This window comes from Lagopus leucura, unplaced genomic scaffold, assembly GCF_019238085.1.
Source record: "Lagopus leucura isolate 7727_CA_CO unplaced genomic scaffold, USGS_WTPT01 Super-Scaffold_1, whole genome shotgun sequence".
Classification (NCBI taxonomy): domain Eukaryota; kingdom Metazoa; phylum Chordata; class Aves; order Galliformes; family Phasianidae; genus Lagopus; species Lagopus leucura.
This window is the reverse complement of record NW_024962250.1, coordinates 35,744,150-36,001,291: the sequence shown is the minus strand read 5'-3', so window position 1 is coordinate 36,001,291 and position 257,142 is coordinate 35,744,150. Positions and strand designations below refer to the sequence as shown.

General features: G+C 42.8%; 5 protein-coding genes and 2 long non-coding RNA genes across 13 annotated transcripts; 6 read left to right on the top strand and 1 right to left on the bottom strand.

The window, feature by feature from the left end:
* The first annotated feature begins 1,910 nt into the window (after positions 1–1,910).
* On the top strand, positions 1,911–24,728 carry ZBTB1 (zinc finger and BTB domain containing 1). Of its 4 annotated transcripts, none has more exons than XM_042875224.1 (3): positions 1,911–1,988; positions 11,171–12,910; positions 22,867–24,728. In XM_042875224.1, the coding sequence occupies exons 2-3, from the start codon at positions 11,191–11,193 to the stop codon at positions 22,875–22,877; spliced, it is 1,731 nt and encodes a 576-aa protein (XP_042731158.1). In that variant the 5' UTR covers positions 1,911–1,988; positions 11,171–11,190; the 3' UTR covers positions 22,878–24,728. The 4 variants fall into 4 exon arrangements, with proteins under 4 accessions (XP_042731158.1, XP_042731073.1, XP_042730933.1 ...); XM_042875139.1 differs by having other exon boundaries at positions 11,171–13,082; XM_042875075.1 differs by lacking the exon at positions 22,867–24,728 and adding an exon at positions 6,075–6,225 and having other exon boundaries at positions 1,967–1,988; positions 11,171–13,672.
* Positions 24,729–30,327: 5,599 nt separating this feature from the next.
* HSPA2 (heat shock protein family A (Hsp70) member 2) lies at positions 30,328–32,731 on the top strand. Its single transcript, XM_042863683.1, has one exon. It carries the CDS (start codon positions 30,429–30,431, stop codon positions 32,331–32,333), a length of 1,905 nt encoding a protein of 634 aa, XP_042719617.1. The 5' UTR covers positions 30,328–30,428; the 3' UTR covers positions 32,334–32,731.
* A 12,344-nt stretch (positions 32,732–45,075) lies between these two features.
* LOC122178619 lies at positions 45,076–46,221 on the top strand. The gene is made up of 3 exons (XR_006178412.1): positions 45,076–45,117; positions 45,227–45,293; positions 46,127–46,221. It is a non-coding gene; the product is annotated as an uncharacterized LOC122178619 (long non-coding RNA).
* A 6,835-nt stretch (positions 46,222–53,056) lies between these two features.
* Positions 53,057–59,866, top strand: PPP1R36 (protein phosphatase 1 regulatory subunit 36). Its single transcript, XM_042869601.1, has 5 exons — positions 53,057–53,130; positions 54,139–54,178; positions 55,417–55,598; positions 55,682–55,870; positions 56,679–59,866. Exons 1-5 carry the CDS (start codon positions 53,057–53,059, stop codon positions 56,848–56,850), a joined length of 657 nt encoding a protein of 218 aa, XP_042725535.1. The 3' UTR covers positions 56,851–59,866.
* Positions 59,867–62,179: 2,313 nt separating this feature from the next.
* Positions 62,180–62,663, top strand: LOC122176967. The gene is made up of 2 exons (XR_006177894.1): positions 62,180–62,295; positions 62,383–62,663. It is a non-coding gene; the product is annotated as an uncharacterized LOC122176967 (long non-coding RNA).
* Positions 62,664–77,005: 14,342 nt separating this feature from the next.
* Positions 77,006–237,778, top strand: BRF1 (BRF1 RNA polymerase III transcription initiation factor subunit). Of its 2 annotated transcripts, XM_042862651.1 has the most exons (18): positions 77,006–77,180; positions 90,312–90,392; positions 117,068–117,241; positions 141,073–141,104; positions 149,726–149,798; positions 157,058–157,207; positions 158,826–158,919; positions 168,182–168,308; positions 169,544–169,583; positions 169,673–169,765; positions 170,558–170,836; positions 191,724–191,785; positions 194,004–194,085; positions 194,183–194,238; positions 196,043–196,299; positions 231,973–232,024; positions 234,947–235,115; positions 237,153–237,778. In XM_042862651.1, exons 3-18 carry the CDS (start codon positions 117,148–117,150, stop codon positions 237,188–237,190), a joined length of 1,698 nt encoding a protein of 565 aa, XP_042718585.1. In that variant the 5' UTR covers positions 77,006–77,180; positions 90,312–90,392; positions 117,068–117,147; the 3' UTR covers positions 237,191–237,778. The 2 variants fall into 2 exon arrangements, with proteins under 2 accessions (XP_042718585.1, XP_042718668.1); XM_042862734.1 differs by lacking the exons at positions 77,006–77,180; positions 90,312–90,392; positions 117,068–117,241; positions 141,073–141,104 and adding an exon at positions 148,812–148,837.
* BTBD6 (BTB domain containing 6) lies at positions 151,717–154,345 on the bottom strand. Of its 3 annotated transcripts, none has more exons than XM_042863038.1 (5): positions 154,205–154,345; positions 153,630–153,912; positions 153,452–153,542; positions 153,204–153,322; positions 151,717–152,983 (listed from the first exon to the last, which is right to left on the bottom strand). In XM_042863038.1, exons 2-5 carry the CDS (start codon positions 153,821–153,823, stop codon positions 151,951–151,953), a joined length of 1,437 nt encoding a protein of 478 aa, XP_042718972.1. In that variant the 5' UTR covers positions 153,824–153,912; positions 154,205–154,345; the 3' UTR covers positions 151,717–151,950. The 3 variants fall into 3 exon arrangements, with proteins under 3 accessions (XP_042718972.1, XP_042718890.1, XP_042718798.1); XM_042862956.1 differs by lacking the exon at positions 154,205–154,345 and adding an exon at positions 154,071–154,187; XM_042862864.1 differs by lacking the exon at positions 154,205–154,345 and having other exon boundaries at positions 153,630–154,060.
* Positions 237,779–257,142: the final 19,364 nt, after the last annotated feature.

The window sequence follows — 257,142 nt, the reverse complement described above, 5'->3', positions numbered from 1 at the left end:
TGCAGCTTCACACATTTGTTGCACTTCCCTCCGTGGTGTCACGTTTTTCAGATCATATCTGGTTTCCCGTTGATATTTTGCTGCTCGTTGGAATGGTGATTTTTAATTGGGCCAAATCTGAAGCCTTTAGGGCAAATACTGCCCCAGTAGCAGCAGATACAGGACTGCTTCCAGAGGTGCCTGTGGGACGGCGAGTGCTCCATGCAGTGCTCTCTGCTCGTCCCGCTGTGCCCACAAATATTCCTTTTTCCAGCATTCCATGCCTTATTTCTCTTATTTACACACAAAGCTCACTGGGCTCGGGGCCATCTTCCCACATCTGTAGCCAGACTGCAGTTTAGTGGTGCTCCAATCCCACTGCCCCTGTCAGTACCACTCGCTGCTTTTCTTCCCTCAGGTTAGCAGTGGGAGCTCAAGGTTCTGTGCTCCGCTCCTGTGTTATGTGACATATTTATTAACCTGTGTACCGAGTGAGGGGCTGTTTGCAGACAGCAGGTTATTTATTTAAATGATTAATTATTTACATGTTATCTAGGTTGACCCTGGCCCAAAGATGGCATTGAGGAGCTCCAGAGAAACCAGAGCCAAAACCATGGGAGCAATGATGAGGAATGAGATTTTACTATAAAAACAGTCAATGGGGCTCCAGGGGTACAAAGTGCCATGGCCCACACCAGGATGTCATCATAGCTATTGTATGTCATCATGGCTATTGTGATGTCATTGCAGCTATTGTGATGTCATTGCAGCTATTGTGATGTCACCATGGCTATTGTGATGTCATTGCAGCTATTGTGATGTCACCATGGCTATTGTGATGTCATAACTGTTACGATGGCGTCATCATGGCTATCAGAACAGGGGTGAATGTCAATAAAGTGGATGTTAGGGAGGGTTATTTATATGCATACGTACATTTGATTGCTACATTTGTAGCTTGTGGCATTTTCAAATCTGTAATCAAGTCTTTTGCTGCCGTTGCCCATCCGGAGCTGAGCTCCTTGGACAAGATGATCTTCATGGTTTGTTCCAACTGTAATGATTTGATGATTCCTTGGGTGAACACAGAAGTGATGGCACCTTTGGAAATGGCCTCCAATTGATGGCACTCTGTGGGTTGAGGCTCCCGCAAGAGCGGCAGATGGCCCTTTGGGTGGAAAAGCCAAATGCCTGCCACAGAGCCCCGTGAACGTGTCCAGTAGCCCTGCAGGTAGCAGAAGCTCCAGGAAATGCCATTGCTCCGCTCAAGAGGACTTGGAGAGGCTCGGGGAGGGTGGGGAAAGGGCCTGGGAAAACTCTGAGAGGGAAAAAAACCCCACGAAAACAAAACCAAACCCTAAGCGTTAGTGTTCTACAGTTAGTGTTCGTAAGTGTTCTATGCTTCGTGATTAAAAGTGGTGGTGGACGCGCGATGTTCCCTGCATCAGCGTGAAGCTGCAAGGAGGAAAGGCGTCAGCGAGTGGAATTTCGACTAAAAAGAAATAGCGTATCACGCGACGCGGCAGGGGGTTCGTTATTTACGGTCCCTCGCGGCGCGCAAGGCAGCCGTCACACCGGGGGGCCGCGAAGCCGCGCACGGGCAGCCCCGGCTGCAGCCCCCACCCCCGCAGGAGGCTCCGCTCCGCGCCGGGGGTTTCCCGAGGGAGCGAGGGGGGGGGACGGAGGGCCGGGCCCGAGGCGCGTAGGGAGGGGGCGCGGGCCGCCCCTGCCCCGGCGCCGCCGCCTCCGCGGCGCGATGGGAGGAGAGGGGAGCGCGGCAGGGAGCCGCCCGCCGGGCCCGGCATTGGCGCGGCGCAGCAGCGCTGGCAGCGGCGGGGCCGGGAGCCGCCGGCCGCCGAGGGGAGGGGTCCGGCTCCGTGCGGTCGCGGCGGAGCCGGCGCTGCGGCAGCAGCAGGCGCGGCGGGGCGGAAGTCCTTTGTTGCAGCGGCAGCGGCGCAGCGGCGGGAGCGGCGCGGGCAGCTCTCCCCCTCGCCTCGCCTCGCTCCGCGGTAAGTGGGGCCGTGCGGCCCTCCGCCGGAGGGGTCCGGCGCGGCGCGAGCGGGAGGCAGCTCCGCCGCCGGCGGGAGGTGGGAAGTGCCGAGCGGCTCCGGCCGCGGCGTGGCCCGACCCGGCCCGGCCCGGCCCGCCATAGTGGCGCTGCCAGGTAGGGGCTCCCGGCCGGCCCTCGGCCGCCGCCGTGACCTTGCGCCCGGCAGGAGGGGACGGGCCGAGGCGAGCCGAGCCAAGCCGAATCGGGCCGAGCCGAGCCGCGAGGCGCCGTGCTCCACCTGTGGGGCAGCGCGGCGCAGCGCGGAGGGGCCCTGCGGAAGCGGCGCAGGGCGGCGGATGCTGCGCGGGGCGGGGGGTGCGGGGGCGAGAAGGGCACGGCGGCCGTACTTCTGCGCTTGGCATTACGTTAAAGCGCCGTGCTCGCAGCTCTCTCCGGCGCTCCGTGTTCTGCTGGGATTTTTTTGTTCCTTTTTTTTTCTTTTTTTTTCTTTTTTTTTTTTTTTTAAGTGAAAAGTTGAGTTGCGGCAGTTTCACGCAGAGCGGAGCCGCAGTCCGCTGGGAACGCGCCGCCCCATCCCACCTCGCCGGTAGCGGCCCGCGATGCGCTCGGGGGTCGGCAGAGCGCGAAAGGCAGCGGTGCCGAAGGGCTCCTTCCTTAGCGTGCCCCGCACGGAGAGGAGGCGAACAGAGGAGAGGAAGCGGTGCTGCGGGGTTGGGGCCGCGTTCCTGTGCCGCTGTGCTGTGGGAGTTGGTGTAACTCCGATCCTCGACACGTCGGCGGTGGCGGCACGGCCCTGGGCTGAATGCCGGCTTCTGCTGCTGCGTGATTTCCCCGCGCTACGGCATCGCGCGGCACGGCGCAGACTGCAGAGCCACCCGGGGCTGGAGCAGCGCCGTGTTCCGTAGGCATTTAATTACATTAAACAAACATTCCTTTAATTAAAGGTGTTTGTTTAACATTCCTCGCTGCAGCTCTTGGAAAAACCCGCACGGCCCTCGCGAGCTGGGCTGATTTCACCAAATTAGAAACCGAAGCTCTCCCAGAGCAAAGCCAAGGCCGTATGGGTGCAGAGCAGTGAGCTGTGGCCGTGGCACACGTGGGGCCTGAGCAGCACATCGCCTTGGTTGCACGCTGCTGGTGACTTGCTTGGTGTTTGTATGGATGGGGCTGCAGCAGGGGTTGGGGAGTGGAGCTGTGGTTTGGTGCTGCATGGGAAGCTTGGCAGGGTGCTGGAAAGCCCCTTTTCCCAGGATTGGACTGTGTGGGGCAGGACTGTGAGCTGAGCAGATGTTTTAGCTCTGCTGGCACACGTGCTCAGTTTTGTCATGGGCACAGGAGTTGGCAGTAATTAGATGAGAGTATGCATAGCGTACTCATAGTGCATGCATAGCATGGCATACTCTCCACAGCTTCCTCTGGGCTTTTAGGCGCTTTCTTACTAGAGTGCGTGAGGTTAAGTGCTTTATTCGCATATGTCCATTGCTAGCAGAAGCACTGAAAGTCCAGGATCCTTTGAAGGTACTTATCTGCTGCGTGGGGAAAAAAGCTGCTCGAATCTGAGATGATGAAAGTTTCCTGGTAGAAACCATAGTGCCCCATTCCTGCAGAGGCTGCAGGTGGCCCTCTCTGCACCTCTCCCAGACCTTCACTGCAGAACCCGCTGCGTGTTTCTCAAGAAACTTTGCCCTGTGGTTGCCCCACAGTTGCTTTCTCTGCCCTGCTGCTGTCTGGGCACAGTGAGCACCATGCACCGAGTTCTGCTGCAGACACGGCTGACACGATTTGCATGAAGACCATTTATAGCTTCAAACTGGTCTGGTAATTCTGTTTTTGTTTGCCTTGGGTCATAGCAAAGCTCTGTAGAGTTAACCAGCAGTTGCATTTTCTGTATGAAACCCACTTCATTTGAAGAAGACCTTAGCAGTTTGGGCTTTTTTATGTGCCACAAGTGAATTTCAAAGCCTTTGGGACCAGAAAGTGTCAACATGTAGTCTGACCTGTGTGTCACAAGGCATTTCATTCGTGGGCCTCCAATGCCTGGTTGTGCCGGCACGCAGCCTGAATCAGCCAGGGGTGCTTGTCTGGAAGGCACTTATGGTTATCTGAGGGTCTTGGGAGAGGGCGAACACCAAGATGCCTCCTGAAGCTAACTGGGCAAGTCAGAGTCCAGGTGAAGGCTCATCAGCCAGCAGTGAGGCTTAAATCTAGTGTCAGAATGTTCTTCTACCAGTCTTTCAGACGTATCATTACCGTGTTGCTTCACCACCTTTTACAGCTGTAAAGTGTCAGATAAACAGTGTCTGTGACTTTATAGAGCAGTCCCTGGTGGATAGCAAGTTATTTAAAACACTGCATACAGCTCTCTGCAGTACTTCGTACTCCATAGGCATTACCTATGGAGTAGGTGAAGTTGGTTGAGATGATAACTTCTAGGGCTCCAGTTCAAACTGTTTTCCTAACTTAGCTGCTCATGCTTTCCTGTCTTCTTATTCATCTTTTGAGGTGAGTGCTTACTAAGACTGTGTGATGCCTTTTAACTAGTTATCAGTGTCTGACAGTGGAAACCTGTTAAAGTGTGAAGGCTGTTTCTTATTTGTGAACTCAGGTGCTGTGTCAGTGGGGAGCTCTGTGAACTGATGTGGGAGTGAATTGCTCCTTGCCTTTCCTTGGTTCAGACCTAGCCCAGGTAGCAGCTGAAGCTTGTTTTCGTACATTGGCAAGAAGGCATTTAACATCAGTTGATTCAGCTATCAGAATGTGTATGCTGATGAATATCTGCATCATGGCAGGCAGATTCACAGCTCGTGTGCCTGAAGGCAGCTAATGGAAGGACTCTGGGAGGAGGATAAATTATAGCCGGTCCTTCCTCATCCAAGTAATGGAGCCTAATTAGACTTTCCCTGGCAGTGCAGGAATTCTCCTCACTTTTAATTCACGATTGTGGATCTTGCACTTGCAATGCAAGCTGCATCTTACCCACACCTGCTGTTGCAATGAACGGTGGTCACCTGTCCTCATTTCTTTGCCTTTTTTTTGCAAAGTTTGTGTAAATTGAGTGCCTTCTTGGACTGTGCAGTACTATGGCAATCTCAGTGGCTTCTTCCTGTTAATGTCTAGATAAAACTTGTTGCCTGTCAGCAACTCTGTAGTCAGCATACCAGCTGAACGCCCAGATTTCTCAGGCAGCATGCAGAGCTTGGATGTGTGATGTGGGATTTTTTTTCGTGAGCATCTTTATGCTGTCATTTAGGAATCCAGATTATCTGGTGTAGAATCTGGCCCTATGAAGGCGAAGTAATTCTTTAGGGAGGAGAGCTCTTGGGAGCCTGCATCAGCCTGAGATGTGGTGTGAGAATAGGATGGGGAATTTGCTTTCTGCTGCCCAAGCAGCCCATTTCTTTGGATAACTGGGCGTTGGTTCCTTGAGGTTTTTCCGTCTCATTTTCTATTAACACCAAATTCTCCACTCATTTATAATACTTTTGTCCAGCTTGCTCTTGGTTTCTGAAGAAAAGCAGCCAGCAACTAAGCATGTAAGCAGTGTGTTTTTGCCTGCTCAGCAGTGGAAATGCTGGGTTTTGAAAACCACCTACTAATTTTAGGAGCCGAGAGGCTCCTGAATCTTGAACCTTGTGGTACTTCTTTTTTAAAGACAGAGAAGTTAGTAAAAGAATTTCAGCAGTCTCTTAAAGGTTTAACAGGGGAAAGCTTGAAGACTTCTAAATTTTCTGAAATGTTTGAAAACTAGAAATCTGAAGGGGAAAAAAGAAAAGTATTGAGTTACAGTAAGAGCCTTTTCTTTCTGGTCCTTGGCTTCTAAACAACACGCTTGGTTTGTGTAGTAGCGTAGCTTAGCTTGGTGATAATATCTGAGTAGTAATTGTACCTGAGTGCTGATTCAAAAGAAAAACACAGTGGCGTGTAGGCAGCTTGAATCCAAGCTTTGCCACGTAAAAATAAACACGTAGCCTCCACGTACATTCTGTGCTGCTTAGAGTTTGAGGAACAGACTGAAATTACCTGACTAAAGCATCTGCCCTCCTCAGTTTCATATCAGATGCTTTTCTAGTGCTTTCTTTTTCAGACCACCTCTGCATCATTCAGTGCTGTTCACAGCATGGCCCATTGCTGTGCTCACTGCACTAATTGGTTGCTGCTGAGGACGGGGTGATGTAGGTGCCTGGTGGACCTCCTTGTGATGACTGCGTGCTTCATAAATGCAGTGTGCTAGTCAGGCAAGTGGTCACATTTCTTCTCTTTCTGAAATAGGAAGCTGAGTTAGAGAGAATCAAATACACATTTGGGTGGACAAATTCATGTGTAGAGCTTGAATTTTCCAAGAAGACCAATGCTTAATACACACAGTGAGTAGCACCCGTTTGTATGAGGTACTGCTGATGGCTTCCCTGCATGAAGATGCTGGACATGTGAAAAAGTACAAGCCAAAAAACCCAAAGGTTAACATGACTTGTCCTAGTACTGACAGCGGTGGGGTGCTGTTTTCCAAGCAGTGCTCTTTCTTGTGAGATTTTCCCCCTCTTCTCCTTGCCTTATCCACCTCACCTCCTCCAAACCCTGTGCCAAATGAGCAGAGATCTCACGTTGTGCATGAAGAGCACTGCTGCGTGGATCCATCCCCTGGACAGATCCACAAGGTGAGCCCAGTAAAGAAAGGAGCCTTTGGTAAGAGGAGGGCTGGAAGGTTACAGTGTGTACATGAAAAGCTGTTGAATGACTGCTGCACTGGAATTTAGCTTAATTAATGTCTTGTGTATGCGCTTAGCTTTGAAACCTTTGGTTTCTTTTAAAAAGGGCATTTTTGTTCTAATGACTGTTTTCTTTCCAAAGAAGATCTCAAAAATAGTTTGCAATGTTGAACCACCCACATGGGTGACAAATGTAAATCTCTGACATTTTAGCAATTAAAAATAACAAAATAATGGTAAAGGAACATTTTCTGAGAGCTCGCTCCTGATGGGAGGACATTTTTCAACAAATCTGTGATATTTGCTAATAGCAAAGAACGGCAGAATTCAAAGTTCAGTTCCAGCTCTGAGTGGGTGCGTGCTGTGGTAGTTTTCTACCTGTTGCTCAGCAAAAGCATGTGTGTGTATCTGTGCTTATTCGTGTGTGTGTATTAAATATTCTTCCCTTCTGCCCTAGCACTTTGGTTCTTCCCAGTCCCTTGCTCAGGTGGTTTCCCTCCCCCATGTAGATCCTAACTGCACCATCTTGTCTGCCCACGGCTGTTCCTCATCCCAGACCCTTCCTCTCAGCTCACCCTGTCCCTCCTTGCACTCCCTGAACTCTTCTCTCACCTCCCTCTTACGCTTTCTAATCTGCACTCAGTTTCACAAAGCCCACTCCTTGCTGGGAGTCAGTCAGAGCCAAGTGTTGCTCCTTTCTGGCCGCCAGGGATGCTGGAACGCAGCAGCACATCCTGTTGCAGTGGGCCCTGTCTGTGAGTGGAGATGGCACGCAGCAGCCAAAAGGGTTTTCATGCTGGATGGGATGGCTTGGACGGGCCCCTGTACACAAAGGAGCTGCATGAGGGTGAATTTATTCTCAGCAAGGCTATGATCTGAGACTTTAGTAACACACAGCAGTCTGAAGTGTAAACACATCTATAATTTCTACCTTCTTCCCCTCCTTCTGTTTAAGCTTGGCCAAATTCAGGCAGCTTTTTGTGTGGTGACCAAGAACATCTCTAACACATGCCTCTTTCTCCCATATGAAGTCTGATTAACATTTATATCTGATTAATGTTTATACATCAAGAGAGGTGGGAGGCAAGTGGGTGAGGCCAGGCTCTTCTTGGTGGTGCAAGGGCAGGGCAAGGAGTAATTTCCCAAAACTTGAATGTGGAAAGTTCTGTTCTAATGTGTGGGAGAGCTTTACAGTAAGGGTGACAGAGCACTGGAATAGGTTGCCCAGAGAGGTTGTGGAGTCTCCTATGGAGATATTCAAGACGTGGCTGGACACCTACCTGTGTGACTTATTGTAGGGTACCTGCTTTAGCAGCAGGGTTGGACTCTTATCTCTTGAGCTTTCTTCCAACCCCTGTGATTCTGTGATGTGTCTCTCCAAAGATTTTTGCAAGAGAAAGTTCTTTGAATTTTAAAGAAAGAACAGTAATTTAGATGTACAAAAGCTTTTTCTTCACCTCATTTTTGAAACTGCTTTAACTGATCTTTTTTTCTGGAAAAAAAAAAGCAAGTCTGAAGCACGTAATTCACAAGGAAACTTTTGCCTTTGCTGGTTGAAGTTTGTCAGTGTTTTAAATAGACCAACGCAGGCGCTTGTAGTGGGAAGTGTTGGCAGCTGTAAATATATGGTTACACATGGCAGGTTAATACAGCATACAGAGGAAGGCTGCCAGAACTTTCATTAACATAGATAACTTCAAACGCTCTCTATTTTAATACCTGCTTGTAGTACTACTGTGATGGAGGCTGTGTACACATCTGAACACCTTGCTGGCCTGACCAAGCTCACTCATGCTCGGGCTGGTTCTTTACAAAGAGCAGTAGGAGAAAGGTGGGTTATTTTTGCATATCAGGGCTCAAGTGCTGAAAGAGTTTTTCTGTCATAAGAGGAAATAAGTTTCACTTCTTTCAAAGAAGAAGGAAACTTGGAGAAAGTGTGTTTGTGCACCTCACTGCAGTGACTGCCAGATCTTTCCCACAATTTTGGAATGCCCCTTTGCAGGTGTGTGCAGATATTTGTGACCTTGCATTGCTGTTTTGCGTTGGAAGGCATGATAGAATACTTTGAGTATGCAGAAAATAAAAATGAAAGTGTAAGCTTGTTGCTTTGTGAGGACAAGAAGGTTAACATAAGCTGTCCTGATTTTTTCCTCTAGCAGTCCTAAGCCTTTTCTTGTCCTGATGGAAGTTCACACTGAGAAGCCAATGGTATCTTAGACTGCGTCTTCTCCCGTTTCTTGTTGATTTTCAGTCTTTGAGTGTGGAGGTTGAAATCAGTTCTTTGTAATTATGCAGTTGCTGGTCTTAATTCTTGATGAACTATACTGAATTGCATTCAAGTATCTGATTAATTACCTGAAATACAAAGCACCTTAGCACTTGGAAGAATATGAAGTGCCCTTTAGGTATTACTTGATGTTGAAAAGTTTGTTATTTTTCTAAGAAACATCTGAAGTTACCCAGAAATTAGGATAGTTGTCAAATTTCTGTAGAAAACACATGAAGCTGTTTCAGAGATTCTTCTGTTTTTATAGTCACCCTTTTGTAAGTTAGTAAGAAAGCCATTGAGTAGATTTTATGTAACAAGCTGCATTTCTGCAATGGACATCCCTGAGCGAAACTGGACAGAGAACTGTGATGTGCTTACCTGGAGTTCTGGGGCTGTAGAAAAAAGTTGGGTGGAGAGGAACAGCTGTACAGCTGTCACCCAGGTGTTAATCATCAATATAAATCCAAATCTCAAGATCCACACTGCCACATAAGGTCTTCTGTTGATAGTGGTCCTTATGAATGGCTGTAGTGTTGGCAGTAGGGAATACTGCTGGGCGATGATGAGCATTTCCTCATCTAAAGGGCTTGAATGCATGTTTTTCCATGACAGTCATTTGTGGAATGAAGGAGAACAGTGACTAATGTTAGGTCTGCTACTTAACAGCCCAGGCAACACCTCTGATTTGTGAATTCAGTGCTTATTGTGGAATACGATTTCTCATTTTCCAGTCTCTAGGAGCTAGGTGTGAGCTGGCAGGGAGGTGAAGCATTTTTGTCTATATTTTGTTTAAATTTTGTCCGGTTGAAAGAAAGTGACAAATCAACCCGTGCATTTCATGGAGACATAAAATGCAGTTTATACGTGCTGTTTGCTAGCCTGTATCTTATGTGTACAAATCTCTTACTGTTGTTCCTATTGCTTGCAGTAACCTTTCAAAGTGTGAAGAATGCTCCTTACTGCTTTAGGTCTTTCTTTTCAGTTTGGGCATTCTTTACCCTTTTTTTTTGTTGTTTGTTTTCTCAAACCACTGTGTCCTGCTTCCTGTTTATTTAGCACACATTGTGTGTCAATAAAGGTTTTCCAAAGCGAGCAGAATAGCTTTACTTGGTTGCAATTTATCTTCTGTAAATTGAATGGACGCCTCCTGTATACAGTGTATTTTTTCTGGATGTTTTTCTTAACATAAAGTAGCACATTTTCTTCCTCCTTCCCGTTTAGCACAAGTTAGTCCTTTCATGTGTAACACCTTCCAGCACTTTGCTTCAGGTGTTTGCAGTTCCTCACTGAGGCTTCTTCTGTCAATGCTGCCATCTTTGACGTGCTGGCCTTTAGTTCTTCATTAGCTTTTCTTTTTTGGTCCAGTCTCCAATCTAAGTGTTTTGCTTTTATTAAATGAAAGTGGCTTTAAGAGGAGCTGGAGGCATGGTGTGCAACACTTCCTGCTTCTGTGCTGCTCGTGTTGCACAGCGAGCTTGGTGACCATCTGCAGCAGGCTTGTGTGGGACACGCTGTGCCCCGTGCTTCTGAGAATGCACCTGAGTTCCACAGCTCCTGGTTTGCCAGGTGTCTTGCAGATAAGCTTGAGAAGATTCCCCAGGTGCCATAAAGAGCAAACAGCGTGTAGATGTAGCCTGTGTGGATACTTCACCGATGTCTCTTCTGAATTTCCTTTAGTGGGGAGGGAAAGACCAGTTTGAGCCCGGCCTTGTTGCCAGTAATTTGTTGCATCATAGGTCCTTTGGTCTGGCAGGTGAAAAAGGCAAGCTGAAACTCAGCGGTGGTTTCTTACAGTCAACTCACCTTGTAGAGCTGCTGTCCCGGGGCTGTCTTGCAGAAGTTTGCCCTGTGAAGCTTTTGAAGTTCTGCATCCAGAATTCCTATCTGAAAAATCTTGGCTGTAGGACTTTGAGATATATTTGCTAATTTATATTCGAGCAGTGTTGCTGTAACTGATGTTGTGGTTGCTATGTTTATTAGTTTACTGGTCTTGTAAGTCTAGTGGTGAGGACATGGGATTATGGATGTTTTCACTGGCATCAACAGTAGTTGCCAGCAAAGATGTCCAGACGGGAAATCGTACCACAAACAGTGTGAGAATAGGAAGAGATCTAGAGAGGAAAAAGACGGCGGTTCCTCTCTACACTTAAATGTATTCCACTTTCTGTGCTTACAGTTCTAACAGATGTCATCTGCTTTTTGCAGGGCTGTAATTGAAGTACAAGATGGCAAGAACCAGCCACAGCAACTACGTCCTTCAGCAGCTAAACAACCAAAGAGAGTGGGGCTTTTTGTGTGACTGCTGCATTGCTATCGATGATATTTATTTCCAAGCACATAAAGCAGTCCTTGCTGCATGCAGCTCCTATTTTAGAATGTTTTTTATGAACCATCAACACACTACAGCCCAGCTGAATCTAAGCAACATGAAGATTAGCGCTGAATGCTTTGATCTTATTTTACAGTTCATGTATTTAGGAAAAATTATGACCGCCCCTGCCAATTTTGAGCAATTTAAAGTGGCCATGAACTATTTACAGCTCTATAACGTACCTGAGTGTCTGGAAGATATACAGGATACAGACTCATCTAGTTTAAAATGCTCTTCTTCTGCTTCCAGCACCCAGAACAGTAAAATGATATTTGGTGTGCGAATGTACGAAGACACGCTTGCTCGAAATGGCAGCGAAACAAACAGGTGGGGCATGGAGCCGCCAAGTTCGACAGTAAATACATCCCATAACAAAGAGCCCGATGAAGAAGCTTTGCAGCTCAGCAGTTTCCCCGAACAACTGTTTGATGTCTGCAAAAAAAGCACCACGTCCAAATACTCTCACACAAAAGAGCGTGTGTCTCACTCACGCCGCTTCGGAAGAAGCTTCACCTGCGACAGCTGCGGGTTCAGTTTTAGCTGTGAAAAGTTACTGGATGAGCACGTGTTATCGTGCACCAACAGGCATTCATACCAAAGTGCCAGATACTACGGTGCCGAAAAAATAGACTTTAATGAAAAGGACTCTGCTTCTAAAATAATCTCTACGCAAACAGAAAAATACAAAGGGGATTCCAGCCAAGTTGTCGATGAGTCGTCCTCTCCCGTGTCCAACATTACAAGCAGGAAAAGCAGCACGGTGGCATCTGAAACATCAGGTGAAGAAGGAAGTCGAGCCTCTGAGAGGAAGAGGATTGTCATCAAGATGGAACCGGAGGACAGTCCTGCAGACGAACTGAAAGATTATAATATTATCAAGGTGACAGATAAGGACTGCAACGAGTCTTCTGATAACGATGATCTAGATGACGAGCAGGAAGAGCCACTTTACAGGTACTATGTTGAGGAAGAGATGAGAGAGAAGAGAAATGCTCGGAAGACTTTAAAACCCCGTTTATCCATGGATGAGGATGAAAGGAGGTGTTTAAAGAGTCCGCGGCACCTTAACAGGAAAGCTCCCTCTGTCCAGGAAGATGTGGAGAACGCTCCCTGTGAACTTTGTGGGCTAACAATCACCGAGGAGGATTTGTCCTCTCATTATTTATCCAAACACATAGAAAATATATGTGCCTGTGGCAAGTGTGGTCAAATACTGGTCAAGGGCAAGCAGTTACAGGATCATGCACAGACCTGTGGAGAACCCCAGGACCTGACCATGAATGGTATCAGAAATTCCGAGGAAAAAATGGACTTGGAAGAAAACCCCGAGGAGCAGTCGGAAATAAGGGACATGATGTTTGCAGACATGCTGGAAGACTTCAGGGACAGTCATTTCCAAATGAACAGCCTTCAAAAAAAGCAGTTATATAAGCATTCTGCCTGTCCTTTCCGATGTCCTAATTGCGGGCAGCGTTTTGAAACTGAAAACCTAGTGGTTGAACATATGTCCAACTGCCTGGAGCAAGATCTGTTCAAGAATTCCATGATGGAAGAGAATGAAAGAGATCACAGACGTAAGCATTTCTGCAATCTTTGTGGGAAAGGATTTTATCAGCGTTGTCACTTGAGGGAACACTATACTGTTCATACCAAGGAAAAACAGTTTGTTTGTCAGACATGTGGGAAGCAGTTCTTAAGAGAGCGCCAGTTGCGGCTCCACAATGATATGCACAAAGGAATGGCCAGGTATGTCTGTTCCATTTGTGATCAAGGAAACTTCAGAAAACATGACCATGTACGGCATATGATATCTCACTTATCAGCTGGAGAGACTATATGCCAGGTCTGCTTTCAGATATTCCCAAATAATGAGCAACTGGAGCAGCACATGGATGTTCATCTGTATACATGTGGAGTATGTGGAGCAAAATTTAATTTGAGAAAAGATATGAGATCTCACTATAATGCCAAGCATTTGAAAAGAACATAAGCATAATCATACTGTTAAAGCATTAAGTTGGCAGCAGAGAGAACACCAAAGCAAGGCATACAGTATAGTAGACAAAAATTAAAAAAAAAAAAAAAATTGAAAACAAGTCTTTTTTATTATTTTTTTTTAAGACCCTCTTAATCATAGGTGTCTAGGCTCATTAAGTATATAGCTTTGAAAAGCTTCATGTGTTTAATTATTACATTTTCACTGTTTCCTAATATCAGTTTCTGTTCTTAATTTTATTGTTTTACTAAGTAGATATACAAATCATTATTTTTAAACTGTAGATTAAAAGCACAATGTTACCCCTTCACTGACTGCTATTAAACAGTTCTCGGATCCACGTCCGTAAGATGAGTGCTTTAATATTTCCACGTGTTGTTTCTTCATGTGAAAATTTTAGATCACAGCAATTAATATGCAAGAGCATAATTGTTCATAATCCCAAAATTAATTTTCAAAAGGAAAAAAAACAGTGACAAGAAATAATCCTTTGCTGTCTGACTGCTGTAAGGGCAGAACCGGCTGTCCCGATGCTCAGCTTCTTGGCTGTGTTGAAATTCGCATCCCAGTGGTCAGAGCACATAGGCTCAGTGAAACCTTGCAGAATTGGACTGGTGTGCACAAAGGGAGAGGGAGTTACTGACTGTCGTGGTGACTGGGGAGTTTCCAGCAGAGCGGTCGTTGTCCAGACTTGAAATTTTAGCAGAACTGTAATGGGTGCTTCTGCCCTGTGACTGACATTGGCCTTTTGCTGGCAGTCCTTATCCACGTGGGTCTGTATAACCTGCTTATCGTAATACACAAGGAAGGACTTGCTGTGGTGGACTGCTAGGGGCGCAGAATGACAGTGTGCGTTGAAGACTTCATTTCTCAGCTTAGCTGTAAATGGGTGCCTTGTTGCTTTTGTTGGGAAGTCAAAAGTGGGATGGGTGTGTAGATAGTCCTGTTGCTTGGGTGGGAGGGGAAGGGGAGCGTGGCTCATGTCAACCTTAGATTTTTTGTTTCTTGTTTTCATGATACTTTCTGAATGTTCTGTTTTTCAACAAGAATATAACAAGAAAAGACTGCAGAGTTTGTTTAATAAATGTAAAGACATTTAATGCCTTTAACGATTTCTTTCTGATTCTAGTATAGCCCTAATCTGTGTAGCTTGTCTCTTAATTTAACTCTATTTAAAAATACTGCTAAGTACCACCTGACATCAATTCAGTGGGGCAGTTTGGCCTTGGAGACAACAACTGGCTTTGACTCATAGGCACCAGCTGTCTAAATGTTAAGTGTGTGGTTTTTAATGGGGGGCAGTAGGATCCTAATATGAGATGGTAGGAGGAACTATTACAAAATAAAGGCTAGTTGTACTTTCTCCCAGCAGATCTCACTTTACCAACCACGGTAGTGATGCGGCCTTCTACCGAGCCATGGAAAAGGAAGTGATTTCAACCAGCTTGTGTGTCAGTGGTGGGGCTGAGAGCAGGAGCCAGGAGCTGATCCCTTGTTTCTCAGGAATTAACAGTGTTGATCTTCAAAAGACTGTTTAGATAAATTAAAACAGTCCAGAATCTCCTTTATATCTATCTATATCAAACTGAGTACCAGTAGTCTTGTTTTGATTCAGTTTTAAATGTGAATCAGAATTTCTCTTGTCAGTTCAGCATGCATTTCCTCTAAGACAAGGGAGTGGGGAAGGCCCCAGCCACAGGGCTGCAGGCCTGAGCTCGCTGCTGGCTCTCAGATGCTGCTTCAGTTGCAGCGTGGGCCTGCAGCATTTTGCTGCAACTGCTCAGTCTTAAGTTTTCTTGAAGGTGCTGAAGTCAGCTGGGTCCCTAACAGCACTGGAATTAAAAGTACTGCTGATGTTAATGCACTCCAGCTCTTGAGTTAATTCCAAGCTTCTCTATTACTAGAATTTTGTTACATACTTCCTATCCCAAGCTGGACTGAAGCTCACTGTGTAAGAGTTCAAAGAATAACCAGGATGGCTTTTGTAGCACTCTCAGTGCTGGATTCAGTGGTAGAAGGGGATTAGAAGGATCCATAAAGTATTTGACCACCTGCAGCAGTGAAGTAGTTAAGCACTTGCTGTGGTAGAAGGACTGGGGGCTAATACATTGCACATAATTTCTCTGACATTCCGGTTCTCACTTAAGGTATCAGCTATGACTGAACTGGGAAAAGCAGCCAAGAGAAGTGAGGGAGTGCTAGAGGGTGCTGGGGAGTTGACTGAAGAGCCTGATGGTACAGGGTGAGCTGGAGGAGTGGAAAGGCTTGGTGGCAGAGGGGGGAGGGCAAAGGCTGGAAGGGTCTGGCGGAGAGACAGAATCAGAGCTGTGCAAAGGGAAGCAGAGGGGAAAACATCCTAAAGGTAGCACAGAGGGGGAGCCTGGAGTATATAAAGTCCTGTAGATGCCTGTGAGACCAGAGTGACTTAGCTTGGCTGGGAGAGCTCTCAACCCATGTGATTAGCTCACTGTGCCACAAATTAATGGTGCAGATGGTGTTCTTGCATTAGGAGAGCATGGCACAGCAATGAATAGTTAAAGATCTTGTTGAAAAGGAGGAGGTGACTTGTGCAAAGTAAAAGAGCATTCTGGAATACAGGGAAAGTCTAACAGTAATTTAGAAATGCTTCTGGTCAAGAGCCATTCTCTAAGGTGTCTTGGTGTGAACTTGACCCAAAAAGTGATTCACCAAAAGAACAACCAAAATAACTTCCTAGCATGAGTAGACCTGTCAACTACAAAAGTTAAATTTAGGAATTGTGAATGGTGGTACTTATGTGAACTATCTAACTTTACAAACACTCTGTAATCCCTTTGTTTTTCAATTATAGGCTGTATTGTAGTATCCGTTCAAGGAAAGCTTGTTGTTCCTACTGAACTTGAATGAATTCTTTTTCCCATTCTTACAGAACAAAAGCAGTGCCTTGTTGTTCACAGGTTTGCATATCTAGAATAAGGCTCAGAAAGTGCATGGACTGCACTGCAGGAAAGCTTAGAGTGGATCTACTTGTATTTAATCAGAGAAAAACAGAATGACTTAAATAGCCCAACAGGTGATTGGGGAGTGCAGGAGAACAAATCGAAGTTACGAAAGCAAAAACAAGATGCCTTGCTTGCAAATAGATGCAGTAGAGAATGTTTATGGTAATGTGAAAGTATGCAGAGAAGAAGGGGTGGGTGCCAAGCTCTTGAGGACAGAACAGGACAATGTCAGTGGGGATGTGAAGTGGTGGTGGTTCAGCCCTCCTACTGTGAGAAAAAGTGTTCTCTGTGGAAACAGAACAAAAGCACATCTGACAAAAAAACAATTGCAGTTATGATATCCTAGAAGTCTTACTGTTACTTGAAAGATAATGAAGGGGAAGCAAAAACACTTAAGTCAGAATTCTGTTTCCTTTAAGAAATTTGGACTTCTTGGTCATGTTAACAAAGTTCCTTTCTATTCCTTTCCTGCACTGTTTGGAGATTTAGCATATAAGACCCTTGAAAAACTTAAGGATCTTTATGGTTGGCCATGCATATGCATTGCATTGGACAAAGCATAGCCAGAAAGAAACAGTGACACTATTTTAAAAGTGTTTTGCTATTTTTATTTTTAGAGGATCTCTCTCTGTTCTGCTTTTTTCCTCATTGTGGCAGTGGTGTCAGTGGCAGCCCTGAGAATTGTTAGTAGCTAACCTAGATATTAGCTTTCAGGATTATTGCAATTTGAAAAGAGAGACTTCACAAAGACCTGAAATGAGCTTTAAAATATAACAAAAGCTGTCAAGCTTCTTCAGTATCAAAGATACTCAAAGAGATATCCAAGTGTTTAAGTGTGTGTGTGTATACTTGTAAATACTTATTGGCAACTTGCTAATTCAAAGAATATTTACATTTGTGTATTTGTTGCTACCAGGTCCATGAAGGAATCTTGATTTGAATAGAATATCATAGAATTCTATGAATTTGTACTTTTACTGGGGGACTATGCTATTTAATATATTCAGTTCATGGAGAAAATAGAATTCAGCATATATTTTTTAATTGAAAGCCTGAAGATTGAAAGTCTACTGTCCTGGAGAATATATTAAAAAGATATGATTATAAAAGTGACTACTTTGCCTATACTACTGTATTTGAACACACTAGTACCAAAACATCAGGTGTATCTCAGCTATTGCTGGGGATGTAAGTTTGTTCCTGATGGTGTCACCTTGAGCTCTGTGGGTTCCTTTCTCCCTGCCACGTTGTTGCAGCTCTTTGTGTGTGCCTTCTCCCTTGTCAAAAGGCACGAGTGGGTTAACAGTGTACAGGGTCAAACGACAAACTTTTTGTTTCCCTGGGGGGTTGTTTTTTGTCTGGATCGGTTCCCCATTGCAGTTCCCTCTCTATCTCAATAGAAGTGGTGGCACGAGGGGGGAAATGAGTGTCTGGGGGGGGGAGAGGGGGGGAGCTCATTTGCCTGCATGAGCTATGTCCGAACTCAAAGCATGGCCTGCAGCTTGATGGTCCTTGAGGTCCCTTCCAAGCCATTCTCTGATTCTGAGCTGCTTAACTAAGTCTCTGTCTCCCTCCAGCATCTTTGTGGAAGCTGTATTCCCAATTCCTTCCCTATTTCCCGATAAGGAAAAAAGGCAACCCGGCCTCTCGCATACAGATGAGACACATCTATGCTATCTGCCCTCTTTATGAGAATTGGAAACCTTCCTGCGTTCAACTCACCCCGCAAATATGCTCTGGAGCTTTCTTGGTCTCTCTTGAAATAGACGCCGCAGCGCTCTGTGCTGGGTTCGTGCGGTTGGCCCAAGGCCAGCAATGAGCTGGGCCCCTTGGCTGGCCGAGCGCTGGGACCTGCTCCCACCTCCCTGTGTCCCTGTGCCCTGCAGCTCCAGATGTGCAGCTGGGCACAGCTCACACTGCCCTCTTGCTCTCCCTTCTCCCACTGTGCACTCTTGTATTTTGTGGTAACGCTGAAAGCTCAGGAGCAAAGTAAAGTTGAGGGGATAGTGGCAGTCTGAGTTACAGATGCTTCCTAATCTGAAAGAGTTAAAAATCGAGTATTCTGACCTCCCTAATTCTTAATTGGTTTGAAGCTTGTCACAGACCTACAAGCTGAAGCATGACTGATGTGACTTTATGAAAGTCTCCTGAAAGCTAGAAGTTGGGGACATGTTTTTAAAAGTGGACATTTTTGTAGTTCTCAGTAGCTATAAACCAGTTTTCTGCATTTTTGTCCAATTTGGAAAAAAACTCCTGAACTATTCTTGCTTTGCGTTCTTAAGAAATGTTTGTAGGTTGAGGTTTTGAAGGGCAAGATGCCAAAAAAACAGGACATCTTAATTGTGCTTTCTACCACTATTTTACAGAGTTGCTTCTAGGATTCTGGAATTCATTGTGATTTTATTTTTTCATGAAGACAAATTCTAATTTGTAACAACAGGGCAGCAGAGCACATGACTCAGGAGTCAGCTTGCCGTGACTATAAATGTTCAGCCTCGAGACAAACAGAGCCCATGTTCCTTTTTGTACACTAAAATGACCACTGCTAGCTTTACAGGAGAGATGCTGTCAGATCGTTCTTGGGCCATTTTTGCCCTCAAATATCTTTTTTTTTTTTAAATTCATGTCATTGGAAAACAATATTGTGCTTCACAGTTTTATAGACACTGTTTCTAGTTGCTTTCCCTATACATAGTTGAGTATGTATACTTGAAGTTTCTTAATGTAGGCAGAGGAACATACTGAAATTCTATGATGAGCAAACAGTCAGAGGCCAGGTTTTGACTGCTCTTTTTTCTTCCTGTTTTGTGTAGCTGGCATGCTGCCCCTCATTTCCAGAACCTCGAATTTCAGAAGGGCTCAGTGTCTTTGATTCTCTTGCAAGTCAGAAGATAGCTCTGTTGTGCAGTGCCCCATGTAATGATCTTGTTCTAAAATATGTATCTGTCTCACGATGGATACAAGTTTAACTTCCACCATTCAGAGAAAACAAACAGATTTAATCTTTTCCTGCGCCTTCTGGCCTGCTAAAACTGTTGTAAATTTTCCTCAGCTATAACCACAGAAACAATGCTGCTTCTAGCATTTCCTGTGGGAGAAAATATTTAGCCCTTCTAGAGCTGTTCAAGAATTTTCCTCTCAACAACTAACTGCTGATGCTGGTATCGTGTTCACTCATTCCGTGATTCGTATCGGTGAGATTTTGGGGAGGTGTATATTTTGGAAATGAGACACCCAAGGATAAATATGCCTTGTGGATCTCCTGACATCCCAAGAATCCTGACAGGGAATGAGAAGGCCTCAAAGGCCTCGAAGTCCTGCAAGTTGTCTGGACAGTAGGAACTCTACTGGGGAATCCAGGGCTGTGCAAATCTGTGTTTTCCTAGCCTGTCTGTAAGTCAGCAGAACTATTGCCAACATGAAAAATGCTAGAATCAGTCTTTCTTCATTGCTGTCCCTTTTCCCCCCGTCACAGGGTTGCTATTTTAAAAAGTCATCCTTTTGGATTTTCTGTTTATACAAAGTAGAAGCATTTAGAGATGAAATCTAGAATATCTCTCCTTTGGGAGAAGGAAAGATACAGTGGCACTGTAGGAGGGAATACAGGATAGGATCCCTGGGAACTGATGAAGAAGTTGTCTTAGTATCCTCCCACAGCCCAGGAGGGAGCTCAGATCTCTGAGATGCACTGCTATCAGGCAGATTAAACCTCATTTTTGTACATGTATCTATGCTGTTGTGAAGCACAAGCTGCAGCCGCAGTCTGAGTGCCTGGCAGTATGAGGATAAGCCCCGCCTAACCTGCTTTCAGGCAGGGTTGTGTTTCACTTAAACATGGTCAATTTTGCTACAGAGACAGAGCTCCTGGTGAACTGTAACTTAAAAACTGAAAAAGATGTCAATTAAGACATAATAAATATCTCAGTAATCAGTACTGTTCTTTCTGCTTTCTTTTGCCGTGCAAACGAATAGTTAAATAGTTCAAAGGCAGTTTTCTTTGGAGAATGTTTATTTGATTGAGTTCAGTGTGGCTTAGACTCCAAATAAAAATACTAATTTCAAACAGAGCACTACTATAAAAGTAGAAATAGTCTGTGGCCTTCTAGACCTCACAAACTATGTTGGTTTGTTACACAGAGTCAAAACAAAGATGTCCCTTAAAACACATACACATTAACTCAGTGTCTTTCATACACCACAAGCTTTTATCTCAGATCTGCTTTTCTCCCTAGCTGTTAGAGCTGTGCCAAAATCCCTGAGATCCTGGATGAATTACAGACTACTCAGCAAAAAGCAAATATGGTACAAATGGACCATCCAGCTTAGACTATTAGAGAACGGACTTTGAGAGCTACTGCTCCTATTTACTAAACTTACAGTGCTGCATGCTTTGGATTTTACAGTAAAGCCTGACTTTCCTTCTAGATTCGAGAAAGTAGGGTGAGGAAGAATGCTGTGAATGCTTCTCTTTTCTTGTTTTTTTTTCTTCCATGTCCTTAGCTGGCTGAATCTTCAGATTTCTAATATGTATGCTAAGCATCAAAGAAGCACTGCTAGTTCATGATGAGATAGGCCAAGTCCAACCACTTAATCTGACAGTCAAACCCATGCAGATGCGAGCAGTACAGGAACTTGGTATGGTGCCAAATCTGGAGAGTTACCTTTGATCTGTCTCCAGATTCCCCTTTATTTGTAAACATCTAGCTAATCACAGACTTCCTCTGACTTTTATGAAGTGGAAGAAACGGCCTCCTTTGTAACATCTACGAAGTGTTTTAGCTTTGCAGATGTTCGTGGATGGGAGGGATGAGCTCCATCTTGTGGCTAACTTAAAACATGCACATTTCTATTGAAGATGGATCATTTCTGCAGTTCAGCTGAGTTTATTGTGTGAAGAGCATAGAAGCAGATCACAGAATCACAGAATCACAGAATCCTGTGCATTCCTAAAACTGCTTCTAATTTTAGGGTAGCCAGAATTTTTTAGAGTCTGGAAGGAGGGCACAACATTTTACCTCTAATCTAGCTCACTGTGGGCTGCAAGCTATTACCAGTGCCAACAGCACTTTGGTATTCACAGCTCTGTATGTAAACCACACGACCACAGTTGGCACTAATTTACTGTATTTTTGCAGTTTCCATCAGAAAAAAATGTGACTTAATATTCATGGGCACCTTACCTTTCCATGCTTAGAGCTGGTACCACACAGCATAGTTGCTGCATTTGAGGGAAGCAGTGTGAAGAATCTCAGTCGTGCCACGTGAGCTGTGTATGATCTACAAGTAGCAGAAATATTTGACTGTAAAATGCAGGGTAGCATCTAAATAAATACTGATATTAAACATTGATATTAATTAAAGATTGATATTGCCTGGGGGAAAATCCTTTATTAATTTATAACCAAAAAGATGCGTTTTGTGACCTTAGAGCTAGTCAGGTAGGAGCTACTTTGAGGTAACAGCATCAGTCCAATATATTCCCCTCCAGGATTCAGAGAGTGTATTAGGTGACTGCACTGACAGTTCTTTGAAGCTAGCAGTTTGCCCAAAGGTGTGCTAGGAAGTTCAGCCCTGCGCTGGCCTTCAGGATGCTCCAGCACGTGTATGGGGCTGATAAACGTGGCTTCACTTGCAGCCTGAAAGCCCTTCCTGCTCTGCAGTGCAGATGCAACCATTTGGTCCAATGCTGCTACAGTGCATGTAGAAATATCAAGTGTAAATTAGCCAGCAGTTATGTGAAAGTGGGACAGTCGTATATTTGTGCAATGTGATTTCCACAGCCAGAGAAAGAAGGCAGTGTACCACGAAAAAAAGTCTCAGAGGATTGTCTTTAGAAGTTGCATCCATGTGTTTCCAATGTCTTAACTGTTCCTAATGGATACAAAGCTGCTCATATTTGTCATGTCAGTGTGGTCCAAAGAGACGTGAATCGCAAACGTTTATATCATTTAGCTGCATTATACCCAAAACAATAATTCCGGGGGAGGTAGAGTAAATATATAATAATCACCTCTGAATTTGGCAAGTAAAATCAACAGAAACGAGTGAAGGGGCAAATACAGAGCAGTGAGAAGTATTCCAGAGTGGTGGGTGTTCCAAGCTAGGAGAGGTTTGGGCTGAAGGGAAATAATACTTATGTAATTCTTGAACATCCACTAAGCCAAGCCGTAAACCACTGCTGGAAAGTTACACATACAGTAGCAAAAATAACCTCGGAGGCTACAGAACTGAAGGTTTTCTTCAACGAGACTTTAGCTGCTTTGAAAATGAAAGGTAAAGGAGGAAGAAACAAATGAAAAGTTTCTGAAACAAGACCAGAACATTGTTTAAGGTTGTGTTTTGCTGGGGTAGAGGTTGAAGGACAGGAACCATAGAGCTTTTAAAGAGTTCTCTTCTGTGGTGGGTGTTCTCAATATAACTGGAGGGGATAGCATTTAGAGCGAAACCACACCACGGTGAGGTGGGAGGGACCACATCATGCTAGCAAATATAGTACTAGAGTGTGGGCTTCTGACTTTTAATATTTTTCTTGCATTTCTTTTCTGCATGGCAGTAGTGAAATAGGGACTTCTAAGCTTCTGAACAACTGAGAGAACCAGGTTTGAAGAAGACATGAGGAAGAACTGTCGGCAAAAGATTTCATAAAAACTCAGAACCACGTGTGCCAGATCTGAATTGGCACCACCTTTGCTTTTTTGACATACTGCAGCAGTCGCAAAAGACACCAAAGCAGTCATATTAGAACACTCAGTAATTGTTTTGGACTCTTCTCTGTGTTACAAAACTCACTTCCTTGTGACTATTATTTACACCTGTCAAAAACAAATTTGAAGTCTCTTTCATGGAGCAGACAGCCAAAAGAGGCAGATGCCAGGCGTTAAGGGCTGCGCTGAAATGAGCTTGCAGGATCTGCTGTTCATATGCTGCCGTGCTGCTTTTATGAAACGAGGCTTATTAGAGTTTCTGTCAAAAACTGTTTAGACTTTTTAGCTTTAAAGTTAAAAGTATGTACTTATGAACTAAAATTCACGCTTCTTTCAGACAGTTACAATGCTAAGCTAATGAGCGTTAGAAGAGGGGAAAAATGTTTTAGTCTGGAGTACAAAGTGAAAAAAAAACCTTTAAAACTGAGCACAAAGGGTCTCTGAGGAAGGAAAGGATGGTGAGAAAGATCCAGCTGACCTGACTCCCTTTGCTGCCATGATCATCATATGCAAGCTGAAGAGGACCTTCCCTGGAGCTCAGTGCTTATGTGTGGAGAGTAAAGAAATGGTGCTGTGGATGTGAAAAATTGTGACCAACAAGGAGATGAGTAAACATGCAATAATCTTCACAGGGCACAGTGTGCACCATGTTCTGGATCGGTACCTTGAAAAGGTGGTTTGAAGAAGAGAATCAGGCGTTCATGTTCAGATTTGAGTAATTTAGCAACCCAAAATTTTCCACCTAAATTCATGGGAAGCAAACAAGCAAACAAAACAAAACGATGCAGTAAGTGTTCAAAAATAGGGCCAACATGGCTTAAAAAATAGTGATTTCTTTTGCTTCTCCAGACAACTGGAGCAGATTGATTCATGTAAGCAGACTAAACATGCTGATCTATATTCTGCTGTAGTTATGCATCTTACTAATTCTACTTATGACTATAAGAGGATGTTTTATTGTTTAGTATAACTGTTATCTCAGTAAGAATCTGTCTGCATTTTTATTTATAATTGGCATTATTATCATTACTGTTGTTACAAAGTATGTAAAACATTGTCTGTATCGCAGCTTGAACAGGACATGTGTCTGTGCTTGCTTTACTCTTTTTGAGTCTATAAAGTTGCTATACAAATGGAAGAAAAGATGTTCAGGTATCTTTGAATGTTGTTCCTTAATCTGATTGCAGAGCCCCAGACCTTTCAGCCTTCAGGTATTTAAGGAGTCAGCGGTATTAACACAAAACATCTCAAAAATAAATACAGGATTTGAAAAGTCTGCAGTACAGGAGTGGAATGCTGACTCTGCTGCCCCAGTGGCGGTGCTAGAGCAATGGGGAGCACAGAGAATGTCCAGAAAATGCAAGATACCACTGGGGACTCCTGAGGGAGAAGGCTCGTTATAGGTGGGAAATGTAATAGAAAATGTGATGTCCTTTCCACAGAGACCAGGAAGCAGCCTCACAGTAGGACTACTGCAAAGCAGAGAAGGGAAATACGTTTCTAGTATCACCTAAAGATAGGCCTTGAACTATTTAACTTCTTTTTACTTTTTAAGCAGAGGACGTCTAGAACAGGCCCTGACCGTTCTGTAACTAAGCAATTATTTGTAGTCTGTGTAGAGTATTAGTGAAGACATGCCAGGTTAATTTTCATCATCTTTAAAGCTTAACCTATGCCTCGATACAGTATCTTTAATAAAATGTTATTATGAGTCTGCTTATTATTTTTATTTAATTCCATCTTACAGCTGAATTAATAACAGTTCCAGCAACAGTGTGAAGTTCCAGTTACCATCAGCTTACGTGCTCCTGCATTTTTCCCATTCAGCTAATAAGAATGACAGTGTTGAAAACTGAGATGAGTAAAAATCACATAACACAAGAGAAATTCACAGCACTGCTGTATCAGTTATCTTCAAAAATCTTCACACTAAGCATCTAACTGAATCAGAAAGATGTATCAAATTATGTCGACCTGTGAGTGTGAACTACTGTGCTTTTGTTATGCCGGTTTCCTTGCGTAAGACTTCACATCATTTCCTAGCTTTACAGCTACTGCCAATAGTTACAGTCTGATAAATGCCTTTCACAGCTCTTCCAGCCAAAATTCTTTGTTTTCATTCACCAAGCACCATACCATACCCATGTCCTTTTTATATATTCAAACAAGACAAAGTGGAGTTGGTCTTTAAGTATGCTAGAAGATATTAGAAATTGGAATAAGCTTAGCAAGGTGCAGATACGTGTGAAAACATATGATGCTATTTAGTAGGAGCAAGTGGAATTTGGAACTACCAGTAAGTAAAGGAACAGCTGCTTGATTTCCACTGGAAAGAATATATGTCTTATTTTGGATCAAGTTCTGAAAACAACTGCAAGATCGTACTGTTACAAATAAAGATGCAAATTATGATGTCAAAACAGGAGAACAATGTGCTCCTGCAGAACTGCTAAGGCATGAGTGAGTGATGTCTCCTCTTTTGATTACGGCCCTTGAAAATGAAGATACAAGTTGCATGCAGGGAACCCAGGAGAAAGCAATGGGAATGTCAAGAAAACAGTGCCTTTGAGGGTAGGTTGAACGATTTTAGGCCATCTTTCAGAAGAGATGTTGAAGGGGAAGCAAAATAATTTTCATATCTGTAAAAGCAGTGGGCAAAGAAAAAATAGAATAGTGTTCTCTCTCATATCCACAATCAATAGGAATAGAAATGATTTGTTTAAATTGCGAGAAAAGAGACTTCAGACACAGAAAGGCTGACTAAGTAACCTGTTGAGTCCTTTTCTGATCTGATCCTACGATTACTCGCATGCTAGCTGCTTTACAGTCCTTTATTATTGCCAGTTAGGGAGCGCTGTCTGTTAGAAAAGGTGGCTGCATATAAAAAGTAGTGTGGAACGGAACGCCTAAATTGCACAACGCACCAGTTGATGTAGTTAGCATTAGTGATACCACCCTCAGCTTGTCATCGTTCCTCAGCAAACTTTCAGGAGGAAATGTGAGAGTGCCTTGAAACCACTTAATTATAAAATAATTATTCCTTGAAACACCAAGGGCTGGTTTAATCAGTGTTACAAATTGTCTTGGTTTTGTTGAGTCTCATCAATCTGATCAGCCCTGTTCCAGCTGTGACATGGTGCGATCAGCTTCTTTAGTTCTTAAATCGGGGGAAAAAAGAAAAAAAGCAAACCTCTAAAATTACACGGACAATCCTAGAAGTGGCACCTGAAAACGTGCCAAAGATTAAAAAGCCCAAAGGTGAATAAAGTCACGTGTTTTTTAAGCTCATAATTTTAAACCTGATTTCTAATTTTGGACTTGGGATTTTGGAACTTCTGGTTTGGCAGTACTGCATTACTGTGCCCTATATGCTGCTGTTCTAAATATTTCCAAATGACTGCTCCCACATTTGTATAATTTGCAGAAAACATGTTACACCGACTTGCAGATTTTATTTTTCATGGGGAAAAAAATGTTTTTAAGAGAAAAATGAAATGTGGTTGTCTTTCAAAGAAAAGAGCATCTACATGCAAAAAGTGAAAGTATTCAAATACAAAATAACTCACAAAGTTACATGGCTCCCCCCACATAGAGTACTGTTTTTAACACAACAGCACCTCGTCAGAAAAATCTGTTGTCATTTCAAACACTGGTGGTTCTTGTCTGCATTCCAATTACCTCCGTAGATTCAAAAATAGAAACAAGATGAAAAAGTTGCAGTGATGAAAGGGCAGTGTGATCAAGTATTACTTGTTCTTGGAAAAAAAACAGTTGTTGCTTAGATTTTTCTGTGCTGGGTGATATATTGTAAAATACTTCACTTCTGCTCGCCAGTACAATCTGATTTATGCTATTTTCTGAACAGTTTTGCAAATGGCTAATAACCTCCAGAATTTAAGATCTAAGATGTTCTGATCATCAGACCTTAGCTCCTGTATATGGCAGGCCATCAAATTTTAACTTTATTATCTTTATGGACCAAGAAGCTGATGTCTGATTAAACAGTAACTTGTGTTCAATCCTATTTTTATACTATATTGCCTTATGAAATATATGGGAAAAAAATCTTCCTGTTATCAAGATAAGGATATGGGCTGAGCGCTCAGTTCCGTTCCAGATACTGAGCTCTTGCTTCACAGAAGTCTAAATATCATCTCCAGCTCCGTCTGGGTGATGCAATGGAGAATAGCCTACAGCATATTGCATAACTGCCAAGCAGGAGACATGGGCGTATGGTCAATCCTGAACACAAATAAGTGCATCAGAAAGGGGCCCGCATACTTCCAGAGTACTGTCTGGATGTTCTGGGAAATGCAGCTTACAGATTCAGGACGGGGAATCCAGCAGAAGTTTCTTTAAAAGGAAAATCAGACTTGTGTCCTCAGCATAAAACTCAGTCTCTAATTTCTGAACCAGTCTGTTTGGCTCACCTGTAACATGACTGCATATGAAGCAACATAAAAGAAAATCCTCTGGCTCTTCCCATATGAGAAGATGACTGTAGAGATGAGTTGGTGCACAAATTGTGCTGCAAGTCTTAAGAGAAGTGCTGACAAAAAGCAGGCTTGTAATAGCTCTGCTGAGAAGAGAGAATAAGTCTAATGAGGTTCTGGAGGCTGTTCTCTCTAGTTAAGACTGGACTTTCTCTAAGGACATCTGTAAGAGATGAGCAATGATGACAAAATCACATCAATTTTTGGTTGGAAACAAAAGTTTAAAAAGCAGCTTAGACCTGTAGGTGTTGTTACACAAGAAGAAAACAGCAGCCGTGTGCTCAGCTGAAAAAGAAATGCTTCTGCAGGGGGCTAAATTAAGTATTTGGTAGCCTGAGTCCACAGATCTTTTGATTTTTCCTGATATTGTCCATGATTGCCCATGATTTGCACTATTAACATTAAAATGCACTCCTCCAAGACATTTCCCTGACATTTACTACAGTGAAACTCCAATTACAATCTTAAAATACATAGGTGATAATAAGGTAAGCAGCAATTCAATGACTATGAGCAGCTTTTTAGTGGGTTATCAGCGCATCTGGGTATCTGCACAACTACACCTGGGACATATTAGTAATTGGACAAAGGGAACCATTACCCCAAACAGGTTTTGTCTGGAGCTGTTGTGCCTGGGCTGATAAAATATGATTAAAAGCTTTTGGTCAAATTCAAGAAATCTCATTTCTGAATCTGTTTGATTACAAATATATTTAAATGAGATATCAAATTAATTTTAATACAAAGCCTGCTAATTATGCGAATCAATATTTTTGCGTTATTTCCTGGTTCATTTGTTCTCTCCATTTCTTTTTATACATACGTTTTTGAGGCAAGAATCCTCTTTTTGCTCTGAAATAAGAGTGTCTGAGTTGTACTGCATTTACCAAAACAGGATTCTCATGCATCACCAGTGCTCCTGAGGATAACCCTCAGAAGGATACCAATAAAAAATGATATCTATTTTTCACCCGAAGCTGAGTTTATCAGCCAACTCTCTTTGTATTGCTCCAGCACTTTTCTCTGCTCCCTAAGATACAATCAACTGAATGAAGTAGTAGGGAATTACAGGAAGAGATATTTTAGTGATGAATCAGTCACTGGTTTGACTACAAGAGAAATCGACACCCTTCCCATCCAAGAAATATGCATATGGGATGTACAGAGAAGCTCCTGCTGGAGGTATGGAGACTGACAGCTTCCATTTTCCATCGATTTCTTCTGGATTTCTCCAAGGTCAAAACCTCTGTACTAAAAAGGACTGGGACCCATGGAAGAATAATAGTTATCTAAGTACGTTCGTTATTTAGCTTCAGAAATTGAAGCCTTTCTGTCCCCAAACTACACACACACATGCTACGTAAAAGAAGTGGAAACTTCACGTCAGATAAAAAAGCTTTGGAAAACACACTAATTGAAGCAAGGCTCTTTTTGAAAGTATGTAATAACTACAAGGGCATAAATCATCCTGGTAAGAACTGTGACATTTTCTATGAGGGCTGCTGCAACAAAATGCTAAAGGCCGGGGACAAAATTAACCAAAGATGACTTGAACGGTGCATTTAATCCTTTCACATAACACAAAAAGTCTGTGGCTAGCAGACTTGTAACTGCACTTTTAACGTGGCTACCCACAAGGGGAAGAGGGATCTCAGCATGCTGTCTTGCTGTTTGCTGTAACTGGAACGTTTTGAAGTGTTAGTCTCCAAGTTAGGAGGAATAACATGGAGGAACCACGGTAGATTTTCACGTTTTTCTTCAAAGCCCTTGCCTAGCTCCAAGTTAATATCCTCATCGCTTTTGCTAAATGTAGGCGTGACGACATCTTACATTAGCACAACAGACAAAAATTTGGAGACATTTCAAGAATGGTCACCACGCAGCCACAGGCAGCAATAGGGCTCCCAACGGCTCCGCTTCTTCCAGAGGGGAAAGCGAGGTGCCTTCCTCTCTCCCAGCCGGGAGCCCACGAACGGAAACTCGGGGGGTGCCGAGGGCGACGGGTTGAGGGGCCGGTGGGGGCTGCAGTTGTCAGCCTGCCAAGTCAAGCCGACATAAGGTTAAACGTCGCTTCAGCCCCACCCGCTGCGGCAGTGTCACCCCACTGCCCTCTGCCAGAGGGAGCAGAAGCTTCTTGCTTCCTCACAAGGGTCGCCGCGGGGGAAGGCGGGGGGGTGAGGTGACTCGCGACCCCGCACCCTGAAGGAAAGGGGCAGGCGGGCAGCAGAGCGCGGTCCGCGGATGGGAGGGGGGAGAAGTTGTGTGAGTCGCGACCAAATATGGGTAAATTCCCCACCAGCTGGCGGCTGGCTGGGACGTGACACGTTTGAGTGAACTTTCAGGAATTACAAACACTACGAGCAGCGAGCGCGGGCCGGGCCGAGCCGAGCCCCCGAAAGGCAGAGCCCACCCGCCACAGCCCTCACAGCGTCGCCCGGCCTCCATTGGATAACGCTCATGTCAATCATTCGCATTACGTCTAACGTCCACTAGAACTTTCTAGCAGAATTACGGGGCGGGGGCGGGGCGAATGAAGAGCGCGCGTTGTGATTGGCCGAGGGGAGTGGCGCACGCTAGAAAGCGAGACGGATCGAGAAAAAACAGGAAGAAGTCCGATCTGGCTGCAATATGCGGGAGAGGGTTGGGCTGGCGAGTGGGCGCCACGCTTCTGATTGGACAAGAGGCAGGGGGTGGGCGCTCTTCGGCTAGTCCCGGAGGTGATTGGTCAACTGCGGCAGTCGGGAGTCTGGATTGGTCCTCAGCATTCTGGCAGGTTCCAGAAGAAGGCTGAGCGGGCTATAAAGAGGGCGCGAGCGGCGCCACAACGGCACATCGCGCCGCAGACAGCAGCGGGAGCAGGGGGTGGAGACGTGACTGCGAGTGAGCGAGCAAGTGGCATCCCAGAGGAATCCGTCATCATGTCTGGCAAAGGGCCGGCCATCGGCATCGATCTGGGCACCACGTATTCCTGCGTGGGTGTCTTCCAGCATGGCAAAGTGGAGATCATCGCCAACGACCAGGGGAACCGCACCACACCCAGCTATGTGGCCTTCACCGATACAGAGCGCCTCATCGGGGATGCTGCCAAGAACCAAGTGGCAATGAACCCCACCAACACCATCTTCGATGCCAAGCGTCTCATCGGCCGCAAGTACGATGACCCCACGGTGCAGTCAGACATGAAGCACTGGCCCTTCCGTGTGGTGAACGAGAGCGGCAAGCCCAAGGTGCAAGTGGAGTACAAGGGCGAGATGAAGACCTTCTTCCCAGAGGAGATCAGCTCCATGGTGCTCACCAAGATGAAGGAGATTGCTGAGGCTTATCTGGGGAAAAAGGTACAGAATGCTGTTATCACAGTGCCCGCTTACTTCAATGACTCCCAGCGCCAGGCCACCAAAGATGCTGGTACCATCACTGGCCTCAACGTGATGCGTATTATCAACGAGCCCACAGCAGCTGCTATTGCCTACGGCTTGGATAAGAAAGGTACTCGGGCTGGAGAAAAGAATGTGCTCATCTTTGACTTGGGAGGGGGCACTTTCGATGTGTCCATCCTTACCATTGAGGATGGCATCTTTGAGGTGAAGTCCACAGCTGGGGACACCCATCTGGGTGGGGAGGACTTTGACAACCGTATGGTGAACCATTTTGTAGAAGAGTTCAAGCGTAAGCACAAGCGTGACATCGCTGGCAATAAGCGAGCAGTGAGGCGGCTGCGTACAGCTTGTGAGAGGGCAAAGCGTACTCTGAGCTCTTCCACGCAAGCCAGCATTGAGATTGACTCCCTCTTCGAGGGCATTGACTTCTACACCTCCATCACTCGTGCCCGCTTCGAGGAGCTCAATGCTGATCTTTTCCGTGGTACCCTGGAGCCCGTGGAGAAGGCCCTGCGTGATGCCAAGCTTGATAAAGGCCAGATCCAGGAGATTGTGCTCGTGGGGGGCTCCACTCGTATTCCTAAGATCCAGAAGTTGCTGCAGGACTTCTTCAATGGCAAAGAGCTCAACAAGAGCATCAATCCAGATGAAGCTGTTGCTTATGGTGCGGCTGTGCAAGCAGCTATCCTCATGGGAGACAAGTCTGAAAATGTGCAAGATCTGCTCCTGTTGGATGTCACCCCCCTGTCCCTGGGCATCGAGACAGCTGGCGGAGTGATGACTGCTCTCATCAAGCGTAACACCACCATTCCCACCAAACAAACGCAGACCTTCACCACCTACTCAGACAACCAGAGCAGTGTCTTAGTCCAGGTGTATGAAGGTGAGAGGGCTATGACAAAGGACAACAACTTGCTGGGCAAGTTTGACCTAACGGGCATCCCCCCAGCACCCCGTGGAGTCCCTCAGATCGAGGTAACTTTCGACATAGATGCTAATGGTATCCTGAATGTCAGTGCTGTGGACAAGAGTACAGGGAAAGAGAACAAGATAACCATCACCAATGACAAGGGTCGCCTTAGCAAAGATGATATTGACCGTATGGTGCAAGAGGCAGAGAAATACAAAGCAGAGGATGAAGCCAACAGAGATAGGGTGGGAGCCAAGAACTCCCTCGAGTCGTATACTTACAACATGAAGCAGACGGTGGAGGATGATAAACTGAAGGGAAAGATCAGCGACCAGGACAAGCAGAAAGTGCTCGACAAGTGCCGGGAGGTGATCAGTTGGCTTGACCGAAACCAGATGGCAGAGAAGGAAGAGTATGAGCACAAGCAGAAAGAGCTGGAGAAACTCTGCAACCCGATTGTCACAAAACTGTACCAGGGAGCTGGAGGAGCTGGGGCAGGTGGCTCTGGTGGCCCAACCATTGAAGAAGTAGATTAAAAGGACTCAACTAGAGACTGGTTTATGGACAGTCACTCCATTCTTTGCTTTATATATTTTTTTTTTTCTAACGTTTAAGAAAAACGTCATTGCCAATAACAGAGTTTATTCTGTTGGGTGTGTATAAAGGCAGATCTATCAGCTTGGTTTTGATAAAAGGGAAGGCACGTCCTGCTTTATAAGGTTAGTAATAGAGAAGTTTTGTTAATTCAGATACAGCTGATTTGTATTCTGGATGTTTGTCTCTGTTTTAAATGTCTCTTCTAAAGTAACCACTCGACTGTTGCAGTTGACAAGTTTCAAGTTATGCATGGAACAAAAACTTTATGAAAGATGAGAAATGCCAAGTGCAGCTTCTGGAGATTTTGGTAATAAATAAAACTTATTTAAAGCAGAAACCTATCTTTCTCCTTACTCTAACGGGGCTGGGGTTGGGGTGGTGGTGAGGGAGACCCCGAGCGGGGTTGAGGCAGTGGGGTTTTGTTATGGGGGGGATAGGAGGCTCCGGGAAGGGCTGGCGGGGAGGTTTCCCTGTGCTGCCTCAGAGCCGGGCTGGCAGGGAGGCCAACGTGGGGCCCAGGGCGGCTCGCGATGTGTGTGCCTCCAAAAGCAAGGGCAGCGAAAGGATCCCTGCTCGCTGGCAGCGGGGCTCGGTGCAGCCGTGTCCAGTGTGTTACCGAGTTATTTTCGGGTTGCTCGCGCGCAAGCGGAGCTGTTGTTACTTTTCTGAGTGTTTTTCCCTTGCTGAAGATGATCGAAAGTAAAGCTGCCAAGGATTTCTTGCCCTGTTAACGCTGAATAGGGAGCGAGCTCGGATGGCGATGTCGGTAGCATAGGCAAATTTAGTGGTAGTTCAGCCTGTCTAGTTTTCCTACAAAATGTCTCCAGAGCTCTTGATGCGTTATGGAAAGAAAAACCGCAGTGTTTGAAGGCAGAGGAGCCTGGAACTAACGAGCTGTGCTGGAAGAGCCCGATGATACGCACTTTTTGAGCTGCTTTGTCCTTTAAGGGAAAAAAAAACAGCTCGGAGGAGCGAGCGGAGCAGCTGCAGGAAACGAGTGTGTTTTGGTCCGGTGACTCTTGGTTAGGGGAGAGCTTGCCAGGGTGCTTCGATCCCTGAGGTACGCTGGTGATACAGGAAGCAGCCCTATAGATCGTTTTGTTATAAGAGCCAGGCTAAAATAAGCTTGTGCAGCGTTTATTGGATGTAAAAGTCCGGTTGATGGGGTGGGTTTGCCAAGCGCTGGCTGCGGCTTTCTGTTTCGCGTGGCTACGGTGAGGGGTTGCAGTCGCTACTGGAACGCGAAGCTTGTTAAAAGCTTGTTTGATCAGCTGTTGTCTCAAATTACTCGAAACCACTTAAAGTTTATTGAACGGTTCATATGTAAATGGCAGGACAATCACAGTACCACTCCAGCAGTCAATTACCGCAACTTAAGCACCTGCTGAGTACTTAAGTGAAGTCTCAAAAGGCTATAATCAGCCCGTGTGTTTTTGACGTTTATATACGCGGCGTTTTGCTGGCAATCCACCTCTTGGTTTCCAGACAGTAGCATATATGGGACCCCGAGAATGTAGGAGACACCGTGGCTGTTCGATTATTTTTTCCTAGGGGCTACTGGATAAACAATGATAGCAATACATCATCTGTAACTGACCAGTTGTTGCTGCAAACGGTGATACTGTAGCAGATGTGTTCTTCCTAGGCTAAAGCCCCACTGCTTTGGGGCGTCGGTAAGGACTGGGCAGTCCCCGTAGTCGTTGTAAATTAGACTTAACGACTTTTTCTATTGACTGACTTGTAATTGCCCTTGCCACATAGTTTCCTTTACTCTCCAGGTCTTGATGTGCATTCTTCAGTGTCGCTTCCCAGTTATTAAATACAATTTCTTGCTGTTTTTCCCAAGCGTCTATTTAAATGCATTGCAGGACTAATTTAGCTAAATGCAGGCAGCAGGCTGCTTGTCCTACGCGGGCTCTGTCACCTGTCCTTTCCCTCACCTCGGTCTGTGCCTGCACTTCAGCAGTGGGGCAGAGCCCCCAGGAATGAAGCTCTGTACAGATGCTGAGGTTAAAGAACCACAGGGGTTGAGGTTGTGAACAGACTAATGCTGGAGTCACTGCAGGTTGTTGTTTTATTATGATTATTTTTATATTTTGCCTTGAAAAAGTGATAGTTTTTAGTCTGGACACACCTAGACTATGTGCAACGTGTAAAGGATGAGAAACGTCTGCCTTCTTGCACGACTGGAAAAAGACTTGAAGCCTCAAGGCACAAAGGAGCCTTTCAAATACGTGAACACCCTCCCCCAAAATGCAAGAGGCAGAAAGCACGAAGAGCTCAGAGCTGGGTTCCTCGCGTTGGTCTCCTTAGTTTATAAAACAAAGAATAACTCTGAGTTGTTTTCAGTGCACTGAGCTTACTGCCATGTGAAAGGGATCCTGCTGGAGTTAGTGGCGACTTCCCCACTCCAGTGTCTGTAAGTTTTTCCCCTTTGTTTCTTAAATAACTAAAGTAGATGTCAGAGGGGAAAATGCTGCTCCTCATTTGCAAGTAAGAGCATTTGGTGTGTGCTTACAGCTCTGTGCAGTAGTTGCACGTCTGAAACGAGTTTGGCAATGCCGGGAAAACAATCTAGTCTAAAATCTGCAGTTTCATTGCTTCCACACTCAGCATGCCTCATCCTTTGTGCTGCCCTGACTCGCAGGGAAAGTCACCTCCTTTCGCCAGAGCCACAGGCTTGCGTTTCCAGAAGTTGCTTATCCTCAGATGGGGCTGTGCGAACGGCCGAGCCCATAAGAAGGTTATAAAGTGGCTTTAACTTACAGCACTCGTGTCACTTTGGAGTTAACTTTTGATGGCTTCTTGTATTTGCCGGTGAGGTTTATATAAGTAGCATTATTTTATATAGAGGAACACCCCTAGCATTAATCCCAGAGAATTTAATCACCCAAATAAATGATTAAACCCTGTCAGCACCTTAGCGCCTTGCTCCCTGTGCAGCAGGCATGTAGCAGTGCAGTGCCAGCGAGTCCTGCGCTCCCCATGCTCACCACCACCTTTGTGGTGGAGAAAAAAGAGCCCCAAAAGCCAAAGCAAAAAAAAAAAATTAATGAACAAATTACTAAAACGCTTCTGAGATAGGGGAGCAGGGAAGCTGGGACGTGCTGGAGCTGGCTGCGGCCGGCCGGCCTGGTGAGTCAGCTGCCTCCACAGCGTCTGTTTGAAGTCCTGCAGCAAGGCCTAGCAGACAGGCCACGGCCCTGCTCGTCCTTGTGATACCATCTCAAAGGCAGGAACCAGTATAACCCCAGCAGCCTGCTTTTATCTCTGGGGAGACACTGCAGAGAGCCCTGCGGGCCGGGCAGCTTGTCTCCTGGAAATGCCTGTTCTTTATTTGAGAGGCTCTCCTGGAAGCTCTGGGGCACTTCAGGAGGCTCTCCTCCAAGCTCTGTAGCGCTGTGGGTTGCACCCAAGGGATGACAGCTCTGAGATGTGGCAGCACAGGGTTGCACTGTGAATCTCGTTCTCCTCATTGCCAGCCACTGCCATGGATGCATAGGAGGGAGGGGTGAAGGCAGATGTGCTCAGGGAATTCACATTTCCAGTCCCAGCTTTTTTTTTTCAGAGTATGTGCGAGGTGTTACATAAAAGGCCCGCACTCAACCCCTGTCTGCATACTCATTTTTAAAGTGTCTTTTTATGTCTTGCATTGCAATGTAATAGCATTTCAGGCTCTAATTATTTACAAGGTATTTCAAATTTCTTCTTCTTTCTTTACCCAGCCCTGTGCCTGGCTTGAGCTTCCCCTAAAACACATGGTGGTGTGTTCTCTGCCCCCATTTGGGACACTGTACTTTGGTGCGAGGGAAACCTCTGATATTAAACCAGTAAACCACGTGGATGATCTTGCAGCAGCAAAATTATGTTCTGTAGTTACTCATCACAGGAAAGTTACCACCCCTCCCTACTCCACAGTAAAACAAGTTATGCTCGTAAAGCTTCTCCAGCACACGTATGTGGGTCAGGTATCACATCTCTCCACCACTCTCATCCACATACTTATGCAGCCCGCCTCTGGTGTAAATTTTACTTGCAGCAGAGTAATGATTATATAGTTGGGCAGGCCAGCATTTCCAGATGCAACAACATACTTCACTTCCACATATGAAACAGCAGTATTTAAAACTCCTGATCCGCCCTTGCATGACCCATTTGTCTTTACTCTCTCCTGCATCAGTAGGGTGGAGACATGGACAGGCTGGTTCCTCCTGTCATCCCAATAAAAGCACCAGTCTGGCATTTTAGAGATGGCAGCCAGTCCACTTTTGAAGTCTTCTTGTTGCTGTTTCTTTGCTTGTCTTTTTTTTTTTTCTTGAGTAAATTCAGAAGCAGTATAGAATTTTTTTGTTCCTCTTATATTGCTCCCATCATTCAGGAATTACTTTCTGTGTGCCGGCCTGTACAAAAGCTGACAAATCTCTGTGGCATCTTGGGCAAAAAGGCATGAAGTCATTCTTGCTCGTGCTAAGGCAGCAGTCAGCAGTACTGTCTCTGTACCCTATTTGTTGGAACAGGTCTAAATGCCACTGCTCCAAATGATTGCAGGCCAGTAGTTAAACATCTGTTTTAATTAGAATTAAGGGAACAAAGCCACTTCCAGAAGTGCTAATGCTATGTATCACAGGCTAGAATCTATTTAAAAAAAAAAATACACATGGATTTAGTGGTCTTGATTGCCTTCCATCATGAAATATCAATTCTTGTAAGCAGTGTTGCACAGTAGAACTGGCAGTCTAGCAATCATAGCTGAAAGTCACTTTTTTTTTTTGCTATCTTTGTATCTAAAGGCATAAATACATTTCTTACAAAACCATGTTTATTCCTCATTTGGCAAACTTCTTGTTTTCCTTCAGACCCCATTCACAACATGTTTGCAAATGTTCTAAGACAGCATGTTTCAAGATAACTGATGCTAGTGAGTCCTTAGTCCTGTCTCTGGCACTACAGATAGTAGATAAGCTAAAAAATCCTAAATGAGATAAAAATTCTCAGCAATAAACTAAAACTGAAAATCAAGTTCTCCATGATAATTATTTTCAAAGCTCGCAATATTGAATAGAATATTGAATATTTTCACTATTCTGTTTTCCTCATTCTGTAACAGGAAGATGGTTATTAATCCCTGAATAAGAAGTAGAACCTGGGCTGCTGACATCTTTGTTAAACTCTTATAGATTTCTGAGCACCTCAGAATACTGAGTCAAAATGAAATTTTTGGAAATGCCTTTTGAATATGAGGCACATTTATATACTTCTTCCTTTCTGTAAGAGGCGTGTTAATAACAAAAGGTAGATTGTTAGGAGCACGAGGCCAACGTCTAGTTGCGTGAAAACAGCTGACAAGTGCTAATGTTCAGTAATCTCATCTGATAAACTGTGTGGAGGGAGTAATTGCATGAGGATTTCATTAGAGGAATGTGCAGCTGGTTTTTCTGGCATTCCAAGTGCAGACTGCATTCCCATAGGCTGTGCTGGGCAGTCATCGTGCGCTGATTTCCCTTCGAACTTCATTCTGGCTTTGGCAGCTGGTTCTGCCTTTGACTGTCAAGCTCCTTTGGCAGGGTTGTGTCCATGGATGTCGCTGGACATGGCAGGCAGCTGGGCCACAGGGCTCTGAGCCTGGGATAAGACTGGTGTTGGTGTTGTAGGACATGTGGCAGACACAAGCACTCTCACCATGTTTTGCTTTGGATATCTGACGAATGAGAGTGAAGGCTGCAGGGTTGATAGAGGAAAGCAATGCAAATTGCTGAAAACAAAAAAACCAGGAGCTTCAATTTTGCACAAATCTGATGTGAAAAATCACACCAGTGCTAATGCTGTTACGCCTAAGGACATCGTTCCATTCATACACAGAATCATGCTTTTAATGAGCAGGTAAAAGTAGTTGGCAGGTAAATGGCATAGTCATGGAATAAGTATTACCTACTGTGGAATTGAATTCTGTATTTTTGTGTCTAAAGCACACACGGCAGAGTCTGACATTACCAGGAAACCAGGGCTGACATTAACCTGCCCTGGGAATAGAGGGGGAAATCAGTACAGGGGCTATGGAAGACAGGCTTGGCACAGCAAGAAGAAAAAGGAGGCAGAAAAGTGAATGACTGACTAGTGAGTCAGTGATCTTTTGCTGAGTTTATGCATGTGTTTTTTTTCTAGGTGTGATATCTGAATTAAACATTAGACAGACCCAAGGGTTGGATATATATGTGAATGTTCTCAGCTACTGAGACACAAGGACACAAACATCACAAGAAACAATATTAAAAAAGCCCATTAAGGCTGCAAAGTCAGACTGGAAAGTAGCAAGTGCTGAAATTATGACCGAGTGAGCAATCCTATTTCTTGCTTTCTTTGTGCTTATGCATTGTAACCCAGTTTTTAATTACATGGTAACAGATTTATTTATTTTTTCCTATAGGGCACCAGGCTTGGTCAGTGCGTAGGATGTGCTCTCTAAGAGAGTAATATGTGCCAATCCAATGCTTGCCTTGCCTTTTTTACTATGTGCAGTCCTGCTCCAGCTCTGAAGGAGCATCCTGTGCAGCTCATCACCACCACATGTGAATGTTTCCCAACATCATCCATTTAGCTTTCACCTCTGAGATGCGACACAGGTGATAAAACAGCAAAAGCCAAACACCATCTGCCTGTTATGAGGTCTTCCACTGTTAATGCCAAGCAACTGTTTTATCAGACTGCTTGGTATTATGCATTCAGGTATAGTTCCCATTGACTTTGACCACAGCTGTATGTACTTAGTCCTGCATTTCATACTTCCATGAAGCCAAGGCCCTTCGTTCTGAAAGGAAAGATCATGCAAATAATGGTCATTAGGCTTAAATGCGGGCTGAAGTGATTTGCCTGGAATTTTGTGACTGAAGCCCATATGGAAATGAGTTTCCTATATCAACTTCAATGGCTTCAACCATCACACCATAATTCCTCTTCCTGTAATCTTCTGGCTCGCTCATTTTGTAGCTCCCAAGTTCTACAGCAGTAGAAGCAGGAATCCAGCAGGCACTCCGTTGTAACTCAAAGCCAGGCTTCTTCTTTTTCTCTCAGACTGATATCCAGTTGGATGGTCAGCCTGGGTGGGATGTTTGGTGCTCAGCTCTGCATCCTTAGCTCATTATATAGCCATGGCAAACTGATCTCCAGCAAGTGCTCATTAAGGAGAGTACAGCCTGGTGCCTGAATCAGGCCCACTTGTTCTCCCTGTAGGTAGTTTTTCCCATCTTTCCTCTGAGGTTTTTGTGTCGATTTGCTTCCGCCCTCAGCACAGCTGAAGGTTTGTCCCCCCTGCACTTTGAATGCTAACACGGGAGACCCCAGGAATCTCCAGCATGTCCTTTACTTGTGGCATCTCTTTTGGCATGACTCCTACTGGCTCCAGGATGGGCTGATGGTCTCCTGAGGCTGATGACAGCCCTGCTCTACCAAGCAGGCAACTGGTGAGCCATTAGTTCTATACCTTCCACTGTCCCCTCTTCCTGTAGTGCTGCCTGGCTGCCAGGGGTGAGATCTGAGGTCACTCTCAGACCTGCTTCTCTCATCCTCTTAGATGTATAACTTGGCTGCCAAGTCGTAGGTATGTACTTGGCAGCCTGCAATAGCAACTGGAAACAAAACATACACAATTGTGTGTTAAAAAAAAAACAACCAATAGCAGGAAGCTGCAGAGAGCAAAGTCAAAGCTGAATTTTCAGGGTGATATGAGGTTCTTGTTTATCTTGGATTAAGTTCATTAGCATGGATAAACCTTTAAAGAATACCTACTGGAGAACAGATGCATTATCTGGACAGCTATGGAAATAGGGGGGAAGTTAGGGACAGCAAGCAGATTGTTTCATGGACATTTTATTTCCCTACATTGGATTGTCCCTGTACTCTTCCGTGTGCTCATAAACATTGCAGTGCTGCTTTCAGGAGTATTTTCCATCATTAGGATATACTGCAAAAATGAATGAGGACATCTATAAGAGCTGAAAGCAGGCAATATTCTTTCTGCCTTTCTGAGCTGACTTGTCTAAAAGTCTTAGATGAGGTATTTTCAGAGCTTCAAAGTGCATTTTTCTAAACTGTGGCTGTTTTTCACCTTTTAGCTGAAGGGATCTGCTGAAAGGTGTGATCCTCTCCCCATTGCTTCATCTTTATCTGTATTGCTTTTGGCCCCTCTCTGACCCACCACTGAACTGATATGGAGTGCTAACTCAGCAGAAGGCATCGCATTTATTTTTGCTGGGTTACTGTTTTGACAGTTTAAGGAACTGCCTTGCTATGGGGACGGAGAAGATAAAGAATCAACAGAGATAAATGGTGGTAAAAGCTGGATGAGAGGAAGAATGCCTCTTCCATCAACAATTAGCTATTAGGCTGGCTTAGATGTAACACCAAATCTCATCCTTCTCTTGACTTGACTTCTACTGGCAGGGAGTGCTTTTGTTCAACAAAACCTGTATTGGTTTGGGGTGCAATCCAAGCAGTACCAGGTGTACACAATGATGCTGTTCCACTGTGAATTACCTATATGAGAGATTTTCTGCTTGCACAGCAATGCTTCAAAGCATCCCAAACATCATAAATCCTCCCTCAAACCCACCTGCCTGAGCCTATGGGAATTATCTCCAGGGGAACTCACAAACCATGAGCTGACTGTTTGCACAGAGATTTGGGACATGTCACAGGAGACTTGTGACTTTGTAGATATACTCTGATATCTCAAAAATCTCAAGCTAAAATGTGTTTAACACAGAGAGTGTTGTACAGACAACAGTGTCCGTATGGGGGGTGAACTGCTTCTCATCTTGTGTCAGTGACTAGGAGCACCTCTGCAGCTTCCTACCCTCAGAGGGAAATGAGAGCAAGGCCCAAATGAGTGACACTGAGTTATTTACTGCACAGAAAACACTTATTTTCCTTGTTTCAGCAAAGAAGATTCCCAGGGAGGCTGTTGGGCAGAGGTGGGAAGGAGCAGAGTGCATGGGCCACAAGTCCCCAAGCTGGAGGAGACTTTGCGTGCTGGGTTCCGCAGCTCCTAGGGGACAGCTGGCTGTTTCCAGGACACTGCTGTAAACAGGGCCACCTGAGCGCCCAGCCATGCTGCAGACAGGCTCCATGACCTCGGTGAGTCCCTTTGCTGGCTCGATGTTGCTGCTGCCTGTGTCTGGCTCCGTAGCAGGTCTGGGAGCTGCAGTGAACTCCATGGGTTGTGGGGCAGCCATGGCACCATCCTTCAGCCAAATCAGTGAGCACTGAGCTGTGTTTTAAAGATACAGGCCTGGTGTTCCCTCCTGCCTGTGTGGCTGTGGTAGGTGTTGCTCTGCCAAGCCACCCTGCTTTCCATTTTTCCTCCACGAGTTCATATTCCCTTGTGTGTAACACAAAGGTATTGCATTTGCATGGTCATTTTCATCTGAAAATTGTAAGCCAGTATTAGAAAGCTGGAGCTGAAGACTGGGACCAACAAGTTTAAGTAACTGCTCTTTGTCAAAGGATTAGAGCCACTGTTTCCTAATATTCATCTCCACAGTCTAACCACTGCACTGTTGGCTGCTGACATGAACTTACTTTGGTGTTCTACTACCAAATTAAATTGAGCAAGAATCGGGGAGTCTTGTCGCTGTCGGAATGGCACCAGGCAAAAAGTCACTGAAAGCCTTCGTGTTTCACCTGATTCACCCTTCTGTAGGCAGAAGGACTTCAGCAACAGGATGCATTTTACTTGAAAGGCGACCTGCGAGTACCAGCTAAGGATTTGCAAGCCTTTCTTGTTAGTTAAGAAGGGGACTAATCCATGGGGGGGTTTGGTTTTGTATGGATACTGTAAAATCCTGTCTCTGGCAGTTTGCTTCAGCGTTCCCTGAAGATTCTCTCTGGTGTTTATTTAAAGTTCTCAGAAGATCAGCAAAGTGCACAGCCCATCCCATTTTTAAACAAAGGCTTCCTTTCTGCTGCTGCTTAGTCATTGCAATTACATAAATAATATCAAAAACAAATAAAACTGATGCTTTGTTTAATCCATAACTACATTTGATCTCTCAGCCTTTATTAATTCACTAGCAACCAAAGAACTGATGTTCTTTAGCCAACTTTCGGTGATTTATTCACAATCTGAAAGACATAAAAGAAGACAGATGCCTGTTTTTTTCTGTCTTATGCTGGCAACCTTTAATCTGAGAGATCTTCTGTTTAGCTAATTCACAGTCAACATCTGAGTAAAAAGCAGACTTAAGAAAGATATACAACGGACAGTATGCACAGTGCTTGTCTTATAAATATTTTGCTGAGCTGGGGCTGAGAAAAAGGGCACAATGCTTATGACACGTAACCTGCATGCTGTTTTCTTGCAGACGATAAAACTAACTTCAGGCGTGTGGTACTGGAAAGATGACACTAACACACTTGAATTTGCAAGGTAAAAAAATGATGTTCAGTTTCAAATTACACAGGCTTAAGGTTCAGCAGCTCCATGTAAGGTAAAATCAGAATGTAATGTTTTGCCTGAACTGCAGGACAAATCTATATGTTTAAACATGTATATATTATGGTTTGACTGAATGATCTTAGAGGTCTTTTCCAATCCTGGTGATCCTATGATTCTGTAGATGTTTTTCTTTGAGTCTGGAGCTTGTAATTGTTACTCTGTGACACTGAGTCACCATCCCTGGAGGTTTCCAAGAAGAGGGGAGATGCAGCAGAAGGACATGGTGTAGTGGGCATGGTGGTGATGGGTTGATGGTTGGATGAGACGATTTTAGTGGTCTTTTCCAACCTCCACGATTCTATGATTCTATTACATTTATCCCATTAATGGAGAAAAACAGAAATAGGCATTTACTCTGTACTGCTCTCAAGATGAATCTACTTCAATTGCTGAAAGTGTGTGCAAGTCCTGCCGTGTGCCTGAAACCATGTGCTGGAGCAGCAGTGCTGACAGCAAGGGCCAAGTTGCTTCCCTGGCATCAAGGGATGGAGGTCCACAGGCTGATGCATGGCAGTGAGCACTGCAGGACTGCAAACCTTTTGGGAAACCAGAGTTCTGCAGGAGAGAAATTGCACGTACCTGCGCTTTGCATTTCTGTGGCAGCTGAGGAGCAAGACTTTACCTGGCTGAAATACTTCCATACATTTAACGACTGGGGAAAAGCTACATCCTCCCCTCTTCCCTTCCCAAGCTCAGGGCAGGCAGGGTGGTTCCTGCTGCCATACTGGCAGCTCCCACGCCTTGGTCATAGTAGAGCTGGGCTACTCACTTGTTCCTTGACCACAGGCTGATGCAGGTGCCTTTCATGGTCTGAGTCTCAGCAGCTCCAGCAAACTTGTCTCATGGTTTTCAGAATGCAGCTGGCTCTGCGTGGTGCTCTCTGGGGCAGGAATAAATTCCCCAGCCATGTTTGCTGCCTCTGCCATTTGTAGTCCCCCAAAAAATTTTTACATTTTGCATTTAAAATACATCATTCCAGAGACAAAACCCTCTTCTATTTTCCTACACAAAGTATTAGTGGACCTGAAGGTCAGGTGCATATATGTACATTAACATAATATGGTTAAGATGGAAATTAAAAGAAGGTTCCTATTCATTGATGTTGTTAGGATCAAGATGGCAAAGCCACTTGAGATACAGATGATTTGAAGGGTTTCTGTGATGCAGGAGACAGCAGAAGAACCTTTGCTTATTCTGTGCTTCTGCATTCTTGAAATCAGTGTCTCATGTGGCCCTCACTACAACCCAGTTATTTTCTTTGTGTCAATTAGAAGATGAAATACATGTGTTTTTGTATCGTGGCGAGTTGACCTCTTTGCACTGCTGTTAGAAGTGTAAATTCATACTACTGCATTCTCACACTCCAGCTCCAGTCCAGCAGCTGAGGAAGGCCTTAACGAAGGAGAAAACGCTCACTTTCAGGAAATATGTGTCAAGACATTAAAGAGGTAGTTCAACTCCACTGAGCTAGCTCAAGAAGGAACGCGATTATTAGGGTGGAATATTTCATCACTTGTAGGAGGATCGTGTCTGAACACAACAGGTGAAGCAGGAGCCACCTGTCATTTCAGCAGGGTGGATAAGTGGTCTGAGCAGAGAAGCAGGGCCAGACATGCCCCGTGCTGAATGCCAGCTCAGGCAGTAGCCTGCTGTGAGTTTGGTAAAGGCGTTCAGGTCTCTCAGAATGAGGTAAGAATTCTCATCTACTCTAAAGAGTATTGTGAGGTAATTAATTCACCTTTGTGAGGCACTTCAAAGATTAAAGTATTATTATTAATTTTATAAATTCACAATGTGGTGTGGCTGACTTTCATCCATTACTTAAAACATCTTTGATCTAAATAATATAGTCGCAATTTATTATATTAGCAACTAAAAGGGCAAACTCAGAACAACCTTGGAGGTGACATGTCCTATTTCTCCCAACATTCCCGGCCTGCTTTGTGGTTATAATAGTTGAAAGTTATTTTGGGGTATCTGCCAAACACACTTAACTGCCCAGCTTTGTGAAACTGCATGCAATAAAGGCTGTACATACCAGGTAGATAACGTGACTGTTCTGTGACTGGAATTAACAATGTCTTTAAATACTACATATTGGTCAACTGCTAGCATTTTCCAAGATGAATGCAGTGCTACAGTCCCTGAAAAAAGGCTTGCTGACAACAAGGAAAAAATTCATAAGCTGTCAAAGTGGATAAAACATGAATATGTCACACTGGATGATGTCAAATGTGAGTAATTGTTGGTCTACTGCATCAGCAAGGCATTGCCCATAGAAGTATTTCTACTGCTGTTGAGCAATTCTTGGAGAAGCTATTATTTTTTTTGCTCTGTTTTCAGATCTTGCTTTCCTTTTGAGAGAAGAAAATGAGTCACATCGCATGCTACCATTTGCAGCAGTTATGGGGTATGTCATTTAGAATCTGTTTTGAGAATCGTGTGTGTATCAGGAAACAGAGGCACTATCCTGTGAGAAGTTTCAAATCTCTTCTCTGGTGGTTAATGGGAAGCAAATACATTTTCTCCTTGATGTGCAGAAAAATAATCCTACCATTTGCTTGAAAGCATTCTACTCTGTTAGCTAAAGGAAGCCAAGGCCTTGGGCCTAAAAATCCAAACACCGTTATTCATCTTAGCCTAAGTTAAATTCAGTGTTTGGCAAAGCATCTGTCACGCTGCCTGCACCAGGAGGGCCTCACACAACAGGGCATCCAGGCTGCCTGCTTGTGCTGCTGCTGTTCCAGCCAGAATGCAGAGCTCATTGGTTGCTGCTGTATTTATCAGCATTACTTCCCTGTATGCTAAAAGCAAGGAGGCAGTTGGCAGAGCACTGTCTTAAGGGTGTACCCCTGAGATCACCAGGGCTAGGCAGTGCCTGCACTGCCTTTGTTTGAAGAATGTACCTGTATATTTTGAGTCTCAGCCATACTGTCCTTTGGGAAGGGGAGGGGAATCTTAGTTACCCCTGTTTTCTTTGAAGGAGAATGCTGCTCTTTCAGCATGCTTCGTGCACAAAACATGCTTGGAGGATGTAAATGTGGTAATATCTAATTCAGTCCGTGGCTCAGTGTGCTTCTTGGCCTCCGAAGTCTTACTGTGGGATGGAGTGCTCGCTCTGAATGGCTCTCAACCTCATGAGGGTTGCTCAATATAGTGCAGGCCCTTGAGCAAAGACTTTGCTGTTTTTTGTAATAATCTGGTGCTGCAGACTTACCAGTGACATTTCTACCTTTTATTTAGGAATAAGAAACTGGATGAGTTCCTCATGGCCCTGCTTTTCTACATGTCTTTTTACCTGGAAAAAATTGCCTTGGAAAAGAAAACCCAATCCTTGATTTTGTGAGTATAGGACGTCAGGGGTGTAAGTACCCAGAATTTGCCCTAATAAATCCAAACTCATAGGAAAGTTTTTACAGTGGGCTCAGTGGGATTCTGCATGTGAGCAAGGACTATTGCTTGAGCACAAACTGCATGTTGGCCTGGTTGCTATATGGAAATATAAGGAGAAAAACCTCTCAGTTACACCTCTTACGCCTTTGGCTTCTGTGCTTTCCCAGGACATCTGAACTAGTCATTACTATGACCCAAACCTTTGTGTGCCCTGGATCAAATCACCATCCCTCAAATCACATTTCCCAGTAGCAGCATTAGCATCCAGTCCTTTTTGCTTGCAGAAGCACCCACAAAGCACAGCTGAGTTTGCTGGGTGTTAATTTGTGCCGTGGGTCACATTGAACTCATTTCTAACTATGCAAAGCAGGTTCAGATGCCTCTTCAGTGCTACAAACGTGTTACAACATGAGAAATATCTGCTAGGCAAGCAGTTCCCAAGTAAGGGTGTGTGACCACATTTGCTGCCTTGCAAAGTTGGAAGTGGGGATGCCAGAGGAACAGTTGAGGAGCTGCTATGTTATAGGGTTATGTGCCTTGGGTGGGAGTGTTACAGAGCTACAAACCATAATTATAATAAACTTTAATGATTTGCTGGACTCTTTGATAATCTTGGAGAATTGATTGATTAATTCATTAAAACACTCAAAATTGTTTACTTCACAAGTAATGAAGGCTTATATAAAGAGGGGCTGATTTATCTGAAGAAGAGATGGTTGGAGGATTGCTGGTCTTGAGCAATTCATTCCATTTCCATAGATTGCCAGGTGTTTCTCTCATTGTGCAAAGAATAATTCATACATAAAGAAAATCATCAACATAATTTCATACACAAAAGTCTTAGGTCCATGAGGATGAAGAAGACCCTGCCTTGGCCATGACATCTCAGCATGGCTCATGTCATCAGCTGGTATGGAAAATACAGAAGCAGACTCAAACAAAGAGGAGTTTGGACCTATTGTAACATGGGTTTCTATTTCTTGGGTCAGGGGGACTGTGACTAGTAGCTACCAGCTATAAGCACTGGATAATCTCTGCCAGAAGACACTTGTTGCTGTGTTGTGGCGTGCAGTGCTCCCAGAGTGACTGCTGTCTTTCTGTGGGAAGCATGTAGGAGCTCTGAGCTTCCCAAAGGGATATTTGCAATACTGCTATGTTGAGATTCATTTCCTCCCCTGAAGGGAAGTGGCTTCCTTGCCAGGATTGCTTGCATGTAGTGTAACATCAGAGAAGGTCAAAGAAGAGACATTTACCATGCAAAAGTCAGGATATTGATCTATCAAAGCATAAATACAAAGAAGAAAAATAAAATTACAAAAGGCATATTTAGATCTTACTTAATGTTGAAGTTTATCCTTAATTGTTCTTGCACCTAAGCTGACATGGAGGAGCAGGCATGAAGAACTTTCTGACACTGCAGCTTCGCTGTGTCCAAGACTTCCTATTTCCTCCCTTATCTACCTGGTCTAATTCTGAACTTAGTCTATGTTGTATTTCAAATCAAAAGTAAGAAGCACTGCCTTCTTCCTTCTGTGCAGTAAAGTTCTGGAGTAGTCTTCTAGTAGGAAGTAGTGGGGACAAGGGAGAAAAGTACTTTTTTTTCTGAAGATGGATCTCTGTGAGCTCATGGAAGGGGTTTTATAACCATATAATAGAATCATAATAACAGAAAATTACACTTCTGATAAGAATCCTTTGGTATGTGATATGCTTATGTATTTGAGAGGATGTGAAGGAAAACTGCACAGCCATTTGCTTTCCTGTACCCATCCCACATAAATCCCATGCTCAGGGCTGTTCCAAGTTGTCTGTTCATGAAGAAAAACCCCTCCCCTTCCTTCTTGATGTAATTTAATTTCAGAGGCTTTTTGCTTTCCTGTGTAGTACTGGCTATATGCCACAGGCAGAGACAGACTGGAGGCAGGACATGCTGGTACCCCTCCATGCGTCTGGTTTGTGACACCTATAATTTGCTCAGAGTTAAACTGACAGACAGGTTACTTGAAGACTGGGCTTGATGACCTGCCTACTCCTTTAGCAGCCTGATGTTCCCACACAGCAGACACATCCAATGTCTGTGTAGTTCTTGAGCTGCTCTTACAGACCTTGTGTGTGCTAACCTCCCGAAGCAGAAGACCATCCTTGTCTAAGACCATCCTTAAGAAGGCATTGCTTTTGCACACTGTATTTTCTTATGTCAGAAGGAGTTCCTGTAGGAGTAAACCAGTATGAATCTAGATGTCTGAAACTCCTTGTGACCTTATCTTCTCTTGATGCTACGCCGATTCTTTGTAAATCTAAGCTTGAGGTTTGCCTGGCTTATTTTAGGTTCAGGAAGATCTTGTAACCAACTTCAAAAGCAACCAACCAGTTTTCCAAAGCAGCAGGCGTGAAGCATTGCCCTGCTGGAGACAGCCTGAGAGTATTCACCTCTGAAATATGCAACTAAGAACAAAAGCTAAACAGTGGTGAATGAAACATGAATGGAACACAGACTATTATATCTGTCCTGCATTTTTTTCCCCCCTTACTTTCTTTCATGTCTTTTAAGGAGAATCTGCTGAATTTTATCAGCAATTATCCTTGAGAAGCCTGGAGTAATTGTCCTAATTATTAAAGGTGGGTTGTGTGGGAAGCTTTACAGCTGGAGGCCATCAGGGACAGATAAAACAGCTTTCCCCAGAGTGGAAGGAGGCTGGCAACTTTTAGGCCTGCAGCGCTCCCAGTTCTAGGAGACAGCTGGGTGGATTACAGGGGAAATAGAAAGCTCTTTGGCTTGGCATTTCCTTAGCGTTTGATCTGAAGTGGTTTAAAATACAGGCTTGTGGGGTCAGCCATTCCTATTTAGAGGCCATCCCAAAAGTGCTTTGTGTGCCTTTCTGAAGAGGAGTAAGTGGTGTCTCTGAATGAGCCAACCCCTCTGCTCCAGGCTGCTCAATTGCAGAGTCTGTGCCTGGAGACATCCCTGTGCACCTCTAGGGCTTTCATGTAGGCTGTGAAAAGGGTTCATAAGCTATGTGAGATCAAAGACAGCAACCTAAAAAGCTGCAGGCGTGGAGCCTGCAAGTTCTGTAGGGCAAAAGAGGCTGTCTGAGTCCAAGCACCAGGCCTGGCAGTCCCTGCAGTGCTGCGGAGCTGTGCTGGGAGCTCCTGAGCTTGGCCTTGATGCAACGTGAAGGTGTTGTCATGTGGTGTGTTGGCTTGTGTTCCCGAAAGACATGATTACTTCTCAGGAACTGTCATTCTTTCTAGCATCCCTACCTAATTTTATTTTTTTTTTTCTTTTTTGTTTTTCTTTTAAACAGGTCTGTGATTTTTCTGGAAAATAAAGCAATGGATGATGTGTTGGCAAAGTTAGCAGTGGCCAAGATTTACCTTGCCAAAGTTTACAGTAACTTTGTTCTTGAGAGAGGCATAGCCGAGAAGAGTCACACATCTCGTCGAAAGTAAGCCAAGAAATGATTTTCCTTGACAAGTCAAGGGCCGCAGCAGCCCAAGGCCTCTTTTGAGTGATACCAGTGAAGGCTCAAGGCCGTGCTTCTTGTCAGTCTAAGGGTTACGAGAGGACGATGAGGTCTGGTGAGGTATTGGAACAGGCTGCCTGGGAAGGAAGGGAGTTGCTGTTCCTCAAAGTTTTCAAGAAAAGGATAAATGTTGCACTGAGTGACTTGGCCTAGAGTGGTCACAGGCATGGGCAGATGGTTGGACTGGATGATCTCAGTAGTCTTTCCAACCTTTATGATTCTATGAGATACAGATGTGCACTGATCTCCCTGCGGTTCTAGCTAGTAACTAGCTCCAGAAGTGTTTCTGATGAGCTGTTGCCAACTGATTTGACACAACAAGTTGTAGCAGCGTTCTGGATACCAGATGGTGAAATTCTAGCCCTGGTATGCGGAAGCCTTGCTAGATATACAGAGCAGGAAACTTTGTTGGGTTCAGTGTGAAAGTCAGCAGGGCAAAAAGCAAGGCCAACCACACATCTCACCCCTGCCATTTTGACTACACCTTGAAAGAAAATAGTTGTGTGCTTGCTGGTTGCCATTGATACCTGCGTAAGTTTCTGTTTATACCAACTCAGAGAGCCTAAGACTGTTAGTGAGTGCAGGAGAACATGCTCCTGAAGAGCAGCAAATGAAGGGACTAGAGACAAGAAAAGGTTGTGCTTGGGAACTATGGGTGTTAGAAGAGTAAGGAAGCAGGGAAGATAGATTAGACTGGTAGAGATCTTCTTGAGATTAGACTGGTTGAGATCTTCTCAGAGCAGTTTCAGGCACATTTCTCCAATATCAGTTGCTGTGAAACTGCTGCCAGTCCTCCCTAGGAGTCACAATCCTTCTCCTGCCTTTCTGCAACATGGCTTCTGGCAGCCTTACTGTTGTCTGCAATTGGAGGAACCTGGATTTCCTCCTAGTCAAGAGGGGAAGGTACAGGGTGGAAGTAAAGGGGAACTGGAGACTGCTGTTCCAGTAGGGCTTTCATTTTAGTGTGCTCCCATGTCACAAATCAGTGGATCCCGAAATTGAACAGCACATTCTTTCTGTATCCTGGCACATTGGTATTTCACAGGGTATTCCTGGCAGTGGTGTTGTGTACCAAATTCCTGCTTCTAGATTTCTGCTGAGTAGAGCATCCCATTAACCTTCCTGTTGGCTGGACAGGGAACATCACGACAGCATTCACTGTTTCTATTGGGTGGCCCTAATGCCTGCACTTATGAGACCCAGTATGAGTGCAGAAAAGCAGCTTGAATCCGAGGACTGGATGCAGCTGGATAGAACAGCCTGTGCTGCATACCCAGCTGGTTAGCTCTGCTGCCTGTTTACTCATTGTATTGTCTGGTGGACAGCAATATGCAGGATTGAGAAAAGAGGTCTAGTGGCAAACACACACAAAGAGAGAGAACCAAACCCAACGGCATGGGAATGAGAGCAGAGAGCTGAAATAGGAAACTGTCTTCTTTAGTATTTCCATCACAGTCGGGGTTAGAAACTGGCAGTGGCTTGGGACGCTGATGTCTGGGCTGTAAAAACACAGAGAGCCAGAAAAGGGCTGTGTCTTAACACATTTGCAGTGTAAGGTGTTGCATGAAGAGAGACCAGAGTTACTCATAGCAGGGTGGTGGTAGCTGACTCCAGCGGACTTCAGAGTTAGGCTAATGCTGAGCATGTCACAACACACAGCACTTCTCATACCATGCAGCAATTACATAAATATAAACCCTTCCAAGCTGACTCAGTTTAGCCTTAAATGTTATCTGGAGCCTCCCAGATCATCATTACATGAACTGCCAAAAACAGGAGCTAAGGGACAGAACTGATTAAGACTCTCAATTGTAAAAGCAGATTAGGAATTTTCTCAGTGCACATACTTTGGGATAGAAAATGTCCTTTGTCAAAATGGAAACTGTGGCAAGGGTTACTTTTGATATATATTTTTTTTTTAACTTGAAAAATGTTTGATTTAAAAGCTGAGAAACTATTGGTAATTTATAACTCCTAGTTTTATGATATTTGGTTATAACCCATCCATGGTGTTGAAGCTTTTGCTTCTTCTGGTAATTCACCATAGCAACATATTACAGAAATGTTATGCTATGTTGGGAAACTGTTTTTCCTTCCAGATACGCCAAATGTCCGTGTATTCATATGCAATTATTGATCTTCCATGTGAAGTCTTTCTCTGAATATTTTAAAGAAAGAAGATTAGATGGAGGACATCCTCATTGTAACCATCTGTATGAATTGTAAACTGCAGCATTAGAACCTTAGTTTGATATCCTCCCAGACTGGAATTTGAGGGAGTCCCTCCAGACCTGTTATTTGTGTGTTAGCATTAGTTCTTTTGTGCCTCCAACGCTGAGGAAGGAATAGGTGTGTCTGGCTTTCTCCTTTTAAGTTGATGGGGGTTGCGCAACCTTTTTGTGGTGCCAGCTTCCTTATGGGCATTTGTCATAATGGGAAAAATACAAAGCGTTCCCAAAGCAGCAGGCATCAATGGCACAAACAGAGTCAGCCCTTACAAACCCTGAAGCTGACTTGATCCGTGAACCTAGAGTCACAGCTGTAGTTGAGGGAGCTGCTAAAGCACACGAAGCGTTACCCCATGTGCACAGAACAGTAGTTCCTGTAGATATCTGAAGCCATTATCTTCTTAGATCCAAACCCCATGCTTACCTCAGCTGTGCTGATGTCGTCTTCCATGCATGAGCTCCTTCTGTCACCCTGGTAGCTCCAAGAAAGCACTGTTCCTGTATTTCTAGAAGTCATGATGTTCTTTGCTCACTCCTTCACGTGTTTCTTGCAAATCCTGTCCTGAATCTCAATGCAAGTTTGATGTTTTCCTAACCCTTTCTGTATTTCCCTAGGTAATTAGCAACTGTGCCCTAGACATGGGAGATACCTTCTAGTTCAATGCTTATCTTAGGAAGCTTTATTTCAAGCAGGTCTCTTAGCCTAATACCTTATCTGAGGGAATAAAGCATTGGGGGAAAGAAGGGTGGAGACCCCCTATTTGATTTTAATTATTGGTGTTAGTTTCTGTTGCTGGCCTCTGTATAGGTTCCTCTGCTAAACTGGGAAGTGATTCTAAGACACCGCATGAGCTATCTAATGCTGAAAGGCAAAGCAGAGTTTTACATTAAGGTTTAAGAAGCTGGGGTTGCATGATGTTCCTCTGCTCGGGTATTCTGAAGACAAAATATTGTGCTTTTCCAGAATTCATAAGGAATCGAAAGCACTGAAGTTATCTGGGAGATCTGCTTGAACCAATGGCCATGCCATGCTTGAAGATTCAGGTTTCTTTTCCCTTGCGCAACAAGGGAGTTTGGGTTCTCACCTGAAGCATCAGGAGAGGTATGACTGGTGAGGGCTAGGCAGGGAGATGCATGGTCCTCCTGCTCAATATACCTATCAGTGAAAGTTAGGAAATTGTAAATAGAGATACGGGACTGAAAGGTGTTACCTTCGTGGTCTGCAGTGTTTCTGGGGTGATGGCAGCTGGGTGTGCTCCAGGGGTGTGGAACAGTTGATGCCATCAGGAAGGTAAGGGACATTTCAGGAGTTGGTGAGTTGGCACAGAGGCAGGATTTCACTTGTATCTGGCGGAGTGGAGCCAGATCTGTGGAGATCTGAAAGCTGGCAAACTTGCTTTCCCTTACACAGGGATGAGCTGTGCTAGCTTCAGGAGAATGGAGTGGCTTTTGGGATGTGTGCATCACCCCCCGCTTTGATGGCTGTTTCCGTGATGGACAGTCATTTGTCTTTCCATGAGAATCCCCAGGCACAAGTGGGTGGTGTGAATATCTCTTAAGCTTCCACTGGGCAAACTGCACTTTAACAAAGTGCACTTTGTCATTTTTGTACATGTTTTACATTTCCTCTTGGAAATGCATCAGGGTTTTCCCTTCTGTTTTTCGAAGTATATTGTCTCAACGTTGGCCTGGCTTTGTACTCTTGGTAGCTCTGCTACCAGCGATGTCAGGAAGAGTTTTCTGTTTGCTTCAATGGGAACTGGGTTAGATCAGTCCTGGCCATTTTTGAGAGGCCCAAGCAGAGGGTTCAGTTTACATAGCATAGTGGGGAGCCTCGCCTGCTGTTCACATCCAGCTTTGTTTGTTGGATTTAATTAAATGAGCCATACAGTATTTTGCATTTTCTACTTCTGACGCAATGCAGAAGTCCTGTTGTTCTCTTAGACAGTGGGTCTCTGCACGCTCGTAATGAGGATTCACCAGCAGCAACTTACTGCTGTGGTGAAATGCCAGCTTGGCAGTAGCCTCGTGAATCGTGTTCAGTGCTGTGTTAGGAGGACTGAAAGGATGATGGCTGCTATTAATTTTGTGCTCTTTTTCACTGCTTTAGGAGAAAAACATCTTTGCAGAAAGATCGGAACTTCTTTGAGGTAAGAAAGATAGAGAGAAAAATGGAGATTTTGACTGAGTGTCAGCCCAGACCGTGTCTCTCCCTTGCACGTTCAAATGGTGCAGACAACCTGCTGCTTTCGTTTTGGTCTTCCCAGTGGTTTGCTTGCACGGCAGAGTACCTTCAGTAAAATTTAACTTCTTGGGCTTAGATTGCAGTGCCTAAATATCACCCCTGTGCCCTGCAGTGCAGGTTTTCAGTCCTGCTGTGACTGTCAGAGCCAAGGCAGTTCCTATCACAGACTGAGATCCCCCTGGGAGGCCTGGTCTGTTGGTTTCTTGCCAATGACCTCATGATTTTTTCTTTCACAGCCTTCTTTCATTTCCATTGTACTTGGCAACATTTTTAGATGGCAGTAAGCTCTTCTGGCCTGCTATATCCAGCCCAATGAGGAATTTGAGCCTCTCTGCGTAGCAGGGCTTTGATAAATTAATATAAAACACTAGGGCCAAAATCATATTTTATACTTCTCAAAATGTACAGACTTTCCTTCAAACAGGAGGACTGTGGATTGAATTTCAAGGGTACACCGTAGTTCCAGTGATACCATCTTTTCAGGAACCTCAGTAGAGGTTTGATTTTCTGGGTGTTGGTTCAGCTGGTGCCAGGAATCACGAGTGTTAACATGGTGTGATAACCTAGACAATCCTATTTAATCAGCAAGCAGATACATGAAGGTAAGATGCAATGAGTTCGTATTTGTTAGTAATATTTTCTGTGATCAAAATGCTGTCATTTAGGGTGGGAATCATCTTGTCTAACTCCAGTTGCCCAAACAATAGCTGTCCCATCATCCTAAGCCCTCAGGCTACTCTGACAGTCATGCAGACAAGGAGAAGCTCAGCCAGGGATGAACTGTTGCCTCTTGGGACAAATGAGTGTGATAAGAACCTCTGCAGAATGACTCATCACACCAGTCTCTTTCCATTGATTATGGAAGGAAACTGGGTGGTGATCCTCAGTTCATTTCATAGTTCCTAGCAATGAAGCTAAACTCAATTGACCAGATTCCGCAAGGTGAGATCCCTCTGAGCTGTGTTTCTAGCCTCATCTCTCTCTGCACCTTTAAAGAAAATGGTACTTTCAGATCTTCACTGGTGAGGTTTGATGTCAGACTTGTTGCTGGCTTTTAGTGCAGTCATGCCAACCTGCTCTGTAGGACACGGTGGGGTTCTGAACCTTTTCCCAGTGAAAATGGGATCCATGTTTTCAATTTAGGGCTTCTACAACTTCTGCAGCTACGTGACTTGGCTTGTGTTCAGACGGAAGCACTTCCAAGTGATTCGGGAAGAAATCGGCAGGCTCCTTTGCTCTGACATGTTCAATCTTGCCTTAAGAGACAGGAACCATGTTTCTTTGCAGACTGCTGATGCAAATGCAGTGAGATTACCACGTCAGAGGTACTCATTTGACATACTGATGAGCCCTTAGGTGACCTGTCCAGTCCGAATACACTAAGATAACATCTCTGTTTTCTTTCAAGACAAGTCAGTGCCAAGCATCCATCCATAAACAGCATGGTTTACCAGCACTCACCTGTGCTCAGCACACTGCTGCCCATACCAAAGGAGAGCGCTCAGTACTGCTCCCAGAGCCACTACTGTCGGGGCAGAGACCCACAGCCCTGCTCGTGTGACATCCTACCAGACTTCTCACAGTTGCTCACTACCAAGTAAGCGATATTTCTTGGCATAAATAGATTTGGCAGTGCTATTAGAGAGTCTGCCAGACAGCTAAGTCTTCCTCGTTGAGAGAAGGACCGTTGGACAACTCTGTGATTCTATGACTGGGAATTTGCCTATGGGAACAGGCAACTACTGTCCATCCTACTGCTTTGTTAACTGGGAAGTATTACTGGGAAAGCCAATAGAAATAGAACCTTTTCCAATGATTAGGATAAAAACAAAAAATTTCAAGCCTGATTGTGCCATATAGGAGGAATGCTACTTTTCCCTCCATCCATTTGTTGCCTTCGTTTTCTGGATCTTTCAGACTTCTGGCAACCTAAAAAATGCACCATACACACAAAATCTTCAGACCTATCTACAACATAAGACTGGTGAATCCAATATTTCCCAAAAAATGAAGCTTGCTACAGATGCACGTGTAATTGCTTCGTGAGCACTTTCAAAACTGGGTGCCTGCTGAGTTTTTATAACTTCTGCACAGTAATTGATGTGCAATAGGGCCAACCTTCTGAGGCAGTGCTCAGTTTCGCTTGGACATACACATTTTGTATTGTGTGCACGCACACTCCAGGCAGAAACGTGACATAATGTGTGAGGTGCTGTGTGTGTATGTGGTTCTTTGTCCCTGGAGCAGAGAAGATAATCTCTGCAGACTGTGTTATTCACAGGCCAGCTAAAGGAGGCAACTTTCTTTGCTGGTTTTTATTGGGAAACTCTGCAAGTTGTTCTCCCTTTCTCCTGTTTTCCTCTGCTTTGTCATGTCAAACTTATTAACACCATGTTTTCTAACAGGGTGGGCATCATTGGAGCTCACTGTAGTGAGTTAAATTCCTTTTTGCTCCAGTCTGATGGGACAATGGAAGAGGAAGAACAAGAACAAGACCAAGAACAAAGAGAAGAACAAGAAAAACTGAGGACTCATTCCTTTGTCCTGACAAAAGATCTGAATTTATCAGCTCTGTGAAGCCCTCAGAAAGGCTTAGTAGAGAGAGTGCTGTATTCTCAAGAGCAAACAGCAGAAGGTGATCGTAACCAGAACAACTAGCTGAAGTTGAGTGGCATGGTTTCACGTTGCTAAGTAAATAATTTTGAAATTGCATCTTAAAAAGCCAAAATCATTTATCAGAGGTGGGGTAGTTTAATGCACAAGCATCTGCATGGGAGACTGAAGACCTGGACTGTAATTCCTGGTCTGTCACTATTCCTCTTTCATCTGAATGCCGCCTTCTCTCCGTTTCTGAGAAATTATTTTACTGACTTATTTTGGGAAGGGCTTTGACACCTGCAGATGAATATGGTCATTGATTTTAATGACAGACTTCTTTTTTTAAAGGATTAGCAAAGTAACCAGGAGACATGACTTACTATGGCCTAAAGTTCCTTAAACTGTCCTTTTAAAGGAACTTACTCTTGAATCTTTGATATATTGTTTACTCCTTTTTTAATTTCCATCACCTCTCATTTAGTTCTAGTATTTTGTAGCCTAATTTGGTAGCCTAATTTATGACTCACTGTGAGAAGAGTTAGCAAAGAGGAATCTTCATGTGAAGTTTACTCAGAATTAACTTTCCAAGTTTTACATTTGCGTTCACATTGGGCAGACAGGTTAGTGCTCTTATGATCATAAAATTGGTGGCAAGACCTTCAAGTGGTGCTTTGCTTGCAGGTTTCCTGGGAGTCTGGTTGGGCAACAGCATGTGCAACTCTCTCTCCCAGCGGCACAAACTACTCCTGGACGGTGCATAGCTGGCTGGACATGCAAGAGGCAATTGTGCTATCACTGCCCTGCAGCAACATGGTTTCTCTACTGAATGATGCAGCAAGATGTTGGCCAATACCTGGAGCTAAGGGAGTCTACTTCATAGCTTCCTTCTCATGGTGTTGGGAGAAGTCTTTCAGTTTCTGCTTTAGGACGCCTTGGCTTGGTCTCAGTTATCTTTGTCTGCATCTGTATCATGCTGTATGGCACACTCTGAGTAAAACCCAATGGTCCTAGTGAGTTCTGTTTTTAAGACACTGTGATAGTAAGCCAAGTCCTCAGTGATGGCTTTGGGCCATCTAACAACAGCCTTGAACTTTCTAGAAAGGATTGAGAAATACTTTGAAGTTCAGGTCCTTTAGTCAGCAGAGTCCTTTCCAGGGTTACCTTCTCAGGGCTGAGCTCTGCTTTTTCTGAGGCAATGGATGTCTAACACAGACACCCCATACCTGTTTAAGCATGTAAGCAAGACCTGGCAGCCTTGCACACATGACAGTGAGTCATCCTTCCAGCAGGAGAGAGTGAGTCAGAAAGGGCAGTTGACAAGCTTTATTTATCGGTCTCCTGTTATTTGGCCCGGGAGAATTTCACTCTGAAAAACCCACCCTTGTTAATGACAGGCAGAGCTCAGAAGTGTATCATGAGACTACTGGCTTTTATTCCCATAGGCTTTGCATGCAGTGTCATTATCAGGAAGTCACGGCAGATTGGCCATTTCCATGCATTTCTTTTTTCACAGGGACTCTGAGCATGCCAGCTGCATCAGAACAACCTGCCCAACCTAGGGTTGCCATAAGCAATACAAATTCAAATGCCTCCGAGTGATGAAAAGAGCCAGGGGTTCTGTGCAGCAGCATTTACTGAGTTCCCATTTACTTTCTTCTCTTAGGGCTGACTTGCTCAGAACTTTAATCAAATGCTGCTAGCATACCCTTGTGTCTTGATAATGTCTTGGATTATGGTTGTGCCACTCACAGGCTCCATATAGGGTGTGTCAGGCTTTCGAGTGTACGTGTCTATTTTCAGAAGTTATTTTGCTCTGTTGTAGAAATTCACACCAAGAAGAAAGTTGGCAGGAAACTTTGCAGCTCAGAGATGGAAAAAGAAACAGAGGAAAAAAAAAAAGAAACGTCTGCCTGATGATTAATGAAGGAAAACCTGCCCGGAGAGGTTTCAGGCTTTGCGCTTGGGAGAGAGGTGGCATTGCAGCAGGGAGATCCACCGAGACGTGGAATGACCACTGTGTGTAGTTGTGGTATGGAAAGAAGCAGTATAGACTTCATCCATTCTATCTGTATTCTGGAGGGGTTCAGGGCAGTAACCCATGAAGGCAGCACTCACAGCAGCAGTGCTGCAGGGCTTAGCAATCTGAGCCCACATGGCAGGGCCTGGGGCTCTTGCAAGTTCTTTGTGGTCCTGTTGGTTCATCTTGTTCTGTTAGAGGCTGGTGTCTGATATACAGGGAAAAGCAGTCTGAGCCTTCTCGTTTTCCTCTGCAAGAAAGATAGGTCAAAAGCAGCACTTTATCAGCTAATAACAGGTTTTGTCCATTTTTATGTGGATTCAGACATGTATTCGTGCACTTACATTTGCTGCATAGGAGAATAACACTTCCGTATGCCTTTGGTAATATGGCTTTTTGTTGCTTCCAGCCAAGTAGGGACCTAACAGATGCTGCAGTGGTGAAAGGCACCATCTTGTTTCATAATCCTGCCAGTGTCCCTCCTCTGCCTGGGGTCCACCATTTTACTCCATCTCCTTTGCCCTCTCAGTTAAACAAAAGATTCAGGAATCCTTGACAGAGCTCTGAAGATGCTTCTCATCGCTCCTGTTTGTTCTGCTGCTCATCTCCCTCTCAAAGCCAAGCTGCATCTACCAACCAGACACCCCAGGAGAAATAGCAGCTCCTTTGTACAGATTGCTGACACCATCACCTTGGCTGCTCCTCACCAGGGGATGGGCGTGATGCTTGTGATGCCTTTTTACCTCCAGTTATGCTGGGGGAAAGAGCGCGGCGGTGAGACTGGAGACCAGGCAATGATTTGCACTACGAGAGGAAGCTGTCAGTCTGGATTTTCTTAAGCAAAGCTTCCAAATGGTGGTGGCATGTGTTCCTGCACTGGATGGGACTAAAACCTTCACCTTGCAAGCAAACCACACTGGAATTATCATGCACCGGTTATGGTTCTTGTGGCTCAGGCTATATCAGAATGTTTGTGGTGAGATTTTTACAGTTTGCAACAAAAATAAAACAAACTGCAATTCACAGAATGTGGAGATATTCTTACTCTGGCTCATCTTCATGTGAGAAAGCTTGAAAGAACAGGCTGTAATTATCCTGTCATCTGTTACAGCCCTTCCATTTGGAAGAGATATAATAATATTAATGCAGTGTATTTCTTGGTGTCATTATTTACAAAACAATAAATAGTCTTTTTTCCTTTTCTTTGAATACAGTAGAAACAATCACAAATTGTTTCTGTACACACATTCCTGAGACTGCTGGTCCCAACAAGGTCTGACTTCCAAAGAGTTCCCTCTGTGATGCTCCTTACTTTTCCCCCTCTGTACCAAGCCAACACAAGCACTGCAGCTATGATGGTGTCTCGGCAAGTACAGCAGTTCCTGAATTTGCAGTCCTGCTGTGGAAACTAGATCTCTGGAGAGGGCTTCCATTGTTCATCTGTCTTTACTATGTTATAAAGGATAGTTATTCCTTCTACTGAACCTGGCATAGTATGCATGACATGTTTTTACTGTGCTGTATAGGTATTGTGGATTAAGACTTGCCCGAAGGCTGCCATTAGCATTTTTTCAATGTAATCATCAAGAGAAGGAGGTGCAACATCTAATTTAGGTGTTTATAGCAGGTCGTCTTAAGACAGTGCCCAGATCTCTATATTGATTGGACTTGGAGACGTGGTGTTGCAGACCTGGATAGGCAAGGGATTGACCTACCCTTTGTCCTTTGTACTCAGAAGCTGTAAGAGCTCTCACCCCTGAAGTGCTGTGATTTATACATTTTAGGAAAGAGGAGGGCGAGATGTAAGAGGTGGTTGTGCTCTGTACAAGGAGGAGCAGCTCAGGTGCATGGAGTTCTGTGCACTGTGTGATGGGCTGGTCAGAAGCTTATGGGACAGGATCAGAGGAAAGGCAAACACAGGTAACATTGTGGTAGGCATTTGCTACAGATCACCTAGTCAAAAAGACAAAACAGATGAAGCCTCCAGAAACATGAAATAAGTGTCAGTGTTTCAAGTCTTGACTTTTACAGGAGATATTAACCAACATGACATCTGCTGGGCAGGAAACAGTAGGGCATAAGCAATTCACATTTCCTGAGTGGGTCAGGACAATGTCTTGACATGGTGCTGCTGGTAACGATATGAAGAACAACAGGAAGAGTTTCTACGGGTGTGTTAGCAGTGATAGGGAAACCAAGATGTGGATCCACTGCTGAACAAGGCAGGTGAGCTGGATGAACAACATGGAAAATTCAGAGGTTCTCAGCATTTTGTTTGCCTCAGTATTTACTGTTATAGTCTGTTCCTGGCTATCTGTGTCAGGAGGCAGAGCTTGGAAGATAAAGATACTACCTGCAGGTGGTCATGCTGGGGTGTCTTACATAAAATGGACATATACAGATCCATGGGACCGAATGGGAGGCAGTTCAGATTGACATAAGGAAGAGAATTCTTTGTAGTGAGGGTTCTCAAGCAGTGGAGCAAGTTGCCTAGAAAATGTGTTCAATTTCTACCCTTAGATGAACTCAAAACTCAGCTAAATCGGGCCTTGAGAAACCTGCTTATTCGTTGAGCAGGAGATTGCATGAGAGCCTAGCAGAAGTCATTTCCAACCTATTTTTTTTTCTGTGATTCTTAGTAGATGTCTGAATATAATCTGAAAAGTCCCCTGGAAATAAGATGCATATGCCTTAAAATGTGCAACACTGAATGTAGCATGGCCTAAATGCCAGCCAGCCTTTGAATGGGCCCATAGGCCATGGAAGTATAGAGTAGAAGGTAATAGTGGTGGCACAGGGAATGCAGCTAATGGGAAGGTCTCTGACCATGGGCCAGGAGGATTAGTAGCACTTAAACAGTGCTCTCTGCTGCTCCATTCTAATCTGTCACCCTGTAGGTGTGCTATATGTATTGCAATAGGTGGTCCAGATCCTCCCAGTGCTCAAGATACTGGTGTCACACTCTTCGAAGTCCTCACGAGCCCCTAACAGCTCTCTGTCCAAGAGCCCTGGGTAGCCTGAGCTCTGACTTAGTGCTGACGTCCGTTTGAGCAACTGTGGCAGCTGGGAGCCGATGTGTTCTTGTGTTACCCAGCTGGCAGCACTTACAATAGCAGCACAGAGTGCAGGGAAGGTCTTGCCAGGGGGTTAGTCACCAGCAGACATGCCGTCTATAAGCTCCCTGGGCAAACACTCTGTTGCTGGGGTGGGCTGGCACACACACTGCTGCATCTTCACAGCTCTTGCTACCAGACCTGGGAGCTCTGGGCACACCTCCAGTGCACTCTGAAACCCTACGAAGGCCTCAGTTTCTTGCAATGCTTTTGCTTTGTCCCCGAGCAGCTCCTGCTTCAGGTGGTGTTACACAGCTGCTGGTTCAGCAAGTTCACTCCCGCAGGAAAGCTACTGTAAGTAGTTCAGGTTTAATTTAGAGTAATTTAGGTTTAATCAGTGTTTTGGACCTTTTGTCATTCTTTATTTTGACGCTATTTCAGAAGGGCTGCCTTTTGGGCCACTGAATCCTCTGCAGACTACTGGTTGGAAGCAGTTTTTCCTGGCCTGCATCTCTACAAGTGAGACACGCCAACCATTGGTGCCTGGCCAGGAGGAGCCACAATGTCCTGGAGCCTCTCTCTGTGGATGGTGAAATCTTGGGGAGTAAAGTCCTAAAAGAACAAAGCTTAACTCTGCAGTAAGAACTATGCTTTAAACAGGGTGAGTTGTTTGTGCTTATTAGTAATTAAATTGACATTTTCTGTCATTTCTTTCAACAGTCCTTGATGTTGCATCTGAATTATTGGCTGAAGGAAGTCCCAACTTCAATCTTTCAGCAGCAGTTGTGTGACCATGGAAATCTGAGAAAACTTGCTGAGAGCATATCTGTGTTAAAGTAATAGGCTTTGGTGCAATTCTGAGAGTTGATTTCCCAACAGGGTTTGATTCCTGTGTTAATTTGTGCTTGCTGTGACTGGGACTGTATTTGGTTGGACTGGATGATCTTAGTGGTCTTCTTCAACCTTAATGATTCTGTGACTCTTTTTTCAATTGTAGTCCTTCTCTCCATGGTCAGAACTGCTGCGACTGAAGTACCACTCCAGAGGAGATGGTTTTTTTTAGGGATAGGACAACTGATACACAGCACCATGCAGAAGTTTGCTAGCAAAGCAGGGAAGCTGGGTAAAACATCCAGGAACTCAGTGTAAATATCAAGAATCTCATATTGCTTAAATTATCTTAAATATTACCTCTTATCACAGGATAAGAATTGTCTCGTGATATAGATATATATATATTTAGCAAAGATCACTGACATATTCCTTTCGAAGTAAACAACATTGTACTCAGGAGAGTAAGAGGTACTGCATGAGAACAAACAGCCAGATTTGCTCTGAATTTTAGATTTCTACATGATATTCTAATTTAAAACAGAACAAGCAAAGAAAACAACAAAGCAGGGAAATAGTAACTTTGTAGTGTATAAGAACATCCAAGTATTAAGGGCATTCACAAACTCCATTATTAATACAAAAACATTGCTTTATCTTTGAAATGAATTCTAGATGGGAGCCTGCATCAGTTTCACTGAAGACCAGAAACATGTGAGTATTACGTTTTGATAGAATATTCTTCTGTGATCACACATTCTGGTCCAAGGTATCATCCAAGCCAACCCTGTCCCTGATGAATTAATATCAATGGAGTCACATGGTGGGATTGTGACTCTTTAGTACCCATTAGTCCAGGATTAAATTGGCATTTAACTGGCCTAGTCTGCAGAACAAACTCCTGGCTCTTGGTGCACTTGCTGCAACAAAACGTGGGTGTTTTGGACCTGTCTCATCCTTCTGTCCCCTCACTTCCCAGGCACCATGGACTTCACTGAGGTACATTCAGGCAAAATACCTGACTTGCTTCAGCCTGTATCTTTCTGCTATGCTCCTGCTACTCAGTCAGATCACCCTTTTGTAGGTTTTAGTTCATTTGCACCAACCATAACATCATAGAGTCATTAAGATTGGAAAAGACTTCTAAAATCATCTTCTCCGACTATCAACCCATCCCATCATGTCCACTTACCACATTCCTCAGTGCCACATCTCCATGGTTTTTCAACACCTCCAGGGACGGGGTCTCCCCCTCCTCCCTAGTTCTGATGCTTTGCCACTCTTTCTGAGAAGAAGTTTTTCCAAATATCCAACCTGAACTTCCTCTGAATCTCCTCTGGAGCACAGCACCCAGCTGAAACTCCCAAGGGTGAGATCTGCTGAGCCTCTGTGGCTGCAGGGAATGGAGAAGAGGAACCGATACAGGTGCTGGTATCCTGTTACCCACAGTGTACTTACTGTCAGGTCCCACCTGGTCAGCCTCACAGGGACAGAAAGGAGCTCCATGGCTTTGAAGTTGTTCGTGTTTTTTGCCATTCAGGGGAAGGCAAGGCTGTGACAACAGGTACACAGCAGCAGAAGGTAGTCTCAGTGCACAGCGTGGAGTTATTTTGGTCTTTCAAAATCCAGCAAATTTATCCTTGAGCGTCTTTTACCAGCGCTGTGCCTATTTATACTCACACAACCATAGTACCCTCTGTAATGGCCATAATTCTTAATGCAATGGCATTTGTAGCAGTGAGCAGAAAGCAGAAGCTGCTCCCCCTCAGTGGCCGGCTGTCCAGCGATGCTGGCAGCGTGTCAGAGCAGCCAAGAACTCTTGGAAAAGAAAAGGAAAGAGGGAAGCAGAACTGATAGGCCAAGAGGCAAAGGCATTCCAATAAAGGCTTAGTGGTTTTGCCAAGACAATTAAAATTGTTTACAAGGAATCAAGTTGGTTTAGAGGAAACCTGGAGATTTGTGAATGTCAGGAGCTCCTCATCCTTACAAGGTAAAGGTTAGTGCTGTGCTTTATATTGTTACTTCCTGAGGTAGCCCAATGCTTAGCAATTCCTCAGCTTACCCAATTTGTGCTCCAGTGGTGGTGTTCTAGTTTGGCAAAAGGGAAAGTAACTGCACCCAGCTGCCATTTTATTTTCTTCAAGAAAGAGGTGATACGGGGGGATAGCAGATTGAACATTAGTTCATTTGTTAATATTTACATCAAAGGAATGAGCTGTCCTAAGAAAAATATAAGCTTTTTTTTCTTTTTTTTTTTTTTTTTCTCCAGGGCATGTAAAAAAATGCAAAATGCAAAATCCTATTTGATAACATTATGCAATAACCAAGGCACACATAGCATCTGAACCTGCATGCTCTGTTGGTAAGTGTCTGTCTGTTCAGAGGGACACAAGTTTCCTGGCACTGACACGAGCAATAGCTCAGAGCTTTTTGAGGATTAAGCCTTGGTTCCCTGTGCTGGCATTCTCTGTAAAGGTCAGTTAGCCTTTCCTGTGTCCCCTGTCAAACTCACTGACACTGAGCCCCTTTCCTTTACTAAAAATGATTCAAGCCTTGGGATATGCTCTTGACTAATGAGCTATTTTGGTTTCTGAGCCAGCTGTTTCATGGGCGCAAATCGATGTAGTGCTGATTTGAGGTGAGAAAAAACAACTTCGGCTTTGGTGATGTCCTTAGTGGTTTTGCCAGTGTATCTTTTTGCAAACCCTTACAGCACAAACAGAGCTTATATCCCTGTCCCCCCCTGCTCACCACCACCCCATCTGCCTGGCTGAAGCCCTTCCTTCAGTTCCCAAGCTTACTGGGGGGATTGAGTGCACTGTAAGGAAGATTGCCAATGACACCAAGCTGCATGATGCTGCAGGGAAGGGAAAGGGCTGCCATCCAGAGGGGCTTTGACAGGCTTGTGAGTGTGACCATGTGAACCTCATCAAGTTCAGCAAGGCCAAGTGCAAGGTCCTGCACCTCGGCACAGCAATCCCAAGGGTAAATACAGGATGGGTGGAGAATGGATTGAGAGCAGTCCTGACGAGAAGGTCTTGGAGGTATTGGTGATGAGAAGCTCAACATGAGCTGGCAGTGTGTGCTTGCAGCCCAGAAAGCCAGCAGTGTTCTGGGCTGCATGAAAAGTAATGTGACCAGCAGAGTGAGGGCAGTGACAGGGTTCTGCCCTTGACAGACTTCACCTGCAGTACTGTGCTCAGCTCTGGGGCCTCTGTGGACCTATTGGAGCAAGTCAGAGGACTGGAGCACCTCTACTGGGAAGACAGGCTGAGAGAACTGGGGCTGTTCAGACTGGAGAAGAGATGGCTCCGGGGGGACTTCATTGTGACCTTCCAGTACCTAACGGGGGTCTGCAGGAAAAGCTGGAGAGGGATTCTGTTAGCAAGTGTAGTGATAAGATAAAATGTTAAGGCTTTAAACTAAAGGGGAGTAGACTTAGATTAGATATAGGGAATATCTTCAGTGTGAGGGTGGTGGAGCACTGAAACAGGATGTCCAGAGAAGCTGTGGATGCCCCATCCCTGGAGATGGCCAAGAACAAGCTGGGAGGGGTTTGGGCAGCCTGATCTGGTGGGAGGTGTCCCTGTCCATGGCAGACAGGTTGAAACTGGGTGACCTGTAAAGTCCCTTCCAACCCTATCTATGATTCTGTGATATGATTCTATGAAACCCATGTTTTGCTTGCTTCTTGTACCAGGTCACATTCATCTTTGAATGGGTTCTCCTACCATATCCTTTCCTTCCTTCATGGTCAAAGAAATCTGTCTCTTGGTCTATGTCTCTGTGTAACAATCCACGAGGGCCAACCAAAGTATGAGGGACATTGAATATTCCTATCTCCCTTTCATAGCCAGAGAACTTGGGCAATATATGTCAGGTAGCCCGAGGCCATAAGGAAAGTCTGTGTCCAAACCTGCAATTACAAGCCGTTTTCTGACTTCCATACCCTTGTCTTAGGCATTAGAGCACCCAATACGGCTCTCTCCTTGTATATACTAATGACTTTTCTTTTATATATAATGATTTCTGACATGAACTTGTTATCATTGTATTCAGATGTTGTCTGACAAAACCATCCATTCTCTTTACTAAAGTGATGGAAGCAAGATGGAGGTTTGGCTTCTTCAGCTAATTAACCAGCAAAGTTCTTTTCATTGCTGAGTCGTCCTTAATTATTGCAATCAACACTGAGACAAGCACATTCACATAACGTTTATCTACCGAATCTGAACTGTGGATATAGAATCCAGACTTCTTACATCAGTTCAAACATACCAGACATTCTCCAGTTTTGGGAAAAAAAGCTATCATGGACAGCTTATGGGGCAACAATTTTATAGGTATGACTTATACTTGAGTTTTAGTGTAGGAATATCTGAAGCACATATCAGTGAGTCATTATTTGTTGAAGTATTGAATCTTAAAGCAAGGAAATCATTTCGCTGATTGAGTTTGTGTGCTTTCTAGCGTGTGTCATGGAAAACGTTGGTTATCATGCCAGACTTTGCCTCTGAGGAAGGTCATATTCTTTTACCACCTCTTGATTAGCAAAATACTTGAAACTCCCTTCCCTATTTTTAATTAGTAAGCATGATTGAAACCTCTGTGGCTATTTCTAATAGTTGCTGGAATGCTGAGGTAGTAGATATTTACTTGTTCTGGCCTGCTGGGCTGGAAGAACCCAGAAGAAGCAATTTGTTTACATTAAGTTTCCTATTCTGATGAAATTTGCCCAAGACTCCACAGTTAGAGGATGCTACATCTGCTAACATGGTGAGAAGTGCTGTAATGGTCTCCCAGGCCTTCAGAACTGGCTAGTTTTTGTCATTTGGATCTCTCAGGAACCTTTTCTAGAACAGAGATAACACAAAACCTAAAAGAAGTATCAGCTAGGTGGAATTAGGGGCTAGTGAAGAACCAGAACAGCAGGATTGTGGATGGTGGAAGCTTTGATGGACCGTGGTCCTGTGGCAAACGTCAGGCTGAAACTTATAAACCAGCTACTCCGTGGAATTGTATGGAGTTCTGTGGTACCTCCCGAGCCTGGCTTTCTTTCTGAGACCTCACAGGGCAGAGGCAGTCATCCCATGGGTCATGGTCATGGTCATGGCTCAGGAGAGCAGTCAGGAAGAAGGGCCTCTCATCTGTGTTGTGATTCCCATCTCAAACTCTTTGGGAGGATATTGCTCATTCATTTATTTATTTTTGCTGTTCTCCTAAGTTAATTGTGGGATTTACTCTTTGGAAAAGAAACAAACAGACAAACAAAAACAAGACACCACAACAACCTTTCAGTTTTATTACTCAGAAAAAAAATTTGTAGCAGGATGCATGTACTTATTCAATTAGAATGTTTATTACTTGCTCATTTATTCCTTAAACTATGAGAGGAATTCTTTTTCTTTCTGATCTTTTCCAACCCGGCTCTGTCTGGGAAAGCTGATAATATCTCACTCTAAAACTGCTATTTCTCATTCTCTTTTGGGCAGGCATGGTGTTGCAAATGAAAGGTGACCATAGGAGGACTGACTAAAATGTCGTTGCTCTGTGGGCTGATGATTATTAGTCACAGTATATATTGGGAAAGGCTCTTCATAATTTTATATGCCACAAAAATAGTTTGTTTTTGTCCTGTGCCTGATGAATTGCTGTTTCAGCTGGATGTTTGTTGCAGCTTGTTTGATTACAAAATCTTTGGTCATCCGGATAGTATTTCTGTAGCACGGGTGAAAAGTCATGGAAGTAGATCTAAAGCTTTATTAGGAAGAAAGTTCTGCTGTTGCTGTTGAGCATGGCATAGACTATGAAGGGGAAGACAGGATATGGTAGAAATGCCAGAGCTGTAATTTAATTCTATTTTGGACATCCTTTCTATTCACACTATGTATGAAACTCCTTTCAGTAGGGGTTCTACACATCATGGGTGAAAAACGTATGGAATTTTCCTTTCCAAAGGAAATCATATACTAATTAAAGTGAACATTTTCTGAAATGCTTTGTGCACATGGGTGTGGGATTGAACATGCAAAAGGCACACTGAAATGCTTCTCATGCTGTTATTAATAAGCAAGCTTTACTAACAACATGCATTATTGGTAACATTGTTGTCTGCTTGTTTAAAAAATAATGGTTTTGTGTAATTCTCAGCAATATGGGACAAATATAATTCATGTAAAGAACAGTGGCTCAAAAAGGGACTGAAGACCTCATTGTTCAGTGGGATACATCATCTGCTGACTGGTCTGTTCAATTTGGGCTCCAGACTGTAAACTCCAAGGTCAGGTTTTTTATAATCTCGGTGTGAGCTGACTGATAGAAGCACACATGATGGAAGGGCAAGCCAAAGGCTCCAGATCTTGCTGGCATTGTTCTACCAGATTCTCAATTTTAATTTACCGAAAAGAAACTCCAGACTTTTTCTGGATGAGATCGGAAAGAAGAGCTCAAAACTGTCAACAGCTGGTAGTCTGAATGGGTAGCACCTGGAAACAGAGACACGAACCAGTGATTCCTTCCACAGTGGTGCTGGTTCCCAGGCTTGTCCCCTACTCAGACTGACAGCTGCCAGTGCTCATCAAACAGAATGTGCTATAAGATCCAGAAGAGGTAAATGACCCCAGTCCTTTGAGTAGAGCAGAGATTGGCACAGCCACTGTTATGGTGTTCCCCATTGGCACTATTGCCATGGGCAATTTTCTGAAGAAGTGGCAAGATTTCCTGCTTAGGGAAGGATCTGCTTTTGATTCTGGAGGTGCAAGAGAGATTTCCTACCTTTGGGGGAGAGTGAGGATGAAAAGATCTGGCTTGTAAATGCAACAGAATTTTTCTGTCAGCCTATTTTTTTTAAATCAAATGACAATTGATGCACTGAGACAAAAAATGATGATAAATGCTTCACTTTGAAAACTGTGGCAGGTTTTTTTTGTGTTTCTTTGTGTGTTTTTTTTTTGTTTTTTGGTAAATATCCCCTTTTGATAACTTCACATAAATAAATAAATAAATAAATCATTTAATTAATTAATTTATTTATTTTGGGGCTGACTCAAACGATCGGTATGAAATAATCTGATTTAGTTCCAAACATTTTTTGTGCTGCCCTTTGAAAAAAAGAAAAAAAAAGTGAGGTCATCTCATTTATTCAGCTAATTCAAACCAGGAAATCTGCCAAATTCTTGAAAATTCTCCAGAGACAGGAAAGGATTATGCAGTGGCTTCTTTAAAGACGAGTGTTGTTTTTCTTTAGCCCGCTCATGGCTTCAGACAGTGGGCAGCGACCCCGCAGTACTGACGGAGGGTTTCTTTGGTACTGGGTTATTCTGGCATATCTGAGGTAATGGGAATTGCTTAGAAAAGCAGGCAGTGACATGCAGCTCACTGAAAGGAGGATTCTTGGTTGTTTTTTGTGACAAACAGGAGAGAAATGCCCACGGGCCACCGAGCATTTATTCCAGCTGCTTGCTACCTCATGCCTTTTCCTGGTGCCACCAGGCTGTTGGGAAGTGGAGGCTGTGTTCTGTGCCCTGAGTTCAGCCTGCCAACAGCAGAGGCTGTGTGTGACTGTAGCAATGCTCTCACAGAATTACAGAATGGCCTGGGTTGGAAGGGACCTCGAAGACCATGAGTCACCAACCCCCTGCCACAAGCTCCCCATATAATACTGGACCAGGCTGCCCAGGGCCCCATCCAACCTGGCCTCTCTCTCTGCAAGTTTCCTGTGTAGGGGGTCCCTGATGGCCAAAGGAGTTGTGACGTTACCACACATAAACATGCACTGGACTCTCTGTTGAAACACAGATGTTTTGTGGTCTTAAATATCAACTGACTGGCATATTCTTTTTCGTTGCCAGCACTGCCATTTAGATTGCAGCAGACCTCTACCTATGAAATACCAATAGAGTTTGGACTACTAATATCATCCGGTGTCAGCAGGAATTTTAACATCAGCTCTACCGTAGCTAGCTGACCCCTGTTTAACAGGCTGCTTTTTCTTATAATCCTATTTATGACTTCTAGCTATCATTTATTAAGGATCATCACTGTCTCAGGCACTTAACAGGCATAGTTTTTAAACTGCATTTTTAACAGCATTGAATTTATCTTAGTGCTAAGCAGACAGCCGCTTCTGTGTCACTACTTTTCTTCTATTCTTCATAACTAAAGGAAATTCATCTTTATTTTTTGATGTGCTTCTACAGTTTCTCACTCTCTAGTTCTGGTCTTGTGATCCATTTAGTGTAATGTCCCAGTTTCTTTCCCTTTCATAGGGATAACATTGAGTGAAAGCCTTGCTTTCAGTCTCTGTAGAAAATGTATTTGCACCAGAATATGCACCCATGGTGCACATACACAAAAAAATGGCAATTATAGGCAGGCATTTCAGTTCAATTTCTAGATACAGAGGAAGCTCCTTACACAGGCAACGTTCTCTGATGGTGAGTGATGACTTCATGAACATTTGAACACAAGTTGCAGAATGCAAGAGCTGCCATCAAGTGGAGTTGTACTTTTTGCAGGAACAATATCCTATCCAATATCTTGCAACCCAAGATGATGGCAGCCTCCAGTTATGCAGTGCAGAGTATGATCAATTCTTTCCTTAAAAGGGTTTCCTCTTAAATGACTGCCCCAAACTGATTTTTATTTTATCACTGTATGTCTGAAAAATTCTAATTGAGCAGTATCCCCACAGAGGTATTTTTCAGGCTGTTGCTGGTTGGCACTGTCCTTGTCTGGAGAAAGACTCGCTCTTGTGAAATTCTCCTGATTCAGAGAAGCTATGAAAGAGAAGTATAGAATCCTGACCAGCATGAGGAAGGTGAGAAGGGGGCAATTAATTATTCACCACTCATTAGAGCATAACAACTAAGCATGATCAGATGAAATGTTTGGGCTGTTTTAAACTTTTTTTTCTCTTGCTACCCAACTGAGATGTGATAACCCCTAAACCACCGGATGCTGTGGATGTTGAAAGCACGCACGTTTAAAAAAAATTGATTCAACAAACAGATAAAATGTCTCCTAGTGCTTATTAACCTTCAGCTGATGAAGTTCTGAAGTTGCAGATCACTACAAACTATGAGGACATAACTTTTTACCTTGCTTTGTTTGCATCCTTCCCAAAAGCACTCGCTTATCAGCTGTCCCTCTTCAAGTACTATGTGTGTATGTGTGTGTTTGTGCAGAGAACAGCTAGACAGAGCTGTTGCACACAGCTTCCATCAATTTGCTGAGGAGACACTTCTCAAGCAGGCGGTTGCTTCTGGACCTCAGTACCTTTGGACTTTCCCTCTGCTAATTTTTCAGTGCATTTTCTAAGCTGTAATATTTGAGGTTCTCCTCGCCTACTAAGATCTGTATAAGGCAGAGACCCTGGGAAGGGAACTGTGGCAGCCATGTGGTTTCTCTGCCATTTACCTAGGAATCAAGGCTCAGCTGCAAAGTGCTACCTCTGACAGCAGAGATGTGATTGCACAGAGATAAGTGCAATTGCTCACTAAACCGCTCTGCCACGTGATTTAACAGATGCCCCAAACTTCCCTTCTTGAAATGATTTTCCCAAAGTTTCTTTTTGTGTTGTTTTTGTTTTTTTTTTTTTAACATTTTTTAATGTACCGTTAATTGATGAATATCAAGAAAACAATGTCGGGAAATAATTAGAGGAGGCGTGGACAAAAACAACAACAAAAAAGGAAACCAGATGGAAAGTCAGTCTTGCATGTGCGAAGCTTACAGCTCCTCTGCCATTTCATTTTCCTCGGGTGCCCTCTCGTGTCCATCGCTAGTACAGCCAAAAACATCCGGACTGGCACGAGCAGAAGAAGCCTCCAACTGCTATCACTATCACCGTATAAGGCTAATCCATTTCGAAATCGTTTGTTCCCCCCTTCACCAAATTCCCATAGCTCCTAGGAATCTGTGTACAAATACAAACTTAAATGCATAAATTATGTCTTTTTTTTTTTTTTAGGATGGTCCAGAACCAAAGAAGGTTTCCTCTGCTTGCGCTTTGCCTCCCCTGCTACAGGCACAGCAACTCCTTGCGAGATTTCAGCCAGGCTCTTAGCCCTTCCTTTAAGATAAATGAACACAGCTGAAATCCCAGAGAGCTGAGGATGCTTACGTTCTCACAGCAGCTGATTGCATCCATGGCTCGTACTTGGACTGAAAATATTTCCCACAAGTGGGTGTGTTGGGCAGCTCAGCACACAGAAGGTTCAGTTATGATGAAAAGGCACAGCCGATGGGTTTTCTGCCATCTGATCCTAGGCATCTGCTTCAAATCAGTATATTTATAGGACACCCATTCCTTGCAGAAGCACAGTGATGTGTCATCACCTTGCTCTAGCGTATTCCCTGCTGTGTTGTTCAACATTAGTGAGCAGAGTGGGATTCCCTCGCACTCCAGCCTGCTTTTGTACAGCCCATTTGCATTCATCCCACTGTTGTATAGTAGAAAAAGTAAATGAGAGAGTTCCTCCCTTTGAAACCTCAGCAAATGAATGCCAAACACGCATACCCACGAGCAGGTTATATTTGGGGTTCCTGAAGACACAGCAGGAAGGAAATGGGTCAGTCTGGGCTAACAGACATCTTGATCACTACTTGGTTGTGTTTTTTTGCTCTTATGAGTGAAAATAAGAGCATAAAACACAAAAGCAGGTGAAATGGAAGACAGATTCTTTTCTAAATTTAAAGGGTAAAAAAAAAAAAAAAAGGAATGGGGTTCTGTCAACATAATTTTTTAATCTATGTCAGCTCTAATGCAAGCTTCACACAATTTACTGGAAGATTATTATTTATTAGCTTAAATGAACTGAGTAAGATGTATTGAACAAAAAGAGCATAGTTAACACTCTTGCAAGAGATACCCTCATCTCTCACTGCCAACCCTTAAATGAGGTGTGGGAAGGGGTGCATCCTGGCTCCAGCCCTTCTGGTCACTCAGGTACACTGCATGCACCTGAGCTCCCCTGGGTTGGCCCTGCCTTCCACCAGGTACTCAATCACTGGTTCAGGACAGAAATGTTTGAAATGTTGTGTGCTTTTGCATAAGAAAGCTTTCATGAGCAGGAGGCAGGGGATTTTAGTTTTCAGGACTGGGAGCACATCATCTTTCATCAGCACTAACCTCACCTTGTGAGAAGACAAAGATTAAAACTCATGTCCTTATTCAGTATTACGTGGGATGAGATTTTCTTTTTTTTTTGCTCCGCAGCTATGCAATGCTCTCACTAGAGCCCTCTGCTGCTCATATTCAGAATGGAAAACTCCAAACTTATCTGGGTCTCCCAGAAAAGACTGATAACATCAGCAATCAAATCACCAATAATTTTGGGATGAGGATGAAAATTTAAATAATGAATGAAGGCCACATTAACTTCCATCTGAGATAAGAAGAAACCTTTTGATGGAAAGGTATTTCATAACTGTTGCAGGATTTCTTCTGTTTATGCCTGTCAGAGACACTATATGACAAATGACCTAATGTAAATCAGCAGTTTTTACTTAAAATATTCTGACATTCTGGAGGCTTTTCTGAGAGAGAAAAATATTTATTTCTTTTTTCCTTCTCCTATAAACAATAAAAAAATATTTGGTATTGGGGATATCATTTTCCTCTGACATTACTGAAATGAGCTATAATTTTGTGAGCTCACACTTGGAGTCATGGCATCACGAACAGCAGGAGCAGCTTCAGTAAGGAAACTCCAAAAGAAGAATCTTCAGAAACCTAAAGTTCCTATTTTCACAAATCCATCTCAGAACGGAAGAATAAGTCCAGGAAGAGGGAAGCCAAACTGTTTCTATAGCAGTACAGTCTCTGTGATGATATTGCTGTTTTCCTTTTGCAAAAGCCCAGAATCCGCAAAGCTCCAGGCATATGACAAAAGCTCACACCTAAGAGATGCTTAGCTTCCTGGGTGGCACAAACAGCTTTAGTATGTGCCATACTGTGTGTCTAAATGTGCTGCTGTAAGTAATTTTGTACCATGTATATGAGCAGTTCATAGAGATCTGTATATGGCCTGTAGATGTATGGCTACATCTGAGCCATTTGGGGAAGACATACTGACAATAGTGAGTTTGTAAGAAGATCAAGTGCTTCTGCACTAGTGGGCTTCTGTATTCATTTGAATACAATAGTGAAAGTCTGTACCCTACTGCAATATCTATAGTGGAAATGGTAAGTCACAGCTTGAAACAGTGATTGAGCACCTGGTGGAAGGCAGGGCCAACCCAGGGGAGCTCAGGTGCAAGCAGTGAAGCAGTGTACCTGAGTGACTGGAAAGGGTGGAGCCAGGATCCACCTTTTCCCAGACCTCATTTAATGTTGGCAGTGGAGGCAAAGGCATCTCTTGCTGGAGATCTCTGTCTATCTGAGGCTTTCTGAAGGTAAGCAGTGTTGTTTGTTTGTTTTTGTTCATTTCTATATTCATGGCTGCTGCATTTGGGCTTGTTCTCATTTACTGTAGCCAGAGACTTTGTCACCTAGCTTTCATTGTTCTGTTGTAGTGTTATGTATATCTATTTGGCTCAGTTTCAGTCTGCAGAGTGCCACGCCGGTTGAGTACTAAAGTGAGCAGTCAGTTTCTTGGATCAAAATACAGTTCAGCTGTTTCTAGAATTAACAGCCACAATTTACAATGCACTAGGCTTTAATACCTTGGTGTCTCAGTAAGACGAAACTCAAAGGGCTTTACTGAAACAGATTAATTATGTTCTGTAACGTTTCTGTTTATTGTTACTATAAAATGATTGAATTGGATGTGAATGATGAATTAGTAATAGTTAGGGCATTGCAGAAACATACATTGCAGAAATACGAGTGGGCTACAGAGGTGATAAGTGCCTGGAGCATCTCCCTTCTGAGGAAAGGCTGAGAGATATGGGACTGTTCAGCCTACAGGAGAGACTGAGAGGGGATCTCATGATTGTTTATAAATATCTGCAAGATGGGAGTCAAGTTGGATGGGGCCAGGCTCCTTTTAGTGGTGACCAGTGACAGGACAAGGAGCAGTAGGCACAAACTGGGACACAAGAAGTTCCATGTGAACGTGAGAAAGAACTGCTTTACTATGAAGATTACAGAGCGCTGGTGGTGCAGTCCCCTTCTCTGCAGATATTCAAAACCCACCCAGATATTTCCTGTGCAACCTGCTGTCAGGAACTTTGGACCATAAATATGGTGAAAGGCCTGGAGCATCTCCCCTATGAAGAAAGGCTCTGCACAAATGTGTGCAAGAACTTCTTTACAGTGAGGGTGACGGGGCACTGGAACAGGCTGCCCAGGGAGGTGGTGGAGTCTCCTTCTCTGGAGATGTTCAAGACTCGCCTGGGAACCTACTTGTGCGACCTGGTGTAAGGAACCTGCTTTGGCAGGGGGTTGGACTTGATGATCTCTGGAGGTCCTTTCCAACCCCTACAATTCTGTGACTCTGTGAACTGCTTCAGCAGGGGGCTGGGCTGGGAGATCTCCAGAGGTTCCTTCCAACTTGTGCATTTCTGTGATTCTGTCATCGCTACAGACTTTATTACGCGTCAAAAAAAGTCACAAACTGCTCACTGGGTGCAAGTTCCTTTCTTAGCCATGAACTCCTTTCCCCCCAAATCAAACTACCTCAGCTGGGAGGGCGAACAGAGATTGGCACAAAGGTGTCCTCGCTCTTGTTTTATTGTACAGAAACCACAGTGTGAATTTATTAACAGCTTACATAAGGTCAGGTAAGAAGCCTATGGTAGAACGAGGGAAGCCTCGTCAAGTCCTGAGGGCCTGTCTTAAGCATGAGACTGACTGCTTCCCCATCCTTCACGCGGACTGCCTTGGGGCTGACTGCAGAGCACTGACAGCTACGTGCACTGCCTTGCGCTTCTCAATGTTTGCCCACAGCGGCAGAACATTACAAGGGTCTTTTTGGTAAGCGAGACCACAGCTGTTTCCTTAAAAGCACCTACACAGCGCTCTCCGCTTTCCCTGCGCTGCGAGCAGCGAAGCGTCCACCCGTCACGCCCAGCGCCCGCCCCGCTATCAGGGAGGACCGGCGCGCGGAAAGGGAGGGCGCGGCCAAGTCTCGCGAGAGCTGTTAGGGCCGGCCGCCGCCGCGCTCCTCCCCGTGCCGGTCCCGGCGAGCGAGGCCTGCGCCGAGGCCGGGCCGTGCCGTGCTGTGCCGGGCGGCGGCATTGGGAGGCGGGCGGGCCGCGGCCGGGACTGCGGGGCGCGATGCCGGGCGGGCGGGTGTGCGCCGCGTGCGGCTGCTCGGAGATCGAGGTAGACGCGGCGCGTGGGGATGCGGTGTGCACGGGCTGCGGCTCGGTGCTGGAAGACAACATCATCGTGTCCGAGGTGCAGTTCGTGGAGAACAGCGGCGGCGGTTCCTCCGCGGTGGGGCAGTTCGTGTCGTTGGACGGTGAGCGGCGGGGCGAGGGGCTGCGCGTGGAGTGGGGCGGGGTCGGTGTGGGAGGTAAGGACGGGATAGCGGCGGTGCGTCGGGAGACGGCGGAGATGGGAGATGGGCGCAGCGTGATGTGGGCAGGGTCGGCACGGGGGAAGGTGTGGTTTGCGGTGGGATGAATGGAGGAAAGGTATATGTGAGGTGGGAGAGATGCTCCGCGTGTGGCAGGTGTAAGTGCACGAGGATCGGAGCTGTGTGAGAGTCGTAGAATCGTTAAGGTTGGCCCAGCTGTCCACCTATTGCCCGCCACCCCCTGTCCCTCAGTATCGCAACCGTGTGTTTCTTGGATGCCTCCCGGGACAGCCTGCACCAGTGCCTCACCACTCTCATGCAGAAGTTTTTCTTAATGTTCAGCCTTTTTCTAATGTCCAAGAAGGTGCAGTGTGGAAGGGCTGGGTACATAGGGATGTTGCTATGTGAAGGACACCAGATTGGTTAGATGTGACCTTCCCCTGGGTGCCCCGACCCTGGAGGTGTTCAAGGCCAGGTTGGATGGGGCCCTGGGCAGCCTGGTCTGGTATTTAATGGGGAGGCTGGTGGCCCTGCATGTGGTAGGGGGTTGGAGACTCATGAGCCTTGAGGTGCCTTCCAACCCTGGCCATCCTGTGATTCTGTGAAATGGGTTTGAGGAAGGAGAGAATGGTGGTGGGAAGGGCAGCACAACACGGAACCAGAGGGATTGCAGGTGAGGGTTTCTCTAAATGTTGCCTGGTGCTGTTGCCATCTTCCATCTCAGGGCACTGACGCTGTATTTCGCTTTTAAGCTTATCAGTCAGTCTTGCATCCTTCACTTTTTCCTGTAGAGATGTGGAGACTACGTTTTAAGGGCTGGTACAGCTTTTTGCCTCCCACCCAAAATTATGCAGGACAGATGGCATGCAAGCTTGAGCTCATTTTGGGAGCTATAAAAAATATCAAGAAGAAAATAGAGATCTGCACCATACTGAGTCTCTTTCTTTCCCCTGGCTGAATTGTACAATGGCTTCCTAATAGTTTCTTCAAGAGACTTTTTCCCTTCTGTGCAAATTGTGGGATGCTGTAGCTGGCTGCTCCTTTTGAATAGATAGTGTGTGATTCCTTGGTATTGTACAGGTAGTTATCTATTATATGACAATGAAGGAATTTCGGTACCCATGAAGACAGATGAGCACTGTGAGGATAGGTGGGCGTGTAAAAGTGGAAACCTGACTGAAGCACATTCTAGCATGTTTATGGTGCTTTATCTGGCTGGCACAAGAGGTGATGGCAGGAGCTTCACTGTGTGTTGATAACAGGTCCCTGTGTGCATTAATGATTGCATTTTGGTGAAGAACACAACTCTGAGAACAATACTGCTTGTGGATTGGCAAAGTTAATGCAAGTGAAGGGCCCTATTTTATGCAGTAAATATTGTAAGGGAGTTTGGCTGAGGGTCGTACATACTAATAAAATTCTTATGTTCCAAGACAGATACTTCTGCTGTGAATAATCTTTTTTTCAGCTGATTTTAAATTGAGGAATACACACTAATCTGAAAAGATGTATTTGAACTGTACTAACAGTGTCTTTGTGATGTATGCTTGTATGTTGTGTCAGTATGATGCTGATTTAACTCCTTGAGAATGGGTAGAAAATTCCTTTCCTGTATAAGCAAAACAGAATTCATCCCTCTCTGTGTTGCCTCATCGGAGTAATATCCAGTGGAGTGTGTATTTCTTTGCCTCAAATACACATTTTCTGTCATAAAGCAACAATTTCTGGTAAGCTGTAGCTTTCAGTGATTATTCTGATTACATAAACAGGTTTCTATCAAAGTTACTGGTTTTTAAACACCTCCTGTCATCCTTGTAGGTTTTTTAGCTCTGTGGCTCTGAAGAATCCCCTGTGTATGAAATGCGTTGGGCTACATCTACTTGGGAGCATCAAGCTGCAGTCCAGGGAGACAGCTCTACTGTGCAGTGTTGTGGTGTCAGAGATGCCAGGCTGCTGGTTTTGAGCCCCTGGCACCTGGTCAGGAGGCATGGGTGACTTGAAGACCATTGCCCATGTTTAACAAGGTGTGAGGAATGTCAGGTTCTCTGGTGAGGTGCTGGGAGTTGAGTGGGGCTCTTAATGGCTGAGGAGTTTGGATTTCCTGGTTGTTCAGCAAATTTTGTGAGATTCCCAAACCTTTCTATGCTCTGTGAGAGATTCTATAGCTATTCTACATACACTAGCACACAAATAGATGTCTTTGTTCATTATTTATTTTTAATTCCTAAAAACAAACAAACAAACAAAAAAACCAGCTGGCTATGGAAAGCACTGTTCCTTCTCTTTTGTACATCTCACAAAACCTTTTATTTTGTGAAGCTGCAGGTTGAGTATTCAGAATCTTGCATTTGATTGCTGGGGGAGGGAAGAGTCTTGTGCTTCTCTATATTAATGCAAAATCACCTGCCTGCATCACACCTTGATTGTAAGGCCAGCTGCTTCAGCGCAGTGTATGGGAAATCCCTTCTTTTGGCCTGGAAGGTTTAGAAGAAGGTGTGGGATCACCATTACATTTGCACAGGCAGTGTTAAGTTTAGATATCAGCGTGCCTAGCACAGGAAGCTACAACCTCAATGCTGATGCCTTTCACAGAGGATTGGTACGGCCAGTGCTTTCTAGTATGGGTCTGTGAGTCTGTGCCTTCCGTTGTTTGGAGAATTTTAACAGCAGAGCAGTGGTGTGCTGGGATTTGAGAGATCTTGCGTAGCTACTGCAGAGAAGTTTGGGAAAATGCCGTCAGTTGGACAAAAGGACAGAAGCAGTGAAGGATGAAATAGGTGGATGTACAGGTAATTACATGGAAAGAATGCTTTTTGGCAAAGTAAATTCATGCTTTTCAGATCTTTTTGGAGCTTTCTAAAGAAACCAGTATTTGGAGAAGCGAGATGATGAGGACTTCCTTTTGCAAATCCATCAGAGCAGAGTAATTACTTAAACAATAAGCATGGATTAGGAATAAATAATAATTCATCTCAGTGAAGTGGCAGTGAAGTTCTACAGACATCAGGGCCGTCTGATCTGGAGAACAACTGAATGGTGTGTTGATGAGATGGGCTGGCAATGCTAAATTATTTGGGCTAGTAAAGGCAGTATGGTATAAGGTTGCCATTAGTAGTCTGGGTAGTAGGGTAGCTACTCTGGGAAGCACGTGTGATTGAGAGTTGTAGTTTCCTCCGTAAACAGAAAAAAAGAAGTGTAATAGAGCTAGAAATGATTGAGAGGGAGATGAGGTGATCAAGAGGAGGGTTTCTTGAAGAGCTCTTTGGTGAGAAATGACTGAACAGATTCTGCCTCTTCAGACTGGAAAAGAGGTGATTGAATGGAATATGGTAGAGATCTGTGAATACCATACAATGTTGTGGCCACAATGAGCAGTTGTTTGGTGTTGCGTAAGCTAGGCAGCACTAAGGAAGCTACCGGATGGTTTGTTTTAAAGGTAGCAAGTAGGAGATTCAGAAGCATCAAGAATGGTTTCAGGTGGTTTTTTCCTTTCATTAAATTGTGAAGCTTAAGTTGTAGACGTTAAAAGTTTTACATGGATTCAAAGTGTTGAACAAACAGAATAGAAATGTGCCATGGCCATTATTAGAGATGCTGTTTATGACTTTTGCAGTCCCTCAGCATTGGATCTGTAGGATCTGGATGATTACACAAGATATATCACAACAGTTTGCGCTTAGGTTTTGTGCTGTCTTGCAGACACGTACATCAGTGGTCATTACCATTCAGAGGCAAGCTACTGAACTAGATAGGCCTTTGGCCTGAGCTGGCACAGCTGTTCTGAGGGAGGTGGTGTTCCTTCTGAGCTTTGCAAAGATACTTTTGAGTGTTTTGACCATTCTTTTAAAGCTTGTCTGAGGGTGTGGTGTCCAGAGGTTTTGCAGTACAAAGATAGGTGTTCCAAAGTATCATGGTTTCTTTCAGCTTGACGTCTGCTAAATGATGAACGCTACTTCTGTGATGTTGATGTTAGATAAGCACGTTCTCTTTTGAAAATGATTAACTAAGCCTTCTGATTTTCTTCTGGGAAGTCACTAATAGAAATACTTACAAGTAGGAGAAAGTCTGTGATCAGGTGTCCAGAAATCATACTGCAAAACAAAGGTTTATTTAGTGTAGTGGTTACCAAATTGCACGTGCAGTACTTTGTAAAATGACCATGAAATCTTCCCTAACAGCAGCTTGGCTGTATAAAATATGATGTGGTTTATATCATTACATAGAGGGAGATAGACTGTGCCAGTGCTGATGAGACATCCTTTGTAGATGGGCATGATCTGTCTGTTGCAATGTAATAACACTCTCTTCAAGATCATGCCCCTTCATTGCTATGGTCTTGGCAACGTCTTGTGAAGAACTTGCTGGGAGATGGGCAGGTGAATTCTTTCAGTAGGGAAGGGACACCCTCTTCGTGCTCTAGAAGGAGGGACAGTGTGTGTCTGTCATCTTCTGGTAGGAAAATCTTCAGAGAACACATGCTTGTGAAGCATTTGATGAGCCCTGTGTGTTCCAGCTATCTGCACTTTTGAATTCTGTTGCAGTGAGGTAAGCATCTAGTTTCAGCCCTCAATCCTGGATATGTTATTCTCTTGAAACTTTTGAAGGCCGTTCATGAGTGTGTTGTTCTTGAACTTGATTACACTTTTCAAGAGTCAGCAGATACTCATGGGAGAGAGTTGTCATGCACTTTTCAGCTCCAAGAAGCTGTTATTTGCACACAAAATGTTTGAGGCATATACTTTTCCTATTACACAAATCGAATTTTGTTAAACATCTACTTTAGACTTGAGAGCTGGTTCAGACTCTCACAAAATATTCCAAAATACTGTTGTGTGTCTTTGTACCAGATTTGTAGAGTGTTTGAATTGAAATTCCCCACTTTTCTTAACAGAAATTAATGTGATGGTTTTTCTTTGTACCCAAGCTCCTAACAGATTTCTTCTTGTCACGGTTTTTGAATTCCAGCAGTAAAATCCAGCACTATAGTATCTGAGAATAAGCTGTATTTCTATCTCTTAGTTATCCTGTAACTGTGTACAGGAAAAAGGAACTCTACTGAGCCCTTCTGTGGTCTGCAAAGATATTTGGCCATTGTTTTTGTAGAAGGCCAGGTTGTTGTACACTGTTTGAAGGCAGCACATCGTCTAATCATTCTTTTACCACATCTGGGTAGTAATGCACCGGCCTTGTGGTACTTGTTGGGAGAAACAGTTTTCACAAATAACTTTGCCAGAGCTTGCAGCAAAATAAGTACAAAAGTGAAGAGAATAACGGGAGGAAGGCTCAACTTGATGCGGATTTTAATCATCCAGATCTCTCCAGGAAGTTTTTCCTCTAAAGATGAGAAAGTGGAATTCTAGGGCTTCAATCTGATGCTAATTAAAGGAGATGGAAACAGCCCTATTTGAGGGAGCTGTGCGAGCAATGCAGTGGCAAGCTGGAAGACATAACCAAGAAAATATAGCCCAGAAAAATGGTTCTCTGAGGCATGCTGACCTTGTGACCCCAGAAGATCTCATGTCTGGGGAAGCTCAGGTTCTTTTCTTCCAGGAAAAGTCTTTAAATGCTCACTAATTATCTGAAAGAAATAGCATCTGATAAGCTTCTTGGAAGCAAACCATAGGGCCGTCTGAAAATCTGCCTTTTGGAAATGACACGGATCTGTGTGTGCAGTGAGAGCTGTCTCCTTCCAGGGCTCTGACTAGTGTCTGCCTGAGCTGTCCAACCCTGCCTGGACAGGCCCAGGAGCCCAGTTCAGGTCCTGGGGGCAGTCAGCCCCTGTCACAGTGGGGCCCCAGCTCCCTGCAGCTGGACCCAGCCATGGCCCCACCAAGCCCCTGCAGGCTGCTGTCCTGGCCTGGTCTCAGCTGGTCCCTCAGGCTCGGTTTGGCCTTCCTTGGGCTGTGTTTGACCTTAGTTCACCTCACTGAGTCTGATGCTGACCCTCAGCCACAGCCCAGTGTCCTGTCTGGCTTCAGTTCATCCCTGGTCATACAGAGCAGCTCAATGCCTTGTACTGGGGCTCTCTGTATCCTCTTATAAAATCCGTGTAAAAATTTAAATTGTTGTTATTTCCCATAAGCTTTTAACTAGTTCTTAGCATTGGCTTCTCTAACCACCTGCCTAATTTTACAAAGCTTAAGAAACCTCATAGTTTTCAAACCTCTACAGTTGTTTGTGCCAAGGTGAAGGTCTTGCCTTTACTTTATGTTGTTCATTTCACATTAGGCTTAGTCAAGAAGGTTACTGTGGAGTTACGCGAAGAGGGGGCTGTTGCTCAGATATTAATCACAGAATGGTTTGGTTGGAAGGGACCTTTAAGATCATCTAGTTTCACCCCCCTGCTATAGGCAGAGATGCCTTCCATTAGACCAGGTTGCTCAAAGCCCCTTCCAGCCTGGCCTTGAATGCTTCCAAGGAGGGGGCATCCACAGCCTCTCTGGGCAACCTGTTCCAGTGTCTCACCACCCTCATTAATTGCTGCTATAAAAAGATCCCTGGTTTGTAATGGAGGTGGTGGGTTTTTGAATGTTTTTGTCTTGACCTTCTATTTCCAAGTTGGCTAGCTCATAGCAGCAGAAAATGAAATCGTACGTCCATTTAGTCATGGTCATTTTGGTGACAACCGTGGGGTGGAAAGGACAAACTGGTTGAACTAGGGGCACTTTCTAACTCCAGATAAGACCTACAGGATATTTTATCCTTGAATTAATTCTGTGGGGAGCCTCACTAGGATGATTATGAGATGATTGTAGGCTGGCTGCTGAAATGGGGCTTGTGCCCCACAGGATTTGACCTGCATTTGGCGTTGGAGATGTGTGACTGTCTTGAACCAGGCTTACAGTTTTAGTGTTGATTACTTGAAATTTCTGTTTGTGTTGGCTTTTGATTAAGAATACATGATAAAATAAAGAATGTATTTGTTATTTGAGGTGTACAGTAACTGGTGTGAATTCAAGTCTTTTAACCATTACGTAATAATGACTAAGCTGGAAAGTTTTAGGAGAGTGACAATTTGTAAAGGCACTGGTAGAAATGGAAGTCTGCAAGGAGTATTGACAGCATTAGTCCAACTTCAGAGTTCAGTCAGGATCAAATGAAGCTCATGGCTCTTGCGCAGCATCCATACGTAAGATTCTCTATCTCCAACTGTACACGAAACTGTAAGATAGCAAGTGGAGGCTGATGGGAAGAAATATCACTTGTGGGAAGTTACTTGTGTACTTTTGCTCGTAAGGTGAAATGACAATTCTGAACTGCTAATGCTGAACACAGTAGTTCACAATTCTTTGTCAGTTCATAGAATCATAGAATTGTTTGAGTTGGAAGGGACCTTTAAAAGCTATCTGTCCAACCCCCTGCAATGATGAGGTACGCATACAGCTCCATCAGGTGCTCAGAGCCCTGTCCAGACTAAACTTGAGCGTCTCCAGGGGTGGGGCAATGGGGCATCCCCACAACTTTGTTAGAACTTCTAGCACAGGAGGTTCCACAGTGCTTGTAAGTAGGCTTTTACCAATATTAGAATGTCAAGGAAAAGTTTCCTCCTGATGACTTTTTTTTTCACGTGAATGGTAATCATCTTACTGCAGAGACCCGTGTGTACTGCTCTGAACTCTGGACATGTACTCATACTCTCCAGTCCCTTGACAAATTTAGCATAGTTTACACATTTGTATAGCTGTGGTATGTTCCATTTTACAGTTGTGCATATAGAAGCTTACTGTAAGATTCTGCATATACTGCTTCTTTGTCTTTACATCTAGGACTGTTACATGGACCTCAAGTGCAGAACTTGCCTGCAGTTTGACTTGATCAAAGTATTTGGTTCTCTGGGGGTTTGTGGATGTGAAGTGTGTTGAACAATGGAAAGCTGTGGTCAGCCAGCTGGAAAGAAGAGGGGCTACATACAGGGAGGAGAATGCTTTCCTAAAACCGAAGCTAAGCTTATTAAGTATTCACTTTCTATATGTTCTTTCCTCTAGAATTTGATAGGAAGGACTAATACAGTGAGGCAGTTGATAAAGAGGATGGTCTCTGTATTTGTATCGGATCGTGTTTTTTGTCTGTTGAGTTATGCACGATAGAGGACTGTTATGCATTTTTCAGTATTTCAGAGGTGGTGGGAATAGGTGTTTTGTTTTAAATTATTAGTTGTTAATGAGTTCTTATGCGGGGTATATGGACAGCCTGACATAAAATGTTAGTTACGGTGCAGCCTTGAATCCTAAAGTGGATTCCAACAGTGATACATATGCTTAAAATAAAATCACTGGATCTGAAAATAAAAGTATCAGCAGAATTCCACTTAGTTGCAGTCCAGATTCCTAGAGATGATGTAAACCATGAGTAGTCACGATATAATTAGCAAAACAGAAGAAAATATGAGTTTACTGGACTTTTCAGACCTTTTTGGGAAGTTCAGAAGAGTGGAACAAACTGAAGCAGGTACACAGGTTTTCACTTTCCTTATTACAAAACTAATTAATAATCATCTTGAGTTGGGAAGGAAGAGGGGAAATGCATCTTCTTCATGCAGAAAATAATTACATTTCAGAGAGATGAGCTGATGACTTCTTGCTTCTCTTCTGAAATCCTCAAGGTGGCAATCTTGCATCAGAGCTAAGTGTATAGGGTTGTGGTTTTCTTTTTTTTTTTTCTCCCCAGCGCTGAGTCTTTTACATGCTGTCCTTGTGGTGGCAACAAGCAGTTGCTTGGAGTGCTGCAGATTATACTGCTGTCGGTCGTGTAAATGCTCCATCTTGCACGTAACTTGGATACGGACCATCTTTCATAGACTTGTACAGCCTTAAATTTGGGTGTGGTGGATGCAACACTGCATTTATCCCTTGGGATGGTAGTTATGAAATAAGCACAGAGATAACTAGCTATGATGCACTAGATTAAAAGTTTGTCTTTATGTTTGTATTCAGCAGTAGCGTTTCAGCAGATGTGGAGCATATATGCAGGCCTGTGAGCTTCCCTGTAACAATGGCTGAGAAAACACATCTTTCAGTCACAGCAGCTATGTGTGTTCAGAAGACTTTAATTACATCATTTTGCTGTTGTGGGCATGAGATGTGATGGAACATTGACCTACTCTCCTTTTGATTTTTACTGTTAACTTTAATGGGAAGCTGATTAATTTTTTATGTTGGACTACTGAGCCGACCCAGGCTGTCAAACCATTGGTGTGATGCATTCTGCGTTGTGTACAGATTTTATGTTGGGTCTGTAAGTACGTGGCTTTCAGACAGAAGCTTTTTCTCCTGTCATGTGCAGAAGAAAGGGCTGAAGTTCTTCAGTTTTAATTTTTGCAGGGAAGGATTTTCATAACCCTGATCTTAGCAAATAGCAGGCATACTTCAGACCCGCCTGCAAGCAGCTTCATTCCCAGTCTTCACTAGCTCTTTCATTTAGGGGAAACAAAATCTATAACTCGGGGATTAGTGCTGTTTCTTCTCCAGGTGTTGAATGTGGAACTCAGCATTTCGGTGGCTCGCAGGAAATTGCCCTTTTGCTGCAGGTGCCCAAGTAGCAGCTCTTTGCACCCTCTATATCGGAGGATGTGATCAGTGCTGTTTCTGCTGTCATCTGTTTGTCTTTCAGGGTTGTCACAGAATTCAACCTTTGCTTGCTCTTTTTACATCTTGAGGAATATTTCTTTCGTAGAAAAGCTGAGTGGCGTGTATTTCTTTGCTGGCAAGTCAATAGAGCAAAACAGAATTGGCCAAGGTGCCAAGGCCTGACCTGCACGTGGCAAGAGTAGCAGATGTGAGAATGGCAGCTGTTGGCTGCAAAGTAGGTAGGCATGGTGCTTCAGCACTGCGGTAATGACGGGGGTAGCATGCTTTGTGTTGAAAGGGACATTTTGAGATCATCTAGTCCAAACCCCTGCTGTGGGTGTGGGGTTTTGGGATGGATCTGTCTGAGTTTTGTCCAAGCGTCATCAATTTTCCAGGAATATCATAGAATGGTTTGGATTGGAAGGGACTGTTAAAATCCTCTAGTTCCAACTTCCCTGCTTTAGGCAGGGGCGCCTCCCTCTGGAGCAGGTTGCTCACAGCCTTATCCAGCCTGGCTTAGAACACCTCTAGAGTGGTCCATTGGTCCATCATCTTTGGTTCTCCTTGTCTTATGCCTCACTGTATCCTGCTGAGAGGACCACAAAAACTGAGCAGCTGTACTGCTGAGCTGGCTGGGATACCTCTCCATGCCTTCTGTTGTCCAAGCAAAAATGATAGGTGGTTGGATTTGATGGTCTTTGTAGATCCCTTTCAACTCCACTGTTCTAATTCAAAACTTCCACAGTGTCCAAAGCTAACTGGAAGAGGAAGCAAGCCTTCAGTGAAGCACAGCTTGAGAGTTGTTTAGTTTCCAAAAATAACGGGTAGATGATGGTTTGCCTTGGGAGGCACCACCTCCCTGAGGAGGGTATTTGTGTTGGCTTAGGGAAATGTTAGTGTTAACGTTGAAGACTTGGCAGGCAGTACTTGCAGACACCAAATACTTCTCGGATGTGGGGTGGTGTTTTTTTTTTTTTTTCTGTCTTGAAAGCTGAATGTGAAAAACCAAGAGCCTGTTTAATTCACTTCTGAAGTTGTAGAGGAAAAATAGAAAAGGTCAAGAAATGTAAAAACTTCAGTTAAGCTGGAATGTTAATATGGTTGTGCCTAGCGATTGCTGTTCCTTTTCTTTGTACGACTTTAATGACTGGCTCTGTAGGGTTTTTATTTGGTCTCTAAATTAATTTGATGATTTCACAGATTTCTTTTTTAGTCTTTTTTTAATAGTTTCTCTTATTACCCAGCTGTACAGTTGTGTTAATGGGTTTGGTTTGCATTCTCCTTGCAAAGATTAAAGCTGGTGGTGAGACTTCACAGCATTAGTTGGCAGTTGTGAGAGGGTAAGTCCCCAACAGACTTGTTTGCTGTCGATTTTTCAAAGCCAAGTGCTAACTCAAGCTGTACAGTGTTTCCAGTTAACTAGCTGAGAAATGGACACGTCAGTTCTGATAGCAGAGCTTGTCTTTCAGAGTGCTCTGTCAGTATCTGCTGTGGACTCTATAGCTTTGAAAGAAAAGGCTTTTAGACCAGGCCTAAAATGGTATGTAATGAAAGGGATCTGAACAGCTGAAATCTTATCTTAATCTTCTTTTGTGATCTTTCTGGATTTCTGCTTCTGAGTAAGTTTTTTTTAATAGCATTCACTGCCATATGACTGTTAGCTTCTCATCAGTAACAGAGACGTGTAAAAGTGCAGTACAGCCATTTTGACAACGATAGTCCATGGAGTTTGGTATTTTTACGTATTCAAAGAGGAGGAGGACTGTCTGAGTGTTCTGAGGTGATGTGGCCAGGAGGAGGCAGCTGCCAGGGGTGCCTTTGGCCAGCTGCTGTTTCCCCAGCTGAAGGACCTGTGAGAGCCCATCCTATAGCAAACATTGATGTGAGGGAGGAAAAAAAAAAATTGAGACTAGGAAAGAAAATTTCTGAAGATTTAGATTTGTTGCTGAGGAAAACGTGCATAAAACTGTTATCGCCATCTCTGTATTTTTGCCAGATAAACCAATAGTATTAATTGTGTGCCAAAACCTGTGTCAGTGCTGGAGTGATGTGGTAATAATCCCTGTTTTGCCGGATCCTTTGCTTTGGAGTGTTCCTGGAAAGGAGAGATGCTGTCTGAGAGCAGCAAGGTGTGCAGCCTGCAGCAGTCCCAGGGCTGGGAGGCCCCTGTCTGCATCCAGCAGGGAGGTCACCACCCAACATTTTCCTCTCTAATTAGGATGTTGAAGTACTTAAGCTGTGGGGCATTTATGTGAGAGCTTCTGATTATTGTGTGTTGAAAGGCTCTGTTAATGAAGCAAAGGTGAAGTCAGTTTCTGTTGTGAACAGCATTGAAAACCTAATTTAAAGGCTGTATGGAGAAATCAGCTTGGAAGGCTTGCAGAAGATTGTACCAGAATATAAGCTTTTCTATTTTTTCTCATCAAGATGTTTATTACATGCTGCTCAGAGACTAGTCAGGAGAATCTAATCAGAGGCTGCAGTTTCTCCTTTGCTGGGCCCACTCTGGAGGTGCCTTATGCAGGTGTGTGGCTGCAGTGCCCTGAGATGCTCACAGGTGTGACATTGGGAGCCATAGCTACAAGAACTTGAGGAGAACTGTAGGCATGGCAGGAAACAAGGTGATGTTTCCTATTCTGAAGGGCAGACTGAAGTGCAGTTACCAACAAATTACTGGTTTTCAATCTTTGCAGTTTGGCTTTTTGGTCTCGCTGTTAAGCTGATCGATTCTAGCATCCTGCATGGGGAAGCCTGATTATTTAAAAAAAAAAAACAAAAACAAAAACAAAAAAACTTTCTGTTTTAATAAGAGACTGTTTCTGTCTTCAGTAGTTTAATTCCCTGCTCTGCACGATTCGTTTGCATGAGTAGCTCCATTGACTCCCAGAGGACTCTGCATTCAGAGTCTCAGCGTTGGCACAGATGCATAAACCAGCCTCTAGTTTGTGCTAATTCACAAGGCAGACTTATTTTAGACTCCAGCCTTTCAGGGTGTAAACGTAGCAGTTCCAGACTTGCACATTTTGTAGCCTAAGCTTCTCTCTGTGTGTCTGATGCTAAACTGAAGTTATTTTAAGTGCGTGTTATGTCTATAGTAGCCTACACTCTTAGTATTGAATGTTAACCATGTTTTTATGTGCTGTAGTGCTAGTAATCAGCTATTAAAATTCTGTATTGAATATTTTTCAGACAAAAAATACAATTAAGAAATTTTCTTGTTTTACTTGGAGCAATATTTTACAACACTGATTTTTGTTTTCTGCCCCAAATAAGGAATGCAATGTTTTTAATTGGAGCTGAGACTGGGGAGGTCCTGAGGGGGAACTGAGTGGCACAGGGCTCGCGCTCCATCTTAAGTCCTTTAAGAACCTGACAGAGTTCTCCTTACTGTAATCTATCATCTTGTAAATTATACAGATACAGAGCACAGTGGCTCATTAAGTTTGGTGTAGTGTTTTAATTCAGGTATTGCATTTGACGTGCTTTTGTTTTTTTTCTTCCTCAATAGGTGCAGGCAAAACACCGACTTTGGGAGGAGGATTCCATGCGAATCTGGGAAAGGAGTCACGAGCACAAACTCTACAGAATGGTACTTGCAAGCTTTAATTCTGTTGAAGTGACTTTTTTTTTTTTTTTAATTAACATGATTGATTGCAGTAAATTTGTAGTTTTGAATGTGACCTCAAAACCTTGGGAAGCCACTTGCTAGTCAGTAGTAGACAAGTCAGCATAGTGCTGATTTTACATTGTGTTCTCATTTGGTTGCCATAGCTGATTTATGAGGCCAGGTAGCTGGCTGACAAAGGGTAATGACACCTCACAGTACTATCAGTTTAAAAGAGCTTTTTCAAGGTTGATGTGCCCATTGCACTTTTTTATTCTTTCTCAACTTACTGTGGCTTTATATCAAATTTCAGGGTTCCTGTGGTGCTTTATGCATGTTTATTTTTAACTATGAGTGCTCAAATGCTTTTGTTTTTATGTAAGAGCAAAGCAATGCACGTATAGTAATCAATACCTGTAGTAACACACTTAAAAAATACTTGCATTCTTAATAGGTGACTCTTGAACTGAGAAAGGAAATATGGAGAAAGGTTTTGGTGTCCAGAGAATGTTTGTTCTCATTACAAGCTATACATTTCAATTGAAATCTTCTTCATGTACAGTCTTTGAAGAGGATGAATAAAAACAGCTTGTATTCCAGAAATGGTCTTCCAGTTCCTTCCAATTTGCTGGTGTTTAACAGTGGACAGGAGTTGTCTTTTTATAATTAATACTCTTGTTTCATAACTCCTGGAGATGACGGCTGATGGACTGTTATATGAAAGATGTAGGAGCTGATGTGTAATTAAGCAGGGGATGTAATAGCACCATAGCAGTGAAGCTTTGTTTTGGGGGGGGTATTTTATATAAAGGCATTTTCTTCAATTCGAATCTTAAACATTACAACTAAAAAAATAAGGTCTTGGGTGATGCTGTGTCTGCATAGATATCAGATCAGTGTTATGCTTTCAATATTTTGTCTGCATCATTACAGAAATGGTAAGATTGATCTGCGGTATTGAAATATACTCAGATTGCTTTGATCAGCCCTATGCAGCTGTTTGCTATCCAGACTGTTTTATTCTGCTGTTTGTACCAAGTATCAAGCCCTGTTTATTTGACAAAGTAAGTCTCATGCTTTGTGAGCAGGTTTCGGTGTCATGTCTGAAATGGCTGTGAATTCTGAGAGTGTCTGTATCAACTACGCTGGAATAGTGGAATAAAACCACTAGAACAACTTTTATGGTATTAGAGTTGTCATCTCATGAAGGCATTTTAATCGTAGCTGTAATTTTGTGCAGGCATTTTAATAATAAATTGGTTGTGTGTAGGAACTGCTCAGTTACTTGACTTTAATTGTGGAAAAATGAAACGCTGAGGTGAGAAAATGCTGTCATCTTCTTGGGAGTGTAGGCATCATTTAAAAACCCATTTCAGTAATTGGAGTTAAACCAAATGTGGGCATTATTCTGGAAGCTAAACCTGCCTTCTTTCCTGGCTGGACTTCTGGGGATGTAATATGTCTGAGCATCTTCCATCACAACAGGTTTTGTGTGTGCTGCACTTCTCCAGATCCCCTCATTGTACGTAGTGTATCAGAGAAAGATATCATAGATATTGTTTGAAATGAAATTGTCTACCAAACCATTCACAAAGGGGAAAATAATTCTTTTTAGCTTTACCACTTTGAGGCTCTTTATGGTTTTCCTTCTTTTGTGGCTATCCGTTATATTAAAAACAACAACAATAAAACAATGAAGGCATTTGATCTTTGATTTCTGAGGCCAACCTGAATTTGTCACGCTGCCAATCTGAGAAAGTTTCTTTCCATGAGCTTGTTTTGTCCAGGGCACGACAACAGCAGCTGCAATTGCAGGTAGAGCAATTGGGGCTGGAGAGGCCCTTCCTTCTGCTGCTCTATCATGAGCTGGTTGTCTGCTGCATTTAAACACATTTTTAGCTTTATGTAGTTCTTAATTACAAATGGAGCTACGACAATGAGATTATAGAATCTCACCCTGTCACTCTGTGCCCATGATCATGATTTTTTAAACTTGTGTTAATATCCATTGTATTTGCACTTGAAAGTGTAGCAAGGTAAACGAACTTACTGTGCATGTCTAAAAGAAAATGTGTGAGGTTGTTCATTGTGTAAAGCTGAGGTGCACTGATAGATGGCTGTATTAAAAACAATCAGCTCTCCCTGGAGTACTGTGCTGATCAGAAGAATTACTGTGCTAATTATTTATTTGCTGGTATTCTCAGTGTGGTTGCACTGCCAGAGTTCCCCAAGTTGCAGGTGCAACGAGCTGCTCTCAGGATGAGCGTGCAGCACAGCTTGTAAGCGCCCTTCCCATGGCTTCCAGGAGGTCTGTTCCTCAGGATCCACTGCTGATGCTCAGGTCAGGGCTGTAGGTCAGTGTATACATACACGATTTTCTTCCATGTGGAGCTCTGCATAGGTTGCTGCTGAAAGGAAGAGCCAGACAGGGTGGGAAGCAGCAGCGGGCGGCAGAGCTCCGGAGCTTGTCCCCAGTGTCTGAGAGCAGCTGGGAGAGGCGCGTGTGTGGTCTGGGAGTGCTGGCAGGTCTCTGAGCGTGCCTGCTCTGCTTGCCAGCAACCTGCAAGCTTGACATGATCCGGGGAAAAGTCCAGCAGCGAAGCAGGAACTTGTTATTTCTTATGAAGAAAAAAAAACCGCAGTCCCCCTGCTACTTTCCCTTCCTCCTGCATGTAGCTCGGGCCAAGTTCTTCCCATCTGTAATGTCTGTCTTTTCAGGGGAGGTGAAAGGGAGGTGGTTTGGCCTCACTGTCTCCTATTTAATCACTAGTAAAGCAGCTGGGGTTGGCTAAATGTATGATGCTGCTGGTTTTTGAGGCTTGTAATTAAAAGACGTTCAGAATTAGATGAAAAACAGTTTTTCATTAGAATACCTAAAGTAATCATTTATGTGGATTTTTTCTTTTCCTTTCATTTGAAAGGGAAGAAATGCCACAGTAAAATCTCCATACAACTGCTGGACACTTCCAGACTCTCCTGCAAAACCATTATTTTGTGTGTTGATATTTACATGTATGTTCTCAGTGCAGCCATGAGCAAACCCTCAAAGTTTTACAGTTTCCAGGTGTGTAAGGATGTCTCGTACACAAAGCCAGTCTCTGTAACACACACGCCTTTGCTTTCTTTTTCTTTGCTATTTATAAGGTGGTGGTGCCTGGCAGTTTGTATTCTCTGCCTTTTTCTACTGAACCAGCTGATGTTTGTGGGAGTTTGGTTGGGAATTGGCTGCAGTTATGAAAGTGGGAGTCTTGTTTATACTTGTTAAAATATGCATGCAAGGAAGGCTTAATACTGTTGTGTTTGTTCATCATCAGTTTGATTTCCAGTGTGCTGTTCTGTGCTGACTGAACGTGTGAAGCTCCACCAGGTCCTTAATTTCAGGCCTGCAAAAATGGTTCATCTCTGCTGCTATAGAGCTCACTTTTGCTGTAAGAGTCTGCACATCCATGGGATGGTACAAAGAGGTGTTTCAGCTTGCTTTATAAGGTTTGAAAAAATAGCCACAAGATGCTGTTTCTGTGAGAAAGTAGAGTTGCAAATAAAATACCAGCTCAGAGAGGGAACCTTTGACAAGGCTTCTTTCTTTGTTGTCTGGGCTTCTTCAAATTGCTGCAGTAGTGCCCAACTTTTATGGGTACTTACAGGGCTGAAATGGAGAGTTCTGTCTCTTTAAATCTTATTTTACAGCTCTGTGCTGCATTACATAACCTCTCTAAATAGCTGGTTTATTCTTGCTTCCTTGCAGGCAATCTGCTCTTGCTATATCCACGTCAGATCCATAGTTACAAGGGAGTTGTTCTTGACTTGGAGCTCTGATACTTTCAATGGTCTTCAGTGGCCAAAAAGAAAAGGGAGAGGGGGAGGAAGGTCAATGGCATGATTATAAATTGAAAGCTTCAGTTGCAATTTTGGTTAAAACTAAGTTTGAAGATCTCAGCTGCATCTAGCTTAATCCAATTTCTGAACTGTTGCACTGTGTTTTTAATCATTTCTTTAAATGAATGCGTTTTCCCTCAGTCCTTCTACATGCCAAAATGTAGCTAACAGTATTTTAATCCTAAATAGGGAGGCATTTCTGAAGATGTTTTTTAATGCATTTTTGCCTGTTTATATGTGCACTATTTGCTTAATTCTTTCACATTTGTTGTCATCAGCAATTTCAAAGCTAGTTTATCACAAGTGATTATGGAAGATAAACTTCCAACCTAAACTATACGGTGTGAATTAAGCCAGAACAATATATTACATGCATGAAGAACAGATGTAGCCAAAGGAGAGAAATGGAGAACACGTCTTAATTTAACAAATGTAAAGGAAGGGAGTAGAGGACAGCAGAATCATAGAATGATTTAGACGGAATGGATCTCTGGAGACTCACAGTCAAAGTGGTGGCTGTGAAGTTGTGTTAAGCTGCTCAGAGCCCAGTGCAGCTGAGCTTTGAGTATCCATAAGGATAGATATGATGCAGTCTCCCTGGACGACCTGTTCTTAAGCTTCTCAGTGAGAAGAATGTTTCCCTTGTATTTAATGTGATTCTTACCTCTTGTGCTTTTGCTTTGCACCTCCAACAATTCTATCTCCATCTTTGTAACCTCCCACTGAGTAGTTGAAGGTGCCACTAATACTTTCCCCCGAGCATCTCTTTTGAGGACTGAACAAATTCAGCTCCTGGCCTCACATCATGTGCTCCAGTCTCCTAATCATCTTAACAGCTTTCTGCTGGACTTGTTCCAGTATGTCAGTGCCTTTCTTGTGCAGAGAAGTCCTGAACTGGACAAAGTACTCTAAATATATACTCACAAGCATTGACTAGGAGATAATAATCCCTTCTCTTGACCTGCTCCCGATACTTTTAATAATGCATCTCTAGTATGGGCTAGTATGTAGCTCTAGCCTTTGTCACTGCAGTTAGGTGCTGCAGTCATGTTCATCGTTTTGTCCAGGAGAACTCCAGATCCTTTTCTGCCAACCTGCTTCTTACCCTGTTCTGTTGCCTGTGATTCTTTTATCACAAGTGCAAAAGAAAAAGAAAAAAATTGTTTGCCTAGTTGAGCAACAGTAATATGGCTTGGATTGTAATTATGGAACACCTAGTCTGTGCCATTTCTTGTCCTTCTTGCATTCATTTCTGTTGTGGTACAAGCTCGTCCTTGCATCTTCACCATCAGTTAATACTCTCATTTTCTTTTGTTGCCTCTTCAACTAACTACTGCTTGAAGTTCTCCTTTTCTGCTTTTGTCTTGTATCCTCCTTCCTTTATTCACTGAGGCTTTGAGAGATTATTCTTTTAGCCAGGCCATTGCTTTGATCTTACCCTCTGATCAAGCTAACGCCTTGTCTCTTTATGAGTCCCTCGTTATCATTAACAACTCCTGTCTGATTAATTTTCATCTTTTCTTTTGATGTGTCATCTTTCTTCGTGTCTCCTTGGAGAGGATGTAGGGCCTCTTTCTCTTATTTTTGGGTTGATTTTTTTCTCCCCTGGTAAAAACTTCTTAATTCCTGACATACCTCTTCCATCCAGTCCCGTGTTGTGGTTTGTGCTGGGATTTAGCTGGCAAACTTTAGATGTCTTTGTGAGCTTGTCATCTTGAATTCCATTCAGGGTCTCTAAGTAGAGGTGGACAGATCGAGAGTGTGATTAATTTTGCCCAAAAGGAAGTCATATGACTCATTCTTCTAAGTGCCTGTTTCTCTTCTCCCACTGAAAGGAAGTCTAGGTAGACTAAGCTCAGATGTTCATCTCTGTTGATAAGAGTGATGAATCCTGTGCTTTGCCATCTGTGTTTGTGGATCATTTTCTCGACACAGACTTAACATGGCCAGAACTGAACTTCTGAATCACATCCTGCTGTCCTGCTTTTTGCATGTTAACGAGGTCAAGCTTCCTCCCTTTCAGGTTATGCACATCTTTCCATCTTTCTGTCTTTAGGCCCATCCTCTCTGCTGTGGTTGGGTCTCAGACATAACACTTGCATGTTGTTTCTCACACAAATGGTCTGTTGACCTTTGCTCTTCCTCTTTGATCAGAAGACACTGCAGAGTCAGGAAGGCCAGCAGCTTGTGACTTGGGATCTTCAACCTTTGCTACCTCAAACTTTTCGTGGAAGAACTTTAAAAGGAATGCTTTTTTCCATCCCGTTTGCCCTTTTTTTCATTTGTGATCACAGAATCACAGAATTGTAGGGGTTGGAAGGGACCTCCAGAGATCATCGAGTCCAGCCCCCCTGCCAAAGCAGGTTCCCTACAGTAGGTCGCACAGGTAGGCATCCAGGCAGGTCTTGAACATCTCCAGAGAAGGAGACTCCACCACCTCCCTGGGCAGCCTGTTCCAGTGCTCCGTCACCCTGTTGTGTGATCACTGTTACTTGTCACATAACCTTTCAGCAGGGAACGTTTCTGGTGTTACTGGGCTGCTCTGTGTCTCTGTAGATATTCCTGGTCCTGTGTACTGATGCAGGCTCCAGTAGGTCACAGAAGTATGGCCTGATGGTGGCCTCCTGATGGCTGAACTTCAGGCTATCTCAGTAGCTTACACACCTCTCAGAACTTCAGATTAATGTATTTCCCTCTACTTTCTCTGTTACTCTTAGGGAGACATAGGGTTTGATTCAGAGGCATCTGAGGGTACCAGACTCATACTGGCACTGCTGTTCTGTATGCAGCCTCTCCAGCACACGGTGTATCTATCTCAGATGGCTCTGCTCCAAGGTCTCCAGTTACTTACTGAGAGACCTGTCAGGTTCATCAGCTGATGTGGGACAACCTTTTGGCTAGAGAGTGATTGCTTCCTACCTGACTTCAGATTTGAAAAATTTTGAGTGTTGGCTATTCTTGAATGTGTTTTGATAGAGAGTGATGAGTGATGAATGAAGTAGCTATCTCGAAGGTGTCTTCAGCTTTTGCTATGCTGCTTTGTCCTCTCAGGATTTCTAGTGAAGAGGGGCTGGGATCCTTTAGAGCAGAGGATCTGCTGGAGGTACTGTAATGGTAGGATTTTGCCATGAGGATGACAACAGCATGTTGAGCACAGCATGCCAGCTGACTGAAATACACAAACCAGCCTTTACTTTTCTTACTTACTGTTCCTGTGTTCTCTTGTCCTCAAAAAGGAAAAGTTGGAAAAGAGGTTTCCAAAATCTGTTGGAGGTACTGATTTCATCTATACGTGGTCTGAGGACAATCTCTGCTGTTATTTTCTATTAATTGTGAAGATTGTTCTTAAAATCGAGAAGAAAAATCAGTCTTAAGAGTTAACAGATGCCCTCTATTGTCTTAATTAAAAACAAAAACCTCTTAGTGTTCAGTGCTTTGAGCTGGCCTGGCTGTGGCTGGTGTTAAAGGCATCTTTCATGGTTCTTTTGCTCTTTCTCCTCTCCTGTCTCTGTTCTGTCTCTGTTCTGTCTCCTGCTGTAATAATTGGCTGAGGGCAAGCAAACTGTTGCGCCAGGGAAGCACAAAGCTCTACTTCTTTTTGTCAGTACTTTCTAAAATTACGTACGCTCGTGAAATTTTGTACTTGGGTATTAAGATTTTTGGTGTCTTGTGGCTTCAGAATTTTCCCTGTTAACTCTGACAGTTTCTACGTGACACAGAGTGGGACAATACGTATCACATTTGCAGGATTCACTGACAGAGATTTATCTCCCTCCAGCCTGTGGAGGTAATTGGAACCTGTCATTTCTCTTGAGAGCAGTCCCTTAAGTAAAGATGGTTTATCTAGTGGGCTAATGTTTTTTAAAGCATTCGCTTTCTATAGCACTGTTCAAGAGGAGATGGGCTCAGATATGAGTATGCCTTGCTTGCTACTTGCACGCTGTCACAGAAAACAAGTAGCTGCCTTTCTCTCCGCCCCTCTTGTAACATCTCCCCATTTCTGTGCTGCCTCTTCTGACCAGCTTCTGAATTAAACCATTCTAGCTTTGGAAAGTTTTTAGACAGCTTTAAAATACACCTCAAATAATGGAGCTTTGATTTCAATTCTATGTAAATGCCACTCTTTTATTTATTATGAAAATATGTCACTCACGGCATAAGACTTTTTAAATAAATGCTTGAAGATGATTTTTGGAGTGTTTGTGGCGTTTGTAGGCACTGTGACACCAAACCTGATTGGGAGAGTGTTTTTTTTTCTTTTCAATGCTGTGCTCTGACAGCACTCAGTTCCTCACTTGGTGTGCTGAAAGCGCTTTTGTGTTTTTTCCCTATGAAATAAGGTGGAGATCTTGCGACACAGCACTGCAGCATTGTCTCAGCCTGAGGATTTGAAAGTGTGCTTTGCTGCTGGTGGTGCTGCAGTTCTCTGGATGTTAGCTTCTCTTAAGTAGTGCCCACAGCCTTGAGCTTCTGGACCCCTCTGCCATGGGTTTAACAAGTAGCAGAGTGATGCAGTGCCTCTGTACACTGTTTTTTTTGTTGTTGTTGTTTTTTGTTGTGTTTTTTTTTTTTTTTTTTTTTTTAGAAGGACAACTGACTTGCTTATGTTCTTGCAGATGTGTTTTGCTCACTTCCACCTGTGGTTATGCCATGATCCTGAGCTGCTTTTTCCTTGTCATGGTTCATGGTGTGAACATCGGGTGCCCTTTGCATTGGAATCACTATATGTCTGTTGGCGGGGACCCAGCTGGCATGACCTCCTGTGCTGGGTCTGACCATGCTGGCATACTGTGTGCGACTCTGTTGCTGTGACATCAGCCCAGTCTCATCTGGCATGAGAAACAAGGCACTATTAGGTTCTATACCAAGTATGCAGTATGCATTCAGTCTGAGGGTCCCCCAGTGTCCCCGTAAGTTGCACAGTGCAGCAGCACAGACCTGTGTCCATCTCCCACTTAAAAAAAAAAAAAAAAAAAAAAAAAAAAAAAAAAAGGCAACCAAAAACACCCCAGGAAAACAAATCCTTGCCAACCAGGAGAACTGTGTATGCATATTTGTAAGCTGGATGGTCTCTGTAACTTGCTGCTTTTGTGTGGGTGGTTGTGTCAGCCTGGGAGCTGACGTGCCGTGGTGCGTGGGTGACAGTGAGGTGTTGTGTTGAAGGGCTGGGAGCTCCTTGGAGTGATGTTGCCATCAGAAGCCTTCATTTCAAAGAGCTACCACTCTGCCGTCTGGTTCTGTGATAAATGTATGTAGCAGCAAAGCTACTTTGCTCTCTGCCTTCTATCCCTTCAGCCCTTTCTACTTCGCTCTTCTAAGCTGAAGCTAGGGCTCAACCGCCCTTGGCTGGGGTGATGCATCTGTTTCACTATGACAGTGAAAATATTTGGCTTTCATGACCAAAAAACAAAAATAAAATAAAATAAAAAAAAAATCTCTTTTTTTTTTTTTTTTTCCCCCCCATTTTGCCTTTTTTTGTTGCACTCCTCTGTTTGCTACTGCAGTGGATGAGAAAACGGATACTGAAGATCACAGAATTGTAGGGTCTGTTGAATTGGAAGGGACCCTTAAAGGCCATCTGGTCCAACTCCCCTGCAGTGAACAGGGACACCTATAGCTCCATCAGGTGCTCAGAGCCACATCCAGCCTGACCTTGGGTGTCTGTAGGGATGGGGCACCACCACCTCTCTGAGCAACCCATGCCAGTGCCTCACCACCCTTCACTATATCTCTAAATCTCCTCTCTTTTAGTTTGAAACCATTTTCCCTTGTCCTGTCACAACAGACTCTGCTTAAGGGTCTGTACCCCTTTTTCTTACAGCCCCCCTTTAGATGCTCAAAAGCTGCTCTCAGCTCTCCATGAAGCCTTCTCTGGACTGACCATCCCCAGCTCCCAGCTTGTCCTCACAGGAAGGCCTTCCTTCCCTTGGATCATTTCTATGGCTTCTTAAACCAGCCTTGCTGCAGGGGTGGCTGAATGCAGGGCCATGTTGTTAGGTAGGTTTTTTTTATAACATGTATTTATAATCCACTGTCCTGTTAGGCTCGGTCTTGCACAGTCGGTGAAGGAAGGTGTTTTCTGTTCTTCTGGCTTGGCTTAATGTCAGTGGGAAGCTTTTTAGAAGCGTTCTGTTCATTGACTGCTGCTAGCAGATGGATGCTCTCTGCTTGAAGTGCCTCAGGCCTTTATATCTTCTGATCCCCCCGCCCTCCTCCCAGCACACACCCTGGAGCGTGCAGGCTGTGCTAATTTTGTCGCAACTTAAAAAGGAACGATGAAGAAGAAATGGTCTCCTCTAATAGAATTCGTGTCTCTCGCTATGTCTTCAGGGAGTACTTTTTCATTTGAGGATCCCTAAGGATTTTTGCAGCAGCATGTGTTAGCTGTTCTGCCGTACTTCACCAGAACAGCAGTAAAATTCTTAATGCATTTGGACCCAAATGCTAATTCTGTTTATATATTAATCAATTCAGAACATACAGCATACGTGACACTCAGTTTGATTTTCAAGTGATTTTAATAAACTAGGCTTGACTGTTTCTAATTCTGGGGTGGCCTTTTGTCTGGATGTGCTATAAACGAAGCCATTAAATAAACAGTTCATTAACCTGATATGCTAAAACATTTGAATGAATTCCAGAATTTTGCTAATTTGGCTGTTGCTGTCTCAAGAGCTTTTCCCTCACTTACCAATAGGAAAATAAAAATCAGCAGATGCCAGAGTTGAATTTAGCTCTCTTTTCTCTTTTTTGCAGAATCATAAAATGTTACTATATACTAAAAAAAAAAATGCATGTATTTCTAGTTAAAAATAATCAAAATTATACAGACCCAGAATTAAAATGTTCTGTACTGATCACTGTGCCTTAACTTCGCTGTGCAGCCTTTTCAAGGCACTCGCTGAGATCAGCAGGTGGTGCTGTGACACCCTGCTTCAAAACACTTCTCTGAAAAGTTCAAATTCTGAAAGAAAATGCTGTTGTCAGAGTTACTGAACAGTAATTTTGTGGGAGGAGTGGCAAGAAAGATCGTTTCTTTAATCAGGTCTTTAAAGTAAAGTTTTTCCTAAGTCATTTTTTACTTCTAAAGTTATACATTAATTGCAGCCTTAAAGTTGTTTTTTTTTTTCCAAAAGTCTTGTGGAAGTGGCTCTATGTAGATAAATTGTGGACTAGGAAATCATGAGTTTAATGTTGCAAACTGCTCTTTCAGGTGAAGATTTGTATTATCCTTTTGTACTCTAGCAAGTGAATAATTTAGGGCAATACAGGTGATGTAGTGCTGGTCCATGTCGATGGAAGCTATGCAGGTAAAAAGGAATTAAGGCTGAGTAACTGTGGGAGGGAAAGGGTTATCCATGGGTACTGAAGGCATTGGTATTGCTGTCAATTTAGTTATGTTTTTTACATTGAGAATGTAACGCTTCAAAAATGAGTTGTTTCATACATGTTTTTTTCTTATTTTTTGCTTTGATTGGTTTTGAATGGAAATTATAAAGAAATGAGATCTATAAAATAGAGATAAAGCATGGTGGAGTGACTGTCCGTGAGGCGTTCAAGAACCATGGAGATGTGGCACTGAAGGACGTGGTCAGTGGGCATGGTATGATGGGGTGGGGTTGGACTGGATCATCTTCATGTCTTCCCCAGCCATAATGGTTCTGTGATTGCGTAAGTACAGCATGGTCCCCTTCAGTCTGAGCTCCAGTGAGGGTAAGAAGTTGGATTCAGCCTTAAGGCTGTTTTTGAGCTGCGCTTTTTAAATGAGACTGTAGGTGTTATAGCAGAAGCTGTGTTTGCTTGACAGTGTTGTTTGGGGTCCCAGATGTGTGTCTAGTAGTCTGTCTTTAATCACCTCCATTTAAAGCCTTTATAGTGTTAAAACAAAACTGCCCCAAACAAACACAATGTGAATTAAGTGAGAAGGTAATTGATTGCTGTGCTGTTTCAAAGTCAGTTCAGGTTACTCCTGCATTTTCAACAGAAAGGCTTCTCTTAAGTTTGGGCAGTAGAAAAATCAAACAGAAGTGGATCCTTCTGCAAAAGAGAGGTCATTAGTGCTAAACACAGCTAAACAAGTGCCTAATTATGTTCAACTGTGTGATTCCACATGGAATATGCTAATGAACTTTTTTTTTTAAAACAAAATCAATTAGAGATTGGATTTTTCAAAGAAAGCAGTACATTCTTTCCCTTACATGCTCCAAACCCACACGTTTATTAACAGTACTTTTGGATAGTATATTATGAAATGTGTAGTATTAAGCAAGCAGCTTAGGATCATAGCTGTGGTTTCCAGGGGTATGGACAGAGCTGGGGTTCTGGTACAGGAATTAGATGCACGTGTTCTCATGTGTAGTTGTCATTCATTAGAGAGAACGTATGCAAATATTTACATTTATACCTTAGATGTACTGTTTGATTGCTTTCATAAGGCATTATTTGGGGGAAACATTCCATGTGTTTTTATGGTAGGAAGCATGAACTTAGTGTTGCTCAAAAGAAAGCTGTGTAGGGGTTAGTTAGTCCTTTGTAGCCCATTCAGGATGAATTTCTGAGAATGAGGTCCTTTCCAGAAACCAGACTTGAGGTCTGATTTGAGGTTTTTGATGGTAGTACAGAGCATACTGAACCCGAAGGTCACCTCTTTCCTGTCCTTGCAAAATTGATGTATAAAATACAGCCATCTTGTGGTGCTTTCAGAAAGGCTGGCACATCAATTGTGCTGTCTGAAAGGGAGATACAAGCACTGCAGTCCTCATCCTCGCTTGTATGGGGCATAGCAAGGTGGGTGCTGATTGTTAGCAGTTGTCTCCTTATGTCTGTGGTGTTGCAGAGACGCTTGGAGCAGAAAGGCATTTCTGGTTCCTTTGGGCACGTGTGCAGGGGCATGCAAGCATAATACGCAGAAATCATTTTGCATGGGAAAAGACACATTCTAAATCAGGTTAGGAGATTAATTTGTCTGCTCACAGAGTATATATGCTGCTCATTTTGAGGCAGTAGGCAGCTGTAAATTCTTCTTACCAGAGTCTTGTTAACTTCGTAGACAAATCAGAGGGGCTGCATGTTGCTGAACAGCTCTCCAGGCAGGCTGCTGAACTTCTTGCACTTGTCTCACTTCTCCCTGCCCTGACAGCCTGTAGAAAACTCTTTTTCTTTTTTCCTGGCCTAGTGGTGAGCACAAAATCTGACTGGGATTCACTGCACTGGGAGCTCTAAGAGGTATGTTGGGGGGGGGGAAGATGGAAGGCAGCGCTGAGGTTTCTCCTTTCAATGTATTAGGTAAATTCATCCTCTAATTCACCTCATCTCCTATGTTCAAAAAATAACATCAACCGCAAAACAACCCCCCCCCCCCGGGGATTCCTTCTAATCACTGGAAGATTAGGCAAAAGCCCTTACAAAATACAAAGGATTAAGAGCAGAGCCCCAGCTGCTCCAGTTGCACCAAGTCTTCAGGCTGAGTTTTTTGTATCACCTCTCTTGTTTCTTACCCTAGGCCTGCCATGGAGTGAAAAGGAGAAAGCTGGCTTTGTGTCAGGAAGTTAGTAATGGCTCTGGGTTTATCAGTCACTCCTCTCTAACTACTAACCTCCATCTTAAGGGCGAGATGAATTGTCAGCATTTGCTGATCCAAATTCATCCTCATTTCTAAAGGTGAGCACAGCTATAGTCCTATCATCAGCAAATTGGCATCTGTAAATGAAGGAGATGTTAGAGGGATGCCTTATTATTCTGAGCCCCATGTAGCTTGCCAAATCCAAGCAGGTGTTATGTTTGCTTGCTTCCGTGGCCATGCAAGCTCTGTGAGCTCAGGGAAATAGCTGGAAATAAAATTATTCAGCGTCAGCTGAAATCTTCTAAGTGATTTTATGAGCAGTACTAATGTGAATAGCTTTGCGAGTACAATTTCCTTCTACCTCAAAATAATGTTTTACCTAAGGCCTTCTTTCTTCTGGGGAGTCGGAGGTGATGAACTAGTCTGACATTTTTCAGTTGTGTGAAATCTTTGTTTTTAAGCTTAAATACAAGGAAAATAATTTTCCAGCTTGCCTAATGATGGGCAAATACGGATCCTGAAACTATTCAAAATGATCTCAAAATAGATTTAGAATCTATAGTTCCTAGCATGCGCTAGAAACAAATCCCGATTCTGATGCACACTGAATCAGTCCTTGAGCGTGTCAGGGAAGAATACCACTTTTCAAGTGAGTTTTGGAACAAATCCAGGGTGCTTGTGAGGTGACGTTTGTAGTCTGAGTGGTCTGTGTTATTCCAGCTGGCCCTATACTGGAAGTTAACTCTTGATTGCTGCCAGCTTCTTTCTTGAGAGCAAGCGGGTATCTGTAGCTTTGGTCAAAATAAAGTTGTTAGACATCCTGTGGATTGTAGATGCACTTCTGTCTCTTTCTGTTCTCAGTCCACAGCAAATCTAGCACGCTCTGATTGCAGATAGTCTCCTCAAGGGTTGTTTGCACCCCATTTCTGACCCTGTGGAGCAGGGAATAGAAGTAATGTTCTTTCTGAAGGGTTGCAAGGCCGCTTACTTGTTCCTTTTGCCACTGAATAGATACTTTTCCTGCTGTGTGTGTGGGTAGTTTTTCTTTTCTAAGAGAGTTGTTGGATATTATTTATTTATTTTTTTAAGTAGGAGAGGAAACTTGAAGTTGATTGTGGTCTTTGACATAGAGAAGTAAAGCTTTGAAGTCATTTTGTCTTTCTGGGCAACACTTTGTCATGCCAGGAAAGTCAAGTACTGAGCTTACAGTGGCACTGAATATTAAATATAGTCCTAAGGAAACTTCAGCAGAAGATAAAGGTGAGTACAAGGGAGTGTAAGTGGTGATGTGGAAGCTAAAATCGAACGCTTTGGAGTGTCATCCCTACATCATGCAGCAGAAGTGAAGGAATGTCACCTGCCTCAGTGCTCAATGCAGAGAACAGTATGTATATATATTTTTCTTTTCCTGCAGATGTACTCACTCAGTATCGAGCTAAGAAGGATCCTTATGTCAGATATCCTTTCCTGATTTAGTCTGGAAAGTGCAAAAGAGAGACAACACAATAGCTGCCACTTGGAACAAAATGCTTTGTTGAAGTTTCGGAGTGTCACGATTTCAAAAGCTAATAGGCAGAGTTGCATGAAACTAAAACCATGATGGATTTGGAGCCCTCAAAAAATGTTTGGCTGTTTCAAGTTCAGCTGCCCATCTACGTGAGCATGACTTTCAATAGGAAGGTGAATGCTGAACCTTATGGTAATTAAAGCCAGATTGAACAAAGCAGAGCCTATGCTTCTTGTTATGTGATAGTGTAAGAGGATGGAGTTTGATCATGCAGAAATGCTTATTTCAGTGTGTTCCGTAGTTGATTTAGTGGCCAGGCCTATGGATAGGTGGATATACAGTCAACTTGCACAGAGCTAGGGAAAATTTTATCTGCCTGTCTGCTTTTTCTTCTGTTTCATAGTAAAATTCAAAAGGTAGGAAGAAGAAAGGAACAATAGACAATTAAAATAACTGTTCTGTGGAGGGAAAACATGGTCCTTGAGGTTAATTAATGTAGCAGTAGAACTTGCAAGGCCTTCACTGAGGAGGCTGCTGGTAGCATAAACAGATCAGAGACAGGCTGCTGATTGAAGTGTTTGTTTATTCTTGTGGATGTTAAGAGGTCAGTAAGTAGAATTTACTCTGTGAACTCTACCAAAGCAGTGCATTTTTTTAGGTTCAGCATGATGCTGATGTTAAGTGATTCCTTGATTGCAGTTCCACAAAGTCCAAGAGGACAAAAGTAGAAATTCATTTTGGTATTTAGAGCAGCTGCCTGATTGAAACTCTGAGGCAGGTAATGCCTTACAGATAATAGCTTAAAGAAAAGATTCCAAATGCTTTAACTAAGCAGAAGAATGAAGTGGAGACCTGTCTGTAGTCAGACTTGGGCATTATTAAGTTGAGATGGATCATCCTCACAACTGGTACAAAAACTGTTTCGGAGGAGGGTTACAATCAATGTTCTTCCTTGTGTTAAGCATCAGTGTCAACTCTGTAGGAGCAGTGACAGTATCAGGGGAGAAGAATCCGTGTCTCCTTTAATGAGGTTCATTAGGTGGCTGCATGGCAATCATTGTATAAATCCACTGATTTCTGTTTAAGTCTTTAGTCAGTGTGTTCTCTGGAAGCTCTGTTTCACCATGTCAGATTACCTGAGGAGAAATGAATTAATAATGCATCTAGTCTTGGACATATATGTTTAATGGATGATCTCACATCCTACCTTGGAGTCATACTGCAGGGAAAGCTGTGCTGTAATTGATCTTTGAGGTTTAACACTTGAAGAGGAAAATGTAATTGTGCTTACCTGAAATTTTCTTTAACTGCTAAGGTCTGGCAAGCTGAAGCTGAGTGAGTCATCTAGAATAGCAAAGGAAGTTGCTATCCAGAGCTTTGGTTATGGATCTGTGTGGTGTTGCAAGTTTATTGTTTCTGTTGTTTTTCCCAATATTTCATTTGAGAAAATTAAAATAGATTTCCATGGACTATGGAAAAGGTTTTTAAGGAGGTGAGATCTTAAGTACGTGTAGATGGATTGTTCTCTACAGGCCAGGTAGTTCTTTTGGGTCAACGCTGCGTCTGCATTGTTTAGCTATGGAAATGCCAGCAGGCTGAAACACTGTTGTACTGAATCAGCAGGGGTGGCAATTTGGGGAGGATGGAGGAGGAACCTTTCCTGTCATACCTATTCAGAGTGTGCAATGATCCTGTTGTAGAAAGTTGCCCCCCCTCTCGTAATGCTTTATGATTTTGCAAAAGCGTGAGAACTTCAACCTTGTAAATCAGCGTAGTCTGTTTGTATTTGGACAAGATCATTCCATATCATCCGTTTTTCTTGTCTCTTGTTCTTCCTGCATTCATATGTTCCAAGCAGTGGGAGTTTACAAGAGTTCCCTTGGGAAACTATTATGAGGTCCAATGAGTTGTGTTGTAAATTCTTGTTAATACGATACTTACGTTTTCCTTTAATTTCATGTTGTTCTTAGTCATGAGCTCATGCTCATATCTATTTATGGCCTAAACCTCCATTATCTTCCAGAAATCTAGTGATCTTGTGCTCTTCTCTTTATAAATCATGTTCAGTAATTTAAAGATGACTGGAAGTTCAGTCTCTGGGTCTTCAGCAGTCATCATGTTTGTCCCTCCCCCCAAGCATCCAAGTTCTCCCTGTTTCATTTGAAGGTGACTGCTATTCCTGAGGAGAACAAATTCTGGAAAGAATTCTCCCTTCCCATACGTCTTGTTCACGTGAATGGAAAAGATTACATATGTAGAGATGGATACTGCTCAAATATGCCAAATATTTCTGAAGAGAGCCACGTTGGCTCTGTAGAAATACATAGATGGCATTGTGGTTCTAATTCTTTACTGGAACAGCCTGTACATCTGACTAACACAAATGTTATTGTTTAAAGAAATGTAGGATTGTTTCTGAAATATGTGCATTCACTCTTTGACCATAAATCTCCTTTCAGTTCCATGCTGAAGTAGATAACATGAGAGACAGGTTTGATAAATAGCATCACTGATCCACTTCATTGTTTAGCTGAGATTTGTGGCAACCTTCACTTTATTCTTAGTTTTGAAAGGAAGGAAATGCGAAAGATGAGGATGAAGCTCTGTCTGTAACTTCTTCCTTAGCCTGTGGCTGTGCACAGATAAAATTACCAAGGGCAGTTGTAGTTCTGTCTGAACAGAGCTGTAGTGGTAAATAAGAGCAGCTCCCTCAAATGCGTATCCCTTACTTGTTATCTGCAGCTGATGGACTTGGCTACCGGGACAAACAGAGGGCAGAACTTTCTTCTTTAGCTGCAGCCTGAGTTAAGATTGATGCTCTGTAACCTAACTGCTGGGTTTCTTATCCCTCCCAGATAAAGGAATGAAATATTTGACTGCTCTTGTCAGTCTCATATAGAAATACTTTGAATAAATATTAACTGAACACAGTCTTTCTTGCTTTTGTTATGGTTCTGTGCCTTTCCCAGCTTGATTTTTACTTCTCTCTCTGCTTCCATTTTTAGATCATGTTTTATCTGTTATCCCTTTGATGTCTTTAATAACTGCCTCTTTTTCTTCACCCCCCTCATTTATTTCACTGTCTGCATCCTTTTTCACTTGATGCCTTCTTACCACACTTCCATTTTTGAGAAGATGTAAGGAATTTGCCAATTAGTCGATATTTACGAAGTTTTTACTTCTGGGCTTGCTGTGCCAGACGTGTATCAGTTGGGTATGGTCTGAATGGGAAGAGAGTGGCTGCTGTTATGTTTGCATTAAATGGAAAGATTAAATTTTTTTTTTTTAAGCAATCCTTGTGTGACTTAAGCAAGCAGTCATCGCAGTGCAGTGTCGGTGACTCCATTGCTTCTGTTGTCTCTGTCTCCTTGTCCTAGCTCAGCTGCACTTGTGGCTGGGGACACTTCCAGCTCGGCCTCCTCCTGCCATGTGAAGTCCTGCGGTCACTGGGGCTGCTGCCTGCTCCCCTGCTGCCTGCAGGGCTCTGAAAAATGGCTCCTGCCAGGTTGTACTTCTTTGCCTTGCAAAAGCTCTGATCCGTAGGGAAGGAGCTAGAACTCACTGTCAGCAAGCAGATAATGTTGCTCTGATTTATACGCTGTTTGCGTCTGTAAAAGTTTTCAGTTGCAGCAGTGAATCTTTTGTGTTCAGTCTTCATTTTTGGTTTGTTTTGAAGATTTTTTGACAACTTTTACCAACAGGCAACAGATCTTTTTTTTTTTTTTTTTTGGTCATGTGGTTCTGTGTTCTTGAATTATTCTAGCTTTGTAGGTTGACCAGAGTTGCGTCTTAGTTAACTGCTTTTTGCTTTGGAGGTGTGAAACAACTTCTAATCTCCATAATAATGCTAGAATTATTATCTTTTAAAATTTAATACATACATATACATATTTCCCAAACTGTCAGATTATGTCATATGCTTTTTTTTTTTTTTTCTTACTGTGATGTAAGAAATGATCTTGGATGGCTGAAGGTACAGCTTGGATCAGCAGTAATGCTGTGTGACAGCAGGAATATTTCATTTCTTGTTGTGACAGGAGTAACAATTGGTAATTGGTAAGTGTGGGGGGAAAAAAGCTCTACCTGCATATAGGTATAGAAAAACTGTCATGTAGAATGTAATTAAAAAAAAAAAAAAAATGCTGTCCAAACAAAACAGAGGAAATTTAAAGCGCAGCCAAACTGGTGTTGCCGTCAGAAGGAAAGCTTGCATATGCAGTACCAACCATTACCTAAAGGCTCCGGGTGTCTTAAATTTTTCTTTCCAGTTCCTTTAATGTCAGACAGGCGGAGGCCATCCTGCACTAATCATGCCTGTGCTCTCAGTTCTTGCTGGTGGTACCGCCTTCCTTCCAGCTGTTTCAACTCTGAAACAGATGCACGTCGTATGTGAGTAAAAAAAAATGAAGTTGACAAAACTTCTGGAATTAAAAGAAAAAAAAATCCTTTCTTGCCAAAATGAATCTACCTGAAGCATTTCTGTGCACAAACAACTAAACGAGCACGTGAGCACATATGTATGCTGCTCTAAGTCAGCCTTTATGTAAGCACGTTGCATCAGAGGAGCAGCAAGGGCCGGGAGCAGTAGCAGAGGAATGGGAGGAAGCGTAGGTATCGTGTGTACTTTTCTCTTTGACCCATTTAGGCTGCAGACTCGCATTTGCTTTAAGTCGATCCACGTGTAGGCTGCTGCTGACAGCTGTTCTCCTCGCCTCAGCCACGTTTTGCCGGTGCTGGGAGGTGCTTGCTGAGTTATGGAGAGCTGCTCCAAATGAGCACTGAGCTTTCGGTCAGGCCGATTGGCAGCAGGGTGGGTTCCCTGATCTCTATCGGCACGTGGCTGTAAAAATGTAGTGCTGGAGGGGGGAAGTGCTGCCTGCAGCAATAGCTTGGGCTTTGGCTTGACTTAAAACAGTTGTGATGCCTTCAGATGTCAAAAGAATCTACCGACTGTTGCTTTGGGGTGTTCTAAGGTCTGCACTGAGTGTGGTTTTCCAGCTTTTAATAACAGAAGCGAAGGATTTTATTAGTAAGAAGTTCTTTCACCTCATTTAAAAAACAAAACAACAAACAAAGATAAGGAGCAGGCAAGCTGCTCTCTGAAGATGATAGGGTGAGTTACCAGGTTAGGTACAGTCCAGGGATAGAGTATATGGCTTCAACTTCTAGTTGATGAACCCAGAATAGTGGATACTTGCATAATGGGGATGAAGGTAGAGCATTACCTCCTGCTCTCACGGGATTCCAGGAACTGAATGTAAGAAATTGGAGGAACTACTCACTGTGCCAAGTTTTTCAGAATTGTAAGGCAAATTAATTCAAATAGCCAGTTGCAGCATATAAAAAGAGTCTGTCCATGTGGGAGTGATATCATATCATCAGGGAATGGAAACAAGGTTGAAGAGGAGGGTGGGGAAGTTCCATGGGCACTTTGGAGGCTGGTTTTAGCACTGATGGAATACAAGGGCCAGTTTGGAGAGAATGAATGAATACACAAAATACAGATAAGTGCTGGGACAACAAGTTAACAGCAGATCTTCTGGGTGAAAGAAGAGTAGCTGAGTATCAAATATTAAGAAAGGATTGAGGCAGCAACCAGAGTCTGAATTTTTAAGCCATTAACTCTAATGGTACCTGCTGCTTCTCTGTGGCTGAATGCATGAACGTTTGAGGCACGGTGAAAGGACTGTGCCAGGATGAATGGGAAGCTCTGCCTGGTGGTCGGGGTGCTCTCAGGGAGGCCAAAGGGATGCATGTTGTCAGCAAGCAAGAACACCGAGCACAGGTCTCTGCATGGAGGTGGTCTGGTTCTGGCCGCAAGAGGAAAAAGTGGTGGCATTGATCTAGCCATCAGGTTAAATCGCATTTCTTATGGGCAGTTAGGTGTTAAGGGGTGTAACTCGTGGCTGTCCTTAGTAGAATCAGAGTTGATAGTGTCCTTGGTCAGTGCTGCTGCAGTGCCCTGCTGAGCTGCTGCTGCTTCTGCTGCTCATTGGCTGTTTTCAGTACTGGCGATGCTCTGTGCGAGTGCTGCAGTCATCGCTGTGGTTTCCTCTTTTCTTCTCTGCATTGTTTGTTTTTTTAAATGTTTTTCTTGTCTTTGATCATGGGACCCTCCTCTTGATTAGGCTTCTGGGAGCAGCCTTCATAAATGTTACTGATGGTGCTGCGCTTTCCCCATTGTGGCTTTGTTTGTTTGACTTATTTATAATACAAATAGCATAGAAGCCTGGCATGGAGCAAAGAGCAGGAAATTCATTCAGGCTTTGAGCTGGGACTTAGAGAAACTGAAAGATATGACAAAGCATGCGGGGATGCCCACACATAAGAGCTGCTTTTTTTCCCCTTTCTAGGGAGCTCTTCTGGTGAGCTTTATCAAAGCAAGAAAATAAAAGGAGTTAAACCCAAATGCAGAATAAAATCTGCACATAAAATTCAGTGAGTGCAGTAATTCAGCTTCTGGAAATGAATACTTGAGCAAAAATCACCCAAAACATTTCTTTTAATAGAATCTAGTGTTTGTTACCATAACAATTCCTTCTGCAGAAAAGGATTAGTGCAGTTAATGTGACTCCATTGCCTGATTCAGGTACTGTTAGCTGCCAGAGCCCCTGGAGCAAATTGCAGAAGGGGAGGAAATCTGTATGCCTTGATTTTGTTGATGCAGTTTAGTATTGTAATAACAATTCATTTAAGCTCTGGCTGTGCACTGCCTGTTATTTCCCTGGAAACTTCTTGCTGAAAAAAGTACTACTTGGAAATAGCAGCATTAGTCTTTGTCAGTCTGAGGGAAGGGCTGCAGATGAGCAGGCAGAAGCCAGATGAGAGTAATATGTAGCTGCAGCTACTTGACATTACTGACTTTTAAGAGATCCAAAAAAAGGTATGATCCCTGTAGAACAGTGGAAAAGAACAAGATGTTTCTGTAGTAACGGGATCATAAAAGAAAGAAAATTGCTTGTAAAGCATGGATCTGATTTTTGCCCCTTTTCTGAAGAACATAAGCTGCGGTTTTGCTCCCAACCTCTTCTTGTGTAAGTGTTTAATATTGCCAGGTTTTTCTTCACATCTATTTTTGCGGCAGCTTCTATATTTTGTTCTGGAATTACAGCAGTTTTCTCAGCCCAAAGAATGGAAAATTTCTGAAACAAATGGTTAACAGGGTTCAGTTGTCCTACCTGAACTTCAGTCTTCTGTGTCAGCCCAAAGTGTTGAGGTTGGCATCAGCTGAGAAGACTACTGTGTTCCTTCCTGCATGCTGGGAGTTAAGTGGATATAAGCACGTTTTTAGTGGGCTTGGTCCTAAAAACAGAAAAGGGCCTTTTATTTTTTAGATGATGATTCAGGAGTGTGATAAAGTTTACTACTTGGTAGCCTGGGGATTTGATTTTGTGTGATCCTCACAGAAATGCAAGCTGCTTTTTGTCTCTTGTCCTTTCCTTTTTGTGTTCCCCACCCTGCCCAATGGTGTGATTTGCCTTAGAGAAATAAATGGCAGCTGCTTGGTATTTCTGTTGTTTCTAGACCTCTTCTTCCTTTTCTCTTTAAAGGAAAATATTTCTTTCCTGTAAGACCCTAGAAAGGCGACCAATATTGCATGCTGCTGACAGCACAAGAGAGGGTACCTAACTGTTATATTTTTAATCATTCTACTGGATAAAATGGATGAGAAAGTCAGGAAGTTGTATTTTGCTTTATGACCTGGAGCATGATGTGGTTTAAAGGCATGTCAATTCTTTTCCATCCACTAGAACAGTTCAGTTCATTTGATGAGTTTGTAACGCTGCGATGTAATCTGGTGTACACTGGGTTGGACAGATTGCTAATAAATTGTGTTGCAGTGTTGGGTATTCCTACTGTTTTGGCTGAGACCATGAGGCTTAATGTGTTCTTGTGGGTAGCTGGAGCAACTAGCTGCACGCTGGGACCATATGGTCAGACCGGCAGAATGGGCATCAGCCAGCATTTAGGGCTGATGGAAGCCATGCTGGTAGTGTAGAGCCAGCTGTAGGGGCAGTCAGGAGAGGAACAAGAAATAAAAGGTAAGAAAATGCCACCCAACTAGCGAGGAGCAGTGGGAGCAGAAGTACGTTCCAGGTCTGGGGGGCATGATGCATATTGTAGGTTTGCTGGAGGGGTTTACTTGTTGAGGATTGGTGATGTGAGCGCGTATTTGGTCTCAGTTTGTATTTTTCTTTGTAACTGGAGTATTGGATAGAGAATGTATATTGATCAGTTATTTCCTTAGCTCTAGTTTCTCTTACATGTGAACATCTGCTCTTCAGATGTCAATTGCTGGATTGATAGTTAAACAAAATTTCTCAGTTGTGGAAGTGTCAGATCACTGAGATTGGCAGAAAGGACTGGAAATCATGACCAATATACTTTTGATCCTAGTTACTGAGGCAATAAGCATCCAACTGATACTTGCCTTTTCCTGGCAGTTACCTTTTAGGTGGAAGCACTTCTTGTATCTGTGGAGGAATCAGGGTATGAAGTACGAGGGATGCTCCGAAAGTAATGCCTCCTATTTTATTATGTTGACCCATGACACTGGAGGCAGATGGCAGTGGCATGGCAGTAGAGGATGAACCTTCCCACCAGTATCCCTCTACGTTTTGTTGCTGTGTGACAGATGGCAGCAGAGAGGCAGTCTGACAAAATGGCGCTTGGCATGGAAGCGTGTATGAAGCAAAGGTGTGTCACTGAATTCCACCATGCAGAAAACGTTTCATCCATTGGCAATCATCAACACTTGGAGACCCAACAGTGGATGTGAGCACAGTGAGGTGATGGGTGATGGAGTTCATCAGTGGTGGCAGTGGGTCACCTCTGCTGGTGCAGATTGTTACGAGTGCAGCATGAAGGCTCATGTTCGTTGCTGGCAAAAGTGCATAGCTGAAAAATTATGTATTGCAGCTGATATTTAGCTCTATTTAATAGTGTTATTGTGCTCTTTGTACCTGTTGTAGTTTCCATGGAAATAGTTAGGAATTACTTTCAGAGTGACCGATGTATCTTGTGTTCCTTGTGTGGAAATCCTGAACAATTAATAATATTAACTTTTCCAGGTGTGAGTGGCTTTTTGTATTTTTTTTCTGTTGCATAAGATAACAACAAAATAGAAGTTTGTTGTGTAAAATTAAGAGAGATGGGGAAAAAATACAGTGCATCTTTTGATCTTTCCTTGGTAAATAGGAGACTGGTTACAACATGTAAATATTTATCTTTGATGCTATACATAGTACCTTCTCCTGTAACAGATAAGGACAAAACCAAGTTAGTCATAGAGATGCACATCACTTCTAAGACACCTTTTGTTCTAAGTTCTTCATTTGGAGATCAGTGGCATTATCACGGTTGGTTTATTTTTGCTTTAACTGTATGAATGCCTTAATACTGCAGAGCAGCTTCAGAAACAACCAGCACACAGAGTTAAAGCATTCGGTGGTCTGCTGAAGGTCAAATGAAACACTTAATGAAATAACATTTCCTAAGTGGATGAGTAGCATTCTGGGCTCTCTGATCTCCTTGGTATTTGTCACTAGACAATAGCTGGCCACCCCTAAAGTAATTGCATTTAAAATATTGATGCTGGATGAAAAGCTCAGTTGAAAAACCTGTGTTACTCAAACAAGCGTACTATTTACTTAGGATGAATTATGATGAATTATGCTTCAACATTTGAAATTATGAGAAGGTTAACTACTTAGAGAATATCAATGATAGCTTGGAGATGGGACCAGTTAGTGGGAAAGATTGCTTAAGCAAAAACATCAATTTCAAACATTTTTCTCAATGTTGTTCTTTTCTCCTCTGGTATGTTCTTTGTTTCTGGAGTGCCTTACAAGGTGTGCAGCTCTCTCTGTGTGAGAATGGAGTTTCTGGGAGAAGGAATGCTGTATGAATGGCTGGGGTGAGAGCCTTGTGTGTTTGCAGCTCAACTGGATTCTTCTCTGGTGTGTGCCCAGGACTGCATCAACAGCTGCTGTTCTAGTGGTGACATGGCAAGCTTGCTCATCAGTTCTTGCTCAATGGTTGCATTATGTTGGACCCACTCCCTTGTGGGGCACACCATTGTGGAGCTGGCTCTGCTTACCAGTTCTGCTGTTAGCCCAAGAAACATTCAGGAGTGCAAGTGGCTCAGCATTCGCATAGGAGCTTCTGCTTTTATGCTTCTGTGAAAGCTCTTCTCAAGTGTTTTCCACATCTTACTTTATTTACTCTTTTTTTTTTTTTTTTAAACTATGACATCAGAGCCCCAGTTCAGTGTGTGCTGATGTTAGTGGAAAAACTGCTCACTTGATGGGCTTTGGATTACTCTTGAGTAGCTTACTGTGCCAGTGCCTCCTGTGGAAGGTGACATACCCTTCCTGTCATTACTTCTTCATCCGAATGGGTTCTACTTGGTTGCTCAAAGTGACTTAGAGGAGATCTCTCTGACGATTGCATTAATTGCTGTGTGTGCTGAGAGCAGAAGCTGCAGCTTTCTTGTAGATTCTGTTTGTCTGGAATTTTACTGACCCTGGTTGGGTTTCTGGAGTCGCTCTTTATTAAAGCCAAATTGAAACGGCGCTTTAGTAGAAGGTTGTTCAGAGGTTAAATGTTTCACTATGTTATTAGTGATGATTATAGGGGAATATGCATAAAATTAAGAAGTGCAGTGTTTGTGGGTGTTACTTGGGTGAGCATCGTGCAGTCGTTCTCCATAGGAAAGGTGGTGGAGGCACAGGGCCGGCTTTGTGCCAGCTTCAGCAAAGCTGCTCGTAACACCTCTGAAAGGAACAGATGAGTGTTTCCTGTGCATACACGTGCTGGAAACATCTGTCCAACACATTGAATTAAAGGATTTCTCTTGATGTGCTGTCTGACCCCTAATGCTGCCTAACTTCAGTACTGTTTTCCTCATGACTTCCCCCATCTTCTTTTTAAGCTGTCTGTTCGACGTACTTTTCTGTAGCTGGAGTGGTGAGAATGGACGAGGCTTTGCCTTCCACATCTGTCTTAGCAGCTGTACCACTTCCTGCTATGAATCATCTGAAGCACTTTTTTTTCCTCATTATTTTGTTTAAGGGTGAAGGCACATTTGTTTTCCTGAAGCCACAAACGAATCTCTGCACTCCGGCAGCCGAACCTTAAATGAAGGCTCTGCTGTGAAAGTGTTCGGAGGAAGGAAGTGCCTCCCTATCTCTGTAATCACAGACAAGCTCTCAGAGCAGCTCCTTTCCTTACAGGCTCAGGCTGTGGTCAGAGGAACTGCAAACTTCATCAGTTCTTGGAGGGATGCAGCAGAATGTCTCATTTGTTTGTACATTAATGTCAAAAGTGCAGTGATCTGAAGTTTTCAGAAGCTCATCTCCATAGTGCTTTCAAACTATGTTTGGGGAGGGGTGTGTAATCTTTTATCTGAGTAGCCTCAGCAATGTTTTGGATTCTCTCTTGGAGGATCTTTATGAATGCAGCTTTCATTTTCCTGGGCTCACTGATGGAACCCATTTTAGTTATAGGAGTCCAAAATAAGGCTTTTTTTTTTTTTTTTTTTTTTCCTAAGAAATGATGCTGCTCCCAGGAACATGAGTGATTGCTGTGTTCTAACTTCTCTATTTAACACAGAGAAATCCCAAATCTGCTCTTTTGGTTTTGTCTTCAACTCCCTCAGTCCCCAAAAAGTGATTGTGAAGTTGTTCAGAATTTTTTCCTTGTTAATTTTTCTAGGAAAACGTCAGATTCACCACTTAGGAAACCAGCTTCAACTCAATCAACATTGTCTGGATACTGCCTTCAATTTTTTCAAGATGGCTGTAAGCAAGCATCTAACCCGGGGGAGGAAGATGACCCACGTAATTGCTGCGTGTCTCTACCTGGTGTGCAGGACAGAAGGAACTCCTCGTATCCTTTCACAATTGTGCAATTTGAAAGTTATCACTTGGTACCCTACATAAAATGCCTATGTGGTAGGAGAAAACATTCACTGTTGAACAGAAAAAGCCATACTTTAGCAAGCTGACTGTTCCAGCTAGATCTTTTTTCTAAGTTGGAAAAGGTAAGTGTTTAGAACTGAAGTCTGTTAGTGTTGGTTTTGTGTAATGAAAGGAGTGGGATGTTTTTCCTGTGGTACACATAGAAGTTTTCCTGTTCTAAATATTTACTGGTGTTTTCTTGGATCCATCGAATTCTCTCTGCATTCCCTCAGTAACTTCTTGTTTCTCAGAATTTTCTTCTAGTGAAACTGTACTTTTCCTGTGCTTTGCTAGGGATTGTTTGTTTGCCTCTTGCACTTTTAGCATTAAAAAACAGATCTCGATTCCTCTGAATTTTCCATCGCAGTACTTGAATTTCTTTCTTCTAATGCTTGTATCTGTAATGTGGGAAGGACAATATCACCACTGTTTGAGTTTTGAGGAAAAATGCATTTGATAAACTAGGAAACTTACTTAAAGATCACGCAGGGAATCCATGTCTGAAGGTAGCATGGCACACAGGTTGCAGTTGCAAGTGAGTACTCTTACTCTACGCATTCCTATTTTTCTTTTGTACATCTTTAAAACGTTTGTAACTTATAAATATTGATGGCTATCCAAACTTACTTGTTTTAAACATGCTTTTTTTAACGTTCTGTTGCAGTTAACTGGAATTTGGAGATAGGTAGCACGAACTCAAGAGAATACAAGCAATACTTCTGTACTATTTTAACTGTCCTTTTCTGCTTTAAAGTGGTTTGTGTATGCCATCAGCGTTGTTTGATATTTTTGTGACCTCATATTGTTTGTTCACGTGCATTTTTTTATCAGCAATTAATAAATTATAAGCAATTTATTTATAGTCATTATCTGATACTTCTAAGCATAGTCTAGCCTTAATATGCAAGTCCATTTTTCCTCACTGATAATGATGGAAAGAATAATAAAAAAAGCATTTGAAATAGTATGAGCTGTTTTGAGTGATGTAAGCATGGCTTATTCTTCTAACAAAAATTCTTTGCTTGTTTGACATATCCTTCTTTAAAGTACTTCAGTATGTATCTCAGTTACGTGCAAGACATTCTGGTCTGGTTGACACTTCATAAATATCCAGATTCATTTTTCCACCTTTTTCATTAAATGGAGATCATTTCCTGTGTCTTATCTTACATATGAAATAGTAGAAGCATGGTATGAACGAGACTGCATGGATGGCCTCTGTTTTCTGTATTAATATCACAGAACTCCTCTACATACGTGGTTACTGTGCCACCTGGGATTCAGAATGTGGTAGTGCATGACTGTATGGCTCAATTCTGTTGAAGCTGATTTTCTTAAAAATCAGAAACTTCATTTTGTAACTGATGTAAAAATTGTGAGTGCGTTTGAGAGAGTGAGTTCTGGCTCTGCCTGTGTTCTGCTGGTTTGTTTTTCTTGTTTTTGTTTTTAAGCACTTAATACCAGTGTAGATTAAAAATCAGACCTTAAAATAGAGCTTCTTAACATTGAACTATAAGTTGCTTTTTCTGGTATCTTACTCTTTCATTAGAAACTTGAAAACCTGAGAGACAGGTGCATATTACTTACCTTTGAAATTAAAATATATTCAAGTCCCTGCGGATTAATTACAGTGATCATTGTTGGCGTATTGTATTTATTTTCAGCCTTGATTTGGCAGTGTGCAAATGTCCTATGGGGCAGAATTGATCCTAAAGCCTTTGAATCCAGAGAAATCAAAAGCATATGTAGAATGGCAAAGTGATGAGATGGTTTAGCAGGAATGAAGATGCACATTCCAGATAGTAAGCCTGCAATTGGACTTGGTTTTCTGGAGAATTGAGTAGAGGATGGTATGGGAAGAGAAGAAATACAATGTATGAAGCACTTACAGTATTTTAAACACTTTGAGATCTATGTAGCACTGCTAAAGAGATTTACAGTGCTTTATACATTTGTTGTCATTGTGTTGGATGTAGAACTCTTATGAAGAACTTACTTGGAAGAAGGAAAAATTATTTGAGAGGGAAAAGAAAATTCAATACTTTCATTGTCTGTTTTAGAGGGAAGAGACGAAATGAAAGAAGATGCAAAAAGCAGCATTTTCAAAACATAGAGATAATGCCTTGGTTTCAGGTGGCCCAGGTGAATCAGTGGCATGACTCAGGAATCATAGGGACAAGAGAGATTAGATGGGAACAGAATCACAGAAACACCAAGGTTGGAAAAGACCTACAAGATCATCCAGTCCAACCGTCACCCACCCATCACCAATAGTTCTCACTAAACTAGGTTCTTAGTTCTCTCTCCCTTAGTTCTCACTGAGACTAACAGGTTAGTCTTTGAGATGGAAGACAGTGCATTTCTTCAAAAAATAGTGCGGTAGAAGGAGCAAAATGTGTATGTGGCCTGGGCACGGATGGCTAGGTGTGGTTGGGCTGAAGAGGCAAAAAATGGTGGCGTGTGCTTGGCAGTGTCAGAATGAAAGGAGTGGGAAGCATTTGGAGAGGGAAAACAGGATTTAATTGTCTGCATTGAGTGCAGTTTGAGGGAATGGAATGTATTTATCTTACGTGGATATCTGCTTATTCTTCTTTTTTTGTAACGTACGTGTCGCCAGCCAGCCTCTGTGAAAATGTGAGGAGAATTCTAGCCAAGTCTGCTGCTGCATTCTGAATTATGCCTGAACACCCTCAGCCTGAAATGGCAAACAATAAGTTTGTGGTTCCTGTGTGCCATTTAATTAATACAAAAATGCAAATTATATAATACAACTAAATGTTAAGTTCCCTTTAAGTTATAGACTTCAGATTTAAAAAAAAAAAAAATTCTCAGTGACATCTTTTATTTATAATTCTTTGGAAGGCTTAATCCTTTATCTGCAACCTGAATTCATGTTACATCAGTTTATGGCTTTCATTATCTTGTTTGACACAGAAACCCACAATGCAGTAACTTTGACATAGCTTTTCATTTACGTTGTTTATGTTACTTGCCAGTGCTAATGTTCTAAAGGAAGATGGCTTATTAGCTGCCGGCAGTATTTGGGAGGAGCTTCACCCTTCTGACGAGCTACCTACAGAAACTTTATTATTCTCTTCATAAAACCTTTCCGTATTTTCAGTGTCAGAAGCAGAGCTATAATGCAAAAAGCCATCAGTACGAAGGAGATGGTGGGTTTTGAAGCACCAGGTCTGTGTGAGCTGGGTGCCTCCCATGGTCTGAGCAGCTCTGAGCACTCCCAGGCCATCTGACTGCAGCTGGCACTGCGAGCGTTCAGGGCACTGCGGCCTCCAGCTTGTAATTCATTTCTTGGAATAGCAACAGTCCTTGGTTGTTTCTCTTTAATGTTTTGAACAGCTTTTCCACCCTTACATATGTTTGAATGGAAACAAAGGGCTCTTTAGCTGGCCCTGCCGTTTCCGGGAGGGAGAAGCTGGGAAGCGCCAGGCCGGGCTGGGGGTGACTTATGGGCTGGGCTGCAGGGCTCCGGGGTCACTGGGAACAATGTGGGCTGGAGGGGGCCGTCCAGGTGCACTATCGGTTTGTTTCCATCAGGGAATGTTTCGTTCTGTTTGTGGTCCTTTTTTGCTATACGCAGCTGCGATAGAAACTGTGTGACTGTCCACGATTTTGTTTGTAATGCTTTCCAATGCTACCACCTGGGCCTTTTATCAGTAATATTTTACACGGTAAAAGTCTTTTATCTCTCTCAGCACCACCACCTTAGCCCCCCCCCTCCCCCTTTGAAGCTCTTTGGAAAATGATCCCTTAGTTGTAAACCAAATCCTATTGTATGAAACCTTAGTAAATAAAAGCTTTTCCACATGAGAAGAGTCCTTACAGAGTTCCCTTGCCAGCTATCTTGTGTAAATATCCCAGAGTTTGCCCACGGAGGTAAGTTCAGGGCAGGTTTTTCTCCCCTGGGCAGCTTTCTCAGCTCCGTGTCCACATTTTTCAGGCGGCTTCAGCAGCATTTTGTACTCAGAGAAATGGGATGAGTTCCTCCAGGTCAGTGCAGGGCAGCCAAGTGAGGCCTCTTCTCCGAGTTGTTTGTAAAAGAGCCTTCCTGCTAAATGTTGAAGCAAAACAACCTGTTAAACGTGAGCGTTGGGAGCAGAAGGAGAGGGGAGAAAGTTTGGTGCCTTGCTTTCTTGTGTGTAAAACTTGCACTGAGTCATAAAGTGCCAGGTGCTTTTCCTCCCCTGCTTCCTCTGTTCTTTTTTTTGTTTCAGGAAGGATTGTGGAGCATCTCCTCTCTGTGTGGGGCTCTACTTGGCTATTTCCTATTTGTCTGCAATACTTAGACTCTCTCGCCAAGCTGTTTGAATGTCTCCCCATTTCATGTGTTTATTTTCGTGTGACTATAAGGGAAGCCGACAGTATTTATCTTCATTTTCCACTTGCGGAACCAAAGCTAAGTGACACATTCTAAGTCACCCACAAAATCTGAGATGGAACTGATCTCCTCAGTCTTGGATTAGGCACCAGTCAGGGAACCTTTCTCACTTCTTGGACTCTGTGAGATGTTCAGCTAATTTTCTTTGGAGTGGTATCGTGTTCTGTTGGCTTCCGTACCATCTTGTGAGGCTGTGTAACCTCATGATGAAGGCCTTTGATGGATACATTCTTTGTTTCCCCACTAACACTTCAAGGTCTGCCTTTGCAAGGAAAAGGGCAAGACTTCCTTCTTCAATAGAAATGAAAAATTAGATCTCCAGCAATCTTTCGACCTCTACTAAACTTCCTGGAGCCAGCAGGCCGTAGTACACCCAATTAAAAAGTTAACTTTTGAAATTAGACTTCAATCAACAAAATCTTAGAGCTCCAGTTAGGGAAGTTAATAAAAATGGTCTATATTTCTCTTTTGGCTGTCTTTTTAGTCACTGACCTTTTAATTAAGTATGGTTGCATTCAAAACTTTTTTTTTTTTTTTTTTTTTTTTTTCAAATATTGAGTTTGACAAGGGCATAAGATATTAAAATCTGATTTAAAATGATGTAGTTAAAAATGCATGTAATATTTACCAAAGCAAATTGCTTCATTTCACCAGATTATTATTATTATTTTGTTATAAAAGGCACCACTGTGTTACTCCTCAAGAAGATGCTTGGACTGGAACCCTTTCTCACTTCAGAATGAAACTTAAAACTTGGCAGGCTTTTGTATGGCTGGATTTCAATTTGGGAAGTTTCACCCTATTAATGACAACCTGCCTCCTTAGTATGTTGCAGATACGTTGCCTCATTTTACTTGCATCTTCTTTCAAGGAGGTCGTATATTTTGTAGTGTGTGGCTTGTATGTTCACTCTTATTGGATAGCACAGGAAGAAGTGCTAAAGATGTAAGGAGGAAGACAGTCAAGGACATTCACAGAAATGTAGTTTGTATCTCCCTGTGTTCCAGCCTTTCCAACGCTTTCTTCTAGAGTTGGGACTGCTGGGTTTCCAGAGCTGGGCTTGTGACATGAAGCTAACGCATCCAGTTTCCTTTTCCACGTAGTGAAGAAGAATCATAAGATTTTTCACTTGACAGTTCTGCTTTTTGCCATGAAGAGAGATGGAAGCACACTGCTGAGGGAATATTTCATGTTTTCTGTTGGTGGGAAAGATGGGCAAACTTTCCACGTGCTCAGTGACATGGTATGCAGGGTTGTTCTCTCTGGTTTTGCTTGCCATGAATCTGAGTTTATAAAATGATGTCAAGAGCTTAACAGAAAATCTCATGATTCCCTTATGTCTTGTGCCATACCTGTCAGTCCCCATGGATGTCTTTGTGGTATCTAGAATGAAAATGGGTACTTGCATGTAATACTTAAGTTGTTCCAGTTGTATCTGATTTCTTGCAGTGTCTTTTAATGGGAATTCCCTCTGAAGAAGAAAATGACCTGAAGCCTTTTGGACTGGCAAAATGGCTCAGCCCCAGGGGCATAGTGCCCTCAGGTTCTGCTCTTGTCCCTTGGGGGAAAAAAAGCCAAAACCCTCACTTGTGCATGACTCAGGTGTGGCAGGAAAATACTGAGTGCAGCTTCTGAATGGAATTATCATGCAGAGTGCCCTGTCTGAAAGTCATGGTAGTTTTCCAGGGGTTGACCACAATTTTAATGCGGAGATTCTGTACTTGGATGATTTTCTTTGTTACTGTAGGATTTTGAAAATAATGTAGAAGGGAAACTTTACATTGTGAAGTGTGTCAAGCCAACATCTTGCCATTTAAATTCTTGTGCTAAATGCCCGTTATGGATGCTGCAGGGAGGGAGGGGAAAAGCTGCTGTAAGTGCAGTAGTGATAATTGAGCCACTTAAGAGAGCTGCTCTAATTTTGCATGTTACAGCATCCTGGAAATTCAGATAAGAATGTTGATCTCTCCAGCTAATAGGATTTCTAAATATATCATCCAAAAGAAGCAGGAGGACTGTAATTTTGCCTGTCTGTGTGTGTTGAGGCTAATCTTTTGTTTAAGAACTGCACACTCTGAAAATCTGCTTTTTTATTAACTTGTTACTAATTTGGGATGGAGAAGTATTTGACCTCTGGTGCTGGCATGGAGGAGACCTGCTTCTGCCCCATCAAATTCAATGTCGAAATTCTCACTGCTTCTATGCGTTAGTGACCAACTTTTTTCCCTCTGGGTTCTGGCACCCAGCAGGTGGCTCAGATTGTCAACTGTTCTGTAATGCAGCTTTAAACAAAGCCTCTGCAAAGACTGGGGAGGGGGCAGGGTCACAAGATGGCCCATAAAGATTACAGATTAGGTGGTTTTTCGTAGCTTTGCTGTTCCTGTTTTCCCCATTCAAGTGAAATTGTGAACAGTAAAGGTCAAAATAATCCTTTTCTGAAATCTGACTGCAGAATTACTACTTCTTTTGCTTTAGAACAAAGTGTTTCATGTCTCTCTCTGAGCAGTTCTTTCTCAAAATAACGTTGATGGATGTGACTGCTGGGAAGCATGGCTTTTAATTACAGTAGAGCTTTTGCACCTTGGAGTGTTTTAATTTTGGAGGCCCTTGCCTGTCGCACCTGCCTGTGCTGGGACAAAATCTACCATTGAGGTCCCTCTTTGGAAGGAACAACCATTATTCTGTACATTTCTGGATTAGATCCACCGAAGCCTTTGCTGCTGTGGGCTTGAATCGCATTATGAGCAGGTAGAACAAATGCTCTCATTGTTTGGCAGCCCCATGCTCTCACCGTGTCGGGCCCTGTGTAACAGAAATACTTGCAGCAGAAGAATCTGTACCAGGTTTTTTTTTATGTATGCAGTAATGGACTGTTGAAATCCATTGTATGTTCTGCAGCCTTAGTAATTGAGTTCCAGTTTGGAGTTTTTGAGTTGGTGAGACGTTCCTGTGATAGAGAGAAGGTAGAGAACAAGGAAGCTGTGAAGGCAGTGACAGCAACGAGGTGAAAATATGAAGGGCAGCCCTAAATTACCAGCAGTGTGGATTGAGGGTGAGGCATTGAAAAAACTGCTGCAGACACGGGATCTGAGGAGGTAAATGGAGCCCTGAGCGATAGATGGGGTGATGAATGAGGGGAGGGAAATGTGATGGCAGAAAGGCCTCCTGCAAGTGAAACAAATACAAAGAAAGGATGATAAGGAATGGAATTGCACCTCTGATGTCTTTGACCTTCAGTTATCCTTGTGTGGTTGTGAAATAAATATTTAACAATCATCTTAAAGGCTGTTTGAAAGAGAAAATGATTAGGTTGGCTCTGCTTAATTCAGAAGTTTCTCTCTGCATCTGAATTTTGGTGCTTATGTCAGCAAAACCAGCATTATAACTGAGTAATGTTTTGAACCTGGTGGGAGCTTGTAAGTTGCAAACACCAGCGAAATAAAAAGCAGCGTGGTGTGGCTGGTCATTGTGTAGCACATTCTTGCTTTTGTCAGAGGATACACTGCTTGTGGGGTGGGCTGTGGGGGAGATGCTTTGGTTCGTTCTGTGTGCCCCCACTCTCCCTTTCTTTGAAAGAAAAGTAAAAGTTACCTGACTCTTTGCTTAAATTAACCCTGGCAGGAAAGCCAGTCAATCACTGTTGATGCTTTTGTTGCGCTCACTGAAAAATATATTCCTGGTTGTAGCCATTGCTAATGATTTCTGCATTTTAATACTTCAGAAGTCATTTAGAAAATTAAACTCTCTCTTCCATTCAAATCATTTTGAAGATTCTATATTTGCATTTTAATGCAGTAAGAATGATGCCTTAGAAGACAATTTCATATTCTTAAATAGTTTAATTAAGATCGGTAATGCCAAATAGAGTAAATAAAATCCACTGAATTGAGACCAATAAGCACTTCTGTGTTTGCTATCTGCAAATACTACTTCAGCTGAGGTCTTCTAAAACCGTGCCCACTTCCATCACGCTCTTAAGTCTTACGTGGTTTTCTTTGTCTTTATGTTTTTTGATGTTTAAGAATAAAGTGAAGGTGTATCAGAGAAGCAATATTGCCTTGCACGTTTGTTTTGGAAAAACAAGTCATTTTCATACCGGCCTTTCTTTGTATCTTGGTAGTAGTCTTGAGAATGATTTCTTACATCTAAATAAAGTATAAGCCTTTAAGAGCCATCTTATTTTTTCAGATGTTTGCCACCAGGATTTTCTTTGCATGATGTAGTTTTACTATACAGAAATAGCACAATCTTTGATCGTGTTTTAGCCTATGTGTATGTTAGCATTGTGTAACATGCTGAGTGAAACTGTGAGCTGAGCCTTTTCTTACCTCCGCACTGCCATCCTGCCTTTATGGCCAGTCCATGTTGTCCACATCCTTCCACAAAGGCAAAAGAAAATGTCTTTTTAAGTTGAACTGGCAGATTGGCTCAGCGCTGTTGTAAGCACGACTGATGTAATGCTCAATCACATGGTGGTGTGGCTGCTATTTTCCCCCCTTTGAGAGAGGGAATCACTTTTCCATATTACCCAGTTTCAGCAGTTTGAGGAAAACAGGAGTTTTAAATGAGACCTGAAACAGCCAAAATCATGGTTTCTTCCAGAGCTCTGCTTTTGAAGCCAAATGTTCCCCACGCCTTCTTTATTTTGACTTGCTAATTGGAAATAAGATGTTGAAGATAATGTGTGCTTTGAAGTTTGTGTATTGTGTATTTTATTTAGATTTGATCCTTTAAACATTTGACAATAAAACATAAATTGCAGAGCTCTTTTCTTTAGATCAGCTGTAAGTGAATCATTTATGTTTTCAACATCCTTCCACTTAGGAGAAATGCAGTAGTCTCGGTAATGTTTTGACTGCGTGTGTTGGTAAAGTGCTATGAGATTTGCTAATCGGTATTTTTAAATGGAGATGTATAACTATTTCTTCAGTGGTGGAACAGCCTGTGTGCCAAGAATAAAGTCCTGTGCTTAGGCAGGGAGTAGAAATCAGTTCTCTTAAGATTCCTGTTGTATTGGTAAGCAGGGAGGAACTGTAAATGTGTATGTGCTACTGCATGTGAACTGCTAATGATGGAAAGCAAGTTTTGAAAGAAGGCAAAGATCTCTTAGCTACGTAGGTTGGGAAAAAAACAACAACAAAACCTGGCAAAGAGTCACATCTAACTTATTTCACAAGTTCTATAGTCTTTTTAATGTGATGAGAAAATAATGCAGTAAAAATGCTCATTCGGCAACATGATGTGTCCTACCTGAAGTGCTAAGTCTATGTCATGAAAATGCTGAACTCCTAACATTGCCTCTGTCTTTGTGCTGGGGGGATTTTCCTCTCCTTATCGGTTCTGTAGCTTTTTGGTGGTTTGTGTGTTTCTGTGACTTATTCTTTTTCCCAGTCTAATTGGTCCTTTTAACTTTTTATTGTACTCAGAGAGCCTTTTAGCCTTACAGTTTCCACAGGGAAACAAAGTTCTTATTGTCATTTCAGGTAATGTAATATGTGGCACAATTGTAGGATAAACAAAGAGCTGGTGATTCAGGTTAGGCTGCTGAAAATGTGAGAGGTTACCTGAACTTGCTGCTCTGTGAGAAAGGAGCACTGTGTCCTTGCAAGGATTTTGTCCCCTTCTAGCTAGCATGTATTAGCAGCACACTTCTTTTTGTTTCTCTTCCTAATGAAGCTGTAGCCTCAGAGTAATGAAGTTCTGCCTATTCAGCTCCAAAGGTTGTTAGGCTGTAGGAACTTTTCTATCTGTGACTTTTCCTCTGGGGCAAAAGAACTGAATGGGCTGCGCTGAGAATATTTCTTCTTTCAGTTTTCCATAGGAATTACTGATGGACCATCCTTCTTCAGGGAACCGGGGGAAAAAAAATGTGAAAATAATTGTAAGTTATTACTGAAGAAGTCTTATTCTAAAGAAACATCTGGAGTTTTCAGCTGAAGTGTCTCGGTCGGTACCCAGAATCAGAGAACATTCTTTTCTGTGTGTATCTGGAGTTGAAGGTTTCGGTTTCCCATGTGAGTGCCAATAACTTCTGCAGAATCTAAGTTGAATTTTCTGTATGAAAATTTCTGGTCCTAAAAGGATCAGCCTTCTAGGGAATGCAACAGATGGGCTGCATCTGTGCTGTTGTTTCTTAGGGACTCCCAAATCACTGCATTCTTATCACATCTGGAGTACCCCGTTCATTGCCAATAATTATGTTCAGCACTTATTCAGATAACTCTTTTTCAGCTGAAAAATATTTTTGTAAACTTTCAGTATAATATTTATTAGTTTTTGCCTTCTTTTCACTCAGACACTAGGCTCTCAATGTGGCAGAGAAACTCAAGCATTGGTTGCTACTATGTTCATTCCTCAGTCCTTGAACCAATGACTTCATTGTCTCAGCTGTTTCTCATAGTCATTCAGTGATGAAACAAGAGAGTGCTCCAGTCCTTGTTTTTTGCTGATACTGTTGGCAGCCCTCCCTGTGGAGCAGTAAAGGAATCACTTTTCTTGCTGCTGCAACTGGAGAAGATGGGAGCGTGAGCAGGAGCTGTGAGTGCTGCTTGGGGAGCAATATCAAGAACCAAAGGGCAGTGTCAAAAAAAGAAAAAACTGCACAAAAAGTAACTTAAAAAAAAAAAAAATCATTGCAAGAATCCTTTTTACCAAAACATTCAGAGGGTTGTAGTATGTGAGAGAAGATAAAGAACTTTCCACCAGCTTCCCAGCATGCAGACACAGGGAAGGTGGGATATGCATGCAGGGGAATGTTTATACAGGCAGTGTATTTGAAGCTGGCAAAATGCAGAGACGATCTAGAAAGCCAGTGTCCCACGTAGAATCAGAGAATAATTTAGATTGGAGGGAGCCTTTTCAATTCAGTTCTCCACTCATGTCATCAGTAGGTTGCTGAAGCCCTACTCAAGTAGAGCTTTTGTTACCTCTAATCAGTCCTACTCTTCTTGAACTTCATGGTAAACCTTTTCTTCTTCCTTGCATTCCTTGCATCAGTTGCCTTTTGTTCTGTTACTGTGCATGTCCAAGAAGAATCTGGCTCCTGCTCTGTACACCATCATTAGGTGGTTAAGACAGTGTTAGATCTTGCCAAAAGCATTCTCTAGGCTGCACAAGCCAAGCTCTCATCCTCTGTCACACATACAGAGCTGCAGCCCTGTGACCTGGTCACTGTAGGTACTCCAGGGTATCAATATCTGTCTCTCTTGAGGACCTAGACCTGAACACAGCCCTCCAGATGCTGCATCATAACTGTTGAATAAAGGGAAATAATCACTCTCCCTAACTACTGGCAGAGTTTCTGCTGATACAGCTCAATATGTGCTTAGTCTTTCTTGATGCGGGAGCATGCTGCTGACTCCTGCTCAGCTTGTCCATGGGGACCTCTGGTTCCTTTTCTGCAAGCTGTTCTGTAGCCAATGAGTCCCAGCCTGTACTGCAGCAAGGGGTTATTTTGTCTTAAGCAGAGGACTTTTTAAATGTAAAGACAGATGCAGTTCCTGCCCACCCTGTTCTCCAGCTTGCTGAGGCTCCTCTGAGCACAACCTTGCCTTTTGGTGGATGGACTGCTCCTCCAGCTTGGTGTCAGCTACAGACCTGCCTGTGGTGCCTTCTGCTTTGGTAGCTCAGTGTGAATGAAGACAGAGCCCTGAGGGATGCCTGTTGTGACTGTCTGCGAGTTGGACTTTACGCTATAATCCAGCCCTTAGAGCCTGGCAGTGCATCTAGTCCTATGCTTACCTTGTAATCCAGCTGTCTGTCCTCGTGTCGCAAAAGTTTGGGTAGACTGGCGGACTTTTAGCTGAGAGGGTGTATACCTGGTTCAGCTTTTTCTCAGATCATTCCTACCTGTGATTTTCTTCTTTGTTTTGTTTTTACCTACTGTATTTATTAAATATGGTTATAGTGACCTAATATGTAGGCAGCTCTGACAGCAGGGCTGTAATTCCAGTTTGCTCCCTCCTGGCTGAAGGGTAGAATTTACAGTGCCCTGTGGAGGAGGTCACTATTACAGTCTTCATCTTCTGGTTGGAGAGGTGAAGGCACAGAAGTGTGGTGCATTGCTCCGTAAGAGCAGTGCTGCAGTGTAGACATGTCTGTCCCCTGTGCATCCAAAGCACACGTAGCCATGCTCTGCCTCCCGGAGTGTAGGAGCCCTGACCTGTGTATTAGCCTCCTGTGTGATATCATGAAGACCCCAAAATATACTTTTCCAATGGTATTTGTGCAGTTAAAATTGTGAGGGAGAGCAAGTTCTGCTGTTGTCCTGAGCTTGTTATCAAAAGCCTGGACTGAATTGGTAAGTCTGGGTAGCAGGGGGAAGAAATGCTGTCTTTTTTTTCTTGAAAGCTCTGCAAATATGACATAATAAGCAAGCAGCTGTAGACACGGGACCCACAATAGCATTCTCAGTTGTTGTTCAAAGTAGAGACGTATTTTAGGAGCTTGCTGTAGAATGTTATTTGAAATTACACTGCGTGGTTACAATAAAAATGCTGCAAGTCTGTGTGAAAGGAGTCTAAGGAGATCTTTCCCAGCATATCACTGGCAGTTTTTATTTTCGCAGAGGCAGATGATATGTACATCATTACTGGTTTCGTTTTTTTATTCCTGGTGAAGAATTCCAGCAGCTGAGATAAGTTTACTGCTTCTTAAAAACTGATAATGAAAGAGCAGTCTCTGTGCTGTAAGGGAGATGTGAGATAAGTACTTTCCATTGCTACAGCATTCAGAAGATAATACAGGGATAAAAGTTTAAAATGACACTTAAAGAAAATATTCCTCTTTTTCCATCTTGATTAAAACCATTTAATGAAGGTTAACTTCTAAGAATGTGTGAAATGCCATTCGCAAGCAAATTAACTCCTGTGTGTTCACTACGCAAGGTTGTTTTGAAATGCTTTGGGAGTTCCTGTTAAAGTGAAGCAAATTTTGATGATAATGTAAGCAGAATTGCAGTGCCTGTGATGTGAGAACTGCAGCAGGTTGCTTATTGAAGGTTTGAGTTTTCAGTAGGGTATCTGTATGTGTATTCTGGCCACTTCCTCCCTGCTCTCCCCATTCCATGCCCCACCCCAGTAAAGTGCTTTTGTTTTGCTCCTCGAGGATCTCCTCATAAAGATGAGTAATCTATTAACAAGCAATTGACACTTGCTGTATCTACACACTGAAAAGTGGTCTGTGTATATATAAAATGAGTTTAGGCAAATTGGGGCAAAGCTGAATTAAATCTTAACTTTACATTTCTTCCTTCGGTTTATTATGGGAGCTGCTTAGCTATGCATTTAGGATAACGGGTCTGTGGAAATTAGGACTGGCATACTTGAAGGGGGATGGAGTATCTGATATGCATTGCATCTATTTTCATCATCAGGAACTCGGAATGTAACTTAGCTCTTAAGCCCTTTTTACATGTTTGGGACAGGTGGGCAAATTACTGTGTTGATTTGTAAGTCACAAACCTGTTAGTTAGATCAACCCACAGCTTAGTCTCGTCAGGGGCAGTGAGATGCTCTGAAAAAGTTACCATAAAGCTAACTCATGGGAGTTTATACCAAAGGTACAGTTGTCAGATAGTTTATCTGCCCTTTGTAGAGAGCTGGGAACCGCGGAGTCAAAATGATCGTTGCGTTAGTAAGAGAATCAGGACAGTTCAGAGCATTTTACCACAGAAGGGAGAACTATTTGTTTGTTTATTATAACGTGATACAGACAGATAAAATGTTTTTGCAGTGCAGTGACAAAACTAGGAACAGAAATGCAGTATTCCTGATCTGCTGCCCAGTGTTCCTCTGGGCTGCCTTTCCTTTTCCTGGGGAAAACTGCTTCCAAATGAGAAACTTTTACTTCCCACCCCTTCAGGTGGGTAAAACAGAAAGCATATCAGGAGCCCATGACTGTGTTTTCCTTGCTGAACTGATCATGGTGAGGATTTATTCTAGTAATTGAACTCTCTGAGAAGTTAGCTACCTTAAAATCTCAGATGCGTTGCCTTTCTTCCCTGCAATGTGAGCTCCTCCTTCCATCTGCAGTGTTATGCTTGCAGAAGGACCAAATTTAATCTTCTTCTAGAGGCAACTTTTCAAGACATAAATTTGTTTTAAATTTAAAATCTGGTGTTTTATGTCCTTGAGGGGGAATGTGTCGTGTTGAGAATTGTATCCATTTCATAGCATGATGCATCACTTGTCTCTAGCCCTGAAAGGTACTTTGAAAATATCAAATAACAATTTTAAGTTAGGAAAGCTATTAGGGTTCTTTTTTTTTCTTGAGCCATATGCAATTGGGCTCAAGAACTGATGATACCTTCTGAACAATATGGCAAGTATGTGGAACTTCTTAGTAGAACAGTAAACTGCGTACTCCTCTGTGCTGGTATGACTTACAAAGGTTTCTGCTGAATGAAACACTCTCATGTAGAATTTTTCTGAATGTTTAATGCAGACGTTTCTTTAAGTGAAGGCATGGGTTGAGGCTTTCTCAACCCATTGATGCAGTGCTTCAGTTCAGCTCCATGTTTTCTGTTCCTTTCATTGAACCGGGCTGATTAGAGGAGTTCAGCCAGTGGAAAAGGGACACGTGCTGACTGTTAAGCCTGCTGATGAACTGGTGCTGAACACCTCGTTTTCAGCTCCGTGCTGTGTTTAAGATGTGCAGCAAAGATGGATAAGTAATTGAGGAAGTTGCTGTGAGTTATAGTAATGCCTGTAATCAGACTTGCTTTGAGAAGTAATTAACAGTTAGGTAGTATTTGTGGAAGACAGCCACAGCTTTGGCTCTGCTGCTCTTCTCTCCTTTCCAAAGAGCAAGGAGCAGCAAGGTGTATGTAGCAACCCAGCCAAATATGTCTTAAGTAGTGTGTGAAGAAAAAACTTCACACGTGTTTTTAATTAATAGTGAAGAATAATACTGAGGAGCAGGAAACTGAAGAATGAAGAAGACCAAAACTTCCACTGAGCCTCAGCTGATGCAGATCTTGATGATCTTACAGGTCTTTTCCAACCTGAATGGCTCTGAGTGTTGCTCAGCCCTTGCCCTGGCGGAGGGCTGCTCACAGTTGTGATGGTGGTTTTCCAGCAGAGTTCAGAACATAGATGTCTGAAGGAATGCAGAGTGAGCTCACTGCCTCAGGTGGGCTTTGTTGTCAGCTGGAATGAGCTGCTGGCAGAAATGGACAACACTTCTCTTGTTGTGTGTTGTGAATCCAGGAGCTCCCTTCAGTGCACTGTGGCGAGTATCCAGATCAAGTAATGAAAGGGCTTCTCCAGGCATGTTCCTACCTGCGCGTGGTGCAGAAGGGCTTGCAACAGAACTTTATTTTCTCGTTGTGTTACATGACCTACACTGATACGATTCTGTGAAGGATCTTTTAAAATGGGAAGCTGAAGCATAATGCAGCCAACTGTTGGATTTTCCATTGAAAGGTGTTAGGAAGTCAGCAGTCTCAGGGTGGCAAGGATACCATTCATTTCTTTTTGCTGCTGTGTTTTTGTTGTTGTTGTTTAAATAAAGACTCCAGTGTCAGGAATTTCCTGCTGTATGGCTCTGTTTTACATGTAAGAGATTGGATAACGTGTGTGCATGGAGAAATCATGTTCGTTGATGCTGGCAGGAGAGCAGCGTTAGGGATTTTGTGTGAGCTCTCACGTGCCCCTGCACAGTTGCACAGGAGCTGCCACTCTGCCATCCCACCAAAATTCAGAGGTAATGCCAGTGCATTGGGCTCCGTATGGGCATGAAAGCAAAGGCGTAATGCTTGACTTCTAGCACAGAAAATGTAAACCATTCTGTATCTACAAAATTTGGGTTGGTTCTGGTTTAACAGAGCAGAGCAGTTCTACTCTAAAGGTACATCTGGGTGTTGACCAGGTGTAAATCAGAGCAATGCTGTGTTAACTTCTGAGCAGGAATCACATGTGTGCTTAAAACAGAGGAGGTGTTATCAGTTTTCTAAGACTGGTTTACTGTTAATCAGCCATTCTCTTGCTCCTTATTTATTTTAAAGTTTCTCTTTCAGATAAGGCGGGTCCTTGTGTTTTGGAGCTAGCCCGGGAGGACTCTGCAAACAGTGTTACTTTAAAGAGAAATTTGAGAAGGTGGGATGGATGATAGAGTTTGTCTCAGGCTGTGTTTGAGATGAATGCTTTAAGCCAGTGTGAGCTGGCACAGCTTCAGAAAGAAATCATCTTGCTTTGCCCTTGCCTGCTTGTTCCTCCCCCAGTCTGTCCCCTGCCTTCTATCAGCCCAGGTGTTTGTGCAGTTACGTGTGAGCTGGGGAGTTAATCCAGTTGAAAACAGGCCAAAAAAGAAAAAGGAAAAATATTTATTTTAGGTGGTTCCTTAGGCAGTTTTGCCACATCACTGCACAGGTAGGAAAGTGGTGGCTATAGGTTGCAACGGAGCCAGGCTGAGATTATGCTTTGTTCACGTTGGTGCAAATTGCCAAGAAGCAAACCATAGCCTTAACATCTGTCATTTCCTAAATCTTTTTTAACGCTTGCGTTTGGAGCTTCCTGAGAAGCAGAGTGTGAAGCTCATAGCTGGTTTTCCTTTGCCTGTGCTTGGCTGGATGTGATTTTTCTCTGCTCCTGGTTTCATTCAGTGTTCTCTCCAGCTGCAAACCTGGCTGACTTGTGCTGTGTAGAATTCCCCATTGTTAGCTGAGAGTAATTCTTCCAAATCTGCACCTCTTCTGTTTTGTGAAATGTCCTGGTACAAGTCATAAACACTGTAGGTTTTTTATGCGGGGAAAAGAACAAACTAAAAAACTGAGCTCCTATTTAAGTTGTTACTATTGTCCTCCTTCCCAGCTGCTTTTTTATGCCCTCTCTGTTACTAACTGGCCATGCTGTGCAGGTTTTGGACTATATAGCTTCACCCTCACTTATGTGTTTGAACTCCTTTCAGGCACACAGTGTTTTCTGCAGTCATTTCTACTATTTACAGTTTCTTTTTTTCTTGCAGCGTGAGCTTTGCTCCTTTCCTGGTGCCTCTCTCCTATTCTTGTCTGCCAGCTCCACTCTTCTTTTAAGTTCTTCCTTAAAACTTGCTTCTCCTAGCAACCTCTCTTGTTTTGCCTCACCAGTGCTGTTCAATTTACTCTTCAAGGGGAGAGGGTCTTCCTTTCTTGCTTGGAGACGTTTTGTTTTCTGAATGTAGCCAGCTGTTGTTTATACATGGTCACATCATCCAGGTTGGAGATAAACTCAAGTCTCTAAAAACTTAATATTTACATTTTCATTCTATGCTTTAATTTTCCCCAAGCACACTAACCAGGTTATCTTTTGGTGGTGTTGTTCATGTAATCCTTGCATAGCATCCTGAATAAATGAGGCAGCAAGCTTTTTTGGACAAGAAGTATTTATTTTGTTCTGTTTTTCTTTTTTGGTTGTGTTGCACTGAGCTGTAAATTTACATGTGACTTTGTAAATACTCCATAGTATCACACAAAGCAGGTTGTTTACTTGGAGTCAGTAACTCTTTGGCTGCAGCCTGGCCTGAACTCTTTGAAGACTGTATTCTCTAAGAGCAGCATTTTCAAAAGAGCTGAACACTGACTGAATATTCAGCTAGCCTAGATTGCTTTTGGAAATGTTACTGTAAATGGCAATGACTCTGAAGAAAATTATTAATAAAATCAACAGCATTAATTTTGTGACAGCTGAGTTATACATGTGTTGGGGAATTAGACGCTTAATGTAGCTTGCAGGCAGTGGGTTCATCCTGTGGATCTTGTGCAGAATTCAGCAGCCCTCTTGCACGAGATTTTGTCCTTAGTTGCCAGGTATGTACAGTAGGAGAGGGAGACAGCTGGTGTCAGAGGCTAGCTCAGCCCCTAGGTGAGCCAGAAGGCTGCTCTTGTCACCCTTGTAGTTGAAGTGACAAGATCAGGCAGGCTGGATGCAGACTGAAATGTCTGCCTGTCTCCTTTTTTAATAGATCTGCCCATGTAGGTGGCTGTTCAGTGCTGGGCTACCACCATGGCTTTTTATAACTGTGGATATAGAGGTGTTCTACATTCAGAAAGGGAGCTATGGTGGTAACATGCTGGTTGATCTGGGGAAGTGATCCAGCACTGCTTTTTGTCCTCAGCAATTATGGAGTTTAAAGTACTGGTTTTATGCAATACAGACATGCAGTTATGTGCAAAGAAGAACAAAACAAACAAAACCCACATAAACCCAAACCACAGACAATATGCAATTTTTTTTCTGATGTATTTGTCTTCACATAAGATAGCTTTTTTTTTTTTTTTTAATGAAAATGGCTTTTGTACTTTCCAGTTTAAGTGCTGTCTTTACATGTATATGCAAGTGCTATGCAAACTTGTTCTTTGCAAAGTTAAGAAACTTTAGAAACTGCCTCCATAGGATTTCAGCCTCGAGGCAAATCTTTGTGAGAGTTATAAGAAATGAGTTTTCTACAAAAGAATTGGTTTGGGTTATTATTTTCTAATCCTGTTAGTTCAGTGTAGTTGGGAAGAGAAATGTTTTTAGAAAACAATTAGTGCTGTCAGTCACTTTTAATTAATTGCTAATTAAAACAGTGGAAGTTTGTAAAGCAGCAGAGATTCTGTTGCGATAAGTCACAATTAGCAATCACTTGCAGTATGACAATACAGAAGGGCAAGGATATAGGACTGGAAGATGGAGAATTGGGTTCAGGGCCAGGCAAAGGCAGTCACTAATTTTCACCCTGGTATCACTCCTCTTTGTTGTCCTCCAGCTCTTCTATCTTATCTCCACGTGTTTGTTATCGCAGGTGCTTCTGGGAAGTTCTCATCTCTTATGGAGCTCGTACAAAACATAATGTTGAAATTGCAAATGTTAAGTTTCATTTAAAGTTTGAGAAAAAAATATTTTTATATTCAGAATGCTTGTTGTTTGCTTGTCACTTATCTGTCTTATTAAGCTTTGCTTGCTTGTTTGTTTGTTTGCAGCCAGCTGAATCACTGTTGCTGAGTACAGAGAAGGAATTCAGGTTTAACTATCCTACATACCTTTGGAATCTGTTAGGAGTTTTTGTTAGAAGCAGAAAGTGTTTTAGCCTCAGCTGAAAGGAGTGAAGCTTCACTATTGGACAGCACCGCTCTTGCAGACATCACAGTTCTGCTGAGTGGCTTGCAGTCACAATTCCTTGGCATTAATCTTTCTGCGGTATCACTGATTGTGTAGTAAGCTTGTAAGCAGTAGGTACAAACTTGAAGGGTAACTTAAGAATACTTCAAAAATAGAATGAATACACTCTTCTCCCTCTTCTCCTCCCCCAGAAAAACCTAAAAAACAAACAAAAGGACTTCACCAACCCATAGCAGTGCCTCCATCCTCTCTGTGCTGCTTGTGTATACCTATCTCTTCCAAATATGGCCCTACATATTGCACTCTGACACACTCAGGTGGGCACAGTAAAAAGCCATGAGATTGTTTGCGGGCTTCCTGATTGTTGTAGGTTCTGTCACACATTAAAACCAAGACGTTTTTAGGAGGGGTGACAACTCAATCTCCTACGTATTCCTGCATCTCTGTATAAACTTGGTCAGGTGGCATTTTTACTTCCTGATTAACGATCCCCAAAACCCAAGGGGGGTTTTTATCCATATAAGTACTTTAGAATTGCTGGCATATAAAAAATGTAGGCCTGTCTAAAAGACAAATGCATGCTTGTTTTGGTATTTTGGGTTTTAGGTTTCTGGTAGTATTCATTTCATCGTGAACTTTTGTTTCCTTTGGTACTGAGAATAAGATCATTGTTACAGTGATTCATTGTGTGCTCACATTATCCACAGATTAGCAGATTATAAAGGCAGAAGGGGAGCGCTCTGACCGCTCCGCCTGACCTCTTGCATCACGTTGGTCAGAGGATTCCCTTGAATTAAATCTTTTGAAGTTAAGCCTTTCGACTCATCTCGTTTGGTTTGAAAGTTGCCAGAGGTGGCCGATCAGCTTGCATACCTTGGTGAAGTCAGCTAAAAAATAAGCACCAAAAAAAAAAAAAGCAGCTGAAACTGGTTGAAGCTTTCTTCTTTTCTTTCTTTTTAAGTTGGGCACATTTATAACCCCAGAGCCCTTGTGTTTATATTCTGTTACTTTGCACGTATCTATCTACAATATCAGTAGCTTTCTGTCTCTTGGAGAACTTTTCTATGTGCTAGCAGTCTCTCTATGTAAAATTATCGCTGTTTTCTTTCTGCTTCAAAGAAAACATTTATCTTAGGATTGTATAAATTTTGAGCACATATTGAGTATTATCTGCAGTTTTCAGCTGTTGTTGTATGTTCTCCTGAACTGTTCCAGCTCTGAAAAGGAGTTTCAAAACAACTGCCTGTTTTTACAACTACTTCCTGCTGATAATTGTGCTCACAATATTCACAGTAAAGGCCAACCCATTGCTACTGCGTGACTCAAATTTCCCCTTTGCTTTTGTTTTGCTGTAGTAGCTACACGTCTAATCATTGAGAGAGTTTGCTGGAGGCTACATTAAATGAAATCCAGAAATGCCACATTTTTACTGTGACCTTTGTTTACCATTTTAGTGGACACTGGAAGTAACTTCTCTATGAAGCAAAGCAACTGTATGCTAAAGCATCTATAGTGTGGCTCTGAATTGTTGCCTGAACCCTGCAAGTGAATTTCCCAACTTCTTAGCTTTCATCTTGTGTCCCTACAGTTGTGTGCACCTTCTCTGTTTCTCCTAACTTAGATTAGAGAGTAGGCTTATTTTTCTTACAGTCATAAAAACTGAGCACTTGCAGTATCAAGTTTGGCTCTTCCAACAGTTGCAGTTTGATGAGAGTGAAGAATAAATTATTGTACAGATTTCACAACTCTTAACTGAAATACCTTGGCTAGAAAAGTAGCTTTCTGGCTCCCCTACGATGTGCATTAACCTTTGGCAGTGATTCAGTCTCAATGGCAGCTTCTGCGACCACTTGCTTTGGCGTTGCAAGAACCCCCATCAGCTGCTTTTTGTTTGATTATTTTTTTTTTTTTTTTAACTCCTCCTTCTATTTAATTTTTTTCTTATCCCTAAATTGTGACCAAATCTGTCAAGTACAAGTGATAATTTTAGTTCTCCCAGTGGTGGAAGTATCTCAGTATCTTACGGTATCTCAGTGATGGGCAAATGGTAACTGGACACTTCAAGTCAGTAATGCGGTAGGAACGCTTTTAGATCTAGAATATTTCTCAAGCGTAAAATTGCTGTTGTGATTTCTTTTTTAGATCTGTTTGAGGAGCTGTCAAGAGCTGTGGTTTCTTGGCAGTTTCATTACTAAACTCCTTCCATTTTCCACTTTCTCACTATTTTGGCCAGAAAGTCACATTTAATTCAGTATTACTTTGTGTAAATTTCAAAGCTGTATTTTTTCTTTACAGACTGTTTGTGTTAGCAATTTTCTTACTGTGTTAAAGATTACTTTAATGCCTTACATATTTTTTTTCTATAATAGGTCTGGGATTTTTTCAGAGACTGAGATTTCACCTAATTAAATACCCAACTATTGTGATTTTTCTTTTAATGCTAAAATTCACTTTCACCAAATATTAACATAATGTATTGGATTTTGTAGTAAATTCGGAGCACAAAATTCATGTAATTTAAAATGCAAACTAAGGATGGAATAAAACTCCTTAGTGAACAAATGTTTATGTATAGAGCGATTACATTATCTGAATGATTCCACTGCTGATAATATTTAGGAGAAACTTATACAGTGTCATATCCTAAAAACATAACACGCTTGCATTACTGATACTTGCATTGCTGTGATGTACCAAACTGTACTGATGTCCCAGTGTTTCTTAATACTGAATTTCTCCATGCATTGCCCCATAGAAAACTTCTGCCTACGTGTTTTCTTCACCTGCCTCCCTCCTTAGGCTTACTTTGATGCTGCTTTTAATGGTAAATCCGGACTCCTTTATGACAGGTGAGGCAGCCCTGGCTGGCTGATAGCTGGAGCACGTGAGCAGTACTTTGGTCTCAGCGAGAGGGCCACCTTTGCCCTTTAAGCTTAATGTTTGTTTGGCCTCCTTTTTAGGATTGAAGACAACATGTTTAAAAACGGGCTTACTTTCAGTAAAATCTGATGGAAACTTAAGGTAGTTTTGGCTCCTTTGAACTATTGTAAGTGCCAGGTGTGCCCACAAGGAGTAGTGGTTGGTGACTTGATCCCACAGTTGAGTACTGGGTGATGATGAATTTGAAAGTAAAATCATAGAATCGTTTGAGTTGGAAAGGTCCTTTAAAAGTCATGTGATCCAACCCCCCCTGCAATAAACAGGGACACCCACAGCTCCATCAGGTGCTCAGAGCCCATCCAGCCTGACCTTGAATGCCTCCAAAGGGCAGGGCACCCAGCACCTCTCTGGGTAACCTGTGCCAATGCTTCAGCAACCTTACTGTAAAAAAACAAACAGCCAAAAAAAAAAACCCCACCAAGAAACTTCTTCCTTATATCCATCCAGTCTAGATCTCCCTCTTTTGTTTGAAATGATTTCCTCTTGTCCTATTACAACAGATTCTGCTAAGGAGTCTGTCCCCTCCTTTCCTGCAGCCCTCTTTTGGATACTGACAGGCTGCTCTCAGGTCACCTCAGAGCCTTCTCTTCTCCATTCTGAACAGCCCCAGCTCTCTCAGCCTGTCCTTTGGAGGAGCTGTTCCATCCCTTGGAGCATTTGTGTGGCCCTCCTCTGGATGCACTCCAACAGGTCCACATCTCTCCTGTACTGAGAACTCCTCATTTGGATGCAGTTCTCCAGATGAGGTCTCACCAGCTCAGAGCAGGGGTGCAGGATCGCCCCTCTCCCTGACCTGCTGACCACGCTTCTTTTGATGCAGCCCAGGATACGTTTGGCTTTCTGGCCTGTGAGGACACATTGCTGGCTCCTGTCCAGCTTGCCGTCCCCCATCTTGTATTGCTAGTAGGGGTTGCTGGGACCCAAGTGCAAGGCCTTGCACTGGGTTGTGTTGAACCTCATGAGAAAGTCCTGAGCTTGTAAGCTAGCCTAGGAAATGAGTTGATGTTTTACATTCTTAAAATACTTTCACACTTTACTTATCTCTTTACAATGTTGTTATTTGTTGTTACTGTTCTCTCCCTTGGCTGCAAGATAGGGTGAGTAGTTGTACATTGCACAAGGTGTCTTTTTCTTTCAGACCACTACTTTACATCAGCAGCTTGAGCAGTGACTGCAGCAGCAAGTGCTGGCAGGAGTTTCTGGGGTGCAGAAGTGTTGCAGCACCTCACCTGTATTTGTGTTCTGCTGCAGTTTAACTTGGGCTTGTTCTTCCATTTTTTGCCTTGCTAATGAAATTTAGAAGCAGTTGCATTCAGTAAGCATTTATATTCCTTGACTTCTTCACAGACATGTTACTGGACCTCAGTGATCTTCTTCAGGTATTGTATCTATTTTCTGTGGGAAAATTCTCATGATAAAGGTTACTTTCAAGCAAAGTGCTGTCAGCTATTGTGGGCTATTTGTGATGCTTTAATTTCTCCGTAAGATTTCTGAATTGGAAAATCACTGGGTTTGTAACTTAGTAATTGCTTGGTGAAATTAAATATCGAGGTATCTTTTGCTTTTAACGTTGCAAGTAATGTATCAACAGTCAGTCTGATGCTTTCTTCAGGATTCAGCGTCACTGCAGTGGCACAAGGTCAGTTGTTACACATTTTTAGCATAACAATAGAAGAAGACAAAACTCTTTGTAGGTAATATGGTGTACACGGATCAGTGTATGCCAGGGACTTGTTTTATGAACCATATTTTGAACAAAATGTATTTGCTCTTTGTGTGGAAATAGAAAGCTCTGCTGACATACGCTGCCTTACTCGCATTCTCCACGTTCGAGCTGTTTTACATACAATGTGAGTAGGTTAGTTACATCTATTTTTGTCCTCCCAGCTGTCTTGGTAAATGGCATCCCTCTGAAGACTATTTATTGCTTAAAGCAATCTACTGGAATTACAATAATCAAATGAATCTTTAATTCTTAAAATTACTAAGGTTTGTTTTGTTTTTGGGGGTTTTTTTTGCAAGCTCTTATTGAATTATTTTGATTGCTTGAAAGTAAATACTGCATATGTAGATTGGGGGGGTTTATTTCCTATTAAACAAGTGATTTTACATAGTAGTTGCTATGAAATAGGATGATTGCAGTAATATGGAGTATATCTGTCAAATGTGAAGAAGAGGCATTGAATCTGGAAAAAGAAAAGGATGTCCTGTTGGCAGGGACAAAGATTGAATGATCTGATTTTGTCCCTTCTGTACATTCCAGCCTGAAAAGGTGTCGAGATGGGGTACATATGATCCAAAAGGTTAAAGGGGGGTAGCTGAAGAGATGGGAGAGCCAGGAATAGATCAGTGGTATGGAAATAGCCCTGGAAAGGAGAAGAAGATGCAGTGTTTCTCTGTTGTGAACTTTATTTATGTATTTAACTGTGTGAGGATTTGACAGCCTCAATTTCTAGTTTCTTAAAGATGAATCTGAGCTGAAGAAATCTTAAATGTCCTTGTTAACTGTAGTCAGCCAGAAAGCTGTGCTGAAGAAACCGGAAATAAGCTTTTCAGACTTCCTCCAGATTTCTCCTGTCAATCCCAGTTTGTTTTATTAAACAACACAAAAAAGTAAAAAGAAACCAACCACCCTCCATTTTCTATTTTAAGTCAACAGCATATACATGCTTAAAATGAAATTACCTACAATAAAAGCTCCGTAGGTGATTCTTAGTTTCTGATGCTTTGTTTTCCTCTAAAATTAGTGACAAAACATTTACTAACCAGACAGAAAAACTTCCCTGTGTTGTGCTTTAGATCAGTCTTTGCTTGCAGAAGGTATGAAAAGTGAAAGCAATTGGTTTATTGGATGATACTATTACCTTGAATTGAATTTTTCATCCAAGGACAGCTCTGCTATTGTGAAGTTGGGATGTGAATATCATTAAAGAAAAAGGAAGGCTGTTAGCAGAAGTGATATTGCTTTCCAAAATATTTAACATGTTTGGCGTTACCTGCACAACATTTGTACTGCATGTAACCATTTTTTTTTTTCTGGTGAAATAAGAAAGGTGGCAAATTTGTATCAGGAAAAATAAGTCTGAAAAATGGGTACCAGACCTTCATGAACTGTTGTGCAGATGCTAACAGCCAAGTTTGACCTTTTTCTGTTAAGTGTTCTACTCAGTACAGCTCTGTTGCTGCAGGAGGTAAACTGATCTACAGGATTGTTAATTGTGTGACCGTAGGAATTTTTTAGAATGGAATAGTTTGGTTGGAGGGCACCTTCAGAAATCATTTAGTCCTACTGCCAGTGTTTCTTTTGAAGAAGATTAACAAAGCATCCTTCTGGAGGCTACCGAGTAAGCGCAGAACACCTTGAGATAGATTTTGATGTGTTGAGTGGTGATGGGAGGAAGCACGACTACCTTTCGTGCACTGCTTCATCTAGTAGCAAAACAAAGCGAATCTATCAGCAAAAAGCTTAAAGGAAAACCTGTGGGGAAAAAAAAAGCACCCGCTTCTTTCTCTTACCACCTTGCAGCTGGGCACAATATTTGCTGTGCAGAGCTGAGACCTCACAACTGGTAGCCGGTAGCTCCCAACATAAGCAAGTTGGGGAGCTGAAAGTGAGAGTCTGATTAAAAAGCCCTTTCAGTTTTTCTCCTGTACTGATGACTGAGATGGAGGAGTTTGGCTTATTCCACTGGAGAACTATTCCGTTTCATAACAACTTCAGCAACTTCAAAATTGCTGTCAGAATGAAATAAAATGCCCCTTTTTTTTCATTGGAAAGGCCAGCTTTTTGTATTTTGCTTTCCATTTTATCTCTAGATGAAATACGTCCTATGTGTTGGAAACCTCCCATGGAAAGTGTCAGATTCAGCGTGCCTCTGGTACACTCAGACTTAAAAGCACTAGCTAAAACGAACTGAAAATGTGCAGAGCAGCTCTACGTGCTCCCTGTGCAGAGCAGAAAGGCATGCTGCATGTTGATTGCGTTGGACGGATGATCAGTCACCAGTCCCTGACAGGAAAGTACTTGTTTATATTTTCAGATATTGCATTTTACTTGCAAATACAGTCTTCAGAGCGGTCTATAATCAGGCCCTTTGTTTGCTTTTTTGTTATTCCAATCGAAGTGACAGGACTTGCTTGTTGAGGAGAGCTGAGAAGCTTGTCTAGCCTTGGCCCAACTTTTGAACAGTTTGAGTTTGCTCATCTGTTTCAGAGCGTTCATTCCATTCACCTGGAGAACTATTTGGCTCATGTTTGAATGCTGTCTTTCCAATTCTAGGAGACTCCACTTTCTTTTTTAGCCTCTTGTAATCTCCAGTGTCATGGTCTTTGCAGTGCAGTCATAAAAGACTTCAGGAAGAGATGTTGGCACTGCTTTGATCTCCAGTTTCAGCCTTGTCAAGTATCATTTTAGTGCGGCGTATGGTGTGTCCTGCTGTTAAATAAGACTAATGCTGCCTGAAGAGATGTTAGAATCAGGCCCTATAGAGCAGCGCACGGCAGGAAGATTAGCAGCAACCAGCATAATAAATGAAAATGAGACATTTCTGCCTTGATATCAAGAAAAGGTTTTTCACAGTGAGGATAGTCAAGCTTTGGAACAGGTTGCTCAGAGGAGTTTTGAAGTCCCCTCCTTGGAGGTTCTCCAGACCCTGTGCCACCTGCTCTGTTCTGGCAGTGACCCTGCTCTGAGCAGAGGTTGGATTGGAGACGTCCTGAGATCCCTTCCTACCAGAGCTATGCCACGATTCACGGTGAGGGAAGAAGGTGTACAAGAAGAAAAAACCAGTACGTGCTACTTGTCTGTCTGGTCCTTTGGTCTGTCTTCCACTTCAAAACATAACTCTTATCCTCTTTGATTTCTTTCTGTTCAATTTGTGCAGTCAAGTAACAATGCTTCATTGTCCAGAAGGATCATTATTCTAAATTATTTTGGGAAGCTTGTACATGTATTTATTATCTTTACTATTTATTTTATTTTTAAGGCAGCACTGGGCCTTGCTGATTTTTCTGTGCTTGTCACCAATTCCTTCCTTACTTTGTTGCACAGATGGTATAACTCTGATTTATTGTATAGCTGTGGTGTTGGAGGAAGAATGGTAGGACTAGGATGTGATTAGTGAAAAGTGGGTTCTCTCTGTGGGGTCCCTAGAATGAAGGCAGAGCTTTAAAATGTAGCAGAAAAGAAGCTGCTTAATTTTGATTTGTGTCTTTTCTTCAGCTGCACTCTGACAAGCTGGGTTTTGGGCACATTTGTGTTTTCTTGTATTGTTTCTCTTTTGAGGTTAAATGTGATGTTCTGGTTCTGATATGGACCCCCAAAATAAGACTTTTCAGGAGAATACTGAAAGAATATATATATCTAGTTCTTAGGCAGTACTTATTTGCTTCAGTTTTTAATACCCTTTGTTCCTTTAAAAATATTAGCATGTTGACTGCATTGCCTTTATTGCCCCCTTGCAAATTGCTATGTTGATTGAGTTAATTTAAACAACCTGGTTGGGACCTTCAGTCATTACTATACTAGAAATGTTAATAATGAATCAAATAACCACAGGTGCCTCTTCCCCCAGCAACAGACACTCTCCTTAAAAACTCATTTGCTTTTCATGCTTGCTTAATTATTTAGGCAAGCAGCCATGGTTGTTTCACAGTGTGAATTCTCATCGCGTTCCAACTGCCCAGTCTTCATCTTTCTGAACGATGGAAGAACTTACCATCATCACCACTTGTAATGTTTTTCCATGATGCTGTGCCATGGTCATGAAAAGCCTTTTTAGAAATTGCTTGTAGTGAAAGGGTATTGATTTATTAATTTAGAAACATGAATGAGGACTTTTGCTTGACTGCGATTACAACTTTATTGATTGCTACTGTCCAGAATTTAATGCATCTGGACCTGTATGAGTGGGGGATTCCCTTGTTTCTGAAAAGAGTTTAAAATTCTGGAATGTGTTAGGCTGATGGACAGCTGAATTCCCATGGTGCTGGTATGGAGGTGTTTGTTATTTGTAGAAGTGGAAGTATATTGGTATTTGTGAACATGTCGGGCGTGATCTGAAATCAAGAGGAAATTATGAAAGGATAAGAGTCCCTATGGAAGTGTCCCTTTGAAATCAGCATCTGATGACTGATAGATGTGAAATGAAAAGACTCTGTCTCCGAAAAATACTGTGAAGGGCAAAGAGTATAATAAGTAGGAGGATTTTTCTATAAAGATCTAAGTGAATAATTGGAAGCCATTCCTTCTCCAAGTGCCACTTTTAGCTGATACAGAGTGTTCTGTAACAAGACAGAAGTGTTGGTAAAGGACAACATCTTGTAGAATCTTGATTTCTCCTGTAAAGACTTAAGGTTAGAAATGGGTTGCTTTGCAGTTCCTGGGTGAGCGTGTACTTCTTGTCTGAAAAAATGTCTTACTGTTCAAGAAAAGAAGGACAAAAAACAGGACGTGGTGGCAGATCCATATGCTTACAAGTGCATTCCATTGAATGTGAACGGAATGTAAAATAATGTAGTAAAATATGAGGATGTGCAGATATTTTAGAATACCCACTATAGAAGAGGTTGATGCTCCTTTCTTTTTGTATTAAGTGTTGCTGCTCAGGCCTAATGCTTGCATCTAATTTAGGGAATTTTAATATCTGATCAAAATATGAGAACAGTACAGGGATCACAAGTCTTTGGAAAGTCAATGAAATAATTGCTACACTTGGACTGAAGAGAGTTTGGGAAAATTCTGGCTTTCATTTTGATTCTCATAAATTTAAGAAGTGGGGAAAAGAGACCAAAGTTAATGTGTAAGCTTCAAAGCTGCTGCTGTTCAAGTCTAAGCCAGAGACATTGTTGTAGAAGGGCATTTTTGTTTATTCAACATTCTAAGAACTCATAAAATTAGGTTTTATGAATGCAAATGTCATATGGTTCTAAATTTGGAACATGAAGCTTCTGATGGATTGGAGTAGATGAATTTTTATTACAAGTTCTTAACGACGAAAGCTAGACATTCATGTAGCCCACTAAATTAATCCCTTTAATTTTCAAAGCTTAGTGGTGTGCAAAAAATGTACCAAAGATGAATAAAGATAGGCTCTTTCTGTGTGCTACTACATATCTGTAATTTTTCCATCTATCACAGGAGGGGTGTGAGTGTATACTGGTTCAAATCAGTGACGGCGCTATTAAATGTTAGCGTGAGGGTCTTCTGCTAGCAGTGGAAATGATGTGCCTTGTTGAGCAAGTCATTACTGATTTTGGGGTGAGCTTTAAGCTGTACTGAATACCCTGCTTAGAATATTTGGTAAGTTCCAGGGATGATCAGTGTTTTGTTTTATGGGGCCTGAAGTATTTCTTGAACTGATTTGCCAGGAAAACTGGAACCAGTTGAGTGTTTCTGATTCTTTCTGTGCCTTTACACTGACATTCAAGAAGTGTGAGCTCCAATACAGAGCACATAATGCACTGAGTATCATACCTTCTTTCTGAATTGGTAGCATCCAGATACTGCCAAGTGCTCTTGTGATCAAAGGAAATACCCTGATGTACCATTTCAATTTGAATTTATTATTTTGTGTAAATACGCTGCCTACATCTTGCAGTCGGGTCATAAAACACTGCCAACGCAGGTGAGGTGGAAAAGCAGGTTGGGTTTGAGTGTATTGTTTCCCAGAGCATGGATCTGGAGACCTTTAGGCAGGGCGAGGATGGGAATTTTGAAGTAAAAAAGTCACGGCAGTTTTATAATGCATTTTTCTTTGCTTCAGCTTTAATTCAGCACTTGTTTTGTTAGTTAGAACATAGCTTTAAAAACAAAAAACAAAAAACCCTGTCTTCTTATGTCTCTTTGTATTTATTTGTTCTTCGATGATTGCATTTCTGGAAAGTTTCCTTGGGAGGAGTTTCGTATAATGACGTGGTTAGATGGGGATACGCATGAAGAATTTTGGATATCCTGGCAGAAAATCCAGAGGGAAAAATACTTGACTGAATCTGAGGCTTTCTCTAGACTAAATTGAAGGAACTAGATGAGTTTGTGACGCTCTGATGGAAACATTGCATGTACTTGGCTCCACTGAAGTAACTTTATTGATTTGTGCAGTGAAATCATCCTTGCAGAGCAAGATCTAAGCGATGAGGTTCAAGATTTATAGTAACTCAGTCAGCCAACTTAGAAGGCTGAAACTACAGCCAAACCCCCACTCTTTATGTTAATATTTTTTGGACAGAAGGTCAAAACAGTCCATTCCAAAGTTGCAGTGAACGTAGAGCATTGAAAGCCAGCTGAAACACTGCAGCTATTTTGCTTTAGTAATGTCTCTGTGGCTCATGGAAAGTCACGTGCTCCCAAGCCTCCTGTATGAATTGCCAGATTCAGTAGATGCTTATTTTTCTCTGCTGAATTCGATGACTTATTTCCTGAGTACGCTTCTTGTTCAGAGGTTATATTTTGTTTGCTTCCTTGCCATAGAATAGTATTGCTATGTCATCTGGCAAAAGGATGGTCGTATTTCAGACTGCACTTCTTTATGGGATGGGCCAGTCTAACCATCAGTCGCACAAAGCATGGAATGTATCCAGTGATCTCCACTAAATATGGACTAAATTAATGCCATATCACGTACACTTACTTGATTGAGCATTTACTTTCAGGATGTGTGATAATTCTGAGGATTTATTTGAAATCTTCCCTTTTTCACATTTGAATTCACCCACCAAAAACAATCATGCTAAGAAAGTTTTCTCATGAAGAAGAGCAAGGCTAGGTGAAAGCGTGCCAGTATTTTGTTTGCTTTGTCACTAACTTGGTGAAACATCTATGTGCTCGAAGGGAAAGCTGCTTTTAAACTGATAAAGCTCTTTTCTTAAACTGAAGGGCAGTGCTTAGTAACAGGTTATGTATTTCCATGGACGACAACATTGTGTCATTGGCTGCTTAGTGAACACGTTCATCTCCATGGCACAGGAAGGAGAGAGGCAGTTCTGTTGCATGAAAGCAATAGAGAACACACTACCAGGAAAAATAAATAAATAAAAACCTCCACCTTTTTGTTTGTCCAGGAGAATAGAGTTTTTAATACTGACTTCAACCTTTATGAGTGCCTTGCGAAGCAAGGTGAGCATGGAGCTTCGTGGGAATGTTTGGAGCTAATTGGGAATTGAAGAATATCCTGCCTTTCTTGTTGACCACAAAACACATCTTAAGATAGCGAAATAAAACTTCCTCAGACTTTACAAACACAGCTGTAATTGCCTATGCCATAAATTGCAAATCAGAGTATGAAGAGCAGCTCCTCCCATCACTTTACATCCTCCGAGTTTGAGCAGTTGGGGTGGAGAGCAGAGAGTGGTGGGGTGGAAAGTGGGGCTGTGCTGGGCTCCTTAGATTTGCTGTGCTTTAGAGTTGCTTTTTTTTTTTTCAGGTTGGTTTGTTGATTTTATTTTTTTTTTTAACTGATGAGTGATGTGGGTCAATGTCCAAACCCATCAGAACCAACAAATAACCTAGGACGTGTAGCACTGCTCCTTTCCTTGGTAGAAAAGTTTGGTTTGCACCTGTGCAGCGCTTAATTATCTCACTTAACATGATTGTACAGAGCTGAAATTGGCACTAACTTGTGATTATTTCCTGAGGGTTTGTTATATCACAAGATAAACGACCCTGTAAAATCTACTTACTGCTTTAAGATGTTAGGTGACAACTGAGAAGTTGTCCAAGTACCACAGAACACCACCGAGTCCTCTGAGGAGCATAATGAACAGCTCTTCTTAGGTTTCTTTCACTATCAACTCATGCTTTGATTTCCAACACTTGTGCAGCTTTTGATGGGCACCAGGTTCTGCTCTGTACCTCTGAATTTCTTGTATTACTTTAATTGAAATTCTTAAAGCAAGTTGTTTAAGATTTTGGAAGGTTGGTGTTTTTTTTTTCCTTTACAATTAAAAGGTGTGTTGAAAACATTTGTGGTTTAAGATTTAAATAATGATTTTTGTCTTTTACCAGGTGAATGTCTATGTGCTGGGAAAAACTTTCCTTCTGTTGGCAAGAGAACTCTGCATAAATGCTCCAGCCATAGGTACTTCTTTACACTTTGACTTTCGGGTATATTTTTTGTATGATTTCTTTAGAAGAATCTGTTATGAATGCGTAGTACTGATTTACTAAAGTGGTAACTTAAAATGAAGCTGGAATCTATCCATCAATACTGATCTCCTTTATGTAGGACCTTAGAGGTGGTAGATGCTGTCCTCTTCTACAATTTTGATGCTTTTTCTGCAGGTAGCTTAGGCAATATCAAGAAAATTGATGATACATGACAAATGCGTGCTTATCTGCAAGTTTGCATTGGCCTGTAAAACTTCAGTTCCACAAGAACATCTTGTAAGCATTTGCTAAACAGACTATCAGTCCATCACTGTAGTTGCAGTGTTCAGTGTTTGAAATATAAGTGACCTGAAGGAAAACAGGGTGCAGCATTTTCAAAGTATGCAGCTTTTTCCCAGGTATTTGAATAGCTTTTCAATTAATAAGTCAGTGTTCAAATCAAGCACACAGTGTTATGTGTCAAAAGGGTGAAAAGCTCTTGTCTAGGTTGTAGCTTTTGAGCCAAGAGAATTCATGCCAATTCCTGCTATAAAAAAGAGAGGTCTTGTGACTGTTGCCCACCTCTGTGCAGAATTCTTTTCCCTGTATCTTAACCCACCATCACTCCCACTCTCCTTAATCTGTACTGAGAGAATCAGATGCCTTTGTGCTCAAGAACACATGCACCCTCCTTCAGATGTACTCAGCTGGTCACATAACTGTGTTCCTGCTCTTTCAGTTTGCAGCAGAAGCAGCAGCTCCCATACTGAGCATCATGATAATGGTATCCAGAAAGCAGTATACAGGCAGGACACAGCTATCTCCCATTGTTGCATTGAGCAGGATTAGTTGGTAAATCAGTTAGCACAGCCTGATGTCCTGTACACACATCTTGTTTCCAATAATTCAGTTCCCTTATTTCTTTTCCTGTTGTGTTTTTTTGTTGTTTTTTTTTTCTGAGGCAAAATTTTATTACAGTTTAGTTTAAAGGTAAGAAAAGAATAATGCAGCTCAGGTGAAAAACAGAGAACTTGAAGTTGAAGGTAGAGGTACCTGTTATATGTGCTAAAAAATGGTAAATTGGATCATTGTATGATTACAATATTTTTATAAAGAACAGTAAGAACTTCCCATTGGTTCAACTGTAGTGGTGGTCAGGTGCTTGAGGAATATACCAATCTTAGTCTCTGAGAAAACTGAAGGATGCTAGCTATAAAAATGACTGATAGCCCCAAAACTACACAGGGAGAAAAAAGGCCTGACAGCTTTTCCTTATGGTGGCTTCCCTCAGTAATTTTGAGTGACCGTACTGTAAATCTGTCTGCTCCTAAAGGTGAGATGTGATGTATATTTAAGTAGTGGCTGTCAGTGTTACAGCTTGTGACTGCACGAGGTTTTATCTGTCTGCCCTGACACTGGCTGCTCAAGTCTGGTGCATTCTGACAGTGCAGGTGTTACTGCTGCTGTTTGCTGGGCAGGGTGGAGGTTAACACACACAATGCCAAAAGCAGAATGCAAACAGACACGAGGTTTCATCAGTGCTCAGGTTTTATGTTCAGCTTAGGTGACCCACAGCCAACCTCTGAGCCTCCTTCCTCCTGTCCTTCTTGGTGAAGGACAATGAAGGCTGCCTGATGGATGGACTTTGCAGGTGGGGGAGCCTTTCTATGTGCAGCATTGCTCACACCTTGCAGAGGACAGCCAGCCAGTAGTGTTACCACCCATTAACTACACTGTAGCTGAATTAACAGACAAGCCATAACATCAGTAAGGGGCAGCACGCAGGATTTAGGGCAAGTAGAAATGTTTTATATTTCACCGATTCATAAACTGCTCTAGTTTAGAACATTCTGTTTGAGTCAGCTGCAGTCTGCAAGTTAGTTATCTATATACAAAATAAATGCACTGTATGTGCAAAATTTAACATTTTTCTGCTCACTGCAGTCTTAATTAAGTCAAATAGCTTATGAATAAATAAAATAAGATTAAATTCAAGAGCATTCCTTCACTTATTGGGTATAGCATGATGTAGCAGATAGGTAAGTAGCGTAACATTCCATACTGCTGTACAGTTCTGTAGTAAAACCAAAGAATCCCTTAATGTGCAGCGTTGCAGTACTGGAATACAATCAAGGTGAAATGCATCATGCATAGAAAATGAGCTCAGGGATTTGTCCTCCTTGTACCCCAGTCCCGTTGGTGCTGTCCGAGGAGCACTGGAACTGGAAGGTCACTTTCCCGCACTGCACTTCAGTCATTCCCTCCTGCCCGAAGTAACTGAGCTCATTGCCGTCCAGAATGGCACTTACATTGTAAAACGTGTCCTGCTCGACCTGCACCGGGTGCTCAAACCACACCGAGAAGGTATTACTGGAGCCGTCGGAGGTAAACTTTGTCAGATTCTGAGCAAGGACAACTCCTAAGCGCTTCAGTTCAATTTTGACGCTGTATTCAGCTTTGCCACAACTCGACCCATACAATCCCAGTCCCGCTATAAATATCCGTTTGTCTACAGCAAACTGAATACTGTCGCACCGCCCCCGGTACCTCCACTGGTTACTGCGGTACGCGGACGACTGAAAGCGATGGCAGCGCTGCGGCACCAGTCCTTTCCTTTTTGTCAGCGGAAACTCGAGTTTGGGTTTGTTGGCAGCCGTGTACCACAGGAATATGTTGTGCGTCTCCTCCAGCGTGAGGATGTCGGACTGGGCCGCCCCGTTGGCGAACTCTTCCAAAGTCATCGTGGGGATCCGCACCAAGTACAGCGCTTTCCCCAACACGTTCCTCTTGTTGCGCGGCGTCACCGGCAGCCCCTGCCTCTTGCACTCTGCCTCCGCCCAGTTGAGAACAGCCTCAAACACCACCACCTCCTTGGTGTTGAGGGCCTCCCGCGTCACGATGATCTCCAGCGTCTGCAGGTCGATCTCGCAGAACCCTTCCGACTTGAGCGCCATCTCGGCCTGAGCATCGATCACCTCCCAGCAGCGCTGCGTCAGCTCTGGCTCCTCGAAGAGCTGGCTCTGGGACAGCAGGACACAAGCGTTCTTCGCCTCCAAGCTCGTCTCCAGAAAGTTGACGCACGCCTTCGCCAGGGCCGGCACGATGTACTTCTTGGCAGCGTAGAGCGTCGCCAGCACCGTGTCGGCTTCCAGGTCTATCTCATCGCTGTACATGTATCTAGGTGAGAAAAGAAGTTTCTTAAGGGAAAGTGCATAGGCACAGCCCGTGGAAAACTCATCTCTAGTCATCGTTGCTGGCTGTTAGTCAGACGTTCAGCATCTGACAGCTCATGAAGCATTAAATATGTGCGCTTGCACGACGCTGAGCGGGAGCTGCATATTCTATAAGCCACTTTGATTCCATCCACATAATTAGTAGACTCGGAGCGGCCACTTACTTTAATAGGATTAGAAAGGCTGCGGGTTCCACATCTGGGATATGGATTTCGGATTTGACCTCGGCGAGATCGCCGTAAAACATAGCGTAGAAGACGGAGCTGCCCACTGCCAGCACGTACTGCAAAACAGAGAGAGCACCTCAGCACCGCGCCTCCCTGCGACCGCCCCACGCGCGCAGCGCTGCTGGGACGAGGAGAACCGAGACGCGGAACCCGTGTGCGCGCAGCGAGCCGCGCTCCGCACCAACCTTATGGGCAGGAACTTTCTTGGATGCCCCCGGCGGGCCCACGATGAAGTGGACGTCAGCCATGAGCTCGTTATTGAACATCAGCGCGTTCCTGCGGACGAGGGCAGGGAGAGGCCGGTTAGCGGCGGGCGGCCCGGACCCACGCACCCACCCGACCCGGGGGGGGGCCCGGCCTCACCTCTCGCGCAGCGTGGGGTGGCACGACTGCCAGCTGGCGCTCTCCAAGTTGTTGTTGTTGAGGTTCTGGAGCTGGGGCGGCGGGGGCGGCTGCGCGCTCTGCTGCAGCTGCAGCGCGGGCTTCTTGCTGCCGGCGGCGGCGGCGGCGTTGCTGTTGGCGATATTGGTGTTGGCAGGGTAAAGTTCTGCGGCCATCTTCTTCTTCAGGGCCAGGGGCACTGCTTCAGAGCATCCTGGCGCCTTGCCGTTTGACCTGACGCTCTTTTTGGACTTCTTTAAGGTCTCTGGAAGCAGAAGAAAAAAAGTCAAACACTTCATGATCCTGCCATTGAGGCACCCATGGGGCAGTGGCATCGGCGAGAGGGACCGCCGGCTCCCGAACCAGGTCCCGCGTTGTGGATGGGCGCTCCCAGGCCGCCGTCCTGAGCGCTCCGGTGCTCACCTCGCAGCGGGCAGTGCGGGCGGGCGGCTCCGGCCCCCGAGGAGGAGGAGAAGAAAAACCAGCCAAAAAAAAAAAAAAAAAAAGCCCAAAAAAAAACCAAAAAAAAAAAAACCAAAAAAAAAAAACCAGCACACCACCACAATCCCCACGGATCCAGCAGGGCACGGCGTCAATCCGCAGATTCTCCAGGTGTTACCGCCCGCCGCCGGCTCCCCGCTGCCAGCGGCGCTCCGCTCCGTCCTTCCCCTCCCGGTGCTGGAGGCGGCGGCGGCGGGGGCACATCCGGGCCGGGGCGGCGGCGGCTCTCCGCAGTCCGCTGCCGGGCGCACCAACTTTCCTCCTCCTCTCCCCGCGGCGGCCGCCGCCTCCTCCTCCTCCGCCGCCGCACGGCGCTGCTCCTCCGCGCTGCTCCCGCCCGCCCCGGGGGCGTTGCTGGCGGCGGGGCGCCCCGGCTGCTCGGCGGCGGAGGCAGCGCTGCCCCGGGCGCTCCCCTCACGGCTGTGCTCGGCGCGGCTCTGCCGGGCCCTGCCTCCTCCTCCCGCCCTAAGAGGAGCGCCGCGCCGCGCGTCACGGCCCCCGCGCCAATGGGGAGCGCCGGGGCGCGGCGGGGAGAGCCGCCCCCCTCCTCGGCGACGTGCGCCGGGCAGCGCCGCCCGCTCCTCCCCGCTGCGCCCGCTCGGGGGCGCCGTGCCGAGCGCTGCCGGAACGGCGCCGCGGAGCGGCCCGGGGCGGGCGGCCCTCGGAGCTGCCTGGGCGGCCCGGGCGGGGGCGCCGCCGCGCCGTGCACTGCGGTGGGGGGAGGCCGGGCCGGCGGCGGGGGCATGGCCGGGGCTGAACTGCGGGAAGAAGGGGAAGCGCGGACTGCTGCGCTGCGATCTGCTGCAGGGCTTGCTCTCCTGATTCGTTTTTCTCTCTCTCGTTTTTTTCTTTTTTAGTTTGTCTCCCATTTATCTTTCTCCACCGTTTTATTTTTCTCTATTTACTTTTTTACCACCCCTTTTATTTTGCTTTTCACTTTTTCCCTTCTCCTTCCCCTTTCATTTCTCCTTGTATTTTCCTCCCCTTTTACTTCTCCCTTTCCATTCCCCCAATTCTACTTTCTCCCTTGTTTTTTTGTTCCCTTCTGCTTTCCTGTTTCTTTTTTTCTCCTTTTACTTTTCTTCCCCTACTTTTTGTCTGCTCCCCTTTTATCTCACCCCACTTTTCGTCCTTCCCTTTTATTTTTTCCTCTTCTTATTGTCCCTTTTTTATTTCCCACCCCTTTTAGCCTTTCTCCCTCTTTAATCTCTCCTCCTTTTATTTTCCTCCTCTGTCGCCTTGCAGCCCCTCGCAGACCCCCACCCTTCACTCCACAGCTCCATGCCATGCCCTCAGCCCGGGGTCTCTCTGTAGGCAGGGGCTGTGCTGCATGGAAGGACTGCCGTTGGTTTCAGCAGCATTTTACGAGTGTTTGTTCATTATTATTTTTTTAATCCATGTGGCAGACAGTCATGTTAACTTTGGCCCCGGTTTAATTTATGTATTGGTGGCGTTACTTTTTGACCTTTTATGGCCTCCTTTGCTATTGGCTTTTCATTCAAAACCATCCACACGTTCATACTCTGGCTGTTTAGTAGCTTTCAGAATTTATAACTGCGTGTTACGTTTTGTGAAATGACCTGTGGGCACAAGTGCTGGCAGAAAACTCAGAGCAGTTTCTGTGCAGAATGCGTGCAAACACCCCCCAACTCCTCTGCCTCACCCTGGAGCTGGGTCCCTGCCCTTTATGGCAGCCCTGACCCCATACTGGGAGGCACAGACCCCATGTAAGGCAGTCGGATCCCATACAGGGCAGCCCAACCCATGCAGGGCAACTAGGAATGGGCCGGGTGCTGCCTGCTGGCACTGCTCACAGTGCTGCAACGTCAGTAGCAAAGTTGCATGTCCACTAAGTTTGAGTAGTGCTTCTGGAAGTGTTTTGCATCTTGGAATTGGTCGGTTTTGTATACTAGCATGAAAAATTCACGCTTTTCCTAAAGCTGTGTTTGTGCCAATACTCATTTTTACATGAAAGCACTTGGAAGCGGGTTTCCTTAAGCTGTTCTCCCAGGCAACTCACTTGCAATGGGCACTTTGGTTTTTATGGCCATGGTCAGGAGGTTACTGCTTTTAAAGTTAAAATCTTAAGGTTTGGCTTAATATCTTAAGGTTTGAGGGAAACGTGTTTGGAAGTCGTTGCTCAATCCTCAGGATGCTTCATGTAAATGCCTTTGTGTAGCCGTGTACTGCTGGTGTGGGTAATTAGGGATAGCAACAGGGCATCATTGTCAGAGCTCGGTGCTACGTGGAAGCGCTCTGATTAGTTGTAAATCTGTGTGGCTGCTGCAGCGCTTTGAGCTGAATTTTCATCTTTATCAGTGTAAGTGCCCACATAGGAGATCAGCTAAGGAAATTGAGTCGGGGCTAATAGTTAACAATTTACCTTACATCATGGATTTTCGGTCAAGTGATAAAAGGCAGGCAGGAAATGAGTGGCTGATACCTCAAATCAGAGTAAACATGTGTTACGTGCGGCTTTTACAAGATTGTTTGATAAATTATAAATTGGGTTAGGCAAAGCACAATCCGCGCTGACAGATTTCGGTGGGTCTGAACCTGATAACACCAACACTTGAAATGAGTTTATACATCAGGAGACACATCCTGGGCTGATGTAAATCGTCGTAGGCTGTTGACATTAATTGGGTTCCAGCAATTTGTGCCTGGATACAGCTTTGAACCCTGGAAAGCTCTGAGGACAACGTGCTTTAAAAGCCTCTTGTCTGTAAGCGAGGAAGGATTTTGTTTTAGCTATGCCTGTAGTGAAAAGGTGATCCTAAAGTTTCATCTGTGCTGCTCTCTGCTTGTTCCCTGAGATGTGAAGCAAGCCGACCATGACGGCCTCACAGTTCTGCGTGTCATAAATCAAGGTTTGGGATTAGGAGTAATTGCGTTACTTTCTTTTGCAGATCCGTGTTTATATATTCCTCGTTTTGCCCATATGCTGGAATTTGGGGATAAGAACCATGAAGTGTCCATGACGGCTCTCAGGCTACTGCAGAGAATGAAGCGAGACTGGATGCACACTGGCCGCCGGCCGTCTGGGCTCTGCGGGGCAGGTGTGTGAGATGTGGGGTGTCAGATGTGGGAGATGTGGGGTGTCAGATATGTCAGATGTGGGAGATGTGGGGTGCCAGATGTGTGAGATACAGGGTGCCGGGTATGTGAGATGTGAGGTGTGTTGCTACACCTGAAGCAGAGTGTGAAAGAAGTTCTGGGAACTGGGAATATCTGTGGACTTTCCGATTTCCTAGGAGCTCAAATTTCAGTTCTGCTCCTACCTTCCTTGCTCAAATCCTTTACTTCTTGCATCTAGGATTTTAACCTTTCTGGGGCTCCTCTCACTCCTATTCTGCAAGCTGTAACTTTTTGTCAGCTAAAACTGCACCCCTCGTGCAAGCACTTGGATATGTATCTTTACACTGATTCTTATGCAAGAATGCCCTCTCTGTCCTAATATGTGAAATTATTTTTTTTTCAGTCTTTTTCCAAGATTCATTGCAGGCGTGATGCTTAGAAAAACCTACAGGTTGATATCAGCTAGTGAGGTCAGACTAATGAGAAGTGCATATAGCCATAAAGTTAGTGTATGCACTTGATTGTATTTGAAAGGTCTTGTATGTGCGTGTTTGAATGGTGCATAATCATAGGGAACCCAAAACTATGCAATCTTCTTACAGGCTGAGAGAGCTGGGGCCATTCAGCCTGGAGAAGAGAAGGCTCTGGGGACTCATGACAGTGGCCTTTCAGAGGGGGCCTGTGAGAAAGAAGGGACAGACTCTTTAGTAGGGTCTGTTTTGACAGGACAAGGGGAAATGGTTTCAAACCATTCTATAAGTTGAAGCAGGAGGTGCTGAGTTCCTACATCCTTCCACACATTAAACAGCGCATGGAGTTCATGGCTTCTTTTGGTTCCTTGGCCTACATGTCTGTGCCACACATTGTCTGGAGCTGTGTGAAGGAGCAGTCATTTGATGTTCCTACTAGGAATTGGAGCCATTCTGCATGTGCCTGAAGTGGAGCTCTGGTTTTGTTTCCTGGAGAAAGGCACTTCTGCATGCTTAAACCTGTTTTGCCCACTGAACCACCATGTGATGAATGAATGAGACTGATGCCTTAAAACAGCTACTCGGTCTACTGTCGTGCTACTCTGAATCAAAACACTAATGCAAATGCAACCAATTGCACTTACCTGGCTGTGTAGAGGGTCTTGCATACCAGCACTTGTGCACCAGCAGGCTGGTGGTAATGGTCACAGCACTGAGGAGAGCAGCTTAAGCAGGTTCTGTGTTTTGCTTCCAGGGGTTTAACTGGAAAGCTTTTTATTCAACTAGTAAGTTCTGCTAAAAAGATGATCACTTTGACAATGTGTGATCAGTCTGAAGCTCTTGTGCCGTATTGAAATAGCTGTGGTTTCCACGGTGAGCTAAAGCATAAAATTGTTAGGGTGCAGTTTGCAATCAGCTTCGTTTTATTGGGTAGGAACAAGGTCTGTAAAGTTGAGTCAATCACATGTATTCAAGGATGCAGCTGAACTTATGTTATGTTATAAAGAGCATTTAGTGCTCTTTATCTGAAGGCAGAGGCAAAGAGAGGCTGTCCTTATCTGCCTGTTTTCTGCTTTTCTTCAGCAAATTTTCCTCTTTCTGACATTGACTGTCCCTGCTTATTCTCCAGCTCTGTTAGTGGCAGCGAGAATGCACGATTTCCGCCGCACTGTTAAAGAGGTCATCAGGGTGGTCAAGGTTTGTGAGTCTACGCTAAGGAAAAGGTCGGTGCCATTTTATTACTTTTATCTTTCGTTTACAGAACTGAAAAGTGGTGTTGTCTAAAATGGATACGTATCAGAGAAAGCCAGGTTATTTTCCTTTTCACGAGTGCCAGGAATAAAATAAGTACAATGTGTTTAGCTGGTCATATTGAAGTACTAACCCTGCCTCTTATGTAAGGCCTCAAATGCTTAGCAGAGGTGGTAGGAAGCACTGTGCCTGTTTAACAGACGAGGAGTTTAAGTCAAATAGTATTCGGTCATCAATGTTAACAGAGGAAATGATTGATTCTCAAAGCTGAGGATGTCCTGCAGGATTTTCTTACCTTGATCTAGAATACTGCGCTGGAAAGTCTTGTCCTTTTGTTGTACAAACTATTTTGATAAAACGTTCATATTAATATTGTTGCACTGTTAATAAATGGAAGACAGCACAACAACTTTAATGATAACTTCACCAGAGGGATTCAATGTGGTGTTATCAGCAGAAAGTAAGAATTTTGTCTGCACCTTTGAATTGGATTTTGTTGAACAGATCTAGTAACACTTCCAGATATTGATGAAGTCAGCATTAGTAGCAGTTACCCAACTTCTCCCAGGTTTGAAAATCTGTAGCCTTTTCTTTTAGGTATGTGAAAATTGACCTAACTGTGAAGCCATACTTTTTGTTGCCCCCAGTACAAAATTTTTCTACCAGCGAAATATTTTGAAGTTGGCTGAACCAAAGTTTGTCTTCAGAAAGTTCCCCTGGTGTTTTACTTTCTCACCACGTCGAAACTGGCCCAGACACATCTAGCTGGATCTAATTTTTGTTAATACTATTCACTTCTTAATCATGAAAAATATATTTGCTCTAGATCTTCATTTGTGGAGCAGGAGTGATAATATTTCCCTGCCTTGCCTGGGTGCTGCAGGGATACATTTAAACTGTTTAAACGGCTGTAGGCACTATAACAGTTAGGATGAATGAATACAAATGCCACTTTTTTTCCTCCGGTCAGCAGGTCGTGTGTTCTAATGTGCATTCTTGGAATTGATGATTTATGCACCCATAGTTGATTCCAAGGCACCTTGGTTACGTGGTTGAATAGTTCATTGGTACTGAGAAAATAAGCATAATAAACCGGAGTTGGAAGGAAAATTAATTTGAGCAATTGTTTCAAGTGGAGAGATCTTGCTTCAAAATTCATGCTTTGAAATGTTTACTCAAGTCACACACATCAACTGAAATGACAGCGTTATTTACTTTGACAGGGTAAACGTGACAGCTGAATTATTTTCAAGCAGCTATAATTACAACTATATTTATCACGAATCTATAAATTTGATTGATGTTTTTCAAATAAGAGCACGTTATATAGTACTTAATGAAGGCAAATAAAAAATACCATTGAATAACTGTTTCTGCTCCCCATTTTTTTCCTCATCTTTCAAGAATTCCTCTCAGGATGCCATCAAGGAGAAGTTGTCTGAATTAATAAGCAGTTGTTTCATGTTCTTAAGAAATTCTTTGCTTCTCAGTGTGTTGTAGATTTATTTCCTTTTAATTGTCACTGTAGCAATTCTCATCTGCAATGAGCTGCTGCAGCTCTGTGCATTGTGAAGCAGCTGAGTGTGGTTGGGTGAAGAGCAGTCATGGGCTGCCTGGGGTGCAGTGCTTGCTGCTGGCTTTCCTTGGAAAGCCCTTGAAGGAAACCAAGATAGAGTCCAGGTTTCCAGCCTCCAGGTTCACCCTGTGTGATGGTTGGATTTTCACATCCCTCCCTTCCACGTGTGGGGTAGACAGGGCTGTACAGATCAGTGGCCAAGGAGGCAGGAAAGACAGGTTTTAAGAAGGCTTTGTTAAGCTTACTGCTGGGCACCAGGGAGTGGGGTTCAGGAGGAGGCTCACCAACGTGCGCTGCACCTTCAGGTCTTAAAAATGAATGATCATAAATGGGACCTGGTTTGAAAGGAGGAAGCAACAAAGCATGAAAGTAGCCTTTAGACCTTGTCATCCATCTTCAAATCAGGAGATCTTAATCTAAATGTTTGGCTGGAGAACGGAGTGACTTTATTTCTAGCACGTGTGGCTCTGGTAAGGACTCAGTGAGAAAACTTTGTAGTTACTTCACAGAGCCTTTTTGCTTTAGGTTTGGAAGCACACAATTAAAATGTAAAGCTTGTTGCTGTTGTTCAAAGGGAAGGCATTAAATATTAATAAACGTACTGATAATTCTATCTGTCTCGCTTCCAGTCTAATTGAAATGATATTAACTTACAGATCACTTTATATATTCAGAGTACTGTACAAATATTAACTAATTAGTCAAATTGTTTTTTTTTTTTGTGTAATCTTCTGTGGAGATAACAGAAATTAACTTTTCCTAAACTCAGTGCTCTTATTTAATTCTCACAACTGTGCCTGTTTAATGCACCTGTCCTCGCTTCTGCTTCTTTAACATTTCCATATGCTGCCCCTCGTCTGTTTCTGTTCACCTACTGCATACCTTTTCTGCACACTAAATTATGTTCTTTTTGCAGTAGGAACAATTTTTGTGATATTTTTCCACTGTACATTATGTAATACGGTGCGGCCCTTACGCGTGTTTGAAGATCTTAGGCACTACTTCAATAGAAATTTAAAAAATCAGCTTATCTTTGTTAACACTTGTGTTTTACTTCTTTGGTTCTCTCTCTTTATCTTTAAATAAGCTGCTTTTTGCATTAAAAAAAATTTCTTCTCAGTTCCACGAAGTCCTTATCTGTTTAAAAACCTATTTGTGATGAACTTCAGACGGAGTAATGTATCAGCAGAAGTGAAGCTTGATTGAGCAGGAGTTGAAATGAAAGGCCAGAACAGCACCAGAGCTCATTTATGAGGCAAATGTTTCTTCACACAACAAAGCGGTAGAGGAAGACGAAGCCTCATAATAAAAGAACACTGTTTACCACTCAGGGTGGAGATGCTGCAGGGGCTTTCTTAAGCAGGGTCCTTTGGGTTGTGTTCTGGGGATCCAGCTCCAGCTCTTTCAATGATGGCTTTGGAAGTTTTCTGGGAAAATGAATGACTCATGCACAGAGATAAGTGTGCTGCCGTAGCTTTTCTTGTTCTCACTGCAGCAATATCTAGTTCACGTAAACTTGGTGTCCAAACTCCTGCAGCAGTCTCAAGATGGGCAGATTTCTGCAAGCAAAAGCAAAGAGAGGAGTGGTTTGGTACGTGAATTCAGAGCTAGGATGGGGAGAGAAGGTAATGGGGATGCTGCACAGCTGGCTGCAGGGCCGGGTCTTCCAGAATACCAAAGCTGTATCACTGCCAGAGCTGAAGGGAAGGCTACCTGGAAGTTGGTGTTCTGTTCTGATACATGTACAGTTGTACTAAAACCCTGTGCCAGGCTGAGAGAGCAAATGGAGAAATACTTTATGTCTCAAGTTAAATAATGGAGAAATGTCTGACGTCCCAAGTTAAATATTCAAATGACTTATAGGTGATTTCTAGCAATCTTTCTAGCAGAGTGAGTCAAATGGGGCTCGACCCGTGCCTGTTGGTATTGCATACTTTTGCAAGCTGGTTTGTCTGTTGTGATGACAAAAGGTTTTGTTTTTGATGAATCCAATTTTGCCAGCTGTGTTACTTTTTATAAATCTGACTTCTTTACAGCTCGTAAGCTAATGCATTAATTAGAGTCCTAATATGTTTCAGTACTTCATGCTTATTTTAAAAACTGCCATTTCAAATTTATTTGGTGGCTGTTACTTTTGATACAATAATTAACTCTTAGCACTAACTTGGGCTTAGATCTTGTAAACAGTTTTCTCTGTGTTTGACTTTGCTCGTCTGAGCGGCTCTGCTAAGAAGTGAAGCCACATGCTATTTTTCTTTTCCAGGAGATTACAGAATGTTTTGACAGAGTGCAGTGGAGGAACCATGCTAATGGAGCACAATTTTAAGTAGTGCTGTAGCGTTTTATTGCTGTGGTGTGAACACTGGAACTGGGGGAAAGACAAGGACAAAGAATGCCAGTGGGTTTGGACTGATTCAGGACAGCCCATCAGTGGGATGATTAGTGGGTTAGTTGTTGCACACAGATGTTGACAACCGTGTGTAAGCATTTGTGGAATTGAAAAAAATGATAACAAATTTGTGATGTTTTGCATCTCTGTTTTGGTGGAAGCAAGCAAAAGGTACTGATTCCTAAGGGCGCTTATGATTCGTACAAGAATAAATCTTTCAAGATACCTATTGTTTAATACTTAAAAAAAGGAAAGAATTACTAGCAAATGAACACCGTAAATGATCAGCTCCCAGTGAATTTGCAGTAAATGACTGTGTGTGTGTACTGTTAGTCCACCACAAAAGCAGATGAAATATATTAATGTAAGACACTGTGGGAGTTGTTTAAGAGAAAATAATTCTAGGTGTGTTGGGGTAGGAGCACAGGGAGGGTAATTTAGCACAGCTCAGGTGATAAGTTGTACATAGTAAAAGTACAGCAATCAGATGACCTCTGATTTAGTCTCCACCTTTTAGTAATGAGATACCTACTCAATAAGCTTTAAAGTATCTCTTTTTATGTTGTTGCAAGTTGTATATTGCTATACAGATGTAGGTTGCTCTGAAAGTAATGCCTCCTATTTATTTCCAAGGAAACAACAAGGGCTACAAAGAGCACAATAACACTGTTTGATAGAGCAAATTTTCAGTTACAAAACAGTATTTTTCACACAGTCACCACCACTAGGTCTGCATTTTCTCCAGCAATGAACAAGAGCCTGCATGCAGTGCTAGTCACAGTCTGCACCAACAGAGATGACTCACTGCTGAAATGCACCACCCACTGCCTCACCGAACTCACAACCACTGCTTGGTCATTGTCAGTGCTCACTTAGTGTCGATGAATGTCACTGAGTGCCATTTTTTCCTCAAGGAGGAATTCAGTTCCACCCCTCAGCTTCATTTGTACTTCCACGTGAGATGCTGTTCTGTCAGACTGTCCCTCTACTGCCACCTTGTCACACGGCAACAACACGTAGTGGGATATTGGTGGGAAGGTCCATCCTCTACTGCCATACCACCACCAATCTGCCTTAGACATCATGGTTCAGTAGAATAAAATAGGAGGTATTACTTTCGGAGCATCTCTTGTATGTACGACAATTGCATATAAAGGAGATTACAGTTCTATTTGTTTACATGCTAGGGGATACTGGAAAACTTTTATATCCTGTAGGAAGCATTTCATATCTATATTAAGTATCACTGTTATGAGTTTATGTGCTTCCATAAATAGTTCATGCATAAACATTGTATGGCTTGGAAAAAATGGGTAGAGGAGAATGAAGCAGTAGACATTTGTAATTTAGTAAACAGTGACCGTTTGCCACAGCAGTGCAAATTCTGACCTTTTCTTATGTTAGTGAGCACACAGGTTTGGAGTGGTAGGCAGCACAGATGAGCACACTTAAGACAGTAGGGATGTAGTAAAATAGTTTTGTACTCAAGTAAAATATAACAGTAAGCCCTTTACTTTTCTTCAGCTTGTAAATGTCGGAGTTGTCAAATCAGCTGCTTTGTTCACTACAATATGTTTTAAAAGAATGCCTCTGAGTTTCTGATCTGTCTGCCATTCTATGCAGAGGTCCATCCAGCACAAGGTACCTCTGCTGCACCGCCTGCTTTCTAGAGCTGGGCACTGACTGCGCGTACGTAAGAGTGCAATCAGATGCTGTGTAGCTCACCATGCTTCTCTGGACCTGGCTGAGATTTACTGGCAGTTTCAGCTACTTTTCCTCTTTCCTCTGAATAGGGAGCAGAGGGCAGTGCGGCTTCTTCTAATTTGTCCCTGCTCAGAAGTCCCTCTTGGACTTTGAACTTGAAGTCCCGAAGCATTTGTGAGTTAGCCTCCAGAGGACCTTGCTCTTTTGAATGCTTTGTTGCACCCCACCACCGCAGAATTTCAAGTAACCACTAAAACTGAGCATTCAGCTGTGCATGGAAGTCTTTTTCATGTTTTTTTTCCCCTAAGCTCTAGACTGGATTCATAAGTCTTCACTGGACAGCGTTCCTGAAACAAAACAGTGGAAAAAAAACCATTGCTCGGCTTCAAAGTGACTGACCCATTTTCCCTTATTGGGAGCTAAATTAAGTGTGAACGGAATTGGTTTACTGCTTGGTGCACAAAAGTGCTTGATCAGAGCACGAGGTGTGTTTTTGTCTGTAAAGGGGTGGAACAAAAGCTGTGGAAATTTTTCTTTGGGGAAAAAAAAAAGAAGGGCTGGGGATAGGAACAGTGACACCAAGCCCTGGAAAAACTTTGCTCCCAAAGGAGCTTGCTTGAAAGAGCCTGTGAGAAACTGTAAGAGGAAGGTTTATACTGGAAGTTGAATCTTAGCCTGAACTGATTGCCTCTGCTTCAGCTATAAATAGAAAATACTTGTCTGCCAAATTTCAGTTTTTGGAGCCCTTTTGAATTCATGCCAAGGTAATAATATCTTAATTTGTGTATCTGTTTGTTTTCCTCCCTTGGGTGACTTAAAATGGCTACTCTTATGAGATTTATTATTCATTTTTTAGATTAACAAAATTACAAAGTGAACTTGGATATCATTTCTATGCAGAACTTAAAAAATAGCCAGCAGCTAGTTGGTGGTTTTTTTTTCATGACGATACTCCCTTGCCCCTGAAATTATCATGCTTATAATTAAGATTGCATCAGTTTTTCATAGCTGCCAAACTGCTGTTGCCTTGTTCCATGCAGCGTAGACTGCTGTGTGCATCAGTTTGTTGCCTTGGTGGCATGTGTCCAAACACTGGATAAAATTAAAGAAATGTTTAGAAATATGCAGACAGGATATCAGCCAATGTAAGATGCTGAGGCAGAAAAGTGGTTGGCAATTGCAGATATTTATTTACATCAAGTTAAAGGAGAAAATGCTGAGGGAATGGCTTGCTCTGCTGCAGCATGATGCTGAGTGTAAGATTGTATAGCCTTGCTCCTACTTCTGGACACATTTGCTGGCGTGAAATGGGCTGCATGGGCTTGTGTTTTCAGCCCATGTAGAATAGGGGTCACATGTAGCCATGCTTGATGGTGTTTCGTGGGTCAGACGCTCATCCTGGCCTTGACTTATGGCACTATTGCTAGGGAGATTGCTTAGGAATTAATTTAACTTATTAAATTAATTATTAATTCAAGCTGTGGTCATCTTCAGGGGGTGTTTGTCATTTCAGGATGGAAGGTTGCGGTCCTGTGGCTAAGATCTGACACTTGGTAGATTTGAGCTTCCAGTCAGGGTCCTGTGCCTACATGGTCATAGCAGCCAATTTCAGAGCCAGGCTGGTCAGCACTCAGCTGGTTTAGCTTGGATCAGGACTGAGGAAGGGAAGGACGTGGGCATGGGAGCTCATGGCCAGACTGGTTGATCACAACTGTGTTGTGCTGTGGATTTATGCTCCCCTTTAGCATGGCCAGCAAACTTGAGGTGGCTGCCCTGCCTGGCCCAGGTACACTGGAGATCTCAGGATGGACCTGTGCTGCTGTTCTGACCCAGGGTTGAAGCTGGTTCTTGAGACAACACTGATGACAACTGAACATTGGCACACCCTTGGGCTAATGTCTGACAGAGTACGTGATGTGAGTCACACAAGGTCGCAAGGAGCCAGGCAGATGGAGCCTCGGGTGTCTGCAAGGAGATGTGCACGGAGTTCAGTGCTGAAATCCAAGTCATCTTGTCACTGACCTGCATTTTGCCACTGACATTTTCTACATTGCTCTGCATGCCTACAAGGTGTTGCTGTTTTGATTTGGGTCCTCATCTCAAACTCTGAGCAAGCATGGCGTGGACAAACCAGATGTCTATGCCAAAAAGCGTGTTGGCTCATAACAGTGGGAGGAGAATGACAATTTAAGTAGGTGAGGCTGGTTGGGAGGGTAAGTCTTGCTGAAGTGGGACCTCCTCTAAAGTACTTGATTCATACGTCAACAGCTGGATGACTGTGGTTGCATTGTGATGAATGGGAAACTGTGCTTCTAAAATGATGTCTGGATCTGGCATTAAATGAATTCTGAATTAAAATAATAGCCGTTTTGTTTTGCTCCTCAATTTATTAAAAATAAACAAATACGCATAGTAATAAGAATATAGGGAGAGAGAATTGTCAGGTGCTATTGGCACTGGTCCTGGAGGTGGTTGGAAATGGAGTTTGTGTCCTGTAGAAAATTTCTTCTCTGGAAGAAGAGACTCTGGAAGGAGTTTTATTACGATAAAAAGTGAAAGAGAAAAATCATGATTACTTTTTGGGAGAAAGAAATTCTGAAATGTCCTGAGCTGGGGTTGCTGCAATAGCTTTGTGTCCAGCTTTGCAGATGGGAGCAGTCATTAACTTTGCTTCCTTTGGAAGATGAGAATATTCCAGTGGAGCAGCTGCAGACCTATCAATGCAGTTTTCCCATGGAAAATGTTGATATTATTAAAAGGGCACTTTCTGTCAGAAAAGCATTCTGCCAGACATTTCCTGACCTGGCTTTACACTTAACCTTTTGTCTTGTTTTCTCCATTTGTAAGATGGATGTGATGGTTCTCGACCACCTGTATAAAATGCTGGAAATTGTGGATGAAGTTAAGATGTTGCAGTGTCATTTAAGAGTCAGTTTCTTTGAAAGCTTTAGCTGCTTTTATGGCAGTTCCCTATGGAGCCAGTCATATCTCTCACTGAAGCAGGAGCTTCTGAAATGCAAACATTAAACAAATACAAAGCATGTTATTATGAAATTATATGCATTCATCTATTCTATCTATGCAACAGGGAGATGATCCCTTTATTTTACTACTGTTTCTTTGTGTCCTGGGAAGATTTCTTCTTGTTTTTGAGCATACTCTTAAACTCTGGTGGCAGATATTTTAGTTTGGGAATCTGTTTTGTTTTCGTTGTTGATCCCAAAAGCAGCGAGACAGGAGAGACAAACTGCATTTCTCTTGTTTTGTCAGGCTGTACATAATTGATTGTAATGGCTGTTGTATTTCTGTTCAGTCTTTGTTCATCAAAAAGAAGTGTGTGTTGTGTACTCTAATAAATCAAAAGCTAATTTGTGATATGAAAAGATACTTACTTTGCAGCAAATGAAACAATTAGTATCACTTCAGTTCTAATTTTTTCTGTACTTGAGCCAAAGTTTCTGGTTCTTACAGAATGTTCATTCTGCAAGTCAGAAATCTGATGAGTTTTGTGACTTTTAAAGAAGACCTTAAAGATGTTAAGGTGATATGGTGTACGCTTTGATAGGTTGACAGAGTTTGAGTATACGCCAACGAGTCAGCTAACCATAGATGAGTTTATGAGGATTGACTTGGAAGAAGAATGTGATCCCCCTTCATTCACAGCTGGCCAAAAAAAGCTGAAGATACAGCAGGTAAGTTCTAAACCTGATGCTCTGTTCATTTCTCTCCTCTTTTCTCCCTTTGGATCAATTAATACTAAATCCTAACTGGCTAGCATCTCTTAAAATTTGGTTGCATCTATTGAGGTTCTTAAGAGAATGGTGAGCATTAGTACATATGACACTCATTAACTTAAGATATATATATATGTATATATATATTTTTTTTAAGGATATGGTTTTACTACCTCTGTGTCATCCAGTGATATGTAGCTTCAAATGTAGCCTTAAGTATCCCCTGAGGAGGGACTGAAATGTCTTTCCAGCCTGAATCAACCCCAGCAGGAAGCACGGTGTCACTGCTCTTGTTGGTCAGATGGGGACATTGGGGTGTTTGAACAGATGAGCACCTGTGGAGCTCCCATGTTTTGCAGGATACCAGTATTTGGTGCTAAGCACAACTGTTGTATTGTAGATGAGAGCCCAGTGCACTCTGCTTGGGTGCTGCCCTGTGTGCCAGATGATGCAGTTACTTTCCCTTTGTAATGCTCATTTCCTGCTGCATGTTTCTCTTCTTCTGCTCTGACTTTTTACTGAAGCATCACATCTTTATGCCCTTGCAAAACTGGAGCCTCTCATGTGACAAATTAAGCTGAACTTACAGCATGCAGGTCTTGAAAAGCTGTTCTAATGCCTGCACTTCTCTTGTATGTGCTGCGTGTGCTCTTCTGGTTAACCAGAGTTAAGAGAGTGTGGCCAAGGAGCATGCTTTCTAATTGGATCAGAAACCATGTGCTTTTTTAAAAGGCAGTAGTATTTAATATTCTAGATATGCTATCATTTAAAGGGCTCTTGATGTGTTTATAATGTTCTCAAGAGTCAGTCAGATTCTGTAGGTCAGTGCTGCAGACTGACATTGCATGTGTGCCACATCTGGCCTGTGCAGAGCAATTTCAGGACTGTCCTTGCACTTGCTCATATCTACAGGCACAATCATAGAGCTTGTTGCTATAGACTGGAGCCTTCTATATGCAGCTTGCTGAAGTAGAAGTTCCTTTTGAAGTACAGAGATTTCTGACATAATGTTTTAAATTGGCCAGTTGCTTGATACCTATGGCGATATAAAATAATTTGAATTAGGATTTGAAATCTTCTTATTGCTTTTAAAATACCCTGTGATTCTGTCTGTGTATACAGTTCAGAAATAGTACAGAGATGTTTTTGAAGTAATTTCATGGTTGTTTTTTTTTTGTTTATTTTCATTTCAGCTTGAGAAGGCGTTATCAAAAAAGCTGGAAGATTTTGAAGGTATAAGTTGTGTTTAGTGTAACAGATCACTCATTTCTTCAAAATTGCATTGATGATTGCTGAGTTTTATTTTTATTTCATCACCACAGGTGAAATATCAAGCTATCAAGATGAAATAGAGATTGAATTAGAAAATAGTAGACCAAAAGCAAAAGGCGTATTTGCAAATTTATCTAAAAGTGGTAAGTATAAAATCTGGTGACTACTTAAATAATAATAGGTTCATATCCTGCAGACAGTATTAAGTCTGTGAACTTGATTGTGATAAATGTGATCATGTAAATGCTTTGGTAGTAAATAATCTCTGTTTATTGTATGAGGGTTCTCTCTGCTTTTCAGCTCATCTTGCCAGTTAGTTGGTTCAGTTGTCAGCCTTCAAATGAACAAAATGCTTAATACAAAATTAAAAAAAAAAAAAAGCAAAATAAAAACAAAAATGAAACTTGTTCCTTACAATTGCAGTACAGCAATCACTTTCATTCTTGGTAGCTTATGAGTTTGGCACTGATACCTGAGAATGTCTCTTTTCATCACTAGTGTTGAGTGCATAGAATAGCAGTACACAGACCCTTCTGTCCTGAATGCCCTGGTTGACAAATTGGTATGGTGGCTCTCTGTGCAGGTTTAATTGGCCATTCATTGGCCAACAAGTAGTTGGCTTCTTTTGAAAAAGCCTTTTACCTGCCATAATTTGATAACACAATGCTTCTGTTTTAAACAGTGACTCTATTCACAAAAATACACTTTAATAGCCAGGGTCATGAATTTGAAGAGTATCTGGAAACTCTCTACATTCATACATTGTACTGAAATAGTGTGTGTGTTTTCTACAGATTTTCTCTGCAGATTTTTTTTTTTTTTTTTTGCTTTGAGGGAGTATTTACTCTATTTACTCTATTTACTTAGTTTCTGTAACAGATGGTATGCAGTGATTTGGGGTTTTTGTTGTTTGTTTGTTTGTTTTCTCCTTACAGATTCTATAGAAGACAATACGTTAAGCATATTTGGAGAAGAAGAGGCAGAAGATGAAGAACTGGAAGCAGCTGCTAATCACTTAAACAAAGACTTTTGTAATGAACTTCTTGAGAAAGATAGGTTAAAACCAGGTGAAGATGGAGAATGCAAAAATGGAAGTGAAGCTCCTGTAAGACCACCCGCACTGGAATCCTTACTTGGTCCACTCCCCACTGCAGCTAGTCTTGGCATAACAGAGTCCATAAAAGAGTGTATTTCCTCTAAGGACCGAGAGCCTGGTGAGTAAAACATCAGTTCAAGAAAACCTGTGAGAGGATATGTTGGATGCATGCAGCCAGATGTAGGTTGTGTATTTTCTAGGCATCCTAATGGTTATTTTGACAGCAATTCCATGAGTCGCTGTAACACTGACTGACAGGAACTGTGAGACTGGTCGAGACCAGTGGTCTGAGTCATTGATATTGGTCATTGAAATCTGCTGCTCAGGAAGCTTCAGGGAAATCTGGAGTGCTGATGATTTTCTGAAGCCTGAGAATGTGTATTTCTTAGTCTAGTAGATTTGCAACCATACGGTAGCTGATGGGCATATTTCAAGCCATGCAGTCTCAATTAGAAAATTGGAGGAAGCAGATTTCTAAGGATGACTGGAAATTAATAACCAAGTACGAGAATTTTAGATGAAGGCAGGCTTTCATCTTAATTTTCAACCATGTTTTACTGGAGCCAGATGTGATGCAGTCTGACTAAGAGTATTCAGCCATTTACAAACGACAAATATTTAAAATGTTTGAAAGTGAAATAACTAGAGGTATGTATTTTCATTGATCCCGGCTTTGTTGTCTGTTTTGGTGTGTTTACTGTTTTATCTTTAAAAAAACACCAAATAGCTCTGTGCAGAAAAGGAAGACCAGGACTGATGAAAGAATCCAATTTTGGCGGAGCCATAAAGCAGGCAGTGTTGCAAACAGCCAGTCGTTCAGACAGGTTTGTTTGCTTTCTCTTTTGTGTGCTTGAGCATTTTGAAGATGGCGTTTTTAAAATTTCTTCTGCATCTTAATGTCACTGAGATGTGGATGTATCTAAAGGGCATTGTATTCATTATCACAGTTAATTTTTCCGTCGTAAGACGCACCTGCCTGAATCTGTTCTGTCAGCTTGGGGGCAGATCCAGCAGAACGTTTTGCTGCCCGAATTGTTCTGATGCTAATTTCTGTTCAACTGCACCTACTTCTAATAGAGTATTCCCTGCCTCCATAGATGAACTGAATGCATTCAGATTCTTACTATGTCACTGTTCTCAGAAACATAGCAGGATGATTGCATGTTTGTATTTTGTATGAACTAAGGCATATAGAAACAGTTGAGTGGTTTTGTGTTCGCTTTAATTACGATTAAGAAAATGGATGGCTCATGGCTTGTCTTTCTCTGGGAAATCAGCAGTTCGTGTTGAAGAGAGGTCAGTAATGGCTAGAAGCTGTTGTTGTCTAGCTGGCCAATGACCTGTAAAAATGAGTTCCAGTGATGGGCATTTCTCAGCTGGCACTGCTATTGACCATTTTAATGGCTGGGCTGAGAACTGAGAGATTCTAAAGATGAAGCTAAGCTGGTACAGCCAGTCTGTTCCTCTGAGTTGGGCTTCAGGCATGTGGGCAGGAGAAGCATGGCCACTCCTGGTATGGCTGCTCCGTGTTCTGCTTTTCTCTTTTTTTTCCCCAAAAGTAGGGAATGTGCCAAATGAAGGAAATGCTCAAAAATAAAAAGGTTTCAGTATACTCATTCTCTTCATGAAATTGGGAAATGATTGTGGGCATGGTAAACAGGTACTTATTTTTGTAATATGCTGTGAAGCTGGTATGCTGAATTGCTGTTTTGGTTGCATTTTCATTGTAGATCCTGTTCCATATATATATATATATATATTATTTTTTTAAGTGACAGATGCTATTTATCTCCATGTTACATCTGGTTGACTTTGTACTGGCACGTTCTGATGCACTTCCCAGTCTCTGCACCCTTCCAGTGTTATGACTGGGTGGTGTGAGTGCATCATTTCTGAGGACCTTTGGGTACAGGAACAGTAATGGAGCCTTGGTGTATTTTGGATGACCAAGAGCCTGGTCTGGCAGTTGGTCTGGGAAGTCATGTTTCTGTGTAAAGAAAACTTCTTGTAGAGATGCCCCCCATTGGTCACTTGTGCATCATAGCACTGAGCCCCATTGGAAACACTGTAGGTATCTCCAACGCTTCAAGCACTGATGCCTTGAGTTCTGCCTCGCCATGCTGGGGAGTCTGGGAAAGGTTTGTATACAAAGGTAGGATCTTCTGTCAGGCCAACTACTGTAGTTGTAAGAATCAGACGCCTTCCAAGCCCTCCTTGAAGTCTAAAAAAGAAGTGACAGCTTTCAAAACTAAAAATAGGATGAAAGCGGTTGCTCCAAGTTTAATTTGAAATAACACGTTTAGAGATCATCTCAGGAAGCAAAAGTGGCTTGTACCTGTGGAGAGAGGAAGCAAAGATGGTAACATTTCCACGTTCATCCTGTGTATCTGAATTTAGTTTAGTACAATTTATATTGTGAATTTTGACTGAATATGAGTTTGCTATGGTATTTCACGTTCCAGTGTGTCAGTGCGTTGGAGGAAGTAGAGAGTCAATATAACACACCTAAGGTGACATTTTTGCCATCTCCACAGCTGTGTAAATGAGAAAACAGGAGCTTTGCTCTCTTCCCTTAGCCCTCTCCATCCCAAAAACATTTTCCACTATGCAGAGCAGTGGGATGAGGTTGGACTGGAGATCTTGGTCAGGATGGCACTGTATCTCCTTGGGGCTGCACTTGATGGATGGGCATATTGCAGTGTTTGGGAATGACAGGTGTGTTTCTACCTGGGGAAAATTCAGAGCAAACCTTCATGGTGATACATGGTGTAGCTGGGCAGGTGGCCATGAGCAGGTGCACTGTGTGCAATGTGTAGCCTCCTAAATGCAGGGTATCTTTTTGATTCTCTGTAATAATCTCTGTTCCTCAAAAAAAAGCTCTGCTGTAGGTGCCTTCTGCAAAGTCCTTTTATTTGGCTCTTACACGTGGTTATTCAGTTTATAATTGCCTACATCAGCTGCTTTGGGAAATCTTCCACCTTTGTGCTACAATGGCTGCAGCAACAGCATAAGGTTCCTCACAGGCTGCACTGGCAGATAAGAGTTAGGTGCAGAGCTTAGGTATTAAGAGAAATTCTGCCTATTTTTGCTTCACTTACAATTGGTGTTTGAGCAACATGAGACTGTCTATATGAATGTTTTATGGAAAGTGTAGTATTTTAGCAAATTTGCATTACAAAGAGGGCATGTAAGGTACTGGGTTAATGAGGCTGAGGCTTAGAATAAACATTGCATTTGACAGTTTTTTCTCCTACAAAGCGTAATAATTTGCAGAGATATTTGAGCTGAAATCTCTCTGAGTCGTTGCAAACTGCTGCTTATTCTTTGTGATAAAAGAGCTTTATTGTGGGATCACAGTTTCAGAGGTGAATCTGGGAGATCAGTCTGTCAGTTTCCTGGTGGAGCAGTGTTGCTGCAGCCTCCCCATGATGTATGTGGGTATTCTTTGTGGATCTGGAGATCCTCCAAACAGCACACCATTCCCTTCAGGAGGCCATCACAGTTAAACACCATGGGTTCAGTTTATCATTCTTCTTGGTGTTTCTGTCCTAATGTTTGCTGACTGTCACCGTCTCCTTCCCACGCACGCATCCAGTCCATCTCTTTATGCCACATCAGCCAAAAGTCATGAACTAAATTTTGGCCAAAAATGTCTGATAACAACAGAGATAGAGAGAAGCTACAGGGTTTAAGTTACCAACTAACTTCATATACATTAGTGTCTGCTATCCTGGTAGTGTTTCAGACCTCATTTAGTTTTTGTTTTGAATCAAAATTCACATGCAGTCATTTTGGGCAACAGTTTCAAATCCTGTACGTGAGGCAATGGTAGCAGGCTTCTGCACGTCCTCATGAAAGTAAGTGGCTCTTGCAGCGAGAAATCGCTGTGCATGTACCATCTTGTGCTTGGTTAGGCATCCAGCTAACTGCATTCAGGGCTAATTTCACAAAGAGTACATGAGAAAGGTTTAGTGCTTGTTCATAATTAATAGTTTGCTCGTTTATTACTCCTTGTGTTTATCCCTCCCTTTCTGCCACAGGCGTAATCTGACACATGGGCTGAGGTCCAAAGATGTTTCCATTGATTTGTGTGGGTATTAAAGACCCCGTGCAGACAGCAGTCATTGATCGGATGGTTGTCAGCATCCCTATATACCAACTTTTCGTTCAAGGAGGATGTGGCAAGCTGCTGAAGATGAAGTTGTACAAGGCAGGGGTTGGGTTTATCTACCAGAGTGTTCTCTGGCTGCCTTCTGCTCCCATCTTTGTCCTGATCTGGAAACTGGTCAAGGAATGGCACTTGGCAGCAACGTGTGTGACTGGGAGGCTGGCTGATTCCTTCACATCAGGGAGTCCCAGTCTGGTTGCCTGTGATGGGTAGGAAGATTCCCTGCATTGCTTCTTGCCATTACTTTTCAATAAATGGAGGAGTGTTGAGTCCCACTGGGTATTCATATCTTCTTCTGTGGTCTCCCTTTCTTTCTCAGATTATTCTCTGAGCACATCAGTGCCAACCATTTGAGAATGTATGTGTATATGCACGTATGAAAGTATATAAGAAGATATAATCAGTAATTAGAGAGAACATTATGAAGCTCTATTAAGCCGTAATTACCGCATACATGAGAAATAAAGCTGCTGAGTTTAGCGCTAATTGTGTTATAGATGCAAAGTACAACTTGGTCATCAGTGTAAGCCTGCATGTCCCCATCCTGATGGCTTCTTCTGGCTCTGACTCTAATGGTGCTCTCACTTCCGTGGTTTTAAGCTCTGCCTGTGGAAAGCAGCAGTGTGGTGACCTCCTCAGTGCCACCTTCCTCCTCTGGTACCTCTCAGGCTCTGCTCTTCATCTTTGAGTGCCGTTGGATCACCAGAGAGTATTTTCTGTGGCAGGACTAGCTCGTTACCAATCCTTAGAACTAGGCAATAAAAACCATGATGCTAGTTCATCTTCCTAATCTAGTGTTTATATTCTTGTGTTTGGCAGTCTTGGTAGGCTGTATTGCTGGTGGAGCTTTCATTACGCTGTTAAATGAGATGTGAAGTGCTTCTGCAGCCAGCATGGTAATAGGAGACCACCAGCTGCTTCAGATGCTGCTTTTGGTACCTGAAATCTTTGGTGGGAGTTACAGATGACATGATCTTCTTGCCTGACTATATATATCACTCCCACATGAGTACTGTGCATGTATTACTCCAAAATCCACAAATACGTATTTTGTCATGTGAGATCTTTGCATTTCATTAAAAGTTAAAGGTGCTATAAATTCATTCCATATTCATATCTTGAGTAACTGGGAAGGTTAAGGGATGAGAACTGTTGCATAGTTTAGCTGAAAGGTTTTCAAGCAAATCTAGAAGGGAGTTTTGGAGAGAAACCTGCATTTATTAGAGGCGTTGGGGAGATAAATGTGAGTGACAGCATATGCTGAATCATATGAATGCATTTTTTTAAGCATTGATGGATATATGTGTTAGGAATTTTCCAAAGGTTTATCAGCACAGACACTCCTCACAGGAAAGTGTGTGTCACTTCTGTCCAGCAGCACAGTGCAGGCAGGGAGAAAGGGGAAACTTGGCTGGGGCTTTAGGAACAGTCCTTTGCCCATAAATAACTGTAATTATGGAACCAGTTGTTCACCAGATACTGAGGGAGAGCTGCATTCACAGTTGTCTTTGGTGCTTCATCATTCACAGGTGCTGGTTTGTGTTTTCCTTCTGCTGGGGCTTCTTTTTAAGGTTTTCTCCTTGTCAGCGCTCTGTGATGTCTGAAAGGCTGCTGCTTCTCAGTGTGGAAGTGCTTTCAGGGGCATTTATATTTGCACCCATCTTTCCATGGGCTGATGTCTCTGGGAACCTGCAGAAATGCAGCCATCTCTGGGACTGTTACCCTGCTCTTTAATCACTGACATTGGCTGTCGTTTAAAGAAAAACTGGGGGAGGTGATGGGAGGGTGACGACACACACACACACACAGGAAACCTGGCTAAAAAACCTGATTAGCTCCCCACCAGCATGAGAATTAAATGATATTTCCTTTTCTGCACCTGCCAAAATGTGAGCCTATTAGTGCTCACAGCTATTTGGTTCGGTGCGCTGTTTTCAGAAGGAGCGGATGGTTCTGCTGCCAACAAGGAAGAAAAATCTTCCACCAGAAAACTCGCTGAAAACTGGAATTGTTCATTAGAGAGCTGTGGAAAGTGAAATGTGCAGAGAATGGACAGAGAATGTCAAGTTAGGATGGAAAGCTAACAGCGAGGAGGAATGTTATTTAAGCAATCCATCATGGCATCTGCAGTGTCAGAGTGTAGAGCCGGGCTGAGCTCAGGGAGGCTTCGTGGTCGCAGTTGTTATTGAGAATAAAGACTTATTAACCTAGGTCAAGAAGCCACAAAACATGCCCTTGGAAGGAGGAAATACAGCACAGACAGATTTGCACGGCTTAGCTACTTTCAGTTTAATATGATGGACAATAAATCCATGTGCAGTGCTGCAGTGGATCCTGTCCGTCCCATGTTTGCCTTGCATCTTCTGAAAGAGCTGAAGTAATCAGCTTGGTGCCTTATTTTCTTATGATTCAGGCTCTGTTGTTAAAGGCAATACCTGCAAACTAAAAATGCAAGGAGGCAGAGCCTTCCAGGGATGTGCCATTTCTGTAAGGTTTGAGGGTTGGTTTTATTGTAGCAGTTTGGAGTTTTTTTGCTTTTCTGTGGCAGGTTTGAATTTAGTTTGAAAAATTAATTCCTGTATCCTCTTAAGGATTATCTACATCGCACCCCTAATTACTTCATCTGTTTTGTTCACTAGTCTGAAATCCCAGGGCTGGCATCGTGGTCAAGAAAAACCTGTGTATTATGGGTTGGGCTGCAGACTTGCATAGATGACCTGTGTAATTAGGGATTTTCAGATATGACAGTACGGACTGTTGGTGGAAACTGCCACAAACCTGGCTTTGTATGATAGTAGTTTGATACATTTGGTTTGCTAAATGCTTTCATTGACTAAAATGGGTGTATTATCCAGTAGAGGAGTAACGTTAATGTTGACAGCGTTGGCAATTAAAATTTGGTTTCCAAAATTACTTTTATTACTCCTCCTTGCATCTGAATGTGTTTTCCAGTGTAACTTTAGGATGGATTCATTTATTAGATCTTTTTTCTTCTGTGACAATGAGATAATTGCTGTTTGTTATTCCGTCAGCAATTATAATCAAAGCAGCCAAAAATAGATGTTGCTTTGACTCGGAATCAGAGTGACCTGTCAACATGAGGCTACTGTACTCCTCAGCTTTTCAATTCTATTTTTTCATATGTGCTCACCAGAATGCATTCAGGAGGGCTGAAGAAATTGCTTTTAGAGTTTTCGGTGTTCATTAATTGCAGCGGTGCAAAGCAATAGAAACTGACAGAGAAGACCTGCTGTGGCTTTGTTATTAATAGCAAAAATCGTGATGTTTTGTTGAGGCTTGTGCGGACTGTAGTGGTGGACCAGCCAGGTGTCTAGAGAGGGTTGCTTGTGAATTTTGGGGGCAATTGCAAAAAAATTGGATTTTTTACAGCTAAGTTTGGCTAAAGTAGAAAATACTTGAAGGTAGCAGATTGAAGATAGGGCTCATCTTTCAAATCAAGATGTCTGTTTACACAGAAGATTATAAAAGTTGTTTTCTGTGATGAAAGACAGTTTACAAAGGGATACTAGAAATAAGGGAAAGAATATGAAACGAGGGAGAGTAAATAATACTGCACAGTAGTACCAGGAAAGACATTCAACACAAGAAGCAATGCTCTTGAGATAGATGTGAAGACATAAGCCAAAAGTAAATGTCTGTATAGGGGGTGAAAGGATGCACCATTTTCAAGCAAACTCACTACCTAAATTCTGTGTTTGACTCAGTTATGGTGGTGAAACCACCATGTGCTCACAGATGGTGAGGAGGGAGAACAGTTCTCTGTGACCAGATCGTTAACAGTTCTATAGGAACAAAACAAATGGCTGATTTTGGAATTCACATTCCTAACTGTTTTTTTGTTAAAGGTAAAGAATGTGTATTTTTCTACACTTCTGTAGAAATCGGTGTGCTGAGATGCAGCAGTATCCTTGTAAACGTTGCATTGTGTCACCAGCGGTGCTGCTGTATCCTGTCCATGCTTCCAATTCATTAAAACATACTTCAGTAGGAAGTTGCTTTTCCATAAAGTCCCCCTTCATCTTCAAGCTAGAGTTTTTAGCACTTTATAGAAGCGCTGTTTTCCATGTCTTCACAGCATTCACTGCTCTGTAGACTCAATTCTTCACCAAGACCAAAGATGAAACCCAAGACCACAGACAAAAGCAGAAACCAGCTCTTCCAGTTCTCCCACGTGGCCAGTGTTGGTGCGTGGTCATCCTGCAGGGAGCTTTGTTGCTGGGGTTCCTGTAGACCTGCTGAAGCTGTTCCAGTTTCCACCAGACCCTCAGTTGCCCATCTGTGCCTTGTAAGAGGGAACGTGTTTTGGAGGCTGCATGGAAGGGTTTTGAGCCCTCCAGTGAACGGGAGCAATGTTTTCAAATATGCTGTTACCCGCAGTTGTTTTATATTCATAGTACAGGGAATAAAATTCATACTTGAAGCCCGTAAGAGACATATGAACGATGAGGAAGTTTGGTTTAACAAGGTGGGGAAGGGATGCAAAAGGGTACTTTGAATTCTCTCCTGAGAAAGCCTTCTTTTAAATTTAAAGTTTGTTGCCTTACATAGACTTTCAGAAAGTTTGTATGAAACCTTCTTGCCTTTGAAAACTTGATTGTGAAGGTATTCTGACTGAAACAGAAAATTTAATATTGAGGCATTTTGAACATGGAACGGTATTTGTGGGCAAGCAATTTAAAGAGGTACTAATATGAAACGGTGCTGAACTTGAAAGGATACAAACCATGTACACAAACTGGGTAGAATATCACTGGGAGCAATAAAGCCTAGGAATTCTTCATACTGCTTTCATTGCAAACAATTTTTATGGTACGGCCTGTGAAGCAATTGAAATGCGGAGAGCTGGCACATCACTAGATTGATAATTCCTCCTGCTACTTACAACGTATTCTCGGTACAGATGTCCCCAATTCTTTCTTTCTATCACATTAAAGCGTCTTGTCTGTTTCAATTTCATGCCTGCCTCAAACATAGCACTTTTTTTTTTTTTTAAAATCATCCCTCCACTTCTCTTTTTTCTCTCTAAAAGTTTACATCAGATGAAATCTAGCGGCTGTTTCTTATCCTAAGGTTTACGCTTAAACTTTTAACAAGCTCATTTTTAAGAACAGTCTTTCCTTGAGAGAGCGCTTGGCTGATGCATCAATAATTATGTAGCAATAAAGCAACTCTATAAAATGGCACCTCCTTGCTGAACAGATCGGTTTTGCAGAGCCAGTGACAAAGATAAATGTTTATTATGTTTTACTGCTTTTGGTTCTGCAGATGCAATACAGCTCTTTTCTTTCTGGCGTACGCGTTACGAGAAGTAATTTCCAATTGTGGAATGTCTATGGTAATAAGGATGCATAACTAGAGAGAGCTCGCATTGACTTTCAGATACCAGAATGAGTTTGCAGTGCTGGTGATTTAGAAATAAATAAACAAAGATTATTTTTTTCTTTGCTTATCCAGTTTTTCAGTCACTGGGATGGAACTCGCATGGAACCCTACAGTATCATGCAGTTACTCTTTTGAATGAAATACTGCTGTATTAATTGTCGGTTCCCCCAGTCTTGGCAAGCTTCCTCTTTCTCCTTGTTGCGTCCAAAGTTTTCTACTTGTAGTTTTACTACAGAGCAGAGAAAAATGCGGTGTCTAAAAGTAACACAAAAGCTTGAAATTGTTGCTCGTTTCCTTTCTTTATTCTAAGTTACAGTGTAATTAAGGCCATGATTTAGATGACTTGGCATTGTTCAAATCTATCCTCTCGTTTTGGGCAGAACGTGGAATATCACAGTCTGTAAATTTTTATGGTCTGTAGATGCACCGCCATCTCATCCTGTGAAGCTGATTGCAGTGTCACTGCAGGGATGAAACCAGCCCTAAATAATGCTTGAGGAACACCTTGAGATTTAAACTTGTGTGAATACAGATGCCCAGATGCTGCCTTCACAGCCTCTGACATGTCCTGCTTGTCTTGTTTGCAGGCTTTCCTGGGCAGGAGGTGAGGAGCTGATCCACAGACCAGTTTGCTGCCACTGCATTGAAAGTCTTTGTGGCAGCTTCTTGCTACATCAGCAAATGCTTTTTAGTGCAGATCATTCATTTTAGTTGGCAGTCATTGACGGTGATGTTTCTCTGTTAGGCTTTATTTCAGCATTTGAGGATTTTTATGTTGATTTTTATGGTGTGAAGGAAATTGCATGGGAGATTTTTTGTTTGGTCTTTAGTGTTCTTTGCTTTATCTAGCCAGTAGGATCCAAAATTTTATCCTTTCAGGAGACAGGGCTTCTGTCCGTGCTGCTTGCTAGCTCTTCCCTCGTCTCTCTGAGGGGAACACATTTCCTGGGCTTATTTCACTGCACAGTTAATGATGCTTAAGTCTCCTTGGAAAGAGTTTGCCTAGTTAAAGCTAATGTAGAGAACAGTCCATCCTAGTCTTATCTGAAGAACATATTTTTATATTTTTATCTAAAGGAAGTAAGTCTAGGTTTGAAATGAAGATCTTATGGTTTTAATTTCATTTCATAGTGAAATGGTAAAACAAAAGTTATCCAAATCTTATTTTCTGAAGGCAGCTTTTAGTTTTAGTTAACTTAAAGCTCTGAAGAGAAGGGCCTGGGGTCCAGGTTAGCAAGTGAGCCATGAGCCAGCAGTCTGCCCTTGTAGCCAAGAAGGCCAGTGGGTTACATTAGACAGAGGGAACTGGGCCTGTTTGTCTTGGAGAAGACTGAGAGGGGATCTAATCAGTGTACACAACTATTTTACAAGAGACTGTAAAAGTATGGGGCCAGGCTCTTCCAAGTGGGGCTTCCAAGTGGATGAGAGGCAGCATGCACAAATTGGAACATGGGAAGTTCCATCTGAACATGAGAGAAAACTTCCTCACTGTGAGATGACAGAGCACTGGAACAGGCTGCCTGGAGAGGCTCCTTCCCTGGAGATATTCAGACCCTGCCTCCCAGAAATCCCAGTGTGCTGTAGGTGACCCAACTTGGGCAGAGGGCTGGACCAGGTGATCTCCAGAGGTCCCTTCCAACCTCAGCCATTCTGCAATTATGTTATTCTGTAAAGTAAGCGTTAATGATTTCAAAGAAATCAATATTGCATTTAATGCTGAATGTGTTTAAAAGGATTGGTACATGAAATGCACATCCCTCTCTCCAAATGGGCTGCAGACACGTAGTCATGTTTCTGAGAATTGTTGCCATAATACAGTATGTTATGGTGAACTTAGATTAAGCCTCATGGGAAAGCATCGTTATTCAATAAATTAAAGAAGAACGACTTTGATACGATGCCATATGTTGTAAAATAAAATGGATGCATGACGGAAAGAGCCATGAATCCTCTTAGTGTATGTAAGACAGCCATGATTTGTGACTTTCTTCCTGCCTCTGCAATACCATGTTAAGTAAAGACCTGATGTATTTAAATAAATTACATTTAATAGGGTGTGGGACCTTATCATTTCCAGTGCTCTCTTTCAAATCTGTTACCAGTCTACCTGATTTTTGAGACAGTAAAATCATCGAAGCTCGTTGCTTCGTGCTGTGTCTGAGCCACATTTAAGCCGTGTCTTTCTTGTGCCTACTCCCCAGAGAAAACCTTGCTGAAAATCTGTAAAATCAGCAATACGTAACCTAGCTAAAATGACACGTGAAATATAGACTTGCTACTTTATAAACTTTATATACAACAGTCAGATGTTGAGATCAATCAGAGTGACAGGTTGTACAAGCATATGGCTGGCCTTTCTGATAGCCGTTAGCTTGAAAGGCCGGCTTTGAAACTGGCTTCATTATTTATAGGTGAATCATGCTGCTGGGCTTTGTCAGGGAAAGGTTATTTCTCCAGAAACCTTCTGTGAACAGGAGGGCGCTTTTCCCCAGTTCCTGGAGAATAAGACAAATTATTCACTAGGAACTTCTCCACAAACTTTCTTCTTTCGGAAGGTTGTGGTATTGGAGGGCATTCCAATGCTCTACTGATGCACTTCAAGCATATGGAGTGCACATGCTAATTACACTGTGCTCAGTTCAGTCTAATCAAATGCCAAGGCACTGGGGCCTCAGAGCTCCTGCAGGCAAAATGTTACAGTTCTCCACTGCTGTCTACCGTACATCTGGGAAGATGTTCACTCCAGTCCCTGGAATGCGTGCGGAGAGGCAGAGGGAACCAGAGCACATCACCCTGAGGAGCCTGGTGAAGCACTGTGGATTGTTGGGTGAGGTGACCACGTGAACCTGCCCTGCTCCACTGCCAGCTGCAGCCACCCTTCTTCATGCTGGATGGATCCATCCCTGTGTGCTTTGTAAGGCTGCCCAGTTAGACACCATAATGCCTTGGTCCCTAAGGCAGGGCTCATGCTGAGCGTGCTTCCCACCCACTGGTTTCATTTTAAAAGCTTTTGCTTTTTGTAGAGGAGCTTCCACTCTTGCCATTTATTTTACTGTGATAATAATAAATAATAATAATAATAATAATAAACTTCTACCTTCTCTTTCCTCATATCTATAATTCCCTGCTTGCGATTTCTCATTAGCAATGAAGGCAGGAAGAAGCTGGGTAACAAAATGAGAAATTTCTTACCTGATAATTTTCTTTCAGTTAACAGCTTCTCACCATTCAGCCCACCCGGATAAAGTGGTAAATGGCCAGAATACAAATTGATTTTTTTTTTTCTCGGAATGAGGAGTCAGATACATAAGCTAACATGCTATATCATGCTGTTGGCTTATTGCTAATAATTGCCTGCTGAAGCATTTCTGTGGTCTGAGTGGCTTCTGGTGGCTGGCACTGAGATTGTCATCTGATGTGCTACAGACCTGCTCTAAACCTCAGCAGAGGGGTACTTAGCAGAGAGAGAACTCAGCAGAGGGGTACAAGCATACCCCTCAGAGGGGTACAAGCTAATGGATATTTGCTCCAAATTATTGGGCTCTCCTCTGAGAGAGAGGAATTTACTCTCATATCCAGGAATATAAGTTAGCTTTGCTTTTAAGTTCCATTGTGCCAAAAGGAGCCTCTCAAATACTGTTCAGACCCTCTTGATTTCATCTGGCTTGAAAACTGCGTTTTTATGGTTGGCAGAACATAGTTTGGTTTGTAATTAAGAATCTGTAGATAAGAATAATCCAAGGAGAATGCTAGGGTTTGCTTTTAAACTCTCATTTCAGTTGGGGTATGGAGACAGGAGGAGATTTAGTTCTCAATAGAACACATGCCTGCTGCTCACTGGCTGAGTGCTGGAGGGGCAAGAGCCCAGGTGGGCTTGCAGGGATGCACAGCGGAGCGCTAAGCAAGACCTGGCTGCTTACCACCTTGCTGCAGTTGCAGAAATGGTGCTCAGCACTTAAACACAAAACCAGCTGTTTCCATTATGGCTGGCTCCTGTGTAAAGTGCTCTTGCTGTTTTACACAGTGGTCTGGCAACACAGAGAAAGTGAGCTGGAGGGCTGTGATCTCAGCCTGCTTCCCTTTGCTGGCAGCTCTCCGGGCAGTCAGGCTGCTGCAGGAGATACAGCAGCACTTTGCACTTGCGGGTGTGAAGAGAGGAGCTGATTGAGATGCTGGTCACTTCTTCTCCCAGGCCTTTCCCTTTATTTAAACTGTTACTGTTGGATACCCCTGCAGAGATCTAAAAAAATGCAGAAAATATAGGCCAGAAGGCACCAAAAAGAAGAAAAGATGGGAGAAGGGAAAGGAGAGAAAAGATGCCAAGAACAGCATAAAAGGCAATGGAGGAAAATGTAGCAGGGAGTTGGTGACTTTCCCGAATCGGATGGAAAAGAGCAAGAAGTGGGGAGAGTTGCTGTCTTTATAGTCTCCATTTGAAAAAGTGTTTAGACTGGAGAGGTGAATGTGTGGCCCAATGTTGAGATGTGTGTATTCAGAGCCATGTTGCATCCTCCACGGTCACACTGTGGTCAGTGCTGGCATTGATAGAGGCAGAAATCACAAGGTATATAAGCCTTGTGATTTTGCGTGGGAGCTTTGGAGCTGAAAAATATCATTTGTGATAAGTAATTAATGTGTTTCTGAGTGTGTATTTGTCAGGGTGGTCAGCGGTGGTGGTTGGCTTCATCAGCAAGAAATCTCTCTTGGCCTGTTGTTGAGAGCTGCCATCATCTGAGCTCTTGGTCCTGACAGCAGAGCTGTGATCTTGAAAAGGAATGAAGAGCTGCATCAAGTGGGTTGCATAAAGGATGCTCTTTCTCACTATTTTTAAAAGGTGTTGGGGCACATGGAAATTATTAAAGAAGCTGAATGTTTTTACTGGTTTTGAGGACAGTTATCAGGATGTTCTTCAGTTCAAAAGCTCAACTTTCTGCTGTATTTATTTTGGGAGGTTGAAAGGATCCTGAAGGGTTTCTTATGTTGCTACGTGGTTCGAGAAGCATGAATTTACAATCAAAAAACCAACTTTTGAGAATCAGAGAGGCACTGTTTATTGCTGGGCTACTTTCTTACTGCCTTCTTTACAAATATGTACTGCAGGAGAGATTTCTGTAAAGAATAGAATGATTAACTGTTTTTCTGATGAATAAGTGTTTGAATTAACAATTTTCCATGCCTATGAGAGCACTGCTATAACGTTTAAATGGATATAAAATGGGAGTGGATCAGTTAGAAGCTTCATCCACTGTGAGGTGAAACAACAGTGATTTTTTTTCGGCACGGATATACTGCTGAAAAGCAGCAGTAGGTTTCTTCATTTTCCCCAAATTGAAATTTAATTTATAAAAACGTGCTCAGTATCTAATAGAAGTTCTGTAAGAGATGACTGACTGCAGGAAAAGCTTTTCTTGTAATTCATTCACATATATCATTAAGCACACAAATTTGAAATTCTGTTCTTGTGATGGGATAATTGTTCTGCGGCTGCTGTATGAAAGCGACAAACGCAGGAAGGCCATCGGATGTCAATCAAGTGCTGCAGAAAAAAGCCCAACACCTGGAGTTTGAGTCCCAGTGCGAGGAAATGGAGATGCAGATGCTCGGTAAAGCTGGGTTTGTAGTTCTGCATGGTGTTAAGATCGAGACTCACAGGAACAGTTCTTATATGTTGGGTATTAGGAAATATTTCTTACTGGAAAGAGTGATGATGCGGTGGCACAGCTGCCCAGGGAGTGGTGCAGTCAGTGTCCTTGGAGGCGTTCAGGAACAGTGGAGATGTGGCCCTGAGGGACGTGGTCACTGGTTGGGGTTGGACTGGGTGATCTTAGTGGCCTTTTCCGACCTTAGTGATTCAGTGATTCTGTGAAAACCTTCTGCACACACAGAGCCTGATGCAGAGACTGCAAACCAGCCAGGCTGATCCCAGGTTGTATTCCTGCTTGCTCAGTGATGAGGTCCCACTTAAGAGCAGAGACAAAACTAAGAAGCCTGTACATCCCCATGTTTGGAAGGGCTTACCTTACAAACAAAGTAATAAGGCTTGCAGGTTGCTATTGCAAGCTGTTACCTCATGCTTACAATAGCACAACATGTAGCAGATACGTGGCGTTTCTTTGCTTTTATTAGCTCAGCCTTTTTCCCTCTTTGCCTTTCCTTTGCCCCATTTTGAGCTTCGTCTTTGCACTCCTTCCCATCCCCATGCCAGGTGCTGACCGTGCCAGCCCTGTCCCTGTGCTGCTGGGCGTCCTGGCGCCAGCCTGTGCCGTGTCCGCCTGTCTCCCGTCGGCTGGAGGGAGCACTGCTGGGAAGAAGGGCCCTGGCTGCTCCCGACGTGCCTTGTTTTCTTTCTCTTGAGAAGCAGGCAGGCTGGAAACTTGGCTTCGGCTGGAGAGGACCCCTTAACCTTGCCTTGGCAGAAGGAAATAATAATGTGACAGACTTCATTTATCTTTATACTGTATGCATGGCCTCGTGTGCTCTGTAGTTCTTTAGCCTGAAATTGCAATGTGGAATTGGCACTGTGAAGGAGTAGGCTGTAATTTTCAAGGTGGCCTCAGGTACAATAAAAGAAAGGCGTCGTTTTTACCTAACCATGAAAATACAAGCCATACATTTTTTTGTGACACTTATTTTGCCACTAAGAGCAATTAATTTTACTGTGTCCTTATATTTCGATTTTCATTTGTGGCGTGCTTTGCATTGGGGATCTCTGCTGCAGCCTCAGCTCTGGCACTGCTGTGCAGTCGTGTGGCAGAGGATGTGGGTGCTGCGTGGGACAGGAGGGCCGAGCGCCTGCTATTACACGAGCTTCAGAGGATTTCCTGGGAAGTGTTCAGCCTTCATTGCTGTCTGTAAGGAAATCCTCTTATCTGGGCAGCGCAATAAATAGTTGTGCCTCCTGTGCGAGAAACAGAAAAACACATTCTTCAAATGTCTGTCATCGAAAATGCGGGTTTTTAAAGTACATCAGCAGGAATTATTCTTCTGTAATAAATCCCCGTAATAGCGTGCTATGTATACATTTAACTAGATACACAGAGAGGGGGAGGCAGTGCTAGAAGAGGGCTTAGTATGCATTTAGTAATGACAAGAACAGTAAATAATCCTGCAGGTTTACAAACCTAATCCCGAATGTCTGTTTGTAGCTCTCGTGTCTATTAGAGTCCGCTGGCAAAGATGTTAAGAGGCTGCAAAGAAAGGGCTTTTTTGTTTTTCATTTTTAAATATGCAAGGAGACGGCTGTCTGACTGGCAACAGTAAGTTACATGGATGTGGCTGACCGTGATGAAAGTTCTGGGAGCTCCTCTTCCTCTGCCTGCAGTGAGAAATGCAGTGAGGAAGGAGCCGGCTGCCCCACTTCTCCTTCTGGCTCTCTGTCCTCTCTGCCCAACAGTAGTTTCATTTAAACATGGCATTTTTTGGTTTTGCTTTTTTTTTGAACGCAGAACTTATTTTTTGTCTGTGCCCTGCAGCAGAGCGGGTTGTTTTTCTTAACAGAAGAAATCCCCACTAAGAGCTGTGTCACATGGCACTACTGCTTTTAAATAAGCTTTTAAGAGGTTGGACCAGATGTTGGCCACATCTGTGTTTTCATTTTGTTGAAAATTTCATTTCAACCCTTTTATTAAAGGGGAAAATTGTCATTTGAAAATTGTTTCGAGAAGTTTAGCAGCTGGGAAGATCTTTCTGGTATAATAAAAGTAAAGGGGTATGCTTTCAGTGCCCCGGAGCGAGCAGATGAATGATGGTGGCTGGTAGGGTGTGCTCATGACTGCCATGGAAATTCTCAGATCAAAGTGGATGTATTATTCTTTGAATCGGCATTGTGTAACAAAACACTTTTTTTTTTCCCAGTGATAGTGTTAAACTAAAGAATTGAAGGCTCCTTCTCATCTGAAAAGCCCCTTGCAGTTAATGAATGCCTATCACATAGGCAGAAGAAAGGGCTACTTGCAGGCAGTGTGGATATCCTACAATTACTCCCTCTACTGCTGTTATGGGGTCTAAGAAATGCTTATTATATACAACTTGCTTCTGGATTTTTCTCTGCAGTTTACCAGTTGGAGAATGAGTTTTCTGTCCCTTGTGCTAATTGATCCAATGAGAAGAACTGGCACCTAGTTCAGTAACAAGTTATATTTAAAATGACACGTGAAATTGTTCATGGTGCCTGAAATTACATCATTTTCAGTCTGGCATAGTAGGACTGTATAAGGAAACAGACATCTACTGTACTGTGCCATATTAAATTTTAAACCTCTGATCCAAAAATGTGGCAGAATATAGGGGAAGCAAGGTGTTTAATGTCAAATAAAAGCAGCGGCAGTTGATTTTGCTGGGATATTTTTATTGTTCCTAAAACGCCGTGACAGTTTTAGCAGCAAATATTTTGGGGATGCAGAAAATTTTATGTTAAGTTGAGCTGTGACTTGGGTCCAGAGCAGTTCTCAGACACTACTGCCAGATTTTGGTTTCCTAGCCTGTGATGATGTGCAGACCTTAGCAGTGAGTGATCTTTCAGTTTGGTTCCTTTTTAATTGTGGCCCTAATGTATAAGCAGTCAATATTTTAGTTTATTTTTTCCCAAAAATCTTGAAGATAAAAGAGGCTGGTGAAACAAAGAGAAGGAAAACCCCATCCTTCTGTCCTACAGCTTAGTGCCTGCAGCACCTACCCAGAGCGCAGGAGGCCCGGTTCTGCACAGACTCCTTAACCCAAGGTGGATGACAGCCTCGGGCACACTCCTGCTTTCTGCTCTCAAGTTATTTTATTTTGTGTACGTAATGAAACCTTTCTGAGAGCCAGGTGTGCAGTCTCCTGGGAAGGCGTCTCAGACAGTAGACTACAGAGTTCACTCCTCGTCTCGGTGATTATTTAAGCGTTTCACTCACTGGAAATTCACGTATCAGTTCCAGCAGGAGGGACTGGCAGTGGTGCTCGGCTGGATGCCCTGGCCTCCCGTTGGGGATGCAGCACACAACCAATCCTCTTTGTGCTTTGCATGATTACGGCTTGCTAAAAAATTCCAGTCAGTTGTATTAATGGTATTTTAAAGAGGTAACAAACCACTTGGATGTGTTTTCTCACTTTGATTTTCCTTTCCAACCTCGTATGAGGGCATGCTTTCATAGAGTCAAAGAACCAAGTTCTGTTGTCTAGTTATGGCCACAAGTTGTACCAGAGGAGGTTTAGGTTAGATATAAGGAAGAACTTTTTCTCTCAGAGAGTGGTCAGGCACTGGAATGGCTGCCCAGGGAGCTGGAAGAGTCACCATCCCTGGCAGTGTTTGAGAGGTGTCTGGATGAGCAGCTACGAGATATGATCTAGTAGCTTGTGGTGGCAGTGGTAATGGGAGGACAGTTGGACCAGATGATCTTGCAGGTCATTTCCAACCTTGCGATTCTATGATTCTATGAACCATTAAGACTGGAGAGGACCACTAAGGTCATCTAGTCCAAGTCCAACCTACCCTCACCATGCCCCCTGCCCATGTCCCTCAGTGCCACATCTCCACGGTTCTTGAACACCTCCAGGGATGGTGACCCCATGGGCAGCTGTGCCACTGCATCACCACTCTTTCAGAGAAGATCCAGCCATGCATCCTTGGGCCACATCTCTGTGTGTGTGGTAGTGGGTGCTTGAATGAGGAGCTGGAGGCCCCAGAGCAAGGTGTGTTCTTACTGCACACTTTAGTGTAGAGATAAGAGCAGGAGATAAGCATATGTGCTGAACAATTACATAGTTAATAGTTATAACAGTCATAAAGCAAAACTTTCACACACTGGGATTCTAAAGTATAGTTAATTTCTAAATGTAATATCAGTGAGATACGTTCCTGAAAGCTTGTTCAGTCATATTTGCATGGGATTATCCGAATTGGTAAAGTTGATACTGTATTTATGAAACAATCCCAGAAGAAAATCAAAACAAAGTGTTGGGCGATTCCTTGCATCAGGACATTTTCTTTGGGTCGAAAGTCATTCTGTGTATGATTCGGTGTGGAAAGAATTAAAAACTTTCTGTTGATTAAGTTGAATTTTGAAAAGCAAACTATAAGTGCTCTGTGTCTGATACCAGTGATGTCTGCAGGGCTGAGCGGCCTGATCCTGTGCACCACCTCAAAGAGCTCAGCCCTCATTCCTACGCAGAAGTTTGGGTTGGATTCCAGCCCTCTGGTTTTATGTACTTCAGGAACTGCTTTAATGCCTGGGTTCTGCCAAGCTGAGGATCACTTGTATCTCCCAAGAATGCTCTGAATTCCTCCCTTTGCTTGTTGGCTCCATCTGATGCCCCTCAGGGCCCTGCTCTCTGCTCTGCAAGGAGCCACCAGCCCAGGCAACCGAAACGTTCAGCAGCCTTGGGAAGCTGAGGGGCATGTGCTCAGGAATGGGGAACCATGTCCCTGAAGTTATTAAGGCGTTCCATACAATTTCCTGCTGTTGCAGATTGCAGAAACTTTATTTATTTTTCTTGCACATCATCAGCTTGGGTCGCCTGTTGTCCAATCTTGATTAGATGTAATGATCAAGGGGTTTTCTTCATTCCTCAGAATAAGTCTGTGTTGAATAATGTATTTTCTTCTCTACCTGGACAATACTAATGGTATATTACTACTGTACATTAACATGATGTGGAAAATCAATTTTGCTGCTGTAAGTTGTGCTGGTCCCAAATTAGATCTTAGTTCTTTGCTGTTATGACTTTTAATGAATGGAATGAATCTTAAAAATTCTTGTTTTCGGGAGAAGTCTTAGTAAATACGTAGCTATAAAAATGACAGTGATGTTGTAATTACAGAAACTCATTATTGCTGCACATTCATTTAGACCCTTCCATAGCTTTCAAGTTATTTTAAGGTTTGGAAATGTTTTCATAATTCCCATTTTTGAAAAAAATAATGCATATTTTTACAGAACTGATATGAGTTAGATGGTTCGAATGACTGTAGATCAGAATTAAGAATAGAGCCGTGGTATGACTGTCAGTGTGATGTATTATTCACTGGTTTGTGCTGCTTCCTTGTAAACAGAAAATATTTTCTAAGCCGTAATTTACAGATAAATCACCAGGATGTAGGCTGTGGTGGAGAAATCCATGTTATGGTGAATGAAAAATGGTGTCATCTGAAATGGTTTCTCCAGGTTCATGGTGAAAAAATGTGGCTATAAATTAAAAAAGAAAGAAAAAAAGGACACTTGGAAATGTGTGGTGGATTTTTGGTCCTAAAGAGAACCATACTGATTCCTGAATTATAAATTAGTTCAGTGTGGTGCATGTTGGTGTGGATACCCTCGAATGAAAAATACTCAGCAATCTCTTAAACCTCACTGCGATGAGTGCAGAAGGAAAGGCAAAGTGTTACTTTACCATAGGACTTGAATTGCAGTTGATTTTGAAGAAACGTCTAGCTAATTAAATGTGTTCTTTTATGTAGGTGAAAATACAGGAGATGGTGAATTAGATCTCAGTGGAATTGACGACAGTGAAATAGATAGGGTAAGATGCGCTTTTATCCCGAGTCTCCCTGCGTTTGCATATCTGAGAAAGAAAAAAATGGTTCTTATCTGGTGTATTCTCTCCATCTCTGCCTCCTCACTCTGGCAGTGCTTGCCTCTGATCTATAGAGAGGTTCAAGTGATTTCAGTGATCTGGGGTCAAAGCTAATATTCATGCAAGCCTGTGAATTTAGTGCTTATTTTATGTATGTATGGGACTGCTGCTGCTGCTTTCATACTGTGCTGGCATAGTTATGTTTTAGAATGCCTTTTATTCTTAGAAGAACTTTTAAAAGTTTGGTGGATCTCTAAAATCATTATGTAATTACAGTATATTCATCCTATGAGGCTGCCATGGAAACCATGATGTAGAAGCAGCACATACAGCTTCTGTGTGCTTAAAAAGATACTCGTAGCATCTTCTGGACTTATTATTATTTGTGTGGCAGCACAAGGTACCCTTCCCATAACAGCCTGAGTATAAAAGACAGCTGTGGAAATGGCCTGTTAAAGGGCACACAGCAGGTTAATGCACGAGTCCTCCCATCAGGGCCTGATGTCCTCTTCAGCTGCCACGAGAGTTGGAAATGAAAAGTGCAATTTGAATGGATAACGCTGGTACTAAAAACTGCTTTTTGGGGTACAGAGCCACTGGAGAAGGGTTTCATAGAGATTGCTGAGAATCAGGCTTGATCTGCAGACTGTTCTTGGTGAGGAATGGAGAGGTGGGCAAATGCTCAGCCTGCGGTCAGCTGAGCTGGGTGTGAGGAAGAGCGTGTTGAAAATGGAGTAGGCACGAGATGGAGGGCAGGGAAGCTGGTGACCTGCAAGCTCCCAGAGCTGATTCTGAAGGGCTTCAAAAGAGCAGATCAGTCTTTGAAAACAAAAACGGAGAAAGAAAAAAGCACCTTTTCTCCACTTTGTAGCCCTTAGTGAGGTCATAACTCTGCTTTTATGACCTCATGTTCATTTCCATGGCAATAGACTGTAATATTGTAAGCCCAAGATTATGAACTCGCTAAAAGCATAAGAAAGACGAATAACTGAGCTATGAGGAAGTTTTACTATTATGACCACCTTTAATAGAAACAGATGAAATAGTGAAATAGTGGCCTGATAAACCAGCACCTATGCAGCTGTTTGTTCGCTCCATTTGCCGTCCAAGGAAGGACCCCTCCCTACATTAGTGCCATTTGCCTGGAGTTACTTTTCCCATAAAATTTTTCTGTCTACATTTTACTTCAGAGAAAATCTGGACTACTAAATCCTGTAAGACAGAGAAAATTAGATTATTCTTCTAGCACTTAAACATTGTTTTACAAGTTTGGGGTCCATTGCTTACAAGTAAATTGTCTTCTTTATGAAAGATTATCTGGTTTCTCTTCTCCATTCTGCAGAAGTTCTTCAATGCCAGACAGCATGTGCCATATAGAACCTTTGCTTTGCAGACAGCTGGGCTTATATTTGTGTGTGAGAAATTGAAGGGGACATCTATCTAGCAACCTGCCAGCCTGCTTGCTGCCTACCTACCCACCTATTTGCTTATTCCTGTGATTTACTTGAATAGTTCTAGTTGCTTTACAGCTCCAAGCTTACTAACAGTGTTGCTGTGATTTAGTGGGGTTAACTGCAGGAAGTTTAGATGTGTGTACTGCACCCAGCTCTCTGAAGTCTAGAGGACTGAACCTCCAACAAACTAAGCTGCTTTCATTCACTCAGACCATAATTTTGTGCCTAAACCTTCCCAGAAACCTACCTAGAAGACACATGTTTCTGTTTTGGTAGTGCAAGGCAGTGGTTCCCATACTGTTTTGAATTACAGACCACCATCACCTCGCAGAATTACTTACAGACTGCCATGTTGTCATGATACTCTCTTACATCATCTGAAAAAGATCATAAAAACAAGATCATTCCAGATTAATTATGGATCAAGTATTACGATCATGTATAATGAGTCCTGGATGACTGTCGACCACCCCAACACAATTTGGAAAGCCAGCACAGTGTTTTGAAAGCAGGTCATTGTTTTTCCAGCTGTAGAATTTGCTAGAAATGCTCTGATGGTTGCATCTTGGTCATGTTTTCTTTCATGCTTTTTTGTTCGTTTGTTTTTTAATAAAATATGAATTGACCTTGTTAGTGGTTTTTCAGTTCAGTTTTGCACTATGATTTTTAAGTCGATTTCTGAAAGCAGATGAACTTGTTTTGTCTTTTAGTATATACTTAATGAAACAGAAGCTCAGATAAAAGCAGAGCTGTGGATGAAAGAAAATGCAGATTACTTGAAGGAACAAAAAGGTAAGTGGATAGGACTGAATTTCTTCTTTTGGCCAGGGTTGCTGAAATATGCAGTCTGCGTAATCTTCATGCTGGTTACCCTTTTGTCATCTTTCAGAAAAGGAAGCAAGAATAGCAAAAGAGAAAGAACTTGGGATTTATAAGGAACACAAGGTATCAAACTGTGTGCTAATTGTGTCTGTTTGAAAATGTCTTGGAAATTCTTTGTATCTGTTGATCACCCTGTGTAGGATGTGGGGGTAAAGGGATGGGTCACCACTAAACAAGCCAAACCCAGTATATTTCTATGCATTACATAAATAGAACACTATAATTTCTCAGGTGATGAGTAAAACACTTTCTTGCCCAAATGTCTATTCTGAGCTACTATTGGGAAAAAATTCAGTGCATGGTAAAATCAGAGCTAGTTCTTGCATTTAGGATTGCAGCCCTAAATGCTCACTTATTTAAATACAGTTCTTAGGACATGCCTGACTTTTTTAATGTGTGCATGGGGAATTTGTTTGTACTTGCCCTAACTTTAGCAGCTTCCTCTGCTCTTGCTATAATGATTTCTTTATGGACAACTGAAGAGGTCTTTGTTACAGCCACTTAAAGAAGTATTTAGTTGTACCTTTCATAAAGAAGGCGATGGTTGTGTTAACAAATGGCTCATCCTGTCTCCATGTTTAGCAGTTTAAAGCAACCTAATTGGCCATATATTCACAATTTATATCGTTAGTGTTTTGTGTAATTGAGCAAGTGACAAGTCAAATCTTCCACATGCAACTGAAATCCGTGTTCGTTTTTAATGTGTGTATCTTGTATCTTTCTTTTCTGGCTAATGTGAAAGACAGAGTTTCCTACCTCCCCTAGGTATTTCAATAGTAAAAACAAAACCAGACAATGAAACACTGTTTTATGCTTCAGAGTTTCTCATTCATCCCGCCCTTCCAGGGCCATGGAATTCTACCAGCAATTTTCAGAATTGTATAACTCTCTGGCACTGAGAAGTAGCCCGAACAACCCACCTTTTTGTTCTGACAACACAGGAGTTTTTCTCTAGCTGTATTGTTTCTGACAGCTCGAGTAGAACTTGATTAATATAGTGCTTTCCAATTTCAAGGTAGCACTTGACCCATGTAGGTAAACAGAGGGGCTATTATACATTAAAAAATAAATCTCCTGCGGAGCTTGGTGTTAAAACCTTCCTTTGAAAAGGAAAGGGCTGAATGAGAAACAGAAGATCTTTTTTTTTGGTACCTAGCTAGGCACCAGTCCCAGATAGAAGTGTTCCCTGGTGTCATTTCTCTTTGTCTGGGTCTGTGCAGCATCAAACTGCTGCGCAGTGTTAATGCTGGGCTTGCAGTGCTTGGCCGAGGGAAGCTGCTCTCTCTGTGGGCAGGTGATGTTGCTGCAGCGTCCTGCTTCCTCTCCAACAGCATTATTGCTTAGAAAGCCGCTGCTAATTTTCATGACTTTTTTCTATTTTGAGGAAGAGTTGGATGTGCAGCTTTTGGACTTCATATGAAATGCTGTTGTCAGTGCCTAGGGAAGTGCCCCAGCTTGACTCTCACTTGGAAGGTAGTTTTAACAGAGGAATTTATTTACATGCTGGGTGATGTTATCAAGGTCCCTATTCCCGTAACGGGAGCTCTCTCCACTTTTTTCACATGTGAGAAATGGCCCACGTTTCTTTTCTGGCAGCGGTACAAATGTGCAGTAAAGAATTTGTAATAAACTGTGTGGGCATTTGGCAAAAATGGGAAAGCCTACACTGAATTCCTGTAGAAAGAGAAGTCCCTTAGCCTTAGTCTTGCTCAGCCCCAGGCCAGAGAGCGTGACCTGGCTCGGCCCCATCTCCCATCCTGTCCCCGAGTCACCAGCACCTGTGCAGGGACTGCGGAGCCACAGGTTGCCCTTCTGTGCACAACCATTTTGTTTGTCTCTACATCACTAATTTTATATTTTAATTAAGCCAAAGAAAGCTGCAAAGAAGCGGGAGCCAATTCAAGCCAGCACAGCAGGAGAGGCAATTGAAAAGATGTTAGAACAGAAGAAAATCTCAAGTAAAATTAATTATAATGTGCTAAGGGACCTGAACAGCAAAGGAAGTAACACACCAAAGAAAGAGGATGACAGCACTGATGACAGCACCAACACCAAGAAGCTGTCAAGAAGAAAATCTATTGCCAGTAGGAATATAGCCAGCCCTGTAAACAGTGTGGGAAAAAGGTACTGCAATTGTTCATTTCTATCTCTGTCTGTGAGACTGTCTATGTATCTTTCTGAGCCAGACAATGTAGGTACTGAAACATTTGTCTGAGGCTAAAATAATGCTGGGGTCTTGTTTTTATTTATTTTGCCTGCAGTGTCACAGTGGAAACTTATTTATGGTTCGCATATCAAAGGTCTGTTTTGGTGTGAGTTAATCATTCTGGAGAAAAAAAAAATCAGTGGAAATTCATAAACATCAATCTTTGGGCCACAAACAGCTTTTCTTCATATATCCCTGACATTTGGTGTCCTCCCTTTCTGGCTGTCTGTATCTGCTGACATGACACTAAATGCTCAAAAGCTTTGGCTTTTTGCTTCATTTGAAAAATACAGTTCCCATCTGTTATGACAGCTAGCTGTTTTGATTAGCTTTTATTTTAGTTTTATTCCAAACTTTTGTTGTTAATTGGTGACACAGATATAAAGCTTTACAGTAAATATGCTCGTCGGTTTTCTGGTCTGCATTTGCAAATGTTTTATAGTGCGATGAAAGCTACTATTTTAATGTGCAAAATAGTCAGACTTGCTGGGCAGATTTGTGGTGTGCTGTAATGTGTAGAAGGAGATTGATGTGTCCTATCTGCAATATTCAACTGTTTTATTAGCCTGCAGTTCCTGAAATCGTGTTGGATGATCATTTGGATGATCTCTCTCTATAGTAATTTCTTATTTAGTTGTTAGATATTTATTTACTGCCTAAAAGATGTTGTTTTTCTGCTTCCAAGCTCTACACCACCAGGAAATTCAGAGATTTAGTACAGAAATGCTAGATGGTGTCTTCATACTGTTGTTTGGAGAGTGAAGGGCAGGGGAGGGAATGGAGGGAGCAGAGAGCTGGGGTCAGTGATAGCACTGCCTGCAGCAGCACTGAGGTGGGCAGGGCTCATGGGAGGCTTGGGGTTGTCTGAAGTGAAAATCAGGAAGGAGGTGCTTCAGATGTGATATTTTCCCTTCCTAAATGAAGCAGCTTTGGGGAGAGAAAGGCAACCACAAGGTGTGAGAATTCATCCATTAGCAGAGGAGTGGGGACGTAGCATACCTGAGGAAGTGCAGCTGCTATGGACATGGCTATACACAAACCCATGATTATGACCTGGTTTGCACTTGGCCAATTGCATTGGCTTTGGCCAATGCTTTTAGCTTCTCAGCCAGAGTTGTGTCTAGTCTCGCTGTCACTGGGATACAGATCTTTGGAGTGTAACAAACGTCTTTTATTTTTCTGCTCTCCCTTCTTCATCCTGTATTTTATCAAAATGGCTTTGTCCTCATTCAGCTTCTCACCTCTCTAATATCAACAGCTTTCCAATCCATTACTCAGTGAGGATTTTAGTTTCCTACATAAGTTGCTACTTCAGGTCATCTTTAATGACCTAAACACACACATTTTCTAATAGAAGGAAAGTAAAGATGCATTCAGGATTATCTCACAGCACTGACATATGTTTTTTTTATTTGACAGGTATAGTGAGTCATATTTCTGTAATTGTTAGTGAAGCACAGCTCTGATGCAGTTGCAGAAATGGATTGCTGTGATGGGCAGTATGGGCTTGTAAGATACCCACTGCTTTTCAGGACTTAGCAGTAACACAAACACCTGAGCTGCTTCAGCACATCCATCCTGTGTCCCTCCTGGCCTGCTTTTCAACAGCATTGGGCACTTGCAGCTCCTGTTGAAGCCAGCAGGTTAAACCCTTAGCACCTTAACAGGTGTTAAACTCTTTGGAAAATCATGCCATAAATATTTAATTTAACAGTGGGGCAACTTGAAAAGGTTTCTAAATAAATACACAAATCAGTATTTTCCAAAAGCAGCTAATAAAATGTGTTTATTTTTCCTCTTGAGTGCCTAAAGTATGTCCTTAAGATGCATAACAGTTTCCTGATGATGATTAGCAGATCTTAGATACAATGAATTTTGCAGCAGAGCACTTCAGAGAAGGTTGATGATACATGCAGATACGTGGTTAAGATTTTGCACTCCAGAAGTAGGCAACATTTCTGATCAAATAATATCAAGGACTTGGCAAACCATTCGTTTTTTTATTTCTTACCATGAAAGATTTATGACATACTTTTGATTTTTTTGCTAGTAGTCTGAATGCCATGTCTTTTAAATGGCATGCATAAATTTTTGTGTTTTGTATTGTTCTAATATGCCATGCATTCATTTCCTTTGTTCAGCATTGTTCCTCTGAGAGGTGAATGGCTAAATACTTTCCCAGTGATACAAAAATAATGGCAATTTATATGCAATTAATAATAATAAAAACCTGGAACATTGCTCATTAGAAAATGATTGAAGCACATAATGTAGCGTTATCCAGGAGGCATTTGTGGAGTTCTTGCAAACTGTTTTGGTTTGTAGTGATTTACAGTCCAGCCTATTCAGCTTTATATGTCTGAAATATTTAGCAAGCTCTATGTGACTGCAGCAGCACCTTGCATAACGGTGCTTTGATGCAGTCCTTTAGTTTGTGTGAGATGTAGTCAGGATTTAAAGAGCAGCTGATTTAGTCCTGATCCCAATTAGGGCTAGGAAAGGAGTACTGCTTCTTGGTGATTAAAGCACTACTCCAGTAAAGGTATTAGATTGGGAAAGTAGATTTGATTGCTTTCTATGTGCAAGCAGAGGTCCTATAAACACAGCTGGCTTTGTCACGTGTCTCAGAAACCATGCTCCTATCCAATAGGTAGCACCTTGGAAGCAGGAGGTTTATCTCCATTTTTCATATGGTCTCTTGCTGTAAAACATGCTGCACTTGTATTTCTGGGAAGAGGACTTCAGATCTTCATTTGAAGATGTGGTTGCCACAGCCAGACATGGTGCAGTGTCTTTGTTTTCTAATGTGATGTAAAACAGTAGTTAGTTAGCAGTGTTGGTCTGTTAAACCTTGTAAAAAGTTGTTGATTTGCAAGTTGTTGAATGCTAACCATCCTCAGGGAGCATGCGCCGGTGGCATAGTCTTTCAGTCACATCAGAGCTATTATAATCAGCATTAACTTAATAGCTACTTGGAGCCAAAGAACGTATTCATCTCAACACTATTCCTTCAAAATTCCCAATTTAGAAATCTTGGAATTGTTTCTGAAATTTCCTCAGGAAGGTACATTGAAAGAATTAACTCCAAGGATAGTGCATAGTCCACCCTTTTTAGATGAGCATGTCCATATTCACCAGTATTTTCAAAAGCAAACTGGATTTTTGAACAGTTTTCTTTACTGTGAGTAGAATCACAGAATCACAGAATGGCCTGAGTTGAAAAGGAACACAGTGATCATCCAGTTTAGACCCCCCTGCTGTGTGCAGGTCGCCAACCAGCAGCCCAGGCTGCCCAGAGCCACATCCAGCCTGGCCTTGAATGGCTCCAGGGATGGGGCATCCACAGCCTCCTTGGGCAACCTGTTCCAGTGCCTCACCACCCTCTGGGTGAAAAACTGAATACTGTGCCACTTTCAGAGTGTAAGAAAAAGAGATGCTTTTTTACAGACACATTTTCCCTAAGTATACTGGAGTTGTACTTAATTTATTTGTCAAGAGAATGTAAAAATAGTAAAAACAATGTAAGCAACTTTAGGAAATTTTATTGTTTGTGAGTATATTTCACTGCATTTCTCAGCGCATCAGGCAAGGTTTCTTTTGGTTCCGGTGGGTATCGTGGTTGCTGCTTCAGAAGCAAAAGCTGTTTCATTGTGTGTTACAGAGATGTGGCACAGTGGATATTACCGTAATAGAGATTGTGACTTTAATTTCAATTACCAGTTGCACATTTTATCTTCACTAATGTCTTCTGTGCATATGAAACAGGCGTCGCAGAAGATGAATGTGTTGAACTCCTAGCGAAGAGCAATTGCCACTTTGAGCTACTTAAAACCTAAACTCCAGTGTGAGCTTCAAGTCCACTAAAAACAGAGTCTGTGAGCTTTTGGTTGAAAGCTAAATAATTTATTTTGTATTTGCCTGAGCTGAATCTTGCTTGCAAAGTGAAATGTGTTGTTCCAAGAAAATGTGGGAACAAAAAAGCTTTCAAGTCACTACTTTTTAAAAATTTTATGCCCATTTATTGCTGTGTACTTGAAATTGGTAACGATATTAGAGAGGACGGGATATATCATCAGGGGAATAAATGTGTCAGGTTAATCTCCTAAAGAATTTGCCTTGGAAGAAGTGGAGCAGGACTGCAAAGCACACTTGAATCCACTGTAATGAAACAAGGTTGTTCTGAATGGAAGCATATGAATATATAATAGAAAGCCAAATCAAGCTTGCTGCAAATACGACAAAAGCCCTTGGTAGAGATTTCAGGTTTGATTAAATTTTGAGTCTCACCACCAGGTTCTCTACATGGTCTCACTTGTGTCCTTTTGCTGGTAATGTTCCCCCCAGCAGGGTGCAGTGCCTGGGGCTGTGGGACTCAGTCCTGGCCTTAAGGGATGCTTTGGCTTAGCATCTGCTCCAGCTGTGTTTTTGTTGTCTTCTCAGGGGGTGTCACAACCCCAGAAAAATTAGCTTGGAAAAGAGGAGGCTCTGAGGAGACCTCATTGAGGCCGTCCAATACCTGAAGGCTTACATGCAGGAGAGGGACCGACTTATTACACAGTCTGATAGTGATAGAACAAGAGGGAGTGGCTTTAAATTAAAAGAGGGGAGATTTATCTTAGATGTAAGGTAAGAAATTCTTTACTCCGAGGGCGGTGAGGCCTGGCACTGCTGCCCCGAGCTGTGGGTGCCCCATCCCTGGAGGTGTCCGAAGCTGTGGATGAGACCCTGGGCAGCCTGAGCTGGGGGGTGGCAGTCCTGCTATGGCAGGGGATTGGAGCTAGGTGATCTTTAAGGTCCCCTCCAATATGAGACATTCTGTGATTCTATAACTGTATGAAAAATCTCCTTTATTAAGAGGGGTAATATGTAGGATGCTTTCTACAGCCTCATGTTTGGCATCTCATCTCACAATATGTTGCCTTTCTTGGCTCTGATTGAAGTCAGATTCCCGTAAGGGCTAAAATAAGAGCAGAAGCCTAATTTACTGATTTTTGGTAGAGTTGTTTTAGAGAAACAGCATTGGCAGCTACAGGCTTTGTCCCTTACTGGGTGCTTGGTCTGGATATGCGAGGGCAGCGAGCGCTGTGCAATGTGCTTGGCCCAACACTGCCTCTTCCATGTAATTATTAACTCTGCGAGCACCTGGCAGAACCTGTCCTTTTCCTGTGAATAGGAAGAGAAGAAGCCCCACATCCAGGATTACTGATAATGACAACTCTTTATTTTCAGCTGTGTTGCCCAGGCAGGTGCTGAGTGCCGTACCGTTGCACTGCTGCTAACCCATCTGCAAGTCTGAGTGCCCATGATGCTTGTTCTACATTTGCTATGGCTTATGATTTATTTTTATAAACTCAAAGCAGACAGATTTATTTTTTTTAATGCACAGTACTTTTAGTTTATTTTATATTACCAGACTGGTATTTGTGGAGGGGAAGAGGGCGAACTCGGTTTTTCCAGATTGCTTATATCAATCCAGAGCATGAGACAAAACTCAGTTTGAGTATTCCAAGGGATGCCTGAATGTCTGCAAAACCCTGAAAGTGATATTTCTGTTATGTTTCTAGCTATCCTTTATGCCAAATAGACTCAAATGGTTGTTCATTAATTCAAGAATGTATACATCTGTATATCCTTGATTCATTGTGTATAGAAGCGAGTTGTTTCAGAATCTCTAATTAGGAAAAATAACATTGCAGCAATAGTTCAAGAGATTTGGAACAGGGTGTCTGAGAGGTCCTTTGATTGTAGGGGCACAGTGGGGGCTGGTGGGCTGCCAGGCATCTGTGAGGATATCCATGGGCAAGCTCTTCGTCACGAAGCTGTGCTGCTCAGTAGGGAGAAGTCCTCATGTCTGGCAGATGTGAGGCTTTTGAAAGTCTTTTTTTTTACCAACTTTAGTATGTATTCTCCTTACAAATTGGTCCTTTGAGATGAGATCTTAAGAGTGTTTTTATATTCTTTAATTTTTCCACCATTAATTTTTATTTTTTCAGTATTGCCTTCAGCTCTTTGTCTAATTTACCTTTGATAGGCTGTTTTTTTCCCTCTCTGCTTTGAAGTCTTATTACATGGCTTGGAATTCATATGTATTACTCAAAGTGAGATATTAAACTTTATTTCTCATCTTTACGCAGTGCTTCAGGCCTTCTTTTCTTATGTGACAAACGTGCTAGCACAAATTTCCCAACAGAGACAAAATTCCTTACAGAAGATACTGGGAGCGTGTGTTGAGGTGGTAGTTAGGAGATTCTTCTGTTGCACGATTATTTTTCGTTGGCGTTTTGGTGTTTCCTCCTAAAGCCCCCTCTTGTTGGCTGTGGGATTATCCACTTCTATTTCCTGGGTATGAGTGTGCATGCGAGAGCCTTCCCATGTGGGCATATGGCAGCACAGTTTGAATCTTCTGCACTTGGTAAATAAATTCTCCAACCACTCCGACATAACTGTTTTCTTACGTGATTCCTGCTTTGAGAAATTCTGTGGAGTGTAATTTGATGTATGTTTGTGCTTTGCTGTGGTATATAATCATTTAAATCAGAGGTTAATCAAAATGATTAGTCATTTTAAACAGGAAAACGGTGACATTTGATAAGTACCACCACTTAAAATAAATCCTGCAAGTATTTTCCAGTTTTGTAACTTTAGAGGGACACGTTTATGCAAATTATGGTTAGCATTTTATTTACAAAAAAAAAAAAAAACAACAAAGCCAAGGAGAAATGAATTCAGCCCTTCCAAGCCTCTGCTTTTCAATTCATGCATCTGCATTAGCAAACGTGGCTGTCTAGGGGAGAGCTTTACCAAAGGCCTTGGAAGCAGCTGACCTGCATTTATTTGCTTGTTCACAGTAAGTTTGAGGAGTTGATTTAGTAAAGCCCATCAGAACGTTGTAGCCTGGCTGGAGGTGCTGGTTCCTGCTCTTCGTGTGAGCTGAGAAGCCTTTTGTAAGGAGATAAACCAGAGGCGAGAGCTGGGGAGAAACTCATCAGGCCCAACACTTGGTAAAGTGAACGTGTATGCTAAAATCTATGAGTGCTCAAATCAGATGACCCCAGTGCTTCCCTCCTCACCAAGTGAGAACAGGGGAGGAGAAATGCATTTCTTCTACATGCACCACTTGTGTAGTGTGCAGAGCTAGGCAGTGGTGAGACACCTGGGAGAGAGGAGCCAGGAGAAAGGTGTTCCTCTCCCTCCAACTCTTCACACTGAGATGAGGCAGAAGGAAAGATTCTTTTAAAACTTCCCAAACCTATCCATCCAACAGCTGGGAGTGTTTGTCAGGACTTGATGTTTACTCTGGTTACTCCAGCTGTTTAGAAGATGAGTTCTGTAAAAGTTCTGGAGTCATTTGCTTTAGAGTACTGGAATTTAAAATACTAAAATTTCAGTACTGCAACAAAGCTGTCTGTGTTTTTTTCTCTGTAAAATATAGTCGGAGACAAAAGCCCCTGCTATGGCTCAATGATAGGAGAAATAGCATTAAAAAGCTTTCTCAATGTGAACCAATTTATGTAAGTTCAGTGATGCTGCAAATCATCTCTAGTTGTACATCATTCATTAAGAGCATTCAAATTTTATAGTACAGACTTTTAATGTTGTCAGAATTTGGCTTAGTGTAAGCGTGAGGGAATACGGTCTGGTGCCACTGCGGAGGAGTATTCCTGAGCTGTTTAATCTTACGAGATACTTGGAGAACCTTATAAAAATAAACCCTTTAAGATAGGGTGAAGACACACGTAGAGTTGTGTGAGGGTTTCAGCTGTAACAAGTTTCTGCTAAATTCAGTGCTTGGCTCCATTTACCCACAGTAATTAGAAGGCCTTCAATTTAAAACTAAAAAGGCATTGATGTGGCTGACCTCGTGGCCCATACCCAGGTCAAAGCTCCTTCTTTTCACAGCAGCCTTGTTGTTTGTTTAATACAAATTGGATATTGCTTTTCCGCCTCCCACTCAAGAAAATCGTCTCCTTGTCAGATTCCAGGGGAGGTCAGCTGGGCAGTGCAAAAATGCAGATGGATTTTTGAGACTGTCTCAAGTAATTTCATCTTCCATCGAAGACCAAAGAGGAGCAGTTTTAGCCCGGAAGATAATTTTGCATAAAACTTGTCTTGCGAGCTCCTTGTTTGTCTCTATTCTCATTTTCAGGTTTATTAGATGAAAATGCTCTATGATCCTTTTCTTCCAATTTGGACTCGGTACGTCTAGCAGGAGGCTTAATATAAATATGTATGCACATTTCAATAGTGTCTTAGCAGAAGCTGTACGTGATTTGGGGCAGGAAGGCAGTGGGAAGAAGGAAGGCAATACAAAGTGCAGTGGTTCTTGCTGTCCAGAGCTAAAGGTGTATGTTCTGCTGCCACAGCCAGGAGTGCTCGGTTGCTGTGAAATGCTCCCATCGTTAGTTTGTAGATTTTTATGCTTTCTTTTTTATTTTATGAATGGAAAACGGTTGATTTCTGAATTTATATTTTCCTTGATTCTAGTCCAGCAGGGTCTGTTTGTTGATCTTCACAGTATGTATTTGCTAATTTTCTTTATATAATACAAAGGAAGACTAAAGCTGATGTGCTTTACATTTGCCAATGAAGTTGAGTTTTCAGTGGGTATTTATTAAGTTCTTCAAAGAAATGGGACAAAACAAGTCAAAAGTTGCCTTGTTCTCTGTAGGATAGGCCATACATTATTCTTCAGTATTGATACTCAAACCAGGAGAGCAGCTACGGGAAGCATTTTATTTCTTGATGTTTGTGTACATTACCAGACAGGGTAACTGGCGATCATTATGTGGCTGTGATTGCTGCTCATTCACCACAGCTGGATAAAATATTGGAAAGTTATGGCAGTTTGTTGTAAAACTTGAGGTACTGTGTTGCTCACAGAATATTTAGCAGAATCTGCATAATTAGTTTTAAATGGGCCACTGTTCTGTATCTCAGTCATTTATGGAAGTGCTGTTCCATTACCCGGTGATGTTGCTGGCACGCTGACTGATTTCAGTTTTACCTTATTGCATCTGTTACTAAAAATAGGATAAAACACATTGAGATTATTTCTAAATGTGTTCTTGGAAGATATATACAGCAAATTCAACTTTCCTGTTGTTGAATTTGCAATTCATTCTAAATCAAAAGTTCCAGCCCAGCATTTGCACCCTCCTCCAGCAATGGACTGAACAAAGCGATTGCTGTGTTCAACATTTGCAGCAGCCAAGCTAACTTCCCCACTCTTTCTAGAGCAGTACGTGTTCTCTCATACAGGTCCCCACCGTGTGACTCAGAAAGGTGCAAGGGAGCAAACCACTGACTTCTGCATATGTTTTCCTCTTTCCGTGTTTTTATACCAGAGAAGAAACCTGTGCTGCTGCAGAGGTGGGATGGGATGGTATAGAATGTAGTATATATGGACCTAAAGTCCCACAGCCCATCTTCCCAGTGCACATTCAAGTGAAGATCCTCTCATTCTTTGTGCCCTTGCAAGGCATCCCGTGCCTCAGCAGCTGTCAAAAACTGCAACTGTGTGGAGATGTTTCTTTTCAAGCACGGCTGTGATAGCTGGCAGGGAAAGGATGTGATGAGAGACACGTGGTGTGACAGATCTGGAATCTGTATTGATATTCAAACGTTCAAGCATAGGAAGAACCTTGGACACAGTGCTCTGAGGTCCCATTCAGGACAGAAGTACTGGGCATACATTGATCGTCTGCTGTCTGTATTCAGAAACTGTTTTAAATGTGGTATTTATATGAAAGAAATGTATTGACAGCATAGTTGTCTTTTAAAAGTTATCTATTTAATCTGAGCATTTGGGGATCTGAAATCTGAAGGAACAATGTATAGATTTGAAAGGAGAATGAAGTGGCTGGAGTACTTATTTTATAAGGTTATCTTTGCTTGACTAGAGTGGTGTTGTGATAGCTTTAATAGAAAAATGGCGTTGTGTAGTGCATGGATTTTATCATGCAGCAGTAAAGAAGCAGATAACCTGGAATCCTAACTAAAACACTGAGCAACACAATCATCACATTAAAGCTGCAGTTCAATCAATCAATCAGCTGATGAATTAATAGCAGAGATTAAAATCAGCGTAGAATCAAGTGATTAGATGGAGAGAAGCACAGCAGAAAACTGGGTGTTCTAGGATGTAGGACTGGTTATTTCAGGGCAGAAAGGTGGGATATGCAGTGAGCATCACCTGCTGCCCAGCTCCTGGAGGCTGCAGGTGGGCCCTTCCAATTACTGAGTTGAAAAGTCACTCCATGGGTTAATTTTGTGCCTAAGCACACTACTTCAATAATGTTGGTTTAGACACTACTTGCTCTTTTTCTATTTCTTTTCTGCCAAATTAACTGTGTGCAAGCATTCTTTATTAAGCAATATTGGCTTCAAAAATGATCAGCAAATATAGCACGTCTTAAACATGTTTGCACTTCATTCATACCTTTTAAAATATTGCAGAAAAAAAAGATTATGGGAACAAAGTGGAAGAAAAGTTAACTCTTTGTGCAGGTTTTTTATGGAGCATTTCAGGTAGGAGAGCACTCTGGGTTGCTCATGTCACTCATTGATGCCTCCTGTAGACTTCTTATGGGCATTCCTACACCAGGCTGTGCCCTCTGCAGCCTCTTCTCCTCCTCCTCCAGGCGATGTTTGGGACATTAGGATCATTACTGTCTCTCAGTGATGTGCCATATGTTTATTGCTGATGTGTTTATTTATGATACAGGCTCTGTCTCTTCAAATCCTCTAAATGCATTGGTGAAATACGACCTTCCTTTTCCTATGACCTGGTCAAGTCCAAATGAGATTGTTACCTTTGGATAATCAGGAACATAAAATCTGACATTAAGACCCAATAATTTTTTATATGACTTACATTTAAAATCAGAATGCACTGTACTCCTAAACTATAAGAGAGGACTTGATGAAAAAGCTTCAGTCTCATCGTAGGAAATATTCTGAATACAGAGATGTTCTGATGTTGTACTGACGTGGTTATTGGGGAAGTACTGGTGGTAGGTGGATGATGGGACTGGATGATCTTGGAAGTCTTTTCCACCCTTGGTGATTCTGTGACTCCAAATGACTTAAATTTCCTTTCATTCCTGTAGACACAGAAGCTACTTTTCATCTGGGGAGCCATATTTGCATTTTCCTGTTGTGTTTTTTTTTTTTTAATATTCTTGTTCCTTCTCACCAGGAAAGAGTTGGGGAAGCAAAAGAATTTGGTTTAACCGGGTTAAGAAAGTGTCCTTAACAACAGTCCTTCATAGAATCCATTTAAGATTGTATTGATGTATCTCATTTGGTCAGTCTGGTGCTGTGTATAGATGCTTTGTGAACATTCTTGGTCTTATGGCGTAATGTATAGCAAGAATTACAAAACTATTCCATACAGCCAAAATGTAGTTATCAATTTTGATCTGTATATGACATTTCTATGCAGTTTTGTTCCTTCTGAATGCTTTTGATGAGCTACTGGTCAGAATACGTTGATGTTTTACAGCTCAGATAGACCTTGCCTTACATCTCGTAAACATAAGCCTGATTCATGCCCACTAAAAGCATGAAATGACAATGCTTAGTTCTGTTTAGGATTGAAGAGGCCAGGCCCTTCTGTAACAGCAGGACAAGGAGTAATGGCCTAAAACTTGTACATAGGAAGTTCCATACTAACATGTGAAAGTACTTCTTTATGGTAAGGGTGATGGAGCACTGGAAAAGGTCGCCCAGAGAGGTTATGGGATCTCCTTCTATGGAGATACTCAAGTCCTGTCTGGACACCTACCTGTGTGACCTATTGCAGGAACCTGTTTTAGCAGGAGGTTGGACTCAATCATCTTCTGAAGTCCCTTCCAACCCCTGCGATTCTGTGGTTCTGTTACACTGCACAGAGGGATGGAGGAAAAGGAAAATAAATATCTAATTAAGGGTTCTAAACCTGTGGGTTTATGCTTGTTTTTTTTTTCCTGTAACTAATGAAGTGAGTCCCATGTGAAGTGAGTTGAGTATAAGCCATGAGAAATCATGAATTTTATATAATGTAAAGTAACTTACCGGCAAGTGACTTACTAGCTGGAGAGCTCTGGGTTGAAAGGTGACTGCTTTATACAAACAAACCTCATCTTGCTGACCTTTGCAGACCCTGGCTGCCACTCTGTCTATCCAACCTGAAGAGATCAGAAAGCTCTTCACATCAAAAGGGACCCACAGACACAGTTGTCTCCAAGGGTCCCATTGTGCTTCGGGGTGATTTATCAGGAGGCAGCAGCCTGCCTGCTCCGGAGCCTTCACCCGCTGGCACCAACAACACAGAGCAGCACCACTGCTGTCGGGCAGGCATTCAGTCTGCAGCCTCTGCCTGCTCTGAACAATGCACATCTCCTGTGTGATGGATGGGGAGCCCGACCCCCTGAGTCATCTGCCCAAAGCTGGATGGAGGGCTGGCTGCTTTCCTTGGATCGATATTTTCAGGTGCTTCCTGAGTTCTCTTCAGGAGTGGATAAAATTCATAGTTCTTGCATCTTTCAGCACATGGTAATCTTCTGTTTCTGGATTTTATATATGTATGTATATGCATATACATACATATATTCACATGCATATATATTCATTATACATATGTACGTATGTGGATACAGATAAAAAAGTTGTACAGAAAAGGTCCCTTAAATAGCTGTTGCAGGAAGATGCAGTTTTTCTGCATTTATTCCTACCTCATCAGGAGCATTGGCAGAAAACATTTCTAAGATCCAGTGATTGCTAGGCTGCAGTTTTTCTATTAGCTTTGAGTTGCAATTTGAAATTATTCTTTAAAACATAAGCAGGTCTTAAATTAGGGAATTCTGAGCCTGGAGAGAGTCTGTGAGTAGTGAGTAGTATATAGTGACTATTTTGTTGCAGTGTTGGTAGCTAAGAGATATTAAGCACAGCATTATATTAGCTTTTCAGTGAAGACTTGGAGACCAGAAAACTCAAGTTTACAGTTCAGCATTTGCAGATAGGATTTGCAATTCAGGGAAATCTAGATTTTAGATGTTTTTTGCAGAGAGCTTACAAGAGGCCAACTTCAGTAACAGATGCATTTTTGTCTAAATTACTTTCCCTCTCTTTTCAATCTCAGTATCTGTTGATTTCATTTTAGAACCCGTTTTAAAGCAAATGAAACCAGGATTTTTTTCATTACAGTAATCCATACTTTCAATATCCTTCATCTCTATGGCCCATAGTTTTAAGAGCCGTGGGAGACATACTGGGGCTGGGGGTACCCATGCTGGGCTCTAGTTTCAGGCTATTGTAAAGGACGATTTTCAGGCTGTTGTTGAAGATGTGACTTTTAGTCAAGCAGGCTCCAGAGCACAGCAGAGCTCCTCTTTCCTGTATGCTGCTCCACTTCACAGCTTCGGAGAGATCTGGCTAGCTTCCAATTTAAACTGTCTTAATAAGGTAAATCTGAAATGATTTAAACGCTCTTAATTTACCACCGTAACTGGAGGGTCAAAGTCACAGGAGCTGTGGAGGTGCTGATATTTGAGGGAGTTTTTAAAGAGGAATTTAAATGTAGCTGCTTTAATAAGGTCATTAAGGTGAGGTAGGGAAGGTTTTAGATAAGTGATTTCAATCACTCTAGCTTTTTATTAGTGAATCACCTTCAGATTCTCTGCATTGTAACATACGTATGGCTGGCTTTTGTCCCGCTGCCCTCAGTTGGCTCTGGTTTACGCTGTCTGGATGTGGCGCTGTGTGTTTTGGTATGTGTGCAAGGAGTTGTGAGAGTCAGTCCCTAACGAGGCACATCGTTGGTCGAGTGCATGCTCTCAGGCTTTGTGCACGCTTTTGCAAGGAAATGGTAAAACAATCCACTTAAGAATACCTGAATTCTTGCCAACGGGTGTTACAGCTTTCCCTGATAACTTACTGAACATGCTCTCCACGCCTATTGCTACAGATAGTTTCTCTTCCTTTCTTTTGTGCAATAATTTTGGGAATAGCCTTGTGATTAATGGTCTTGCCTTTCTTTAGCTCGTATCAGCTATCTGTCAGTGTTATTTATTCTGTTTTTGTTTTGTTGAACTCACAGGTGCCATTTGGACTTCAGTCTCTCTCAAAACCTAGGAAAAGGACCTTTTGATTTGCACAAACAGGAAAAAGTTGTGTTTTTCTTAGAACTTCAGAAGCGCAGAATGAAGATGAAATAGGAAAATCGAGAAATAATTCAGAAACACTGAAAGGTGCAGACTGATTAAACTGCAGGGAACATTCACGTATCAGCTGTTTGGTCTCCTGAAGATCGATACTGTGAGACTAATCTAGGATGCTGTGGCAGTCTATAATATCTCTAACGTATTATCTTTCAGAGTATTATTACTGGACTAAAAATGGGTCGTTTTAAATTCTGAAGATATTGGAACACTCATCCTGGTGTTCATTATTTCATGAAATGGATCGAGGGTGTTCTTTGTGTGCTCGGAGTACAGTACTCTTTCAAAACAATATTGAAAGGTGATCATGTTGTTCCAGCAATCTTGTCCAGCACGGTTATGCTTGGATGGACACCAGAAAAGAAAAGAAAAAAAAAGCAGAGCTTGGAGAAAGCAAAATGTGGTTGGTTCATATCTGGTGCTCGTTCATTGTAAAGGTCTCATCCCTCTTTGCTGGGAGATGAAGAGAAAGAAGTAGAGCATCTGTGTCATCACAGCTGCACTCAGTGAGAGCCACAAAAACAACCTGAAAGTTTTAGTGATGACTCCTGGTCTTTGTAAGTTGGATTCTGGGGGTTTATAATTTGGTGGAGAGAGAGCAACATTTTTAGTGATAGACTTATTCCTGTGCTGATAGACAAGTTACGAAGTTTGGGCTAATTATAATTTCCTGTGTCTCCGTAAGTGGATTTGAAATGACTTTGTTTGCTCTTATGCTGTAGTAACTTTTTTTCATTTATTCTTTTTCCTTTCAAGCAACTGAGTGCCATATTGCCTCTAAATTGGGAAAATATTAAATTTCCGTAGCCTTGTTTTTCCAATTATATTTCAAAGCACTGATGGACAGTGAAGTCAGTGAAGGCAAAAAGACAGAATTCTTAATCGAGGGTGGATTTGGAAGCTGGTTAAAAATATGGACAGAAAACAACCTGTCTCACGAGCTGCGTAATCATTAAAGTTTAGCTTCTACCACTTGCACCATTTTACCCTTGGTCACTTCCTTTCTCCTCTCGAGCAACACCTCTGTCTAGGCTCTGTGAGCCTTTCCTGCAAACTCAACCAGGGTTTTTTTGGTGTGACACGTAACTAAAGCCCAGCTGATACCTGTGTGGTATCAACTAGATGATCATGATGGTCTTTTTCAGCCCAGAGCGTTCTACGATTCTGTGATTCATTACTTTCTCCCTTAAGGATATCTTTGGGTCTCTGCTTCCCATTTACACTTTCCACAAAGGGCATGTTACATTTTGGGGTCCGTGGATGGGTGGAGGGGTTAGAGTGAAGTGAATGACTGTTGGATGCACTGTGAGCACCTCCTATGCCATTATCTTTGCTGTGCAGTGGAGAGTGCACCTCGCACATTGCTCATGAGTGGGTTTCTATTCCTCTGATTTAAGGGGATTTTTAAGGTTGGTGTGTGTTTGTGTGTGTGTGTTTTGGCTGAGTTACTATCGAATTGCTTCCAACAGTTAAAAACTGTTGCTCTTTTGAGCAGTTTTCACTGTGAATCCGAGATCACAGCACTCCTAGGGAAAAAATAATCTTTAAGTCTCAAAATGCCTGTGTTGAAGTTGCCCAGTATTGGCAATGAATACGTAGGTGGGAAAAATAATCTTTAAGCCTCAAAATGCCTGTGTTAAAGTTGCCGAGTATTGGCAATGAATACGTAGGCATGATGCATTTCATCAGCTTTGCTTGTAGCTAACCAAAGGGAGTTTGTCATAACATGAGTCGCTTATTGATGACACAGTCATCTGTGATTGATTAAAAGTGGCAGATTTATTTCAGCTTCAACTCTTTCCATTAGCATTCATATCGACCATCTGGCAGTGGAAAACCGTACTTGTGAGACAGACTAAGATCTTGTTAAAAAAAATTACAAGATTTCTTTAGGCCTTTTCTGCCAGTGTCCTGATGGGCTGGAAAGTTGTCAGCTTTAGTTTCCTGACAGTTCTTCTTGTCTGAGAGTGTTGTGGCATTCTGGGTCACCTGTGATTTGCTTTCAGTGGCTTTAATGTTTTTAAACTTTTGCTTTGATCCCAGCAAATACTGAGTTAGTGATTGTACTGGTGTTTTTGTTTGTTTGTTTGTTTTGCTGTGGTTAGGGTAAGAAGGAGCATGTACTGCTTAAGTGGGAGGAAAAGGGCAAGCAACTTTTTTTTTAGAATGGTACCTATGGAAAACCAGAACTTCTCCTTGATGGTGAAAATATCATATAATAATCAAAATCATCTTAAGATACCACTTCCAAAATCATGTACAGATTATGTACCAAGGAGGGATGCTTTAGGGACACAAATTCAGAATGAATTGTGGTGTTCCAAACTGTGGAATTGCCTCCATGTCTGTTAAATGCTAGATATATGAACTGGTATGAGAGAAACATGGACCTGTCATCCAAAGGATGATGAAACCTCAGGGCATTTAGTGAAGCCCCTGCAACTGAACTGTGGATTACATCACGGTCTGAAGTGCAGCTGCTGCTCTGGCCCTACCATCCCCTGATGAGTAATAGTGTATCAGGGCTATCTTTGGTAAACAGCTTTATGTGGCTTTTCTGCTTCAGTGTTTGGCACTTGGATCTGTATTGCTGTCTGTGTCTTCCCACTGGCAGCATCCCCTGTTTCCCACAAATACAGAAAAGGCTTGAAATCTTGTTGGTAGGACCCCTTCCATCTAGATTTTATAGAGGACATGTAAAGATTAATTTTATCTGTGTGTTGCAGAGAGGTCAGTTATGGATAGAGAAAACGCATTCTGCATGGTTTTCCCTGAATTTGCAGGGTTTAGTTGTAACAGTGCTTTGAAGTCTTTGTTAAATGTATTTCTGGGGAGATGCGGGAGGTGGGAGTGAAAAGGAATCCTTCCATTTCTCAGAGTGTGATAGATTTCTGTCCGGGATCTCCAGCTTGACCTTGCTGACTGTAAATATTTTAAACGGTTCCATGGATATTTCAAGCCTGTGGCTTGTTGAGATGTAATGCAGCAGAGACTTCTTTTTAAATGGGCTCCTCATGGCACTTAGGCTCACAGAAACACTGCAGCAAGGGAAAGTGTTAAAATATAAGCATGAAGGTGAAAGCAGCACGTCTTATTAGGAGATTACCGGCGATAGTTCTTTTGAATAATCTCCTAACAATTTATTTTCAATTTTGTATACAATTTTGCAAATTGTGTTGAGGCAGCATTGAGGTTACATAGCTGCTAGTTACTTGCATAATATTTAGCATTAAAAAGGGGATGAATCCCTTCTGGTTTTATTTTCTGTCATTAGTAATGTTTATGCTGAGAGAGCATGCAATTTCTGCAAATGAGATGTTTTTTGGACAGTTAGCAGGGATTATCTGAAACACATAAATAATGTATAGTGTAATTCATTTGAAGGTCTGTGTTAGCCTTTTTTGGTCTAAAGCAGAAGAATATTGGAGTAACAATTGGGAGGAAATTTATTCAGCCACTTGAAGACTGAATATGGAGGATTAAGGCTTGTTTGTTTAAAATGTTTCTCAAAAAGTGCTTCTTGTGTCTATTACATTAGTTTTGTCATCGTATCTCTGGAAGATCATTATCATATTCTTTAATAACGGCATGTATCGAAGCACGTATCAAAGTTGGAAGCAACTTACTTCCAACCATCCATAAACCATTTGATACAAACACTTTGCAGAGCTGCTAACAGATACCATCCTTCTCTCAGAAAGCTTCTTAAAATTACTCACCTATGGGTTTATTTGTCCTACTTACTAAATTTTCTTTTAGAAACAATGCCTTTTGGCAGCTCCTGTTGTACTGATTTTTGGATAACTGACCAGACTTACTCACAACACCATCTCAGTGCACTCTTTGAGACCACTTGCCAGTTGTCTGCTTGAACACCATCTGTTCCTGGCAGAAGTTACCTTTGAATACCTAACAAAACAGGTCATGGGAAAAAAAAATCTTCCAGGAGCTAATGATGTTAACATACCCTGCTTCTCCACTCCGTTACCCTTTTCCTCCCAGCACTTCAGGAAACTTGCACTGTTTAGACAGATTCTCTTACCCCAAGACCTTTCCTTTGAGGAGTACCAGATTCTGCCCAAGCAAACGGTGAGAATGGTGCTAGCTTTCAAGAAGATGCTTAGTGGAAAGCTTGAACAGCGTGTGAAACCCAGTCCTACTTCATAATGACACAGAAAACTGTGCTAATGAAATCTGCAGGAGACAATAAAGTGAGTCATACAGCAAAGAACACTGAAAACAGCCATGCAAAACAGTGCCACTAAGAAAAAACTGAGAGCAGGAAATAAAAAGAGCATCTTGGAAAAAATCCAGGCTAATGCAGCCAAAGAAATATAATCTGAAATGCAGACGTACATGGGAGCACAAGCTGTAAAAGCCATAAGGCTGAAAAAGATAGAGAGATAGCGGGCTGCAAATTAGATATGAGGCTGTACAAAAGGACCAATTTGGGCCACATGTTGGAGAAGCACCACGTGACAGATTAGAGAGGCATTAGGCCTTTCTTGGAGAACCATTCGTTTCTGCGGATGAGAGAATTGGAGTCATTAGGATGATTTCAGCAAGAAATAAAATGGTGATGATCTGGAGGAAATGCTGAAATACAGGTACAGAGTTTCACGATAGAAACTTACATACAGGTGAACACTACAGACATTTAAAGCAAGGACGAGTGGAGCAACTGCATATGGCATGGCAGAAGTAGGATGAAAGCAGGGAAAAGGCTGATTTCAGTGGAACAGCAGATGTTGGTGGTCAGGTTGAGTGCCATGTTTGAAGATAGCATAGTCAAAATACAGGTTTGGGGCCAGGTACAGAAGAGATATCATGAGATCTGCGTCTTTCTTGAGCTACATCTGATCAAACCAAGTCTGAATTTCATCCTTGAGGTATTCATAGGCTTGAAGAAATAGCTTAGTCGTTGTGGGCTGTAGGTGACCCTATGAGCACAGTGTTGTATCACATGGCCTCCAGAGGCCCTTTCCAACCTCAACCATTCTGTGATTCTGTAATTTTGGAATGGTGAAGCATGTATGTGATCCCATGGGTCCGCTGAGGCTGGAGGCAAACTTAAATACACTGTGGCAATCCAGAGGGTGCTGTACAGCATTGTCACTTCTGGGCATTCCATACGCCAGGCCCTGGGAAGGAAGGGCACTGGGCTGCTATGCGCTGCTGTAGCAATGGCTCCATTTCATATTCATGCGTTGGAGTCAGCACCTTCAGCCCTTTATTTTTTCAGCTGATAAGCCAAGTAGGAGTGTGAAAGAATTTAAAAGCATCTTAAAAGAAACTTGTAAATGACAGGAGCCAGTTTGTGTCTCCTGCAGGAGATCAGCTCTCACCTGCTCTGCCATGTGGGAAGGCTGTAGCAGCCTGCAGCCTTTGCACAGAGGAGGTCTAGAGGGAACCTGTTGCCTTTCTCCACCAGTGCTTCTGTTGACTCTGTTAGAGTGAATTTAGTCTTAAATAGACTGACCTGCAGGTAATTATTTCTCCACTCCAGTTGCCTTTCTCAGAGACATTTTTCCATTTTAAGTAGGAATGATTGATTTGATGAGTTTTCTTCCATGCAGCAAGTGGAAAGTAAAACTAAAATCTGACTTAGAGTAATCCTGGCTGCACTTCAGTTGCTCATCTTCTAAAGGCTGTATGAAAACAGGTTGTTTACTTGCTAATTTCTAGAGTAGTCCATCTTGCTGTTAAAACTGCATTTCCCGAAGGCTGATCACTCAAACACTCAATGCTAATATTAGCATTGATCCTTTTGCAGCAGAATGATAAAGTTGCTTATTTCTCAGTCCTTTTAAATGTGCAAACCTGTCTATAAGCATGGCTGACAGCTTATCAGCTCAGCAGACAACCTTGAGAGTTTAAAGACATTGTCTTACGTTTCCATCTCTGTTTTGCCACATGATTTAAATTGGGAATTTGTAAATCCTGGTAAATTTAGAGTGAAGAAGGGGTCTGTGAATACACCAGCCCTGCCTCCTCCCACAAAATGGCCTCTTCCTGGCAGAGGGTCTGTGGATGTGGTGGACCTGCAGACCTTCCCTTTAGCAGCGGATTTGTGGGTGCGAACTGAGCCTCGAGTTTAATTTGTAACTGACTGACTGAAAGAGAAAGGAAATAAAAGAGCCTCCAAAACAGCACTTTTAATAGCCCCGGGTTTTTTTGGCTTTTTTTTTTGTTTTTTTTTTTCCCCCCTTTCAAATATTTTTGTTCTATTACAGCTGACACCAGTCAAGGAGAGAGGAAGCTCTTTAACTTTAATGCAAAAAAAACCAGCAGTGCTCTAACAGAATTCTGTTAGCGTTATACCTCCAGGCTGATGACCCTGACAGGCTGGAGAATTTAAAAATAAAATTACTCATTAGTTGTTTTTTTTTAAATTAATCTGTTTAGTTGTATCAAGCCATTTGAAGCCTGATTTTTTGCTTAAGAAGAGTAAAAAATTACCTATAGCAATAAATCCATCTGTCTGTCATGCTGTTTATCTGTCTATCTATCTTTCCCCTGAAGACTTTAAAACGTTGTTTTTTATTTTTATACCACTGCTGAAAATCAATTGTGACATTTTCTGTTTAGGCTGCTAAAGGTTTTGGCAGATAGAACATGGATTTTGTCTTTTGATGGTGAATTCATTTCAGCATTTATTGCAAAGTCCTCAAGTGTTTAAATCTGTAGCAATAGACAACTGTAACTCCCACTGTGCTAAACTCCACCAGGTCTCTTCAGTAGTTCTGCTATTCAAAAAGAATTGGGACTTGTTTCATCTGTGTTAGCAAACGTGAGACTTGTATGCTATTTATGTCAGAACTAAAGCTAACTTTGCATTTCAGTCTGACATCTAGAGTCTAACTTTTTAGCTCTTCCTCCTAAAGTCACCCACTCAACTAACAGTGTTATTCCTTTAAAAACTGCAATGCTGACATGTGTATAATGAAGGGAAAGCAAAAGCTAGCCTGCAAAAATACTGGTTGTGTGAGAGAATACCCAGCAGAACTTTCTTACTGACCATAGTGAATACCAGCATTTGGGAGCTTTGGTTGTGTCCGTTGGGTTGTTCCTAATACTGTTCCCATTGGAGTCTGATGGAGCTGTCTTTTATATGAGGAGAGGATGGAGCCGGCGTCAGCTCAGCACCTCCTGCCTTATCTTGCACAAATCATTTGGGTGATGTCTGCAGGAAACAAGTTGGCGATCCCAACTTCCCAAGCCAAACGTGCTTCTTGTGTTACCATGAGTGCTGATGGGCCAGGACCCCTGGGTAGGACTGCTGGGGCAGCGCTTGCTCAATGACTTCCATGCATTGCTTTTGTAGTGGGATGAGAGAAATCTGCTCCATGGTTCTCTGCACCGTGCTGCCACTTGGTAAAAATACTGCATTGCATATGCTGTTTCTGAAGCATGCATTTTCCAGTTGTGTTAGGTGAGATGACTGAGGCATTTGAATGTTCAGACTACCTGTACAATGTTGTAATCCAGTGGGAAGATGCAGAGGCAATAAACAATTCTGGTATTGCATGGATCAACTTTTTGCTGCTGCTGGTAGTTGTTGGTGATACTTTTTTTTCAGTTCGTGCTGGAAGTGTATATTTTGTTAATGAAGAAACTAGTGGTTTGTTCTTCTTTCTTATTCATCTATCAAGATTTTCAAATAAGATATTAAAATGCAGAGTCCTAGAGGTAAAAAGAGCCTTTGAGAGACTTCAGCTTTAATTTTCCCACTGAGGCCAGCCAAAACATTACACTTCTGAACTATAATGCATTCTTGCTCTAAGAATGACTGTGAAAGTTCACGTCAAAGGGCTATAAATCGCTACCAAACTGTTTTCCAAATGTAAATGTATTGTGCATGTGTTAAATTTGATTGAGTTCCTTTAAAACAGTTTGCTCTAAAAAGCTTCTTCCATAAAAAAGCACACTATGAAATGTGTTTACATTACAATATGGCAGTTACATTACATTACATTAAATATATATATATATATTGTGCATCTGTTTATTTACTGTGAGTTTTTGCTAACTGACCGAGGAAAGTAGCAGAGAGATCTGTAGCCTCATGCTAAAAGCCCAAGTGTTAGTTTGCCAACTATTGATGTTCCCACGATATTTTGAGGACAAAAAACTGAGGCAAACTGGAACGATGCTGTGATGCTGATAAAGGCAGTGCAGTGTATGGAGGTTAAACAACTGAAAGGCAGACGTATTTGGAGTGAGTCTGTGCAGACTGTTGTCTCGCTGGGGCCAAGCACTTCTTAGGCATTTGTTGCATATTTTTACCAAGTATAGAATGTAGGAAATCTAAACTTGACACATTCAAAACTTTTTTTTTTTTTTTTTTAAAGGTGGGAGCTTGTTTTAAATTTTTAAGCTAGGTTTTTTAACTAATGCTTCAGAAATGCCTTTTCAAACTCACAGAGCAAAATGAGTGTGATGATGGAAAAGAACAAAGGCAAAGTTGCTCATTAGACTTAGTTAAGGCTAAGTTGATCATTGATACAAATTTGCATTATTTTCCTTGCGTGGCATTCTGTAACAACTTTACTCTGTGTGCTTTTGTTCCAGTTGACATTTGCTTGAATGGCAAAGCAAGTTGGCAAATTTTGTGCTGCTGGTCTTTGAAGTTGTGACTCCAGCCCAAACAGCCTTCTCTTTGTGTGCAGCAGGGAGCCCTTTGGCTCTGGAGAGGGATGCAAGCAGCACAAAGGCTAGAAAGGGTCTTTGCATACGAAGTGTCACAGTGCTCTCCAGCACTTAACTTGAAGTAGCTCAGGGCTTGTAGGAATATTGGGTTATTTTCTGTGAATTTTTCCTTTGCTATGCAAGGAGTTAAAGTTCAAAGTGCACAAGATTAACCTGAAAGTACATTTTTGATCTTCAAACAGAGCTTAGTATGCAGAAGGATTTAAGCTACAGTGGGAATTCACTGTCTCCTCTGTTCAATACAGTTGTTTTTTCATGACGCAGTTGCAGTGCAAGCTCTCTGAGGTACAAAGGAAGGAGCAGGGATTTACTCGAGATGGATAAAGTTTGCTTCATGATTTACTCGTTCTTTCTGGAGTAGTACTAAGAACTGCTCTACATCACCACTTGTCTGAAAAGCTTGTCAGAATTCAGTGTCAAAATATAAATGATGGCTTAGGAATGAGGGGCTTCATATAAATAAGACAGTGTATAAATATCTATTTATTGTAGTATTTGCACATTTCACGGTCAGCTGAACTCCTTTTACCGTTCATAGCCCATATTCCTTGTAGTAGGAAGGTACCTTGCACAACATGTGTGCTAATGCTCCTCAGATGACCCAATTTGGTCATAGCTGTACATTTCTGAGGGAGCGCTGACAGATAACTGTAACTGTTAGAGCTTTTCAGTGTTTTCATATATATACAGAGCTAAGGATGTGCATGAGCAATCCCAGGATTGAGCTGCAGCAATTTTCTTTTTAATGCATCTTCTGTAGCCACTGTTTGGGGAGGAAGAACGCTGCATGGCAATGGGAGCTGCTCACCTCACTTTTATGCTGACCTTCTTGAGCAGTTGGATATTTGATGGTTGAAGAATAAAGGGGCTGGGGACCACAATATCTTAAAAGGGAAAGGCCTCCCGAATTTATAAGATTGAGGTCAGCCTTCTGCCTGTGCAGGTGAGAGAGGGCTCAGTGAGAGAGGAGGCGTCAGGAGCCATCTGGAAGGGCTGTGAGGCCACGTCAGCCCCGTGTCCCTCGGGCCAGTCGGCTGACCTGCTTTTGTATGTGCCCTTTAACCCATTTTGGCAACTCCAGCAATTTCAAAAGGCAATAATTAGCAACAATCTATTTAGGCTGACCCAGCTGGTTTTGACTGAGCCAAATTAGGGACCAGTGGCCCAAGCATCCCAGGATCCTGAGGGAATTGGCTGACATAGTCGCCAGGCCACTCTCGATGGTATTTGAAAAGCCGTGGTGGTCAGATGAAGCCCCTGATGACTGGAAAAAAGACAATATCACATCCATTTTAAGAAGGGTAGAAGGGATAACCCAGGGAACTACCAACCTGTCAGCCTCACCTCTTTGCTGGGGAAGAACATGGAACATATCCTCCTGGAAGCTATGCTAAAGCACATGGAAGAGAAGGAAGTGATACAGGACAGCCAGCATAGCTTCAACAAAGGCAGGTGCTGCCTGACCGATCATATCTTTTTATAATCGTGTAACTGTGTCAGTGAACAAGGGAAGAGCTGCTGATGTCATCTGTGTGGATTTCCATAAGGCTTTTGACATGGTCCCCCATAACATCTTTCTCTCCAAACTGGAAAGATATTGTTTTGTGTGTGCTGTTCGATGAATGAGGAACTGCTTGCAAGATCATACCCAGAGCATGGTGGTCAATATCTAGATGGAGATCAGTGTCAAGTGATGTCCCACAGGGTTCATTACTGGAAGAGGTGCTCTTTAACATCTTCATTAATGACATCGACAGTGGGATTGAGTGCACTCTCAGCAAGTTTGCTGATGACACCAAGCTGTGGGGTGCAGTTGACAAGCCTGAGGGACAGGATGTCATCCAGGGTGATCTAGACAGGCTGAGCAGTAGGCCCGCATGAATCTCATGAAGTCCAACAAATCCAAGTGCAAAGTCTTGCACCTGGGTCAAGGCAGCCCTCCCCCCCCGCCCCCGCCAATACAAGCTGGGCGATGAAAGGATTGGGCATACCCCTACCAAAAAAGACCTGAGGGTGCTGGTTGATGGGAAGCTGGACTCAGAATCACAAAATCACAGAATCATATGATTCTGTATGAACCAGCAATGCGCCCTCACAGCTCAGAAAGCCAACTGTATCCTGGGCTGCATCAAAAGAAGCGTGGCCAGGAGAGCAAAGGTGATCCTACCCCTCTACTCTGCACTGATGAGACTTCACCCCTGGAGTCCTCAGTACAGGAAAAATGTGGACCTGTTTGAGCTTTATTTACAACAAAGGTTTTTTCAATAAGGGTGGTGAGGCACTGGCACAGACTACCCGGGTTGGTGGTGAGTGCCCCATCTCTGGAGACACGGTGAGGCTGGATGGGCTCTGAGCACCTGATGGAGCTGTGGGTGTCCCTGTTCATTGCAGGAGGATTGGATCAGATGGCTTTTAAAGGACCCTTCCAACTCAAATGATTCTATGATTCTATGGTGAAACAGGCCTGTGGACTGGTGAAACCAGCACAGGATGCTGCAAGAGGCATCTCCCTTGTAGTTTGAATGAGGTTTCATTGATTAATGTGTGTATGTTAGCATGAGTATTAAGCTGTATTAAAGCCACTATTAACTGAAAATAAATCAGCTTTCCATGTAGGATTCCCTTTCAATAGGTAACCTAACTTAATTTGAGCAGCACAGCGTGGAACTTACACAATGCATTGGAGGAGATGATGCTGTCTGCTCCCTACACTTGAAATTGTATCATCCTCTCTTGAAAGGAATTGCACATACTGTACACATTTTAAAACAGCAATTAGATCTATTTTCCTTCTTAACACTTCTACTTAGATTTTTTTTTTTCCATAGGAAAGTTGGCTGCATTTTAATACTAATCTTTCTGTAACAAATGCATTGCTGAGGGGGTGGGCTTTTTTTGTAACATGAAGGGCTTCTGAGACTCAGTTCAGTGACTCATTAATATATAATAGTATGTGCAAACAAGGACTTGCGGTGTGTAGCAATGCTTCTTTTACACTAGTGTCATGTTCAGTGGTAAATGGCTGCCTTCCCAGTTATTTGTACCATATTTGTACTTTATTAACCATGCATGCTTATACCCAAGTAGAAATTGCAATGCAGGTAGCTTCCAGGGTTGGAATTAAAGGGTACCACTTACTTTCTGGACCTTTGCTGTGTCAGAATTGATATCCAAAGTTGTGAGAGACGTGCATGATTTTACAGGGACTTTGACTTGCAGGGAAGTTCTTGTAGCTGAACATCCAATCGGGCTCTTGGTTGTTCACAGAATCACAGAATTGTAGGGGTTGGAAGGGACCTCCTGAGATCATCAAGTCCAACCCCCCTGCCAAAGCAGGTTCCCTACACCAGGTAGCACAGGTAGGCATCCAGGCAGGTCTTGAACATCTCCAGAGAAGGAGACTCCACCACCTCCCTGGGTTGTTGCTTTTTTCTTTTCAAATATTTTGGCTTTGAGATGAGATGCTGAACTGTCTTTCATTTTAACTTTGAGAAAGGCTGTAAAGAACAGTGTGCACATATTCACAGTGGGCACAGTCTGTTGGTAAAGTGGAGCAAAGTTGGCTACATCTGTCAGGTTCTCTGGTCCTTTTGGTGTCAGCATGCCTGGTGAGGTGAGAGCAGGTATCCCACAGCATACCCTCATGGAGCAGGAATGCTGGACGCAGGCAGACAGATCATCACAGCACTGATGGAAGCCAAGCCTGGATTACCCTACGTAGCAGAGCTGGGAGGAATAGCTGGTAGACCGGTCCTGCAGGCTTCTTAGGGAGCCCAGTTTGCACAAGACAGAAAGTACGCAAGTGGTAACAAGGCAATCACATGCCGGCCTGACTTCAGCCATCAGCAGAGCATTGCTATGGTTATTAGCTAAGTATTTCCATAATGTGTGTCTGTGCAAGTTATAATTAGAACCAAGCCTGCCCCTTGCTAATTACAAGCTTGCTTAGAAGTATAGTTTATATAAAGCTTTTAAAACTTTGTATGAGGAAGATATACATCCACAGGCATAATGAGAATGATGCCTTATTCTCAAACTGAAGTGTAAAAGCTTTGGTGTCTGTTTCTCCCTCCCTTCACGCTTTTATGTTGCATCTTCATCCAAAGGTTTTGCCAGAAATGCTGTCCAAGTTTCACCAACATCAAACCAGTGATTTTTGAGATTTCTTCCAAGTGAGATTTCTTCTTCAGTCTCACCAAGAGAGTGAGCCAGATGTAAACCAGCTAAGATGTCTTTGAGCTTCGTGTTTGGAGAAGATGAATAGCAATACTTAGATCTCTCGTGCAAAGAAGTTAAGGAGTCTTGAAAGTTTTGTTAAACACTCTGGGCAGGATCTATATGAGTGCTGATCCATCTATGGAGACTTGCTGTGTGTTTGCTTGAATAGTGCTGCACCTGCATGCCTTCAGCTCAGACTCTTAGGAATAAAGTGAAGCTGACAGTGTAAGTACAGAGTGTGTCTGTTGTGATAGTGCTGTGGCATCGTATCCTTCAGTGTCTGAAGGAGAAAGTGAATCCAGTGGAGCCTGCAGGGCTTCTGCTCTCAGCCTTTGACATCTCTGGTACAAGGAGATGCCCACTTCACCTTCACTGCTTTATAGGAAGAAAAACAGAGTGGGATGCATACCCTCATGTGTGGGAAAGGGCAGGAAATTCCTGAAAGAACTGCAGCTAATGAATTACTCTATTTGCTTTTGTCTAGCCATATTTGAATTTTGTATTAGTTTGATTATTCAGGTCAGATCAGATTTAGGTCAGTTGAGATGGATTTTTTCCAAATCCAGTTCCCTTGATTCCTACTGTAAACGCTTACCAGATGACACGATGCGAAGCTGGAACAGACTTGAGCTGTGTGATGACCAAATAAAATCTCAGTGGAAACCGCTTCCACGTTCCTAAGATCAGTTTCTCATGTAATAAATTCTGCAGCTAAAATTATATCAAATACTTTTCTGACAACAGTTGTTTTTTTTTCTAACGGACAAATCCCAGCAGAGCTGTTTATAGGAAGCCTCTCTCTTGTGTTTGCTCTCACATGCCTGTTTTTTAGACCTACACTGAAGAGCAAATACGTGTAAAAATTTCTCAGTGTCCTTGCCAGTGCTGCTAGATTCACCTTGTTTTGTCTTGTCTGAAATCTTCCACCACATTTCTTTCATATTCTCCCATTGGTAAGAATTACATAGGAAATGACCATTAAAGACTTCTCCCTGAAGGGATGATCTGGATTTATTTGCTGATGCCTTTCCCTCAAATTGCTTTATCTGCCTGATCCTGGATGGAGATGAGTCATTCAAGTGGGTGCCTTTCTTGTGCCAAGTGTGACACTATGGGCTAAAACTTGCAAAATCTTACAACAAAGAATACTTGAGAGGGTGAGCATCTAGGAGTATACACTGGTGTCCTTGGGCTTGGAAGGTGGAGACCAGGCCATGTCTTAATCAAATGTACTCGCAGGAAAAGCTGCTTTAATTGGGTTTTTTAGTCTTAATTTTAGTGCTGTGTACTTTTCACCTTCGTTAAAATGGAACTAAAAAAATATCCAGAACTTCTCACCAGATCAACCTACAGCTTCTTCTCTTGTTACAGCCTTTCTATGAGTTTCCTGATATGTTGAAGGGAAGTCTTGACACCAGACTTCCTGGAGGAACATATTGGCTCATGTTCTGCAACATGTCAGTCTCCTCTGCATTAGATCAGGCAGATAAGAGCTGTGTCTTCAGTTTTGGAAAGTCTTGATGTACCTAAATCATGGGAGAAGGCCATGTGCTTTCCTGTGTCTCTCCTCAGTGACTTCTACAGCCATGTTAAATTGTCGACTGCCATTTGTCTGCTTGATTAGATGCGTTCTGTGCGTACCTCAAAATATGGGATGTTTTAAAGCTAGATTTGCTATTTAAATAAGAGGTTTGCCTTAATTGGCTGTTACAAATTACAAGCAAGAGGGAATGATTTATTGCTTATAATTAGAAATGAGTTACGAGAGGGAATGTTGGTAATCATAAAATAAAGCTTGGAATACATTGATTTCCAGATGGCTGGCAGTTTAAATTGCTCTTCAATGTAGAATAGGCCAGATACAAGAAAAAAAAATCTGACATCCATCTTTTTTCCTTGATGGATTGCTTGTGCAAATCTGTAGGTACCTGATTTTTGAAATACTGATTTTGTTGCATAATCTGATGGGAGCAACTTAATTTGCTCAGTACTGCATGCTATCAGTAGTGGTGGAAGAGGCGAGTTATTATGTTGCCTGGTGTTATTTTTGTCCTCGTGATGTCACCAGGGAAGATCTGCCACCACCTTTGGGTACAACGATCTCGACGGGCTGTTCTCAGAGGCTGCAGGTTGCTGAGATGTTTTTCTTTTCATCTTTGGCCTCATTAACTGTTTTCATGAGATTGAGATTGATCAAAACACCTGTCCAAAAGCAAATATTTGTAATCCTCCTTTCTTGAGTCTAGCAAAACGCATTTGTGTCAGAAATAAAAGCAGCAGTGCGACGTCTGAGAGTGTTTCGATAGCATAAGGCTTCTGTTGAGGTGGTAATGTTTTAGTTTGACTTTTTGAATTTTGTTCCAGTTACTATAGATCCAGGCATGATTTTAAAATGATTTATGTTTGCCTTATCTGCTAATTGTTGAATTTCTGCCATAATAGATAAATTCTGCACTGTTAGCATATGTAAGGCCATGCTACAAGGTAGTTGGACATATCTGGATCATCACCACATGAGATGTCTCACACCTGTGTTTTAAAAATGACATAGTCATTAGGCTTGCTTAACTGAGACCATCATGATTACTCATTTACCTTCATTAAAATGCTTCATAGCTTCCTTATTTTTAAATAGCTTTTCTCAGCAAGGTACAAATCTGTTTCTCTGCCATCATTTTATCTGAAAAAATTAGCACGGCGAAAGGAATTGTGTATTTTCAGCTAATGTTTTCCTGACCTGTGGAGAGATGAGCTCATCAGTATCCTTATTGACAAGGCCAGGAAGAAGGTGTGTCAGCCAGAAATATTAAATCAGTCAGCCCTTCTTGTCCTGGAGCAATTGTAATTTCCCATGGTCTGCAGCAATTTCCTTTAGAATCAGATACGTGCAGAGATTGTTTTGGATCTGCTGCTGTAGTATAATTTCATTTGGTCCCAATAAGGTGGCCTTCGATGTCATTCTTTCCATTTTTGTTGTTGAAAACCTTTTGTTTCAGTGGAAAGAACAGCAAGTTGCCATTTTACAGCATCTGATTGAGGAATGAGTGCTGCAGCGATGGAGAATATTGCTCACTCTGAGCTGGGTTAGTGAAGACAGCAGATGTTGGCAACCTCTGCCCTTCTCAGAGCGGCGTGAAATGAGTGCTTAGTTCACCGTACATTAGCAAACTGCTGGCTTTTCAAGAGACATTCAGAAGTGCACTGGTGAGTGATGTAGGTGCTTATTTCTTTGCTGATGGACATTTCCTGTACTGGATAATAGAGGCTCTTATTTTTTTTTACCAGTTTACTTCTGCGAGTTCGTACAGCCTGAATACTTCAGCCTGGGTATTTGCTAGAAGAGGCCAACCTCATTAGTGCTGAAGGTTCTCAGTGCTGTGCTGTCTGATGCTGCGCTGATGAAAGCGTAACTCCTCTGATCCAGCATTAAAGAGAACTGAGTGGGAATCAAAAGTGGGAACAATTTCTCATTTCACTCTATTTTTTGTTGTCATTTTAGCTTTGCGTTTTTCCACTTGAAATGGCTCTTTCTATGATATTTCATGCACAGAGAGAAGGATCCCTGGTAGGGTTCAGATCCTTCCTGCTACTCCATCAGTCTCAGTGGTATAGCCGTAAAGCAGCTTGCTGTGCATGAACTGAGGTCACTGCCATGTGGTGCCACAACCTTTTGGTTGGCATCTTTTTGTCATTAGCTAAGGTCTGTGCAGCCCTATAGCTAGGAAGAGTGATTCAGAGAAACTCCCTGATGCCTTCATGTGGATGATGAGCTGGGCTGGGCAAAGGGCTGGTCAGCATGGCTGCCTGAAAGTCAAACAACTCAAGTGCACATGGTTTCAAGGTGTGAGCATCAGTGATGTTTTGTCATTCTATAGTGCTGATGTTTTCTATGGGCTCTTTTAGATACGCCACGGTGCACCCTTGCACCACAGTCCATTTTCCCCATGCATCAGATGGCCATTGGTCAGTGTCATAACCAGCCATGGCCTCGGCCGCGTGCCTTGGCTTCCTTCCTGGGGGAAGGGAATGACTCTTGTGAGCACCCAGCTCATAGCTAGCAGTGGGTCTGCAGCTGTGTATGCAAACCCTGAAGTACTGTGGGATTGTTGTCATATTCCAGTCTGCGTTGCCTTCTGGAAAAGAGCTGGGGTCCTTGTCCAGGGAGGTCACTTCTCTCTTGTGCTGAAATGGCAGAACCATGGGTCATCATCTCCTGATGCTGTTTTCTTTCCAACAAGATCATTAAAACCTCTCAGAGAGGTAATTCCCAGCTTTCCGGTAAGGATAACGTTGACAGTACCTAATTAAAGGGCACTTTTAGCCGGGATAAACATTTATATTAATTTCCTTCTCACACAGATGTCTGGTAAACTGACTTCCTGAGGCAAAACCATCTGGCCTCAGGTGGGAGGGGTATTTCAACCAGCATGAAGAACCTGACCCAACTCCCACTGGACTGTTTCTAAATGGCTTTTTCTGTCACTGAAGTGGCAGACACATGAAATACCTGCAGTAAAGTTAGACAGGTTTTGTACACGTTTGCCTTGGAAGACCTGCATAATGGTACTGCATGCTGGTGGCTCCAGGCTCCACTTCCAATCGTGTATTCTAGGTTTGTCTGTGTATAAAATTAGTATGTGTGGTAAGCAGCAGTAAGATGTTCCCTACTTGGATTGACTAAATTAAAATTCAGTAAGAAACACGGCTTTGGGTGAGTTTCCAAATTACTTTCAGGGTTTTGCTGAGGAGATTGTTATGGAATCATAAACCTTTTCAGTGGGCAAACAGCCTGATGCGAGTTACGTGCTTTTATTGCCTCATAGTACTCCTCCTATTTTATGTACTGTGCAGTGTAATCTTTTGTTATTAAATAATAAGCAAAATAAAAACAGTTGTTTGTCACAGCCAGCTTGTTTTCCAGAGAATTTGTTCCCTTTGAAAGTTCAGTCTGTGTGATCTTAGCCCTGTCAGAAGCTATTATACTGCATCTTCTTTTAAATCGTTCAGCTGGAGGACAAACCTCGATGTTATCGTGCACATCTCAGCCGAGAGCGGAGCAGATTCGGTGGGGAGCAGCCTCTGATGACATGTACTGTGCTGCTGGTTTTGTCGGGAACATGTCAACATTATCTGCTTCCAGCGCTACGTGTGTTGGCTGACACGAGCATTGGTAGATCTGTATAATTTCTGAAGCAGTTTGAAATGTGGATATAACAGGGCTGTGGGAAGTCTTGAAGTCTTCTTTTTTTTCTTTTTTTCTTTTTTTCTTTTTTTTTTCTTCCCTCCTCCTGATGGCTCGTATTGCTGTTCAGAAAGTTGCTGGTTTGTTGCTCCCTCCCACTGTACTGTAATACAGTGTGCTGACTGTATTTGATTGTAGAATTCATAACAGAAGTGCTTCAAGCTAGAAATTGTCATTGCTAACGAGCAACTGGTGGAAGGTTTGGGAAGACCAGGAGCACCACTGCTTTCCAGTCACAGCATTACATTTGAAATAGAGGCTGTTGCTTTAGTGTATTTGGGATCACACCTTAATGCAGGATGGGATGCTCACTTAGGGGTCTTCCTCTTGGACTTCAACGGACAGGGTTTTTCTGCATCCCATGAAAGCATATTATAGATTAAAAGTAGGGTGAGATTCTTCACTTCCCTGTTTTTTCAAGCTGCTTGTTTGATCCGTAATGCTCAGACCTGTCTCAACCTCAGGAGCAGTCGTGCTTTTCCATGAGGACACACAGCACCCCTCTCCTTCATGCTCTGTAGTGCAGCCAGGCAGCAGAAGGAGCCGTATGGGTAGCCATGGCAGCCAGTAATTGATGGCTCCATATGGCCGGTGTGCTGCAGCTGCTCTGGTTTAAGGAGGTCAGGGCATCGGGGCATTTAAGGAACTGACCAAACCTAGGCATCCCTATAAAGCCTTCCTGAATGAGTTTGTACAGTAATAGCAGGCTTTTCCATGGGTGTGTGACCAAAGGGAGAGAAATCAACTTATTTTCTTTTTTAGATGATATCAAAAAGCATTATTTTAGAGGGAAAAGAAGTTTTTGGGATGGTTTTTAGTTTTTCTCAGTTCTTGCTGTAGCTTGCAGTAGCACAATGCAGAGGGCTCAGCCCGGCCCTGAGCTTTATGGTGCATGAAACGGTGTGCTGAGAGAGAAACCACATTACCTAAACTGGATGACAGTGCTGTGTTTCTAGTAATGAAGTGATGAAATACGCTTTGTGAGCAATTGGCATGGAGCAGAAATACAGCTTTAATTTCAGAACGGGTGCAAGAGTCACTCACTGCTGAAAAATGGCATGGAAGGGCTCTTGGATATAGCATTAGTTTGCAAGTAGGCTTTTCGTAAGTGTGAATCTTATTATTTTCATTAGGGGACCATTTTAATTAAAGTGAAACTGGAATGTTTACTTTCTGCTTCCTGTAGCTTGTGATGGTTTTCTTCACTGTGTGAGCACTCGCATAATTTGCTCTAAAAGAAGTGTCAGCAGTTTTTGATTACCTTGTGAGTCTTACTCAACAGCTTGATTTTAATTGGGGGGAGGAAAGATTTCTGGGTGCTCTAGGGAGGTCTGAAGCCTTTTGGTATCATGAAGCAATAGGTGCTATCTTTGGTGCAATGTTAATTACAATAATCACTTGTAGTGGTTTAAAATAAAGGTCCTTCATTGCTTACCCCCGTTGGGCTTTTTCTCAGTTATGTCAGTGAAATACAACCTGGATGATAATTAGCATCCCTCAGCTGCTTAACCTTTTAGCACCTCTGCATTTGTGTTTTTGTAAATGTTTGAACAGAGTGACTTTTGGAAAGCACAGATTGACAGGTAGCCTCAAATTTTGGGAGCACTGTACAATTCAGGCTAGGTAAAGAAAGGAGACGGTCAGGCACTTGGGGTGAAGTTTGCCCGTGCCTTCACATGCATTCTCTCTAAGCCCAGAAGTCCGCCAGGAATTGTAAGTAATAGATAATTTATGTAGGTCAAGAGTATCTCTTTCTTGAAGATTTTGATCATCATAAGATATGACAAGAGGTGTCTGTCACAGAAGAATGTGTTCTGGATCGTGCAGCAGTGCAGCTCCCGAAGCACTCCTGTACCATCTTTTCATCTGTATCTGCTGCAAGGAGTCACCTTGGACTCCTTTGGTTGCTGAAATGCCTTTCGGGTCTTGCAAAGCATTCCAGAGATGACCGTTTTTGGAGCTCAGCCAGCGCCTTGTATTTTAATATTGTCTTCTTCATCACAGATAATGATCTGAAGTACGCCCTGCTCGTTCTCTGGGGTTATGTTTCCTCCTGCTGATTATTTGAAATAAATAAATAAGTAGGAAAACAACTGGTATCTGTGTGTCAACAGGAAGGAATGACTAATAGAAAAGGGAGAGCAAAGATACTGCTTATCATAAAAAACTACATCTCCAGAAACATAAATTGGTATTCATTAAGTTGTTTGCGTAGAGTTAGTTAAAAGACATACTTGAGGAGCTGTTGGAGCCGTGGTTCAGTAGAAAACAAGTCATGCTTTTCACGACTGGATGTATCTAGATGAGGAGGAAAGCCTGAAAAGCAACAATAGCTGATGGATTGAGAACAGCCTTCGTGGCAGTAAGGAGACAACAGTCTGTGAAATGCTTTTCAGAAAAGAATGATACTTAGTGCTCAGCTGTGGTGTAATACTGATTCATCTTTTCTCCTCGGATATGCAGGTCTTCTTTGATGCAATTAAAAAAAAAAGTCTATGTTCAGTTTCTGTCACTTGTTATTCCAGGTATGCAGGGTTCCTTTGTTTTTGATGATGATTTCCATAACTGGAGTTTAACGTTCAATCTGATAATTATGGAATCCTGTGTATAGAGTCTTACTGGTATCTTGCATATGTCATCAAATGAAGGGTAGTAGTTGCAGAGCAGTGCTGGGTAATTCAGAAGGTGTCTCAGTTTTGCCATGTCTGCATTGTTCCAAAAAATGCTTTGTTTGTCCCCAAAGTGTGACCTGCCCCTCTGAGCCCACTGTGTTCCTTCCTGGCAGGCAGCCTGCAGGTGCAGCTTTTGCTGTGCTTGGAAGTGCTGCTGCTGCACACTGGGACGGCAGCAGAGGGATGAGGCATTGCTGTGAGGGCTGCCTGCTTCTTCCCTTCCTCACCGCTTCCTTGAGTCTTTTTGTTTCTGTAATATCTGATCAAAACATCCCTTTCATGGACCTTCAGGATGAGCTGAAATGTTGTGCTTGTTGACTGGCATTTTTCTCCATGATCCTGAATTGGGGCAGATGCTTAGAAGGGAACGTGTGTACTAACTATTGTATGGTTTGTGACTGTCTGCTGTTAGCTTTGCTTTTGCGTTTTAAAAAAAGTTAGTGCACAGCAGAACACTAGCAAAGTGCTTTCATTTCTTGCATACTATACATCAAGCTCTTTTGTATATTGTGTAACTTTTCTGGTGTTCACCATTTCTTTCCTTTTTTGCAGGTTAAGACCCTTGATTTCTACACAGCTGGCTAAGAAGGCTGCCACTGAGGAGGTATGCAAAGTCCAACTCTTTGTAGAGTCATTAGGGTTGGAAAAGACCACTAAGATCACCCAGTCCAATCTCAGCCCACCTCTACCATGCCCACTGCCCACGTCCCTCAGTGCCAAATCTCCACAGTTCTTGAGCACCTCCAGTGGTGGTGACCCCACCACTCCCTGGGCAGCTGTGCCACTGCATCACTACTCTATCTGAGAAACGATTTTTCCTAATATCCAACCTGAACCTCCTCTGAACCTCTTCCGTTGGTCTGGAAATTCCCACAAGTTTTTCTCAGCCTGTCTCAGGCTGTGTAGTAAATATGGGCAAAAGAAATGAGACTCATGTGTCAGCGGTCAGAGCAGGAGCTGGTTACTACAAGCAGTGCAACACTGAAGTTGTGTCTTCTAAACAAGGTTTGCGTTTACTTACCATCAGTAACTTTAGCCTCACAACCCCTAGTTCAATAGGAAAAAAGGAAAGATTCCCTGCAAGCATCTAAAAGGGCATATACTGAACGAGTAGTAGGAGAGGCAGAGCTTTGTGCCTGTTTCATCACTTGGACCGTGCCCACAGAGATGGGGGACGATAGGAAGTGCTGCTTCTGTGGAGCTGGTGGTGACACAAGGGAAGGATTGAGGTTCTGGAGCCTGCCTAAATTGATCAGTGAAGAAGCACGAAGTGACAGCTTACCCAGTAATAACTTGGCTTACTCTTTTTTTTATTGTTTGGTTTGCTTTGGAAATAATTATATTTCCATTGAAAAGTTAGAGCTAGTAAGTGGTCACCATCAGAAACCCTCCCAGGGTGGCTTTGTGCATGTGAATGTTCTGCTGAAAGGGTCATGGCTGTTATCACTCACAGCAGTAACAGCTTTCCTTTGCTTTTATATTTACACTGTACAAAATAAACACATGCATTTTGCTGATGATAAAAGAACTGTGTGTCTGACAATTCTGTTCCTAATATACCAAAGGAATTTGTCATTCCTTTCTTTTTCCCCATGTATGGGTGATACCGATGCCCTTTTGAAAGGGTGCTGGCCAACTGTGATAGCTTGATGTGCTTTCACAATGCCCGTGCGTATGTAAAGTTGCATGCCAAACTGAAGTCCAAGTTGTCTAGAAGTGAGTCCAGGAAGTTCTATTTAAAGATGTTGTTTGACTGCTTTATTTTTAAAATGACTAAAATCCACTGAGTTTCAGAAACAGTTTGATATCCTGCCTAGGGAAATACATTTTCACTTCTTATGTTACACTCATTAGAAAACCCTGCACATTTTTAGAAATACAGCAATCTGGAAGTGGACATGATAATTAGAAGAAGGTCACATTTTAATTAGAATAGTTCAATTTTAAAAAATAATGACTCAGTTGTAGCTCTTTTATATTCGCTCACTTTTTCAGAGCAGATGGATACTTCCAGCATAAAAATTGGTAGACGTTATGATTCATGTCAAATGGTTGGGTCTATTTCTGCTTGTACCTGAAATGTAGATGGACTCAACTTCATCAGTCTAGAGGCAAAAACAATGGTAGGAAATACAAAATAAACTGGAGGGAAGTTCCTTTAAGTTGTATTATTAATTTGAGCATTCGAAATAATGAAAACTTGCCTTTGAGTGATCCAAACACCTAAACATTTTCTGCTAAAATTAATGGATGCCTTGTGGCTTATTAATGAGCTATTGAAGCAAACCCATAGATGGCTGTGAGTATCTCAGACATATTATTGCTTGACTGGCATGGTATGTGATATGTGACAATTTTTAGGAGCAGCTTTGATATTTAAATAATTAGACCATCAGCTTTCTGATACAGGGACTTTCTGTTATGGCATACCTCTAAAGTGCTTGGAGTTAGAAAGATTCTGGGAGTTTCTGTATCAGAAGTAAATCCATTACCAAATAAATAATTACAATGCTGCGACAGACCTTATTGCCAACAGAACTGAAGAAGATGCAGCAGTACACGGTTGTGTGATGTGATTTAAAGCCTGGAGCACTGCAGGGCTTTTCTTGTGGTAGGGGTGAGGGAAGCTGTATGGGGCAGGGCACATTGCTGCAGGAGATGGATTTGGTGCCTGCCCCATTCCTGAAGTGGAGACAGCATTACTTGCACCTCCACATTCACTGCTGTCTGCTTGCTGTGTGCTGCTGTTGCTCTCTCTCCCAGTGTCCTACCTAACCTTGGAACATTTGACTAGGTGCAGATGCTGGAATAGGTCCAGCAGTGACCAATTCCCAAATTAGAGTTTGGAGGTCGTTATTCTGATGTATTTCATAGGAAATGGTACAGATGCTGTTGTGTATTATCAACTTAGTGCTCTACCATAGCATTAAGTGCTGTCTAAAGAGTGCCATTTGTTCCACAGCTCATTGTGCCTCCAAATAAATCCAACCTGAGCTGTCAAAGCTAATAGTCTTTCTTTTTTTTTCTGATTTGAAGGGTACATTTTTACCATCATTGAAGTGCCAATAGCATTGTTACTGTGTAATAGGCTTGATGTGAGTCAAGCACAGTAAGGAAAAGGTGGTGAGCTTTCCCGCAGGGCTCTGTTGAGGAGCCCTCAGGCCTAAATTTCTCCGTACCTTCTCCTCAGGGGAAAGTTCTTTACCGAGTGGTGAGGTGCTGGAACAGCTGCCCAGAGAGGTTGTGGATGCCCCATCCCTGGGGGTGTTCAAGGCTGGATTGGATGGGGCCCAGGGCAGCCTGGTCTAGTGTTAGATATGGTTGGTTACTCAGCAGGGGGATTGGAGTTTCATGATCCTTGAGTTTCCTTTCGACCCAAGCCATTCTGTGATTCTGACTTGCCTGTTCTCTGGAATGGCTACACCTCCAGCACTTGATGTGAGCTTCCAGCTCTCTTCTTGCTAAGCATTACATAAGAATATTGAATAAAAAGGGCTGTCCTACTGCCCTGTCTTCTGTTTTGCAGGTGACCTTTCCAAATGCACAAGCAGAAGCCTCTAACTTAGAAAAGCCAGCGACTGTGCTAGTGGAGAGCGGCCCAGTAGCTTATAACCTTGATGAAGAGGTGGAAGAGGAAGAAGCAGAAGAAGAAGATGATCACTGCATGAGTGCATTGCAGTTAATGGGAGGAAACGGTAAGTTGGGATGCTGTCTGCATTACAGCCTTTTATTTCTCTGGTGCTGTCAGGTTTCTTGGTGCAGAGTTCAGGACAGACGGGGTTCCTGTACTTGTCTCAGCGCTTTGGCAGCTCATCCCAAGCTGAGCTCGTTCTTGTGAGAGATTGGAGTCACCTCTGTCAAAAATGGGACTTTCTTAGGGACTCCTCCAGAGAAAAGTCTGTGTCTCAATCTTTAGGTTAGGAAGGTTTCTCAAGAGGAAACTGACGTTGGGCCTTCTTTGGAATGACATTTATTAATGTGAATCTGAGGAATTAAGTAACCCCTCTATTAGAAGAGTTTGGGGCTTGTTGCCTCACAATGGTGCACAGGCCCTTTAGACTTGACTGTCCAGCTCAAGGCAGTCATCACAGCCTATTTCTGGGATAAGTGTCAGAGGAAGGAGTTCTCCAAATTCAGAAACGATATCGATAGTGTGTGGTGTGCTGTATGGCATGCAGATGTGTGCTGATTTCTTTGGGCTACCCAGCAAAGCCTCTCACTTAATTGGACTTCTCTGCTGACAGGAAAGGGCAGTATCCTTTCTGTTGTGTTCTTCCTAGCAGGACACATCCATGTTTATCTTTTATTAAAAACTTCCCCTCAGAAGTCAAGCCTTGAAAATATACAAAAATATTTTTGAAATGAGGGTAGCTAATTATGGGTTTTGAAAAAGCAAGATGAGGATAAGTCTCCTCCTGAAATGTTATTTACTGCAAAAGTGTTTCCAGAACTATTAATTTACCTTTCATGGACAATATATATATATATATATATATAGTTTTCATAAAAGCATGTGTTGCTTTTAAATTGATTTTTCCACTTCAAAATAATTGCTGAACCCTAGGAAAAAACAGTTTGTTGCCTGCATGTATTATTAGAATAACGTTCCCAAGAAAAGACACCCATGTGGGGGAGGGTGGGTCCATGTTTATTAATAAATCCCCAACAAAAATAGAATAAAGGTCACAGAGCTATTTTTTATTTGTAAATGTTACTATTTTAAAACCATTCTGAGAACATTCTGCTGCTCCCTGTCTGGTTTGGACAACAGCTGAAAAATCAGAGTTAAATAAAATAAAATAAAAAAGGAAAGGACTATTCCCAGAATTCAAATGCAGGTGTGCAGAGCTGTTTAGCAGAACAAATAACTCCTTTCTAACTGCTTTCTTTATGGATTTTAGACCCGTCTGCCTGGAATAACTGCAGGAATTACAGATGCTGAACATCATCCATTCTAGACGAATTATTATAGATTACACTTTATTTCTGCTTCAGAGCATTTGCTTGACTTTGGATCAAATGCTGCAGTATATTAAATTTGGAATATAAAGGTTAACATCACGGAATGCTCACATGTAATCGTTATCTTTAGGTTTGACTTTGCAACAGAAAATGTCTTTCTCACTTTATTCAGGAAGGACAGAGAAGAGAAGTTGTGCGTTAGAAAGACACAAGCGTGCCTTCTAGTGCCCAGAACACACAGACTTTACAGCCAGCATCATTTTAGGAAACAGAACAGGATTGGAAAAATTGACAAAGTTTTAAGTTGTGCCTCTAGGAGTAAGTAGGTGTGGGAGTTCTGAGTCAGATGTATGGGACGCATTGCATGACAGAAACCCACTTCTGGAGGCTTTCAAGGTAAGGCTGGATCAGGCCCTGGGCTGTGGTGTCCCTGTTCATTGCAGGGGAGTTGGACTAGGGGACCTTTAAAGGTCCCTTCCAACCCTAAGAGATCCTATTCTATTCTGTGTAATGAGGTCCCAGTGACAAGTGAGTAGAAATATTTATACACATACATTTACAAATAATTTTATTATATGGAGGAAAAATGGAAGAACTTTTTCATCAACCCGAAGAAAATATGTGATTTTTTAAAATGCTTTTTTATGGCAGAATTTATCATCTAGTTGGACAGCAAGAGCACAACCTGAAACTTGCAAGTACTTATGTTGAATGTTCCACCTACCTGGAATATTTGCATTTTTATTTATCTTTGTCTTCATGTGTTTCAGATTATGGCTGTGATATGGACGATGATGATGGCTATTAGTTCTGTTTACTTCTAAAGACATGGACTATTTCTTGTTCCCAGAAAAACTGCAATCATCTTCAAACTGTACGAATGGTGAAAGAAGCAGTCTATGGTCTGCAAATGTTATCAAGCAATCCTTACTTCTGTAAAGTGAATTTTAGCTTTGCGTTGGCTCTGGTCAGTTTACATTGACTCATAACCCAGCAATAATGTTTGGGTTTGTACTTGAATTATTTTTATTTTGGTGGTTGTGGTTTGAGAATAAAATTATTGGGAGTCATGTTTTCAGACAACAAAAGAAAGAGACAAAATAGGCAACGTAAAAAGAGTTATATGACTCTGCTTAGTGCACATTATTGAAAGGGAGCATACAGAAGGACAGACAGTGGGATGGATAAAAATGAGAAGCTCACCACCTGATTGAGTACACCAGGATTAATTGTCTTAAATACTACAGCCAACAGAGAACACTTCCAACATTTACTGACAAATTGCCCTTGTCATTCTATGCAATCTTCCATGCTCAAGCCTATCATAAATTGACAACAAGTTATGTATTGTACCTGTTTCTCTGAAATAGAGTAAATATTTGCTGATACTAATCAATTCATAGATGTCTAGAAGTTGTCTCAGTAGAAGGTAATGTTGGCAATGAGGAAGTGACTTACGCTGTAAGTCAGATATTTACATGTGAGGAAGGAGAAACCCTGGGTGAGGCAAGAATTGGAGAGAGAAAGCTGGAGACACTGCTGGTGTCACGTACCTTTGGAGTCACTGGGGGCAGCCAGGAGGTGTTATGGCTGGTGTTGCTGCAGGGGAGTGACTCCAGCCATCTCTACAGAGCTGCTCCCATCCGACTGAATTGGAGTGCAGGTCTGCTCCCAGAGCTGCCTGGCTTTAAAACCGGTTGAAAGCAAGAGAAAGCTGAGCTTTTTAATAAATAAGCTAGCATCTGCTTTGGCTGAATTTAATTTTATGTAATATATTTAACTTTCTGTGGGTAAATTAAAGGTCACCATGCAGCAGCCTGAATTTCATGGCTCAAATCCTACCCTTAAAGAGTCTCTGCTACGTGAATAATGCTGGGGCTTCAGCTGTATGTGCCCCAAAATGTCAACAGGCAGACCCTTGTCACCCAGATCAGCAATCCACACGCTGTAGTGGGACAGTGGATCAGGAACAGATCTGCAGTGCCGGATCCCACCCTGCTGCCTCTGTGCTGCCTTTCCCTGACACTGCTGGGTCTCCAAGGCTCCCAGCCCAGTGTGAGATGCACTACCATCTTGATGGCTGCAGCTGCAGGAGATAGGATGCTTTCATCTCTCTCCCTTGTCTGTGACAATCATGAATGCTCTAGTATTGCAGACTTCTCTTATATCGGGCAAAGGTGGATGTTTATCTTACCACTATGGGTTCTGTTAAGCTGGCCTTCCTGGCTAGCTCTTCCTTCCTACCCTTTCTGGGATTTTGAAGCACCATTTTAAAGCACCACTCATTAAGGCACCAGTAATTCTGTTGCCTCAGAGGGTGGATAGTGTCAGGAGAAGAAGCTGCCTTGGGAAGGGACAAACCCCAGAGAGAGGAAGGGAGTGATGGTTCTCATACCTGTGGCCATTGCCAACAAGGGAGAGGACCTTCCATACTTCTTCTGTCCCTTTCAGTAGCTTGCATAAAGGGGATCATGTAAATAGAGCCAGAATGAGTGCATTTTTTAGGCACAGAGTTGATTTTGTTTGGGTGGTAAATGTAATGTGTTGACTAGGTTTTATGCGCTAGATATTTTGAGTCCCAAATAGGAGCATTTCTCAGTGATCTCTTTTAACAGTAGAGCTTGGTTTAAAAATGCAATAATAAACAAGAAGATGTTGTAAGACTAATGGGAATAAAAGCTCTTCTGAATCAGATTTCAGTTTGCAGCACATTGAAGAGATTCCTTATAATTGCTGGGAAGCGGCTGGTGCTTTCATCAAACAGCCATAGCATTTTTTTCTGATACTTTATAAGCACTGCACAAAAAAGTTCATGGAGGAGATAAACCTTTCTACCTCTCTTTTATCTATACCGTAATTCAAAATCATGCTATAAGCTGACAATAAAAATAAAAAAGTAGTTTGTTTTATCAAAGTTCATGGTCTGCGAGTCTTTGAGACAGCTGAGTTTGAGCACTGGGGTTTGAATTAATCTGTCAGTAGCACTGTTACAAGTAACTGTGCTCTCAGTGTATTCTCAGAGCTGGGTTTTATTCCAGGGTACACATTATTCTCCATGCAGGAAATAAACACGCATCAATAAACATGTGTATGACTCATGTAGGTCGAGAACGTTTCTCAAATGCATAATGTTGGTTCGTAAAGAAACGGCTGAGTTCCGTATTGCTGAGGGTCTTTCCTGCAGTTTTCTGTGTCGATTTTCATGGGTTTGTTAGCCCTACAGAATATTAAACCTGCTGCCAAAGTAGGGACATTAGGTGTGAGAGCTGAGAGCCCACTTGAATAACTCCTGCTAGCAAATGTTAGTTTTGTTCTCACGTTGTGTTTCTGAGAACATTGTCTCCTGCACTGGGAGCAGCGAATGCTTTTCTGTATCAGACAGGAAAATACTTGCAGGTTTTGAAAGCTCTCATGAGATCTGATTGGAGAAGGCTATCTCATAGTCTTCTAGAAGGGCAGTTAGAGAGCAAAAAAGGACCTGCAAACCCATGGCATCTCAGTATTGCTGGTGAAGCTAATGGCATGGTTTCTGCACAGGAGTCCTAAAGGCAGAGCCATGGTATTGCTCTGAGCATTGCAAGCTTCTTAATCTATAGTGGTTATCATAGAGTCATAGAATCATAGAATGGCCTGGGTTGAAAAGGAGCACAATGCTCATCCAGTTCCAACCCCCTGCTGTGTGCAGGTCGCCAACCACCAGACCAGGCTGCCCAGAGCCACATCCAGCCTGGCCTTGAATGCCTCCAGGGATGGGGCATCCACAGCCTCCTTGGCAACCTGTTCCAGTGCTTCACCACCCTCTGTGTGAAAAACTTCCTCCTAATATCTAACCTAAACCTCCCCTGTTTTAAACCATTTCCCCTTTTCCTATCACTATCCACCCTTGTAAACAGCCATTCCCCCTCGTGTTTATACGCTCCCTTCAAGTACTGGGAGGCCACAATGAGGTCTCCCCGGAGCCTTCTCTTTTTCAAACTAAACAAGCCCAGTTCCCTCAACCTTTCCTCATAATATATTATATTATGTATATTTTTAATTTATTGGTGACTTACCAGGATTTTTATAATGTTCATTCCTTCTTGATTTAACTAAGCTCAGGAAATGTAAACAGATTAGAACATGCTAGTTTCTGTTTTTATAGCTAGTCATTAAAATGTAAAAAGATTAACACTGCATTAACTCTGTTTACTACTGTTGATGTATCTGGACTATTTTGTTGTATGTAAGTGAGCCTTTATTCTCTTGGAATCATTTGGACCTTGCTTATTTCAGGATTCTGATTATAACAAAGATAGACCATAGGGCTTCAACATCTGTTGTCCCTGGGTCGTCTTTCTTGAACTCACACAAGCTGTAGATGATAGGTTTTCTTGCATAAAGCATGTCTCTTGCTGCAAGTCACTTTGCTTGACAGGCAAAATTCTCCAGCTGTTGCATCCAGCTTGTCTGCCATGCAGCCTTTTAACAATCTTTTATTGTGGGGATAAAAAATGAAAGAAATAAGGAAAATAATAAGATTCTTCACTGGGGCGACTGTATTTTCAGTGTCTTAATCATCCATGACGTTTCTTTTAAGACCGCTCTGTTCACTTCAGCAACTCAGAAATGGTGCCAGACAGACAGCCTTGTTTTGAGGGTTAAACATATTTGTCTAAAAAGTCCTTGCCATCCTGATGGCTCGTTTGTATTCCTTGGATTGCATTGAAACTCTCTTCGCAAATGCGTGTACGCTTAATGTAGAGTTTTGCTTAATAAATGTTCTGTTTCTTATTTTCATGTTGAATCCTTGCATTTGGTTCACTTAGTGCCAGGGAAGTTAAACCTGTTAGATGTAAGCACATGTATCTTCCTTACACAACCACAATGTGAGTCATGTTAAGTTTTGGTTTTTTTTTTACTGTAATATATTTGCTGCAAATAAAAAGTAAAACCCTTGCAGAACCCATCTTTTATGGTGCTCTTCTACTGATTTCTGATTCTTCTGTCTTCGTTCTTGTGAATGTTTTTTTGATTGGTTGACAGTGGAAGAAATCCTTTTAACTCAGAGCTTTCTTCTGTCTCTAAAAGTGAGGTAAGTGTTTCTTACAAGAAATTGTTCTGCTGGTAAATGTAGATACTTTCTGTAAACTGCATTACATTAACGAGGTTTTAGCATCAAGCTATATAATTAACTGACTAAAGCAGTATGTAGTATATAGTAGAGCAGTTACCAGTAGTTTTGATTTAGGGCTGTGGTTTCGTGGGCATGGTGGGGATGGTTTGATGGTTGGACTGTATGATCTTGGTGGTCTCTTCCAACCTTAATGATTCTGTGATTTGGTGATGGGGCATGGTGGGATGGTTGGAATAGATGATCCTAATGGTCTTTTCCAACCTTTATGATTCTATGATATGATGTTGAACGTGCTTCATTCTAGCTTTACTGCATTCCCTTTATCTCCCTTAGGTACTGTCTTGCTCTCTTTGACATCAGGATGTTTTCATTTGTAGTTTCTTTACAGCTATTCCAACCCTTTCCAATGGCGGTTGGGAATTTCTCCAGTGATGTCCATCATTGGTGCTCTCTCCATCATAATATCTAAATTGCAATGAAGTACCGTTTGCCTCAGCCTCATATTTACTGCCTTTCCCAAGCTGTGCAGTTTATTAGCTTTGTCCTGTAATTTTTTGTCTTCCCTACCACCTCAGGCTGTCATAGCCAAAACCATTCTGTCCTCCCAACTGCCTTCATCAAGTACGCCTCCTTTAAGGGTCTGAAAATTAAATAATGTTAACAAAGCTGAAATATTGCAAAGATTTATATTAGCTTCATTTGTCAGCAGCAGATCGTAACGTCCTTGTGTTTGGGTTCACATATTGTAATAGAAGAGGTGCTGTAATTTCCTACTCCAGGCACACACATAAGAAGAGCTGTAGGATGATATTCCATGATTTTTTGCCCTGGTGCCTGGCTGAGTGGTGTTTGTTTAGTGAGAGGGGTGAAGCACTGAGAAATGAGGCAGGAGGAATGCTTACAGCCTAGCAAATCTACTTGATGAGTTTCTTCATCTTAATTGTTTTATTCTTTTGGGACCGTTGTGCATTTTCATGGAAATGAGGGAGGCAGATACATTTCATAAAAATGCAAAATGAAAATCCCATCCTGCCACGTGATTTAATGACTTCTTGTCTGAATCTTGTGTTTGTTGTTGTATGGGCTGGCAGTAAGTGGCATTGCACTAGACACCGGGACGGCAGGCGTTTTATTAGCTGTCTCCATTGCACAATTGCAGGAAGGATGCTTTCTTATTGCTCTTAGTGCTCCTAGTGAGGTTTCTCAATTCTTCAAAACCAGAAAAATACTGCAAATTAGAGGAATCTGGACAAAGCAATGAAAAGAAACGGCACCAACGCTGCTCGTACCAAGCGATTTTCAGTGCTCTTCTGTGAGAATGGTAGAAACTATTTGTACAGGGAGACTAAAAAGTAGAAAAGTTGCATCTTGAGTGGTGGGGCTGGCAGGTCTTCAGCTCCTGTCCCCTGCTCTGATGTGGTCTCCCGGATCTGTCTTTATGTCAGAAGTGCTTGGTTGTATGGCCTTCTGCAGATCAGGATTTTTGGAGCAAACATCGTAATCCTATGTGAAGAGTGTGAGCCCTGCTCTAAGTAGATGTCTGTTGGTAGTGAGGGGTCTTAAGTTCCCCAAAAGGCAAAAGATTCATAAAAACAGAGGGACGCGTGGACATATCCGTGACAGATCTGCACAGTCACTGCAAATTGGTTCCTGTGACTTTGCATCAGGCAGTAAGCTTTGCTGCTTTACATCAGCCGAGGGTCCGTGCCATTAATGACAGTCCCAAGGGTGCTAACAGCAGGAGAGGGAGAAAAGTGCCCAGGGTACGTAATGGTGTGATATGCAGTATGTTGCCCAAAGCCAATTCTTGCTCTATTTGTCAAGCCCATCAGTCTGCCTTTCCTCATTAACCAGCAGAGTGGAGTTACCTGTTCTGGTGATGTTAAAATAAATGAGAAAATGGAACTTCAGTGGCGATACAGCTGTAGCATGCAGCACATAATGCATTCCTCCTCAACTCTCTTTGGCGATGGCTGCAGCTGTCAAAACTTTCTCTCTCTAGGTGGTAATAGACTACTCCGACACATATCTGTAATTGAATAATGATTCTTCAGAGCAGTGCTGTGTCTGGGAAGCAGGCAATATCCGTGTACCTGCTTTGATTCCTCCCCCTACGCTGAGAGCTCACCAAAGGAAAGTCTATACAAACACACCAGCACAATTCAAATAAGATTCATGGCTTGACACAGGGTAAAATACAGCTAAAGCAAATGGTTTCGAAACTCCACTCACTGTTTCCAAGCAAACTCTTACACAGGGCCACTGGGAAATTGTTTGACACGGCTGCATGCTGCATTAAATCAGAAGGACCTACCGTAAGCTCTGAGGTCTCCAGCAGCAAGGCAGTGCGATGTGAATCACTGTATTTTCTTTCTGGACTATCCAGCACCAAGAGAAAGAGTCTGAGTGTGTTTTGCTGCCTGTGGAAAGATGAAGGATCTTTCATCTTTTTGATCTTCCTTGTATATTTTAGTTTGGTTCAGAGAAGCTGGCTGCACTGCATTAATAAAATGCCATCTAAAGCACTGTTAGCTGGTGTGCTTGGTATTCATGCAATTTTCCGGTCTCCTCTAGCCTGTGAAGCAGAATCTCTGACCATAGGGGCATTGCCAGCCTTTGCACAGGAGACCAGCTCAGACCCCAGGATTGTTGCTGCTGGTGGGCATAACAGTGGTGTGAAGTGGCCACGTCTCAGGTGATTGTGCTCTGTGGGTACATCTTTAAGGAGATAATGTATGTCCCCATCTGCTGCTGATCTGAGTGAGGAGATGTCAATGTGCTGATACCACTGTGCAGAGATCCAGGGCTGTGTTCAGCTCATGGATCAGTCCCGTCTGTTTATCCACAGTTACTACTACAGCACATATGTCCAGGAGATAAGCAGTTGAGGCACCTCAAGTAAAGATTGGAAGTGGGCAGAATAAATACAGAGCTATTGCAGGACATAGGCAAGGTTTGGAAGGAAGGCTGTGGCTGTGCCAGCGTCGTTTCAAGCTTGCTTTTACAGCCAAGCTTAGCTACCTACTTCTTGAGTAGATCTTCAGTTGGCTGAAAGCACAGGTGGCTTTGTCTTTTCTTTTTTTCCTGAGTTATTCCCTCCATTTCTGTAAGTTGCACATTGCTGTGATTTGCAGCTTTCCTTCCGAGCAGAGTCCTCTGTGCCCAGCAGGAGTGAGCAATCACTACTGAAGAGCAGCAATGTCAAATGGTACAAGAAAGAGAGGGGAAAAATAGCACAGATGAAGAACTGTGGTGAGACTTGGAATGTGAAAGCATTGTTTGCTGCAGGTGGCAGAGCCAGGGATGTCCCACACCAGAGGAGAAGAAAGCTGCAAACACAGCAGAGACCTGCTCTGGTAAGCTCTAACCTGAAATTCCTCATTTCCTCTGCAAGAATTTGGTGCCACTGAGGCATGCTTATGGCTGGGTGTAAGTCCCTTGTGGTCATCGTATTTGACAGCAAGAAATGTCTGTGGGAGAAGGGAAATTACCCACTGAAACCCCTCAGATATGTAATAAATATTGGACTTGTAAAATGCTAACAAAATGGAACAAAGTCAGACATGAAAGGGAAATCTGCCTTTTTTTTTACATGAAAACAGTGTGATATCAGCAAAGCTGCAGTGTCTGGGAGTAGTCCGAATAAAAATGCATGTGTATTTAGGAATTACGATATTTGTACAAGAAATATTCAAAGGGCTGAAGTCTTCAGTCTCTTTAATTAGTCACGGGTGTGAACACCATTGGCTTTCAGTGAAAGAACTGCAGATTGTTGCTGTTCTGTCTAAGTACATGTCCTGTTTTTCCCCTAGTATATTTCATTATAAAATATCATATTAAAGCTTTAAAAAGTTTTTTATTAGCTAGCAGATGGTTTTGCAAGTCATTTTAATGAGATAAAGAAAACTTTAATGGCAGACGTATAAATTTGTGCTTAGACAGGCTGTTGCCTTTGGAAAATTCTTGGGAATGTTTTCTCCTTGATTTGGCAGAGCTTGGCACCAGATTATGTACAAGGAAATAGAAGGGATTGATTTATGCTGACTGGTTCCCTCCTGAGAGTGGTTTTGCATCAGTGTAACATCATTGAGTTCCACAGTTACTCTGTGATTTACAGAGGTGCAAAGGGAGAGTGAAATGTGATTAACATGATGCAGTTCAGGAGAAATATTACATTTCTCAGATACTTGCCTCTTTCCTCTGCCACGGTCAAGGGATGTTTTGGGGAAGCTTATTGGCAGGGCAGCAGAATGCCAGCCCCTTCTTGACTATCATGTGGAATAGCATGATTAGTTTTGACTTCCTTCTCCTGCCAATGTTAAATTTTCTGAAATACAAGGCAGTAATGTTGGAAGTAGCACTATGGCTGTCAAAAAAACCCCCACAAAACCAAGAAACGACCAACCCAAAATCTCAAGGCTTTGGTGGTTTGTCCTGGTCTCTTTCTTTCGTGAGCAACCAACACCACATTCTTCAGAGGCTCTTGGTAAATATACTCACATCTGGAATAAGCTCCCACTCTGTGAAAGGATGGGTTATTTTTCTCTAAGCATACAGGTTCTTGGCTGTAGCTTTTCATGGGACTGGTTGCTGGCATCCAGAGCTGCTTCTTCCAGAGATTTGTTCTGGCCATGTAGGGTCTTGGCCCCATGGGAGCGTGCAGTGATTCATTTGCACAGGCACAGGATTGACTGTCCCCAAACGTAATAAAAGATGAATGAAGCTCAATGAAAGTGGTAAAAGATGCCCATTAAGAGCAAGTGTCTACCTTCTCAAACTTCACTGTCCTCTGGTCCTGCCCTGGTCTGCTGACCCTGGTACAACTGGCTGAGCTTCAGCATCACCTCTTTGCACTGCTGGAGACCATCACCCTTCTGCTTGTTCTAGATCTATCTGATCTAATCTCAGAAGCCATTTCTCAGATATGCAGCTATACGCATTGCACAGGTCATTAGGAAAAGCCTTCTTCTTTCTCTGCACATTGAGTGTGTAGGTGTACCTCCAGCAGGAAGTATATTAGCAATGCTAATATTAAGTAGCAAATGGGCGACATTCATCATTTTGTCAACATCCCTACAGTCCTCTATTTGTTCCTTAGCTATTCTTTGGTAATAAAGACTCTTGGCATGTTGTGCCATTTGCTCTGTCCAAGAGCAGGTATTTGTATGGAGGCCCATCCTGAAAGAAGTCAATTGCCAAGATAAGATTTGGTGTTTTACATGCACTCATGCGGCAGGCATTGCAAAAACTTTGTGAGGAATGAAGACAATTTGAGATGTCTGAAGCACATGCAGAATAAATTGCAGCTGGCCTACTTGCCCTGCACGCTAAGTGCTGCTGCTAGCTTCTTTCTCTGGCAATTCCCACACTGTGGTTTTATTGCTGAAGTTGTGTCACATCCTGGTACACGTGCACATTTAACTGGGGCTCCATCAATGAAATGTGAAGTTCATGTGAGCTGAGCTAAGCCACATCCTGAACACTGCGAACCTCTGTCTTCCTTTGCTTCCCAATGGTCGTCCAAAATCCACCTCGCAGCCATAGCAAGGCTCTGTGCTGCTCCCAGCCAGGCTGGCAAGGCCTTGGGCTGTTTCTCAATGGCACCTGTCACCACTTGATGCTAAACCCAGAGTCAGGGTGAAGCTGCCGTAGAAATTCCCATGGGAATTAGAGCTGAGCCAGAGTGGGAGAGTCAGATGGTGCCTGACACTGCTGTTGGAGCAGCATGGGAAGAGGAAGGTATGTTGGCCTTAAACTGGAATTTCCTGTAATTTCTCAGTTTTCACAATTCTACAATTATTAAAATGAGATTTTTCTCCTTTCTCTTTGCGTTTGCTGGACACTGTGAATCAAAAAGTGGCTGGGACTGTTATCTTGCTCCAATGTAATTTGATTCTCGCCTCCCCCCCTCTTAGTATTTGATGAAAAACCTTTGTATTTTCATGCTTTAATACAATCTGGCACATAATTACAAATGACTCATAGATAATCTCGGTCATGGAGCTCTCTGAAATTAGATGATAATTTAGCCTGGAATTTCTGTAGAAAGAATGAAGAAAAAGACAATTATAATTATTCTAATCAAGATATCTTTTTCTTTGCCTGGGGTATTGCTCTGTGAACTGCCAGAGGACTGAAAGTATTTAGACCATTTCTGCCGCTCGCTGTTTCCCAGACAAACACGGCTGATCACTGCGGATTTTCATCACCGTGAAATTTCCGTAAGTGCTCCTGACAGAGAGAAAAGATGAAACAGGCAGGGGCTGAACTGGTGGGGTGTGAGCAGAGCAGCGATGGAAAATAAACTGTCTGGGTGCTTTGTGCCAGCCGCCGGGGCTGAGGGAAGGGCTGCAGCTGTGCACTCTGGTCCCAGTGAAGACATCAGCCCATAGGGTGCTGAGTGAGTGAGGTCACTGCGAGGTAGGGCCTTAGTGGGGAAAGTTGGCTGCGTGGGGCTCGGCAACACAGGGTTGGCCACAGCCCTGACTCCAAAGGTGGGTTTGGGACGTCACCTGCCAAATGGCCAAAATGCTTTCAAATGAGAGCTGGCAGGCAACTATAACCAACCTCATATTGTGGTCAATCCAATAGTATGGATGGAAATGCTAGGAGAGTGGTAGGAAAATAGAGCATTTCTCTTCTGAGAGACTTCTAAGAGCGTGGCTTGCCTCAGCCAGCAAAGGCAAAGAGGGGATCTGAGTTCAATCTATAAATACTTCAAAGGGGCAAACACCAGGGAAGGGAAAAGCAATGAAAATAAGGTTGCATAAGAATAAATAAGAATAAATTAACCACGAGCTAATCTAGGCTGAAAACTGAAAGGTTTGTCGGTGTTCTGTGAAGTCTCTCCCGGTTTTATGTTCTGTTTATTCGAGAGAGAGAGAAAGAGATAAAGGTTGCAGCCTTCATCCCAGAGGATGAGTCTGAAACGTAATGACCAACTGGGTACTTGCCAGCATTGCTGACCGTCCTGCTGCTGATTGCTTCTGGCAGCAGCATAAAATTAGTGCGCTTATGTCTGTTTCCGAGCCCTGCCAGCACCCTGTGACAGCCAGCACCCGCCTCCGTCCCACCTCTGGCATTCCCATTGCTGGCAGTTTCTCCAGTGGGTTCAAGCAGTAGTGGTACAACACCTGGCCTGGCTGCAGGCAGTGAGGTGTGAGGCCAGTGGAGGGGTCAATTAAATCAAACAGAAAAATGCCACAGGAAGATGAAGCTGGTGAGGGGAAGAATAGGACTGTGCTGATTTGGATGCTCGCTCTTGGTATTCAATTTAATCAAACCTAGTTTTGAAATGAGGTGGAGGGTGCAGGTTTCTTTGCTCCACAGGGCCTGGCTCAACACTGGAATGGGCTGCCTAGGGAGTGGTGGAATCCCTGTGCTTGGGGGCATTTAAGAGGTATGTGGATGTGGCACTAAGGGATGTGGTGCAGCAGTGGGATGCAGTAGGTGAGGTTGATGGCTGGACTTGATGATCTTGAAGGTTGCTTCCCACCTCAATGATCCAGTGATTCTGTGACCCATGGCAGCCCTGTGGGAGACAAAAGCTCCTGCTGAACAGCTGCCAGGTGGTGGTTGTCCATGGGGGAACCAGCTCCTTTCTCTGCTGGCTGCCACTTGCACTGGAGCTGTGTGTCAACAGCTGAAATCCTACCTTGGGATTTCTTTGCCTTGCACTTTTGTAGTTCTTGCCTTTTCCCATGCAAGCTCTTCTCCCAGTTCCTAAAACACTCCATCTTGCAGTGTCACACTGATCACCTGGTGAATGGACCCACCAATGCAGGGATTGAGCAAAAGTATACTTCAAAATAACCTGGTCAATTTTCTACTTTTTTTTTTTTTTTTCCTTAGAATAAAAAAACTTCCTTCCTTACCCCGGTGCATCCACATTCCCTGCACGGTATGTGCAGGATGCTTACAAAGGGTGAGATGTTGTGCTGACAGCCGAAAGGGCCAACCATACCCACACACCGTGCTGCTGGAGTAGCGGGAGACTGAAGTCTTGATAGATGCAAAAATAGCAAGATCAGAGAGAGGCTTCAGAACAGCTGCTGGGAAGCAGGCACTTTGCAAGAAAGTGAAATGCTCTGATCACTTGATGTGCGCGTGTTTCGAGGGAAGCCTTGCTGGTATGGGAGATTTGTTTTAACTGTGTGGGACAGAGCCTGTCAGATGGATGAACAGCCCTGATGTGACAGGGTTCACATTCTCGTATATTTTTTCAGCTCCTTTGCAGTTCTTGCAGGCTGACAGGGAATGGTGGCTTTGCAGGCAGCACCCCATCTCTGCCTGAGAGCCTGGGTCTGCCAGCTGAGCCAGGATGCTGAAGGGAAATGCAGCTCTAAATATTTTGCTTGGTCTAAATCCAGATGTCTCATTACACTTCAGATAAACTGTATTTTATTTATTTCCACCCTCCCTCCACTAAGTTACACATGCTTTAACATTTACACTGAGGGGCTGTAAGTAAACTTTTGAAATACTGCTTTAAAAAGAAAAGTTAAAATATGTTTTTTGTTAAGAAACAGCACACAGACTTTCCCCTGCCAGCATCCCTTTGGGATCCCTTTTGCCTTAACAAATTTGTCACAGGTTTGTGAATTTCTTGTGCCCATCTGAATCTGTGTTTTTGATCACACAAGCTCTGAACAAACAAGTCTCCTGGTGACACTGGGGACTCTACTGCCTTGATGTTGGCACCTATCCCTGCTCCTTTGGAACCTCTGCCCCAGCATCGCTTCTTTCCTCCAGTGGCAACGTTGGAGGTGAGTCGAAGAATCACCAAGGCTGGAAGACGTCCAAGATCATCCAGTCCAGTTGTTCACCCGCCACCAATATTTTCCAATAAACCAAGACGCTCAGTACAACATCTAAACGTTCCTTGAACACCATCAGGAATGGTGACTCCACCATGTCCCTGGGCAGCCCATTCCTTTTGAGAAGAATTTTTTCCTGATATCCAACCTGAAGCAAGGACACGCCATTCTGCAGCGATGCACTCTGTGTTTTTGGGTCTGTGTGCTGCTCCCTGCTCCTGGCTGAGCTCTGTCTCCCAGGAGCAGCCCCTGCCCGTGCTCCTGCTGGTTTCTGAAGGAGGCAATGAATAGACATGAAGCCAGAGGTGGGACGGTTTGACAGAAAGGGTTTTGGGTGGTGCTGTAAAAAGAGAATTATTTCCATACAATTTAACATGAATGAACGGCTCCTGAAGATTAAAAGGAAAAAAAAAACAACACCAAAAAACAAAAACAACAACAACAACAAAAAAAAACAAAAACAAGAAACAAACAAACAAAAAAAAAAACCAAAAAACAAACAAACAAAAAACCCTGGGGAAAAAAGAAAAAAAAAAGGAAAATCTGTTTGCTTTTAGCACCGGGACGCTGCTGCTCAGCAGTGGACAATGGAGGCTGATGTCTTCTTTCCCTATGCAACAAGGACAGCAGGGCTGTAAGCACCCCGACCCTTCTGTGGTGGATGGATGTCAGTTTGCACACATCTAGCAGGGCTTCTGTAGGCATGGCTGTGGTGCGTCTCGCTTGGATCCGGCATGGCTGCTCAGTGCTCATGTGGTTTGGGAAGTGAACTGTTGCAGCTTTTGGCAGTGGGAAAGTTCTATGGCACTGTGAATCCAGTTCCATCACATGCAGCAGGTAAACCCACCAGGTACCAGCTGTCTGCCTCACTCAGCCCATCTGATGTTATCCTTCCATTCCTGTAATTAATCAGCTTTTCCTATGCAGAACCAACCCAGAACATTGTAAGCCAGGAATGAGAAAGTGATTGCTCATAGATATGTATCTAAATTGCTGAACTGGTACCAAGCAAATAACAAATGTGATTTTGACAAATGCTCCTACCACATATAGAAGCCACAGTGCTTTGAGGAGCAGAATAACTCAGCCAGCCGGTACCTGACTGCAAAATTAATGGTTGACTCTCCATTCCATATTTATTTTGAGGTGTCACTTCCATTTTAGTTTTCCCCTGCTCGGAGATTATCAGAGAGCACGAAGCCATGAGGGTCCTCGCTGCAGCAGGAGCAGAGCAGGGTTACAGCATGCACACAGGCAGGGGAAGGGTTCCTCCTAAATGTGATTTATGGTAAGTGGAGAAGGGCGGGACTTCCCAAAGCAGCTAAGGGAATTAGGTGCTTGATTCCCATTGATTTCCCTCTGACAGAGATTAATGTACTGTTTTCCAGTTTGTGATGTGCCCAGATGCGTTGGCAGGGGAGGATAATATATCAATCAGTGAGTAATGTGTCTGCTCGCTAACTTCGATGCATGGCAGAGGGATATTTTACATTAGACTCTGCATCGTGCTTATTGGCTGCTTATCATATTTTAGGGTTTTTGTGTTGTTTTTGTTTGTTGTTGTTTTTTGCGATCGCAAGATATGTTTGCAAGGGTTTATGAGATATCGTACGAACAGTGGTGAGGCTGAAATACGGACTGCTTTTCACAGGGGGAGGCGGCAGCAGGTTTTAGAGGGGCAAAAACCGGTTTGATTTCATTTCCCCAAATTCACAGAAAGAATAATGTGACTGAATGGTATTTTCCGACCATCTCAGGCATGTTGTTGAGGCCATGCTTGCATGACAGAGCTTTTTTTTTCCACCTTCTGATACTCAGTGGGAGTGGGACATTCTTGTCACTAGAATATTCCCAATGCAATGAAATTTGAGTGGGCTAATTAAACAATGTAAGAACCTTGCCAAAGCCCAACGGTTTTGTGTGAAAGGAAATGGCGAGGCATCCCTTCTCTTTATTTAAATGGGAGGAGAGGAAATACGTGAGTCTAATGAACTCTATAAGTTCCTGTGGCTTATTCTGAGCAAAGCAACCTTTAGCACTATTTGCATTATTAATATCCCAGATGAGCAAACGGGACGACATTTGGCACCAGAAAAGAATCACACACAAAAAAGCTTTATTAACATCTTCCTGCTGTCTTCTTTGGATTCCTCCTCAATTCTGGGGAGGGAATACTGCTCCCTGGAAATGTGCTGGAAACAGTGAATGCTGCCTGTCTGCTCTCTGTTTTCATTTCGTGTTCCGTTTATTTAAAGACTGCAACGTTGGACTTTGGATTTGGACGCTGACACCAGGCTCCCATTCAGGATGGTTGATTTTGGATGAGGCATGTGTTGCTCCAGGACTTTCTAGAGGAGGCTACGATCTTCCATCTAAGGAGAGAGAGAAATGGAAACACTCTTTGGTGGTTTCTTCACTCCTGGGTGATAATTCTTTCTTCAGCTGCTCTTGGCAGAAGGAAGAAGCTGGGCCCCCATTCTCATTTTTGTTTTTGTTTTAGGGAGAACAGAAGTGCTTTCATGCTCTTTGGTGTTTCTTTATCTCATATGGATGTGACAGAAATACGAATGTGTCAGAAATGGATCACTGTGCCTTTTTTCAGCCTGACGATGGCTGAGGGTTTCTGTGTGTCCCAGAAGACCAAACCCCCGATGGTATTATACATCCTTCTAGACCAGGGTAAAAACCAACCCCAGACCTAGAGTACTGAATAGTCACCACTTGTTCAGAGGTCACACTGAGTTTTGCAGCCTGAGGATGCTGCTATTCCCATTGCCCATCTTTCACCTCCCCAGGCTTCCCAGAAAGAAAACCCAGGGCTCAGGCAGCAGTTCTTGTGTGCGATACCACGCAGAGTGCCTACGGACTCGTGAGGAGTCCATATAGTGTGTTATGTTCAGGCAGGAACTGTAAGGGAAACCTCAAGCAAGACTTTGCAAATTGCTAACACAGAATCCTAGAATTATAGAATCATCTACATTGGAAAAGACTTTCAAGAGCATAAAGTCCAACTTTTCAGGGGGGAGTAGTGGGAGGATCCTGCTTCCTGGCGTACCAGATAGCTCTTCTGAGAAGCAATGTCTTGCTCTCCAGAGCCTGATATTAGGGGGTGTTAAGAACCATGGAGATGTGGCACTGAAGTTCATGATAAGTGGGCACAGTGGACTAGATGATCTTAGAGGTCTTTTCCAAACTGTGGTTTCCAACCTGTTCTATGGTTGATTCTAGGACGAAGGCACCACAGCTGCCTGCCAGCCCCTCTGAAGTCCACAAGCATCACAGGGACAAAGCAACCTACTTGTTAAAGCTAATAAGGCCATTTGTGTGCCTCACTTCTGTTTCATTCTCTGCCTTCAGTTAGAGTTTGGTATTTCAGCAGCCTGTGCTGCTGCAAGCTCATCCCTGCTCCTGTATCTGCTCCAGGACCTTCTAATCCACATGGTGGTTCCATCTGGCCTACCACAGGTCCCTCTGCCATTGGTGTCATCCTCCCATCTGCCCTGCTACAGCAGCACTGTGCAGTCTCTGGGAAGAGCATCATGTAGGCAGCAGCTGCGTCATTCAGGAAATGGATGGCACTGCAATTTGCACTCAGGTGGGAAGTGATGAACTGAAGAGAAGTGCTATCAAAACTGCAATGCTTTGGGTTGTTCTGTGTGGAGAAGTTTGCTGCAGTCATGGCTGTGTGTTTCTCTTTCTGGAAGCTGAGACTTTGCAGGGCTGAATGTGGCATCACCAAACTGCACAAGGCAGGTGGGGTGCATGAGTCAACCGACTGCTAGAGATGGGCTCCTGTGGTCATGAGCAAGAGGTGCCACAGTGAGAAGCCATTATAAGCTCCCTTGTGCTGTGGATCACAGAATCATAGAATCATAAAGGCTGGAGACCTCTAAGATCATCCAGCCCAACCCCAATCCATCCCACCATGCCCGTTGACCATGTCCCTCAGTGCTACATCTCCATGATTCTTACACTCCTCCAGGGATGATGACCCCACCACCTCCCTGGGCAGCTGTGCCACTGCATCACCACTCTTTCCGAGAAGATGCTTAGAGACTGAAGGAAAGCATATGCCAAAGCTGCCTCTCAGTTCTCAGCCTCCCTCTTTCCATGCTTTCCACTTTGCCAGGAGCAGAGCTTTGCTGAGCAGACTGCCCTATGCCACACCTCATCAGCCACCTCCCCAGGCCTGACTAGATAAATAGAAGTGTAACATGTGCACCAAATGTCAGAAGAACTGCAGAACTTCAGCGACTAATCACAGAGAAAGGTTAGGTGCATTGCAGCCACCAGAGTGATTTCTGCTAAGCTCAGGCTAAAAATCCCAGGGTAGATGCTATTTATGTTGCACAGCACTTCAGGGGCAGTGCTGCAAGCAAGCAGATAGACAGAAATGAAGGTCAGCCCAGGCCTTTTAAACACTACATTACTTAAATGGCTTTTCCTGCCTCAGCTGTCTCGCTCTGAGATTAGCACCACTCCGAAGGAGGAGGGCTCTTTTCCTTCTGCAGTAAATGACGTGCATGTTTCCATTGAGGTTGTGGATGCCCCCTCCCTGGAGGTGTTTGAGATCAGGTTGGATGGGGCTGTGAGCAACCTGGTCTAGAGGGAAGTGTCTCTGCCTATAGCAGGGGGTTGGAACTAAGTGATCTTAATGGTCTCCTCCAACCCAAACCATTCTATGGTTCTGTGATTCCTGCTGTGAGGCTGGGGGATTCGGAACTGCCCTACACATTTATGAGCAATTCTCTACCTGATGGCCTGGCTGAGTGATCCTTTCTAAGATAGTTAACAGTGACAGCATGTCCCCGGGTTGCCTCACACCTTTCATCTGCTTTGTCTTTAAAAGAAACTTCAGCAACTCATTTTCTACGTCACTGTCAAGTCTTTAATTTCTTAGATGCATAAAGGTGATGTGAACACGCCCATGTCTGTAGCATAGCCTCAGCTCCTCTGAATTTATGAGAAGCTTTGCAAAATTTGAATGATTGAGTTACGAAAATAACTTTCAATGTAATTAACATGAATTGGCTTTCCAGGTAGCAGGGAAATTGGATAATTGAGGTGCAGGTGATGGAGGTTGCGTGGCTCTTTGTAAAAGCACAGAGTGTCCGCTGTACCTCTTTGAAGCAGCCTCATTAAAATCAGTAGAGCTGCATAATAATGCACTGTGTAGTTCTGTTTTGGGAATAGCTTTCTGCAGTGGCCACTGCAGTGGCTCAGAGCTGAATGGCTCAGAAAGCTGGGCATGATCTCACCCCACCAAGTGTGCGCTGCGGAGTGCCTGTAGGTGAGCGTTGCATTGAGCTCAACACTTTCAGAGCAGTTGGCTTCAGTTAAGCTGTGTGCACCAAAATTCACATCCTTGCCCTATTGCTAGTTATAAAGATAAGCAGCTAATAAAATTGTTTATTTTTTCCTACGTTGCCTTGCAGGTGTATAGAAGTGAGGCTGCCTGGTGAGCTCAGCTGCTGGCTTGGGCACCTTGGAGACCTTTGTCCTGGGCTCTCAGCAAACTCCAGAGTGCATGGCTGCAATTATTTCACACTTCGTGGTTTTGACTTGGAAACAGAATATCTGAGGCTTTCTGAGAAACTTGGACATTTGCCTGTGCCCAGTTTCTATATAGGGGCTGGAGTGATCCCTTTCACCAGGTATCTCAGGAGTGGAAGGTCAGGTTTGGCTCATAACAAACATAAGATAACTGTGCAAATGCTAGATTTTTTTTTGATCATTGACTAACATGGAAGCTGAAGAGGAAGTTCAAGCTAGATAATCCAAACTTGATTTTCTGGAAGTTGTTTTGCAAGGTGAAACATTAAGCAAAATGCTGTGTTTTATTGAGAGTGTTGTGTCCAACTGCTTGGATCCTTAACTCTTATTTTTTTTCATAATCAAGTTTGAAACAAAGCCACGTATTTCAAAAGGAAGCCTGAATTTCCACGAATTCCACTCCTCTACTTTTTATTTTTCTTTCAAATTTGGAGCAAAACCAGAGGACTCATTCCAAGGTAATAAAATTTGACCATCTTGAAAACTTCATTTTGTAGTAAATTCTTGTTTCACCTTAACTCCTCTGGCTGTTTTTCCCTATGAGGAGCACCCGGTCTGCTGCCCCCAGGCCTTGCCTCTGGCACCGTGCCCCATGGAGAAGCTCTGGGTGAGGCACATTTGTGATTTCAGGCATGACTTCAGCTTTGCTGAGCAGTGAGAACTTTTGGATGGTCTCTGGCGACAGCACAGGGCAGCTTCCCAGAGAGCTGGAGATTTCTGTGCAACAGAAGGACTAAACATGTTGAGACAGACAAACTCCTAGGCACTGATCTACGTCACTGTCATAGTGAAGTCTGTGTGTTGCATCTATCCATCTATCTTATTTTGCTAGCTGAGCATGATATCGAATCCAATTAAAACAAACAAACACAAACCAAACCAGAAGTTGATTCAACACAACCCTATCCAGGTCAGCATTTAATCACACATCTGATCTACTGACCGACAACCCTGCCTGTGGCAGGGAGTTGGAACTGGGTGGTCTTTGAGATCCCTTCCAACACAAGCCATTCTATGATTCTATGATTAAATGTGTTCCCTTATACACTTATAATTTCCAGAACCAGTTTTTTGCTGTCCAGAAGTCCCTATGGAGGGAACTTCTAACCTTTCTATGGGAGTTGTTGTTAGCTTGGATGATGAGCACGAGCACTGTGTGCAGCTTCTAGAAATGTAAGAACTGTAACTAAATGAACTAGTAATAATTGGATTTATCACATATACATATTCCTTGATACGAAGCCTCCCATCTATCTGTGCATGGGTGAAAGGATTTCC

Bases quoted from the DNA above. Each gene is read 5' to 3' on its own strand.
- ZBTB1 (XM_042874999.1), top strand. From the start codon at position 11,191: ATGGCAAGAACCAGCCACAGCAACTACGTCCTTCAGCAGCTAAACAAC.
- HSPA2 (XM_042863683.1), top strand. From the start codon at position 30,429: ATGTCTGGCAAAGGGCCGGCCATCGGCATCGATCTGGGCACCACGTAT.
- PPP1R36 (XM_042869601.1), top strand. From the start codon at position 53,057: ATGCTTGAAGATTCAGGTTTCTTTTCCCTTGCGCAACAAGGGAGTTTG. The intron at 54,179-55,416 runs GTAAGAAAGATA...TTTTCAATTTAG, and splicing joins AAGATCGGAACTTCTTTGAG to GGCTTCTACAACTTCTGCAG. The intron at 55,599-55,681 runs GTACTCATTTGA...TTTTCTTTCAAG, and splicing joins GTGAGATTACCACGTCAGAG to ACAAGTCAGTGCCAAGCATC.
- BRF1 (XM_042862651.1), top strand. From the start codon at position 117,148: ATGGCTGTAAGCAAGCATCTAACCCGGGGGAGGAAGATGACCCACGTA. The intron at 149,799-157,057 runs GTACTTCTTTAC...TTTCTTTTGCAG, and splicing joins CATAAATGCTCCAGCCATAG to ATCCGTGTTTATATATTCCT. The intron at 157,208-158,825 runs GTGTGTGAGATG...CTTATTCTCCAG, and splicing joins GTCTGGGCTCTGCGGGGCAG to CTCTGTTAGTGGCAGCGAGA.
- BTBD6 (XM_042862864.1), bottom strand. From the start codon at position 153,982: ATGCCACTGCCCCATGGGTGCCTCAATGGCAGGATCATGAAGTGTTTG. The intron at 153,323-153,451 runs GTTGGTGCGGAG...TCTGTTTTGCAG, and splicing joins AGAAAGTTCCTGCCCATAAG to TACGTGCTGGCAGTGGGCAG. The intron at 152,984-153,203 runs GTAAGTGGCCGC...TTTCTCACCTAG, and splicing joins GCCTTTCTAATCCTATTAAA to ATACATGTACAGCGATGAGA.